The 288,358-nt window shown below is 37.5% G+C and overlaps 4 protein-coding genes across 7 annotated transcripts; 2 read left to right on the top strand and 2 right to left on the bottom strand.

Annotated features, from left to right (window-relative positions):
* Window positions 1–9,547: 9,547 nt before the first annotated feature.
* sparc (secreted protein, acidic, cysteine-rich (osteonectin)) lies at window positions 9,548–27,088 on the top strand. Its single transcript, XM_015002830.2, has 10 exons — window positions 9,548–9,699; window positions 18,819–18,884; window positions 19,660–19,713; window positions 20,811–20,895; window positions 22,804–22,925; window positions 23,526–23,646; window positions 24,392–24,525; window positions 25,047–25,195; window positions 25,777–25,925; window positions 26,615–27,088. Exons 2-10 carry the CDS (start codon window positions 18,828–18,830, stop codon window positions 26,641–26,643), a joined length of 900 nt encoding a protein of 299 aa, XP_014858316.1. The 5' UTR covers window positions 9,548–9,699; window positions 18,819–18,827; the 3' UTR covers window positions 26,644–27,088.
* A 3,121-nt stretch (window positions 27,089–30,209) lies between these two features.
* On the top strand, window positions 30,210–39,462 carry g3bp1 (GTPase activating protein (SH3 domain) binding protein 1). 2 transcript variants are annotated; one of them, XM_015002831.2, is made up of 12 exons: window positions 30,210–30,355; window positions 33,478–33,594; window positions 33,684–33,765; window positions 34,360–34,533; window positions 34,639–34,729; window positions 35,392–35,482; window positions 35,627–35,870; window positions 35,952–36,050; window positions 36,885–36,999; window positions 37,103–37,228; window positions 37,644–37,753; window positions 37,835–39,462. In XM_015002831.2, the coding sequence occupies exons 2-12, from the start codon at window positions 33,500–33,502 to the stop codon at window positions 38,081–38,083; spliced, it is 1,476 nt and encodes a 491-aa protein (XP_014858317.2). In that variant the 5' UTR covers window positions 30,210–30,355; window positions 33,478–33,499; the 3' UTR covers window positions 38,084–39,462. The 2 variants fall into 2 exon arrangements, with proteins under 2 accessions (XP_014858317.2, XP_014858318.2); XM_015002832.2 differs by having other exon boundaries at window positions 35,627–35,861.
* A 6,112-nt stretch (window positions 39,463–45,574) lies between these two features.
* On the bottom strand, window positions 45,575–152,681 carry glra1 (glycine receptor, alpha 1). 3 transcript variants are annotated; one of them, XM_015002825.2, is made up of 11 exons: window positions 152,303–152,681; window positions 125,582–125,706; window positions 125,305–125,316; window positions 113,321–113,359; window positions 88,262–88,329; window positions 80,552–80,775; window positions 75,523–75,605; window positions 74,399–74,536; window positions 66,828–67,042; window positions 63,929–64,075; window positions 45,575–46,203 (listed from the first exon to the last, which is right to left on the bottom strand). In XM_015002825.2, exons 1-11 carry the CDS (start codon window positions 152,371–152,373, stop codon window positions 45,919–45,921), a joined length of 1,407 nt encoding a protein of 468 aa, XP_014858311.1. In that variant the 5' UTR covers window positions 152,374–152,681; the 3' UTR covers window positions 45,575–45,918. The 3 variants fall into 3 exon arrangements, with proteins under 3 accessions (XP_014858311.1, XP_014858309.1, XP_014858314.1); XM_015002823.2 differs by having other exon boundaries at window positions 45,575–46,227; XM_015002828.2 differs by lacking the exons at window positions 113,321–113,359; window positions 125,305–125,316.
* A 118,153-nt stretch (window positions 152,682–270,834) lies between these two features.
* On the bottom strand, window positions 270,835–272,967 carry LOC148156919 (uncharacterized). Its single transcript, XM_088009397.1, has 2 exons — window positions 271,203–272,967; window positions 270,835–271,095 (listed from the first exon to the last, which is right to left on the bottom strand). The coding sequence occupies exons 1-2, from the start codon at window positions 272,164–272,166 to the stop codon at window positions 270,941–270,943; spliced, it is 1,119 nt and encodes a 372-aa protein (XP_087865523.1). The 5' UTR covers window positions 272,167–272,967; the 3' UTR covers window positions 270,835–270,940.
* Between the last annotated feature and the right edge of the window lie 15,391 nt (window positions 272,968–288,358).

A 288,358-nucleotide genomic window follows, 5' to 3' on the forward strand; every position in this document is an offset into this window, starting at 1 on the left:
CACACATTCAATGCTGAAATTAATAAATAAAGTTCATATAAAGTCTTATAGCATCTGAAGGTCCCAGGTCTGCTATAGTTGTTGAGTTTGCCACTTGATTCTGAGATGTCTCATCACTGGAGAAAAACATAAAGATAACCCTTTAAATGCTTTTTGAACTATTGTTTTCAGGTGATTTTAAATGACTGAACTAGTTCTGCTTGTTGTTTTACTTCCAGGATCTTTTTTTTTTTTTTTGCTGAAGAAGAGCCTGATGACGTACGTATGGAAGCCATTGTGAAATTGTATGAAAAATGAATGATCATTTAAACAGGCCATCTACTGTTTACAGCACATATGTCAGAGTCAAGGCCCGCGGGCCACATCCGGCCCGCGAGAAGGTTTTTTGCGGCCCCTGGGATGATCTTGATTTATTATTAGAACCGGCCCGCAGACCGCAGCAAGCCGGCACCCCGTCTGAAAAAAAATATCTTCCTTATTTGAACTGTAAGTAGTTCTTTAAATGTTCTGTGAGATGATGTACTTACCCATGTATCCATAACAACCGGAACTTTCAATATCCACCAAGTTATTGCCGAAATATACCGTCTATTAAACGAGTGCCCCCCGGATTAATTACATTCTCTGCAGCTGCAGCTGCGAAGTTACCGTATTAACCCGATACTTGCTGGAAAGTGCAACGTCTCCCCTTTCAGAAACCGTTGGAATTTTTCCACTTAGCGCTACGTGTGGCGGAATTACGGTACTGCAAATTTAGATGTGTCGCCGGCGACACATCTAAATGCCTTGACTCTGACATATGTGGATTAATAGATTTTTGCACTTTATTTTATTGTATTTCAATCCAATTATATTTTAAAAATATTTCAGTTGTGTCTGTTGAAAATTAAAGATTACTGACAGAGCCATAAGAAAATATTGCTTTATTTATCTGATCATATTGGAATATATTTGTTAGGTTTTCAGTAGGTTCAATTAGGTTCACTAGACTATATGAGTCATTTAAAAAAATTTCAATGAACATTCGATCAGTCCGGCCCTCGGCTTGTAGCAAAATTTTTTATTTGGCCCTCCGTCCATTTGACTTTGACACCCCTGGTTTACAGCCAATACAAAATGTTTTGCTGAGGCCTGACATCTACAAACAGATAATCCTGTATAATTGATGCTTGCTCAGCTTTGTGGAAATGTGGTGAACATGTTGAATCCTTTGTAGAGGCTGCAGTGGATGAAGAGTCCCTGGCTGGCCTCAGTCTGAACCAACCACTGAGGAGAACAGAGCTTCATTGTGTACAGCACAAACTCCACAGATAACAAGGTTGTCAGCACGTCACTGGGTTCCTCGTCTTACTCTCTTACGCACACAAATGTGGGGTCATTGTAATGCCTGTGGTAGCTTCTGATTTCGCAGGGAGAAGCTGTACCTTCAGCTTAAATATCTGAACGTCCTTGACATCACTGAGAGGTGAATTCCTCTGAATCTTGAGCAAGAGGTTCAAAAATAGAAGAGAAAAAAAGCTTCAGTTCACTTCACACGCAGTTTTAAATTGTTCCAACAGAAAACAAAGAGTTTAAAAACTGATGTTTTAAGAACAAAAAATGGCATGGACTCTGTTGTAGTTTGAAACTTCAGCAGAGGAGAAATCGCTAAAGAGTCGCTAACGTTTGTCAGCGACGTTAATGCATACGACATATTGGGACGAAAAGTCCCAGTATGATATAATCAAATGAAATATAGAAAAATGTAAGGGGTAGTGACACTTTTACAATGCACTGTACCTGTTCTAATGCTGGTATTTTTTGTATTTCGCACACACCACCCTCAGTTGACCAGTGGTGTAAGGTTAAATCATGATATATGACTGCATATGTGTATCTCAGAGGTTGAGAAAAGGTGGCTCAGGGTGCAGTTACAGCTGTCACATCCTGCCCTGCGTGCCAAAACCAACTCACCCATCACCAGAAGGTTACAGCCAGTCAGCAAAACGCGCAGCTTGATGGACAAGAGAAAACACTAAGTCGACTCTGTGGCTTTACGTCTTGGTGGGAGTCTCAGCTGTAGATCGCCTCACTGTTTGGTGGAACTTAATCATCCTGAGCTTGATGAAAGAAATTCTTTGTGGTTTAATATCTACTTCTTATTCATGGAGCTTCCACCTTCTCTTTAGTTCAAAAGGCGAGATTTTGGAAAATATTTTGTCATCTAAATGAAGTTATTTTGTTGTTAGGCTTATTGTTTATCTTTTCATAAACTGTTATAAATGGAGCATTGTCAGACTTTAATGTGCATCGTGTCCAGGCTATTATGTCTTGCTCATTCTTCTGCCATTTAGCAAAAATAAATAATTTTGGTAATCATACCTGACCTAAATAAGGAAAAGTCACTGTAGTCACATGTTTCAAACTTCAGACCGTGACGGCAGGCGACTGCAAAAGTTTAGATGTCTGACACACCTGGATCAAATAATTAGGTTATTAAAAGTGTTTCTGTAGAATGTGACTGAAGTTCATGTTGATGATAATCTACACAAACATCAAAATGCCACATGGTATGTTTTCTTATCTTTCTTTTTGCTGTTTCATGCAGCTGTCTTGTTTTGACCTGTTTCAGATGCAGAGACTTCTTTGATTTGCATTCCAAAGATGAAAACCTTTTCCTAATCTGGAATCATCCATGAGAGCAGAGAAGAGGACGCAGATAACAACAGCTACATTACTAGAATTCTGTCTGTCAAAATAATTCCCTAGACCATCATCAGCAAAACTTAAACAAAATCAATATGTAAAAGGAAAAAAAAACAAAAAAAAAAACAGACCAATTTGGGAAGATAACATGTAAAGTTAATCTTTTTGAGAGTTTAAGGAGTCTTCTTATTTTTGCAGCTTTCCTTTGTTTTATTTATTCTGTTTTGCTTCAGATTTTGTTTTGGGTGTTTTTGTTTTTTTGCACACCAAGTCCTTCTCTCCTCATCTGTCTCTCTTTATTTCTGCGATCTATACGATCATTGGCTTCTAGTTATAATTTTTTTTATTACCTATCAGATCTTTTCTCTGCTTAAAATGCTTGTTTCTGATGTCATTTCTGTCCTTCAGCCTGCTTTTGGGTTCTTCATAAAATGTAGGCAATGGACCACCCACAATGTTTCTTCTCTTTAAAGGATGTTTATCTTTTGGCAAATCACTGTAAACAAGGTGAACGTGGAAAGTTCAGGTACGGTTTGATGATAAAAAGGCACAGTTTGATGAATCCACCTGTAAAGACACAAAAACCTTGTTTTATTCTGTTTTGACTGCAGCTTAGTGCCTGGCTTAGATGCTATGTGTTGGACATGGACCCAGAGTGAAATGGGATTTTTTTTCTGCAATTTTTGTACATTTTCATCAATTATCAACATGTGAGAATCTAAAGAAATATGTTTGAATAATCTAAATTGTAAGGAACTGTTGGCATCCCAGGTTGTTGAGTTGTTTTGGTAGCTTGAGTTCATTCTTTGATTTTTGTGAGTTTATTTTTCCATATTCTTTCATTAAATCTTCAAATTCACTGGTCGGCTCCATCTCCTTTATTTGGGTCCTACAACAACCTTCTACTGATCATGAACAACAAACAAACCCTTAAAATGTGTTCATCTCACTTGGGTTACAGAAGGTCACCAGAGAAGAAACATCATTTAAAAAACAAAAAAAACATCTAAACTACCAATTAAAATAGAAAAATACACAATGAATGTATTCTACCAAGACTTAAAAGCAGAAAATGCCAGTGGATTGTAGTTGCAGATCCCTGGACTACAGGCAGAAAATGGATGTCCTGAGTGAGACACTGCGGTTCAACTGTCCTGAAAGCAGAATGGATATGAAATGCAAATGCATGTTGGTTGCTTGTTTTCATGATGTTTTCAGGCAGTTCTTAGATGTTGCTGACATTCAGATTCTAAAGAGCCTTTAATCAACTGCACCTTTCTGCTCCTTTCCCTCCTGCCGCTTTAGTCTCATCTTCGTGTAACAAATAACGACGCTACGTGTTTTCATATCTGAGGTGAAATTTCAGTAATTCACAACCAAATCATTGCATGAATACAAAAATAAAACAGACTAAAAACCTTCATAATCAAATAAGTAGGTGAACATTTCAAACATTTACTTTTATTTTAAAAATGCAGGATCATTCCGGACATATGCTTATAATTTTGTTCTCTTCAGCATAAATGCTGGAATTTTAGAACAAAGTAAGAATCTAAACACAGCAAAGAACTTCAAAGCTATTTTTTAACCTCTCTTCAGACCCACTGGCTCCTAGAATAATTTGCCACTAAACAGAGCGACAGCCCTTTTCTGCTTAATAGATGTTTTGCCTTCAGTCACTCTGAGCCTGCTTCTTCTATTTTCCTTCCTGCTGCTCTTGCTAAACAAACACACACAGAAATAAAGTCATATGTTAATGCTCTGAGTATTTTTGCTCATAGGAACATTCCTTGAGGTGTAAATGACATGTTTGCTTCTCAGTGCCTCAGATCAGTTGCATGAAAACAGACTAAAAATGAATTTAACATAGAAAACCTCAAAAATGAAGCGGCTTTAGAAAAAAATATCTTCATGATTTCAAGCATCAAGTAGATATATTTACCATCCAGTAAGAAGTTTGTAAAAATTCTATACAGTTTTATATTCTACACCTGAATGAAGTAGAGACACTGTGAAGATGAAATGTAGCAACATGTTTTGTTTTCAAAGGAGGTCTGGGATTTAGACGTTCCTGAAAACAGTCTGTCGGAGCCGCCACACTTCCACCTGATGGAAGGTTTCAGGCTGTAATTACTCCAACACAGAGGACTCCACAAGAGGAGTCCACCACAGGTTTCCAGGATTTGTAAAGGACGCCCACAGTCAGGTTTCCAGAATCATCCTCAGAGGATCAGTTAGATCACAGGGTGTGGCTAGAAGAACTGGTCAGCATGCTTCACACCATCAAAACCACAAAACGTGTTTATGTTCTGGATTGTAGTAGCAAAAAAATGCATATAGGCAAGAACATCCAGCACTGAATGCACTTTCTAAATGTTTTGAACCACCGGATTGTTAGATTTCAAACAGGTAACAAATAAGATTTTATCTTAAGAATGCAAACAGAAATTTGTACAGTGTCCAGATATGAAGCTGCTGCGCAAACTACAGAAAAATACCAGATTTTAGTTTTCTTGTCTTCATAGGTTCCAAGAGCTGTGGCTGAAACATCAGGTAGCCTCAAAGTTTGCAACACAATGCTATCAGAAATAGAGTGGAGGCAAAAGGAAAGAGGATGAATTTCAGAATAAAATGTGGTTGATGTGTGAACCAGAAGAGCTAAACCAGTGCTGTGAAACCCATCTCTTTACTTTTTTAAATTTTTTTTACTGAAAATAGGATAAGCATCACACACTCTGTTTGGACACATAAATCAATTTAATCAATTACTTTTTTTTTAGTTTATAGAAAAGTCAAGCTTAAATAAAAAAAAAACAAAAAAACATGATTTTGAGAAAACAAGCCTTGTGGCCTTGTGCCACCATCCTCCAGACTTTCTCCTTCTTACAAACTGAAATCAATCAGCCAGTCAGCATCTGGATCTGGATGGCAAAGACAAAGAATAAAGAAAAAATCATCAGACATTTTCAGCAGATGTTCCCAGTATGATCTTCCAGCTTCATCTGGTCTTCATTTTTCTCTAATTCATTTTCACTTTAAACTCACTGACGTGGCAAAGGAGTGCCTTTTACTGCCTAATTGTGCTTAATACAGTTGCCTGAGCTGTCTTTTGCCTTGTCCCTCTAATCTTACTGACTAAACTGCTGAGCTGCACTTAATCAAACAGCAGCAGGCAAAAATACAGCATAATTGCAGCATTTAGCCAAATCTTTTGTTAAGCAGTCGTGTGCAGCTGCCACGTTTACATGAGAGGGTGAGGAGATGGCAAAGGGAGCAGGGTGTGAGAGGAGAGAAGGGAGAATAAAAGGCAATCAGAACAGATGGGAGGAGAGAAGAGAGAGTCATGTTCTAACAACACCTCCTCTCCATCAGCAGCTGGATTTCCAGGCAGAATGGAAAAACGCCACGTTGCATTGCAGCTTTCACCCCCTCCCTCACTTCATCCCGTCGTCCTACTTCCTGATCCTGCAGCTGTTCTTCACATCTGCACTGGTCTGGTCTGGTCTGTGGGAACAGACAGGAGCAGCCCATAAAACTCCAACAGAGGAAATAAAACCTTTTCAGTGTCCTTTTCAGACAGGTGTTTGAACATTATTTTAATAAAATAACTGAGATGTGGAGAACTAATTGTTCCATAGACGGTGAGTTTAATCATAACTCCCCAGAGGACTAAAAATATTCATATAATTCCCGTAAATATAAGCCTTCAGAGGCTTTGAAACAGAAACATTAAGATTTGTAATGCAAAATTAGAAAGTTAGGGCATTTTAATAATTATGGTGCCCAGATGGACTAAAACAGAAACAATGTGTTTTTGTCTGGGAATTTTTACCCAGAACCGAATGTGTCTTCATTACGGGGTCATATTCCCAAATGCAAACCTAAACTTTACTGTGCATAAAAATGCTTACAAAGACTTCAGACACTTTTCTAGGCTGGGAGGTTTTTAGGAAACATGGATTCTGGAACAATAATCCAGGTCTTTCTGTGAAGAACTAGAACAACGAGGAAAATAATCCAGACTTGGTCAGCAACTAGTCTGCTATGGCATGGATAATCAGAGTACTTAGCAAGCTTAATTTTCCCTTCTGTGGCGACAAAAAAAGAGCAGAAGGGACATTAGAGTGGGACAATGGAACATCACAATCTGTATTCATTCTTAAAGCTTTTCTGGATGCTAATCTAATGTGTTTGTAAACAGCTAAACAAAGCTGAAGGTTTGTTCAGAACATCTGAATTAAATGAAGGGTTCATTACCAAGCTTCTGTAGAAATGGATCACATGCTAAGGTGGTCATTTAACTCAGCCGGCCCAAAGCAACAAGTACATTGATAGGACTTTTGCACCATCGCAGGTTGGTTTCCGGATGTGTTTTAGAACCGATGTTGTGTGTTTCCACAGTCAAATAGGTTTCACAGCACCAGCTGTGCATTTTTTATTTATTTTTGCATGATTTGTGACATTCTCTGTGGTCTGGTCAACAGCTGGCAAAAAAAGCCAGTCAACTGAGCAAAGAAACAACAAAGAAGCGTAGCAGCAAAGAATGCACAATGGTGTGTTGAGGAACAGCTGATTTTATTTTGGGCTGACTGGGGGGCTGGAAAGCAGAGAGACATGATGACATTTGTCTCACTGTTACGTTGCAGTCAGAGTGAACACTGTTGGCGATCAGTTGAAAGGTGTGGGGATTATTCAATTAAAAGAAGCAACATTCACAGTTCGGCTAGCTCTTCCATCTTGTTTTTATGAAAAACGTTCTATGAATGTTCATAGAGGTATTTCTGAGTCATAGAGTAAATGCTTATGGAAAACTCAATGGAAAAGCTTCATGACTCGTCTTGTGTCAGAGCTTAGGATTGGACCTCTAACCCCTCAGAGTGGAAACACAAACATGTCACTAATGTGCCAGCATCCCAGGAGCGTCTTGAAATTAGACCAATGCAAAGCTTTTGTACACCCACTCCCCACTGAATGAGGACCCCACTGAGCTGTACGAAACAAAACAGAATCAAAAAGAACATGGATTTTTCTTTTTCATGCCACCCACTAGGATTTAACCAGCTTCAGCAAACAATGCAGATTTTCCACACGATCCTCGATGCTTGGTTGTCTAATATTCGCCTCTTATTCGCATCATGGTTTTACCTATTTGATAACAAATTCAGCTTAGATCAATTAGGTAACACTACTCACAACAACTGTCAATTCAAGGCATTTTATAAAAACAACAGATCCAGTTAGTATTGATGAAACAGGAAGAATGGATGTGTCAAGGTTCTGACCAGTAATTCTTTCAGTCCGGTCTGCTTAGTTCAGAGGTCAGTGGCCTTTACAATCATTTACTGCCATTTTTACTCTCTGTGCTACAAAGTGAAATTTGTCTGCATCTGCAGAACCCACACAAACCTTCGAAGAAGATAACTTAAGTTTTGTAAATATCTTTAAGAAATTGATTTTTAAATGTTTGTTTATATGGAACCAAATTTTTATCTCTACTTTTAAACTGAGTGTCTAATATTTTTTATAAAGCAAAGAAAAAAAACATGCATTTGTATCCTTAAAAAAGGGGAAAACAGTAAAAAACTGTAAAATCATTACTTTTGGAAATTACTTGCAAAAATTATGCATTTATATTTATTTTTATATTTCATAAAACCTTTTTTTTTGGCACTTTTATAGCTAAAACACAAAAGAGTTTTATATTTTTCTTCCATTTTCTATGCCCAATTTTCTTTAAAGGGTTGCTGGTACAGATTTTCAGCGGTCCTTGGGCAAGAGGTAGGGTTCAAACTGGGAGCCCATCACAGAGACACACATATACGCACACACACATTCATGCCAAGGGACAGAGATGTGCCATCATCTGTTAGGACAGCAGCATCTGAGTCACGGAAAACTAAACAACCTGATAAAGAAGGCCGTTTCTAACCTCGAGAGATGATGGTAAAAAAGGATTCTGCTTTAAATTACCATCATTGTGGACCGGCGGGAGCAACGTCTTCTTCAGACTGTTACACAACGACAGGGTGTCTTTAGTCAGAGGTTTTTCAGAACCGATGTGAGACAGAGCTGTACCATCAGGAGCTACAACAACTCTTTGAAAAAACTTGTGTGAGTTACAACAATATTTAATTTACCTTTCTATTTCTTTTTGTTCATTGCAAATTCTCTCAATCTCAGTTGAATGAAGTGAAAAACAGTGTTTTAGTCTCACCACCGATTATCAGTTTAGTTAAGGTCTGAACTTTGACTGGGGCTTCTAACCTTGTCATTACAGCTTTGCTTTTACAACTTTGGGAAACTTTATACCAATTCTCCCCAGTATTTTACTCCTTTCATCTGGCTATTAGCTTTGATCAGCTTCCCTGGTCCTGATAAAGAAAAGCATGATTACAATGTTGCTGCCACCATGTTTTACTGTTTACTAACCAACGTCTTTCCTTTGTACATGGTTGGTGGCAAATTATAAAGGAGACTTCTGATAGCTTTCTTTATATAATTTTTTATTTGTTCTGCTCTTGCCTATAGCCTAGTGCATTGTAAAGAGTGTACTATGAATAGATATGTTAACAGATTCTCCAACCTGAGCTGTGCATCTCTGCAGCTCCTCCAGAGTTACCACGGATCTCTCTCTCTCGTTCTTATTTAAAATGCTGTATGAGATGGTCAGAGTTTAGTAGCGCTATGCATCATAGAAACTGAAGTAACTAATTGAGATTTTTTTCTTATTGATAAAGCATGCTCAACCTCAGACATCTGTAAAGAAACTTAAGTGTATTTCTCAAGCCGGACTCTTGAACTTCAACCTGCCTAAGGGAGCGAAGAGTTAGTTTTAAGCCCATCCCACCAGTGCAGGAGGAGACAGGGAGGAGGCTGTGGGAGCAAGAGTTGTGTCCAGACTGGGACGTCCCACTGGAAATGTCTTCTGAGTGAACTGGTGAGGCAGTTAGATCTTCCCGGGGCCCCGCACACGGCTGACTTCTCTCCAAGCGTCCCTGCTCTGCAAAGCTGAAGGTAGGAGGTCTCACTCTGCCTCAGGTTGATATTTCTCTTTATTTGAGCTCCGAGTTAAAGCTTTCTGCAACTTGTGGAACTATTTTGGCATTCAGCTGTAAAACTGCTCTTGAAGGTGAAGTTTGGCCACTGATGGATGGGGAGAAATTTTGTTTTCACCATCGTAAGATTTAAGAAATCCTCTTCAAAAAAAGTGTCTGTTTTTCTAAATAGATAGAATCTTTATTTCTATATTTGCCCACATTTCCTTACTTTACAGTCCTAATTTAAAGTCTTTCTGATTAGACAAAACTTATTTTAAACTAACTTACTGTCAAGCATTTCATTCCAAACTGGAATGTGCTAAAAATGGCTTCTTTGTTGTTCAAACAGTTGCCAGGAAAATCATTCATTATATGAACACAGTCTGTGATTTGGGAGATTATTGACTGTGGAGCTATTGTGTGCCACATCGGCAACAGGAGGAGGAGGAGGGGGGAGAGGAATTAGGACACTGGCATAGGGGAGGAGGGATGCAAACAAGTCTTTCTGCAGGTTAATTTTTGTTTTCCTTTCTTAGCTAATTTTATTCTTTACTTTAGTTTGATGCATTAAGTACCACAATCTTTGTTGCTTTGAGATTTCCCAGTTTTGCAGAGAGTATCAAGTTCTGCTTGTGAAAAATGGGGAAAGAAAAGAGGGAGGGATAAACAGGGATAACATTTCAGTTAAGCCAGGCAGAGAAATGGGAGCATTTCTCCACAGATATCCCTCTCTTCTCCTTCCCTCCCTCCATCTCCTCTGTGACTCCATTCCTTGATTACTCCCATGTAAAGGAATGCAAGTTGCTGTGGTGATCAGTTGCCAGCTGTTTGCTGTGAGTCAAAGCAGACACCTAAAACTATTTTAATGTGATCATTTCCTTTGTCTTACAACCATGTAGAAACTTTCAGAAAGCCATTTTCATGCACAAGTCTAGTGTCAGACAAAAAATAGCTTCCCTAGTTTGGTTAGAAACATGATTCCCAGCTGATTTGTCAAGACTTTTATAGATCACAGCTCTTTATCCGAGCTCTGAAAATCTGTCAGAAGTGATTATTTGACAATCACTGCTGTAGCTACATATATTAGAAGGTTTTGTAATCAAATTTGCATTACGTAGGTATCTGGCAATTTGATTAATGTCGCATTTAGTTAAAAAGTAGTTGTACTACAAATGTTAACACCAAAACAAGCTACAATGGACTAAATTTTTCATGCTGCCAGGGAAATTTCCTCCCTTTTCTTCATTTAGAAACACTTCTTGTTTTCCTCTTTCGTCACACCTGTTTAAGATTTCTCTGAAGGCTCATTTAGAGGGAATAAAGCACAGTAATGTGTTGGCATCAGTGAGAGCGAAGCCGAGACTGAGTCTCTGGTGCCTAATTGTTGAGGTGGCAGGTCTGGGCTGAAGTGTTTGGAGGAGGAGAAAGGAAAGGAGGGGAGGAAGAAAGAAAGGGGAGGCGGCATTGGAGCTAAGGATGCTGTGGAAAACTGATCCAGAAAAGCTGTAATCTCTTGGCAGGAAGAAGGAGGTGTCTAGGCTGACGTGGAAAGGAAAAATCTGGATATTGTTCCTGTGAAAAGGAAAATAAGAGGAAAAACATAGCAGGCGTGAAGAATTAAGGCACAAAATGGAAATAGATCAGAGAATAATAGAGACTCATTTTTGTTTTGATCTGATTTCCTCAGAAAAATCCTAGGGCAAATTGCTAATTGCAAATTGCTAGAACTGTTTGTTTCTATGTGTTTGGATGTGATTTGAACTACTAAGGTAGAACCTTTGTGCACATTTACTTCCAATCACTCAACAAAAAAGACTAATTTATGTGTTTGTTTTATTTAAGTAACCTCTTAAAAACCGAAACGATTACACTCCTTATAAAAATCTAACTTGCTCACAGAGATTTGACCGATGACTTATTTTGAGCAAGGGAGGCAAACATGTCATGTAACAAAAATAATAACATTCAGTCAGTCAGAGACAGTCATTTTCTGCAAAAGCATCTAGAAAATCACTAATCAGGCATTGGATGACACACATTTCCCAATTTCTTTGATTCACATATTTTCTTTTCATTTTTTTTTTAAACTTTTAGATATCTTTCATTGTGTGATGAAAAAGGAATATGATTTGGCCAGGTGTTGCAGAGTGAATTTATTTATTATTTTGTGATTTCTAAACAAATTAGATATTTGAGCTATCAAATTGAATTAATTTTTTAAAAGTACACTACAGCTGCTATTTGATTTCTGTTTTTATCGTTTTAAAATGTTTATGCTTTATTATTTTTCACAAAATTGAAATAATTTTTGTATGTTGCTTACATGCACTAACTTTCATTTATAGGACAGAAATACCAATACACTTTTTGATTACTTGATTTGATCAGAATCCACATTGACAAAAGTTTTAACAATCTCAGGTTCAGATCGAAAACACAACTGGGATATATTAATTAAACTGAAGGAATGTTTTAGGACTCCAGTGGTTCAATTCATGGAATTAAACTTAATGCTATAAAAACTGTGAAGTGGTAGAAGAAAAGTCTGCTATGTATGCTGCGTCTCTCACAGATTCCAGACACAGGATTTGATCCGATTAGCTCCGGCGGGGGAAGGGAAAATCTGAGTTATAAAGAGGTCATGTGACAAACAGCCCAGGCTAACAAAGATCCTGACTTTTCTCTTCCACCTTCACACAGGTGCCTTTCATGAAAACTGCTCTTTGTCCAGGCGATTGAATGGGCACACCAATAATCTCAAGGGAGGAAAATTGAATTTGTTAGTCACTGCAGACCAACTGGGCTGCAACGTTTCAGCTGCCTGAACCAGAAACATAAGATTTATGAAAAATCAAAAAGGAAAACCAAAACGAGAAAGGTGTTGATGTACGATATTTATAAAACAGTAACATATGAGATTTATGTTAAAATCAGTGGGTAACATTTACTTAAACATAACTTTTCCTATCAAAACCTTTAAGAATGGATAGCACAGTTTTGTTTGCATTTGTTAGCACTGCTTTAAACTCTGGAGACTGGTCACAAATGGGTCGTTCATCTTGACAATGACTCAAGACAACACCAAGGCAACAGAGCGGTGGCCAAAGAAAGATTACACTAAGGTCATGGAGTGATCCATCTTACAGACAATCATTGGATGAACCTGACCATTCAAGTTACCCAGCAGCAGCATAAAAACTCCAAAGGATTTATAAAGTTTATTTGAGGACAAAAACTCTCCTGAGAGCCACCCAAACCTGGGGACCAGCAACTAGAAGTGTCTCAGTGTTGTACATGTCAACAAATGCTGTTTTCTTTTAAGTATCTGTTCTGCACTTTCTCTGAATTGTATTCTTTCTTAACATCTTAACATCATACAATTCTCCTTAAGAGAGCAAACATACAAATTGAGCAAGAGAAGGGAACAAATTCTTCATGGAGCAGTTTCAACCTCTTTAAATGTTCTTCAAATTAATTGCCAGACACTTGATAATGCAATGTTACCCTTCTTACGTGTCTTGACAGACTTTCAAGCACCTGTTTGACCTGCTCTTTGATCCTCTTTGATCTGTTTGGTCCTGCTGCCCCTTAAAATCCATCCAGATGGTGGTGGATGTCATAAAAGATGCCACCCCTGTTCTGGTTTGGTCAGACAGACAGACAGTGTCTTATTTGTAGGAATTTCACCCGCCAGGTTTGGCAGAGAACAAATAAAGAGCCAACAACATCATATAAAAGAGATCAATGACTAGACTGCAAATTACTGGAGATGTTTTCAGGTTTAAATCTAAGCTGTGTCTGTTTATGTTATAGAAAAGCAAGTCAACCATCAAACACTCCTTATATTTTAAGGATAATTTATCCCATCCACCTCCTGGACTTGGTGCAGACACAGGAAATTACTTTTCATTCTGAGAGATTTTGCAAATATTTCTCTGTTCCCAGTGCTGTTTGTCCAGACTGTTGGCTGTCACACAGACTGTTTATTCTCAGAAACCTGCCTGTTATGTCACAGAGGAGGGTGAGAACGAATTCCTTCAAAGCTCCAGTGGAAAAAGCAACAGATATTACTGCAAAACTAGAGGAGAAATGTGAATTGGTGACAGTTCAAGCTTAGGCTGTTTTCCTCCAAAGCAAGTTTACACTTGCTTACCTAACTAACCCAAATTAAATAGATTTGTGGGGAGAAGAGGCCCCTTTATGAGCCTGAAGTTTCCCTTTTAGCCTCAGTCCTGTTTGATTATGAGAGCAGCTTTCCAAATAAAATAATTTGTTTTGCTGTTATGTCAGTTAGTCCCGCCTTCTCCATCCCGAGTCTTCGACTAAACAGGAATATTTTAAAACTAAATAACGAGTACATCAGGCCTTTCCAAATCAAATATGATGCCACACACTTTACAGATGACACCATTTCTGTTTTCTCCCATCGAGAATTCGTTCTGATATTTTTTTTCTTATCCATATCTGCCAATGAGTTCTCCTTTCCCAGAAGCTTTTTGTTAGCTCTGCTTCTTCAAAGGCACACTTGTGAAGGTTATTTGGACACAGCATCTGTGTCCCCTGCCAAAGTTTCTGTAATTTTCCACCTCTAAGATTTAGGTTTTTGACATCCTGGCTTGGTATTTATGGAGCTTCTCAAACAGCAGACTCTTGCTTTCAACACTTTGCTTTATAGTGATAAAGGTGCATTAGAAGTTCTGTGTAGTAAACTTTTGGTTAAACCAAGAACCAATATAAATCTTTAAGAACAACAGTCAAGACAACAGTGGTAACCAACCTGCAGGTGTTAGGTTTTATAAATGTACTTTTAGCTGAAGCAGCGCAAAATATGGAAGAATCTACACAGGTTCACAGTTTTGAATTTATTGTTGATACTTCTTTCTAATCCACACCTTGTCAGAATTATGTACACAACTGGTCCTGAAAGCTCATTTTCGTTTTCATTAAGCACAAGCAAGAGAGAGCAAAAGTGTGTAAGGCAATCATTTTAAAGTGGTGCTCAACATTTTAACTACAATTTCTTATTGAGTAGCATATGGCGGAAAATGTTTGAAGGTATAATACAATTAGTATAGTCAGCTACTGGCATTATGTTAGTTTTACCATCTTAGTATAGATTTCAGACTTAATTTGGAGATTTTTTTTTCTTTGACATGAGGCCAAAAGCAGACATACAGACTGAAACTTGTATGTATTTATTTTTGTAGTAAATAGCATTAGCAACCATGGCTATTGGGAATTTCATGGTTTAATGGTCACAGCTGAGTGGCTTCGCCTTATTTTATTTCCAGTGGCTTTAAGTACTAATTGAGAGAAAGTTGACTAAAAGTTGTTTTGGCTGTTTTTTAATTAGTTTTTTGAATGTCTGAGAAGGACCCAATCACAGGACTTAAGCAGGATGAAGGTGAACAGTGGTTTAACGAAATAAACATTCATGATTGTGGGAGAGGTTTTGAGTTTATTGAGCTTAAAAAGCTGTTATTGCTTTTTAAGGTGCTTTGGGTGTAACTGGTTGTAAATGGCTGTTGTGTCTTATGGTGGTAGAGGGATGATGGTTGTAGTAGTAACTGCTGTGCATTTTGAAAATGGATTATGCTTATTATTATTATTATTATTATTATTATTATTATTATTATTATTATTATTATTATTATTATTATTATTATTATTGTTATTATTATTATTATTATTGTTATTATTATTTATTTCCAAGTTCAGTGATTTGGAGATTAGATATGAAGGTACAGCAAGACTCTGCTGTCTTTTTCTGCTGTCTCTAGGTGCAACTCACTCCCAGGAAAGAATTCAAATTAAACCCAAAGCAAACATGCCTGTCAGACACAGCTGAGTGTGTTTGCAGAACAGCGTAGCAAACCCCTCTTGTTTAAATGTCAGAATAATTTCACTCTGCTGGAAGGTTTGTCAGACAACAGATTACTGAATGCAAATGAAATATTGCTCCTTTCATTGCATGTGTCCCAACATGTCAATCCCACATCATGAAGAAACTTCACAAAGTTGAATTTTCCAATTGAAGACTTCAAACCTGAAGCTAATTACTCTAGTATTGGTTTAAAAAAGCCTAAACTTTATTCATCTCCCCTCTGCTGAGATCTGTCTGTATTACTGCTACTCTTGCTGCATAAAAATAATTTTAAACCAGCTAAAGAAAACAATACCAAAAGAAAAGAAAGGCTGTTTGTCTATGTTTTTACATTTTTATTTACTTAAAGCAGTCCAGACATTGATTTTTACACTTGTCCTCTGCTGACATGAGTCCTTGATGCCTAACAGACCTTTTTGGATGTTTGGGAGAAACAGCTGATTACATGGAGCTGAAGAAGGGAATAACCTACGCAGAAAGAGAGAAAGTCCAAGCAATGCAACACTCCATTACCAAACAAAGGAACCTTTATTTCCTCTGCGTCAAGAGAAGTTCTTCATTGAGTTTCAAACAACGAATGCTCAGACAGGACGCTCGAGGGGAGAAACAGATTCTCACACAAAAACTTTTCTCATGGCAGCTAAAACAGAAAATATACACTATGCTCTCTTTAACTAATAAAGTGATGTTTTCAAACAGATTCTGTTCAATAATAATACTGTAGTCATAGGTAAAAAAGTCTGAAATTTAGGTTTGATGTTAGATTTTGTGGTGAAAAGGCAAAAAACTATAAACCGGATAACAATCAGTTACCATGCTTAAAAATAAGGCGTCTCTTTGTATTTTGTGCAGAAAATCAATCTGAAAGATCAGATTCAGCATAAATTGATTGAAGTTGTTGATAGACGTCTAATTTATGTTATAATTATCAAGGAAATGGGATAATACACAAACAATTGTTTGTTACAAAAAGTTTAGTTCTATCTTTTAAACAAATTATGTATGTTTAAAAATTTGTAACAGAATAGTGCTGTTCTGTCAAAAAATGTATGAACATTTCAGTTTCTATAATTTTGTAAAAAAAAAAAAAAATGGAGCAAATGATAAAACTAACTGAAATGTCATACACGTGTTAATGAACATTTGTTTAGGTGGCTTCTATTTTAATTCCATAACCGTAATACTATTACAAGTACTACTTGTACTTTTTCTTACAGGTCTTAATACAAAGGAAAATTTGGAAAAGCTGTTGGCAGTCATTATTTCGAAGCTGAGACCTGAGTGGAAGAAGTTAGGAATGAAAACATGTTGCCTCAGTTCGAGGGAAAATGTTGACACTGCACATGAAGACAGGAGCCTGTTAACACGTCATAAATGTCAACACAGTCTGTGTGCAGAAACATTTCTGAGGCTTAATTTGACACATTCAGTAGCTACTATGTGCTCTGATTAATGCTGCATAATGCAAAAATCCTCTTTGAACTCAGGAGATTATTTTCTGATGAATGTCCTGAAACAAAGGCGTAACCACAGACCGTTATAACACTGTTTATTGTGTTGTTATGGGTTGTTTAAAAATTGACAGGTGCCATGAGATTTATGCAGTATGTTTGGAGACATTTAAGCTTCAGTGTCTCTTTTAATATTACAATTTGTTATGATTGCAATAAAAAAAGTTATTTAAAATAAATGCTACAAGCAGATTAAAATCAAGCCACATGATTGAAGCATGTTTTTTATTTACTTTATTTTTGTGTTTAATAGAGCATGTATATAATATATCTTAAGCTTCAATGAACATCCTCATGTGTGACATTATCTGCAGTAATTCTAAATCACCTCGCTTTACCGTAATTGTACAACCCCCCCTTGAACTGTGTCACTAGTTTCTTTTTACCAGGCTAAGTTTGTCAAATGATTTCCATATGTGTGATCAAAATCACTTGTCTATGGCTGGTGATTCCCTAGAAACCTGTTTGAATCCTCTCCATGTGCACAGTTAATGTAATTTTCAGTTAGCCAAAGCTTATTTGGGGTTTCCACTGTGTGTGTGCTTTTTATTGTTTGCTTTTATTTATTTTTTTGGTTTGTTTTTTTAATTTTAAAAGTAAATAATATTCTCTAAATTAAAACCCAATGTAAAAACAACACTTTTTTAGTGATTACCAAACCAGATGACACATTATGATTATACATAAATATAGTAGGGAAACAGACTGACTGAATATGGAAAATACTAGTGTGTGGCTTAAGGGTAAAATAAATGCAACTTGATATTTTGTAAAATCCATATTGGTAAAGTCTGGCTCATATAATATGTGATGTGTTCTCAATGTGTTTCAGAAAGGTGGTTTGGGAATCTTTAATTCTCCAACTTAAAACAAACTGTCAACAAGACATGAAACCAGAAAACATAAGCAGGAAACCAAAATGGTGAAGACCAGATGTAGGGAGTTGCAAACCAAGACAAGTGAGGATCAAACATATCCTCAACTGTTCCAAATACTTTAAAAAGCAGAACAAACCAGTAATTCCTCCTAAAATACAAAAATTGTCATTATTTCTTTCTTAATGAAGAAAGAAAGAAAGAAAGAAAGAAAGAAAGAAAGAAAGAAAGAAAGAAAGAAAGAAAGAAAGAAAGAAAGAAAGAAAGAAAGAAAGGAAGTCTATGTCTATGTTTCAAAACTGAACATAGACATGACATGACAGACCATCCTCTTAGATTTAAAGTCCTGATTGCCATAAAACGCCCAAGAAGTACCCAGAATTTCTGACATTGTTTATAATGTATTGCTTTTGATCAGATTCTAGAGTATAACATTCATTCTGGGTTTTTCAAATAGTTAAAAGACATAAACTCAATCAGAATCTTCTTGCTATTTTACATCTTATTTCCAGCGTCAAAACTCTTTCCATCAGGAAACTCATCAGATCTCCTGTCATCTGACCTCTTTATCTGCACAGGTCATTAGATCAGGAATGACCTGTGTTGAAGTTAGTGAACTTTCCATTCACACAAAAACTCTGAGAAGTTCATCCCTAGTGAATGCACACCAACTACTGAAAACAACATCTGGAGCAAATAAAGAAGTGGAACTGCAAATGTTTACACAAATATATTAAGGCTTGATGGGATCTGTCATTCTAAAGCATCTCCTCTTTAATTTGATGACAAGTAGAAAACTTGAATTGTTTCTCTCTCTTTCCTTCAGTCTTTGAAGATGAGGGTGTGGATCGTCTTCCTCCTGTGCCTGGCTGGCCACGCCATCGCTGCTCCTGTGAGTCCAAGTCTCTGTGGTCATTTCTAGTCCTTCTGTGAACATTTTCCCTTCTTGGTTCCATTCAGCTTATTTACATAGTGCTATTTCAGAATAAATGTAACCTCAAGGCACTTTACAAACAATCATTTCAATTCAATCGCACACATTTCAATTGATTGTAGTTCTCCAACAGTGCATTAAGCTCAGTTAATTACTGAAATATAAACTGTAATTTCTATGTCAATAGAAAGTAAAGATTTTTGTTGACAGCAGCTTTATGTCAGCTGATGTTCTCCTTCAAAAAGCTACTGAAACCAAACAAAATGCCAGACTAGATGTAGCTTCTATGGAGAGAAAAAACTGAGAGAAAACATAAAAATAACAGTTGAAATAACAGCAATTAATGCAAATAGAAGAGTAGTGTGAGAAGAATGAGAGGAAATGTGGTCCTAAACATGTAGCAGCATAACTGCAGGCATAGCTCAGGATAACCTAACACCTTACAATGAGGTCTGAGAGGCAGAGCCAGGAAGAACCGTCTTTCCGGTCTGTACTCGTTGTTCTCCATGACGTCTTCTTTCCCGTGATCACCCCTCATTGTTTAATAGACTTCCTCTGTAGTTCTGACTGTGGGTGTGCTTTCCCATGTAAAGTTTGTTTGGGTTAACCATTTTTCCAAGGCCAATTCCTCCCCTGAGAGTTGCTCTGCTGTCTCGTTCACGTGTATTCAATGTTTCATTGTGTGGACGATCTGTGTGTCTGTAATCAGATCATTCCTGCTTTTGTGTTGCAGGCTGAGGAGGAGCCAGTTGTGGAGGAGCTGGTTACTGAAGACCCAACTGTTGAGGTCAGTCCAGATGATTTGTTGTTTTTTCTGGAAGACCAATTTATTTCTTCTTTAGTGGATTTCGTTCACTCTACCTTGAAAAAAAACCCTATAATTGTATTTCAATATTTCAGCCCTTGAGAGAACCGCAGAAAATGACGTGTCATTAAAGTGATAGTTAATTCCTTATTTCGTGGGGTTTCTCTGCAAAACACAACAATAGCAACATTAGTGAGAGGGAAATAATGAACAACTAACTTACATAAACTAACATCTCATTTGTCCTGATTCTGTAAACTGGAATAAACTTTTAAATATGTTTTTTCTCCTCAGGCATTTCTTCTGTTAGGCACCTGTGATGCGTTTTCCACCACACAGCTGTTCTTAAATTTGATCTGTGACAGAGCTTTGGCTTTTTTAGATCTGAAGAGAGAGAACTGTTTCACAGACTTGTAAAAACTGTGGACTTTTGTGTAAATATTAGCAGCTAACTAACATGCTGTAATCAAGTCTTTAATGGACTTTAACCACCAAGTAAAACAGCAGAAAGCTGAGTTTGTGTTGCTATTAACCAGATGAGGTTTTAAAGAAAAAACTGCAGCTTTCAATCTTTCTGCCAGAATTGCACCTCAAAGCACTTTTGCTTGTCAATAAGGAAAATTTACGTCATGTTCAGTAATTTTCCTTATTGTAAGAAAATACCAGCTTCAATAGCATAATATGTCTTTAGCAGCGCTGGATTTTAGACAAATTTATTCAAAAGAAAACCTTGGGCTTTCATGTGAACGCTTTATGGTTTCCTGCTCCAGAGGTCCAGCGGGACCAGCGATCCCACAGCTGTTAATTTTAGCCACTGGTTAAGCTAGCCAGGAAACCATTAGGTTTGTTTTCTTTTTTGGCCTGACCGCATGTGGATCCAGCTGCTTTTTATTGCTGGATCTTCTGGTCTCTCAGACTCCGTCGGCCTTCAGGGAGGACTGGTGATGTTTCAAGCCTTTTTGAAGGCAAACAATGAGTAGTTTGAGGAAACCATGGAGAGATGAATCTGAAACTAGATGTTCCAAAAGATCATTGATCATCTGTTCAAAGTCTGACCTCTGACATGTGCTGCGTTCCAGGAACCAGAGGTGGGAGCCAACCCAGTGCAGGTGGAGGTTGGAGAGTTTGATGAAGCCATCGATATTGAGGATGTTGTTGTTGAGAGTAAGTTTGTAACTTGTTAATACAGGAAGATTGGTTTTCTAAACCATAAACATCTCTTGCTTCAGCAGGAAGCCAAACCCTCTAAAACTAACTCTAAATGGCTTGTTTGGAACCAAGTTCACACCTAACGCAAATAAAGCATAAACGTAGTGTAAACAAGGTCTGGGAGTTTTTAAGCATAGCCTAATTCTCCACATGAAGGGTTTAAAATCCAGGTATAGCAAAGTATGCATGATTATACTTTTGTGCAAACATGTCTAAGAGGATTAATTTTGACACAAAAGGCTGTTTCAATGATTTTTGTCTGCAGCAGAAGCCTTCTTTAATAAACAACCTTAAAGTATTTCGGCTGCATTCTGGCGACTGGGTGCAGCTATACAGAGGTTTCAGGGTTTGCTCAAACTGGCACACTAAGCAGACATAATGACAGACTGCCTCGTTCTGCATGCAGATGCCTGTGATTATATGTTCCACCCAGCTTAAAGAGGCAATTCAACCACAGAAAACTCAATAAGCAGCAAAAGCTGAAGACTGGAGAGGCTGCAGGCTGTTTAGAACCGTTCAGGGCATTTTAAAGAGTATACTTCACATTTTTTGCACTTTCTCTTTTCCAATTGTGTTCAAGTATGTAGCTCATGATCATTTTTGTGTTTGTTTTCATGTCCAAGATTGAGAAATATGTTTAAAAAATGTTAAGGACAGAAAGTAAGTGCAATGTAGCCAAAAATAGCTGAACAGCACAGATGTTAGGTTTCAAACACCAACCATAGGCATCTGGTCATAACACAATGGGCCATGCAAGACAAAAGTCATGACAGCAAAGCATAAAGCTCAAAATTTACTTCAAAAAATAAACAATTAAATTATGATTTATTCACTAAAGAGAAGAAAGTTAAGAAAATAGCTGAGTTACAGACTGAGACGATAACAGTAATTAAAAACTCAAGAATGTGGCGGTATTTAGACAGACATTATAATCAGTGACCAGCATTAGTTCACATCAGACCCGTTTCTCCAAACATCTGTCACCAGAATGATTTTTATGAGGGTCACACTCATTCATTTTGTAACTCTCACTTTTCTCCACAAAGCTCTGAAGTCTGTCAACTTTTTGTTTTCAACATGTCATTTGGCCCTTAAAGGTTTTTCAAGCTGATGCTGCAAAGCTAGTGGCTGGAGGGGAAGTAAATACTTGATGCTTCTTCAGATAATTAAAATAAAATTTCTTCTGGGTGATCTGCTTGATGACTCTGTTCAAGTTGTCAATTGCAGCCATGTCACAAACTGTACTGTGTCAGATTTCCTCAGCTTTAGGTTTTTCCTTCCCTCAAGTCCAAGATTCCAGTTATTTCATAATCCAAGGGGGAAAATGTGGAGACTGTTTTTCTGAAGAGAAATTCATCTTCCCAGCCCAGTTTTTTCCAAAGAGCTCATCCGTGTTTCCTGTCTGGCTGCTGTTCATTACATCCCTGTTCAGCTGGAATTTGTCATAACCATTGGATATTTTTCTATTAAAAGTAATTTTTTTGTCAAATAAACAATACATTCTGTTTAATAATGTGAAATATTTCCACATGGATCAGACAGAGATGGCACATTATCATATATTTATGGAAGAGTCTTACTGTGTTAGTGAGAAAATGCTATTGTTTCTTCAGAAAAGTAGAACTGAAAAGTATTTATCCAGTTTGAACAACAATGGATAATAACTTTCACAAGTTTCAAACTTTTGGTTCACTGATTCAGTAATTTAAACTGGGATAGAAATCAAAATGCACAAACAGCAGCAGCTAAAGTAAAAATTAAGAGCCTAAAATATTGAACAATTTTGCTGTAGCTATTTTGTTTTTTTGTTTTTTTTACAAAATTGTGTCCTTAACTTCTGCATTATTTTGTTTTTTCTTGTAGATCCTTGCCTGAACTACCACTGCAAGAAGGGCAAGGTGTGTGAGGTTGATGACAGCAACACCCCCATGTGTGTGTGCCAGGACCCCTCCACCTGCCCTGCTGTCGAAGGAGAGTTTGAGCATGTGAGTTAACCAGCGATACCTATCTATCACAATACATACATGATATCTATTCAACATGAGGTACCAACCCCTTTTTGTAAAAAAAAAAAAAAAAAAAGTAAACATTACACATTCTGATTTTACCCATTGTCGCCCTGCTTTCTCACCAAGAGTCAGCAGTGCTTCCTTTTGTTTAGGTAAAAAAAAAAAACTATGTAAACAAATAATTTACACCAAATTCAGAGAACAAGAAGGGCATTAAACAAGCCACATATATTATTAATGCATAACCTTTTGCCAAAAGTGCAACACTTAGTCTTCTCCTGTAGGATTTCACAAGTTTGGAACATACAGCATCTCGATGAACTAAAAAAAGAAAAGCAGAATAAATAAAAATGCTTCAGGTATATATTTTTTAAAGACCTTTTTCTAGAAGCTATTTGACACCATATAATTCTGCATTGCATAAATGTATCCAAATCTAAGATGGATTTTTTTTTCTAAACTTCTCAGTTTGAAAGGGGTCAAAAACATTTGCGTGAAAATACAATTGTCTCTAATAAATGTATTATCTGTTTTATCATCTGCTGCATTTTTGCTCAAGTTGTTTTTTGTTTCCAGGTCTGCGGCACCGACAACAAGACCTATGATTCCTCCTGCCACTTCTTTGCCACCAAGTGCGCTCTGGAGGGAACCAAGAAGGGACACAAGCTGCACCTGGACTACATTGGACCCTGCAAATGTGAGTGCTTGACCTCTTCCAAGACCGTATAACATATTATAATGCAACACTCTCTGCAATGCATAACTCAAGAGGATCTTAGTTAAGCAAAGAAAAAGCAAACTTTAAGTGGAATTTATGCCTTTTTCTCTTGTGCCGGTTTGTGAACTGGACTAATATTTGTTTTGACACCCTGCTGCTTACATGTGCAGCGTAGTTCCCTCTCACATGTATGGAAAAAGTGAAGGAGCTGAAGCCGAGCTCGGCTCTTACATCAGACTCTCAGAGTACTGCCTCTTCTCATGTCTGCACTTTCTGCTCAGATTGATGTGTGGGTTGGACTGTCATGTCGGATCCTGCGGGCTCTGTCCAGACACGCTGGCTGCATTTCTTCGTCTGTTCTCTCTGAACATGACACATGCAGCTCAGGGAGATGAGTCAGGGCTGCAGGGTTCAGACGGAGATCACGGCACATCTCAGTTTACAAGACGAAAACAGTATTCAGTCTGTGGCATAGTTGAGGATAAACAGATCTGAATCATATTAAATAGTTAAACGAGCTCACGGATAAAATGACGAAAAAACAAACATTTGTCTTTAATCAGTCTGACTAAAGAGAGATGCAGTTTGAAGTTTGCAAAACTTGTAAAATGCTTTGTCTTATAAGAATAGTTATCCTTAAGTCATTAGAAAAGATGTTAAGCATATGCTTTAAAGTTTATGTTAATCATTTGTATTAAATGATGACTTTATTTGCTCTGTGCAGACATCGAGGCCTGTCTGGACAACGAGCTGAACGAGTTCCCTCTCCGCATGAGGGACTGGCTGAAGAACGTTCTGGTGACTCTGTACGAGCGCGACGAGGACAACAACATGCTGACCGAGAAGCAGAAGCTTAGGGTGAGAAAATGCACATTAAAAGACGTGCATGAGTGCTTTTCTTCTTTTCAGCCATTGTGACAAACGTTTCTTGATCAAAAACCTGTAACTCACTAAATAGCTGGAATCGTTTGAAAGGGTATAAAATACTAACCTGCTGCATAAGTAGCTGCTAACATACTTAAATAAATCTTAATTTTGAGATTTATTCATAAAGAATAATTGCTCTCCTGCCCTGGATTGTATTGATCTGTCCTGAATCTACTCTTAGTTTAGCCTTTAGAGAGTTTATCCCAAAATAACGACCCTCCAAGCTGTTGTCGCTCTGATATTGTAACTAAGATCAATCTTGATGTGCTGCATCAAGATGTTAAAGAAATGAAGAGATGCAAGCAGATGGCTTTTAAATGAGGGGAAAGACAAAAACAACTGAACTGTTAGCCTCCTAACTTCTACGATGCTCTTAAAAATAAGTTTTAAATAACTCATTAATTTTCCATTGGGAATCTCGGATATAAAACCACACCTGTCCTGTTTTTCAGGTGAAGAAGATCTTTGAGAACGAGAAGAGGCTGCAGGCCGGTGAGCACTCTCTGGACCTCCTGGCCCGCGACTTCGAGAAGAACTACAACATGTACATCTTCCCCGTCCACTGGCAGTTCGGCCAGCTTGACCAGCACCCCGTCGACGGGTAAGGATGTGGGAAACATGCTGATGGGACGTGTTTGGAGACCTGCTTGGCTCCTTCAACTATCCTGCAGTAGCACTGATACACTTAGCACCTCTCAATATAAAAGAAGGAAAAAAATGAATGTATCCAATATTGATATGGTTGCTTTGTGCAGCAAATTTAAGTTAATGTTCCCATTATTACCACCATCCAGGAGTATTTTAGTGTTTTTGGAAAATTCTGTCTCCTATTGGTTGGAGGAAATGTAAGTGGAGCTGAAGTTAGCTTCCTGTGGGTGACTGGAGTTTGTTATGCTGACTGTTTGGAGCTGGAGCCTTTGAGGGCATTCAGGCGGCTGATCAAGATGCTTTTCTTTAGAGCTACACGTCCTTCCAGTTCTGGGTTTGCTTTAGGATCCCCATGAAGGAATTTCAAAGTGCATTTGAGGAGAGGAATGTCATGGTTTCACTGCTGAATGTTCAATGACTGTATTGGAGGGGAAAATATACAAAGTGTATCCAAGTATCATTTCTGCCCTGGTATTATTGAGTCATGTTTTTACACTATAAAACATGATTAATGCTGTTTTTGTTTTCCATCAGATACCTGACCCACTCGGAGCTCGCCCCCCTGCGCGCTCCCCTCATTCCCATGGAGCACTGCACCACTCGCTTCTTCGAGGCGTGTGATGCCGACAGCGACAAATACATCGCCCTGGAGGAGTGGGCTTCCTGCTTCGGCATCAAAGAGCGTGAGTGACAATTGGTGGACAAAACGCTCCTGTTTCATTCTTTATATTAGCCTGTGACCTTTGACACAGCCTGAACTAGAATTTAAACTCTGATGAAATCTTAATTTAAAGACAACAGAATTTACCTTTAACGTCAAGGTTAAACACAACAGATTCCAGACTGCCATTATTTATTACAAATCCAGGAAGCACAACTTTTCAATCGTGTTAATTTCTGGGTTTTGATTAGGCCATTGCAACGCTTTGATTCTTTTTTCACAGCCAGTAGAGTTTGAGAAAGAACTCTCGAGTTTATTCGTCACTTCTCTGAACATTGCCTGGTCTGACCCGGATCAGGAGGATCTGCTGGCACCTCATGGAAGATCGGCAGCTGTCTTTAAATGTTTTCACATGCAGACTATCTTTAGAGTGACGGACTTCAAATTATTTTTAAATTACCTCATAACTGTTCTCAGAATGGTGGACAACAACAGTCACTTATTAAAGATGATTGCTGATGTTTTTCCTGCTTAGCAGTGTGTTAACTTACCCATATTCGCCACAGCAGGAAACTGCTAAAACTCACACTGTTAGAGAGGAGATCACACTGATTACCACATATTGATCAAGTGCATTTAATGATCAGGACATGGCTGCCACTTCTTGTCATCACACTCTAACTCATTAATATGTTTTCTTTGTGTTTGCAGAGGATGTGGACAAAGACCTCATCATCTAAGTTCCTCTAATGGGCAGCAACAGTTTGAGAGAAACTTCTAGTCGCTACTAACCGGACAAGGTGCTGATGATCCATAAGTTAATACAGAGAATGCAATTAAGGTGCTAACTGCAAGTTTTGTGTTACTTTCCTATTATTAATTATCTTTTCTAGCTATACCACTAAAAAAAAACTTTCCAAAACTATAAAAGTTCACAGTCTGCAATAACATCATGTGTTTGTGAACATTTCAATTCTTTTGTTTGTTTTTTAACAAAAACCCAGTAAGGTAAAAACTAAAGACTTCTGATGTAAATTTACATTGACATTATTATATGCTGTCTGTCCCATGATGTGTTCAGGGCTCTTTTTTTTATTTGGGACCAGTTGAGACCAGAAGAATGAAACTGTAAAGTCAAAAATAAAGTTTCTAAATAAATGCTCCCTCTGCTTGCTTCCTACTAAACTTACTGTTCAGTTTTGCACTCTTTTGGTGGTGGGCTCCTTCATTTTTACTGTCATTTTGTGTAGTTCTTTAGCAGTTTGACTACTGGTAGCAAAGTTGTAATTTTTTTTATCTATTTCCAGACAAATCTGTGCTCTTAAAAGCAGTGCGTGTGTGTGCTTATTTGAAAATAAGTTTTAAAAAATGATTTTCTAATGAGGGGGGAACCTCGCAGGCTGAGAGTTTTTCTCACCATGTCTTTTTTTATATTTTTGTGACAAAAAGAGCTCAGTCTAGTTCTTTTCCTGAATAAATGTCTTCAAAAACATCTGAGCATGGCTCCATATCTGCATCAGTCTTCTCTGCAAAATAATTTTTTTACCCAGATGATCTGACTTGGCATCTGTAGAGCACCAGAAGCCAGACTTCGTTTATCATGTGTGAAATTTTTGACATTTTTTTGCCCTTTCAAGCATGAGAAAGCTTATCTTGCTGTTTTATGCAGCATACATGCTTAACTGTTTTGAACTGTTTTGCAAACCGCTAAATCAGAATAATCTTCTTAAACATTTTATATTAAATTATAGGGGTGTAAGAAATCTATCTTAATTTTAATAAAATCGTAAAATATTCAGTTTTATTTTCATGTGGTAATTAAGAAGTTTTCTTTTTGCAGGTTTAGGGCATCTTTATGTGACAGTTGATATAACCATTTTCTCAGTCCTCCCCAAATTAAACAAGCACACTCATCTTAGAAAGGCATGAATCGGGTCCAGTCACCGTCATTATGACCAGATCTGCACAGAGCCTTATGCATATTTCAGCTATTTCAAATTACAAAAATGTCAATTAATTTTACTGGAATTACAGAATATGTGCCAGCAAGGTCACGGCAAGTAACAACTAACTGTGAAGCAGAAGAAAAATGACACATGGTTGACAAATTCTTTCGAACAAAAATCTAAAAAGTGTGACATGGATTTGTATTCAGCCCCTATATTCCAATATGAATAAAATTAAATATTCTAAAAAGTAATTAGACTAACAAATTAGAGTCTACCTGTGTGTAATTTGATTTATATATAGTTATTCTGTGAAGGAACATTTGTGAACAAACAGCATCATGAAGACTGAAGAAGACACCAGACTCTGCTCTGCTCTTTATGAAATTGTGGAAAGGGTTACAGCGGAGTTGGGTTATAAAACCATTTCCAAAGCTTTGAACATATCAAGGAGAGCTATTCAGTTTTTCATGTGAAGATCAAAAACATGTGACACAACTGCAAACTCACAAAAGCATGGCTATCCATACAACAGGTTGATCAAGATGAACAAAATCCAGAGAAGACACCAAGAAGCCCATGGTGATGGAAAAACCTCAACTCGTGTGAAAACCTGTCAGGATTTGCATAAGCTCCAGCCCTCCATCTGAGTATTATGATGTTAGATTGTGATTTGTCACAATTTTACTCTTTACTCAAATAAAGATTTTGACTTTCATTGATTGCATAAAATGTACTGACGATCACTTCAAAAACATAAATGAATCATTACTGAATTGTAATTTGTGTCATAAAGTCCAAATAACATAATATTATGTTCATAAATGTTACAGACTAACCAAAGCAGGATGTGTTCATGTTGTCTGGATGAGGACATTGTGTTCTCATACATACTGCCTTATTAGGCTGAGTTTCTGTGTGCCTTTGCTCCAGCATTCCTTACTTTTTGTGTTTAATTTTCTTCTGGTCGACTGAGGTTGCACATGGTCCCCTGGGAGACGGCAGAGGGAGAGGCAGAGCACCCAGTTACCATCCACACCCGCTCATCCAGACTCCAGAGTCAGGAATGTGAAACAACCTCTGGTGCTTGTCCATAAAGCATGCGGTGCCTCCTCTCTGCCACAGCCTGAGAAAATAAATGCCTCTTCATTCTGCCCCACAGAGGGCAAAATCCAAAAATAAACTCATGTTAATGTTTTTAGCTCAAAATTTCTGATAAAAATCTGAAAATTAATTAAAGTCTACATAAACAATTTTGCTGCAGTACTGAAATCATGTTATATTGGCAATTACTCCTGATATTTCTATCATTCATTCTAAAAAATGGAAAGGGATATATCATGAGCTTTATCTTTTGTTTAGTTTTAGCACATATTCTCACCTGTTAGGATTTAGTTCCTAGCTCTGACTAGACCATTTTCATAACTTAACAACCTTTGACCTGAAATAGCATTGCAAAAAATAAATAAATAAATAAAAATCCTACCAAGTATTTTTGGTGTAGCTTCTAGTGCAAATTTGTACATGTGAAAAAAGACAAAACTAACTTACAAGTAACTTTACAGCAAGATATGGTCTTGTTTTAAGTCAATATTCATGGGAAAGTAATTGTTCCTCATTTTCATAATGGCAGATTATTTAACTTCTAACATGGGCAATGTTATGTTCAGAGTGGTGTCATCAATTATTTTTACAATAATACTAATTAATAATTTGCTTTAGAAAACTGCAGATGAAATTTTAAGCCAGCGCTCTTATGACATTTTCATTGCTGATTTTCAGTAATTTTCCAATTGAAACCCACTTTTTTAATGCTGGATGCATTTAATTCTTTATATAGTACATACAACTATTGGATAAATATAACGTTTTGAACCTGATGATGAACCTAATAGAAAATCCGTCCATCCGTTGTTTATATCCGCTTATTATCGTGAGAGGCAGGGTACAGCAGGTCACCAAAATAGCTTATTTAGCTTAGTAGTTTTTGATGGAAATTTATATTTCAAAATTGGATATTTACATATTATTTGCAGTCACTGGATAGCATTTATAATGTTTCTGCTTAGACCGCGTATGTCTAGATAAATTTGCTTTTGGATTCACAAACATTTCGCATACAGTGAAGGACTGAACGTATTTAAACTTTGACCGAATGCTTTTGTCGCCCCCAAGCGGGAAAACCCCACCGGTGCGCCGCCACTCAACAACATCGGTGTATGCCAGTTCCTAAAACCATCGCACCTTCCTCTGCTCGTGTGGATTGGGTTTGTTTAGCGCCCCTCCTTATGGTCCCCTCAAGCGATTGGTTTATTAGTCTTAACATCGAATTTCATTTGCTAGAAATGTTTGAGGAGGCGGGATTTTGTTGTTCGGTTGCGGAGGTGAGACCGGTATCCGGGCACTCTAGCACGTTGTGAAGCCGCTAGCTCTCCGACAGCCTTTACGGCAATTCAAAGAATCAACCGATTGAAAGGCAACAGTTTTTAATACAACTGACCAGTTGGTAAGTCAATTCCATCTACAGATTGTTAATGTCTCGTAATAACAACTTCAGTTTCTTCTCTTATCGTGGTTATTTACTAAACTGGGTCGGGCTCTGTCTAAACTCTGGGGTTCATGTGAGGGTTAATAGCATTTTTTGTAGGGAGCCATTAAGCTACCCTGTTAAAATGCTCCAAATTTATAGTGTTGCAGGTTATGAACAATTAAGCCTATAAGTATTAAAAATAGTGGTAGAATCGTTTCATATGAATTAAGCATCTGAAAAATCCAACAGTTTCGCTTTTGCGCTCCAGGAAGTAGCCACCGCCCTACTCTAGCTCCTATTTAGCCTCTCAATTGTGACTCCCTCCCGTCTATATCATCTTCATCGTGTCCGAAATCAGATTTTTGGTGGCGTTTTAATAAGTAGGACTTTATTTTAACTTGCATAGTTAAAATATAATCTAAATCGGGGAAGCTCTGGTCACCTGCAGCAGAGAGCGTGGCCGGGAACGGTCCAGGACACGTGCTACTGAGGATCCTCCTGCCCAGGTTTGGGGGCCGCAGGCGGCTACAGCTGTCGCCTTTAAGCCCCTTTGTCGATGGCGGCATCGTGCCATGTGAGGCCAAGTTATATCTGGAAACGGCCGCTTTAGTGGCCCGATGTCCCCGCAGTATGCGGGGCCTGCATGTGTTTAGGCCGGGGTAAGCAGCTCCATCACAACCGGCATGGCGGGGCCTTTGTCTGCGTGCTGTAGGTGCACTGTTGACCACGCCGAGGAAATGAGGCTGATTTTATATAAATTAGGATAAATGGAGTCGAAGCGAATGGAAACGTGCTATATTTAACTGCACACGAGTCCCACAGCGCTTTTCCGTACGGATCAGTTGATGCTCGCTGGCTGTGAAAGAAGGGGTCCTTGAGACCACCAGATGGCTCTTGGCTTTGTTGCCGACAAGAACATTTCGTTTTGGTTACTGAATAACATGTTCTAGCAGCATGTGGTGCATAGAAACTAGTCGTTTTGCGGAGTTACGATTATTTTCTTTCAAGCAAATAAACAGAACGTTGTCTACCCTGCAAAGGTTTGCTAGGCTTTAACTCCCCAGACTTACTGTGAGCATTTCTAGAGAATGTGTTCAGATTAGCTGAACATGCACTACACTAATGCTCCAGTTAATGAGTAGCTTCAGGAATCCATCCATGTAAAACATCTTAGATCGTGCATTAAGCAAACGGCGCGAAAATTGTAAAGACTTCTGGTGCATTACGCAAAGCTGGATCGATTGTGATGAAGCGCTGTGAAAGTAACGGGAGATCAATTCAATAACATTTTGTATCCTTAAATTGTTGAAGTGGTGGGGATCGTTAGTGTTACACTGGAGGAAATGAAGTCAGGACTCCAGACTTCCTGTTGCAGGTCGATGGGGCATCAGTGGATAAAGTACTGCTCTGATCTACATCTGTCCTACTACAATCATGTACAGATGCAGCAGTTTGATCTGGTGACTTCGCTGGAAAACATTGTTTTGCTCTCAATGGTGCTAGGACTGCTGCATTCAGAGAACATAAAATGCATAATAGTCCTTTGGTTCAAGTGAAAAAAAAAATGAAACAATTGTAGGTGTTCCATATTTTATACAAATACAGGAACCTCTGACCTGTGCAATAAATAAATAATTAACAATATATGTTGTGTTACACATAGTCAATGTCAATAGATTAAGGTGATAGAATTGTCAATAATTTCACTGAACTCTAATCCAGAACTGCACAGCATTCTGGGAGATGTAGGCAGATTAAGACTTAAACTGCTCAACCAAGCAAGGTTGATGGCATCAACTAACTCACTCACTCTTTGGTTACCTAGCAACAGCCTGTTGAGTACTGACTGTTTGAAAACACTACAAAATATTGGAAAGTCCATTTCAGTCAATTCCTGGGTGCAGCAAAGTTTTTTTTTTTTTTCAGGTTCTGGCATCATTATTAATATTACTGGAAAAATTGATAGATTGAAATGTAAGCTGCAGCCTGACTTTGACCACCAGGGGAAAAAAAAGTGTGTCTGCATTATTTTATGTGGATGTAATGGAACTGCTGACTTTGTGTCGTCTGTAAACCGTCATCCCTGCTAGGAGAAAAACGCTTTTGGACCCAAACGAGTTTCCAGCTCACAAATCAAAATGATTTCGGCTTAAAACTCTTAAGTGGTTTCTGCTTTAATAATACTGACAAAAACTACCAAGGAGAGATTTTCTTCTTACTTGTAAATGTAATTTTTCCAGTTTAACCAGCAGATATTGAACTGGGTATCAACTTGCTCTTAATGGCAGCCTGGGCTGTGGTTGCATTTTGCAGCTAGAAGAATGTCGTTCTGTTCAAGCATGCCTCGTTTTTTATGAACTATCCTTCTATCAGCAATATTAGAGTCTGCCTTTTTACTGCAAATATTGAATTTAAAGGAAAACTCATTGTTTCAAAAAAAAAAATAAAAAAGGTGAACAAAACTGCAATGTAAACCGGAAGTTTTTTTTTTGTTTTTCCTTCAGAGCAAAACAAATTCTTCAGTAAAAGTTGAAGTGGTCATGTAAAACTAAACTACTTCCTGGATGGAGAGCTTTTGCAGTTTTTTTTTTTTTTTTGTAGCTTTAGGACAGAAATTGCAATCAACACCTCACACCCAAGAGGAAATACTGAAATAATCAGCCAGAAAAAGTCTGACCAGTTGTGTTCTCACACAACATGTGAGGAGAAATGTTAATTTTGTTCAGGTTATAAGTTGTCTTCACCAGGATGTGGTTATAAACGGCTGTCAGTCAGTTTTGCAGATGAAACGCAGCGAGTGCCACTGGCCCAACAAGTAAATAAAAAAAAAGAGAAGCCATATTGAGTCAGACGCAACATGTTTTTGTGAAATGGGTGGATGTATTTACCCGAAGTGATTTTCACTGGAAATGACTCCTGGGATTACAGATGAGCCTGTCGGTGTAGATGAGTCATCAGATCAGGATCCAAACAGCCTGCTGCAGTTTGAATTTTAATATTGCTGTGACCAAAACTTTAATTAAAACATAAATCTGTTGGATCATTTACTAAACTAGTTTCTTTACTTATTGACGAGCTCGTCTGCTTTGTTCCTGCAGAGATTTCCAGTCGACCAAAGAAATGGTGATGGAGAAGCCAAGTGCCCAGCTGGTCGGGCGAGAGTTTGTCCGACAGTATTACACACTCCTGAACCAGGCCCCAGACTACCTGCACAGGTACCACCAGCTGCTGCTCTTTGACCAGACAGAAATCCTGCTTTCTAAATTCCCTTCCTGTTGAGTAACCCGTTTGTCCGTTTCCTCAGGTTTTATGGAAAGAACTCGTCTTACGTGCACGGCGGCCTGGACAGCAACGGCAAACCACTGGAGGCCGTTTACGGCCAAGCCGTAAGTGGCGTCACCCAACAGGAGACATTTTAGGACTTATTTCCACACTAGAATTACCTTTTGCACTACAGATAGGTGTGAATCTTTCCGATTTTTAGGGTCAAGATTCGATTCAGAAACGATTTTTAATCCAGAAACCAATTTTTCTATTCAAACAGTTAGAGATTCCCTGATAAGGGGAAAAGACTGTAAATGATTTTAAAACATTTATTTGAAGCAATTCTATAAGGCTCCATGCTGCATCAAAATCCACCAGTTTATATTTAAAGAAATGTCAAAGAATTATTGAAATTATATTTTTTTTCAAAACAATTAAGCAGATTAAAATTAAATTTTTGAGCATTTTGAATTAATTCAGAATTCACAGGACTAGAAGTTGCAATTATCTATAGAATCGATTATAATTTCCTAAATCATCTTCTAACAGAGATGGATATACTTTGACCAAAATCACATTGATCAGCAAATACAGATGTCTCTGTATTTCCACTTTTATCCCTGTTATTCTAAAGAATCACTTGCTTCTAGAATCAATAAAACCTTTCCTAAGTGGAAGTCCAAATCTTTGATTTTTCTTCCTGTCTTTTCTTGCAGGAGATCCATAAGAGGGTGATGGCTCTGAGTTTCCGTGATTGCCACACAAAGATCCGACACGTAGACGCCCACGCCACCCTGAACGAAGGCGTGGTGGTCCAGGTGATGGGGGAGCTGTCCAACAACATGCAGCCCATGAGGAAGTTCATGCAGACGTTTGTTCTGGCACCCGAGGTTGGCACCCAGGCTGAGACGCACGCGCCTTCAGCTGTAGATTTTTTGTGGTCTGTAAAAATGTCCTGACTCTTAACGGTGTTCATTTTATTGTTGTCGTTTCAGGGTACTGTTGCAAATAAGTTCTACGTCCACAACGACGTGTTTCGCTACCAAGACGAGGTGTTTGGCGACTCGGACTCTGAACCTCCAGAAGGTGCGAACGTTTTTCTTTTTATAGATTCTGCAGCCGCGGTTCTGGCTGAAGTATTGAGGATGTCCTCCGTTTTGTCTTCTGTCACAGATGCTTTAGTAAATCTTTATTATCGGTACGGTAAATGAGAAACTATATTTATTGTGAGACTAATGGAGAAATGCTCAAACTTATGATTTGCATAGGTCAAAAAACGTTCTCATATTAAAAAAATGGTTTTGCGTAATTTTCAGGAAAATGTATCAATTTCACTTTTTGAATATAATGACTAGAAAAGGATTTTTAATAATATTCAATAAGTTGTTTTCTTATTGGACTCGGATGGATTGTGATAGTAAATATGGGGCCTTATGATTTCTATGATGCAGAAATTGTGTAATATGATACATTTTAAAAAAAAATAGGGGGGAAACACTTTTTAACATTTTGTGAAACCTGCTCAGCAATTTATTTGTAAACAGAATAACAGTAAATGTTGAACTCTGTCTGTTGGCTAACCTTTTTTTCATTCACACCATAACTACATGCATTTAGGGTTAATATGGCTAAAATGGAATTCACATTCAAAATATAACATTTTGTAACAAATTAAATGGAATTTGCAAAAATAATAAAATGGACTTCAGATATAGTTAAAGATTATAAATTCTTTCTCTTATTTTCAGAGTCTGAAGATGAGGTGGAGGAGTTGGAGAGGGTCCCGTCCCCTGATGTGGCCCCAGAGGAGTCTGCCCCCTATTACAACCCAACAGCTTGGTACGGTTTTACCCGTTAGTTTTTAGTTAATTTTCCTGCAGTTCATCTATAATAGAGTACCAAAATGTAGTTCTATGCGTCACTAAACCTCAGCACCGTCCCTGATGGCTGCTCCAAACCAACATCCACATGATCTTTTTGCAGTTCAGAACCAGCGGCTCCTGGTGACGAGGAGGAAGAAGCCGCGGCGAGCCCAGAACCAGAGCATGAGGCGGAGAAGGAGGCGGAGGTTGCGGAGGTGGAGCTGAAGGCCGAGGTGATGCTGGAGACGCAGACAGAAGCGCTCACGATTGAGGATCAGACGGAGAAAAGCTCCTCCACAGCCGCCGCCCCCACCACAGAGCCTGCGCCTGCTGAGGCCACGCCCCCTGCTCAAGAGGTAAACAGGGTAGGTGTGGAGGTGGGAAGAACCGGAGAAAACGCTTTAGCAAGCTAGAAATCTTATTTTCACTCTTTATTTCCTTACCAGTTCTCCTGGGCACTGGTTACCAGTAAGAACCTCCCTCCCAGTGGGGCTGTCCCAGTCTCAGGATTCCCTCCACATGTGAAAGCCACTCCCACAGCACAGGTGGGTTTAACTCACACTCTATTGGTCAGCTTCTTTAATTTAAATCAAAGTCTTTGGACTGATCACATTTGAGTTATTTTTGTATGTTGAGTTTTTATCATAATGCTGATATGATCAATGCATAATATCAGTTTGATGTATAAAGAAGTTGAGGCTTGTGTGAAAATTAAATATAATTTGTAAAAATGCTGACATGACTTTCTGGTCCATTTCTTGCATTAAAATATCAAATGTTTGAATTTGAAATGGATTTACTGATACCAATGGATTATATCAATAATCTTTCAGAATAAGCTCATTAGACTGTTTACACTCATAAGCATATTCAAAGGTGTTGACAAAACAGAAGAGACTTTATGCCATGAAAAGAAATGCAGGCAGCTTTTTTTTCTTAAAGGTGAAGTGTCAGACTGTTATACCAAAACTGTATGGACACAAAAACAGACGACCCCTTTTATGACCTCTGCACAAATAAACCTGATAATGCAGAAGCTTCACATCTCAAATTTTCAAAGCAAAATGTTGGACACAAAACTGTAAGCATTCTCGATTTATAAACAAACAAAAAAACTTGCTGGTCTTCAAATTGTTCGGTTCTGGTAAATGTGCCTCATAAAAAGTCACAGATTTGTGATCAGCAGAATATTCCTTTCTCCCCAGAGCGGCTGTCACAGCTCACTCTGGACCCTTTATTTTGTCAACTTTACAATTGTTTTTACTTGCATGTTTATTAGCCTAAAACTAATTGAAGCACATTCAAGTAAAGATTCATTTCTTTCCTAAATCCAAACATCAGATGGCTTCCTGGTCTAATAAAAACCTGTTCTGTTGCAGCCAAGAGTGGAAGGAAAGCCAGAGACCCAGACAGCACAGAGACCACAGAGGGACCAGAGGCCGAGAGAGCAGCGGCCCGGCGGCCCTCCACCCCCCAACAGGGGGCCGAGGCCAGGTACAGCCACACAGCACTTCAGATTCACGTTCTGACAGGAAACGCAGCTGGTTTGAGATCTCGTTGGTATATTTTAGTAAGCCGTTTCCTGTTTGTGTTTCAGTTCGTGAAGGTGAGCAGGGTGAGGTGGAGGGCCGCAGGATGGTCCGGTACCCAGACGCCCACCAGCTCTTCGTGGGAAACGTTCCGCATGACGTGGATAAGACGGAACTGAAGGAGTTCTTCGAACGTAAGTTGGAGCAAAACGTCAACAGCAAGGCTGCAACTAAATATTATTTTAGTTCTTGATTAATCGATTATTCTGGAAATGAAATGGATTAAAAAAAAGTGGCGCGTTCTGTGGATTTTTTTTTTATAAAAGATCTATAAGTTACGATAAGAAAATAAACATGTTGAATTTCATTGCCTAAAATGCAACATAGCATTTCCTTAATCGATTAATAAACAGACTTTTGTGTTTTTTTTTTCAATCGATTAATCATGATTAATCTGATTGTTTTGGCTCTAGAGGACAGTAGTTTCAAAGCTTCTCAGTAAGGCACTGGCTTGGAGGGTCTGGTTGTATTCGTCAGAAGCCTAAACAGCTGAATTGCATTAAAAATTATTTTTTTATTTATGGAAAAATGTGACCTTTCTATCCCCAGAGTACGGGAATGTCCTGGAGCTGCGGATCAACAGCGGAGGGAAGCTCCCAAACTTCGGCTTTGTGGTGTTTGACGATTCTGAACCTGTACAGAAAATCCTCAGCAACAAAGTAAGAAAAGCAGCTTTTAGTCTGAGGGGAGGCTGAGCTTTGTTCTACCTGGATTATAATCTCATTTGTTGTCTCCATCAGCCCATCAAGTTCAGAGGCGATGTCCGCCTAAACGTGGAGGAGAAGAAAACCCGGTCGGCCAGAGAGGGCGACAGGCGAGACATGAGGCCCCGTGGTCCAGGGGGCCCCGGCGGCCCCAGAGAGCGAATTGGAGGCGGCGGGGGACCGAGGGGACCCCCGACTCGCGGCGGCATGTCACAGAAACCCAGCTTTGGTTCTGGACGGGGTGCCGGGAACGCAGAAGGGCGCTACTCTGCACCTCGTCAGTAAAACCACCCGGAGTTAGATCATCCATCTGGAGTCAGTCTTAACTGGTTTTTGAGTTTTCTGCAACAGGAACTGATTGGAAAAAGCTAAATTAATAAAAAAAAAAAAAAAAAAAAAAAAAAGACAACCTCCCTTTACATCCAGGAGGGAACATCGGCAGGAATTATAGATTTGGAGTCAAGAATTTGGGTTGCTGCTCATGCGTTGCCTGACTTCTGATTCATTTCTGCATTTTTCTGTCTCCTAAATGTTTTCGGCTCAAGTTTTTGGTCAAACTTTTAAACATCAAGTCACATCTGCTGAATTCAGGCGGCAGAGTCATCCGTCTGTTTGTTCCAAAGCCGCTCCCCATCCCACCGCCTGTCCCACAGCAGAGTCCCACCTTTCCACGCTCCAGGGACTCATCTTTACTGTTCATGGGGAAAACTGTTGGATGCTGAGACTCATTTAAAGAGACAGGAGTGCTGATGCAGACTGTTTTTAGCATTCCCACACAAAGAGTTCTGAATGCTTTGCAAGTTCGCCGTCTCAACTTTTAACCCCCACCAAAAAAACTCTTGGAATGTTTTTTTTTTGTTCTGATCGTCTAGAGAAACCAGAATGAATCCACCATAACTGCTGTCTGCATTTTCTCCTGAAGCTGAGTCGCTCCTCCGGTGAACAGCTGTTTCCTCCCATTCTGATGGCGCTCCCTCCTGAATCCAGACATCGGTTTGTGCAGGAGACATAACCAGCTCTGCAGTTGGATCAGCCCTGGATGGTTTTTATTGCTTTCACGTGTTTTTACCTGGACTTTTAGTCAACTTTTTTTTTTTTTTTTTGCCATTTTTCATTGCTAAACTTGAATTTGTCAAATCAGAACACACAAACACATGAAAAAGGGTAAATACTACTTGAATTGGGGATTTGTAAACCCAGATGTTTCGCGTTCTCTCCCTGTTTCTTAAAGGAACGTGTACTTTTACTGCTTGGGCAATCCTGTGTATTGCTGCCACCGTTGTATCTAGCGATGGATCTGTCTTTTTATTCTATCAGGTCAAAGAGCTGAAATGTTGTAGTTTTATTTTAGTAATGTTGTCTGAATGGAGCATGTATCAAAACCTGTCAGACTTGTACTACCGATGCACTTCATTTGTCATCTGAAAAATAAGCTCACATGCCGATGAGAGAACTAAATTAAAAGCAATTTACTGTTTTAACCTGGTCTGGTTTTTATCTGCCTAAAATCTATGTATACAAAGCTTCCTAGTTCACACAAGATTATTCTATGCAGATTTTTGTCCCAAGTTCTCCTACGAAAAGTAATCGGGGGACAAATATCTGTTTATGGTTTTCATCAGCTGTAAACCATAACCATCTAAAATAAAATACATTTCAACATATTGCGAATCTAAAGAATTTGTAAATTATTTCTTCTTGGTATGGAACTGTATGTAGCTGCATGAGACGGCTATGAACTGGTTTTATTTCAAAAGACGCAAATGAAAAGGAAACGTGCCCAGGTGGGAAGGTGCTCAGGTATGTGAACATCTGGATCCATTTTTATGTTTCTGTGTAAAGCTGCAGACTTTCACAGAAAACCTCACAAAATTCTTCTGTCCAACAGTGACGCCTACTGTCGTCTTAAAGGTACTGCAGCTCAGCTGAAGTACGTATTGCAAACTCGGATCTGGGATTTTAAACATTTTTATACAGACATGCGTTTGGAAATTTAAAGTTATTGTAATTGAAGTAGGATAATTTAACATTGTTTTCACTCTGCTTGTACATCTGGTCGTTCTGCTCTCGGTTCCTGCTCCTCCTTTTAGAGGACATCTAATTATCGGGACCGCAAACACAATCAGCTGGGCGTTTTGATGCTTGCTCTGGAAAACAGACAGGAATTACAGAGAGTTTCATTTCTTAGTCGAGTGCACTGACTTTCAAGAGGCTCCTCAGATGTATTAGAAGAGCCTCCATCTAAATGATTAGCATTGATTTTCTGCAGGAAACCAGTTGGAGTCGGAGGGAGCTGAAGTACTCATCTGTCCTGGTGATGGCAGAGTCCCGACAAACCCACTGCGACGCTCTGGTTCTGCTTTCTGATCAACTGTCTTCACTGATTTCTTGTTTTCAGCTTTTAATCAGTCTGGCTGAAAGCATCACGTTTAAAACAAGCACTGGAAGAAGAGATCAAATTGAGCTCTGTGATGTGCCTGTTGCACTGTGTTGTTTCCTGCGCGCTGGACTTAGAAATCTTTGTCGCTGTTTTGCTACAGTTTCTCCATCTCAACGTTGCATGTTTAGAATATGTTTGTCTGCTTAAGTCTCAAGTCTCTTACTGCCTTCAAAAAGATTTCTTCATTCATTTCCACGCATTTAGCGCCATTTATTTTCTAAACTCCGATCAGTTTCTCTGAAGCGAGCACAGCAGGCCGTGTTACGCATGGAGGCCAAAAAATGTTCAGGTTTGGTCTCATCCAACTAGAGGAACTTTGTGCTGAATGGTTTGTGACAAATGTTAAATCAGCTTCATGGCAAGGTAAGTAGCAATTTAGAAAACCAAAATGTTATTCTAAAGTTATGAACTACTTGCGTGTTATGATTTACAAAATACATTAAAGTTTGTGGTTGTAATTTGACAAAATGTTAAAAAGCTTAAGAACTGTGATACTATTTGCCTACTGCTTGTTTCAAATTTTAAATAGAAAACATTAAATATTAATATCAGACAGGGTTAATTTACATTAGTTTGAGCAGAAGCTCAGCGTCTCACTCTGCTTAAAGAATAAAAACACCTGACAGGAAACTTTTATTTGCGATTTTTAATACTTTTTTCTTTAATGATTACACAGATCCTTGAGTCGAGTAACAGAAAGCAGAAGATCCAACTCCAACAATCTTGACAATGTTCAAAAACAGGTAAAGAGATTTTTGTCCAGAAAACCTTTAATCGTTAATAGAATTAGTAGTATGACATTTTTTTTAATAAATATTCAGATATATACAGATACAGCAGAAACAGTACATTCTTTTTTTCATCTTCAAATTGCTTCACATTTTTTGTACAAGCCAAAATATCTGCCATTTTTATTTATATTCATGCAAAATATAGTTTCTCAGATTAATGAAAAATAAACAGAATTGCAGAACTTTTTCACCTTGCTTTGATGTGCACTCTCAGCTTATATAAGCGCCATAATTAGCATCAGAAATTTAGCAAATTAAAAAGAGCTGCACTTTGTGCCAGACACAATAGAAGCAGGTAAAGCAAAATTAAGGCCATTCCAACTTTTGCAAAGAAGATCAATAAATGAATAATAGTAATTCCATTAATTCACAGCAATTCAGGTTTCACTGTATTTTTCCTTTTCCTTCTGGGCGTCAGATTGTATAATACAAGCAAAACACAAGCAAAAAAAACCCTTCGAAATCAATAACCATCAAAATATTAAACCGTGCTTCTTTAAAATCTGGCCTAGAAATGAAAGTTTGATAAACTTATTGTTCTTGATAAACTTATCTTTCTTATTCTTTTCCAATGATGCAATATAAACCCAATATTTTTTTTTTTTACATATTATACTATTTGCAACTCCAACCTTTACATTATAATCAATGACTAATACAATAATATGAGGCTGATGATGAAGTTATGATACACAGAGGAGCGATGCCAGAGGAAAGGCTCATGAATCATGTAAAGTGATTGAAAAATTCATGATATGCTTGTAGGTTCATTTTCTTTGTATTGTTTTTTGGTTGCATATTCAACCCCGATATGGCACAAGAAGATGCGTGTGTGTGCTCCTGGAAAACCGATGCTGGCTCATGAACACAAGTGATTCAAGTTGGTGTGTTTATGGCACAGAAGAAAAAAATAGTTTCTAATGAGACGGAGCCGTTTCTCAGGTTTCTTATTCTGGTTTCAGTTTTATTCAGAAAGGGATTAATACACGCAGAGATAAAGAATTCATTTCCATAGTCCCAGATTAGCACAAGATTAAACTTTCTGTCTTTTGAATAATGAATTAATATTTTTTTTATAATATGTTAAAGCTAGACTGTTTATCTTACAGAAGCTGCCACTTTGATTAGACAAATTAAATCATTTCATGATTCACTGAAAGTCCCACAATACATTTTTAAACTTTCATCTGCAAAACTATTTGCAAATAGGCTTTGTGTTGAAAAATATCCAAGGAAGCATAAAAAATGTATGTGTTTTGGGACTTTATAATATTAAAATGAACCTTCCAGGATTTATTTGACATTTACTGTTTCCCCTCACTCATTAAGCATTTCAGTTTATTAGTGACAAATTCTGGTTGTTGAGGTTTGATGTGAATTTTAAGCCTGCATAAAACATCACTACTGTGACTGCAGAGGAAGTTTTGATTGTTGGTAACTTGATGTTGTCAAACCATCATCACCGTCATCATCACGTTTGGTCAAAAGGAAGGAATGTTGCAAAGTTCTTGACTTAAACCAGGTCTTCCTTTGAATGCTAACTGTTTTTACCAAAAGGCCTTAAAAACCTCTGGTGATTTCAAACATAGCTTGGAATGCTTACAAACTGTGTGTACTTTTCTTTGCTACTGAATTTTCTAGATGTAAAATCACAAAACTCAATTGAGTTTGCAGAAATTAAGCAATATTGGTACATTATTTTGGTTTCGGATGGACTATTTTATTAAAGGCTTCAAAATTATTTAGTTAGCAACAACCCCTCTGCACTCTTATTTTAGTTGTCAACAAATTGAGTCAAGAAACAGTTGAAGTTGGTCCTTTTCATTATTTGGCACAGAGGTTTCATAACCCTCAAACTGTTTTAAAGAATCTCAGTTCAAGAGAGCCAGGTTGTATAGCCATATTTTCTTACAATCTCCAGCAAATCTCCAGTCTCTATTGGCTGTTTATCACAATAAGGAGTAGAAAATGTGCCACCTGACAAATAACTTTTTTTTTCTATGTACCTATGTCATATCAGCGTAGGTCAGACCTGACCCATAAGTGTTTTTGGCTTTAATTGAGGAGCCAACCTGAAAACTAATTACTTCTCAGCATTAAAACTAATCAAGACGGTTTTGGTGTCAGAATGAATCAGGGTTTGGGTTGGCGAAGGATTTTCTCGACTCTGAGCTTCCCCCAGGTGAGCTGAAGGAGGTAGCAGGGAAGAGACGGGTCTGGGTGTCCCTGCAACCTGGCCTTTAGTTATCAATGAAACATGGACGACCTACACAAACTTTAGACTTTAGACCAAGACTCAAAGAGGTCCAGGCGAACAAGTTTTAGAAAAATGTATTTTGGATGAAATGCATAGTATTTTGGGGTGATGTGTGCTTTTATGGCACTTTTTATTTTAAAATCTAGAATCAGAATGAAGGAGTCAATGAGTGGCATAGCCCTTCAGATCAGTTTCGCATACCTTCATTCACAAAGCCTGGGACATATTCGTGATGGGATAAAACAGATTTTGGATATGACAGATAACCTGTACCATCAGATCTATTTTAGGATATTCAGAAAATGTGTTCTACAAGTAAAAACTGCATAAGCTATAAATATAATGTGGCTGGCTATGAAGTGAACCTTATATTCTTCAAATGTATATGGCACATAACAGGAACATTACAAAAGGCTCTAATATTCCCAGGGCACCATGTTTTTTCAGTTCCATACAGAAAATAAGTATCTGAAACTGGTTCTAAAAATATAATGTATGTGTGTCAGTGTATCATTCTTAGAGCATGATAACAATGAGTGATCGGTCTTACTTTCATGAATAAAACCTGGCAACAAAACTAGAGATACAATACGGTTCCTGGCTAATGATGCTAAGTCAGTGATTTTCCTCAATTCATACATCTTTGAGCCTTTTATTTGTTTTTCTAGGTGCTAAAAGACATTTTATGTCATTAGAATAAATAAATCTCTTTCTTAAATAATGTTACAACAGTAACTACATCTCTCAGGTAAATTTTAGATTTTTCTTTGCTAAAAAAACCTGGTAATTTCCCAGAATTGTAGCATTTTTAAACATTTTCAAAGCATAAAAGCACTTAGGGATACTCTGCGTAGAATATGCAGACGTAATAATCTTTTGTGCATTAAACATGGGGAAAATCTTAATATCTAGTCAGATTTGGCTCAGTCTATTTCTTTTTACAGACCAGTTTTTCATGCAGGCATCTGCATGCTTTGGGGCCAAAAGTGCCTTAAGGAGGTCAGTACCTTGGCATTCTCACCTCTAATTGTTAAAGTGTAACCACTTGAGATGGAAGAGCAGTGAAGAAGTAAAAATTAAAATTGCATATACTGATCATTGCATAGAGAAGCCTGGTGCAAAGCAAAATTATCAATCGATCACATCAACCAGCCTGACTGATCAAATCCCATCCAGTGTGGTGAAATAAATCCAGGTGTTGCACTCGGTGTGTGATGATGCAGTTCCATGAAGTTCACAGCTACAGTTGGTCCATGTGGATGAGATGCTCGTAAAGTTCGATGTTTTATGTATGAGTTAAGACGTTTGTCCTCTTGCTCAGGATCAGGATGGGTGGGGACGTTGGCGTCACATTGAGGCAGGGTTGAAGCAAGGAAGCACAAAGATGTAAACATGTGAATGTTTCAGTCCCAACCAATAACAGCAAAGGAAAATGAATCAGAATCTGCGTTTTTTTACTCCGGTCAAGGATCGAGCTGGTCTTTCTTCAGCTAATGGTGTCGAACTGAAATCTCAGTGATCAAAACAAAAGACATCAAACTGCTCGCCCTCCCTCCAGATGAACAAGTCAGAGATGACGAGCGTCGCACAGCCACAAGTGACAAGTTTAGTTGGCACATATATTAATTAGTATTTATAGTAAAAAAAAAAAGAACGAAAAAAAAGAAAACAACGAAACAAAAAAACCACAAAGATGCAGAGTGAAAGTATTTAAGAACTGATAGATGTTGATCACAGGTATTAATCAGCTCTGGGTGTCCGTTATTCTTTTTAGTGTCTTGTATTCATTTTATATTCTTAGTCCAGCAGCAGCGACAAACTTCAAGTGTCTCTGCAGTTTTTGTGGCGTTGGCAGCAGGAGGGAGGGAAAGCTCTGACAAGTGCTTGCAATACATGTTTGAAGCAAATCTAGATATATAGAATGCATGATCCTTGCATCAATTAATTTAGTGGAAGCACTGAACCGCCATCTTTCTTTTCTTTTTTGGGGTTAAACATCCTTTGTTCCAGATGTCCACCGTTGGAGACATGGTCCATATATCTTCCAATTATGATAAATAAGTATATTACACTGCTGTATGCCTCTTGCACCTTTCCCACCCCATCCATCTCTACGTCATATTTCCATATAGAATTATATTTCTGTCTTCACAAAAAAGCTAAAATTAAATACAAGATCTTTTTGTCTCCTTTTGTTCCAGTCCGTTCACTCCCAAACGGTTTCCTGGGTGTGTCTTGGAAAGTTTAGGTTTATTTTTTTCACGTTTCTTCTTCAGTATATTGCCACATTCATATATCATGCATTTTACTGCATTGCTATTGCACTGGTCCGGACTGTTAAGGGGTTTTAAAGAGACAGGAAAAAGGGTCTGGGGTTCAGGAGGAAGGCAAGAAAGGTAGGAAAAAGCAATAAAAAGCTTCAAACGGTTTGGTCAAATGGGGCTCAAAGGAGGGGCCACAAAAAGCAGCAAATCTTTGACCAAAGAGAAAGAGGGTGAAAGAAGAGGATAAGAGGTATGGCTGGAAAAGAGGGGCAATAATATCTGCTTTGGAGTCATCTTTGTCTCATATTTTTACTTTGTTTTGCTGCTTTCTTTGCTTCACGTCACTGTCGCCCATTTCCTCCGTTCGGCTACTGCTTATGGATGTCCTCGCTGCGGATGATCTTGTAAATGATCCAGTAGAAAATGTTAAAAATGAGGAAGACGAGCGGGAAGGCCACGCGGGACACTGTGTCAATGCGCTTGGCCCGGCTGATGAACAGCTTCTTCATCTCCTCAATGCTCTTCTCGGGCGGCGCCGAGGTCGGGGCGTTGTTGTTGTTGCCCTTGATGGCCATGCCATCCTTGGCCTGCAGGCAGGCAGGACCCATGCCGTACCCGGGGAAGCTGAAGCGCCCGTCGCCCGGGTCCTCCTCCTGCAACACAGGCCAAGACTCAGGCTGTTAGGAACCAGAGAAAAAACATCACAGTTGAGAGCTCTTTATGAGTTCAGGGACACCTCAGAGAAATTTTCAACAAGAGAAACATACATCAATAACATGTCTGCTTTACAGTAGATAAGGCTCTATTATCTTTAGTTTATCAATGCCCAATTATGCATCTTGTCTCAGCTCAAGCACACCAGAAAATGTCCATGAAGTGTTCAGGCGCTTTCAAGATCATAAGGCCATTTGTGTTTATAGCAGACTTTGTAGCTGATCATTGTGAATTCACATAGTTATTAGACTGATGCTGAACTTTGATGCTGCCACATCATCCTCAGTTTGACGTCGCTGGTATGTGCCACTGACTTTCACTTTCTTTGTTTTGCATCGTATTGCAGTTTGTTTTGCACTTTGCATATGATTAAACTGTACAAAGTTCTGTTCCTAAATTTATGTGAAGTTATTTTGTTTTACAGTGTTGGAAAATGTCAAAATCATATTGTTTGTTGACATTAGGAAGCAAGAATTAGCTGATCAGACAAAGCAGCAAGCTCTCCTTTAACTCATTTTTTGTGACTGGGAAATTTATTTGCCCCCTTACAAGTTTTAGATCACCAGACAAAGTTTAGTAAAATCTAGTTTTAAATGAAGATATCAATTATTAAGGGAAAAAGGAATCCAGATCAACCTGCGTTATGTGAAAATTTAATTGCCTGTCTTGTTAAATCATGAACTAACCTTGATTTCACTAAATAAACCAAAGTGTAATTCCTATCACACCTGTAGAATAAAAAAACACATCTTAATAGAAACTGTTTGACAACAAGAAATAGGCTGGATGGTGTCAAATAAATACAAAAATCAAAGAAGGGCTGATATATTGCAGTGAGGAAAGGGTTACCAACCCATGTATAAGAACACGGACGTGCTGAAAACCATATAAGTGGTGGTTAGTCAATCTTACTTCAGGAGCACATAAACAACTCATCCAGAAAGTCACAAAATGACCCAGAATGGCACATGAAGTTCAGTTCATCATTCAAAATTCAACATTACCAAACATTATGGTCACAAATGGCCTGTGTAAAATAATATCACATTTCTGCTCTCAAACAGAAGGTAAGAAATGAGAGCACCATTTGAAAACCACTTTTTGCTTTTACTCAGTTTATTTTTATCTGATATTAAACTTTGTTAGATAAACTGAAACATGTAGTACTGTAGAAAAGTATTTTACCATTTACAAATGTATTTTGTTCTTGCTTTTTATCACACTAGATGTTTCAGCTCACCAGTTTCTGAAGGGAAAGCAGTCAAATCTGGTGGGAGAAAATAAAAACAGTACTTTTTTCCTGACTGATACCTTTGTACATTGAGATATCTTTGATCCTTCTCTTCAAACTATGGCTTTTAGGTAAAGAATGAAAGTGTGCAAATATCAGGAAAGTCTTACAAGGACAGTTTCACCATAACTGAACGAAGCTTCAGAAGACTGCATGTTGAAACTGAATCAAAAAGTGCCTCAAGAAAGTATTAAACTGTGGAAATGCATGTAAGAAGATCACTGCAGTTTGATTTTCTTCTTTTTAAATTTTTCCAACTGATAAATATTTTCCTTGAATTATAGTTGCAATGAAAGTGGAAACAGTTGCAAGTCTTTTTTTTAGACTTTTTCTTACTTCACTAAGATGTTTTAACAGAGGTGTGTACACTTTGTCTGGTATGCCCTCTAGTACAGTTCTTTAGTGAAGTCGTCCAGTAATAACAGGAATCTGCTGAACGTCTCATTGTTTTTTTTTGTGTGTGTGTTTTTCTATCTCTGTATGCTCTTGCTCTGCACAAATGTCCAAAAGCTTTGCAAAGGTTGAGCTGTGGAGTGGATTAATGAATGAAGAGCTCACCACGGGTCAGGCTGCACACAGCACTGCTGTGTCGTCCTGCTAGAAGTCACAAAGTGTTTCACTCACCAGTCGAGGGGAGTGACGATGTGAGTTGAGGTGTTTGAATAGATTCGATTGACTGACATGAGAAGCACTGAAGGTGACGCCATGCACGGGACATTTTCACCCAAGGGCAATGAGATACTGATAATGTTATCTGCATTGTCACCCTGCCTTTTCATTACAGCAGGTGTATCGACTTCCTTATCTGTTTCAGAGTTTGTAGCAAACATCAACGTGGGCTGTCTGTGGAAGCTTTATCTCCAGAATAAACACCACAAACAGCCTTTAAACAACAAGCTTAAAAGTGACATAAAGAAAATCCCTCAGGTGTCTGAATGTCATCTTTTTTGTCTGGAGTCTGAATGTTTGCAACTTGTTTTTTTTTTTTTTCCTTTTTTCCCTTTGAGTCATTTTGGGGAGTCTTTCCAGCAGCAGATCTAATCTAACCATTCCCTTTTGGACTGGAAAAATGATAAAAGATTTTTATGATCACCACGCTAGCAGGTCCGATGCCTAAATCAGAAACAACCGCTGGCAGCAAGGGAGCTTAAGTGACGCAAAACCTCTGCAGCAACAACAAATCAACCCAGCAATAAAAAACGACAGCTGAACACCCCTGTGCTAGACTCAGGCGCTACCATCCAGAAGAAGAAAAGAGGCTAAATATCCAATAAATTGCCAAAAGAGATCACTAAAGTGAAATCAGAAGGGAATGTCTTGTCCCAGTATGTGGCGCTTGCATGACTAGCATTCAATTGTTTGTGTGTAGCTGTAGGTGTGTGCATTTACACTTATGTATGTTGCACCACAAGGTAGTGATCCATTTTTAGCAAGCAATGTCCCCGTTCTGTCCTTGCGTCCACACCAAGTCATCTATTACCGTTAATACACACACACACACACACACACACACACACCTACACAGGGAGTCTACGCATTAGCCGCGACGCTAGTCGACCTCTGCCCGTCCTTCAGTGACGCTGCGAAACTATTACAGATGCTCCGCTTTATTCTCCCTGCCATGTGATTAATGTGGAGGGTGGAGGGACGTGAGGAGGAGGCGCAATGAGAAGAACTGTCGAGAGAGAAGGAGGAGGTGGAGGAGAAGAAAAGAATGAAAAGAGGCAGTGAAGAACAATAAGAGAGGAAGAAGGAGCGTGCATGCACTCCTAAGCGGACACAGACGCTCTGTTAATGCCAGAAAAAAACAAAAACAAAACAAAGGGTGGATCACGTGAGCCATTGTAAAATATCTCCATTAACATAGAAAGGAGCATAAACAGTCCATGGGAGAACAGATGGAAGGAGTAAATCACTGGAGATAAATGCTTTAGAAAAATCTCACTTTGCTTTTCTGTCTTATTCTGGTTCGCAAAAAAGGATGAAAAGTCTTGTCATTACATGAATTTATGCACTTTCAAGGTCTATATTTTAATCATACAAATGATGTATTTCTGCACATTCTGTAGCAAAAGAAAACAGTCTATTCATCTCTCAACTGTTTATGCTCAGAGTGTTGCTCATCTCCAGCAGTGATTGGCCAAAAGGTAGGATACACCCTGAACTTTGGCAGATTTGGCAGAGTGGTTTCAGATTATAGAAAACCAACAATAACTCCAAAAGAACAAGTTTCTACAACTAAGGTATGTCGAATACCATTTTTTGAATGCCCAATCAGCATTAGAAAAATACACTGTGTTCCACTCCTGTCAGCTAGCTCAGGAAATTGAGGCTACAGTTCACACAGTCTCAGCAAAATAAGCCAATAACAGACTGGACAAACTTAGTCTGGTTCAGTGAGTCTCAGTTCTTCAGCATTCAGGTGTATATATTTCTTATTCCTTTGTCCCCTTGGTCTTCTAAAAAGATATTTGTTTAGATTGTGAATAGAGAAAAAGACTTAAAGACATGAAATATTTTCAGTTTAATAAAAACATTTGAAAGCAAAAAAGTCTTTGCAAAAAGCTACAAAAACAGGACAAAGGATAAAGTAGAAAGAAATAGACTGGAAGAGGAGGGAAGAAGACAGCAACAGAACCTCTTTGCTCACTCATCCGTCATGCTTTCAGGTCGTGATTGAAGCATTTGTATCCGTGCCGTCACAGATGTGATTAATCGAACAGATTAGCTGGAAGCAGAGAGAGGATGGTGTCAGGCCTGCGCCGTCTCCTCTGCAAACATTACCCTTGGATCCTTGTTTCAGAGACCTGCATTTGCATAAAACACGACTCGGAGGACGCGTCAGCCACAACTAGCGCTGGAATCAGTCTCTGCTGAAGCAGCCGGGAGGAGGGATTCCTTTTCCTGCTTCATAATTTCCCTCTGCAAGCATTTCCAGATGAGTGATGAGGAAAAGAATATGTTTTAAGCTTGCCTGTGCTGGTCTTTAGTCTGGTAAATTCATCTCCGACCGTCCTTCATACTCTTTGTTCTTGTCCTCCATCACCCTCTCATGTCAATTCAGGTCATTTGAAGCTTTTTAAGATGTTTCAGGACAAATGTTTCAACACCGAGTGGATTCTGTGCAACTTACAATATTTGAATATCCTTAAAAGTTCTTTAAAAAACTTTTAAAGAGGTGACTGTTTTGTTTGAAATGACATAGTTGTCTGACTCTTTAATTTTTTATTTTTTTAATTAGTGAAATATGATAGGCAAGCATAACTAGGATGCATCCAGACAGACAACATTCTGCTTTTTGAATCTAATTTGACTTTATCTGCAGTTCAACAGACTCAATTCTCAATCTGTGTGGGAGGATGATGTATTTTCATTGTTGCTGAGAATTTGGAGACAGGTTATGATTAATGTGCTGCAATTTAATTTAATTTTTAGTAATATATTTTGGATCATTGTTCTGCTGAAAGAACTAACAACCAAAGTTGTATTTTTAATTGTTTTGCCTGCTCTAAAAGGGAAACAAGCCCACAGCATAACAAACCCTCTGACATACTTAACAATGGACATGAATGATTCATCTGAATGTAGATATGGGCAAGTTTATGTCATGGAGGTGGTGGTTTGAGGTGGTGAGGAGAAAACGCAGGTAATCCCAGGATATGATGAAAAATGATGAATTTAATGAAAATGATGCTCAGACAGTCCAAGACAGGCACCACGGCAGGAGACAAGCGCACAGCTAAAATGCCGGTAGCAACTGACTAATCAGGACTAACATGCGAGCGAACACAAACCAGGACTTGGCAGTTCCACTAGAGAATGTAGACAGCAATAGACATACGCTTGACGTTAGACAATTGACAAGGACCCGACAAGAGACAGAGACAACAGGTGGGACTAAATACACACAAGGGTAATCAAGGGAACGAGACACACCTGGGAAACAATCAACAGGGAAGACTCAGACTCACAGGACAGAACTGAACACAGAAAACCCTAAAAATAAATACACAGAAACACGATCATGTTTTTTTTTAACAAAATTTCTAGATTTATGAAGAACACATTTGTCTTAGGTATGTCCTATTGTCTTTCCCAAGGGAGAGAAAGAGAAAGAGCAAAAGAAGGTTGAGAAATGGGCCACTGTGGCAAGTAATATTTTTTTCCCCAGGTAAACAAGAAGTCATAGATTATTAATCCTAAATCCCTAAAGACTCTTAATTACCTTAAATGTGAAGTATAAATTGCAAAATCCTTCAAAAAGATGCACTTTATAAGAATTGTTAGCAAATAGGTGACACAAATTTACAACAAGTTGAAAAATGTTTTTTATATAAGAAGAAAAAGCAAAGAGATTGCAATGATGTGATTATTATGTAATCAATGCTAGATGGAAACTATCTGAGAATGGGTGGACTGGATGAAGCGATTTCATAAATGCAGATTAACCTGTCATTAAGGTTCATTCATTCTGGTGTCAAAGGAAATTTAATTAGTTAGATGAAGGTCACTGAAACCACGAGATGCATCAGAGGGGGGATGAAGTCCTGGAATGCTTATGGAGTTTCCGAGAATGCATATTATGCAGCTCTGGAGACGTTTCTGAGTTGCTGACGTGAATCACAGCCTGGCTGCTCAGATCTCTACACATGGTTATAATGTAATGCTCCATGCAGCATCCCCTGCTTTTCCTGTTCTCTCTTTTGGTTTCCACTGGAGTCTCTGCCTGCATGAAGCGGAGCTGTGTTAATGTCTCTGGCTCATCAAGCCGCTGACCTGGAATGATTATCCACATGATCTGCTGCGCTGTTCTTTTTCTCTCCTCTCCCGTCTTTCTGTTCCTCCATCAGATCTGAATAACATCCAGGGACACCACAATCCTTTCAGCTGCGTGTACGAAACGTTAATTCCAAATTTAACATCAATTTAGTGCTCACTGAAGCTTGAAGTAGCTGAAGTGGGGGTTACGTTTTCGCCTTTATTTTCTGAAAACAATGAATTTTACAAAGATGAGTCAACACAGAAACATCGAAAGTCATCCATCCATCATCTACACCCTCTCATCTCTGCAGGGTTTGTTAAGGGGGTGTTGAGAATAAATAATTCACTGTTTTTCTTTTATCTCTTTTAGCTAAAGCTAAAGGAAATGACATGATAAGAAACATCCTCAAAGCTAGGGTTAAAGGATATGACACACTAGGGAACGCACTCTTTAGGGAGTAGCTTAGATAGAGGCTAACAAATGGGATTACCAACTGTTGCTTGATGCCATTTTGTCCTGCTAGCTCCTAAAGGTAGCATGAGAAATGGACCAGCTGTGTTTTGTTATTAATAAATGAAATTCATGAATTCAACTCACTGTCTCTTCTTCAGCCTCATGCATCAAGACCTTAGCCTGGACAAAGGTAAATACTTTAAACATGGTGGATGTTTAAAGTATTTATATGGATTCACCTTCCACTTCCACAAAAGCAGCGTGTACAACCTACAAAATTAACAAAGTTAACAACTTTTAATCATGAGTCTTCTATGAGAGAATCCCTCTGATGGTCACCAGGTGGCTTTAAAACGAAAGCATCAGATGCCATATAAAAGGCTAATGCAAGAAACAAAATCTCACAAGAACTCAATTTAGTGGCTGATCAAGTTCCTGAAAATAACACCATCAGCTGATTTAATATGATGTCATAAGAGCAGGTGAAGAATCCTGCTGAAAGATCAAAACCGTCAATTCAGGATTTGATATAAACGTATTACTGTCAACTTCAAAAATGGTCAGTTCCAAGTAAAAGTGTGCAACCAGCATTTCTTTGAATCAAAATCTCCTCACTTGCAGGAGATTCTGGTGCAAAGAATCTCTGATTGAGAAAGAACAGTTTTCTCAATCATCAAGAACTGGAAGTTGGGAGGTTCAGAACCGTGATAGCGCCGGTGCAGAGCTTGTTCAACATTCACAGCTTGTTGGTGTGAGTTCATCTCCTCACACTACGACGTTAAAATGTTTGGATGTTTGCATAAGTGGATGCAATCAAAGACGTTTTGAAGAAAAAGGCCAAAGATTCCAATTTTAAGAGATTCACCTGTCATTTTCAAACACTGCGATGGCATCTGTGGTATAAACGCTAGCATAAGTTCATGTTTGCTTACTTATACAAGACAGTGTCAGGATTGAAATGCGGGAGATAGGTTTCATTATATATGGAAGTGAGTTGTAAACTGAGTTGTAGAAAATAAAGTAGAAAGTAGTGCAGAAAGTGTTCTTGATAACAGCAATGCCCTCTGCAACAGTTAAACACCTGTTTAATTTGGAGACCGCAAGAGTGTTTCACACCAGTTGACTGCCGACCTGTCAGTCTGGGGGCTGATTTCACTCTCACCGCTCGGCAAGCCTCTTAATCTCTGCGCGCTCTTATCTGCCTTTGTTCTCTGAGCTGCCGAACAGCCGGAGAGATCAAGGCAGTTTGAGCAAACCAGCATGTACAGCATCCCCCCACCTAATTGCAGCTAACAAGACGATTATAGCCGATCAATCAGGAAGTGAGGTTCCCTAATGAGAGGCTGTCATTTTCAAACACTGCGATGGCTTCTGTGGTCACTTTCCACTGACCACTTCTTTGAACCCGCAGCTCTTTTCACAGAGGACACTGAGCTGAAAACAGAGCCTGATACAGGAGACAAAGTTTCTCCAGATTGTTCCAGTCTCTCACGTTGGAAAGGAGAAAATCAGTGAGGACAGTCGTCTTTAGTAGCTTAAACATGCTCAAGTCTCATTTGTGAGGTAAAAGTCAGATGTGAATCTTTAAATTCTGGGTGATGTGAACTTTGAATTTTATCTCCACATTTTGTAGTAGTATCGTAATAACAATACAAAATGACCATGAAAAACTATTTATTTCGCCTTTTTAGGCATCTGTATGGCTATGAGTGTATCACACAGCAAACATAGAGCCAAAAAACACAAATTCTTCTTTTGAAAATCATTCCTATTTAAAATTGGCTTCTTCAGGACGTCCCTTACCTAAAGAAGTGATTTATATCATTAAACTGCACACAGTAACTACTTTTGATCATATATTCAAATTTACTGAAATTTATTGATGCACTTGTGGAACAAACAGTGGCGAAAACAGTAAAAATAAAATTTCTGATAATAAAACGCAGTGGCAGACAGTTGTTTACAGCGCAGGTAATTTCTTGTCGAAATGGTGCATTACATACACCATGGGCAAACGTTAGAAATTGGGTAAAATTTAAAACCTCAATGAAATTCATGCCTCCTGGAAGCAATATTGTCCCCAAAGCCGAGAGCTCAGACCCTCTGGACGAAGCAAAGTGTAGAACAAGGGGCTGATTTTTACCAGGCTAGTTTTGAGGTGGCAATTCAGACATGTGAATCAGATGTGTTTGTCTTTCTCTCAAAGAGTTATAAGACTGTGTGATTCAGCTGTTTATGCTGTAATCTATGACGTTATTATTTTTAAAATCCAGTAGATAACTCTCATAAAGTTATGTAGTCAAAACCTATCCTGGTGTTAAAATGCACATTTGCATTCTGGGCATTGCCTGCAATAATAGCACTGATTCTGCAAGTGAAGACAGTTGTGATTGAAGTGGAGGTGAGAGGCAGTCATGTTCGACTTCTCTTTGATTCCTGAAGAAGATCACTCTCTCGTTCAGTAGGGAGAGCTTGTCTGTATTAAACACGCGAGCTGCTGCCAGGCGGCCCGATCTGTCAAGGAAGAGCAGCGTTATTGATCTGATCCCTGCACAGTTGCTTTGCACTCCCAGCAGGGGGGGGTGTCACTCTGCCTCCGCGCGCAGAGGGGGCCGTGCTGCCTTTTTGTTCTCTCGGGGCTGCAGTATCTGTTCGTTTGATGCCCTCTTGTTCCGTCTTTCTAATTAGACAGCCTTCTGAAGCAGACAGCCTCAGTCCGACTTCTCCTGCTCCGGCCCGTTCTCTCTCTCTCTCTCTGGACTATCAGTGCCACTAACAAATCAATGAAGCAGCAGGGTAGAAACCACAGAAATCAGCACAACGGGGACCACTTCATCTGCTGCAGCTACCTGCATCGCAGCGACAGGCTCACGTTCAACACTGAAATACGAGCTGAGGTGCAGCAGTGGATTTATGTCAAGGCAGGGACAGCGGCACTGAAGCATGAATTCTGAATTACATATCTGCCAATTCAAGCCAAGCCATCAGAAGCAGATGCATTTTATCTGGACTGACAGTCTCCCAAAAAAAAAACCCACTGTTCCGTCCAGAAATCAGACCTAGTTGTCTGTCCCTTTGATTTCTCTTCAAGCACTCGCTGCTGCAGAGTGCACTTTGCAGGTGGGTGCATTAAAGCCACAAAACGCTCGAGGACATTGTTCAGTCAGGTCTTTTAGATTTTCGACAATATGCAGACGAACTGTTGATGTTACCACACCAGTAAATAAATCCTCCATGGGGAAATGTTCCGGTAAATTCACAATCCAAATCCATCACGCTGACGTACGGGTTCTGTCTGTAAATCCCTCCTAACCTGGCCGAGAGTCACCATGAGACTTCCCATAAATAATAAATCCATCGAAAAGGAAATAATGAGCTGTTACTGTCAATGTCTGTCACAATCGCAAACCATTTTCCTGTGAATCTACCAAGATGATGCTCTTAAAGGGGCAGTATTATGTGTTTTCCAGACACATAGTGTCATTTTATAACATAATCAAGTAACTTTTATAACAACCTGTTATTATAAAAATCCTAATGTATCAAATATGTCTCTTTAAAACTCCTGCTCTTTCTGAAACTCCACCTTCAGGAAGTCATCACAACACCGCTCCTCTATTAACCCTTTAATTAAATTTTTACCAGCATTTCACTGAGAAGTAGCTCCTGTAATGAGTTCATTGGATGCGCAGTTCCACCAGGTCTTTGCTAATTGCTGCTGGCTAGTTTGAAGGAGCTGACTGGGGGATGCTTGGAAACTGCAGCTCAGAGGAGGAGCTGCATCTCAAAGGCAGGGGTAGGTCCAACCAGGCGTTTTGGACAGCTAAATGGTTGCCACAGAAGATTAAAGGATTTCTGGTAACACTTTATTTGAAGGGGGTGAATAAAACTGTCATGAGACTGTCATAAACATGACATAACACCTATCATGAACATCAATAAGTCTTCATGAATATTTATGACTGTTGTCGTAAAGTATCATTCGGTAAATCATGACACTTTTAATACAAAGTTGACATTATTGAAAATGTCTTCATTATGACAACTTGTCATTAACTTAGACATCATGATCTGACATAAATTTGTTATAAAAGTATTACCGATTAAACTTTAAAAATTAGCTTTATGTAGTAATATTATATAGCTCTGTCATGTTGTTTAGTCTTAATTTTCTTAATTTAATCAATCCTAAAGTTTTATAGCAAGATGTCTACAAAGTACTTATGAACTTAGCATTTGAAACATCATTAAGGCTGTTTTAACCCTTGTGCGTGCGAGGCAAACGTAGAGAACTCTGGCAAATGATACAAGTTTTACTTGTGTGGGGTCGGTTGGTATGGACCCCATTTCTAAACACAAGGGTTAAGTAGTGCAATACAAGTTATCTTTTGTTTTATTCCAATGTACAAAGGGTTTGTTCTACAGCTATGGTGGTAGTTATAATGTGTTTCACTTATCTTGAGGTAAGACTTAATATCAATAACTCTGTTAGCATAGCATTTGACACTGTAATAACACTAAGTTACATCTTTATAATTGTTGCTACTAGTTTCACTTTACTTGAGTTAATAGTTAATATTAATGACACTGTCACACTTAATGACATCTTCATAACTGTTGTTACTTGTTTCACTTTACTTGAGGTAAGAGGTAATATTAATGATACTTAATGACATATTCATAACTGATGCTATTTGTTCCACTTTAGTTGATGTAAAAAAGATAATAAGTGTGTTATTAAATCATTTGACAGTGTAATAAAGCTTAATGAAATCTATTGCTTGTCCTACTTGTTTTGCTTTATTTCAGTGAGTGGAAAAATTAATCATTGTTTTGTTAAATCTTTTGCTAGTGTAATATTCAAATCATTATTACTAGTATTATGACAAATTTATGTCAATCATGATTTCTTGGTTAATGACAAGTTGTCATAACAAAGACATTTTCAATAATGACAACTTTGTTATTAAAAGTGTCATGATTTACCAAATGACACTTTATGACAACAGTCATAAATATTCATGAAGGCTTATTCATGTTCATGACAGGTGTTATGTCATGTTTATGACAGTGTCATGACAGTCTTATTCGCCCCCTTCAAATAAAGTGTTATCGGATTTCTCAAACATGCATGAAAGAATCTAAGCAACACTCCAGGTGTGCTTTTGATGAGGGAATATCATAATATGATGTAAAACTAAACTGATTTTACATAATACTTCCCCTTTAAGCACTGACCTGAACACAGCAGCAGCACCATGAAGGAGTCTGAACTGGATCAGTGTCACTGTCAGTCTCCACAAGATGAAGGTTAAACATGATTGTTGCCAACTTTGGCCCCCACATGGTCAAACTGAAGTTCAAGCCCTGTTCAGAATGGACAAATAACCCAATACCCACCAACCTCTGGCTTCTGTCTGCAGAGGGAAATGGTACATTAGCATTCATCTCCAATTCAAATGAGTCTGCAGCTGTAATGGGTATTTATTGGCCCAAGCTGCAATCAGCACAAACTGAGCATCACTGTTTCCTGGAAAGACGGGAAACAAGCACAACACAACAGATTATTTGTATTCTGTGAGATCATTTTTAGATTTATGCAGAAGATGGAACATAAATTTCAAAGGTTTGGAAAAGGACAAATTTATGTTTGGCTTTTTAATAAGGTGCAATAGAAAAGAAATGTCTTCATAAATCTAAACAAACAATTTCAAATGCTTCAACTTGAACCAAACAGCAATTAAAAGTAGAGTTTAAAACTAGATTAAAGCAAAACTAAGCTAATCAAAAACTTATCATTAACATGTGTAAAATTGAAAAAGTGTAAACATCTGATATTTTTGGTTATTAGGAGGGTAAATTACTTCTTTACAACAAATTTTCCAAGTGAAGATGGGTGTACTACTGCTGCTCTCTCTTTCAGAGATTAAAATAAGATGATTTTTTGTGGATTAAAATACAAATGAAACAAATTGTTTTGAAGCGTATGTGAAGGATTTCTGTATTCCTTCCAAAGAGAGCGAACTCTATGCTGTGTTTCAAAAACAAATCCCAAAATAATGTAGGGGAAAGTTCACCCTCTAGAATTTCTATTGGCTCTTTACCTTGTAAAATTAAAATTCACCTGAAATGTATGATAAAAACAAATATACAACATACACATAACTGCAGACCACACTGTCATTTTTATGAAACATAGATGAAGTTTGTGAAAAATAAAGTACATTTCTATACCCTAGAGCCACAGTAAACACACAAAACTCTGGAATTTTCTTTGCCTTGCCTGTTTGGTATCCTTTCATGACTTTCATGAAATAATTTATCTTGACATTAAAGTGCTTTAATAGATATGAATCTACTCTACATCTGATGAAAATAGCGTGACATCTTAAAATTAGTATGTTTTATATACTGCTCAAAAAAATAAAGGGAACATTTCACTTTAATTTTGTGTGTGGCTCCAAATCCAGGCCTCCATTGGTTAATAAATTTGATTTCCATTGATGATTTTTGTGTGATTTTGTTGTCAGCACATTCAACTTTGTACAGAACAAAGTATTCAATGAGAATATTTCATTCATTCAGATCTAGGATGTGTTATTTGAGTGTTCCCTTTATTTTTTTGAGCGGTGTACTATTCCACAAATACTCACAGTTGCTATGCTACTTTTATTTATTTATGTTCCTCTTAACATAAAGAGGAACTTGTTCTTGTTGGATCTTGTTGCTGTTGTGCAGCATTTTAGTGCATTTTTGTTTCTATGCTGACTATGTCTAGTCAGTATGCATAGTCTTACTATGTTTACTGATTATGACTATATTATAAAAGCGAACTATGTTATGAACTTTTTATTAAATGTATTTTTTATATAAATTAACTGTTGGTGTCCCTAATTTTTTTATGTGTTATACTAAATATGATTATGACATTCTTTTTCTTTATATTTTGTGACATACTTTGAATCCATATTGCTCCCTCTATTATGCACAATAAATACATCATGAAGCGTTTATCTCAGTAGCAATTTAATCAAAGCTTCAGCCAGCCCAGAGTACTGATTAAAAAGCCAGCTCGTCTTAGTTGAAGTTTATTACTTCACCCTTTACTACAATTTTTCATTTCACCGCTGCAGATTTGACCTGAAATTGGTTCAAGTCCCCTGTCACTGTCTTTTCTTAAAGCCTCAAACAGAGTCAAAAGGAGGAGCAGGAGTTGCTTTCTCTGAAGACTACTTCAATTACACAATGCTGAAGGGTCATCATTGAGATTCCTCTCAATGAAAACTGAGAGTGATTGCCTCCTCCAGCTGTGAGGAGGGGAAGGATCAGGCAGCTTAAACACTTGTTGGAGGTGTTTATTTTCCAGGAAAACATGCCTTCCCTTCCTCCTCTGCTCTTTCTTTTACACATTTGACAGTTTCTGCATGCTTGGGCTTTGATTTCCTCAAACTGCTGGTTTCTGTATGCTGCAGTGACACTGTCCTTTGAGCTGAAACCTGACTGATAGTCGTCCCTAATGGATCACATTAGACTCACATTAGAAGGACTGGCCCGGGAGGTTAATTAAGAACGTGACGCCGAACGACTGTCTGTCTTTCTCTCCCTCGCTGTGTCAGAGACGGGGTTTTCACCATCACCAGATTTATTTCACAGCTCCAGGATTACTGCTCAACATCTTATTGAGGATGCTCATCATTTTTATATCAGATCATCATCATAGTCTCTCTTTTTTATTATTATTGTTTTATTATTAAACTACGCTTGAAATAGAGTGAAAAGACCAGAGGAGCTGAATTTGACAAATGTTTTGAATGACGAATTTCTCCATCTCCATAAAATTATGCAAAGTCCTGCTTCAAATGCAAATACCCTCTATCCTCCGTGTGTTTTCGGAGTTCCTTGAAGCCCTGGTTTCAAACAGTTTACATGGAGAAGTTGAAAAGCTCCTTACTGTTTGCACATGTCGGGGTTTTGCATTGCAAACTGCTGGAATATAAGGACTGTGATGGAATTCTCTGCTGCTCCCAGGGCAACATTATATTTATATTTTTAAGCAAAATGTAAGCTTGAGACATTTTTTTCAGCATACAAACTGAAAATTGACAAAAAAAACAAAAAAGAAGAAAGTGTTTTAAAAAGGGATAAGAGAATTTCTTTATATTTTTATGGCATACAATAAATGTCAAATTTGGCAGCAAATAAAAAAAAAAATAACCCAGTCCTGCAGAGTAACATGACACAGCCCCACTTGGTTAACAAAATATTATATAAGAATCACGAACCTTAATTCACCTATCTATTAATATGAGCTTAGCAATCAAATTGCAGAGAATTTGTCAGCAACCAAAATGTTTGCAGCTGTGAAGTCACTCTCATGTTGACCTCATCTGAACAGACACATATCCTTATTATGTAACACAGCCACAGCCTGGATTCACCTCCTGCTTTCATCATCAACCACGAAAAAGAGGGAGAAAAAAAACGACAAACGTGCCAGATGTTTGTCGGATCCAAGCCCGCGGTCCCACTGCTCCTACTGTTGAGGTGAGAGCGGGTCGAGAGACCCTGAGACAGACGTGAAAACACACACAGAGGTTTTCTGTCTGATTCTCCATGAAAGTGCAGCTGCAGTCGGACTGTTTAATCCACCACTTCACCTGCCGTCAGGGCTCAGGGGATTGGGAATAACAAAAATGGGATTAAGGATTAATAGATTTTTATATTATCATATTTCTCACCCCTGCCAACTCTCTGTCCCGCTGCTTCTCTGAACTCTTCATGTTTATTTTATAGGAACATGTCAAACTCTGCTTTTAATTATTATGAAGATGTCCACTCAGGTTGTAATCACTGGGAACAACAGCATGTTCTCTAGAAACAGACACTTTTCCTTTGACTTCAGTAAATGTCAATTTAAAAGTAGGGCTGAATAAATTAAATAATATCACAACATCATTGCTTTCAACACTCTGTTGTTTACAATGGAGTATTAAGGCCATGCTAAGAAAACAAAGCAAATACAATTACTAGAATAAAGTCATAAAATTATAAAAAAAAATCATAGTATTGCTGTTTAACAATCAGTAGCTCTAGCTCTGAAATGCTTTCAAAACAGAAATTAGAATAACACAAATTCATGTTCTTTAAAACCTCTAATCTTATTTTGTTAAAAGACAAAAGGAGTGTTTTAAATGATATTTGGGTGTTTACAGCCTCATCTGATGAAGTGCTGCTTAAAACTACAGCACTTAGCAAATTCAAACTTGGATTAAATTTTGAATTCTAGATTTTCTGAGACACAATTCTCTGGTTTGTAGAAGCTTTTGTGAAAAGATGTGAATATGGATTCTTGTTCTTGTGAATCTTATTTTGCATGTGACATCACACCCACAGATGATGATGATGATGGAGGATGAAGTCAAAATGCATGGATATGCTAATATTAAATGACACAGTCAACATAAACCTAGATATAATCCCACCTTAATCCCAATTCTGAAATGTGGCTTTCTAATTTAGCTGTCACCTTCCTGGGCTTCCGGATACTGTGTCTTCAATTCATGAAAACGTGATGCTCGCATCCGAGATGTCAGACTGAATTGAGCAGCTTAAGTTAAATCAAACGCGAATACATGCCCCTTTGACACCAAATTACACAACAGCACTTAGAAATGTAAGCATGTTCACCGGCTCTGAAGACGAAAATCTCCCTCTGCCTTTCACACAGACACAAATCCAAGCTGCATGGATTTTTTTTCTTTTGTTTTAAAGTGCAGGTGCATTGTTTCTTCTCTTGTGGTTGAGTTTTTTTTTTGTTTTTTTTGCCCTGCACCCCACAATGTCTGCCAGTTTCACAATCAGCAAGCGCATCAATATTCCCTGCAGGCCTGACAGCTTTACTCCTTATTCGATACAGCCGCCTGCACTGATAAATCCAACCAGCCAAACAGAATGCACAGATTAAATACTGCATGCAGAGTTGAAACAAAGTAAAAGAAATGACAATGAATTTAGAAAAAGAAAATCCTCCAAATACAAGGGGGCAGAGGTCATTGTGTTTATATGCATCTACACTACTATAATGAAATTTAATAACTATGGAGTCTAAACTTTTTAATAAGACTTAATGTTATCTGATTTAACGCTCTTGAGCATTTTGACAGTCAATGAAAGTTAAAGTAAATTATAAGATGTATTGCTTCCAAAACTGAGAAAGATAAAGGTGGCTTATGTGACATATAGCATATCAATGATCAGAGAAGTGACTCTGAAAATAAAATGTCAGTTGTTTTTGCATTCATCACATGGTTCTTAAGCCTTCATAATCTATATTGAATTTGTATTTTTGTTTTTTATAGCTGCTGGTTGCTTGGATTCTCCAAACAATCAATAAAAAATCCAAATTGCAAAATAAGATCAATGTTTACAACCACAATGTTTCATCAACTAAGAGTGTTTATGCACCATACTGCACTTTGAATTATTCATTTCTATTTTTATTGAGCGTCTTTGTGTCTTTATATTTAAAGTGCAGCACTGGAGAGCCATTACTGATTGAACAGTTTATCGTTTTTATAATTACATAATAGCTTTTCTAATTTCTTATTTTGTTAATGGGAGTCCGTTAATTAGCTAGGCTAACAGAGAATAAATATTAGATGGTCATATTATTTAATATTTTAATAGGATATATTTTAAAACGATTGAGAATGGCTTTTGAAAATAAAAAAGACCTTTGGGTAGACTTTTGCTGCATTTCTACAAATAGAATGGTTTTTAAAAAATATTTTTTCTCTGTTTGTGAATTCACAACAAGCTCTTTGCTGTGCAGCTCGGCTCAGCCTTCAGTCGGCGCACCGCCTATGAAACATTGATGACTCGTTTCTCTACAAGACAATAATAAGTACTGCACAAAGCCAGGATCAAGCGAGGACCTGAATGATTTCAGACGACTTGAGCATGGAGAAGAGGAGAGGGTTTTTTTTTTTCTCTGTTTCACATGACTAAACAAACACCTCATGAATTAAACTGATTCTTTGTTTCAGGCAACCAAACTCCACAGGATGAAATCTAAAATTTAAATAAAGTCCAACTGATTTTTCAGTTGACACATAGCAGGAACAGTCCTGTCCTTGGAGAAAAAGTCAGAAGCGTTTACCTTCATGTGTCGTCGTCTCCGTCTGAAGCGCAGCAGCTCCTTGTGCTGGCGGGCGATAAAGTTCACGGCGGCGTATTCCAACAAGGCCGAAAAGACAAACAGCAGACAGACGGCCATCCAGATATCAATGGCTTTCACATAGGACACCTGCAGGCAGTCAAGAACAAAAAAATAAAGAAAAAAAACATCAGATAGACTGAATTAGAATAAATAAACAGAGCCTTGTGTCTGGGTTTTTGTTTTGAGGCCCTGGCCTTTTTGGCTCTGCTTTTTATGGTTCACTATCTGTTTTTCATACATGAAATATCAGACTTGGTCAGACAGGAGCTAAACGAAGTCTGTCTGGCTCATTCTCTAGTTAATTTACACCCTGTCCTGTCATTTTACCTCTTTATCTCTACACTGATCACTTTGTGAAGTCCTGAGTCAAACACAAAGAAAACACAATCACCTGCATAAAATCTAATTAAATTATGACTTTGGATCTTTTGCACACACACAGTCTGGAAGTTCACCTTGCGACACTGATTGGAAAACATTTATCTTTGAATGGCTGAGGGACACCTCGGCTTGACAACCATTCAAGCATAAAGCAGCAACGTAAAGGGAAACAGGCCGTTCTCATCAGACTTACTCTCACTAACGTTAAAGACGTGTAAAAAAAGTCTAGATTATTCCGTGCAGCACTATAATTTCACAATAAATGAAGAAAAAATTGTTTAGATGCCAATATACACATATGTGGACTTAAAAAAACTCAAACATTTTTTAAGTTCAAATAAAGGTGGATTCATTTTGCATTATTAGACTCACACAGTAGCTCCACATCCCCTTGGTCCTTGGTGAAAGGACTGATTGAAGCTTTTCCTACAGTGTTGAGAACATTGCTACAGTCTGCAGTGATGAAGAAGGAGCTAAACCGAAAAGCAAATGTCTCTATTTACTGAGATCTTGGGATAGAGCCACTGCCTTTCTGCATCAAAAAGGACCCAGCTAAGGTGGTCGAGTCATTTGATTCCTCTGGACATTCTTCTGTTTGGAGGTTTTCCAGGCATGTCACACTGGGAAGAGAACCAGAGGATGTCTTTACATCCGACAGTCTGGTAGACTCGGTTCGACTGGTGACCCAAACTGCAACAATTGTTAAATTTTCAGATGGTGTGGTTTGCTTTCACACTGCACTGTATCAAACGATCCAAACCCTTTGAGAAACCTGTTCCCTCCCTCGCCTGTGGTGGCGCTGCATGAAGAACAACCGAAGGAAACAACATGAATATCTCCGAAGAAGACGTGAGCACAACTTCCTTTTTTACGTAATGTAAACAAAAATGTTTTGCCGTCAGATTTGAGTGGTTGTAGGATTTCTCTTTTGTCTTTGGTTAAAAAAAATAAAATAAAATAAACATGAGCCATTTTTTGCTGTAGCATTAGAATCTCACATTTGTTTTGGTTGTATTTACCCAGAATACCTTGCGCTATAGTTCACTTCTTGCTTTTGGAGTGGTTTCTGGTCCACTTGCCTCCAAATATATATTTTCACCGTGCCAAAATTCACTTTAATCGAACCAGAGTTGGGTTTTTTTGTCCACATCAGAGCTTGATTGCATGTTTGCACCTCCTCCAAAGAACCTGACTTTCTAAACAAACAAACTAGACAGAGTTAAGTTAAAGCAGACTAAACAGAGAATGGGCCCAGAAGCATTTATCTAGAACTTTGTGGGCAATCTATAGATCTCTCATGAGAAACAGGATGGTGTTGCTGGGGAGAGAACTGTCTAGTTTCCCTCCTGGATTTGTCCCCTTCGTGACCTAATCTCAGATAAGCAGAACACAGCAGGTGGATGGATGAACATCAGCACAATGTGCCTCTGCTGTTTTTGGTGAAATCCTTGAAAAAAAAAAACTGCCCACCCTTCTTGTAAATGTTCTTTGCATCCACCTCCATTTCCCTCCAGCCTGACACGATGCAGTACGTCATGTGTAGGTGTGTTTGATAGCAGTCACACTGATTTGCCTGCGAGTGTGTGACTGAGCCGCATGTACACTCAGCTGTGGTGCGTGATTATTACTATGACAGCTGAACTGCAGAGGAATCACGGTTCACTAGTTTGGTTTCCAGAGCGCACAAAGCTCCAAATGTAAACAAACTTAGAGTGAGTGTGTTTGAATTACAGCTTCCCTGGAATCAGACAGGCTCATATTTGCTCCAATTTCATTTGAAAAGACCGAGGGGCTTTAAAATTGTTTTGGTAACACTTTATTTGAAGGGGGTTCAATAAGACTGTCATGACACCGTCATAAACATGTCATAACACCTGTCATGAACATGAATAAGCCTCATGAATAGTTATGACTGTTGTCATAAAGCGTCATTCGGTAAATTATGACACTTTTAATACAAAGTTGACATTATTCAAAATGTCTTTGTTATGACAACTTGACATTAATCTAGAAATCATTACTGTTTAAACTTTACCTTTAATAACACAAAGTTACCTCATTTTTAAAGTGCAATCAGTAATACTTTTATAACAAATTTATATCAGTAATGATTTCTTGGTTAGTGTCAAGTTGTCATAACAAAGACATTTTGAATAATGTCAACTTTGTATTATTATTGTCATAATTTACCGAATGACGCTTTATGACAACAGTCATAAATATTCATGAAGGCTTATTCATATTCATGACAGGTGTTATGTCATGTTTATGACAGTGTCATGTCAGTCTTATTCAACCCCCTTCAAATAAAGTGTTACCATTGTTTTTGTTTATTTGATGATTTCCTTTCACCCTTCACTGTAACTCATCAAGTGCGTTTTCTGTCATTCAGTTAGTGCCACTCCATTCATCAGTAAGTGTCTGAACAGGTGTAGAAATTAGTCTGATTTCTCTGCACCTTGGGCAAAGAGGCTCTGGAGCCTGAACTCTGCGTGGTCATGGTCAGCACCGTGGTGATTCCCAGACCAACGCGGGCAGGCGCTGCGTCCATGTTGATCCAGAAGGAGACCCAGGACAGGATGACGATGAGCAGCGATGGGATGTACATCTGGATCAGGTAATAACCCATCTGACGCTCCAGGTGGAAACGAGCCTCGATGCAGGTGAATTTACCTGAAGCAGAAGAACACAGATTATTAAATGTAGCCTTAAAGAATTGGGAGATTTGGAAGACATCTTGGTCTTCTAGCTGTTCATGCCAGGAGATAATTGATTTGTATGAACACCTTCAATTTCTTATGGAGAGATTTTCTTTAACAAATTTCCAAGCAGAGAGCAGGTTACAGCTCAGAAGCAGTGTGTAGTAATCAGGACAAAACTAAGGAATATCCAGCTGGTCTCGACATGACCCAAGTGTATTCAACAACGAGTAATATGATAAACACTCTCTAATTTAAACCACCAGTTTTCCCTTTGTGATGCTGTAAACCAGGGGTGCCCAAAGTCGGTCCTCGAGGGCCGGCATCCTGCATGTTTTAGTTCTCTCTCTGCTTTAACGCACTTGGATCAAATGATGGCTCGTTAGAAGACCTTAGAGCAGGGGTCCCCAAACTTTTTCCTGCGAGGGCCACATAGCTGTTCCTTTTTCTGGTCGGGGGCCGGTTTTAGTTTTTGGAGAAAGAAACCTTAGAAAATTCCTGTCGACGGGGGGGGGGGCTGTTCTGTCTTAGAAACTGTCGAGCGGGGGTGTGGGGGGGCGCACGCGACGACACATTCGCGCTATTAGATAGATTGTTACCCAGAATGCAAATGGATAAAACTGTGAGTGAAACGGTGACTGACTAGTATATATTCCATTGAGGGAAAGTTAGTTTCACATCTGCTCAAGAGCCCCCCTGGTGGTTGAAGAAAAATCCACATATAAACCGGAAAATACAATATATGAAAAAAAACACTGAATGCTCTCTGGTATGAGGAGGCGGGCCAGATCCGGCATTGTTCAGGGGGCCGGATCAAATGACGTGGCGGGCCGGATCCGGCCCGCGGGCCGTAGTTTGGGGACCCCTGCCTTAGAGGAACACTGACAAGCTGAAAAGGTTGTTACTCCCACCAGGGAGAGAACTAAAACGTGCAGAATGCTGGCCCTCGAGGACCGACTTTGGGCACCCCTGCTGTAAACCTTCAGAGCAAAACTAGTGAGTAAAGTCAGAGACAGAGGTAATGTGCTGATAGAGATTGTACTCTAATCCCTCAATGTTCGGGTAAAAAACTGGTCAGAAACCAAACTGTGACTGAAATCAGCATATACCAAATGCAAATGTGATGATTTCACCGTTTGATATTAAATAGTTCAGTCAGATTAAATCAATTCATTTTGAATCCAGTGTATTGGCATGCTTTAATTATATAATACTATATATTTGATTTGATTGGGGTTATATAAGATGAGTGTATTATTTCAGCAGAAACACAAAAGGCGTTTTGTGTCTTTGTGCTGCAGAGTGCCACAGGCACTCCCAGGCCTGAGGCTGTGTGGGTTAAAGAAGTGATTGATGCTTGTGCTCGCAGCATGTTGCTGTCTCAGAGCTCGTGGCGAACAAAGTCAGGAATTTCAGCTTCACCTAATCCCTCCGTTTCTTCAGAAGCCTCAGAGTTTTGACTCAAAATACACCAACAGTGTCAAGATTCCTGTTCTCCACCTAAAGAACAAAGATTTGTGCAACAGATAGTGCAGCCCAAGGAGTTCTGATCTAAACAACACAAAGTCAGTATGGGATCACATACAGACACAGGCGAACAGAAGAAACGTGAAACATTCCCCCAAGCAGCTGTAAAACGTAAAAAGTTTTTAGTTTTTTTCAGGTTACTGCTCTATGGCTGAATGTAACTGATTTTCTGAAGGTATCATATATGAAAACATTGAACTTCATTTGATCAACAATAAACCTCTTCTAGAGTCCAACTACCTCCACAGAAAGAAGACCAATTATTTACTTTTTGGCCTGCAGTTATATTAAAACAAATCAGTTAAGACAATAAGTAGCAACAGTTTTGGAGTGATAACATTATTCATACATTACCCAGAAATATGTTGTACTCAATTTGGCATGGAATCCAAAACTCAAAGTCTAGTTGCAAGTCATTAAATCTACTGGGATGTCCTAATTGCTCCACATGACAATGCTAATTATTAGTAGCAGCACGAAATGACAAAGTTTTTTTTAATTTTTTATTTCAAATATTCAAGAATTAGGAATACATGCCGTCTAGCTTTTCACAGTGCAATATGTGTGAGGCCAGTCCAATAGAAACCAAATGAATATCAGTTCAAATAAATATTTCATATCTTTAACCTTCACTACATTTTAATCACCCAGCAGGCAGCCATGTTGGATTTTATAGATTGTAGTTGTTTTTGGATATTTAGGCTTCGATCTTTAAATCCAAGCTTCAGGGAATGTTCCAGTTGATTTTTCTTTCTTTTTTCTCAGTTTTAGAACTTTTGACTTAAAAACTATTAAATCAACTTAGCTTTAGAGTTGCATTTTGGTGTATGCTGATAGTAGCTACAGTATGCAGTCAACTAAAAATGCTGGGAACTCTAAAGTACTGTGGTACTACTCTCCACTTAGTCCTTTCATGTGATGAGCAAAAAATATGTCAAAGTTTTAAAAACATTTTCCAGTGTTAGGGAATTACTCATTTGAGTAATTTGAGGACACAAAAAACTAAAACAGAAAGAACTACAGAAAGAACTACAGAAAGAACTCCATCAGTTAAAAAGTAAAATGTTATACTTTTTAAAACCTTTAACACCTTATGATTTAAAGTAACTTGCAAAAATATAACAAGTTCACTTATTAAATTACCTTCCCATAAATACATGGTACTTAATAACTCATACAAGTACACATCCAACATATCCAGTAGGTTTGACTTTGTGGGGATGATGTACAATTTTGTATTTTGCATGTGTGTGTGTGTGTGTGTTTATGATGTAAACACACATGCCTTGTTGCTGAAATGTGCTATGCAAATAAACTTGATTGACTGATTGATTGATGTTTAAAAACATATGCTGCTTCCAAATAGCATTTTCCATCCAGACTTTAACATAATTTGTTTCCTGCAAACTAATTGTCCTAATTGTGTTTTAGTTTAGTTTTAAATCACTGAACATACGCTGTCAATTGTAGACTTTTTATGAGAAAATAGAGGTTTCACAGACAAACAACGCACATAAAGAAAATCTGCAATGATATTTTAATCGACCTACACTGCAGCAGGCTTATTTACATTGCAGTGCTGTTGCAGCGCTAAAGTCCCTCAGTCTTTCTCGGTAATGTAATGAGCAATGGGTCCCACAATAAACTGCAAGATAGCCAGAGAGCAAGATGGCTGACAATCTATTTAATCAAAGAGGATCAATGGAGGGTAGCCCCATCAGTTAAGAGTTAACCCTTGAAACCCGGAGAAGAAGGGAGAGGCAGAAGAGTCAAGGGAAAACCAAAGAGAGAAAAGAGATGAGAGGAGCATGGAGGCATTAAAAGGCAGAAGGAGCGAGGGAAGAGGAAGGAGGAGGAGAGTTCATGAGGTTGATTTATAGCTGTGATACACTTGGGAGCTTTTAAGTGCTGTCCATATTTTCCATCTGATAAGAAGATTGAAATTATTCAGCCGAGCCCATATCTCACTGTTGGTGGGTCTGTGTGTGTCTTCTGAACTTCACACTGCACTCTGAACATGTCTGTGCATATTTTAAAATCCATATTTATCGTCCACAGCAGCAGAGGTATAAACAGACTGTGTAAGGGCTGCTTTCTTTTTTGGAATGAGTTCAAAATCATTGTTGAGATAAAGTAGTATTTTATAAGACTAGACTGCAAAAAAAAAAAACAGAAAACAAAAAAAAAAAAACTGTTGCACAATGAGAAAATACAAGAAAATCTAAAATCCACTCAGACTCTCAGCAGTCTATCTAATCAACTTGTTAAGCCTCCACCTCTGATGCTCATGAAGTCACTTTAACTTTGTATTATTACTTGAAGAGAAATATGTACAAGTTCATGCTAAAACATTATTACTCATAGGAAATGCAGGTCCTGATTGTGCTACCAAAAGCTAAATATTTTCTAAAAAAGAAAGAATAAGTTGATATGACTATCTTATTAACATCCTGATTGTTTTTGTTTTTCATTCATAAAATTGTCCAGGTTATTTTAGAAGTAAAATGAGTTTCCCTTTTCCATTAATGCATCAAAAGCTAGAATCAAAACTACCATATAAAATAGGTTTACTAGAACAAAAATCTAAATATTTTAATTTTTTAAACACTTTAGGATAACATTATTCATTTTCTGTGTGATAAGATGATTTTTAAAATACTGTAAAATGTTGGGAAAAAACAATTAAGGCAAGCACACCTCTTTTTAGGAATAAAAATGAATCGCAAGGTGCTTCAAACCCAAATAATATAAAAGACACAAAGATAAAATATATTAAAATGAAATAAAGAAAGATGGAGAAATTATAGAACAATCAGTTAAAATCCTAATGAACTTAAATCAAATTCCTGGCTTTAAGGAGATGCAAAATAATAAAACTGCAACTTGTTTACCAGTAATATATTAAATGTGCCACTTTATATGTCATTTCATAATAACCCGGTTGGGTTAAATATGTGGGAAGCCACAAGATGAGCAGCTGAAGTCCAGCCCACCGAACTCGATTTGCTCTGAGTCCTGTCAGACTGGAAACTGAAGGCTCTCTTTAAGAGTTGTAGAGAGTAATTACTTTGTATGCATCTAATGAAAAAGAGTAGGAGTAGAGTTGATTACTCAAAACAACTCAGGCTATATACAAAAGCTTTATTCAATCATTCACTTTTATATGGCTCTAAACCACCCTAAATCTTGTCAGCTTGTGCGAAAGCAGCACAATATGATTTGTTTCAGAAACACCTTACAGGAAAACATGTTGCTGATGTAGTTTGTACTTCAGCTCAAGAGGATGTCAAAGGAAATAGAAGTGATGCACAAGAAAATGGATTATGTCTCTAATCTGTTTAGGTGTTAACAACTTTTTTCACACCCCAAACATATTGTCAGCCACAGAACAAAAGCCCCCTGCAATGCAGCAGAAACCGTAATTAGTATTTCAAACAGGGATTTCTATATGTGTGTGTTGGGAATAATGGGGAAATGTTATGGGAGGTGAGTGAGGGAATGGGAAGAAATAAAATGGAAACAGTCAGCGGCAGATTGAAGGAGAAAGATGGATACGGGGAAAAGACTCCCTCTTCCTCAGTCACAACAGACTGCAGCTAATAAATCTGAGGAAAACGACACCTTAATTCCCTCTTAATGCTTGATTAGGAAGCAGTGAGCTGAGTGCACAAACTCACACAAACATGTCGTCACACACAGTGAACGGCCACTGAGGAGCAGGCCTGGGCTGAGATGCGAGGGATGCAGAAGAGCAGCAAAACGGGGGTAAACAGTTTTGGAGGAATTTATGTCAGTGAAGCAGTGAAAGGAAACAGAGGAACGGTTTCAGGTACGCAGGAAATCAGACTCCGCTCTGTTGTGGTAAGAGCAAACAGCTCATGTCAACATATTACTTGATAAATGTGCTACCGACCAACCTTCTACTAATGAGCTCGCTCTTTCTGCCCTCTGCTCTGTATATCGAGTCACTGTTGTATTGAAGGAAAACACTACAAAATATTAACTGAAAGCTCACTATTTACCCTTGTGGCTGTGCATAAAACTGCCTTTAGAGGGACAAAAAGAAACATTTGTAACCTTAATGTTGTGAAGGAGACATTAAAACAACCTGCAGGTGCAGCCCAACAAATAATCCAAATCAATTTATTACACTTTGAATTGCCTTGTTGCTGAAAATGTGCTATATAAATCAAATTACCTCACCTTACCTTACACAGAAAGTTGTATAACTCAAACATATATATCTGTTAACTTTGATGATTATGTCTCACAGCTAATGAAAACAAAAAATTCAAAAGCTCTGACTGCAGTCACACCTTGTGAGTCTCTTCAATGGGGATTTCTTCATGATGCTCTCAAGTCTCACACTTTTTCCTTCCACTCACTTTTCAAGCGAGCTTCTTTCAAACAGGGGCTGGAGGGAGTCATTGAGACAAGTATGAAGCTTCTCTATCAGTGTATAACATAATATAACATTACGGTATAAAATAATCGTTTTCCTTTTTATTGATCTTCAGTTTTGTTTTCATGGACTGTAGGCTGTTACCATCAAAATTAACAGTGATATTTAAATGGAATATTTGTATCGCATAATAAATTAGTTTCACTTTTAGAACTGAATCACAGAAATTAGTTACCTTTTATAATCTATTAAGATGCGCCTCCACAAGTGGTTCTGTTTGCATCTAATGCATCCAAGATGGAAATTTAAGTTTTAAATCAGCCATTGTCTATTCATATTTTTATTCTTGGAATTTCAGAAAGCTTTTCTCAATATCTTTCAAGGATTTATGAGTGTTTTCCAAACAAAATAAACGCAAAGTCCAAGGATAAAATCTGGATAAATAATGACCCAGAAACATTACAGTACTGTCTGCTGTTAGAAAACCAAAATGTTCAAAAGTACATTTTTAGATTTATTTGTATATTTTCTGATGTGTGTACATTTCTAGTTTTTTTTTTGTTTTTTTTTTTGTTTTTTTCAGGATATTCAAAATGCATTAAATTAAACAGTTCAGTGTGATGGGAGGTGAACCAATGACTGTCCCCTCTGAGCTTCATCCCTGATCAGGCCCGACCAATGACCTTTCTGCTCAGTCTTTGTTCGGCTGCCAGCTTTAAAACATATTTATCTGTGAATCTGTTGGATTTTCTCCGACGTGTCGGAGTCGTGGGCTGGACAGGACAGATGGTTTTCAGCCATCTCTCATGGAGAGAGAAACAGAGCGTGGCGGCAGCCCCCAGTCTGTCACTGTCACCGACTCCATACGCTTTTATTTGTCTCTGTTGCAGAATTTCACTGCACTTTTCTGTTGAGAAAATTTAAAATTTTGGTCTTGTTATTTTTCCTTTCTCTTTGCTTATTTGTTTTTAATCCATATCATCATTACATTTTTATTTTGTAATTTATTTTCCAACGTTAGCTGGAGAGAGGCACCAGCACCCCTCCCAACCCCACTAAGGGACAAGGGTGTAAAGAAGATGGATGGATGGATGGATGGATGGATGGATGGATGGATGGATGGATGGATGGATGGATGGATGGATGGATGGATGGATGGATGGATGGATGGATGGATGGATGGATGGATGGATGGATGGATGGACGGATGGATGGACGGATGGATGGATGGACGGACATTTTTTCCATTAATTTCCCCAAACTGAGATAAAAAATAAATAAATAAAAAGATCAATTCCAACACATTTGTGTATTCCATAAAGGAAAAGAGGAGGATGGAGAAACAGAACCATCAGTTCTGTTTCTCCATCCTCCATCCACAGGTGAGTGTGGCCCACTCACCTGTGTTGTAGTGCTTGGTGCAGTAGCGCAGGTCTTTCTCCTCTTTGAGTATAAACTGAGGTAACGTCAGACCGTCGGCCACCTGCACGGCTCCCTTCTCGTCCCATTCGAAGATCAGGTCATTCATAGTGTAGCCGACTGGAGAAGAGAGCAGTGGGTCAGAATGTCTGTGCCATTTGGTATTTTATCTTAGAAAGGGGAGGATGATGTTGTTTCTGCACCTTGCTGAGACACAGAGAGGTTTACCTCCTGTAGTCATAATCAATATAAACAATGAAATCATGTTTTCTACCAACAGGACACTTCACACGTTTTTACCAAGTGTCCGACTCAGTCTGAAGAAGAAGAGCTTAAAGGTGACATATTGTCCTTCCTTGAACAGGTTAGGATAGGACTATGTTGGGTACATTTTTTTTGCATGAAATCATCCTAGATAATGAGATGTTAGTCTGCTCAGTTCTGTTTATTTTCAGCTCTTTTCAGACTGAGCTGTTTTAGAGCCTCTTGTCACTTTAAGTTCAAATAGGCTGCTGCTGGTTAAGCCCTCCCAATTCAATGTTTACACTCATGTAAAAATCGTTGTAAAAATTTTCAATTATATAACTGTACATTTTTCAATTGCAGAAATCGAGCCTCCTGCACAAACAACAAGAATGTAACAAGTGGTTGCTAAATGGTAAGTCAACAAGCAAATACTTGTTGTTTCCAGCAGCTGACCAAATGTCCGCTTGAGTTGTTAGTGTGTGTTCATTTTGTCTTTATAATCGGGTGTTTTTTGAAACGCCTCATTTTCCAGACACCAAAAATTCTGCTCAAATTGGATCATTCCTGCTATGCAGCCTTTCGACTACCTTTCAGGAAAAGTATTTTAGATGTGTCCCAGAGAGAAAAGGGCTCTGGGGGAGGTTTTGGCTGCAGACTCCGATTCCATGTTGTGGCTGATTAGTGTACATTCAATGAGCTCTCAGAGATATACTGACAGCCTCTCTTTGTCCTTTCTCTGATTTCCCTCAGCCTTTTTGGAGAAGGGAGAGGCTGCAGAGAAATCTTCACCACTTCTCTCAACCTGTCATCCCAGTGATTGATTGACTGATCCATCTGCTTCGCTGGGTGTGAATACTCACAGCTCTCTAGCTGCATGATGCAGGTCTGGACGTCCATGGGGAAGTTCTTCAGATCCATCGGACAGGCAAGGACCAGAGTTATTCTGCACACAGAAACAACCACATACAGCTTAAGTGAGACAAATTATCTGAAGAATTAGCTGCTTTCCTCATCCTTTCAGAAAAATACCAGCACAATAATTTAAGACAAAAAGTCATTGTTTCTTTTTTGCAGATATTTTGGGAGCAATTACACAGAGCTTAGTTTAAAAAACAATTTGAGGGATTAATAGAAATGAAATAATGTGGAAAAATGAACATTATAATTGCTGGTGGATTTACATAATACCACACATACATAAGTATGTAAATAAATGAATTGCATTCAGTAAAATGGATTATGTCAAGCTGTGAAAACAACAACAAAAATAGACTTATGGATATTTGTTGCAACATACAATCTACTGCTGGCCTGCACTGATGTGAAATATTGGGTTTATGTAGTTTCATGACCAAAACTCCTAAGTTCTGTTAGTTTTACAGGTTACTTTTACAGCACTTAACTGTATAGAAATACACTATATATTTAAAGAAAGCCCAGAAAAAAAAACATGTAAGTTGTGGAAAAATCTCCAAAAGTAACTTGTCATTTTTAAAGTTTTCAAAAGCAACCTGGTTGTTTCCTAATCTAATTTTTAGGATTCATGAATTAACTTGGGGAAATCTTTAAATTGAAACAGTACAATAGGAAGTTGTAACCCTTTTAATTTCCACAGAGTAAACTTTAAAAAAAAAATTAAATTAATTCAGTCTTTTGGACAATAATGTGAACATGAGGTTTTGGAAAAGATTTTAAAAAAAGATAATCAGTAACAAGTACCGGTAAGTAAAACAAAACAAATATATATCAAATATAATATAGGTATATAAAATTTATGCTAAAATCACTTTATTTTTTGTGAGTTAACAGAAGGACATCAGATTATTCTTGATAATTGGGGAAAGAGTCTTGAAAACAAACATTCTTTATTATTTAATTATACTCGAAGATTATGTAATAACTCATCTTGATCCATTTTAAACTCAAATTTGAACTTTGTTCAACACCAAAGAAAATTTAGCTGAGAAAAAAAAACAAAACAAAAAAACACTCCAGGTCCACTTTGGTGTCTGCAGAGACTTAGCCATCATGACAATTAGGAGAAGCTGAGTTGACGCCTCGTTTTCTAGTCCTTCTGTTTCTCTCTGACCGGACACCCGCTGCGACAACATTCCCATCCCGCCCGGCTGATGTACCAGATAAACTCTGCCGCGTCTGCACATCCTTACAAATCCATGACAGGATGCTGAGTATGCTTTGCTCACATGATGTAGCCAGCGCAGATGTCCCACTTTCTCCAAAAGACGTTCACCTTAGTGGTTTCCTATCTGCTGATTACAACACATAAACGCCTAAAGTCAACGGAGTATGTGTCCTTGTTTTAGTCTGCAACTGCTGGTAACGCGATGGATCTCTGCTTGTGTGGGTCCTCTCAGTGCTACCATCAAAACTGTTGGAAAGTAGACGTATTGAGATGGATTTATTCGTGTTTTTATGCAGAAGTTGGCCTTGTTTGCAGTTAAAGAAGCACAATTAATAAAACTAACAATGTACACCTCTAATCAATAGTAATATAATCTATAGTTACATAAATACACATCATTTGTGAAGTAAATGAGTTATGGGATTTTCAAAACAAACAGTAGAATAACTCAGTGTTTAGACTTTAACTTTAATTGGTCACAACCTGTTAGAACACCTAACAGGTCAGCAGATGGAGTAAGAGAGGTGGCTGGTTGAGCAGGTTTTTACCGTGGAAAATAACTTCCTGCTTTCTCTGGAAGAGGTCGGTTTGTCATGGGGAAAAAATTACATTTTTGCACAAGTCAAACTGAAGGCAAACAGCTGACAGACAGTCAGGAAAAATGCACATTTATGCTACTTTATTTTCACGGCACGCCTCAGATTGGTTTTCCGCGTTTAAGGATGGAAAGCAGGTCTGATAGAGGAAGTGGTGTTTTCTTTCCTACATTACCGTCTGCTTTTTGAGAAAATATTGGGTAAACTCGGAGGCGTTTTAGTCCAAAATAGACAATCCATTTGATCTCAGAAGTCATACACCTGAACAATCATAAATTTTCGCTTTTGATACAGAGCTCGACTTGCACAAATTGAACAACATATCAGCTCAGCGGCTGCATCTAAACCTGGTCATCCAATCTCAGAGGGTTCACTTTCATCTCATCACAGAAAGCAGATTTCTGTGGAGAGATAAACATCAAAAACAGAGTAAACAACATTCACATCAGCCCCATTCTGCTGCATCCCCCAGAGATGGTTTAATATCCCTAGCTGCTTCGTCACCTCTGAGATAAAGCTGATCAACAGAGAGGCTCATTCTGACCATGTCAAGTTTAAAAATGAGAGGCGGCGAGGAGGAGCGCGAGATGTCTCTGAGCTCTGACGATATTTATAAAGGACCAATCTTCCTGTTGCTCCTGCTGGACACGAAGGTGAAAGCCGAGGTTGATAACGGATCAGAGGCACCGCTGGAATACTAACAGGACTGAGTAGATTACCACGGCTGCTGCTGCGCTTTTTCATCTGCCCCAAGCCGCTGCAGTAAAAGCAAGTCGGAGGAAACACCGACAGGCTGAAAGGTTTGTTGGCTGAAGGAGGCTGTAACTCTTCGAGGTTCAGACAGGAAGCCACACGAACAACGAGGCGAGAGGAAGAAACCAAATAAGGAAAAAAGTTCCAGTAAAACCATCTCTCCCAGCCAGGGGATCAAACGTTTTTTCAATCACTCCTGATTAAATTATCACAAGAGAATTAGATTTCTTGGTTTCCCTCAATGCTCCTTGTTCATTAAAAAAAAATGAAAAAACAGAAGTTTCCAAACAACCTTAACCAATTTAACCTCCTAGTACAACAACAGATCTGATCATATATTTTTAGAAATATAACCATTCTAAACTTTCTGATAAATTTGCTTGATTTAAATTTTAAAAATTAAAATCCAGTAAAAAAACAAGCAGATATGGGAATAAAACAGATTTTGGCAGGAAAAGTAGAAAACTGAACATTAGGAGCCAAAAAAAAAAAAAACACAGGAAAAGAAAAAGATAAAACTAAACAGCAACGAACTAATTTTATAAACAAAGCTTCCATTCAGATTAAAAACACCTTCAGGTGTTTTATGATGTTTTCCTGTTTCTGAACCCAGTTTAAAACAAAGTGTGTAACTCCTATTCCTAGCATCTAAAACATCTTTCAGAAGTCCATGTTTAAGAACCACTGATGATGCAGAATGCTTTTAAAACAGCATTTATAAATTAGGAGTCTCCATACTTCAGATTTTATGACGTTTACATTTTTAATGGGATATTTGTAACACAAAATATAGCTAGAATACCCCAAATGCATGCACATTTATCCTGTTATGGCAACTGGGTTGTAGTGCATACAGGAATCATAACTGATCAAATAAACAAAAACTGGTCGCTGTGTGTGACAAATACCAAAATAATATTTTTATTTCAGGTTAACATAAAACAGCCTCCTGATTTTGAGTAGTTTAAGCTGCGAGATACATGCTACAGTTTGACTGTCGGAGATTCTGAAATAATGAATAAGAGCGAGAGAACAAACAAAAATAAGACCAAGATAACCTTGGAAATATGATGGAGAAATATTTCAGCATCAGCAGTCTATTAGATATTGCTGCAGAGAAACGCATACGTCCTGGAGTGCAGCTTGATGCCTTTTATGACCTGATATAATTTCATTTATGAGTTCTGCAGATAATTACAGACTGAAAATGTCCTCGGCCAGCACAAAACAGTCCCACAATGCGATGAGCATTATGGAAGAATCAAGCCCGTGGAGGAATATGAAACCAAAAATGCAACAAATGGAATTGGGCTGCTAGCTTTGTACGCCGTTTTGGACAGGGCAGGGTGCAATTCAATGTAGCAGTGGGTTTCTGTATTTATTAGCTTGTTTTGTCAGAAAATATACAACTATCTGCTCAAGTCATAACTTCAGTTTTATTGGTTACGCTTGGAGTTTTTCAGTCTTGGTCAAATCAATTGAAATGTGGCAGAAACTTTATCATTTTGCTCTAAATGCTGAAATGAAACATTTTTAAGAGGGAAACATTTTTCTATCAGATTAAAGCTTATTAAATATTTCAATACAATGCTAAAATTCACATATAATATTGCTGCTTTATGTTAAAACTTTATTATTTCTTCGCTGTTCAAGGACCACCTTGTTAAGAATATGTAAAATTGTTGAGAATGAAAAGCACCTTCTTTAAATGTCACGTTTGCTGTCGTTAAGGCATGACATCACTGCCAAAATTAACTTTTGTGGTAGTCAGTGTTAAGATGTTTGCTGATGCATCATTGCTCAATTATCAAAAATATGTAATTTTTTTCTGTACTGCGTTGTTCTATACTGTGTTGTAACAGGTGTAATGTACAAAGTTTCACACTAATCCAGTTTATAATGTATGAGGAATAATCTAAAGTAGGTTGTGTTTTTGACATGATATACCACAGAATTCAGAGTGTGGCCTAAGTCATGTGATCCAGAATCATACAGCAATTAAGCTGATGTAAAGTTTTTGACCGACGACCTTATGGTCTAGGAGTTATACACAAAAACACATTGTCCTTCACAATAGCGCCTCCTAGGTACTGGGCGGTGTGCATTTTTATACCTCAAGTAACGGTTCGGTTTTCCTACCAGACCAGCTTTGTTTTATTTTTTTTCCAGTGGCTCCTGGTTCTTCCACCCAGCATGTCGTAGCAGATAAGAATAATAGCAAACTGTGAAAAATCTGTACCATTACAGTCACGTTCTTTGCTCCACTGGGAACAGGTGAACAGTCATGCCTTGCATGGTCTTCACTCGCTCGGCCGGGTTAGAATCCCAATAAAAAACCATGACATACATAAAAGATGGGATTTAACGTCTGAAGCACCAGGCACGTCCTCCACTGACCGTATGCTGTAGAGCACGTTGCCGTTTTTAGAGATGCGGAGGAGCTTGTTGTCTGTAGTGACCTCGTGAAAGTTGGCCCCCTTCTCGTTGGCGAAGAACAAGTCAGGTTTCCAGATGGAGTCCAACATGGAGGGGTCGAGATCCAGCGAGTCGTCGGGATACTCGCTGTAAGCCAGCCTGGGGTCGTTCCACTGCTGCCGCAGGAAAATGTTCACTCTGTAGTCCTGCAAGCAGAAGGAAAATATGATGGACGTCAAATGGTTAAAGAGAGGGAGGAAAAAATGGTTTATGGGTAAGAAAAGCTGTAATTTATGAAAAACCGATGTGACATCCACACCCAAGGACAATTTAAAATAACTGCTCATGTTTGTGGATCTTGAAGGACTGGAGTTCCCTGACAAAACTGGCAGCAAAACGTGAAGAATGTGCAAATTAGATCTGAAAGCAGTATGTTTTTGCTGTAGGGCTACAAGATTATCCACTTTGCTCTGATAATGGTTCTAATCCTAAAACACTGATCCTTCCACCTTGAGTTTAGTCTGAGCTCTGGTTTGTGTTGTTTATCTTAAACTGGAAAAACGGCTATTCTGTCAAATGTTCTGTTTTTCAGTTTACATAAAATGTAATTTCATTCATCATTTGCATAAAATATTTCTTAGCAAAGCTACTTCTAGTAACTTATTCACATCTAAAGCATAGTTGGAAATATCTTTGGAAGTATGTGGTGATTTCTCTTGTTATGCTATTTGTGAAGTTGCTGCATTTAAAAGAAGGATCTAGAAAACAATATCTGCTAGGATGCAAGAAAAATATCAGATGAAAGAAAGACAAAATGTGAACAACACGACATGATATCCTCCCCTCTGCTACAAGAGCAGCATTCTCAGAAGAAATTGATTTGGCAGAAAAATTTAATTATGCCAAAAGTTACAAAGCGTACACCCTTGAAAAGAAGGTTGTAAATGCGTCCACAGGGAGATGTTCTCTATAAAACCAGAACAGGAGACGACGAGGGAAAAGGAGGGGAAAACAGTTTCTCATAGGTCATTGCACTGCTGACTCAAGATGCCACAGCTCCACATGGAATACGGCATTGACAGAAACCAAACGTTGAAGCGACAGACTGATGGGCAGGATTTCACGCCTGGATGAAAAGGCACTCATGGGTGTTCATCCATATATGTTTGATATTTCACTGATCACAGAGGTGTATCACTTTGGGCTGCAACAGGAATAGTTTCCCAATGAAATACGTCATCACATGGCCATTTTGTAAGCTTCTTTCCCTTCTGATTGCTCCTTGATCTTAATTGACGAAACAAGAAATGAAATCCTGCAGAAGTTGTGCATCTCTGCTTTGGTTGGAAAGCAGTCATGGGAGGCTGAACCAAAAATAAGGTGGCTGACAGAAATAGAGGCATACACAGCAGACAAGCAGATGGATGTGAGTCCTGGCAGTTGAAGGTCACAGAGCTGCTGCTTCTTTAGTCTTCCAAACACAGACGAGGAGATAGACTGTGACAACACGTCGAGGGTTAGATGAATCAGATAAAGAGGCTGGTTTCTTCTATGGTAGGGCGATATATGTCAAGCAAAGTTTTAGATGATACATGTTTGTGTTACTGGAGGAGTCGACTTTAAAAGTTAGAAATTATGGATGAAAGCACCTCCGGCTATTTCAGCTTGCACACATTTTTTTTTTTTTTTATGTTGTGCAAAAACTTTGTACACTTTTGTTCCAATCAGACTGAACTTTCTGTAATCTTACAAAGGGCTTTTGGTCAGCAGATGATGAAGGTTCTGAACTGAAAATTAGCAGGAAGCAGCCAGAAACCAAAGAAAAAGTCTGAAAGAACTTAAAAATTGATGAAGATCAGTTTAAAATATCACAATGAGGAAACAATAAGGTTTTTACTCAAGCTATGTGTACTAATTTTACAATTAGCTGCCAGTATCCTATAACATTTGCTGCACTTCAGATCTATAAATAAAGAAACTGCAAAAATGTTTTAACAGAAAAGCTTGCAAATTAGTCTAATAAATATATTTTACATCAGAAACATTTGCCTTTATTGAAGTATGTTCAAGAAAAGTAGCATAGGCTGCATGATGTCCATTTTAATTTTACTTTATTACCAACATTAAAGAAGTGTTTCAACATTATAACACTTAGAGTATTGCTTAGTTTATAGCTGATGTCACAGATAATTTTTGAGGACATTAAACTATAAAAACTCTGTCAAGATGATCTTGAAATGCTCAGAATTTTGAGTTGAACTTGCTCCCCCCATCCTTTAGGTGGCAGTATGCCGAGTGGCCCAGTGGAGTCAAATAACTTAGGATGGTCCACTATGTAATGACCACAATGCATCAAAGGAGTACCTTTAGCCACTTTGTCATGGTTAGCTTTTTGCAAATTCAGATGCATTTGTTCCAGTTTCCACGATTACAAGGATCTAGAAGACATTAAACTATTTAGAGCTCCAGACTGTGAAGTGACAGAGACATTTATTCTGGAGAATCCCAGGACAAACAAGCGGCTCTGTTCTGGAAATGCCTCTGGATCACCCAGAGGATCTGTGGTGGAGGGTGAGAAATGTTTGACTTCCCCCTCTGAATGGATCGATTTTTACATTTTCCTGCATGCAGAAGTTTTAACAGCATTAGGCCTTTGATCAATGCACCAGCTGTTACTTCATGTTATTTTTTATTACTCCAACATTCGATTAAAGATTTGTTTGGGGGCTTAGAGCCAGAGCTGGAATAGGATTGGACGTTTATAATGTCTGCAGTAAAGCACCTCTTTATCCTTTATGAGATCACTTCGGCTGCTGCCTCAGAAGACATACGGTAAAGGTTTTTAGTTTGTATTTTATTTCCTTTCTTTGTCTCTTTGTTTTGTATGTGTGCAGGCCAGTCGATCCAGCTATAGCATATTAACTGCAGTTCCCTCAGAGCTTTATTGTATAACCCTCCATTCTTCATTCTCTGTTTCACAATAAGAGTCCAGGTCTCTTCTGTGTGGAATTGGCATTCAGTTTGCCCCTCGATCTCTCTAATTGTCAATTATTCTAGGAATATGGAGCCTGGCTGCTCGGGCTGTCATTAAGCTGTGTGGCGTAGCAGAAAAAAGCCATCGCAGCGACTAGGTACGGCCACGCCAGCAGCCCCAGCAGGTGGCATTTCAAGAAGCAATCAGCCGCTGAGCTGAACATGTGTGCGCCGCAACAGCCTCGGCCAGGCTCCTTCTCTGTTTATCACTGTTTATTACACCAAATATCTCACATGAAACAAATGAGCTTGACCTTTTCTGAATGAGTCACCTTTTTTTCTGCTTGAGAAAGTGACAAATAACCTAAGACGCTGCAGAGATGAGGAGTGTGTGCTGATGGAGGGAAGAACGAAGGAGAGCTGTGGGCTTATTCCAGCGTCATCAGTCGCTAAGATGCCTGCAGTTTGATTTCAGCTCAGGAAATAAATCTAAGAAGAAACGGCTGCAATAGAGTCACTCAAAACAATGAAAAAAATATTCTTAGTCTTCAAAGAAACTAGAGAAACACAGAACCTTGCTACAGAATTCAGAGGTCTTGAACTTTTTCACATTTTATGCTACAACCACAAAATTTTATTTGTTTTATTGGAATGTCACTGTATGTGTTCGATCAACAAAAAGGAGAAGGGAAGTCATAGCAGATACGATAAATCACAGAATCCTACTAAGTATTTTTGTCGAGTTTCTAGTGCAAATATCTTAGTACACTGAAATACACAGAACTAGCTTGAAAGAACAGCTTTAGCAGCATCAGTGACTAAGTGACTAAATTTGTAGATCCGACCTGCATTATTTTTCAGAACATAACTGTATCAAGTCTATGCTGGAAAAGAATACTGCTGTGCTTTTCCATACAATGAAATCTCTATTCTCACCCGAACACATTGCACATGTTCTGCTCTGTATGGAGCCTCATTGATCAGAGGCCGCAGATGGATGAACAGTAAACACGCTGGCCAGAAGTCAGGAAACGAATGGCGCTCCACTCCAAAATTCAAATGAGCAAAAAGTAATTTGGCATTCTAATGAGAGGAAAGTAATATTAGTGAAAAATGGCTGATTTCATTCTGGAGTCTGGCTTTCGACAGAGCTGATGACTCATTTGAGTAATCGGGTTATTAAAAATGTTATTGACACTGAAGCAGATCTGTATTAAACCCGTCCATCTAAGGATGTGACATAAGGCCACTGGACTGTTAAAATACATAGTAAAATTATCCCCCATTGGAATGCTGCGGCAGAGCCATTAGCAGAGGAATTGCTGTACTTACACAATACCAAACTCATTTCAGCATGCATTAAACTCAGGCAGTAAACCACGCATGAAGGACTACAATCCTCCTCTTCTTCTTTTCCGTGTGCTTCCTTTGACAACAACAACAACTGCAGAAAAATCTGCAGCCATATTCTAATTCCACGCCTGTCATAACATCCTGCCGGCTTCCTGGAGTCTGCTCAGGTAGGAGGAGGAGGATATGGAGCTTCGCACATTATGGTAGCACATCTGCTCGGCTACGACAGCGAGGCAAAAATATGCCTTTTTTTTTCCTGTTTGGCCTCAGATGGAGCCACAGTTTGCCGGCAGCACAGCAGGATGTCAAGTAAATTTACAGAGGAATCCGGAGAGCAAACTTTTCTCTGGATCGTTATGGGATTTTAGTAAATGAGAAGCCTGATCATTCAGTAAACACTGGCACAGTTAACCTAGACTGACCTGAAGGTAATAATCTCTTAATGAAATCATCAGTTTAGGTTTAATGTTGGTGACAACATAGTTACCATCATCCAAGTTCATGATTTAATTAATATAATTGTATGACTTATAGTTTGTAGATTATTTGCAGCTTAAGGTGTTTTTCATGTTAAGATATTTTTTTTATATTCTCTAAAAAAAACGTATAAAATGTTCTTGTTTTTGCAGACATAAAAGAAAAGAAAACATAGTATAGCTCAATTTCAATTTTGGGCTTAACATTTTATGATCGTTTGAATACATTTAATTACATTTTTTGTTTTATTTTTTTATCAATTAATAATATCAAATAAAAATCTGTAAAGATTTAAATAAGGAAATATAGATATAAGTAACAAATAAAAACATATTTATTTCCACATAGTTGCTTGGAACAGTTATATGTTTTATTCCATGTTAAAATGTTATATTTGTAAATAATATAAGGCTGATTTTTAATAAAATGTGGTGGAAAGTTACTTTCTTTTTAGAAGGTGGATGGCATTTTAAAATATTTGCTCAGTAATAGCTTTAACATTATGGTTATGCTAAATGTATTTTAAAGTTTGGACTTCAAACACGTCTTATTTTTAATACCACAGTAAATTAGTCCTAAAAATCACATTTTTGATTAATTCAAACAATTATTGGTTTAATATGAGCTTTGCATTCAATTTTGCTTCAACATTTTCATCATTTTTTGTTTTACTATGTCCGAGTTTTTTTTAATTTTTTTTTATTTTGGTAAATTAAACACACAGGGATGTTTGAAGTTCTTCACATAAAGAGACGTAACACACACATGACGTTTGAATGGGGAGAAGAAAGCAGAGAAATGAGAGAAGCAGAAGAGGTGGATGAAGAAGGATGAGACAGAGTGAAGAAGCAGTGGGAGTGCTGAAGCAGAAACGAAGCCGTGTTGCGTCGGTACTTCAACAAGCACTGCGCCATTCTACTGAATCCATCGATCACTGTTCTTCACCGGCAGCACCGCCGTGTGTGTGTCCTTTATCTCTGAGAGGACCAACGTTAAGAGGACAGGTTTTACGCAGCAGTTTATACTTAAACTGGCCTTCAGCGTCAGGCCAAACTCAGGTTTAGCGTGGGAATTTAGAAAGATGATCAAAGGTGATATGTTATCATTTTAAAAGCCAGTCTTCAGTTTGCTTTGGATGTTTTTATCTGCTTAACTATTTGCCGAGACTAATGAGCTACGGTACATGTGTCATATCTTCCATGAACAAATCAATGCTTCCAAAAGCCCTTCTTGTCTCTCTTTACCTTTTATGTGTTTAGGGCTCTGATATATTTAAAATTTTCTAAAACACAGAAATTCAAGGATGGGTATTTAAGCAATTCAACTCACAAAAAGTGTTTTCTGAACAGGTGATAAGGGAAAGAGGCTGCGTTCCCAGTGGGTCAGTGGTTGACAGCCAGTCAGAAGAACTAACAAGCAAATTACTTACACATGGACAGGTATCAGATATTATCACTCAGTTATTTCTTCAAACTGAACAGTAGACTCAGATTACAATTGTTGCTTGTGATGTAGAATTATGACTATAAATAATTTCAGTGTTTAAAAGCCGTTTATAGATTTTTAACCTCATTCTTTAAAGATGCCTGCTAACTTTCAGTCTGAGAAAAGATCTGAAGGTATACTGAAAAGGACACCTGGTAAAAGTGCTACTGATCTCTGTATCAAAAGCATTTTTTCACATCGTCCTTTCGTTTGTGCCACCCTTCATCTCTGTTGCTCCAGGTTTTCTAGCATAATCAAGTGACTACTCAAATGCAATATATAATAGTATTTACACATACTATTCCATGTGATATGCAATAAAACTCTGCTGTACAACAATATTTCTAGACACTTATTTAACTTACTTTTTTACCTTTGTTGCACCTGCCTCGTATTCATCTTTTTGACCAAGATCAGCAAAAGGCATGAGGACTTTGTTAATGACAGGAGAGAAAATGACAAAAGCCTTTGTAATTCCTAATCTTATTGTCAAACCAACTGTCAAGAAGAGTCGTGTTTTATGAATATGTGACCATTTGAATGCAGACTGTTATGAACCTAACTCAATATTTACACTATTACATTAAACATACCTGCATAGGAATGGGCCTTGTCTGCATAGAGCCTTGAGATGACATCTGTTGCAGTTTGGCACTTTGTGCATAAGCTAAATTAAATTGAATTAAATTTTAAAGAGATTCTTTGAATATTTCTGTGCATTTGCACATTGTTAATCCAACCTGACAGAGCTAGAACCCAAACATGTATGTGCACGAAGAAGTAGTTGTCACGACCTCAGAATCCCTGCACAGGGTTTATTCAGCTGAAAGATTTACTGCTTTCATCGGAAAAATGTAGAAATTTCTCAGGGTTCAGGCGGGTGACAGTGGCTTGTTTTTGCAAACCAACACACAGCATATCTGCTCTGAGCCTTGTTGCTCAGTGAACGTTGATGCTTCTGTTATATTTATACTAATGGATTTCCTGTGTAATGAACTGGTGTAAATTTTCCCTTCATTGCTTGTAAAAAGACACGCCAGCTCTGCAGTCGCTGTGTTGTTATGCTAATGGTGGCGGCAGTGATGCGCTCGTTCAAATGAAATGAAATGTGGGCCCAGTGAGGCGGGGAAACATCCAAACACCGAGAGGTCAGAAGGCTTTTAATTTTTCAAAATGTTGTAAAAATGCAACTTCGGATGCATTGAATATCAACACAGCCTTCATTTTAATTAACTTCATTTTTCAAGTGAAAATTACCAGAGCTGAGATGAGGCTCTGGTAAGATGTGACTGTCTCCATTACGGGCCTAAGCATCCAAATCCACACACAGACACCAGTGACAAGTTTGAAACTCTTTGCTTTAAGGCTGTGCTGCTAAGTGGAAGTCATAATAAATAAGCTTACCATTGTTGTTTCAGCAATGGAGCCAAAACTGTTGATAAAAATGTTGCAGGTTACGTTGACAGGGGGACCTGCAGAAATGACACAGAGTGAAGAAGAAAATAAGAAGTGAGATTAGATGCAGGTTTATATGTATTGGTTGACTATTTTTATCGACACAAATGTTCATTTGGAGAATAAACATTGAAGAAGCCATTAAGACGGCTTTGCTTTGGTCTTTATTAGGTATCATTTAGACTGATGATCATAAGAAAACCAGGAGGTTCAGTTCAGCACAGGGCCACTGTTCATTCTTCTCCCACATTTTAATGTACTAAAAGTGCTGAGTTGATTTGTAACAATTTTAGAAAAGGCTTTAAAATCTGAAAAAGTTAAAGGAAAAACACCTAAATAATGACTCGGTCATGAAACATTTGATTGTTTTAAAGTGAAGCACAGCGCCTCAAAAAATGTACCAAAACTAAACAAGAGGTTAGAAGTAAGTGAAGATTGAAGTTTGACTCAAAACAGAAAAAACAACACATTTCTTCAAGGTCGAAAAGCAAGAATACGTAACATTTTGCTGAGTATGTCTTCAAACAAATAAACATAATTCAATTAATCAGTTTCAATTGATTAGAAAAGTTTTAGAAAAGTTGATTGCAATATTTCCCAAACTTTAAAAAAAATTCCTACACATTTGTTACCTTGCTAAATTATTTGCATAAATAACCTCTGTTGCTGCAGTACTGAATGCATGCAAGCAGAGGAATGGTTCTGAGACCTTGCTGAAATGCAAATAGAGGTACATAGTAGTAAAGTATACCTAATAAAATGGCCTATAAGTGTACATGTGTATTTTATTAATTCATTTCATTTGGTTTATTTCTTTTAAGCACAGCAGATTTTATTCTCTTCGGTGCATGTTTGGCTTCTGGTGTGGAGGTGTGAAGATGTCTCTCTAAGAGAAATGTTCATGTGTGATCATAAACGGAGACAGCATCACTGATAAAAGCAGAGTTCGGTTGACAACAGGCTGCAGGAAGTAAACAAAGCTAAAGTAGCTGTCTGACATTATAAGACTCAAATAATGGCTGAATGAACAAGTAAAATCCTCCAAACAAACCTGACAACGTCAAAGCATTTGCCCGCTGAGAGCCGGGTGACTTGTAAAACACTTCAGAACAAATAGGGAAACTAATGGCGACAAAATAAATTTCAAACAAAATACGAAACTACAATTGTTCAAAAATAGTGTTGGTTCAAAACTAGTTCAGTTACTTTCTTCTCTCAGGGATCAAATGAGGCTCTGAAGGTAGTTTACAGATGAGTGAGTTACAGCGACGGTGAGCAGAAAAACAACACACTTCACTGAATCATTGGATTTCCAAGTTGAACAAACAAAAACAGGATTACCTGGTGGACCAGAGCTGCAGAGAGGAACATGGAGGTTGACTCAAAAGAAATATTACTGTTCAGTTTTAATACCAAGCTTAAGGTAGCAAAACTGATCACTCATCGTTTTAAAGATGAAAGCAATGAACAAACAGATTTTCATATGGCAGATTTCATATATCCATTTTCTTAAAGGGAATTATAAGTGTTTTTAGAGATAGCTAACATTTCTTTTAGCTATTCACGGGTGACTGTGGTCCTCAACCGCTGTGAATACTGATGTCCACTGCACAAACTTTACTGTTGTTATCAGCGAACACGATATAAAGAACCAGACTTCGGTTTTCAACCATCAGGGTTATAATCCATTCTCTGTCTCTTACCAAATGTGTTTGATTCCAGGCTTTCTGTCAGCAATCAACAAAACAAACATGGCATAGAGCGCTGGGTTATTGAATAATTAAAATTTAGAAATAAATCTACAAAGGTTTGTTTTTTCTTTTTTAAGGGTAGAATGTTTAATTTGTACCATTAACAGCCACAATTTTCTTCTCTTTTCCCTAAATGGGACTTGAATGTCTCTCTACTCTTGTATTCTGTGCCATTTCTTTCTACTTCCTAATCCATAGGCACTGGACTGACAGCGAGCTTCCCTACTAACTGTAGAAAAGACAACAAAATAAGATGCAAATACACTCAACATGACTGTAAATGTGTAAATTCATCCATGCAAAAATCTAAAATAAGGCAGTCTGTTGCAGTTAGTTACTTTCAAAGTGAAGGAATACACAGAAATCAGATTTAACAAATGGTCACAGCTTGCAACTGCAGTTCTAATGTGCACATCTGTTTCAAAGAGTTTTCCAGATTGCTTTAGTGGTTCCTGTAGTTTTAAACACTGATAATTTGGTGCCATTAAAGCTGTGTTAATTTTTTTCCTTAAAAATGCTGATTTGCTTTCTTGGAGCTGACAAAAACAATTCCAGCTGCCATCTGGTCGAAGAGGAGCTACATTGTTGCTGTGTGTGCTTAGTATGAGGCAGCATCTCAGGCTCCTGAGAAGTATACCTCTGCATCTATGTGATGTGGTTGCATTGTTTCAGAAGTCTTTGGGTTTTACTCTGTAACATGTCGGCATGTCTGAAAAATGACTTTGCTTCAACTGGCAATATGACCTAAATTGTTTGCATATAACCAGACTAAATGTGGATAAAATCCTGACCATGCACCATTCTCTTACAAGAAGATTTTTTAATCTATTGATGAGTAGTTTTTAAATCAAAAGTTATGTATAACAGTCTATTCAGCTGATATAAGGTTGTGAATAGCAAGGAGAGAAGCAACTTTGCCAGCTTGTCTTCACATTGATGTGCTTTATATTTATTTTATACCTTGTGAGGTAAAAATGTGGCTTTGCATGACAAAATTAAATGTTTAATGAGTGAACAGGCTGCATCACTGTCAACCTCTGATACATGATGATGTAACTTAAGGTCAGACTATGCCTCCTGCAAACACACAGCCACACACACACTTACAAAACATGGACACAGAGTTTGTGTTTAACGTCCCTGACTCAACGCGATGTCTAATTCCACTTGCCGGGGGCTGGCTGCGAATGAAGGAAGGGGTCTGGATTATTTTGATGGCCAATTACTCTTCCTGTCACAGTCAGACGAACGCTCGAGGCCAAGGAGGAGAAATATCATGTCAGAGTCATTCATAGACACACACACACACACGCACACACACACACACACACAGATACACAGACAGAAACACAACCGTGGCTCAGGCATGGAGTAGGTTGTAGAAGTACGGTTAAAAGAGGAAATAAATCATTAAAGTTTGCCTGAGGCAGTCACTCTTCATGTGAGTTATATGTACAGCATCCAATTAGAAAGCAGATATTACTTACAGGATAGTGAGACGGTATGATGGTAAAGTTACACAGATGAATTGAAACAAGATGACATGAAATTCACAGAGTTCGTTTCAAGTTGTGCAACAGAAACTTGTTGAGCAAAATGTTTACACAACACAAATCTGACTGAATGTATTTAAAGTAAGAAGGTAGAAGATATGAGCAAAATGACTATTGTTTATTGAATTATCTTAAACTGCCCTTTATGTATTAGGAAGAAACCGAATTCAAAATGAACTATAGACTTGAATTGCACTTATTTTTTGAATTGCCTCAAAATTACATCTGTAAAGAATTTGTTTGAAACTGCAGTTATTATTAAGTAAATGTGGTTACACAAAAAAGATATTTTGAAACTGACTCAAGCATTAAGAACAGAAAACGTTTGGCTTGAAATTGACTGTGAACTAATTTAATTTGAAGAGTAAATGCATCTTTGCATTGCATTTTTGTACATTTTTTTTTCTACTTCTTTTTCCACAAATCCAAAATTACAACAATATCAACTGTGGGCTGCAGTTTATACAAACTTTGTTTCTGACAGAAAATCAACCCTTTGCCCTCCGATGAGATTTCAACCATCCTACAAGTTCGACCGACTGAAAGGAGAAACAGGCTGGGAGTAAACACACTTCAAGACAAATGGACTTCAGGTAAATAGCATCCCCTGCTGAGGCACTTGACTGTATCTGTCTGATGTATGAAGCCTGCACAAACCTGGAGAGTACACGCTCTGATATGTCTGAGGATTTATCCATAAAACCACCTGGTGTTACATTATCAGAGTGTTTTCTCTCAGAAGGGCTCTGCAGGCCTAACTCAAGTCCCTCGCACCCTGGCTTTGTTCAAAATCCCTCCATCAAGGTCCTCTCACTGTGTGGAGGGAGGGAGGTGAGCAGAGTGATGTCATAATTTGTCTTTCCTTGACATTTCTTGAAGTGGATGATGCAAAAAAAAAAAAAAAAAAAACTACAAGAGATGGGGGGAAGCTTAAAACCCACCTTCTTATTTTCTGCCACAACAGTTCATTTAATACCCATCAAGTAAAGGGCAGAAGGAGAGAGATTCACTCTGTTTTATAGCTTTTTCAATAAAACAGAAGATGGGATGCAGCAGAAAAAGACAGAAAGAGAAAGCAGATACAGCTCATTAACTGTCATGGAGGACAGGCTGGCAGTGAGTCACAGGCTTCTGTAGCTCTGCTCTTATGTTAGCCTCAGCGTGTATGAGCTCACAAACACGCCTGTGCTCCCATGATCCTTCATTACATAACGCCCGGCTTGCAGCTTGAATGAAACACAGATTTCATTCACTTGGATTTGCACATAAAGTTTATGTTTTTTCATATCTGTCACAAATGATAATGCAGAGAAAGCTTACTCGCTGAGTCTGATGCATTTTTGTGGGATAAAAATATTTGTGGTCTAAAAAAGTCTGATATTGTCATAACTCAGTGCTTTCTCGGTAATTTGCAACAACTTTCCTTGTAAATCTGCAAATTGTAAATTGTTTAGATTGCTTTTGTGTCGTAAAAGAAACCTACATTTTCGTACAGGGTCAAACAATTCATTAACCTCATATTAGAGTGAAAAAAACCAGAACACTCATTTTCTGAATACATCAGTGTAAAAACAGTTTTTACATTGTTTTCACTTCTATACTTAACCAACACTATTTTAAAGCATATAATTTGTGCAAATACGTTTAAATAGTATGTAATGTTTTAGTTCGATAGTGAAATATTTAGTTTGAAGCTAGATATTTAGTTAACCAGCTAAATATTGTTAGCCAATTAAATATTTATCTTCAAACTAAATATTTGGTTAACAAGTGAAATATTTAATTTGAAGCCAAATATTGAGTTAACAAGCCAAATAAATAGGTCAGAGGGAAAGGAACGAAAATGTACTTGCTGATAACTGGAAGTGAACCACCAAAATTAAAAGCTGGGTCTTTATAAACTCCAGCTTTTGAATCGTTTTATGTCACCTCTGGTTTTCTCTCCTCATTTATTGTACTACACTGAATATTACAATAAAGAATAAACCATTATAAATGCATGTTAGCTAAATATTTAGTAATTTCGTAGCTGACTCAGAGTTAAATACTTTAGTTGGTAAAGAAAACATTTAGCTTTCAAATTAAATATTTAGTTTAAAATTTACAAATGATTGGAAAACATGATGAAAATATAACTGAGGAAAGAACACCCTTTTTTTCCCTCTTTTGACACATTAAATAACCCAAATTATTGCTGCTAATTTTTGACTGTGATTTTATAAACACCACCTCATAAATATGATTCTAGTGTAATGACTCAGTACAACTAGAAATATATAAATATAAACTTAATCTGTTTACCATTTACAAAATGACTCATATGAACACACTGTTATTCAATTAAATAAGTTGAAGCAATAAATGGAAAATGTGATACAAATCTTTACATTTGCATGTTATATATTTAACTTTATAATTTAATAGGATTTTTATATTTAAATCTCCATTAACATTTTTAATTGCTCCCCTAAAATTGTGGGTCTTTGATTGCAAAAAACTCATAAAAGAAAATTAAGATAAGCAAAGAAGCACCTGAATTTCTGGGAATAACAAATGTCACTGGCAGCTAAAATCAGCTTTTGCGAGCCTAAAAAATACCAACCCTGTGCGTTAGATAAAAAGCTCAATCTCTCATGGAATTTCATCCGTCCACTCTTGTGGAGAGTCATTATCCCAGGCTCAGCGCACACCAATTGTGCATTTGGGGGAAAGTGAAGCTTGACAGACCTGCCATGCTAATTTAATGTTGCTAAGTTATGATTGGACAGTCACTGTCTGGGGAGTAGACTTTAACTAAGAGTAAAACCACAATGTGTGTTTGCATCCAGTTAGTGGAGGGACAAAAGTATTGGCCCTTTAGTGATACAGAAGCATCTTTTTGACTTTTTCTACATAACAACCCAAAAAGGTCCTACTGGGTTTTACTTTGTAACTACAAGTACTTGTAACTAAAGGTCAACAGACATCCTTGTTTGAAAGTAAAGACATCTCACATGTACTGTGAGGACATAATAGGTAAACAATTAGAAGTTTTCATACCCATTGAACTTTTTTATTTTTCACAAACTTTATTGTTTTAAGAGGGATTTTATGTGATAGATAAAACATAAAAAAGTCCATAACTGCAATTTGTAATAGGTAAATACAGTCTACCTGCAAGAGAGAATCTGCTGATAGAACAATGATTAGTCATGAACTCTCAGTTTTCTTTTTTTTTTTTGGGGGGGGGGGGGTTCTAAGGAAAAATTAAACTGTTAGTCTTTCTTCCTTTGACTCCATGTGTGCTAGTTTGTGTTGGTTCATCAAGTTCGGTGGTAGTGAAGTGACAAAATTTAGAAACATTTCTAGGGGCATGAATACTTTTCAATGACTTTCCTGAGGATCACACAGGCTCCATCAATAAGCAGACTCACATAATAAATGTGACAGCAGAGACACACTGTAAACACGCGGATACAGATGTGGAGACGCCCTGAGGCATACAGTAAACACACTGTTTCATGCACATCCCTGCTTTTTACATGCCTCGTTACTTTTTCACCTTCTGCAGCTGATATGATTTAGCCAGTTGCGCACACACGTATGCATTTCTTTACTTCAATCCAACAAATATAAAATCCACCATCTAAGGCTTTTCGAGAGCATTCAACCAAATTGAAACAAAAGTAGTTGTGCGGTTCTTAACATCAACGTCAGAAATAAATGTATCTGATCAGTGTGAGGTGAACAGGTCTCAGGCTTTTTTAAATCAAATGTCCTGTAACTAACACACACTCTCTCACACACACACCCAATGGGCAGAACAATCAAGGCTCGTCCTGCTAAGGTGCATCCCTGCAAATAAATTCCCCTTCTTCTTCTTCAGCTGAGCTCCACTTTCATTAAAAACAAGTGACAACAGCAATAAAGCACTCGGCTCGGCACTTCTGCTAACAGCATCTACCGAAGCCGCTTTTACCGCAGAACCTCTTTAAACGGCCCCTGAGCTCGCCGGCACCAGGTGAGTCTGGGACTTTCCCCAATGCAATATCTAAATACAAAAGCCCTGGGAACAATATGTACAAAGGTGTGTTGTGAAAAACACGCCATAGGCGTCCCACAGAGTGAATTCATGCCAGAAAAAAAAATAAAAAAAACATGCATATCATAAAAATAGATGTTTTATTCTAAAATGTTTGCAATTGGTTTAACGTTTTTGATGCTGATTTGGTTGTCCTAAGTTTTTAAACAAGAGTTGGATGTTTTTCTTAACACTGTTGGAAACATAGAAATGTACAATTATTGATCCCTGGTTGAGGTGTGTAAAAAAAAACTATAAATTCTGGTTGCAGCAACATAGTCTCACATTGAAAGATTACAGGAAACAATTACATTAAGTATATTTGTTCTGAAAAAGTGTATATATAAGGAAATAGTTATTTTAACAAATAAAAAAAACACTTTAAATAAAACTCTGGTGAAATTTTTCTGAAATTGGGTCATGAATTGGTCTTTCAATGGAATAATTACCAACACATATGATCAAATGAGCCCAGAAATTATTAGAAACAAACTGAAAAGAAGGGAGCACAAGACAGGACATATGACATAGAGAGATTATATAAAGAGGAACAAGTGAAAAACCTATTTTTATGCTCTAAACTTGGTAAATATAGATGAGTAAATTCTGCCCTGGAAGCTTGGCAGAGATTATTCTTTAAAATGTAAATATTTCCTCATTTATTTCCCACTGAACTCATGTTAAAGTTTGTACTTTTCTAAATGTGACAGCATGAGATTACGGTGCAGCAATAAGATAAATTTAAGCTTTTTATGCATCTTACCCTGGAGTCCAAACAAATGTGTCTGTGTGGCCAAATTCCAATGACTGTTTTCTCATACACTGTATTTATTTCCATTTGCATATACTATTTTGTGCTTAAAACTTTTAATAGAATGTTGAAGTTTCTTGTGGTTTTATTACATATTTTAAAACTAACCAGTGATTCAAAATCTTAAAAATAGTAGCAATTTTCTATTAAATCTCTCAATTTAATCTTTACATTAGGAATTATTATAAACTCATTCATATCCCATTTGAATATTTCCATAATCTAATTTATGTGTGTTTCTGTTTTAAGACTGTACATCAGTGAATAAATAAAAGCTGTTCTTTCCTTAATGACTCCTTTCTTTTCACTGACTTTCCTGCTTGTTGTTTCAATCCTCAGTTTTCTACAGAGATGCTCAGAAAAAGGAAGGCTGAATAATGTCAGAGTAGTTCCTTTTATTGCTTTTTTAATAGATTATGTGTAGTGTGAGGGTTTTTTCCCTGTAGTGAAGATTTTATCCTCAGTGTGATTCCTGAAGAGACAGTCCTTGAGCTGTCCACAGAGGACATGATTTGAGGCCCTGGGACAGTTTTACTGTTATCTCTTCAGCAACACAACCGGAAATTAGGTTTCTTGACAAAACTCCCGAATACTTGTCTTGTCTCTGTTTCACATTAATGCGTTCTGTTTGTGACTACACTCCTGATACTGGGCAGCGTTTTGGATCAATGCATTCACTTCCCTGCAGGTTATGCCATCTCTACCAAATGCCATATGTTAGAATTATACGCCAGGTGGGAAAAACAGCAGGGGGCGTTGGTTGGTGCAGTGGTGATTCCTCAGACCAGCTGATAACCCATGCAACTTGTGTGATTATATCTTGCAGGACATTTGTTTTTGCATTTTGGAGCATCTAAATTTTAAAATACCAGAGCCAGGAGTTCCCAGCAGTAACTGGTAGCATCCATCTGGGGTTAGCATTCAGCTAAACAGTCTGAGTCTTCAGTTACTTACTAATTACTTTTTCAGTATCTCTACAGCATTATCAACCATTGAATTCTGTTAATGACTGAAATAAACTAATATGTTTAATGTTATGTAAGTAGTTTATGGAAATACCGCATGGTGAAAGAATGCAAACCTTACATCAGTTCAAGTTGGACCAAAATGTTCATTTATCACCTATAAAGGTTGAATCTATGAAAAATGTAAAGACAAAAATGAACAAAAATGGATCTGCGAGGTATAATCTCACAGACCCATTTATGTAACCAAGACTGACTTTACATTTTCATAATTTTAGATGTGATATTCAAACGAATTGAATTATTTATAAAGCAGACTTGAAAACAACAAATGGTTAAAGTAATGTACATTAAGATAATAAGCATAAGTGAAAAAAAAGGAAAAACAGACAAAAAACAATGATAACCAACATAACTTGCACAAAAGAACAAGCAACCCACATTGTGGTGAGTTTTATTCGGCACTCTGCGGTCAGAACCAAAGAAGAACCTCTAACAAATATTAAACAGTATCATAAATCTTCAAGAAAAACATCTATCATGACTGCTGTCATAGAGAATGAAAAGGTCAGAATAAGGCCATTCAAACAGACATACGTCATGTTTGGGCAACAAAAGCAAATTTGGGTTGGTTTCCCCTGATATGTGAACGTAATCTTGATGTGGAAAAACATTACAGTGAAGCTAAAATCACTGTGAAGAGAATGTGAAGAAATAAATGCTCCAGAACTTTTATCTGTGCATCTCTACTTTTGCACTTTGTATCCTGCTATTAAGCTCTTTGCTAACAACACAGCACGCATCCTGTTTATGTTTCATCAACTTGATGTGGGAGCTGAAATGGTCCTTCCACCACTGCACCAATTCTAAACTCAGATGTATTTATTGTTGGCGACAGATCTGTCCCCAGAGGCTCATCCAAACCCACATCTCCAATCCCCTCATCATCCGCGCGCCGTATTCGGGGACCAATTAACTGGTCAACAAAACAGCTTTTTGTGCTGACATCTTCATTTTACACTAACTCGTCACTGCGGCAAACCCAAGCCACCGAATGGAACTAATGAAGCAGCAGAAATCAAACACACCTCGTGTTTTCAGACGAGGAAGTGTAGGTGGTTTGGTGGAGTGTGTTCCATTATCGTGTCTTGAGTGGGTTGTAAAACATAGATATTTGGAGAAATCGTTGCTTTCTGCATGTCTCCTGACACCCAATTTAGGCTTCTCTAAGTGGCACTCATACCCAGAGAGCTGAAGTTGAATTTATTGTCATCAACAAATGAGTTAACCAAAGGAAAAGAAAGCAGAGGGGTGAAAAGAAAAGTCAGAAGCTACAAATTAAATGAATAAGAGGCTAAATTACATCGGATTGCCTTTTTTGCAACTGAGCTGCCCTCAGCAAAAACTTTTACAATGGCTGTAAGACATTAAATATGTATAAGGTGTAGCATATATGGTTTGGGGAAGGTAGTTTTACTTTTTATTGAACTAATATATATTTCCTACACATGCTCACACAAGAACAAACAAGGCTGTGGAATAAAGATGTTGAAAATGTATAAAAGACAAAAACAGAGGGTTATTTTATATTTTTCTATTCCTTTTGCTGTTTGGTCATGATGTGCAGAGGAGGTTATCATGTTTTTCTTATCAACCATGCATGAACATTGGAGCAAAATACCAGATCCATGAGGGGAAAAAAGTTCTGAAATAATTAACATTTTATCAAACGCTGAAAGCTTTAAATTCCTAAACGTCTTTTGGCTCAGCTTTGAAAAAAATAGCCAAAAGTCATAAAACTCTGGAGAAAAAGTTCTGGAGGTTCTTTGAAGATTACTGAATACTTTATACATTTTGTAACTGTTTTTATTCACTTTCAGCTCCAGGTTTTTAACATTTTAGCTTGATTCCTCAAGTTTTTATTTATTAATGCTGTCATTAAAGCAACAAAATATTTTTTTATGTTAAATTATGTCTGAGGTAGTTGTACTTTTTTAATATTAAAGAGGGAAGAGGGTCGGCAGGTCACGGTATATGGACCATGCGTCATGATTCACATAATGGTTCCTGCTGGAGGTAGCCACTCATACAAAGCCTGGTTCTGCTGGAGGTTTGGAGGTTTCTTGTTGCTAAAAGGAAATCATGGCTCTCTTCTGTCAGAGAGGCTTGCTGAGGATGAGGGATTGCTGCGAAGTGAATGACTCACTGCAACCAGCTGGGCTTTTTTTACACAGATACCTTTTTACCAGTGGGCATTAAATGAACAACTGTTGGGATAAATTAGACTGATTTAAATTGAACTTCAAACAAATAGGTTTCCATAAATCTGAACCTGTTGTCTTGTAATTTCCCTTGAGATCGAATTTGTTGTGAATTGGTGTTGTATACAGTGGTGTGAAAAAGTGTTTGCCTTCTTCCTGATTTTCTACTTTACGAACATTTTCACACCTCAGTGTGTCAGAACATGAAACCAATTTAAATATTTATCAAACACAACCCAAGTAAACACAAAGTACAGGTTTAAAATGAAGGTTATTTTAATGTTTGACAAAAATGAAGGGAAATTGGAACTCAGGAAGGGGGCAAACACTTTTTCACATAACTGTAAATAATCTTAAATTACATGGAATTGTTTTGTTTTTTTACCATGTTTTTCCTAAGATATGATGCTAAAGTTGCTGGGAAATGACAATAAAGCATTCGTCTTTCTGTGTTTCCTTCAGTCTCAATATCTGAAGATGATTATTAATTATTGCCCATCATTATTTTTAGGATTTCTAAAACCTGACGAGGAAAAAAAACAGAAAACCTTGACTAAGTGTAGTTTCTTAAAAAGCTTAAAATCAAGCTTGAAAAGCACCAATATCAAAATTTGGCTTATTTTGATAACCAATACTATTATTACTGCTATAATTCCTGACCCACCATTAAAAATAATTATAAATAAGAAACCAACCACATAGGTGACTGCTTCTCTGCTTCATCACATGTTCAAATAAATACCACATGGTCAACAAATACACAACTGGAAAAAGAGCATTGGTTGTCAATATTGGACTAGTTTTTCTTACCAGCATGTTAAAAAAATGAGTCACGTGGACCAATACTGATGTTAAAGTTGATATATCAGCCATCCCTGGGTTTAAAACAATATTTATTACTTTGGCTCTCTGCAAAAATGATGACAGTGTGGAAAGAAATAAGCGTCCAGGATGCACGAAAATCCTGAAAAGCTGCAAACTATCAAAGACCAGTCTGTCTCCTGATGTAACATTTAAACAATATTCCAACAAGACTTGATTTTCTTCCTTGTATATTCTCTGTCTGTTTGCTGTAAAAGTAAATTGACCACTTGTAAAAGTCCTGTCTGGATCTTTCTGTAATGCAGATGTTGTTACCTCTCTTTTCACCACATCTCTCTCCATTTCCACAGAGAGTTCCTATTTTTTTCCGTGCATAAAAGCTGAAAGTACCTGACTCTTCGAACAGAATCTCCTTTTCCTTTAAACAAGCTGGTAAACACTGCAGCTGATGAGCAGCAAAGGAAAACCACTCCCTGTCGTACTTTAATTGGATTGGGGAGATGAAGAATAGTGGTTTCTCCAGCCGTCATATTCAGCCATCCATCATCACTACTTCCACTGAGTGAACTTTAGGAAAAAACTTCATCTTGTTCCCTAGTGAAGTAGTAGAAATGCCATTATGATGCGCTTTCCTCCCTCTTCGTGCCTTTTTGCAATAATGCTTCTTTCTCTTCTCTTTTTTTGTCCCTTTTTCTTGTCTCTTGTAACTCTGCCTCTCCTTCTCATTCATATTCTGTCTTGCAGCCAGAGGGTGTTCAGGTTTCATTATGGGATGAAATGTATTCAAAGTGGGAGGAAGGCAGAAAGAGGAGAGGATGGAGAGATGGATGGATGGATGGCAGCTTGGTCAGGAAACACCTGAGGCTCTCTCTGTGTGTATGCGAGTGTGTGTGCGGGTGCGTGTGTGTTTCTATGCATATTTACTTAAAATTGGCATTCATGCCTGCCAGCATTTTCCGTTTCTCCATGAAACTGTGTGTACCCTGTCTGCACTGAGAATATTTCTGTGTATGTTTTTGCCAGGAATGTGTGCCTGCTTGCATATGAGCTTTCTCTCCCAGACTCCTTTGTTTATTTATCCCTATTATACACCTACACTGTCCCACGGCAATTCATAAAACTGTCATTAAATGTAATCTAAAGCTTTGTGGTCATAAACATAATTCCACTGTAGGCTAGGTTTGGTTATTAATGAACCTAATGATCTGGGCAAGCTATAAAAACCACTCAAAAATGTGGAAATCACCAACTGCCTAAAAGTATAATGGATCTTGTCCATGTTGTGAATCTTAATTTGCAATTTGCAATGTCAGGCTTGTAACTGTAATTTGCAATTAATTGAGAACATTCCTGAAAATTGCAAATAAAACATATTACTTGCAGGCTGGATGCCAATAAAGCTCAGAAGAAAGTAAAATTGGTACTTGCTTAAGTAAAAGTACTTGTTCAATGATGTGAAACATTGAAGTATGAAAAAATGTTTTAATTTCAGACTTGTATAACAAGAATAAATATTTAAAAAATCCTTGACTCCAATGAACAACAGTGAGAGCCATTATGTACAACTGGAAAAACCATGAAACAGATGTGACCAAAACTACTCCAAGAGCTCATCAAAGACTCATCCAGGATGTCAAAACAAAAACCAGAAATACTGAACTAACACTTCCATGAATGCAAAGACCTGCATTCATGAATGCAAAACCCTGAATGAATGCAGATTCATGAATGCAAACCCCTGCATTTATGAATGCAAACCCCTGCATTTATGAATGCAAACCCCTGCATTCATGAATGCAAAGCCCTGCATTCATGGAAGAGCTCCAAAAGAAAGACTCGGTTTACACAATAACACCAGGACAGTAAAATGCTAATGTTTTGTTGCATTTTGGCCTCTAGTTTGCATGGTAAAAGCATTTTGGCCAGTCAAAAACATGCCAAACTTTTTAGAAACACAATACAAATCATCTCCGTGTAAACTCAAACTAAAAACGGTTGGAAGCGATCATGTCAGTCACGCCATCTTGTGCTGGCGCTCTCACTTTCACCCACACACAACACAGCAACAATGGCGGACCTTATCCATGTTCTGTCTGTGCTGCTGCACCTTTAGATCATTCAGCAAAGTCTGCTCACTGTGACGCAGCAAAGACACAGATTACATGCTTCAGGTCAGTGCACTCTATGTGTCCTACGGTTATAAAAAATGCCTCTGGGTCAGAAAATGAACAAAGTTTTACCGCCTCCTGCAGGCCAGGCATGGCACTACATCATTCCCGTTCTATTTGTGTTTCCATTCCACTATTGTGTAAAGCTAATTTTGTCCAATGCACAACAAAAATGTTTTTGGAAATTTGTGACTTAAAAAGGGTTTCTGTTTGACCAAAGCAAACACAGAAGCTCATCTAACATTTACCTAAAAAACATCCTGATGATCCTCAAGAGTTTTGGGAAAAACAGACTGAGGACGGCACATTTTAGAAGCTTCTCTTCCCAATAATTTGGAAATAAATCAACATCATTAATAAAAAAGAACATCTTACTGACAGTCAAACATGTTGGCGGTAGTGTGATGTGGAGTCGATTTGTCTCTTCAGGAGCTGGACGACTTGCTATGGTGTAATATATTTATTTGTTGGTGACCAAATCTGCTCTCTTCAAGGAAAATGTTTGGTCATAAATTTGTGACCTTCAGTCCAAGTGCACTTAGATTTTCTGCAAATCAAACCCACCAACAATTCCACATTTGAAAATGTTTTATGAAATCTGCTTTATTTTTTCCCAAATTCCACATTCCACTGCTTTACTAGAGATGAATGAAGATTGTTTCATTTTTTTCCAGAAAAAATGAAACAATCTTTTTCATTTTTTGTTTAATCTGATTCTGATTAGGGGCAGATTTTGGAAAATCTGATTCCTGTAGGAAAATCTGATTTAGGATACAGAGCAATAAACACCTTCATAATATGAAGGTACTGATTTATTTAAATGTTTAAGTGTTAACAGAAACGGCTGGCTGCGACTAGCTAGCTAGTTTCCTCTCTAGTTTATGAGTCATCATCATATCCTTGTGCCTCCAATCAACCAAGTTACAGAAAAGATTTCTCCCATTTCATAAAACCTGTTGGCCCTGAAGCTTGAACTAAGCTTTCAGTTATTTATTTATTTATTGGGAAGACATCAGCGTTTCAGAGAGTTTTTTCTCTGCGGTTGAATGGTTTATTCTGTTTGTGAGGAGATGAGAGTCAAGCAGACGCAGAGTTCAAGCTTCGCCTCACCAGGTAACAGTGGGAACAAGAGCTGCAGCAGCCAAAACACTAGAAACTACTGTGTCTCCTTTGCTTCGCCTTTCATAATGATAAGGAGACTAGTAAGAATATTTGAAGTTAATTATTAAGAACCCATTATCGGTGTCCTGGCCGGGATTTGACTGACGGGTGGACATGACAGGCTGGCAGTTGCCAGACAGCACAGAGACAAAAATCAATAACAGGTCTGTTGTGGCAACTCAATGACGGACACGAGGTGACCACAGCATTATACCAGTGGATTACTGAGAGGCAGTGATGTGTCAAGAGTGTGCAGGAATGTTCATGCCAGAGATTTAAAAGTCGAGGTACAAGCAGTGTGTGTTCAAGCTGCTCGGGTTTCTTCCTCTGTTTGACTTCAGCTCGTGTCTCTGGTATGAAACTGTTTGTATTCCACACTGTATGCTTGTACAGATGGTCCATTTGAGGGAGTGTGTTTGTTTGTGTTATGGTCAGCTGCTCAATAAATTAGCAAGTGATTTAGTGCTGTGGTGTGAATGCTCCTGTTAGTCAGATGCCTTTAATCATCCAAAGAGGAAGAGACATCAGTTGGAGATTATGGGAGAAACAAACACATTTTTGTACATACAACATTCTCTAAATGACCAACTTCCTACTATTCTTTTGGCAAAACAGGGATGTGTTTTTACATCATTTTTCTTTTCTGTTTAGGGGGAAATAATTCATTTATTCATTGCATTTTCCATTCCAGGTTTGTCCTGCTCAGGGTCGTAGGGGGACCGGATCCCATTGCAGCTGTCACAGGCAGGGAGACAACCTTGATGGATTGCCAGTCCACTACTGCTAGAAAGAAATTGAGTTTTCCTCAAGAGTCTGTGGACTTCACAGATTTTAATCAAGTGATTTTAATTTTCTATTGAGATTTCCTAATGAGTTTCTTTTGCAATATTTTTCTGAACTTTAGATGACAAAGCGTGGGTAGCACCAGGATTTACAACTCGTAGCTCATTTTGAATTAGTCACTTTCTGTTACTGAAAGTTAAACAGAGCTTTTAATCAAACTGGGAGGATTTTTTTCTTTTAATATAAAAACGAATAACTCATGAAAGAAATAGATTCACATTAATACTTTATGAGTTTAATCAGTTTCAAAGTTTGTAAATTAGATTATTTTTCCTTAAACTGAAAGTTTATCATGATGTAAAGCAATTTCACTTCTCCTTATTTGGTTATAGACACACATGCAGCCCATCCAGCCTGAAAAAACTGGAGCCTTTCTGCCTTGAGGCAAAGATTAAAAACCAAGAGGGTACATTTGCCGTACATGTCAGGAGAATCTCAGCACTGAGCCCCTGAAAAGGGGAGATTTAAAGTATTGATCTTGAAGGAGTAAATAATAATGCACATGAAGACTTTGAGCCTCCCAAGTTCATTTTCCTCTTCTCCCCAATCTAAAGTCTTTGCACCTTCACAGACGTAGGCGAAGTTATTTCAGTTATTTCTAACATAAAATTCAAAGTCATGTTTTGTTTATATCACAGGACAAACTGTTGACTTTGGTAGAACTTTTTCCTTCCAATCTGCAAAAATCTGCAATTTATTGTGTTGGGAAGATGCGTTAAGACATTATTGTTTCATAAATGTGTAACTGCCCCTAGAAATTTAAGATGGATATTTAAATCACAATTTTCTCCAAACAGTTCTATTAAAGCCATTTTTGACTTCTAAGGATATATATAAATTACCCTAATTTTCATCTATTTTTAAGCAGTTAATTTTATGTTTTAATTTTCTCAGGAATCAGAAATAATTTATGATTTGAAACCATTTCTCTAAATCCATTCTCAGATTAACTTATGGTAACCAAAGTGCATATGTTGGGGTGAATAAAATTCTTAGTGATCATGTTTAGGTCTAAATATGCACGGAAAAAAAAAAAAACTTCATTCAGCATACGGAAGCAGTTTTCACATATTGGAGCATAAGCTGCTGAATTGAGAAACTTACTGACTGTCTATAACAGATGAGTGCTGGAAATCTACAGAGCAATAATAAAGTTTAAAACAACTGGAAGTGTGACAAACAAAGCTGGAGGAAGAACCAAGAATCTCGCCACTAGTCACAGTGATGGTAAATAAATTTCCAAATCTCACTGCTAGAGAAGAGCAACAAAGTGTGTCATGGCAGGGTTACCAATTACTCATAAAAATCATTCAAAACAATCTGCATCCCTGGTGTAAAGTTTCCTAAATGCTAGCGAGTCTTTAACTCCAAAAATAAACTTTTTATTCAGACAAGATAAAGATTGAAATTTTTAGCAACAAACACTCCAGGATCAATACATTCACTGTTATTTAGGGTGTAAGATCTGTGATTGTGTGGGCCTGGTGCCCTTCTATACTTTCTGGGAGTTTTTTTTTTAAGAGTATTTTAGATAAACACCTGATGGTATCTGCAAGATAATGACTCAAAACAGATTTCCAAAAATGGTTCACCACTCCGAACCTAACACCTGTAGAAAACCTGTATGGTGAACTGAAGAGAAATTAGAATAAAAAAAACCTCATGAAATGTCATGGCATTTGATTTAATTTGAGTAGTTTTCTTTGCTAGCTAATATCAAGTTCATATTTAAAATGCACGCTCTGCTAGCTACACACTGTGTCTGATGCCATGAGAGGCAATTCTTACTTACAGATACATACAATTAAGAAAACCCGATTTATTTGTTTGCTAGATTACTGCTACTTTCTGGCTGCTGCTTTTAAAAACAATGCAAACATGTTGCATTATAAATTTATATCAGTGAAACATTTTAGGTGCTTAAGTCTTAAAAGTCTTTACTCTTTACTCATGATGTCAAAATGTCTCTTCAAATAGATTCTGTAATTGTTGAACGTATCTTAAGCCTTACATTTACAGCTGCGACTCCTTTCTGCATCACTATGTGGCAATAATATACTCTTTGAAAGAGGCAACGTCAGCTAGCATAAATCTGTGTGAGTGTATATTCAGCTCTGCCTTCACTTAAACAATGCAATGTGCTTCAGTCTTGAGTAACCATTTTGCAGTGTTAGCTTTCTGCAGCACCATGCAATCACATTATAAAGACTTGCACCATAAGGCAGGCCACTTGGATGAGTATAAATCTACATAGCAGCAATTTTTTCCTCTCTCAATGAAAAGTTGAATAACGACAATATGCTCCAACCTGCTGCAGTCACTTCTCTAGAGCTCATTGAAACCGTATTACAGGGTTGTCCTCAATGGAGAAGGACTCACACACGAGCATAAATCTGCAGAACCGGATTGAATCTGCAGGCTGTGTGCGGCGCACTAAAGGGGGAAGGAGAGCCCAGAGTGTGTCATCAGATATCCTTTGGCCTAACATTGCAGACATAAAAGTCTGAGAGAAGGTGAGATGCGTGTAAAATGTGCTGAATATTGGACAACCGAAGGAGCAGAGCGCAGTCTCTAATCAGGAGGAACGGCTGCTGCCTGCAGTGGTTGTGGCGCGACTCGAGGGCCTGACCTGCTCCCTGGATTCTGCTGAACATGCTGGGGGAGAAATCCCCTCAACACACCTTCTCCCACTTATAGAAATCTCTTCCTGTTTGCGTTTGCTTTTTGCTTGCAAACTAACTCTAGTTTGGTACTTTCCAAACTACTGCCAAAATGGATTCTTGATTTTTCAGCTAGGATAAAAGTGTATGGATATTTCATGAACAATATACTGCTGTTTGGAAAACAATCAAACTTGTATTGAAGTAACTGATGTCCACATTTGATTCCAGCATTTCAACCTTTGACTGTAACTTTGTTTCAACTCTAAACCCAGCTATCATCTACACATAAACAATATTTCTCTTAAAATTAATTATTATAAAATCAGAGTTCATTTTTTTAGTAAATTAAATAGGAAAGTATATAACAATCAGTGTTGATTTAAAGGGGCAGTATTATGCAAAATCAACTTTTTTAAGTTTTGCATCATGTTATAACATACTTGGAGTGTTTCCTTGGTTCTTTCATGCAAGTTTGAGAAATTCTTTAATCTCCATGGCAACCATTTAGCTCTGCAAAACACCTTAGTGGACCTAGCTCCGCCTTTAAGACAGAGCTCCTCCTCGGAACTACCGTTTTCAAGCTTCTGCCTCACAGAGCAGCCCTCTTCCGTGACTCCCCAAGTCAACTCCTTCAGACTAGCCAGCAGGATTTAGCAAACACCTGGTGGAACTGAACATCTGCTAAGCTAATTATACAGGCTCCTTCTCAGTGCAAAGCTGGTAATAGCATTGCTAAAGGATTAACAGAGGAACGATGTTATGATGACTTCCTGAAAGTTTCAGACAGAGCAGGAGTTTTTAAAATGACAGAGCCTCAATTTTAAGTTGTTAAATTAGGCAGTAACATTTCTTTTAAGTCATATTTAACATACATAGTATTTTTATAATTGGTTATAAAGTATAGTTACTTAATTATTCTATAAAATAACCATTTTAGCCTGAAGAACACATAATGCTGCCCTTTTAAGATAAAATAGAAACCCAGAAACATTCTTCCTTAACCCGGTGAAACAATGTTACCCTGTGAACCGCCTTCATCAGCCTTTATTCTGTGACTGATATCCACACCCATCCTCTCACATCTCCAGACTTCTTAAGATATAATTGTGCTTCTGCTGCTTGAACATTAAAATGAGAAATTAACTTATTAGTTCTGTAGCTTCCGTTACTTTTTCTTCCTTTGCCAGGCCAGTGGGTAAGTTATGCATATCGACTGCCTGGAGGCAGACAGGCTGCTGCCTGCTAATATAAAGCGTGTTCTCCTGTGAAGCTGACAGCAGTGGCCGACAGAATAAGCTCAGGAGGTAATTGGGGTCTTTAGTCTGCAAACCAATACTCTCCCTGGAAGACATTATTCATTCAGGATAATTAGACACAAAAGGATAATATCTGCAGCAGATCATGATAAAGTTGATCTTTGATTTAATCCCATGGCCCAAATGATATTTTCCTTCACACTGCCTGTTCTTGTGCATGATTTTTTAGACATTTTTTAGGGTACATTCACAAAAGGAAAGTCCTTGGATGCGTTTGTTTGGTCCACTGTTGTAACTGCAATACCATTTTGTCAAGAGCAGTTCATACAATGCTGGTTTTTCAGAATATTTATAATTTCGGCATGAAGTTAGCAAATTTAGCTGCAAGCAGGATGAGACGAGATGCTCTGGACCCTCTGACCAACAACCTGCATCGATACAAAGAAAGCAGAGAATGTCCAGCAACAGTGGCTTGTGAAGTCCAAAAGAAACATATATTTCCTGTAGTTGGTTCGGGTCGAGGGTCGTCTAGTCATACGAGAAGATAAACACACCAGAGTTTGTTTGGAAGCCGTCGGAAATCACCTCAAAAAGTTGGTCTTAGTACGTTTGATCTAAGACCCAATTTACTCAAGAATTGTCTTGAGTGTATTCAAACTTGTACAAAAAGTCCAGACCAATGGGGGAAACAAACTCTGGTCCATTCAAGTGGACCAGGTGTGTTTGGTTTCCAATACACCCTTAGTGTGTTAGACGGTGCAGACGGTCTTTTATAGAGCATTGCCATAAAACAGGCATCGCAATGTGTCACCTTTGCAATTTGCTCCATATTTGGCTTTAATTGCACTTACATAAAGGTCAAAAATAGTTTTGATAGTTCAGTGGTTCAGGATTTTATTATGCCCTTTATATTGTTATGACCTTGTCTCTGTTCATCAAACTGAGCATGATTGATTCCTTTCTTTGAATCGTCTGAGCACTGAGACAAACTGGATCAGATGATACTGCCAGTAATTTACAGTGACCTACTGAATTGTCCATCTGAAATGTGATTGAATGTATCAAATCCTTGCAGCAAATTAGCAAAGTAACAAAAATCAAACTAATGGCTTAAAGTGGTCTAAATTTAGCCTAAGACATTCAGGACTGAATGAGGTCGAATGACGACACAACGATGTGATCACGTTTCCTTTTCACTGAGAGTGAATTATTTTACAACCTCTAATTTATTACCCTTTAGAGTATTATCCTTTTATGTGCCATGTTTTAACATAAAATGAGTCACAGTTTCTGAAAATGGAAACCAAAGTCATTATGTTTGATCAGTCCTGAAGATGCTTACAGAGTTTGGAAGGTCGCCAGAAGATGTTCTCTCTGAAACTTTCTCTTTTTCTTTGGCTTGTTTTGTTTCTCCCTGCAGAAGGCCACATTGATCCAAATGCTGCTTTGGATAAAGCATTTTAGCTTAACAGAGGTTGTGCTGAGTCAGGATCAATGACCAGGGTCCAGATTGGTGTCACAGGATGTCGCAGCTTTGAAAAACATATTAGACCTGCAGAGTTTGGAATTTAAATGTAAACCACATTAATGCAGCCCCTAATTTGTCTTTATTTAACTGTTTTATATCATAAACGTGGATTTTCTTAACATTTTTATATCCAATCTTTTCTTTTCTTTTCTTTTCTTTTCTGCACAGAAAAAAGAGGAGTGGCAGCAAAGTTATACTCCCACACACTGACTCCAAGGTGCACAAATCCTATTGACTGCAAAATAGACCCAAATCATCAGCCTTCCACTACTGTGGTCGACATTTGAACTGAGGTATTTGTGGTTATATGCTTCCTCTAAACATGGTATTATGCATTATGGCCAAATATCTGCACTTTGGATTTAATTGTTTAAATTCTATCTTTTTAGAGCGGAGATCTTTCCAGTCAACCCTTATTTGCCTCATCATCCACATTTAACATGGTGTGATAGGATTCCAGCATGTAAGGGTGCAGTGCACACAGCTGGCTCAATTTACAATTGTTTTCTGAAATCAGGTTTGTTTTTTTGCTACTAATTAAATGCAACCACAAAGCAAAAAAAATAAATAATAGTTATGTTTCAGCGTTGCTTGCTGCATTGTTTACAGTGTCGTAATTTTTAAGTCCTTATTTTTTGCATGTTTGTCACTCTTCAGTTTTCCAGAACATCAAACCAACTTCAGTATTAGTCAGACAATAAAAGTAAACACAAAATGCAGTTTTCAATGAAGGATTTTGTTTTTAAAGGAGAAAAAAATCCAAACCTATGTGGCTCTGTGTGAAAAAGTGATTATTAAACCTAACAGACTGACTCATTTTTGTAGAATTGTTGTAATTCAGTCAACATAGATGGTTTCCAGCTTGAACAGCCTTTGCAGATCAAGTCACAGCTTCTCAATAGGATTTAGGACAAGATTTTGACTAGGCCACAGAAAATGACTTTGTTTTTCTTCATCTGTTCAGTGGTGAACTTGTTAGTGTGTTTCCTGCTGAAGAACCCAACTTTGTTTCAGCTTTAGGTCATGACTAGATGGCTCTTGGTGTTTTTTATTCACAGCAGAATTCACGGTTTCATTTATCACAGCAAATCTTCTAGGTCCTGAAGCAGCAGAAAAGCTCCAGACCATCACACTACCACCATGTTTTATTGTTGGTACAATGTTCTATTGCTGAAATGTGACATTAGTTTTATGCCTCACACTTTCCTTCAACTTTTGTCTCTTCAGTCTACAGAATTTCTTTCCCAAAAGTCTTGGAGATCATCAAGATGAGTTAATGGAGAGCCTTAATGTTCTTTTTGTTCAATAGGGGTTTTCTGCCATGGTGGCCATTTTTGCCTCTTTCTTATGGTGGAAGAAAACATAACCTCTGACCTCACCTGAGGAAAGTGATGATTGAATGTTGTTTTTGCCACCGTTTCACGTTTTCACCATGGATGGATAATGGCTCTCACTGTGGTTTACTTGAGTTTAGAAATGGCTTTCTAACAATTTCCAGACTGATATACCTCAAATACTTTCTTTCCCATTTATCCCTGTATTTCTTAGGATATCAGCACGATGTCTAGCTTTGAAGATCTTTCAGTGAACTTCACTTTGTCAGGCAGGTCCTAATAAATGTATGGCTTGATTGAAAGCAGGGGTCTGTGTGTGGATAAAAAACAGATAATTCAGGCATGAAAAACCATAGTTCTATTTTATCAGGATGGGGGAAATACCTTTTTCACACTGGCTCATGTAGGTTTGGATTTTTTTCTCCCTTTATAATCAAACTTTTGTTTAACAACTGCATTTTGTATTTACTTGTATTGTCTTTGACCCCTATTTAAGTTGATTTGATGCTCTGACACACTGAAGTGTGACAAAGATGCAATCAAATAGAGAATCAGAATGAGGAAAAACCCTTTTTGTCACCACTATATGTCCGGATTTACCACGTCTGTCTTCTAGTGCAGAATTATGCCAGTGATGTAAAAGTCGGAATAAATGTATCATGACTCTTCAGAATGCAGACGCTGGGGAAACTATAGGATATGTAACAGATTCAGTCCCATATTTGAAAGTGGCACAAATTTGATTTTCTGGAGGGTGAAAAGATCATAATTGGGCTGTTCAGACTGCTGTGAAAAGTTGGATATGGGTTACAAATGGGCAAATAATTGGATTTGGGTTGCTTTTGACTGCTGTGTGAGATTCAGCTCTTACTATGTAGTCACTTTTTTTGGCATTGTATTCTTAGATCTGGGAGGATGAATCAATGTCTTAAACTGCTTTCCATTATCAATAATGATTTGTTTGTAAGTTTGGAAATGGCCTCATTAACCTTCTAAGATTCTTATGTAGCAACAGTTTTTTTTTCCATGTAAATTCTTCATATGGTGAACTTGTTTTTCACACACAGCTTCTCCATTTGGACTTTGTTTTTGTTTTTAGACAATAACAGTGTAGAATCATTTTGTTTTGTATACTTGGGAGTTCAAACTAAATTACTGTAGAATCTGGTAAAGAGCAGACAATCTTCATTTCACTTTATTGACTCAGCATCTTTAAAAACTAACAATGACTGGTATCTTGAGGTTCCCATCAAAATAACGCTGTCTGCGATGGGAAGATGGACAGAGACATTAAGGGAATGCTTTACTTTCAAAGCCAAAAAAATGTGTGTCCAACATTTATAATCAGAAAAAACAATATTGTCATAACAACTTCATATTTTTCCATTGCAGCTAAAACAGTCGCAAAAAAGTGGTCTGTTTGACTGAGATAAAAAAAAAAATTAAATGTCCAGGAATAGTCAGGTTTTCTTTTTAGGAAATAACTGACTCAAACCACAGGAAAAATGATGTCAGGCATTTGTGGAGAAAAGTGTATGCATCAGCACAACGAATTAAGTAGACAGAAGCTTTAAAACCCGCTGACATTTCCAGTCACAAAGATTCTTAACCACTTTAATTCATACAAAGTGCAACCACACAAGGCAATCTCTACATCTACATCAGGAAGGCGTTTCCCAATGTTCGTTGTTCTTCTCAACATCTGGAAACTGCCCCATTAATGCGTGAGTGACTGTTAAACATAAAAACGATGGCCAGGGAAGAAAAGAAGAGCAAAAACAAAACAATAAACAAATAAAACAAAGAAAAACTGAAAAAGAAAAGGAAAGTACCTTTCTTGTGAGTAGCTTCATTTTTCGAGCCTTTGGGGTCTAATAAAAAAACAGATCAGAATTAAACACAGCAAATACTAACACCACCTTACCAACTATACGTTGTTTGTCCTCATTAAGGAAAACAACAGCTTCTTCTATCACGGAGCGAACAAGACAGCAAGGCTCGACTATCTAAGGTGTCGCTCTGCTGCCAACACTCAGCGAAGGTGAGTGTGTGGCAGAGGGGGAGACTTGAGAGGGACAGTAGGGAAGGCAATAGCAGGGAGGAGGGATGCAACGAGTCTGTAAGGAAACAGTCTACTGCCATACTGCAGCGGGCAGGAGAGGAGAGGCAATGCACTGAGATGAGGAGGAGGAGGGTTGCAATGCGGCTCTGTCAAGAGGAGCTTAAATAAGACTAGCAAAATGCACTAAAGGAGATGCAGGAGGCCAGAGAGAGAAAGGAGGGCGAGGAGGAAGGGTAGGGATGCAAAGACTACATGTCAAACTGGCTTCATTTTTGGCTTTTTATTGCCTTGAAGAAAACTTTTATTTCTGTATTCTTTACAGCAACATTGTAATGGTAAGTTACATTTTCAACCACAACTTTAACTAAAATTCTCAAATCAATTCTTCGTCCTTTCCAATACTTTCAATCCAGATAAAGTAAAAGCACAGAATTCATAAATGACCTCCAAATGTGGAGTAAAACCCTATTTTCGCTCTTAATGGGCATCATTAAATTGAAGTCATTAGGCTGAAATGGAGCCCATGATGTAAATCTGTAACCTTTCACAAATGGGCCACATCATCTCAGTTTCGGAACTTTCGGGCTGCAGCGAGGCTGATTTATAATGGAGAAATGCCAGCCTGCTAATGTCAAGTAACTGGAAGTAGAGGCCGAACGATTCATTGCTGTGCAGCGACCAGGCATTTTCCCCCTGTTCACTCCGGGAAAGTTAGTGCTCGAATGCGGACTCTGCCTGATGTGTCATGGAAGATTGGTGGCTTATTGGATTTATTGGATTTGTCTGTAAAGTTCCAGAAAGTGTAAGGCGCAAAGACAAAAAGTTGTGTTGCTGCTTTGATCAGCACTTGTTCTATCAAACCCACAACACAATCAAACCTGCTTGTCATCTATAAACTTGGAGTAAGATATAGTGAATACTCATCTACCAAAGGTTTGTCAAGCAGAACAAATCTCTCAACATTTGGATGTTGTCATAAGATGTACTTAGCAAACATTCAGAGGTATTTTAACTCTTGGAGCTTAGATTTGTTGATTGATATCCTATTTTACCTCCAAGCTGAAGTGACTGAACCAGACCAAATCTGGCTCACTCTACTTGACAACTGCTATAGTGAATGATGGCAACAGCACCGAGCAGAAGTCTGGGGGTAATACTGCAATCAGTCACTGTCAAACCCCTAAAATAGGAAACGGGTTTTAGGATATGTTAAAAGCATTCACTACCAACATAAACTGTTTGTAGGCAGGTGACTTAAACTCTACAATCTAACCGAACCCATTCCTAAATTTCTCTGTCTCTAAATCCAGACTTAACCTTGTGGTCAGGCAGCCTGTCGAACATCCCAAGCCTCGGTCTCATGAACGTTAAAAATCAAAGCTACATTGTCTTTTGGTCTTTTTCATGCTGTATACTACTTGAGGCAATTTACAGTGATAACAATCTAACTGCTGGCTGTACAGAGATAATGTAGATGTAACTAAAAAGATTGACTCTGTGGAAGGTAACAAAGGAGCTGCATTTGGTAGATTGCATTTCTTAGATGAGTTTTCATTATAGGTAGTGCTTCCAGACCTTAAAGAGCTGCTAAACATAGTTGTTTGACAGCCACAGGCCATGAATGCTTCCTCCTAAGAAGACATTATCCCCTGCTTATTCTTTTACTACTTTTAATAAAATTCAGCATAGATACTTGCAGTATAAACACCTACATAAAAATCTCTGTTAGTCATGATTCAAATCCTACAGGAAGTTGACCACTTTCAGAATGTTTTACTAAAAAGTCCATGTAAAAATGACTTGGAATCTGACAACAAATAAGATGTTTATGTCACACACCAAGCCCTGCAGAAAACTGTCCATTTTAAACTGTTTCTGCACCACGGGACACAAAAAACATTCTTTTACTGCTTCCTGGACCTTAGCAGACATCAAATGATTAAAATAGATGGTCACGACATTGCCCTGATACTTTTATAAAATAGAGTTGAATAGAAACAGCCTTTATTGTCCCACAAAGGGGTAAATCAGGAAAGGAGGCATCCGGAGGACATCCTGGTTAGATGCCCAGTCATCCTACGGAGGACGCTTGCTTCGTTCTCAGGGTTCAAATCTCATGACCACAGGTGAGGAGTGGAGCATAGACAAACCGGTAAGCTCAGATCTGATCTTTATATCTAAACTCTTTTGTTGTTTTTCGACACAACAAGCAGTTGAAGTGCTGCACGTTACAGTAGGCGATGCCTAAGTCCATCAATCCGACTCCTGCTCCACTATGTGATTACTTGTAAACAAAACACAAAACTCCTTGAACCCCTCAGCTTGAGGAAGAGACTGACCTCAAAAGGAAATAATTTAATTTACCCGGGATTGTTGTTGTTGTTGTTATTGGTCCGTTTCTATATTATTATTATTATTATTAGTAGTAGTAGTAGTAGTAGTAGTAGTAGTAGTATTTCTACTGTCTCCTATCACCTAAACAACATGGAAACAGCTTTTTGTTTGTGTCATCACAGTAAACAATAAGAATCTCTTTGCGAGTCTTTCCAAAACAATGCATGGAGCTTGCGGCCACTTTTTCCCTCAAGCTGGTAATTAAGGGCGTCATCAGATTCACCGGAGGACTGAATGGCCTTTAATAAAGCTGTATTCCCCTTCTCTTAAACTTATTAGCTGTGGATGGGTGGACTGTTGAGGGAGGAAAGCAGGGTAATGTATCTGTCAAGTCCTCTTACACACCCAGTTTAGCTTTGCACCGCCTCAAGCTAAAGTGGCCCCATGTTTTAACTATCTTCAGATCACAAAAATACAATAATGATAGGCGGTATTTGTACCAAATCTTGATACCAAACATGGAACTGAAAAAATTTGAAGCTGCTACTTTAATTGTATCTGTGCAAATTCCCTTTCTGATTGTTGTCCTTTCCTCTCATATTTAAGTAAGTTTTGAGAGGCACCAGACTCTTGGCTTCCTTTTACCATTAACCTATTTTATATTCTTCACCTCACTTCCTCTGCCAGTCTGTCTCCTCCTGCTGGATGATGAAGCATGATCAATATCTTTGTGATAACTCCGGGGAGTGTCACAGCTCTGACGACATTAACATTCCCTGTTTGGTTCAGTGTTTTCCCAGATTGAATTTAGTGGCTCAGAGAAGAGAGGTCTGATTTGTGGAATATTGAAAGCTTTCCTCTGGGCATGGATGTCTGCTTTCTCCTGTGGCTTTCAGCTTGTATCCGTGTAGTGATTCACAACATAAAAGAAGGAGAAACGTGTGGAAATTCCTGTGTCCATTTCAAAGCTGCTGCAGAATGGAACCGAGTAATGCAATATCCACTGGTATGAATATAAGGGCAATAAATTCTGTGTTTGCATATGAAGCCCAGAGCTGCACAGTTGCCATCTGCCATATTTACCAAACTGCTTTCCAAAGCAACTCCCTCCAAGTCTGTAAGCCATTAGCATTGTTGCCTTTCCTCCTCTTTTCTTGCTCCCTCAACCATTCATTTCCCCCCTGCAGCCAGTCCCCCATCCCACACTCATTACCTTATGTCCATTAATCCCATTAAGTAGCCATTAAACAAGTGCTGATAAGACCAAATGAACGTCAAGCTCTGACAGCTAATAACTACCGTCCCACGTCGACATGTTCAACTCTGGCAAGGAGAAAAGGAGACACTATGTGAAACAAGAAGTGCTCCAGCTGTGAAAAAGAAAGGGTAAAAGAAGAGCAGCACACTCCCTCTCTGTTAATACTGGACTCATATCCACTTGTTCAGTGGTAAAGTGACACAGTGGTGGATTTTCAGAGGGATTTTTTTTTCTTTTCACGCTCATCGTGAGGATTTCGGAGCAAACGGGAGGAGGGAGCATTGGCAAATCAGCTGAGGGAGCGGAGTGAAAGACAGGATAACAGCTGAAAGGGGGAAACCACTGTGGCTGCTCAGTGGTGTCACAAATCAAATCCTCACACATCAGACTTCTCCCTGTTCTGTTTCTTTGTTTCTTTGCTTTTGAGATTTTATTTTATTTTATTTTATTTTATATACATTGAGCTGCAGGGTGTTTTTCCACTCATTGTTCTGGTAGACTTGGTTTGCTTGGGGACCAAGGTTTCAACATTTGTTACATGTCCAGTGCAGTTCGCTTTCACACTGCACTATGTCAAACGATCCAAACTAATTGAAAAGCCTGTTCACCCTCCTCACCTCTGGTGGCGCTGCAACAAGAACAACTAAAGGAAACAACACAAAAATCTCTGAAGAAGAAAAAAAACTTCCTTCTTCAAGAAATCTAAACAAAAATGAAGCAAAGTGAGATTTTAGTGGCCGTGGAGATTTCATTTTTACAATTCTGTCCATATCCTGTTAGTGGCCAAAAGACTCTTTTTTTTGCATCACATCTATCATATTTATACTCAAGATAACCGGAAAGCCTTGGATTACCAATAAGAACTTCAAAAAAACATTGATCAGCTTTAAAAAGTGAATTAAACAAAAGTCCCCGCTTCAGTTAGATTTATTTTAAAGGATTGTTAATCGGAGGTGTTTTTGTGTAAAAACGTTTTGTAACCCAACTGGACTGTTTTCTTTCATTTGAATCCAACGGAACATTGATTTTTATTATTATTGTTATTATTTTAGTGTCACGCTGCTGCAGTTAAAAATAGATTTTTAATGCTTTGCAGCAATAAATGTGTCTGGTAATGTATAAATGGTCCTTTGTGAAACTATCCCTCCGTCTTGAATTTCTAATGTTTTAACTACAAACTTCATTGTATTTTATGTGGATGTTAAGTTTAAGTAGCACAGAATTATGAAGTCAAATGAAAAAGATCCAAAGTTTGACAACTTTTCACATTGCATTGCCATACATCTGTGTTTAGTCCTTGTTACTCTGGTACCCAAAAATGTAATCGAATGCAAAAACATTTTTACAAAATGGTAGCTTAAAAATCAATGAAAAGCTACAACACCATCTTCTCCTCAGTTTGGACAAGTGGTTAGCATCATCCTCAGGTAAAACTCATCTTTATTTATATGAATTAAATAGACTATGAGGACTGTAGTGTAGGTAAGATGTTGACTACTTATTACCTTTCAATTGTTCCCCCTTCTAAAAAAAAATCAGGTATTCCTTCAAGTCAGGATTTATTTTCTTTAAGTTGCTTTTTTGTTGTTGTTATTTAATGGATATTTTTTAGCTTTATAAACTGAATTATTTGTGATTAATCTCATGTAACACTGCGTTGATGTTCTATATGTACTTTATAAGCTGTTGAAGACAAATATCAAAGTATTCTTCGTTCAATAAGTTCAAACTGTAACATAAGCAGCACTAAGTTTAGAGCAGCCAACATGTTCAGCGTATTTTGAGGCACTGGCCCCTGCCTTGCAGGGGATTTTGAAGGAGAAAGAGGAGTTACGTAGTGGCAGCGTTAGCCAGCTCATCTATTTCTGATCGAGCCTAAAACTGGGGGCATGGTCGCTGCCGTCGCCCTTGCTGCTGCTCAGATTGAGTGATGAGGAAGGACGAGGTTATGGCAGAGAGGAAGAGGGGAGTTGCAGCATGAGTCTGTGCCATTCATCAAGACACATCCAACACAAAGGGAGGGGGAGCACATGAACACGGCCACCAATAAACACCCTGATCCCCTATCTTTCACTCCCATACAAACTCATTTATCTTTACAGCATCTTGTGAGCTATCATCACAGAGAAGAGCAGATTAGTGATCCTTTTCGGGAGCTGAGCAGCATCATTTTGCACAGAGAGCTGAAGTTTTGCTCGTCCTCCAGGTTGTTTAAGGACTCAATGATAGTCAAACAAGGCGAAGAAACGGTGGGGAGTAGCTATGTGACATTCATGAACGACCCAATTCTTTTGAACGGCTCTTTTGTCACGAGTGATAGGACTCGAGTCTCAGTCAGTGAAAGTTGTTTCTTGCTTACTATGCTCTCTGCGTACACTGCAGTAGCCCTTATTACTCCACTTAATTACAAAACATATTGATTTAATCGCCAAATAAAAGAACCAGAAGAAAGGGCTCACTGTTTGTTTTCATCATGGCGGCGCTCTGCGTGACCTGGCTGATACACCGACGCCGGCTTCATGTGGGGCAGAGAGGATGAGGACGGTCATGGTGGCTCCCTTCTTCTTGATTTCTTCTTGCTTGTTGCTCTTTGGTTAATCTTCATTAAGTGTTGTTTACCATTAGTGCATTGCCCTAATTGTTATATGTAATGATGCTGAAGAGGAATTTTGTTTCTGCCAAAACAACTCAAGTCCACTTTTTCCTCTGCTGTTTGCTACATGTTTCCCTTATTTTGTTGCATTTAGCACTAAGATGTTGATACACATAACAACTGAAAAAAAAAAACATTTATATTTTGAAATTTTATACTTTATGGGAAAATATAATTTTTTTTCTTCAATAACATACTATGGTTACTTTCTTAATACAGATTATTTAACTTTTTTGTGAACTTCACCCACAAATAAAATGAAACTAAATTAAGATAAAATGGCTTAGAGAAAATTATCATTTGAACAGTTCTTTGAAGTGAATGGGTCCTGAAGATTTGGTTCCCTTCAAAGAGCCATAAGTCCATAACTTTTGGGAAGGAGGTTAACTGGAGGATGGAAAGAGGAGATGCTTTTGGACATCTATGTGTCGATGACATTGTTTTTCTGTCTGAAGGACAGAGATGAGGGTAATGTTAGAAGAACTTAATGTTATTATGGCAAAAAGAATGAGGGCACAAATAAGTGCAAAAAGAGACAAATACAAGAAACAGGAGAAAAGAACAAAAAAGTGCCTGTGGTTTATGGAAAACGTAGAATTTCCAAACATGAATGAAGGATGGGGGTAGAAAACGAGGAGGGGAGCATACTATTATAAGAATGACAAAGGAGGGGCAGAGAGAGAATGAAAGGATGGATGAATTCATGGATTATAAATGGCTTGTCCTGAATGTGTCAGCAGTGTTTCCTCTCCGTACTCCAACAGAGGAACCTGCTAAATCAATCGGAAGCTTTCTGCTCGCACAGTGGACGCCCCGAGTCATGATCACTGTAATTTCCTCTCATGCTGGTACTATATTAGTAGCTTTGGGCAAATCTCGTCTCTTTCCTCTCAGTTCCTTCACTGCCTTAATTCTGCTGTTGCTGTGTAGAAAAAGTAAATCGGCTGGTGCTAATTTCACCAGAAGGGAAACCGTGTAGGCTGGAAGAAGCACTTAGGAAAATAAATGTGTGATTTCCGCATGTAGATTTAAAATTGCAGAATTGATAATAAACATAACATACATGTATATTTTAACAAGAAAACAACATCCCCTGCTGAGGACTAACTATCAAATTAAATTAGACTTTCTCTGACTCGTGCTATAATACCTTAATGACTAAGCTTGGTGATTCCTTGCGAGACACAAAATAAAATAAAAAAAAATACAAGTGTTATGTGAACCAATAGGAGGCAGCCACATTGGTCTGCAAGAAACTTAGGAAATTTAAGGATTTGCTTTCTTTCAGGTAAAAGTTAGCTTCCAGGAGAGATTAAAAAGTAAAGTCTCCACCTTAGACCTTTTCTCAAAGTTAAATAAAATTCACCAGTTTCAGGTAAAAATGGGAGAGATAGGCTTTTGATTTAGATTTGTGCAAATGTCAGAGCTTACCCAAGTTAAAAGTGAACTAAACACCTGTTTAAAGTCCCTAAATCAAAAAGGAGCCACCAATAGTACTAGACAGTGCACACAAGTCTGATTTATTCCCTCATGAGGTCTCCAGCTCTCCCTTCAGTTCAGATTCACTTAAGTAGATATTGAGCTTGGATCTACAGGCAACCCACTAATGAGATCAGTGAATAGATGAGTGTTACTTTTAATGCTTTAGATCAGGGATGCCCTGCAACTCTTTGATGTGTCCCTGTACCAATACACCTGAATCAAATACTGAAATTCCTCCTCAGTAGGCAGCAAGTTCTCCAGAATCCAGCTAAAGACAAAAATATTTGATTCAGGTGTGTTGAAGCAGATACATATCTAAAAGTCTCCACATTTTGAGGACTGCGGTTTGACATTTGTGCTCTAGACAAGAAATCATAAACTCAAAGTTCAAAGTCAAATTAAATCTGGTTTTGAATAAATTGAATAAAACGTTTGCAAAAGTTAATGAGCAAATACCGTCTATCAAATTTCCTTACAGCTTACAAGGAAAATAAATGATATTATGATAAATGATAAATGATATTGAGGCAAAATGAGAACTCAAATTATTTGAGATTCTTAAACTTGATTAAAGGCGTTAATACCTTCAGCAGTAAAGTGCTTTTCTTTACACAGAAAAATACATCAACTGAACTTAAAGTGCATCTAAAAGCTCATGAGGACTAGAATTTCAAACTCATGTGTTGGACATTTTTTTGATTAATAAAGACACAGTGTCAACTACTTTCACTGTAAGGTTTTAAAAATGAAGCCAGCAGAAGAACATACTGTAGATGTAAGACGTATTTAAAACTGAAACTGCATTTTCTACCACGTCAGTTGTTGTTTCAGGCTGCAAGAGATTGAAAAAGAGCAAGACTTAAAACAGGTAGCAGGAAGGTTTGATATTTTGCAGCACAGTTTCTCCATTTGGTGTTTTGAGCTTTTAGCTACTGTTTTTCCTAAAAGCTGATGGATTTGTAAATGTTTTCAGCCTTTTGGAAATCTACCTTCTCTGAGGAAATCCTACAGAGAAAAGGGTTTTACAGTTAGCACAATGACATTTGTCTTTTGTCATAAAATCGTAGAACTCTTCTCTCACACACACAATATGATTTCACAAAAGTAGTCAAGAGTTTGATGGATTGAAAATACAACAATATGCCCTGGATACGTTCCTCAGTGCTTGAACCAGGATTCCTCAGGTTTCATGAAGACTTTTCCCCTCTCATCCAGAATGAATCTTCATTTCTAATCATAGTTGGAAGCAACAGGCCTATAAGCTGCGGTCAGGACAATAACACTAAAAGGACTGCAGAGAAAGTCTTAGAAAGATGACATCTGAGGAGTGTTTTTTATTTTCATGTTTAAGATAGATTGCCTCATTCCTCCCTCAAACCAATTGTCTTTCATTGTTCAAAACAGACACGTTGCTGTCTTTTAAAAAAGTGCCCAGCGTCCTTGACATGTAAATGCACCCCTGAGTAGACTGTGTTGCTGTGCTGGTGCATCTGTTTGTGTAGCTAATGTTTGGTTTCTCCACATTAGAGGTCTGAATATTCCTGTTCAAACCACAGTGTGTTTTATCACTGGGATGACTCTGTTTTAGAGTGTTGTTAGGTTTACACTAACTAACTATCTGGATGTGTTAACAGGAATAAAACAAGGTTGATGAAAGAAATTACAAACCAGCATACCTACTGAGAGAGAAATTGAATAGACTGAAATGAGCACCGAGAGAGCAAATCCTTAAAAACAACTGAACATTGAAAATCTCTTATGAATTTCCTAATATGTTCCATGCACACATGTTGTTTATTTGTTTAAGCATTCCCATGTTTTGGGGGATAACATGTTCATTTAGCCATAAAAAATATATAAAAATATGGAAGATTATTATTACTGCAGTCAGCGCCTGGGAAATATTTAGGACAGCAATCGCACTATTCCATTCACAGAGTCGTGTGCAGGGAGTGGCACACAAACACAACAGAAAACTGACGCAAATTAATGAGTCACAGAGTTTACGCTCATCTTCCTCTCTGACATCCATGACAGATTTTCCCATCAGACTCTGTCTATTAGCAGCTCCAGACTCAATTTTCTGAAAAGCTGCATATAAAAGTCATTTTCATCATTTCATGGAAAATATTTGTTATTCTGAGCACACACAACATTTCACACGATCATGTCCATTTGTTATAAACTTTATATTAGATAATATGAGAAAAATAAAAATCATTAAAGCTATAAATCTGAATTTAGGCTTGCTTTCTGCCCTGTTGTACAATACGTTGTTGCAGCAGTGACTTGGGCAAATTATTGACAGTAAGAAGTGAAAGAATTAGAGATGGTTTTATAGACCTACTCCCTGACACACACCTGCATGAATTTTCTGCATGTTGGGAGTCGGTTCGGCTGTTGTGCAGCCACAGCAGGTTTAATAACAGACACTTAGTCACGCCAAAACTCCTCCGCCCCTCTCGATTCTGTCTCGCATTAGCTGAGATATCTCTCTTAGAAAGATCACCATATAATGGGTTATAACATAATGGGCTCAACGGAGAGGGAAAATAAAGCTCTGCAGCAGCATTTCTTAACGTAAGCTGAGGTTCCCGACTGCAGAATCCTGTGTGTTACCTTCCCCACTGTACTAAATATTAGAAAAAATTTATTTCACTGCGTTAGAAAAGAAGGGAAATTCAGAAGCAATGAAGGAATAATCATACATTCAAACTGTGGAGCTTTAGGGCTTGATGAGGAAACCTGATTTCACTCTTTTCTCCTCATTCTGAGCAGTAAAGAATAAGAATGGAGCACACACATAGCCCTTAAGTCACTATATGTGTGCTCCAGTTTTAGTTCCGTACTAGTGCAATTTTTTTCTTGAGTAATGTTAGTTCTTCTAAACAAGAATTGAAAATAGAAGAAGAAATGTCTAACATACAGAGGAAATACCAGCAAAGTACCAACTTTAACTGGTTTTCTCCATTTTGGACAGACATTGATGCACATGTAACAACTACAGTATGTTGTAGAAGGTTTGCCAGGAAAATGTAAATACCTCAGGTCAGCCCCAAAACCCTTCTGACCTTCACTTACTGTTTTGACTGCTGGACAAATCTGTAATTACAGATAACATCATCACTTGTTATGCAACCACTGAAGTCCTGGGATGTTCTAGCTTCTTGAACTGTAACCAGAGAGATAACCTGTCGCTTGTTTGGATGTTCCCAAATTACATTCAACTCGGACCATTGCTGCAGAGAAGGTCATTCAGTACCAAAAGGGTTTAGCTTTTAACATAGACACTTGATTCTGATGGGCGAACCAAGATTCCTTCAGATCAAAACATAATTAGGATTATTAGGCTGTTGAAGGCCAAAGTACAAGTACCTCCAGCGTATAATCATGAGAAGAAAAAAATGCCACAATGATATGTATTGAAATAAATAATATATGGCTGATACAAACATTCAAATTATCTGACAAAAAAGAGAAAACATTCACATTCACCTCATGAACGTCAACTATGTTGCTCTAAAATGACGTTTGAATCGATGTCTGCACGATGCTCTGTAATCTTTCTGCACACATTAATCACACTAAATAAATGCTTTATTGAACAGGGAGGTCTCCCTCCCTGTGCAATGTTCAGACAGTTTCTGATGTGAAAGCGTTGATCAAAGAAACCTCTGACATGTGTCTTTATGGGGGCTAACATTCAGGGAGAGGTCACTATATTTTATATTATCATCAGCAGCATCCTCAACATGAGATCATATTCAGCAGCACGCTGGCAGGAAGGAGGTACATTACCTTGACCACCAAAACAAGCACTCAGGATACTGTGTGGATACCAAGGAATGTAGCCAACTAGCATCATGACAGCTTAGATCTAAAATATGTTGATGGAAATGCTGTTTTGCCACTATAGTGGGGCTCAAAGTGCATTTACAGGGATTTATGCTCAAGAATGTGCAGGGAAAATTAGTTTAAGGTCTGACTTGTTTATGTCTATAGAAATTTGGGCAATGTGCAGAATTACCTTTGTTCCACACTGCAAAGGGCAAACAAAAGAGATCAAGAGATTTAAAACCAAAAACATTAAACAGAGAACAGAATTTTAATAGTGATGTAAAAACTGTTTGTCCCACTTTTTGGTAAAGAAAAAAAAATTAAAATACAAACCTTCCACCGGAGATAATCTTTGCTAAAAATGCATTTGGAGATGTTAATAGATGCAGAAGCAAGAAGAAATTTTTAGAGGAATTTTTGGCTACATTCCTGCCTTATCCGACTGAGTCTTGGTGGCAAAATCCTACCTTTAAAATTTGGTCGAATTCTGGCGTCGTACCCCGAGACTTTCCCCATGAGTTTGTCCAGAAACTCCGACGGCGGCATCGGGGAGGCAGCTTTCCTCGCCGCAGCTTCTTTTGATGCTGCTAAGCTGGAAAACAGAGATTAATTTGATTAGAGACAGAATGCAACACAGTGGGAGATGTCAGGAGAAAAATATATTAAGAAAAATGTATTTAATTTGTATTTAATTGAGCGTGGGGTTATTAACAACCAACGTACGCAGGCTAGGAGCTAAGTTTTCATATAAATTGTCCTAAATTAACAATTTAGATTAAGTTGTCATAAAGTCTGCACCTGACATTTTAGAAACTGGCTGTACCTGCTTCACTGGTGCTGCAATTAGGAAACTTCAACTTTTTAACAGTTAACTTTAAATAGCACATTGAAGAACAATATTGGAAAAAAAGAAAAAGTCATCTAAACCCTATTTTGTGTTGCTGTATTCCCATTTGCTCTTCTGATTGCAGACAAAATAAGCCTAAAATTGAATTCATTAAAATATATCCATTCATTCACAACCTTACATGCTTAATTCTAGTACCTGAACAAATCAATTTTGTGTATGTGAAAACCATGCAAACTCCAGAATCACGCCCGATGTGGGACCTGAACCTTCATGATGTGACCTAGTCCAAGGCCCGCCTTCACGCCTAATTTGGATTTGCTACTGTCTCCAGGACCTCTATGACCTCGGTTTGGGAGGTTTCTGGTAATCCACCGTCAGTTTTAGCAAAAACCTTTATATTCATTTCCTTTTCAGCCACATAAGATAATACAGTGAGGAGATTTTCTGTTTAAGAATAGCACCCTGCTGAGCCCCACAACCGGTGCAGTAATTGTAACCTGGCAAATTACTTTGGTCATCGATCTGAAAAAGGAAACCATGCATAGAGAATCCAAACTTTTTTTTGATTACTGTGAATTCAAACTTAAGCTCTAAAATATAATTTTTTTGCCATGGTTTCTCTTTGACAAGAGCATGAAAATATATCGGATTTCACCTGAAAACCTCTCAACCTCCTTCGGCCTTCCAGTGACTAGATTATTCACAATTTGGAGATCTGTGAGACCGGAGCGGTTTCACTGTGGCTGAGGAGGTTTATGGTTGTTTTTGTTGGTATCAGGACAGCGGCTGACAAAACATGTTTAAACTTTTAAAACCTTTTTTTACTAACTGACTGTCAGCTAAGTTAAAGTGACAGTTACAAACTTTTATTTAGTTAAAACAATGGATATAATAAAGTATCCTAACACAGGGAATAATAGTTAATGTTGCATTTGTCATGCATACTTTGAAGAACTGTACTTGTATTAGTGTTAACTCAAATCAAAACATAGTGGCATTGTGTTTTGCTCTAAAGTCAGACACTTTATTAAAACATTACTTTTCTAAAATTAAGACCTTTGATTTATTTTTTGACAGGTGGATGAAATTATAATTGTTAATTCTTCCACATATGGCCATTACAATTTACTTGCTCAATTGTGAATGAGCTCTTGGACACATTTCTTGATCAAATCGAGGACATATTTTGGATTTCCGACTTTTTTAAGATTAACAAAATATGTGACAGTAATCCATTTAATACACTTCTGAAATGTACATTTATTTCTGATACATAAAAAGCATTAAGATATAAGCTATACCTTAACTTGCTATAATAAAACTTTAGCAAACCAAGGACAAAGCCGGAGGACAAACTTCAGAACCAAAACAATCTGTGACTTTAATACTGAATATGAAACAAGAAGAATCGTTGAGAATATTGGCCACAGTGCTCTAATGTTGTTTTTCTCCTTTATGCAAAGAAAGTCTTGCAGGTAAAAAGCCAGAAGCAGGCTTTCTTATAAGTTTATTTTTAACTAAATGAATTAAATGCATCTAAGACATTACAATGCACCCGTGACACTAACAGCTGAGCTGCAGAATTTTCCATTAAGTGCACAAAGAGGAACCAGAGAACGATTTGAATTTTAGAATTAAACTCATTCACAACCTGAATAACTTTGATTTCCATTACTCATAATAGTGTTTATTAGATTTTCTTTACTTGTCACATAGCTAAGTGTTTAGTTCTAATTGATTGAATTAAAAGAAACTAAAATAACTTCTTCCTTTCAGTGAGTAAATGCTAATAAGATTTCAAACCAAAATCCATGAGGTGCTCTCTAATAGTAAACTCAAACATCCATGTTTGGTTCTGCCCACATGAAGGGGACATCTTTCTGTGAATGACACAGAACATCCACAGAAACACTGCTGGACAGATGTTCAAAACCCGACAACAAAATAAAATAAAAACAAACATTTCAACAAAATTACACTAACAGTCAGCTGAAGTGCAGTTTGAGTTTCTTCTTGCTGCACTGAGAGAATTAGCACGCACTACTACGATGTGGACTATTAATAACTTCCTGTACTGACCCATTTCCTGTGATGACAGCCTAACACAGAGGTGTCCGAAGTGCAGCCCGCGGACCATTTGTGACCCGCTGAAGGATTTTCTGCAGCCTGTGACTGCAGAAAATCCAAGAATGATACAGTCTTGGCCCACCAGCACAGATGGATTGTTTCATGTTTTCCTAAAATGATAAAGGTTACGTATCAAGCATTTGTGAAGAAAGAATTAGCCATATCCTGTTCTAAGTGACTCAACAAAATTTGTTGAAAGTTATTTGCCTTTCAGGCTTCATGATGTCACAGTTGACAGCAACGTTGCCCAGTTGCAGCAACAAGGTTCTGGAATCCCATCCTGTGTTTCTGCATTGAGTTTCTAACCTTGCATGTTGGGATTTCTGCGAGTTCTCCAGTTTCCTCCCTCAGTCCAAACACACAGCTCTTAGGTTAATTGGTCTTTCAATACATTGAGTTTATTTTTCTTAAAATGCTGCATGTTTAGTTTAATGTTTATTGCCATGGTGCCATACATAAACTGACCTCAATGATCTGTTTCCATCTCATGGATAGTTTTCTTTTAGGGATTAGAAGCTGTTATTTGTCTTATAAGATTTTGTATCATTATTGGCTTTGATTTTACCAAATCTCAATAGGAAAAGGGTCAGACATGCTATAAGGCACATCTTCTTATGCATCTGGTACTAAAACCCACATATGAGTTTATTGTTTATTCTTGGCATTTATTAATGTGTAATCTGTCTGTGTGACATGGTGTTTTCACATGGTTGGAAAAAAAAAAAACAATTCAGCTGACCTTAAGCCTTTAAATACTGAAGCCATTGTAAAACATTTCACAGTGCAAAAGATAAATGTAAGGTACAATGGGATCTTGTCCTCTTTTGAATCTCTGACCTTAACTCTCTGAGCATGAGATCAGCTCTCCAGACTTTATCTTAACCATGCGATGAAGTGGAAAATCATGAGCTTAATCTCTCACTTCTCTTTGTTTGAATTTTTTTTTTTTTGATTTACTGGTTCTTGAAAAGTTCCCAAAGTGAACTAAATCATCATTAAGCCAACATCGAACAACAGTTATTCCTCTAATGTTCTACGAACAGCAGAAGAAAATATACTGCCTTCAGCAACACAGAGTGCAGCTGAAGTTAAATGTAAAAATGGTGATTATGCAGGCATTAGTTGTAACTCCTGATGAGTGCGAGGGAGGAGAGCACAGCCGCCGCATTAATCTCCCATAAATTAAAATGACACTTGATACAGTCGATTGCGCTTAAATTTTCACCTTCCAAATGTAAAACTGCAAAGCGTGACTTTCAATATGGTAAATCGTGTCGTACGGCATGATAAATGGCTCCATTAGCAATTCATAAACATGCAACGCAGTCAGTGCTGTCGCTTTATCGGGAAGGTGCTGATCAGTATCGTAGTCTGTCGGGAGAAAATGGGGAATATTGAGGGGGCATGATGGGAAAACAAAATAAAATGGACAAATCCCTCATTAGTCTTAGCACTAAAGGGCATCTGTGTGTACAAACAAAGCAAATAACCACACCATTACAAGTACACAAAAACCTTTATGATGTGCATACATAGGTTTTATAGATTTGTATGCAAATATAGATATATGCACAAACACACTGCAGCCAGCTTGCCCTTATCAGTGGAAACACTGGGAAACAAATATTGGAGATTAATGAGGAGATAGAGGAGAAAGTGTGTGTGTGTGAAGAAGAGGAGCAAGTAAATTCAGTTCTGGTGTTCAAGTAGTTTCAGGTCAACAGGAAGGGTTCCCAGCTTAAGGATCCTCTGAGGCTGAAGTCAAATGGCAAAAAGTGGAATCCCCTTTCTGAGTCTGGTCAAGTTGAGGAGTCCAAGTGTGTCTGTGTTTTGTTCACGAATAATGAAGTGATGGATAGATCAGTCAGAGCTGTGGTTTCAAAAATGAAGGTGTTGCACCAGTCCATTGTGGTTAATAAACAGGCCTTTTTAATCTGATTATTTTTGTTTGCACTTGACCTTCGTTGCATTAAAAAAGAAGTCACAAGTTTCCTGATTCAGTTGGCCAGTGTAGTGAACTCAGCCCAGGCTGCAAGTATCAATAAGAAAAAGTGACAGACACACAAATCTTCTGTCTTTATAAACGTGGTATTCTGTCTGCACACACATTCCCAACCCTACCATTCATAGAACAAAACTATACCCTCATATCTTCGAGCTGAGGAAAGATGCCAAACACAAGCCTCACACCTGAAGCTTTGCACATGGAATAACATTGGTTTTGTTATCAGAGCAATAACATTACAAGGTGACAATGTAAAAAAAAAAAAGGAAAAAGGTCTACAAAAGAAACACCTAAAGGTCAAAAACTCCCTTTGCTCCTTTTCATCACACCCAGGTGTTATCATGTTGTTTCAACTTGCTGTATCCAGAGGTTTTGCCGCATGGAGCTCCATATCATCTTCATAAATGTCTAGGAATGAAACTGCTAAATGATTTAAGAGAAAACTAACAAGTACTTAGACACACATTTCTGCCTAGAGGATTGCCATCGGGCAAGCGGTACAGGAATATACGGACTACAACAAATAGACTGAGAAACAGTTTCTTTCCCACAGCCGTCAGAGCCATTACTCCCTGCCGTCCCCCCCTCCAACATATATCATAACCTCGCAGTCACACATACATATTCCCCACCCCCACACAGCCATATTGTTCTGCACTTTGCACTGTTACATTATCTGTACTTTGCCATAATTGGACCTGCTGCTACTTCTTTGGTATGGTTGAGTGCCTTTAGTTAATTTAGTTGTATATATTGTTATTATTATTATTGGGTGTTTGCTTATTTATACTGTATATATTTGACCTCTTGCACGGGAGCTGCAATGGAAATTTCGTTGAATTCTGTTCAATGACAATAAATGCTATCTATCTATCTATCTAAAGCCAATTAGAAGTAAAAATCTGCCTTTGATTTGCTCTTGCCTTGATGTTTTTTGGAAGTGTGAGAAGAAAACAATATTGGTGAACTTCCAAAATTAGAAATGATCAATATTAGACTGACTTGTGCAATATTTGTATATAACCCATAAAACAAGTACTTTAAATGTTTAATTCATTCTCAAAGATTGCATGACTAAGATTCAGTCCATTATCTGAATTTTGCAAATGGAAAACATTATTTCTAATGAAAAATTTAATGACCCTGACTGGACGGTAGCATCCTTTATTTATTTAGTTTTTATTTTTTTTGCTGACTGGACTGACTCCAAGCACGGTCTCCTGCTGCTGTAGCTAACGTGTTTCAAAGCTGCACAGTTACAGATTAAAATCTGGATACTTTGGTTGTAACAAATGACATTTTGGGTTACTGCCACCTTGAACCAGTCTGTCCATTCTGCCCTGAACTCTGACATGAAGAGGGAATTTTCATCCACACAGTTGCTGTCTCAGTTTTGGAACAGTCTCACTCATCTGTGGTTGAACATGAGCAACAGGTACTAAATCAGCTTTCTGAAATTGGCCTATCACAGCTTGATATCTAAACATACTGATCTGCTGTGATGCGATTAGCTGATTTGCAATATGTGTCAAAATTGAATAAGCATATATGGAAAGTGTAATCTCTGGTCAGTCTAGTTCATTTTTAAGGCTAAAGGGTTAAAATGCAGTAAAACGTTGAATGTCGTCAAAATGTGAAATAGTTTTTTTTTTCTTACAAAAACAAAAAGAAATCTGATAACTGGCAGTAAAAATGTATCACTGATGCAGATTATGTCTCATCCAGCTGAAATTCAGTCAGAATCAAACAATGTCTCACTATGTGTCCACAGCTGAAGGATGATGCTGAGCTCTTTCTGTGAGCCTCTGCTGTTCAACAATAGCAGTGATGCTGATGATGCTGTCATAACCATAAATCACAATGCAGATAATTACATTAGATGCTTGCTGACTGATGATGTTGATGATAAAACTGAAAAGTTTAAGAGAACTTCACTTCACAAATGCACTCCTGACTTTATGATGGATGCTGCAGTGAGGCTGTATGTTTTTAGCCATATCAACAATGCTTGTTTTTTGTCTCTCTACATTAATTTGTTCTTTAATTTAGTGTTATTAATGACTATCATGAAGGTTTTAGCTAACATCAGCCCCAATGGATTTAGCAGAGCTAACACTGAGCCTCAGTGTTTGAGCGATTTGTCCTAACTATGCTAAATATTGATGGAGGCACACGCTATGAGAACCAGAGAGTGTTGAACATTTTTGGTCTGTAAACGTCTTCAGTTTTGACCTTTAGCTGCATACCTCCATCTTGACAAGCCAGCAGCTTTTTAAATGCCAGCGTGCAGCTCCAACATGTGTCTCTCATCACAGTTTTATGAAAGGCAAACAAGGCGATATCTGAGGGGTAACATTTCAGGAAATATGACAAAAATCAGGATGAAGATTGTGCAAGATCGCAGGCTGGTTATGCTGAAGGCACATCAGTCACGGCAGCGAGAAGATGCATTAGATGTTCAGATGAAGGAAATCAACAGGGCTGGGTAGAGTAATAAAAAACTATATGCAAGTAAGAACAGCACTACTTCAGCATATTTTTACTGAAGTAGATGAAAACATCTCACTTTATTTAGAAATGTCATCTGACAAAAACAATATATGCAATTCTGGTCTTTTAAAGACTGAGAGAGAAAAATGTGCATAAATAATGTGATTACAAACAAATAAATTGAGGGACAAGAAAAACAAAATAAAACAGAATGACAACATATTAAAGTGAACATGATTCAGTTGGATTCAGTGTGAAAGAAAAGTAAACTATCAAGTGTTTTTACTAAGAACCCAGATGTTAAACAGAAGAGTAGGAGAACAGATATGTTAAAAGGAGTTAGTATTGTTAAGCGTAGTCATAGGGGATTTTTTGGATGTTGTATTTGGGTTGGGGGTGTTAGTCCAGTGTGTCATCTGCTGATGTCCCTTCTGGCTGTCCTAGTTGTCCTTACAGAAGGTCATGAGTCTGCAGGCAAACACTGCACTGTGTGTTATGTAAACACCCTCTAAATATCACCAAAAATGTCTCTTATCGATTTATATTTTGCATGAAATTAAACTGATGAGACTTTCTAATTGAAGTTAACATCTAATGAGATTACTTTCCAGTGCAAAAGTTCTACAAATATTATCAGGTCGATGTATCAGTCAAAATGAGCAACAGCTAAATGGATGAGACTTGGGCTCTAATTCCTATTCCAGCAGTAGAATGATCATAAACACCCATTTTAAACTGGTTTTGGGATAAAGCTATAAGGCTCACATAACGTTTCTGGAACAAGATGCATTAAAGTCTTAAAAGCAGAAAAGAAGGTGGTTAAAATGCATTCATGACTCAGCTTCAATGGATGTCCAGGGAATATACCTGAGTTAGCCTCTTTAAACATTTTTTTGTATTCTTATAAAATAAAGAATACCAATAAGATAAGATAAGACAATGAGAGAGGTAAAGTTTATCGGTTCAAGGCAGATGTCAAGGAAAACATTTAATATTCATATGTATGGTTTAAAAACTCTATAATTTTAAGCAAAAAAGAGTTCAATTTTCAGCTTTGTAAAAACAAAATGTGCAGACATCCAGATGTTTGTAATGCTAAATGTGTGTGAAACATGAAGCAGTGCTAATCCACTTCGTTAACCGAATTACATCTATTAAAATGAATTGTAGCATAATTATAATAATCAAACAATTAGATTCAGCTGAGATTAAATCAAGCACACTTCTCTGAGTGATTATCCGGTTATCTTGTTGGAATCACTGAGGTCAAACTGTTGATTAATGAGGGTTAGTGGAGATGGGCAGTAATTATTTGCAGATAAAAATATTTGATAAGAGTCCCGGTGTAGACGGCCTGAAAAAATGGTTAATGATCATTAATGATCGGATAAAACTGAGCAAGTCAATGTCGATCATATAGACGACATCAGACTCATAATGTATCAGATTCTATTTTAACACAACAACAAATTAGGTGGATCGGAGATTATCTTGTGCCAGCGTGACAAATCCAAGTTTAATCCTCTTTAGGATGATCACAGAAGTGATAGAATCGAGCTCTTCCAGAAAACTAATTTCTGTTGTTCAGCGCTGAGCTCGGCGAGGCACAGACGACACAATGAAGCATAAGCTCCGTGTGAAATGGCTCTCAAATTAGCATCAAACAAACACACTGTTGGTGCAATGACAGCCCAATCTGATTAGTCACAGATCGGGATTACAGCTGCGTGTCCTCGACACAAAGGGAATGTCCGCAGGACGTGAAGCGTGGGACAACACTCCAGGCTGAATAGTGCTGACACTGTGACAGCGTGACGGAGTGGGGGGTTCAGCCTTTCTCTTACCAGAGCATGACTGGTTTCAAGTTCATTCAGGTTTTAGTTGCAAAGCATTGAGTGCTGAGGGGAAAAGTTCCTACAGGATCATAAACAACAGAAGACGGGGAAGGTAAAGGACTTTCAGCTTTACAACAACAGAACTGAGATGAATCGGTTTGGAGTCTTAGTTTTGTTTTGCCATGTTTCGCTTCTTTTTCCAACAAAGTGCCTCCAGTGCTATGAGATTACTGTGATCCAAAATAAATTGTGAGATATGTTTGGGAGCTCCATCCCAGCAAGCTGGCTTCTTTTCACTTTAGGATTCTTTACAAAAGGTTTGATGTTAGGTTTTTGTTGGAGCTATAGAAAATGATGCAAGAATTCAACTCGCACTGTGGCAGCAACAAAGAGTGAAAAGTACTGAAAGCATGACAAAATGGACTGGTCAGAGTCTGAAATTATTTAAATTAACCTCATATCAACAAAAGCGCACCACATATTCCGCACTTTCTTTAACAGAGATGAACCCAAAATGGCTCTCAATTGAAAAACCTGTGTTGACAATTTAAAAACAACCTTGCTGCTTTCAGGATTTAAAAGAGAAGGCAGGCGGTGGGCGTTGCTGATCGACAGCATCAATGGCCTCAGAGAAGCAGACATTGCTTCCCATTAATATGTGGAAGTCATTTAAAAAGCAATTTCCAACGACTGGAACTCCATCATGCAATAGAGGAGATTTGGGCTGTTTTCGCACCTGATAGTCCAGAAGACTCGGTTCAATTGGCGACCAAAATTTAAACATTTGTTATTTTTTTAGCTGGTGCTATTTGCTTTCACACTGCACTGTATCAAACGATCCAAACTAACTGAACAAACTGTTCACTCTGTCGCCTGTGGTGGCGCTGTACCAAGAACTACTGAAGGAAACGATACAAAAACGTCTGAAGAAAACATGAGCGTAACGTTGTTCTTCTTGAAATGTTAACATAAATAATGAAATATGTTTTTTAGTTAAAATGCTTGATAATATGTGAATCTGAAAATAACAGGATAACAGGACAGTTAAATGTCCAGTTTTAATCTAAACGAGTGGCAAAACTGCTACATTTTAAACTTATATTTCTAGTTTTCTTTCAAGCCTTATTAAATGCAGCAGAACATCTCTGTGGTGATAAATATGAATAACTCGATTATGGATACATCCTGCTCCTAACAAGAAAGGTTTTACTGGAACAAGCTGAGTATTTGGAGAGGAAAATCTTGATTATGAAATGCTTGTTGTGCTGTTTCACTCCCGCCATATTAATTTCTCCTTTCTCTGCTACTCAACAGACTTGATGTTCACTGGGTCACAGAGCCAAACATCTGCCAGGTGTCTTCCATTTGCATAATTACTTGGCTTAACCGATCCAACTGGTGCCTTTTAAAAGCCTGCCTGCTTTGCTTTTGCTGTAAGCACCATGCAAACATCAGTTTGCTGAATATTCCTCCCACCTCTCAGACCGACTGCACTGCAGGTAAATGAGAGGAAACGAAATGAAAGCTCCTAACTGTGGATGTTTAACTCACCAGGTGCACAAAACTGCAGGAACCTGAGGGTCGTTGATGAACCTGGGATGCTGTGATGTGTTTAACTTTAATTTCTCACCTCAACACACAACCTTCTTCACCTTATGAAAAAAATCTTCTATAATATATTCAAAACAGCTGAGTCTGTGCTGCAGATACCATCTGTCAACAAATACAATCACATGTTCTTTTAACCTTTAAGAGAACAGTGAAACTATTGAGGTCTTTATAATACCTTAATATTCCACCAACTGTCTGCAGGACATTGTATAAATACATTTTTATACATTGTAAGTGGGATTTTTTTAGCTTTTTCCCAGAAAATCGGATCTTTACAGTAAAAGTTATAACAGGAAATTATTACAAACATTGAAATGGAAGGAGCTTATAAAAGTTTTCTATAAAAAAACTAAACTTCTCTTATTCCATGATCATTCCAATAATAATCAATTTTATATCCACCTTCTGTGAATGACATCAAAAAACATATTTACTGATCAAAATGTAATTTAATTTAATTCAGATAGGCTGTGTCTATATTATGCTTTACAGCAGAATCACATTGTCAACAAGCTCAGGTTCCTGGCCAGCAGCTCAGGATGTAAATCTGGTTTAATGCCTGGCAAAAAGGTACATTGACATGTAAGAAGGAGGAAAGCTGGAATCCAACCCCGGACTTTCCAACAACTGGATGACTAATCCCCCCACTGAGCCACAGCAGCTCCAGCTGACACTGAACTTTCTAACGAGAAAGAGGTTTTAAGTCAATAAAAGTTTGTCGAGTGGAACTTTTTTTGCAATTTGATGATTTACAAAAGGCAACAGACAAAAAATACAAAATATTCTATTTGTGTTTCTACAGTGAGGAAAACAATTGGACTTTGATTTAAACAATTAACATATCCAGATAAGTTTGGAAGAAGAAATTAGAACAGTGGAGAGTATATTTCTTGCATTCCCAGACTTTATTTTATTATCTAGCTGTTTAATCCATCGTCCATTCATTCCTCCTTTTCTTTCATCATCTAATTATCCGTCTTTGCAATAATCTGATCATTCATTTATTGATCATATGGGGTATATTTGACCATCAACCCAACTGTTCCTTTGTCTTCCATCCATCCATCAAACCCAACAAGTATTTTGTCCACAGTTGTTTTAAATAATTAATGCATATGTAATTAATTGTTGTTTAAGTTAATGTCATAGTAAGTACTGTTATATGTTTTAATAATATTATTCTTCACTAGATTATATTGTTCTTGTATATTTATTATTGTTGGATTTAATTCTAATGTTTTCTAAAATATACATATATCAGCAGCATTTCTTTGCTAATCTAGATTATTGCACTTCCTTAATTCCATAATACACTGATTTACTTCAGTTTAAAGTCTTCATTATTTTGTTATCTATAAAATTATCATTTTTATTCGTGTTTTCCTCATTTATTGCACATTTTATTCACACAATAAAATGACAATTTTGACCACTTCATTTTCATTTTGACCATTAAATTGTGTGAGTCTCTTTTGGTTAAATGTTTGTCCCAGTAAAGCACTTTGAGTTTCACTTGGCTGAATGAAAACTTCTCTATAAATAGATTTGATTGATCTGCATTTTATTCTTATGTCTGGCCTGCAAATGAAAGAAGTGAAAATGTTTCTCATAACAGCAGTCCAGCAGTTTCCTGTGCCGTTATTAAAGATTTAAAGATGCTTGTCATCGATTTTTGTAGCATACACAAAACACAGTTTAGCTTGAATGGTTTCCAGAGGCTGAAACAAGCGTTGGTGAATTTTAGCTGCTGGATTTCCAAAGTCTCTTCAGCAGCTTAAGTTGATAATCCTCCCCCCCAGCAGCTTCTTCTTTGGGCTTTCAATGATCAAACCTCGGATTTGCTTTAATTATTTCAGATCAATGTTGGCCGAGGCTACTGCGGAGACCTGTGGCCAGTGCTGAGAAAGCACAGGAGCAGGAAAAACAGCTGAGTCGACTAGTGCCAGAGTCTCAGAGAGCAAGAGCTACAGAGAGATGTGGGCAAATGCAACACTCCAATTATTAGTCCTAAGTGTTCCTCATTATGCTCCTAAAGCCTCGAAGACTTGAAATCCTAATTGATCCCATCCTGGCATTTTGTAACACATTCCTGGCACTAACAGATACTTCGGCTGCCTCTTACAAAACACCACTAACACCAAAAGCCTTCAACTTGCATCATATTTACTACTGCTACATCCATTGTTTGGACTTTTAAAAGGCATATTTAACCCATTCATTGAATATCTCTAGTTTAAATAATGAGCTCCATTCACATTTTTGTTTTGTGCTACAACGGTTTATTTTAGTCCGTGTTTTCTGCTCTCGTTGTGATGAGTCAACACTCCAACATATTGCAAACAGAGCAGTTTTCAGGTTTGTCATCCAGGCTGTAATGGGGAAACCAACTTAAACTGCAACATATCACCTACAGATTGACACATACTGGTGTGAAATGGACTCAAATCTGCACTTTTAGATATGAAACACAGGTTTCTACTGCGGCCGTCCACACTATCCAAACAGTTCTAGTTGATATTAATATGAGACACATTATAAAATGATTTCAAGCCTTAAAAGCACCTTTCACCAGAAAATTAGGAACACAAGAAATATTGGAAGAGAAAATAAAAACTTTTTTTACAAAGATGTGTTCTGTTGATTTATGAAAAACATTCAGGAGTAAAGTTCACATTTGTGCACATTTTTTTTCAATGCAGAAAAGAGTTACAGTTTTGTCTCATATGAAAATACAGATGTAGGTAAAATAAGATACACCTTCTGTCAGTTTTAAAGTATAAATCTGGTAATAAATGTGATTCAAATTCTACTATGTGTAACAAATGAAGCACAGATTCAACCACCTCATTGCTTGCATAGGAAGGAAATGTTTAAGAACATTTTAATGTAACCTCTAAACTAGTTTCTACAAAATATACACAGTCCTGAAATTTAATAAGGTCATGTTTTCCTAATATTATAAATGACTTTCAACACGCTTGGATAATCTATCAATCCACTTGATTTTTTTTTCTCCCCTCAAAATATGGCAATGTAGAATCTGATGCTTAAAATAGTGTTTGATGTGTGTGTGTGTGTGTGTGTGTGTGTGTGTGTGTGTGTGTGTGCGTGCGTGTGTGAGTGCGTGCGTGCGTGTGTGACACTCAGATCTCTGCGGTGTTACCTTTCTGATCCTTCAGGGTAATTTTGGCCTCTTTATTACCCCTGATTAATGCACTCGTTCTTTGGTTAATTTAAGTAATCTGCCCTTTCGTAACAGTTTTGTCAAGATGCCCTGTTCTGTCCTCTTTCTAATAATGAATTTAATGGGTCCTTTCGGGCATCGTCTGACTTTTTCACATTTTTTTATTTTTGTAACCCAGTCATCGTCTTTGTTCTTTGAACTTTGTTCTTTTCCTTTTCCATTTGCTTCTTGCAATTCAACATTGCTTTTGCTTGCTTCCAAATCTGACAACACTTGTTAATAGGAACTGACATCCTTTGACACTTAAGTTAAACACATCCAAAGATAAAATAATTATCAAATTTGATTCAACTCATCTTAATTATGTGGCCCTGATTCACAACAAATATTTCTTCTTAGAACAGATAGACCCATCTTACTGTTAATTAATTCTAACCACATAAATAGATCAATCAAAGTCCATTACACTGATATTCTTTCACCTGACCAAATCAAAGGAGTTTCTATTGAATCACAGTTTAAATTGTGTACTGTAATGTAACTGCATAGCCAATGATGAACTTGGAATGTAAAATGTGTCTGGACAGTAGGAAATTTTGAAAACGTGATTAGTGTAAATGCAAACATGATGCTGGTAACAGCTACTCCATTTTCAGTGTCCTTCAGACAGTGCCTTGAGTTATATGTACCGGTAGGTTAGCACTATATTCCCACATCAAATGTAGCATTTTAAATCGTGCCACATCTCTCCTGGACCCTGTGAGAAAGCAGCAACACACTAAAAAAAATCTCCCAATGCAAGCACAGAGCTATCTTCCAGATTGGAAATAGCTCTGATTTGAGACGAGTGCACCAAATTCTGCTTTGTGGGGTTTCATGTCATGGATGTGCTGCAAGTGCTGACACCGTGCTGCACTCAGAACCTACATGAACTAAAATAAACCCGAACAAGATTGCTACAGAAGTTCTGCGCAAGCTAAAAAGCCTTGGAGGAACTGCATCTCTTCTGATGGGGAGCCCGCTATTCCAAACATTCACCTCAAAGCTTCACCAAAAGTGTGCAGATGATCAATGTTCTGGCTGAGTTTTACATCAGAAATGGGTCTTAGAGTTTGTTAGAGCATCAACATATTCACAAGCAACAATGTTTGCAATCTCTCTAACCCAAGTGCTTAGAAAAGGTTTTAATTGTGCTTCTCACAGACAGGAAGACAGCAAACTTTAAGAGAACTTATTACAAAGACTGTAATTTATGTATGAAAGTTATGAAGCTGTAACTCAACTTCATTAAAAAACCTTAACGAAGTTGTGGTCTAAGCCCTAGAAGGCATTTCACACAGCTATGCGTAACAGTCTAAAATTACTACAGTCTTTGAAATTTACTTTTACCAACATGTTTTTTCTTACTGGAAATGATATAAAACTTTTGGAGAGTCCAAGATTGATTCTGATAGATAGACAATCTGAGGTGGGAGCCAAAGGTTAGGGTGATGGCAAAGAGGCTTTCCCAGAAACTTTGAGTTCATCACTAAAGATAAACTCTGCAAACCACCATGAATCTAAATATCACTTATAGAAAACATTTTGAATATTGAGGTGGCATAAATCATTTTTGACATACTATGTCCTAAAACAATGTACAAATAAAAACCGATTGAAAATTGATAGATTTAACATTGCTTTATTATTGTTGAAACACACCTGACTCATTTCCTGTCAGAAAACAAACTTCTTAATTTAATAAAAATAATTTTAAATCTAAATCTGAAAGGTGTATGAATAACATTTTACATAACTGTGCTGCTCCCTTTGCATCTGACCACATTTTAAATATTTTTTTATGATTATTTGCTAATTATGTCACACAGAATCAACATACTGTGCATAATCCCATATATTACTACATGTTTCAATAAAACCTTGAGCAGTAGTTTAGAGGAATCTTCCTCTCCTCTCTGATTCCTGTGCTGCTTCTAACATTTCAGCTTGGTCACAGCTCAGAGAGGTCATTGATAATATACTTTGCTACATAAGGTGCAAATGTGTCACAGTCTCCTAATCAATAATGTTTCATCATATATCAGGTTTTGGAAATGAACCTGCCTAGAAGTTAATTATTGTTGAGGTGGCAGCGAACTTCTCAGAGCAGTCGATTGTTTTTCATTACAGAACTTGGGGGGGTGAAATTGATCACAGAAAAAGAATGTATATGCAGCGTATGTTATGATTTGTTATGATGGAGGATGCGGGTGATAAATGTTTGGCCCTGCTGCTGCCGAACAAATGAAACAGCCCGAGGGCAGATTCATAAATAACACGGTTGGTTTAATTTGACTGAACGCAACTCGGATGCGAACTGACATGGGAAGATTTCTGAGAAGGGCAGTCGGCCAGCCGGGCCCGTCCTTCAGCGGCACAAATAAAACCCAGAGCACATTACAGATGATTGGGTTCTGTGTCTGACCCCTTTGGGTGAACTGCGGACCCTTAAGTTCACAATCAAATTGACACCTTTTCTGGGATTTAAAAAAGGTGGATAAATGTCATAGTGCAGATTAAACCATCATTTTGAGTTTTTCCCTGCAAACAAAAGGCTGTCATATTAATATTAATAATCAATCATAAATATTTCTGATGGTTTTTACACAGAGAACTTGATAAATCACTGCACAGTAAAAGAAAAAAGATTAACATGTTTTTTCTATCTAACAAGTTCATAAAACAGTCATTACAATATTTATTGAACACAAATGTAGTAAATGGAAAAGCTGAATTTATTAAGCTTAACTTTAAAACAATAATTATCTGACCTTATAAACATCAAAATTCATGTAATTTCCCCCCCACTGTTTTTTCCAAACTTAATTCATTCCTTAAATTATGCTCTTTTGGTCAAGCCCTCCACTACAATACTGACAGACAGAGGAGTCCAAGCAATGACTGCCAGACACGGGTCTTATAGCTGCAACACTACATACTCTATCAAAAGCTGCATTTTCATTGACCATATAAATGCACAATTTGACATTTTGAAGATAAATTTGTGTAATGGAAACACACCAATTTTGAAAAAACTATTTTTTTGCTAGATTTTTGCCAAAGGATGAGGTTGTTTTTTTTATGTCCGTATTGAAATTGGTTTATTTCACAAAACTGCAATGGAAACATTTTTTTTTTCACATCACACAAGTCACATGAGCAACAACTGAATGTTGTTCCTGACGCACACCACAAAAAAGAAGAAGACAACAGAAGGGTTGGAGGATGATGGCGCAGCATGATTTTTAAAAAATATTTTTTAATTACTTATTGCATGAACAAACCTATTCGCATTTGATTTTAATTGCTTTTCTTCTGGAAACACCACAATTGCAGAACACTGACATTGCTTTGCAATTATGATGAAAACTGATGATCCAGTTCTATTTTAAATCATCCTAATGTATGATTTAAGCTTAATGATCTGTGTTCTCCTAAAGATGTAAAGCAAGAAATGTGAAATCAAAAAGACAAATTCTCAGCGTCTTTGGCCAGAGTAACTATCTGTCACATGAATAATGTTGAAAAAAAATTTCACCATAAAACTAAATGTGTACCAAAGTATTTGAGAGTCAAATTTGAGCCCATTTGTCCAACAAAGTAGTTCTTAATGGTCGATAAAAGGCAAAGTGAGTCCAAATCATCAGCTCTCCACACCCAGGCTTGACCCTGGGTATAAGGTGCAACTCGGTTTTCTCCAAACATTGTGATCTACATTTTAATCAAACATCTCTACTTATGTTTCATTTGTCCACACCTGCCTTTTTAATAGAGAGATATTTTCTGCTTCAAAACAAATCTTTTTTTCCAATTATCCTGTCATGAACTTTACATTTAAATTGCTAACTGAAACCTAGTCGAAGATGGAGCTGTCATGTTTTGACATTTCTCCGAGAATTGTCTGTGGTGAAAAATATTTCTCATTACATAGGCTTCTCTAATAGGACAGAAATCTTTGTTTATTAAATAATGACAGCGTGGAATCTTTTACATTTCTCAGCTTTTACATCAGATGTAAATCACACAACACATTTCTATTATGTCATAGCGTATAAAACCTTTAAACATATGAAGGTGTACTTTTGTTTTACTATGACTGTTGACTTACTCCCTCCTCAGAATAGCAGCATGTCACATCTGTTTCCCCTCCTCATTTTACTTTAAGAGGATATTATCTCTTTTTGATGTAAAATTTTACTTTCTAATCTTGCTGAACCAAAGCAAAGACAAATATTAGAGATTCCTGATCTAAACAATGCTTAATTTTAACTTTCAATAAGAAATCCTTTCAGTCTGGCAGACAGTAATCAGAGTGGCACAGAACCGAAACCTTTTAGGTGAAGCGAGAAGACAAGCCTTGTCTTCAACAATTTGAAAGTGCAAATTTGTTCTTTCGTTCCTGACATTAAAGCAGAAGGTCATTATTAAAACTACTTTCAGCTGACTATATATAAAATTTTATTGAATACAACTCTGGCAAATCTGTTTCTCCCTGACTCCCCTTAAAGCTTTTCAAATCTGCCAAAAAATGTCCAGCACATAATAAATATTCAAGGAAAATGTCTTCAATGATTCAGTAAAATTTAGCTGTTATTTTATTACTTTGTCATTTATTTGTATAAAAGGCAACGTCTAAACAAGATTAAAAATGCTATAAAAACTTGAACTAATTAAATTGTACTTTTGCACAAGTGAAAAGCTGTCTGATTAGAGAAAGCATAATACTAAACCTACTGTGCCTGTATTAAGTTTTAAGCTTTGAGAAAAAAAGTTTTTTAAAACCCAGACACACAATCAGAAAGAGGCTCATCCTTCCCCTGACTAAAGTTTTCACCTGACAGCTAAAGTCGTATTTTCTGTGTATCAAACTGTCTCATCTTTATTACATTTCATAGATTCAAACATAGGAAGGGAAACAAAATGTGTCATTGTGACAGGTTCCTGTTAAGAAAGCGCCTACAGGTCCAATTTAGAGAGTTATTGGATTTTTTTTTCTTGTTTTTTTTTTTTTTTCAAAACACAGTCAGAAGTATCTGAAAATGGTCAGGTAGGAGTCTGGACAGCACAGGAAAAGTGAAGACTGGGCTCTTTTAACTCCCAAGGTAGGGTGCTGGTCTGTTAGATGAATCACCACATAAATCACCGTCTTAATTAAATTTCCTGCCTGAGACTTTGCCATCCCCACATTCCTTTTGGTTGGCCATTGCATCATGCATTCATGCCCAGTTTCAGTGTTACAAATGTAACATCATCACTCACTAGGAACTTTCAGCCATGTTCTTGGCTGCTTGATGCTAGCTTTTTTTTCCCTCCCTCATTTTTAGCACATTTTTTTCAATTTCAGACATGGACAAGTATAATTTTTGCAATCTTCAAACACGAACACAGTTGTGAGAATAAATATCTTGAAAAATTATGATATATTAGTGGAAAAAAGCAGCCACATTTTTGTGCTTTTTGTTCCAATGGGAAATGTTTATCTACCTGTTCATGAGCATAAAAAAACACACAGTTGTTCTGTCTCTTCATTGAAACAAAGGCAGACATGCAACATGCCTGTAAATACAGATGGCAGCCAACACTGAGTCACAACCCTAATGAATGCCACAGCTAAAAGTAAAGTCTAACTCCAGGTAATGTGACATTCCAGTAAGCTGTTCTGTCACAGCTCTGCTTTTACATCACTGTGAAGCCTAACCTTTCCATTAAACCACAGGAAAAAAATCTGTCAATTTTTTTTTATATATTTCTTGAGCCAAACCAGGATAAGGACTTCATTTAATATTAACGCCTTACAATGTTAAACACAAAGGAGTGAAAAATAATCTATAAATGACCTTACTTAAAACCACAATTTTGAAAGGAGTAGAATTTAATTTGTGCTTTAACATGATAGGAGCCCACATTATGAAGAGAGGACGTTTTCACTTGCAGCTGCTTCTGCAAGGCCAAATCAAGGAGAGTTTGAAGACCTGAGGCTTAGATGAATATTCACTCTGCTTCAAGAAATTTATGGAATGTCCCAGAAGAAATACATAGATTTCACACTTCAACAATTATTTGATAGCATTAAACATAAAGAATGGTGAAGGCAAAACTCATGAATATTTCAGTCTGTGATGCAAGCTGTTTAAATCGCACATTTATCTGTTTCCACTTGACAAAGTAAAGAGTCTTATTGAATATAGATATCAATAGAGGAAAAGGTCACTCTCTGCACATTTTGTTTAGCATAAAGATGAATAGTTTGCATACTGAGAGCCGTTGCCTGCTTTAGAGTACAGTAACGATCTGTGCAAGCACCCAGAAAGGAGAGAGGTGATCAATCTGCTTTATCACGGGGAGGAGGATGAGGAATGAGCAGAGCGCCTGATCAAATGGAGAAACGATCATTGGATTTTCCTTTAAAGGAGAAGCCAAGTTCTCGAAACCTGGTGATGCTCTGTGGTGCAACAAATCAGTTAAATTTCTTAATGACTGAGAAAATGTAAAGATCTCCATTTATGGCTTTTCATATCTGCACAAAGATGATGAAGCCATACGATGCAGTTTCCCTGCAGAATAATAAAACGTAGTTATGCGGCATTTGTAGGAGCTCCTTTTTTACTCGTAACTAAATTTTGGATTTCAGCAAGTATAAAAAAAATTGCCCTTTCAACAACAATGACCTCTTGCCGCAGCAATGCCACTGGCTGTTCGCAGGCCTGACAATCATTTTGTCAGTCCTGATTTATTGGCAGTCCCAGGAGGTCACAATGGGTACGTTGGCATTCCAGAGACATTTGATTCATCATTCATGGGTAAAAAGTCAATAAAAGTAGACGATGCAACTCAGGGTTAAGCAAAGTGTCAATAGTGGTTTCTGCTCTGAAAATTTTGAATTTGAAATTCAGCCACATGATCAGATTGTTACGTAGTACAGCCAGTAACAGTAAAACACAACAAGACAAATATAAAAACTAAGTTCAAAACCTTCATGTGATGCAGCTACAAGGGGACAATAATTATTTGGTGCCCCAATCAAACAAAACAGCAAAACACTCTAATGAAATTACCCAGATAAATGTTTAAGTATTTACATCAAATCTTCCTGTGACCATTGTGGTAGATGGTCACATATGCTTATTTTTAATCACGATGCAGTAATTACTGAAACAGTGCATTCACAGGTCTCACTAAAACCAGGAAAATAGAACAAATCACCCCAGTTTGAGGTAGCCAGTCTCTGGCTACCTGCAGCTCAGAGAATAGACTTTAAAATACTGTTAGTTTATAAATCACTGAACGGCTTAGCACCACAATACATTAAAGATCTGCTGATGTTTACCAACCTGCCAGACCTCTCGGGTCTTCTGGTTCTGGTCTGCTCTGCATCCCCAGAACCAGAACCAAACATGGAGAAGCAACATTCAGCTTCTATGCATCACAAATCTGGAATACACTTCCACAAAACTGCAAAACAGCTGAAACACTGAGTCCCTGTAAACCAAGGGTAGAAACCCACCTGCTTAGAATTGCTTTTGACTCATGATAACCAGAACATTGATCAACATATTTGGTGTATTGATGATTTTGACAACGGAGTTTGGCCAAATGCAATGTTTGCTACTCATTTCACAACTGGTGACTCTTAATATTTTTGTTTTTATGATGTCCTTATATTTTTCTTGTGTAGAGCACTTTGAACTACCTTGTTGCTGAAATGTGCAATACAAATACACTTTGATTTGATTTTGATTTAGATACCTGGAGCCATAAAAATCTATTTTTGGTACTTAGTCCATATTTTTTGTTATGGATACCATAAATATTCTCTCTGGGTGAATGGACTGGAAATTGGTTGGGAAATTGGTTGGCAAGCAGTTGAGAGTAATGAAAGGACAAAATGCACCAGGACATGCTATCAAGCAACCGTAAACATATTAAAATAAATGAAATTGTGACAAAACAAAATGTTGACAGCACTATTTTTGAGAGCTACAGCAAAACACAGCATCCTGAGATCACCAAATCTTCATAACAACTATTACAGGCTATTTGTCTGCCAGGAAATGAGAAGAAAAAGCAATTTGTCCCCTAACAACGCAAACACACTGCATATGTTTAAAGCTGGCTAATTCCTGTTGCGATTTTAACTGAAACTGTGTTCTTTACTCTGATTCAGCTAAGATGGTGGTTTTGAGCAACAAACACTCCAGTTGGATTTGGTGTAAAGTAAAGGAAGAAAACCTGTAAGTCTAAGGGCACCAAGTGTTCACTGTTAGGTACGGTGGAGGAACTGCAATGCTGTGGGGCTGTGGACTAAAATACAACAATGAATCGTATTCACTAAAAATCAGGCAATGAAATGAAAAAAATGAAGCTGTAAATTTTATTTTTTCAGAATGAGTCTGAAAACATGCAGATTGTCTTTTCTACAAATGATTCACTGAACATGGAAGAAGAAGGCTAAAATCCAACATTCACTGTAAAGCTCTTTCTAGTGAGTCACTGCTTTATCTCATCTCCTTAATGCCTTTTTGAAAAAAATTCTGTACTAAATTCTGGTATGTCATTAAATTTTTATTTGAGGTGAACATTTGCATCTAAATTCTAAACTCTCAGCTGTTTTAATGAGTAAAAAGAAAAAGCACAGACATAGAGAGGGAGGAAAAAGAGAGCGATGTTTAAGCATTTAATGTGTATTCATCAGGTCTGGCCTCAGTCATTGACGGGCTAATCGATGTTTAGTAATAAGGCAGAATGGGGAATGAGGTGTAAGGGGTCTGGGTTGGGATGGAGGGGAAAGAGATATCAATTAGGCAGAAAACTGCAGAGTCCAGAGCCGAGAAGCTGAGACAGCAATATACCTGACGGTGGTTCATTACTAATCAGTGTGTACGCTGAATGCAGAACTCCTGCAGACCACTAAAATACCCCCTGTTCCAGCTGTAAATGGCTGCCTAATTCCATAAAATGAGGAAGTCTGCAGCTTGTGGAAAAATGCTTCTAATAGTTTTTATAATTAGATACCTCAGAGGCTGTGCAGCGAGTATAAATCCACGTGATGTAATGAGCTGAAAAATGTGCGTTATACCTGAGGGTTAAATTCAAAGCAGCTCTAAATCACCACCAAATGATATTATGAAGGTAAGCAGGGTTATACTGGGATTCTTAGTCTTAAATGTACAAGCTACACAATGCATAAATATTAAAAGTACTTTTAAATGTTTTACACTTCCTTTAGATTGATTTCTTCATAATATCTGATTACTTTTAACTACTGTAAATTAGTTTGCTACATATCAAGTTCAATTTTATTATGATTTGTCAAAAGGTTGTTTTTTTTAAAATGAATTTTCCTGCAATCAGAGTTAGCCAAATTTATTGGCAATCCTTTAAAAACGTCTCTAAAGGAACAAAATGAATCAAGCTATTCAGTCGCCAAGAAAATCCCACAGTGAGAATAAAAATTAAAAAGTAGAAAAGAAGTAAAGAAAAGCATTTTTTAGTTTTTTACTTGAGTGTATTAAAATGATCAGAGTTTAGTTATGTTTAATATAAGACTCTCTGTTTCCTTGTCTCTGATTAAAAGTTGTATCACATGGCTTTTAAAGACTTTCTAGAACAACAAGTTCCATTTTTCCTTCAGTTTTCATTAAATTGACATTAATTTTTCTCCTGCCATCAAACTCAACCACTCCCAATTTGGACAAATTTGATTATGTGTTAAAAATTATTAAACTTTAGGAGATATTATCTCAGCAGCAATTCTTTAGCTGAAAATTAGCTTCATGTGCACAATTTATTATAAGATCTTTAAAAATAAGTTTCCAATTGACCATAAAACTGGAAATAAATAAAGAAAACAAAAGTTTAAATTCTTATCTTCTAATACACCACTATTTATAATTGGATACCAAATATAGGGAATCCACCAAAAAAACGGATCCCATCGTCTGTGTCATCTCAGAGACAAAGGTTGGAGTGATGCAGACCTTTGGGTCTTTCTGCTACACTGAGATGAATGATTTGTCTCGCATCATGACATGAAACATTCATTTCTCGGTTGGAAAGACATTGTTTCACTGAGCGGAGCATGAAGACTGACGATTTGCCAATCAGCAGCTGTGGGCAGGATTAAAGCCAAAGTGAAGTGTAGTCAGCCTCAGTGCTGAGATGTGACAGTATTTAGTAATTGGAGAGGAAAAACTGAAGTATGTACCCAAAACAGAACTGGTTGATCTCCCACAGGACTGATAACGGAGAATAATGTGTCATGAATTGTGTCTTACAATACCATGCTGTCCATTGTAGCGAAAGTCTTCCATTGTAAGCCACATACACCTTTAACAAACATATTATAAGAGTTTACTAAGAACCTGTTCAGAGGAAACTCTAAAGAACCAAGTCAAGTCTATCAAATGCACCCACATTTAGCTTTAAACCAAGTTAATTCCATAAATAAGTTCATATCTACACATGGTCATTAATGCTCTAGAAAATGAGTGTTTTTATTGATATAGTTGAACCATTTTCTTTACTTCATACATGCAAGGTCAAAATGATGCACACACGCCAAAAAGTTGTGCAGAAAGTCCTACAATATATTTTGTCTTCTGGTTAGTGATCATGAGCAATCCCAGCTGGTTCCTTCTTCGGTAACATAAGAAGGAACCAACAACTGGATTGACCAATCATAGAAAAAGTGAAATTTGATGAAACTCTAAATCTAACGAGGAAAACTCCAGGCCTATGCAAGTCAATAAGGTTTTATAGAGCCTTCTTCTAATCAACTACAGACTCCAAGATTCTCACATCAAATAATTAATGTCACCATTTTGCAAAGTGTCTGTAAAAAGACCCAATTACCTTCTTAGATGAACAGAAAAAAGTTAAAATCTTTAAAAACAATCCAGCAACAAACAAAGCTCAAGAAGTCTGCCATAAATTGTAAACTGCATCACCAGCATCATTCTCTACAACAAAACCAGTTTAATTCACTGTGCACTCAGAAATCAAGACGACAGACAAGCTTGACTATAAGTTACAGCTGAAAAAAGCCAAATCCTTTCTAGAGTGAGGTTTTATGATCAGACAACACTATTATTTGGCACGAAGATAATATTTTGAAGAGTCATTGTGAGGATTTTAAACCCAAGAACACGGTTAAGCAGGTGATGGTAGCAGCTGTGGGGCTATTCTGCTGCAAGTGGTACTGGTGCTTTTCATTGCATTAATAATTAATTCTTCAGCTTTTATACATCTAGAAAGGGAAAACAAATACTAGCACAGAGCTGTGTAACGCATGTACTCTATTCTTTGCTATACAAAGTAGTAGATGTGTTCAGGTAAGGTTTGTCTGATTCAAACCCTGATTCAAACCCTGATTCAAACCCTGTCTGAATCCTTGATCATCTACAGCATCAAGGATTTTTCTTAGTCTTACGAGTCTGTAAAAAAATATGTTCCTCAAATTTTGCCAAACTGTTCATAATGTAGGGATCCAGTAACATTGGTAGTAAAATTTAGGTTGGGAAATGCAAATATTTATGTCACCAGAAGTGAAAAAGTTTAGAGATGCATAGAAATATGTGGATATAATATTTAATGACTTTTTTTCCCAATTTAAACTAACCCGAGTTTTAAGTCTGAACTTTGAAGGTTTAGAGAATTCATTGACTTTTCTTTCAATAATTTAGTTGTTCCATCTGTTGAATTGGAAATTCATTAAATTTGCCAAACTGTTTGGTTTTATTGAGCTGACTCAATGATTTATTCCATGTTTTATAAAAGATTATGTTTGTTACAAATTTCACCAGTAAGTTTCTACTAAACTAAGGGAGCAAACTGCAAACCTTCACAGCATTTGAAACAACACAATAATGTGACCTCTACTTGTTTCCCCTCCAGTTCTTGTTTGGGTCTTTAGGGAATTCATACCACATTTGTTGTATTTTTTTTTTCTGGCATAAGACATAAACAGTCTGCTCTTTCTGATGCTTTCTCTGTATCACTGCATCTTTTTCTCCATACTTTTTCCATATGTAAAATTCATAACATCAGAGTGATGTAGTTCAAGTGTTTATTTTGGTTAATTCTAATGATCATGTCTTACTTGTCATGGAAAACCAAACTTTGGTTTTACAGAAGTTGTTTGTATAACATGAAGCCAATATGCATGTTGCATGCTAAGTTTTTCTAAAACACTTCTTCCTTCCACACAACCTTCCATTCATAGGCTCAAATACAGCCCCGTGTAATTGTACGATATGATATGAAGTTATTGTTATTTTCAGCAAAACCGAATTGAGTTTTCATTAGCTGCTAACCACAAACAAGAAAATACACAAACTATTTGTTTAAAACATGAGTAATGAATCTGTGTAAAATGAAAATAACTTTTAAAACTGAATTAGTGATAATATTTTACTGTGCTGATATATTCCCACAGAAGAGCAAGTTGTGCAAATTAAAGTAATTAGATCAAACTGCTTGTTTGTGATATCAACCGATGACAAATGCCAACTCACACATTTAGTTTTGTGTTAGTCTTGGTCATGGGATGTCATAGGAAAATAAAAAGGAAAGAGGCTGAGGGGTGAGGAATCACCTGAGAGCAGCAAACGATTCAGTGATTAACTTCATTGCTGTGTGTGTTTGTGTTTTGATTAAATTTATCCTGCATAATTATAGAAGATTAACATGTGGAACTAATGCCCCAGACGATATCCAACCACTAGCGGTCGCACTTCCCGCGCAAAAACAAACCCTGTCTGATGTCAATGCAACTTCATCACAGGGAGTGCTTCCCACGGACCCGCATACTTATCAGCCATAACTCACACAACCCACAGGCAACTTTGACAACTTTTCTCCCCCGAATTCCCTCTTCTCCTTTTAAGACTTTTGAACGCAGCTTTAATTTCCATGCAGGTCCCAGACCGCATCGAGGCAATAAAAATGCTAATTTCACTTGCTTTTCATTAAATCCCCAAACAAATTACGCACTCTTGGTTATTTCTTTTCCTTCCCCGCCCATCAAGTCAGTTCCATGCCTGTGCTTACCTGAAAAATAAAACCGTTTCCCACAAATAGATCCCCAGCGCGTTCACTCGGCACATTTTTGCCAGTTTCATTTTATTTGGAGGGGGGTTGTGAAGGTGTTGGACACTCTTCAGAAAAGGCTGAGAAGGAGGTCTGGTGACGGGGACAGGGGGGGTTTGGGTGATGGTTTATGACCTCCAAGGTGAGCCCGGAATGTCCTGCTTCTCTGTGGATGCGTGTCCGTTTCAGATCCCGTGTTCTCCACTGCCGAGCCGCGGGATGGCCATCACTTCACTCTCCATAAAATCATGCCTGTGTCCGCTCTCACTCCTCCAGCGCCGCCGCAACAGAATATCCACTGAATCCAGCCCGAAAATGTGTTCAGGACCTCGGACAGAGGCAGCCGGAGGGACCGTAAGGAGGAAGCTCGTCCAGGTTTTGGTTCAAGTGGGAACAACCGGGGACAAAGATGGGAAAGAAGGGAAGGTGGGGGGGGGGGGGGGGGGGGGTCACTGGTTTCAGAGGACAGCAGCCGCTTGCAGGCTGCTAATATTTGACACAAATACACGCAATGACTCTAAGGTCCGGTCTGTGCACTCCGCCGCAGTTAACAGAGAAATGAGACATATTCCTTCAGTTGCTGTTTGACTGCAGAAACCGGCGTCCGCTTGTCCCTGGAGCGCTGAAACAAATATGAATGTATTATATTCCCAAAATCCGCACACAGAGGAGAGCTTTCTCTCACATCTGCAGGCTCTGTCTCACATGGATCCCTGGGGCAGCCGGAGCGTCGTTCTGGATCTGTGCGTATCGGCTGCTGTGGGAGTCCCGGCGCTGCTGCTGCAGGTACACGTCTGCCTCCTCTTCTCCCTCTCCTTCTTTACCCCCTCCTCTCGCTGCTGGTTCTCCCTCTTCTCCTCGTACTTATCTCCCAGGGGCGAGCAGTTGTAGTAGTACTTGGCGCTGCAGCAGCTCGGCTCAGCTGCTCCCATTGTCTGGTGGTGGTCAAGTTGGAGACGCGCCGGCGACCGCTGCTGTGCTCCGCATCCGCTCCCACCGGCGCACAGGGCGCGTTAAATCCCAACAAAAGCACAGAGTCCCGCTGTTGAGCAGAGTTTTATAACAAGATGTAGCCCTGTGTGTCCGACCGATGTGGACCCTCTTCCATGGCAGGAGAGGTGACCACTGCCTGGCGCGCACCGGCACGCACTCACACACATACACACAGCAGTGCCAGCTCCGTGCGCTTCGACACTGTATTTTCCTGCTGCAGTCATTTACCAAACTCCAAAATACGCACCTCAGTGTGGCCAGAGACGCCCACAGGATGCTGCCATTGGTCCTCACGCTGCTGAAGCCTGCAGATGATTGGTCCGGGGAGGTGTCAAAAATGCAGCTGAACGCCAGTTCTGCCTCCAACAGAGATCCCCTGAGAGGGGGGGACAAAGAAAAGGAAAAAGTAAAACTCACTGAAATTACAGTTACTGTAATTTTTATATTTAAAACTCTCAGATATTTATTTTGAATCCCTTAATAAAAAAACCTAAATACTTTGTTTAATGAGCAGATGGTTGGTGGTTGTGTTCCGTCCCATGCTGAAGTTATTGTAGTAACATAAACAGATAAATAAAACTTGAGTCAAAAGGTAAATTAAATACAGGTTAATCTCAATTCAAACATTCAAATCTTTACACACAGAGATGATTTTAAAAGCCTAATTTATTTTAATTTTGATTAAAATGAAAATATAAAATTTTGTTTTGAATATTACAACCAGTGTTTAAAATAGAAAAAATGTTTCGCATTGGCCCAGATAATGACAAAAAAGACCACCGGCACGACATCTGTAATGACGGCAATAGCTACTTAAATTACAAATATGCACAAAACTGTAGATATTCCACTAATATCGAAAAACACAATTTTGTAATTGTGGTGTTTCCATTAAATAAGAAATGTAATAAAAATTACAAATACGTTTTTTCACATGACAAGACATTAAAAAACATGCTGTGCCATCATCCTCACTTCCTGTCGTCTTCTTCGTCTTTTCCGCCAGTAGTAACATCCGGTCGTTAATCACATGACTTATGCCATGCGAAAAAAGTGTTTCCATTGCAGTTTTGTGAAATGCACTGATTTCGCCACAGTATTAAAGACTTTTATAGAAAAACTTTGTTTTTTCCTAAACTGGCGGGTTTAGGAAATTTATTCCAATTTGTGGAATTATGTGGTCAATGGAAATGCAGCTATTGGCACTAGTGCAAGGTTTCCACAATCAGCAATAACTTGAGGAGCCATGTCTTCTGTAATGTTTTACCTATGTTTTTTTAAGTCCACGTAGCCGACCAGGAAACGTCATGCTTCCTTCTTCTGATAAGCATTGTGGTGATGCTGATCTCATTGCTCAGCAAGACTTGACGCTAAATGACACAAGCCAAAGTATCAATAGTTGGTTTAATTGCCAGAGTATCAATGTCCTTGACAGGTTATCACCTCAGATGATCTATGAGACATTTAAAGGGGGAAAGGAGCGTTTCATAGTTTGGGAGGTGGCAGACAAATCTTCCTAAAGCGAACAAGGACTTTAATTGTAAAGCTGCTGACTTATAGGTAAAAACATGAAGAAACCAGAGCAGGACATCGGGGGAGAATCAAGCACAGAACACTGGGACTGAGAGGTAGGGAGGTGAAGTTATCAGGAGACGAGGGACAGCTGGAGGTAATTACCGAGGATAAGTAAATGAAGAGCTTTCCCTTTTAGTTCAACTCTTTGGTCACCACAACAGACCATAAAAAGAGCAGCAGCAAACAAAACCCCCAATTCAGCTCCTGGGCTTGGCTTCCTGGTGTTCAAACTTTGACTCCTGGAGCCTTGGGTAGGACCAGCTACAGGAAGTTTCCTCAACAGGGTCCTGATTTCTCACAATTGGGTTTTAGAGACAATAAAAGTAGAGCTGACAAGGCTGTACTTGAGGAACACATAGATAGAGTAAGAGATGCCAAACACATGTAAAGGAAAAGTAAAGAAAGGAAAGACAGCAGGGAGGGAAAGTCCTGCTCAAGCCTAAAGTAGCATCATGTGATACTCTATGTTTATTTTAATATTTTAATGAAGTCTTACATGATATGATTATACTGCTTTCCAACACAGCACACAAAACCCACTGAGACACACACAGACTTCTCCTCCTAAAGACCATTTTGTCCGAATTGTCCGCTGGAACGTGACCCTGATTCTAATGTCTCCAGGCACTGAAGGCTTCTCAAGGCTGAGTGATACTGGCATCAAGGCACACACCAACGTGCACGCACAAAAGTGGAAACATACACACATGGTGCAAGAGAGCGGAAGAGCTGTTGAATATGGATATGATTTCTTTACTAGTAAAGCTGCAGCCTCTAATTTAGCCCCAGACCTCGGAATAAAAATAAGAGCATTCAAATAATCACTAATGCAATCAGCAAGGACATTTAGTTCAGGCTGTTTTTCAGCATCTTGCACTGCAAATAAAAAGTAACCACTCAAAATAAGCAATTTGAGATTCAAATTTCAATCCCAAATATAGATGTTGGGGGGAATTAAATACCAGAACAGCTGGTATTAAACTAGATGTTTCTTATAAGTTTTACTTATAAACATAGAATAGTGTGTGTCCCATTCTGTCACTGATCAGCCCAGTTCCAGGTTAACATTTAGATTTATCTGAAAGAACAAAAACCAACAAATAATGATAAAAACAAGTCAGGAGAAACAAATTCTTCAATCATCAGTTCCTGGTTGGATTCCTTAGATCCACTCCTCATACCATCATGGATCACTTTCTTTATACATATATATTTTTATTAAACTTTAATTCTAAATGGTACATTTCCATTGAGTCCATCCCAAACATGTAGTAAAACTTATTTTTTTATACTAGTTTATTTGCAGCAGTGATTAGTGACTCTGGTTGTTAGAAGTGTTCATGAATACTGAATCAAGTCTGTTTCAATATGGTGCAGAAGATGTTCCACTGTTAGATTTTAGTCGCCTTTCCCAGGAAATCACATGAATCTTTCATGATTTTATAAATCATACATCATGGAAATACCCAGAAACATAATTCCTGAATTGATTAACTGTTTGCCCTCAGTCTTCTCACCTTCAGCGTCGGCTCTCATTTCGAATGCTCTTTAAGACCTCTGCTGCTCTAAAACTTTGAGACACGTCTAAAGCAATAGCCATGTTCCTGTCAACGATGTTCATGCATATTTTGAACTTGGGTATAAAAATATTGAGGAGAACTGGTAAAAAATTTAAACAAACACTGCAACTTTTTTTCTATAATGTACAATACAGATTTTAAACCTTGCCATTCATTCAGTCCAGAGTCACATCTTATTTATGATGCTTGTAAAGCTGGAGCCTAAAGGAAAAGAGGTACTATATGTATGATTTAAGGCTCCCTGCTGAGTTATTTATTTCATCTACAAGCACTGTAATACTGCACTGAACTGAATTTTAGAAGTCAGAATGCAGCAGAAAACAACTGGACGTCATGAACTCGAGCTATCAACTCTTTAGAGACTGTTTATCAGATTGTTTGCTTTGTAAAGAATACATTACAATGGTCAACAGCAAGCCTGCAGCACACATAAAAGGCTCCAGTTTCATATGGAAAGCATTGTCTTGGCAAAATTTATCTGTTGCTGAAAGACTGAAAGAGACTTGAGGATTTTTTTTCATATCAGCAGAGATAATCACCAGCTACTGTAGAGGGAAACAATGAAGCACTGAGTGTCATGGGAAGAGTGCTAGATATCAGAAAAAGACTTGGCACAGTGAGAAGAAATGACTCCTATATGAATTGTAAATCATTTCAGCAAAACATTAAAGTTATCATTTATAAGGGAGAATTGCAAATTATTAAATAAATGGCATTTTCCTGACTTGCTAAGCAAAACTAGGCAGATTATGTTGCATAGAATGAATTTAGTGTCTGCGCCAGTCATCCATTCCCTTGATAGTAGCTTAGTACTCTCGACTACATCCGTAGAGGAACTGTTCCTGTCCTATTTAGTCTTAGAAAAATGCTTTTGTTTCCTAATGTCACATAGAAATACCCACAACAAAATTGGACTGGTTCAGAGCTTGGAGACCCACGATACCAAGAACAGGGACGACAGCTGTCGCTTTGCTGGTGTTAAGGAAATCCTGAACGAGAGAAAACATCAGAAACATATTATCTAAAATAAGGTAGTATGCTTCTAATTTCAGTCATGGATGGTCAATGTCCAGATGTCCAAAATCCTGCTTTTAGATGAAAAGTAAATTTCTTATTTCGGTAATTAAACATGGAAGATGGGTTGAAGAATGGAAAGGCAACATATTCAAGAAGACCAGAATGAAGTCCACACAGACAATGATGACTTTGAGAGCCATATCATCTCCTGATGTTGGTTGTACAAAGATATTTCAGAGCATTTTAAGCTTCTCTTACAATAACCCCCGAAATCTCTTGAAATATTCAAATCTCATCATCCATCTGAATTATGTGATGTGCATGTTTACAGCAGTCTTTACAGAAAAGAGAAAAACATTCTTGTTTTCTTACATACATCATCAAGGACAGCCCTTGATGATGATGATGAGGAGGAGGAGGAGGAGGAGGAGGAGGAGGAGGAGGAGGGCTGCTCTGACTATTCAAACTGGCTGGGGAAAGTTGCAAAGAAAAACAAATTTAAATCTACAAGAAACAGAACTCAAGACTAATCTAAGAAGTTAAACACAAAGGAATGAACTAACATGGCAGAACCATTCTAACAATGTGAACAACCACGGCAAAAAATATATATATTTTTCACAAAAAAAAAAACATAAAAAAATAATAATAATAAAAGAAGAGGAAATGTAGTCAAAGGGTCAACACAGGTGATCAGAAAACAACAGCCACCAGTTCCAGGTTCTTCTGCTGAATTTTATTGTTTATCATTTTTAGTCTCTGACAGCCATCTGGAGCATCTGAATCTTATTGATTCTATACCAAATTGGCAACACACCTGCACTTCATTAGACCATATTAGAACAGGTCAAACCAAACAACAAAATCTAAAGAAAGAGCAGGAATAAGGTTATTAATATAATTTACAAACTTGTCTACATAACTAAATTGTCTGAAAAAATAATACATGTAATATAGGGAAGCTCAAAAGGTTACGTTGAAGAAAAACAAACAATACAATACAAAAAAACCCTCCATTTGGCAGAACCCAGTGATGCACTCATCGACATCAGACAGCATCTTAAGCAGGAAATGCTGGGCCAGCCCCTCCCATACACCTGCTCAGGCTGCAGCATCTAAAAGGGACAAACATGGTGAGTAAAAAGAAATTAAATATAATTTACCAGAAATGAACCTTGAAACAAAAAAAAAAAAACATTTAGAAGCGTCAGCTTGAATCAAAATATGTGCATAGATATGAACTACAATATATATATATATATATATATATATATATATATATATATATATATATATAGAGAGAGAGAGAGAGAGAGAGAGAGAGAGAGAGAGAGAGAGAGAGGTGATAAAAACAAACCACATTTTCACATAAGATTAAAAACTAATTTAGGTCATAGAAACTGCTAGACAACTTTAAAAACAACAGTATGTTAGGGTTAAATGATTATGTTGGTTGTCATGGCGTTTCACTAAAATACCACGTCTTTTCTTTCTCTGTGGGTTATATGTACCACTGAATACATAAAGCATAATATTGTTGTTTGAAAAATACAAGAGTACAATTTCTAAACCTAGATCTAACCAAGAGAGTGGAATTTCTCGTTTGCCTCCCAGGTCATTTAGCTGATTCTGAAAATTAGCTACTTCAGATGCACTAATGACACCAACTACAGCTGTTAGCTGTAGTTGGCTTTGAACAAAACACGTCCACTGGAGAAGAAAAAACAATAACAGACAATGGTTGACAGAACAATGTAAGCCACTGAACATATATTTGCACCACAAACATGCAACCAAAATCCTCAAATTTCAAGTACTTGATGTGTGTGATGTAAAACTTTGCCTCGAATAACTCGATAGATTCTCTATAATCAAACACATAAAAAAATGTCGTTATTTTGTTAGCAATGTGCTTCATATATGCAGGTGAAAATAAATGTGCATGTTATACTTTCCAAACTGTACAGGAAGAAGCTCTATTAAAATGTAAATGGAGCTTCTTTCTGCAAAGTTTGCTCATCAGAGATTTGTGTCTCTAAGGCAGCATTTTTTATTGCAATCGAGTTTATTGTCCTACATCAAAGCTGGAATCAAGGTGAAGATCTGTTTTATGTGTTTTTCTTTCAGTGGGACTTTTAAAGACTAGGTTTCTGAATTTTCTGAAGCTATGTGCAGATGTGGAGCAGAGGAACAGAAAACTAATAACATTTTGGTGCAGACATGAATCACTTTGCTTGGAGTTGAGAAATACATTGGCCTTTTTGAAGAGCTTTACACTCTGAGTATCTTTTTACTTTATCTTCTGATGTCTTGAGGATTTATAAAAAAAGACAGTTTGACCTTTAGTATAGTTTGTGCCAACTGTTAAGTGCAACTGGCTCAGTTTCAAAAATTTTCTTTGATAAAATAGAAAAAAAAACTAGTAACACCATCTCCTCTGATCCTCTTCCTGCCTCTCTGTTACATGAAAGCAACCGGCAGCATCAAGCTCAGCGGGGGGGCATCCTTTCGTTACATCAGTGAAAACGTCCTTTGAGATTAATACCAACGGGACGCGACACTTTATTCCTGAGGAGAAAAATGCAGTTGTCAGTCGACCTAATTGCACTCTCATGGCGCATGAGGGCCTGCTGAGTTATTGAGAGCTCTACCAGGAAAATCATGATCGACGAGCGGCAGTAGGGCCTGACATTGCACTTCACACAACAGCTTTACACTTAGGGCAGAAAGAGGAAAAGGGGAAATGGACAGACAGATGAGTTATAAGAGCAACGTTTGGAAGATGGAATCTGTACATATTTAAGGAACTAGTGAAAATGTCATTTTTTCCCTGAAGTCCTTCAAGCCAAGTCATCATGACCCAAGGAGTTATCATAGGTCATGTTTTCTGACTCATTTGGTTCTTGTTATCTCATCTGTCCAAAAAAAAAAAAAGAAAACAAAAAAAAATGTAAGCAATGCCATTCTGTTCCACATATAAGTTTTGCTAGCATATTATTTTAAATGAGAGTGTGATGCAAATTCAACTTTTTTTAGCTTTAAATTGTGTTGTAATGTTATTCCTCACCAAAATCCATTCATACATATTTGAAAAATCCTTGAATCTCCCTTGGCAATCATGCAAGGTTGCTTAAAAGCTTGTTCATACAGTGCACCGCCTATTTACCCAAAGCTCCAACGTGGAGCTTCAGTCTCCAGCTGAGCTTCTGCCCCACAGAGAACCCCCGCCCCACACAGCTCCATCAGACTAGCGGCAGCAGCAGTTAGAAATCACATGTTAGAACTGTGTGTCCGTTGAGCTTATCATACAAACTACATCTCAGTCCAGAGAACGTTTGTAAACAGCATCATGGTGAAGCATTGTTGTAATGTGCTGCAGGGGGAGTGTCGTAAAGGGTAGGAGGTTCTTAAAGAGACCGACAATTACAGCTATCATGCAAAGTCAAACTTCTTTTAAGTGGTATCAAAATACAGCATTTTCATAACTGATTAAAATGTTATTTTATAGCACAATCAAGTAACATATTGTTGATTATTCTATGGCACGATACTATGTGGCTGGAAAATACATAATGCCTCCCCTTCTTTAAACTGTATGCTGAACAATATTAGTACTAAATATACCCACATGCCCACTAGAAAATCTGGAGCCTTAATGTATGTCTGTAAAATACATACTGGCTTTAAATTGTAGAAGATGCAAACAACATCAGTTTGTTCTTGTCAACATGTCAAAAACGCATCAAGCACACTTCAGCCATAAAAAACAGCAGATTTTCTATTCCTAACTTTTTATTCTCACACTGCTTTCACATGCAAACATCCACTGTATTGACATAATCAAGCTTCAGCTTGGATTCATACTTACATGACCTCTCTCTACATCTTTGGCTGAAGCAGTTCAGGTGTGGATGTCTGTGAGCAGCAAACATGAGGCGCTGCAGGAAGCTTAGAGGAAGAACCTGTTCATCCTGGTAGAAAGTCAGATTTTTATACATGGTCTTGCATAAAAGCCCTGTGTTGGATCACTCAGTAAATAATTCAAACAGTTCAAGTTTGGTTCTTGAACCCTTCAAGAACATGAATTATACAGAGCATAAAGTGATCCATTTGACAGGACATTTTGAACATTCCCAACTGACTTCAGTTTAGACTTGAAGTTCTGACTTTCATCAGCATGAAGCATGCACACTTTTAAGTTTGAATGTAGGTTTTTTTATGAGTCCTTTTTTAATAAATCAAATATTTGACAGAAATCTTAGATACAATCTCAACAACTTCAGTGCATTTTGTTACAGTCTTTAAACTTTTTCCTCTTTCAGTTGTGTTCTGGTTTGAAGGCTTTATTAATTTTAATCCTCAACATACATGAACACCTAAAGATGTATGAAAGCAAACAGTAAACACAAAGATGGCCAAGAAATTAGCTAAAAATTGCCAAAGAGTGATGATGATAAACCTGGTCCGACCAAAACTTCTACATCTATCCTTATTGACCAACCAAGACAAGAAGTGATAGCAAAGTGATGTTCATTTGTCACATTATTAAGCCCACATTTCTGTATTAAAAACACTTTTTAATGCTCTGGTGTAATATTTCAACCTAAAAAAATTAGAAAGTGAGAAAATAATAAGACAGCCGATTATCTGAAAAATAATGGAAAGGTTTTATTTATTTGTGTCATACTTTTAAGATTGTGTAAGATTGGTGTTCTGGTTTTTCCCTTAAAGTGTCTCATTAAAATATTTTGAAATAGACGAAATGTTTCTTTAAAAAAAATGAGTTGCCAGACCAACTATCTGACATCTAATGAAATGAGTCCAAGATTTCAACTGCAGTCAAACTTAAATTAAAACTTTTATTTTTTTAATATTTGTGTTTTGCTAGCGAAAGGTTTTGTTGCAAATACTTTCTCCATACTTTAGTTGCTTCTAAACAAACTGCATGCAAGAAAAAAATATATTTTATTATTTTGTCAATTTGGCCGACCAGACTGTGCAGATTAGCAGAACACTGACCTGAACATCTTGTGATGTCTTAAAAAGAGTCAGAATATCAAGCCATATGGCTCCAGGTAAAAATAAATAAATAAAAATCTCAAAGTTGTGTGTTGGGCTGCACAGTGGTGCAGTTGGTAGAGCTGTTGCCTTGCAGCAAGAAGGTTCTGGGTTTGATTCCCGGCCCCCCGGTCTTTCTGCATGGAGTTTGTTTTCCCTGCGCATGCGTGGGTTTTCTCCGGGTACTCCGGTTTCCTCCCACTGTCCAAAAACATGTCAAGTTAATTGGCCTCTCCAAATTGCCCCTAGGTGTGTGTGTGTGTGTGGGGGGTGTGTGTGTGTGTGTGTGTGTGTGTGTGTGTGTGTGTGTGTGTGTGTGTGTGCATGCATGGTTGTTTGTCTCTGTGTTGCCCTGTGATAGACTGGCGACCTGTCCAGGTTGTACCCTGCCTCTGGCCCGGAACGTTAGCTGGAAATAGGCACCAGCACCCCTCCCGACCCCACTAAGGGACAAGGGTGTAAAGAAAATGGATGGATGGAAGTTGTGTGTTTCAGGGACATAAATATTTCTCCACATATTGTATGTATATACACAAAATAATGCATGAACGACATGCAGGTGCAGGTAGCAGAGTCTGAATACTAAATGACCTCTAAATTAAAAATCCAGCACATCATGCTAGACAACATGAATATTACATGAAGTCAGTGGGCTTGTATTATTGCCAGGAGCAAGGTATAATTACATTTGTCTCTGGTGTTTAAGGATGGCGAGTAAAAGATAAGAGTAACTGATAAATATGAACCACAAGTCTGAGATCTGTTTGTGGAGCTGATTTGGTCATTGTTCTCTAATTTTTTGGTTGTTTTCATGTATGTTTTTTTAATAACACAGCAGGGAAAAGTTAAGTTGTGTGCAAGAGGTGGATTGTCGTTATTGGAAACAAAACGGCTCTGTCACTATTTTCAGGGTAGCGCTTTCTCGTGTCTTTTAAAATAAATAAATACATTTCCCCAGACAGCATTATTTCCTGGCACATGGAGCCATTTTATAACACAATAAAGCAACTGTGTTTCCAGTTGTTATAAAAATGATGTGTATATCAAACATAACTTAAAAGAAATTTGACTTTGCAATTTAGTGCCTTGAAACTGGGCCTCTGTTTCTTTAAGAAGCTGCTGCTCTTTCCGACACTCCACTGTCAGGATGCCATCACAACCAGGTTCCTCCGTTGAGCCGTTTACAGCTGTTCTTAGGAGCTTTGCACTGAGAAAGTTTGTAGCAGTTGTTCAGTTCCACCAGGTGTTTGTTAATAGCTGCTGCCACTAGTCTGGAGGAGCTGCTAGCAGTGAGACGGTCTTAGGTAAAACATTGTCAAATAAAATTTAGATTTAACAAATTTAGCGAAAAGTGTCAAAATTAGCACAGGAACATAAAAATGTAATCCAAAATAACATATTTAGACAGTTTATCAGCAAAAAAAAGTTGATTTACTTACAGTCACTCCAAAATCCAAACGTACACTTTAAAGTTCACAAATAGATCACCTGGAGGGAAGTGATAACGAAGGGAGATTGTTTTTTAGTTAATAGAGGACAAAGCATTTGAGGACCAAGACAATTTATCAGAGGTTTTATTGTATGACATTATTAACTTCTCACTAAGTAAAAGTTGCAGTAATAAAATCTAAACTTATAGGGATCAAACAAGTAGTCTGAAAATCATCATGGTGTGGCGATTCATTTATTACCTTCAGACATTTTTATGTATGGATCAAAATGACTGTTAAAATCAGTCACATTTTAGATGACAGTCGCTCTCACCAATGCACGTGTTTGAGCATTTTGCATGTATTCACTGATCATTAAAACGTGTGCAATCACTGCATTTACATGCTAGGAATCAAATGACTCACACACACTTTTCTCCAATTCATAGCACCATCTCTCCACTACAAATGAGTCGAAACCAGTGTTTCTCAATCCTGTTGTCCTAGATGTGCTGCTGGTCCAACACACTTGATTTAAAGAATGGTATTATCTCTTCAGCTTGCCATAAAGTGCATCATAAGCCTGTGAATCACCCATCCATTAAAGTCAGGCAGAAGGGAAACGCGTAAAACATGCAGGACAATAGGCCTTGAGGACCAGGGCTGAGAAACACTGGCTTTAACCAAATCCTTGCCCCTATAGATTGACAAAGCACAAGAAATGTGCCGCAGCTTTAATTATTCCAAATTACATCGTGACTACTTTCCAACTTTATCGGTTCAGTTGGAGTCCATCAGTTAGTCTGCTGGTGCATTCATCTGAATTACAGTCACATTAAGCCTCTGACGTCGGGGACCGGACATGTATGGCCTATCAAAGCAGAAGTGATTTCTCCTCTCCATCCTCCTGCTGTCTCTCCTGCTCATTCTCTGATTCCCGTTTTCTGTGTTTCGTCCCACAAAGACCGAAGCCCAGATGTATTCCCGTGGGGCAGAGGGGAACAGATGTATCCAAAGGCTGAGACGAGCAGCTAATCTCAGGAAGCCTTCTGCTAATCTTATTCTCAAATTAAAAGGAGAAAACATGAAACGAAAAAGTAAAGCTCCTTGTTTACATTATGAGTCACTGAGGATGGAATGGCACTCACTTCCTATTTTTTATGCTTTAAATGGCATTTTGTATTCTTTAGCACTTAGTTTAATAAATAAATACTCATTAAACATTTCCCCTGGAGAAATTGAGCGTATTTCCACACTAATTTAACTGTGTAAATTATTTTGTTTAGTTCAATGTAGGGAAATTAATATCAATGTGACTGCAGGCTTGTTTTTAAAAGCTCTTCTTTATACTGTAATGTATGACAACACCACGAAGAATATATAACTCTGTCACAGACACTGTTTTTGTCTTATCACACAAACTAACATTTACTTCCTGCATGGTGATGAATAAACATGATTTTAACATGGAGACAATGGCTTCACTTAGATTCAGACTCAATATTAAGCTGCATTTAGACATGATTTAGAACTTGGTATTTCTCATTAGATTTTTTTCATTTTTATTTTGTCCAGTCCTGAATTTGATGTGTCCATATCTAAATATGTGGTGTGGCTTAAATATATTAAAGATTTATAAATTGGTATTCACAAAAAGCATTTTTGAGACTGGATGACAATAAAATTAAATCTGTGTTGGTCTTGACCTAAATTTAGCTCACTATTAGCCCTCAGGCTGAATGTTGATGGATTATAAAAAAAAAAAAAATTGTAACATGCAGTGATTGTTAATAAATTAGAATATGTGTTCAGATGAAGCCCGTTTGTCAGATTAAAAGTATCTTTTGAAAATAATCTTTGAGCAGGTATTAAACACACTTTTCACTAAGCTCATGTCTCTACATAATTGCAATGATGTAATATTCTATTTTCATAACCTGTAAGTTATGAAAGTAGCTTACAGATTCATCATAATTGGCAAATATTTTCAAACATCTGTAATTAAGTTACTGAAAAATAAACATTTTAGTAAAATTCTAATGTATTAAATGGGTGCGTAGATTAATTGATGTAGCTACAAATACATCAATTATTAGTGGGTACATGTGACACTGTAAACTCTTGTACATGTACTTTTTTTTATTCAGAATTGGATCTCCTCCTCCAGACTCTCCAACCTGTGGCTACTCCAAGAAATCCTTCCAATATTTGAGGTTTTATTGATTCATTTAGCATTTATAGCATCAAATTTGGTTCACAACAAAGGCTGAAAGAAAAGCAAAGATTTTACTTTTTTAGTCAGAATCAATAACATTAATAAATTGATAGTAAAAATAATTCTACATCACCACTTTGCATTGTATAAATAAGAGTGAAAACTTGTCCTTTGTCTCTTATTCAATGTTTTATGGCTTTCATTCCCTTGCAATATAATCAGAGTCCGCACCCTAATGAAATAAATGCTGCATGGTAAATATGGCGCTCTGGAAAGTGACTGAATGCAGCTGTGGGAATATTTAGGTAAAAACTCTTTGAGTCACTGTGCTGTGAATGATGTCACTGCTGTACACACATATCTGTGTGTGCGTGTGTGTTTGAATATGAACAAATTTGTATTCATGTGTGTTTGTAGTCAAAGATTCTGGCAGAGAGCACCTGCATTTTGCTGCGTGTCTAATTACAGTGAGTGCTTTTGTGGTGCGCGTCAGTGTGACTGGTCCTCACTGACTCTGACATTCACATCAATAGAAGCCTGACGATGATGGATTCCCCATCTGCTGCAATGCCCACATGCACACTTTTACCAATGCCCTCTGCACATATTTCTCCACACGTTCTCATTCTGGGTCTCAACTACATCTGAGATTAAACCCACGTACAATAACAAAAACACAACCTTGGGTAAAATTTCTTTTCATCCTCCTTTTCTGTCAGAATATTGCAGACTCTTGCAGACTTCAACTTAGTTTTAATTTCTGGCCGCTGTTTCTCAAAGGACATCTGGTGACTGTTGAGTGTTTTTGGGGATGGAGGAAAACAGGGCAGTCATGCAGAGACACCACACACATTATGTTTACAGTAGAAAAACTGTACAGTAAGCCTCTAACAGGCTAAAGATAACTTTGCTGAATTGCCTCTTTGTGTTACTAGGGAATGATTTTGTTTTCACATGCTTGCCGTTTTTGTTCTACAGCTCAGCAGTACTCACCCCACTCAGCTGAATCATTTGGTTTATTCCTGCACTTCATTCCAGTTTTGTCGCTGCTGGTTCAGAGAGCAACTTTAATTCAGTCATTTAAAAAAACGGCATGAAATAAAATGAGAAATCTCAAAGCAGCAACTTTGCACTTTTGGTGCAGAGACGCTTGCAGAAAGTTCCAAAAGAAAGAAAAATCATAAATATTCACATGTGTTGTTGGGAACTCCTTGGGCAGTCTCCACCTGTGCAGCAGCTTTAACTCAGGCTCACCCGAATGAGCTGGGCTAAGCTACAGCTTACAAACCTCATTTCATCATCTTTGCAAACATGAACAAGGCTCTGTGTTTGTGTACTGCTTTTGGACATGAAGTAAATAGACAGTGAGTAAAAGCTGTTATGTAATTCCTGCTGCCTGTTCAGCTGAAATAGAGAAGGGGGTTCACTAATAACCATATGTTGCTCTGAGTAAGATGAGGAGTAAAGAAATGCATTCTGTTCTTTGTCACATGCATAGACAGAATAAATCTACTTCCTTGATTTATTGGTTATGTAATTTGCACATGTCCAGTATAGAAACACTGGCAACATTTTATCCCAGTTAAGTTTCCTCATTTAAATGTCTGCTGTAGCATCAGGAATTTACTAAGAATAGGTCTAAATTTTCTGTGTGAATCCACAGCACATTATTGTTTGAAAATGATTTAATGTGAAACTCAAATTTGATTAAACTCACCTCCTGATAGCTGTTGTTCCCATCCTGGACTGTCAGTCACAACCGTTGCGTTACTTTTTGCTTGGCTAGCTGTTAACAATACAGATCTAATTAATTCTACGTTTGTTGAGTGGATTTGGGCTTTCTGCTTAAAAAAACCTTTTTACATCGTGACTTTAACGTTGACAAAGATGCAGGCTGAAGTGAGAAAAAGTTACAGCTAAAAGGATAGAAGTGGCAACGGCTTTCTTTCTGGCTTCCAAGTTTCCAAGCTTTCACATAATATAGATTTTTATCAAGTTTAATGAATATCAGATTGTGACTCTATCTTTGGATGTTTCCTTCTAAATGACTCGATTCTATATCAGCAACAAAATGTCCTATTCAGGACACTCTACCATGATAGATTTTATGTTTTTGTCTTTTTCCATCATAAAGCTTTAATCTGGCCACTTGCTTCACATCACCTTAGTATGAATGACCAGGTGAATAGAAAGAAGATTTTTAAAAATATTAAACATATTTCAATAATTGGCTCTTTTATGCAGAAGCAGTTATATTCACTACCAGGCAAAATCTGAATCCCTCCACTAGAGTGTTATCTAGATTTCCCCATCTTTATAGCTTTTTCTCTCATTAAACCTTGAAACTGAGACAGTAGAAAATGTTACATTGCAATTTTGAGAAAAAAAATCTACCCAGCAAGGTCTTTACATTTTAGTTTTAAGTCAGCAGGGCTTTTGCAAATAGAGCCGTCACATTCTAAAGGATCGAGTCTGTAAAAATGTGTCTGCTCTTTCCTTCCCAGACAGCGAGTGACAGACAGAATGACATTACAGAGATTCTGAGCTGCCAAATGAGGAGGCATCCCAGAAAACAGCGACAGCTGCTGTGCTGTAAAATGTCGTTATTGCTCTCATTTTATGGCTCCGGGTTTGTGTGTTGGAGGACATAAAGCGAGAAGTAGAAGGCTGACAACATCATCTGGAGGAAAGGAGAGATGGAGGAAAAGGATTTCACATGGGCATAATGTGGAAAACCTCCAGAAATTACACAGAGCGACACAGGAAAGGCAATTTACTTCATATCTGACAAAAGAATCCTCAATGTGAAACATTCAGACTAGACTTTATGTCAATGAGGTCGATAAAGGAAGAATTGTTTCCAACACAGGCACACAGTGTCTTAGTGATAACGCAGTTTTTTTACATGGCTGCTCCATAATTTGGCTTCCAAATGTCGCAGCAGTTGGATGTAAAAACTTCCAGCAGTTTTACGGTTCTGTCTTTTCCTGTTTTACATCCATCTGCTGCAGTGAAACAAAACATCCAAATCCACAACACATGAGCCAGACATTGTTAGTGCTTCTGTGTTTCATGCTCCTGCCAGTGAGCCATAAAACAGATGCAGAAATGTTTATGATTTCAGGGATTTATTGTACAAACTAGGGGAGAAAACACCAGAATGAGAAAAAAGAATGCATAGGGTTCAGTTTAGCTAATCATGAGTCTACACAGAACAGAGATGCATAATCTAAAGGTACTAAGAGGGAGAAACTCCAGCCTGTTACAGGAGGGCACATCAGTTTAATCCAACCCAAAATACATAAAAATACTCAAATTCCTCATAAGAATTCAACAAGAAAACAGTGTTATTTGTTAAAAGGATGTTTGGGCAAACAAGATCTACACAGCAGTTTGTTGCATTGTATTGTTTATCCTGCAGGGCAGTTCTCCCGTACAAGAAATACCTTCATGCATTTAGACGAAGCAAAAAAAAATTTGTTACATCGTGGAATTAAAGTTCATGAATTCACCTCACAATTTGCCGTTTTTCCATAACTACTTCATCTACTGCTTTCCATCCATTCATTGTCTTCTGCTTATCTGAGGTCCATCTCAGAAGTAACATGTTCAAAAGAACAACCCTGATGTCATTTTCTCCTCCAAAAATGTTAAAATTACATGATTTAAATTAGCTAAGAGCTAAAACACAATAAATCAATATTTTACCTTTACAAGAAAGCTGAAGGAAACTGTAATGTTTTCATTCCTTTCTTTTGTGTAAATTATGAATCTCAGATTTTCTAGAAGTCTGTTTCAGAGCTGAAAAGGAAAAATACTTAGTTCTGCCTCTGTTGTTTGGTTCTGGCCCTAGAAACACAGAGTGAGAAGGTCTACAATGATCTGATGGGTCTGTATTGTCATTTCTGACCAGGAACTCTGAGTCCAAGACTATAAATAAAATAATTGCCATAGGGCAAACTAGACCTGCAGAGTTGAACTTTTAAACGTTGTAGCTTCAGTTCAAATTTAGCATTTGATCTTTCAATATTTTTACTTAGCTAGAAAGCTAAAACAGTGTAGAATAAATTCTGTTGGAGACAAGTTGTACTTTGTGTTTTTAACTTATTGACTACATTCTTACCTGGCTCTACAGATTACAGAACATGGAGTTTGTTTTCCACAGACTCATTCTGACACAAAGTGCTTCACATTAACAAAAGACAAGGACATTTTCATCTTCTCTCTTGTTTTTCTTCCCTTGTCAGAACTGGAACATGGTGTTTCTTTGACTCCAACCTTGAGCTGAAGCGCCAGTCTCCATTCTTAATAGAGGATGAAACTTTGTAGTTGAGACTTTCATGCTTTTTTCATTATTTTCTCTACTAACTTTTAATGGATTTGGATAATGCTTCTGGTTTTGTGGATGATTTCCTCTCTGGTTAGTTGGAAAATGCCATTGTGTTTGTATAATTTATCTTAACAAAAGGCAAAAGTACAGATTCAGAATCCTCTTTTCCTACAACTGACTTATAACTGAAGCTGGAACATGGCTTTACTTCTTTCAGGAAAGGCAAGAGTTTTAAAATCTGTCTTGCATGCATTTTTTTTTCTATTTCTTCCATTTGTTTACTTTCCTGGCTCAAGGGTTTTGCAAAGTCTGACCTTTAATGTATTGCTTGTACTATAAGATGAGTTTTAAGCTTATCCAGGTCATCAGTGATATTATTTGGTCAGTCAGTTGTTGCTTGTAGAGATTTTCAGCTCTGAAATCTTACTGAGACATCTCCTGTATAGAGATGAAACTGATTCCAGTCGTTATGCTTGCTGTGGTGTTTTCTTTAGCATTACTGCTAAAAATCTAGATTGCCATTAAAGTCACCAAGATATCTAAGAGGCAGGAAGCGAGTGAACATTCAGCAGGAATTCCTCAGTCTGCTCTGTGGTCGTGTTTTGTTTAATTACAACTCATGAGGGTTTTAAAGATTTTTTTGTCGCAGAAAGAAAGATTACTACAAGAGTTGAATCCTCTGCCACACATTGCCTTGCAGCTAATCCAAGATTATTAACCGAATGCATGCAGTGTTCAAAAGTATCTGGTTTGTTTGTCATCTGTTGCCATCTAAATAACACGTTAACACATAGACATGGAAACACAAGGCCAGTTTTAATTAAATTTAACCTAGATTTATTAATTACTGGCATTGTAGCGAAGGGTCTGCATTTACTTCTAAGTCAATAAATCGTAAAAATGATTTTTGTTGAAGTCCTTTTTATTGTGAACAACGTCAATACAGCAGAACAGTTTTAAGACGTCCTTTGAAAGTGTACAATCAGAGCTTTAATCATGCATGCCGAGCACCTAACTTCAAATATAACATTTTAAAGCTGATTAAAACAGCTTGCTGTTTCCTCTCCGCTTGTAAAGCAAACAGTTTATTCAATGAAGGGTGCATTGTGCTCCAGAGAGATGTTGGCCCATGAAACATTGTAACTGAATAAATAGAAGTTGTTAAACGGGTTACCTTTGTTTGTCACAAAGGGATCAATGTGGATTGTAGTGCAATAGAAAGGTTGTAAGTTTGATTTCACTTTCCTCTTGTCACATGTTGATGTTCCCCTTGGCAAGGCACTTCACTCCAAGGTGCCTACTAATCTGCATTTAAATATGCGTTTGTGAATATGTCTTTACAGCAAAACTCTTTGAGTGGTCAATATGAACGAATACATTTAATCCATTTAAGACTGTATGTAAAACTACTGCAATCATAACACTGGGTGCATCATGCAAAATGCTACATAGATAGACAGTTCTCATATTTGTTTATAGTTTTGGAAGGATCAAAATATCTTCTATTGGTAAAAATGTATGGGCATGTGATCTGGTGTTTGACTCTCTGCCTTAATACACTTCAGATCAGTTTTCACTCCTGCACCAAATCACAACAAATGTAAACCTTAATTCAGTTTATGAACAGTTTCAATTCTTATGTGTTTCTGTAGAATCCAGTTTGGTCCAAATTCTTATCAAACAAATTTAATGTGAAGTGTTTTTAGGCAAATTTTTATTTAATGGTTATGTTTAGATGTAATCTCACTGAGACAAAAGGTCTCATTCTCAAGACAGATTATGGAGATTATGCAGATCCTCCTGAACTTCACTGCTGAAAAATATAAACCCTTTTGAGTTTAAGCACACAACAAACTTACTAAAATCACATAAATTATATACCTTCATGTTGCACACAAAATGTATATTAAAAAGAAATAGGAGTTGATGCTCACAGCCAAATTGCTGTCACATGTTGCTTCATCAGGTCTCCAAGGAGCTCCAGCATATGTTGGTGTGTTTTTATTGGCTGGCACAATAAAGCAAGGAAGGAGATAAAGACACATGATTACATTAGTGGCTCTATTTATGCCTGATGCCTCACATCTGGTGGAAAATTTAACATGTCCACCTTTACAAGCAAATGTTTAGAAATAATGACGATGTGAAGAGAGAAAATCTTACCCAAGGTGCCATTTAAATGTCCCACAGGTTCCAAACAGACTTATTCTAGATCAATCTTTATATTTTGCAGCAGCTCCGGTTATCTGAAGCACATACTAAAGGATTAATGAGTTTGGTGTAAGATTAGATTTGGGACTCTGGTTTGTTCATTCCAAAATGTTAATATTATGTCTATACGGAGGAAAAATATTGGTAAAATTAAATTAATAACATCATTTTGGACTTTATACTGATTCATAATTCATGCTCTGTAGCTGAGCTTTGAAAATATTTAATGCACATTTATCGGGGTTTAAATAAATCACTAAGCAGTATATTTTGAATACAACACTAAACTTGGGCTCACCTCCCTCGGCTGTTACCCTGATATTAAATCTATTCTGGCTAACAATCCTTTGAACATACATTCATGTTAAATATTAAAGCGTTGTCTTACTACACTTCCACTCTTTCTTCATCTCCTCCCCTTTTAAACTTCCCAGACTTAATGAGAGAAATGTATTAGTACTAATGGCTCATATCTGGATCTTCCTCATTAAATACAGTTGATGAACTAAGAGCCCAATGTAATTTATATGGCTATAAATCATCTTTAACTTGTAGGTAGCTTATATTAAGGTCTTCATGTTTTATATGCATACAGATTTATTATAGGACTCTGTTAAAAACAACAATTTTACAAGAATTGGCATGATTAGAGTCGCTCCAAAAAGCTGATGTGTTATATACACTCACACGAAAGCTTAACTCTTAGCCTTTTAAGTGCACAAAGTCCAATATGTGATTGGACACCTCAGAGTGTTAATGTAACCTTGTACAGGGTGATAGTTGGCCGATGATTTGGCTCTGGTTGAAGGTGAGGCTCTGCATGACGCAGGCGTCGCGCTGCTCCAGACCTGCAGGGGGGTTGAGCAGGAAGCACATATTAAGATGGCACTTTTGGCTCCTGGCCAGTTTTGCTGCAAGAATGCTCACAAACACACACACATGGACACACACTACACAAAGCACTATAGGAAGCTCTTAATCATATTATCCTTGCGAATAAGGTGAGCAGCATGGGGGCTTAAATACACTTCAGTGTGATGTGCTGCAATTATAGACTCAGCATGTAATGGTCATACAAATATATCTACCTGTATATTGTTGAAACTATATTTTCAGCCATGACATTAGTTCAAAGCTATTATATTATGGACATGTTAGCAAATAGCACTTAATAGTCACTTTGAAGCACGGTCGGTCACCCAGCTTTTATTACGCTAAAAACCATTTTGGTCACACATGAAAAAACATTTCATTTGTTGAAAACATTATAGTTAATGTGGATTAATAGGCTTCACCTTCTTTTAGGCTTAAGAAACAATGTTTAACAACATTTTCTGTTAATGTGAGAAACTGAAAATCAATGAAGGGTCAACTTGAAAAACTTCATGTCCTCAAGACTAAGGAAGTCCAGAAACAGAAAAAAAAAACACATTACACAGAAAGGGAATGGTATTAAGTCTTACTTCTAGCAAACTAATATGATCCAATCCAGCCAAGAACTGCTCAATATCAGTACCTTGCAACATATTATGATTATCACAATATAGCTGTTATTATAAGCCTTAATCCTCTTGGAAGTCCTGTTCTCTGCAAATGATGCATATCATTACCACACTACCAGACCCAAAATATACTATTATGTGATATAAATATATTTGTAAATAAATACTTGCAGGTGTGCTTGAAGAAAAGAGGACCTGCTTTCCTTAACATTTAGCACCATGACTTAGCTGCAGCATCACAGAAGGAACATATCTGTTTCACAGACACAAGTTGCAGGGGCTCTTAACTGAGCTTGACAGTTTAAACTCACAGTTAAAACTGTGACACTGCAGATTGTGCAGATTTGATGTGCACATCTTGGGGCATTGTCTATTTACATCATCTCTTTAACAGAAGCAAACTGGATCTAGTCTGTTTATTGGTTTATTGATCCTATGAGTCTTTGAGATATTAGACAAATGCACCAAACTACTGTGCTAAGATTTTTTGCAGATAAAAAGGGCTTGGATCTGAGTGAAACTCTTGTAGGGGAACACATTGATTTATCCTTTCATTTGTTTCAGTTTCATTTCAATGATAAAATGTTAGTTTATGCAGTAATTTTGAACCTTTTTGAATGTTTTAATACAGCTACAGATAGTTTTCTCATTCAGTCTGACAGGCATTATACTATGTCTGCACATTATTACGCAAGAGTTACACAAGAAAACAGAAACATGCAACAACAAATAAACTCAGCGAAGGAAATTCTTCATTCAAGAGTAAAACAGAGGATTTCCTAAGAAGCTCTGAGGATTTTTGCAGATTGTTTCAAACTCACAGACAATATGAGTGTTATATCATTTACTCTGCTGCTGCATTCTGAAGGACGCCGTCAGGCAGCTTGCATGGGTGGTGGAGAACAGCAGGAATTTGATCACATCTTTCCAAAGAGAAAACTCAATAGTCAGTCCACCGACTCAGTCTATTTCCCCACCCTCCCATCCACACTGTGAGATCAATATGTAATTTATCTGCGATAAAGCTGAGCTTTGCCTCCGGATGGTTAGAGCGGGCTGTATTTTACAGAGTGTGTTTGTGTCATGAGAATAAACAGGGACACATTGCACTGTGATCTGGTTAGAAGTGTGATGTCCTGTCATCCCAGTCACTGAGGTGTGCTGTTAGACCACAGGACGGCTGAGCCTCAGGCACCTGAACTCAGGTCATATTTACTCTAGAGTTTTTTTGTTTTTTTTTTATTCTGTGTGCTGTTATTGCTTTCTCTGGCCTTGCTGTCCTTCCCACAGAACAGACCACATGCAAAACTCCAGTAGCAAAGCTGAACCAGTGGAAACCAGTTTAGCCTTTCAGTACAAACACAAAATGGAGAAATCACATAATTAAAAGAAAAAAACATTTATTTCTGGTGGTGAACTAATTATCACTAATTAATTGAAACTAATATTAATGCACTTCTAATTTAATAACAAACATGGACCACAGAGGTAGCAGTTCTGGATCCAACAAGAAAGAAAAGCATCAGATTTTTCACATTTATGGATTAAATCCTCTAAACAAAATGCATAATGGACAAGATGTTTGTGAGCTTACAGACTGAATAATATGGAGATTTTTAATTTGGGAATTTAATGGAAAAAAATGTACCTGCTGCTCATTAATCAGAGACAACCAGGAAAAAATAAGCAATTTTAATTGTTCAGTAATGTGATTGATTGGTGCGTAGCAGTTTTCTAACTTATGTTTTGTGTTTAAAAATTAACCGTCTAACAAAATAACTAACATAATTTTAGTAGTAACATGATGGCTTAAAAGTGTATGCCCCATTACCAATTTATTCTGTTTTTATGTTTTGTTTAAAGTTTTTAATCGTCAAATAAATTTTAATGTCAGACAAAGACAACCTGACTAAAGTTGACTTTTCAAATATTGATTTCATTTATTGAGAGAATAAAACTATCCAAACCAACCTGATATTGTATAAAATGTGCAAATTCACCACATTTTATATCATTAATTTCTTTTTAAAGATATTCATTTAATTTCGCTTGCAATACTGACCTGATCACTGTCATATATGTAGCATCACAAATTCAGCTGAATATAATTTATCTGCCTGTATGAAATAATGCCAAATATGTAAATAAAAAAGCTGCACATTATGTCCTGATGTAAAGAGATTTAAGAACAGACTTTTAAAAAATCACTGGCACTTCTCCAAAAGTTCATAAAGTTCGGGGTGTCAGCCTCTGCCTTTTCTAAGGTTAGTGTTTATGATTCAAAAATGAAATTCCTGGGAGAATCAAGACAAAATTAACTCCTGACCAACAGAAAAACGAAGGACAAGAACAAGAGCCACAACATCGCGGGTGAAGTCCAGTGGTCTGAGGAGATATTGCTGCATTTTTAACATTGCTGCCTTTGTCTAAACAAAGTTACAGGCCTTTTGTCTCAGCTGACTTTGGTCAAGTTTTCACAGAGCATTATCACAGAACATGGACTGGTGTCAAGTCCAATGTTGAAATGCTTAAAGGAAAATTAATTTAGGATCAACTTTCCAGAAACAAAATATCTTCATTGCAACTTGCTTGACTTATGATTCCCTATTTTCCCTTGTGTTGTCGAATGGAAACAACTTTCCTAACGCTAGCCACTAGAATGATTTACAACAAGACAGTGTTGCACCTAAATGTTCATTACAGAGCTAAGTGTTGGCTCACAACACAGAAAGCTAAGTAAGCAGTCTACAGGATCAAGGTGAAGAAGCTCCTGGGGATGTTTGAGCAAATTAAGATGTCCAACAAAGACTTAATGTAGCCTCCATCTTGAGAAAAATGTGGGAAGTTTTATATTAGATCCAAAGACACTGTTGCCTGATTCAGTTGTTGTTTTAATCCAGCTGGATGCAACCCTAATGGCTGATCCAAGAAAGGCTGAATGCATAATGTCAGTGCTCAATAAGAGCCAACAGAAAGTGGGAATTAGCCTCAGTGGATAACAAAGCTGTAAAATGTTTGACCCACATTTAGTTGTCTATTAACTCCTAAATAAATATTGTAAGTTTTAGATTTTGAACTTGAGTTTGTACATTTGTGAAAAATAAATTGACAGTAGCAAGTTGTGTAAATTTTTTATTAATTTTGTCATTTCTCCAAGAATAAAGTAGGGCTTTTAAGTTATCAAAAACAGAAAGCTCCTACTCCTGCCTTTTTCTATTTCCCATGTTGCTTAGCGACATGTTTTTGTGTCTGCCGTGAGTGAGATGAAAATGGGTCATATTGCTCTAAAGTTTGTTTTTAAGCCTAATATTCATTTTAAAGCAACTGTCAGTTTGTATTGGATGATAACATTGTCCTGTCACATTGTTTAAGCCTGTCCAAATAAAGTTTTTATAACCAGAATTCAGTGATGCTTCATAAGATGCATTATCAGATATTTGTTAATGCAAGTTAGATCAAGAATTAAAATTTTTCTAACATATAATAACTAGTTATAATTTGGTAATTTATAAGTGAAAATAATACAGAAATGTGTCCTTGTTCAACCGAGGATAGTCTTCTTTCATAATATGAAATTATTTGTCTTGATTTAGTGTTAAAGTATAATAACTCGGTTGAAGATTTTTGAGCTAATGGGACGAAATTTGCATCTGTTTTAATCAACTTGATGACCTTTAATTTCTGAGTTAAAACAAAAACAACAAATGAACTTTCATTTTCAAGTTAAACCACCATCAAATATTTCAGTGTACACATGAAAACAGTAGAAATGACGATGTAGTTCGCAGCCCCCTGTTTTTCTTTTTCTCTTTATTACTCAGTTTTCTTTAGGCATTCAAACTCATGTGTTGCAGCTCCTTCTCCTTTGCCCCAAATGTCACCAACTTTTTGTTCTGTATTGAGAAACAGAGCAGCTGAATATAAACATGATGCTTATCTCATTCCACAGCTTTCGCCTCTGCTCCTGCTAGGCAGGCAGACTCTATCAAGCTGTTTGTTGTGACTGTATTGTGGGAGGAACCCATCTCGCCTCAGCATTCAGTCGGGCTGTATGGTGTGTGCCACAGCGACCCGCCGGGCGTTGTTGTGATTGATCGCACCATTGCGAAGAGGATTACTATGCCATGATGCAGAGGCAAATTAATCATTCTGACACCGTGGCTGACATGTAATTTCTCCACCGCACGTTAGCAGGAGGAATTTCAGCAGGTGGAAGGTCCAAATATGGGCAATGTTTAGACTGTGAAAGTGGGGTTATATTCATCCCCATATCATATAAATTTTGGATTAACAGCATATTTAACTCTTACACTCCCTTGAGAAAGCATTCATCGAAACCTTCTCACATTTTGTCATGAAACGGCCACAGGGCATCAGTGTCATAGCTTGCAATTTGATGAAGCAGAACAAATGATTGCTTTAGATTTTGTTTTACAAATGGAAAAATTCTTAAAATGATCCCTAAGCAAAATGTAGAACAGATGTGGGCTGAGAGCAATGGGTTCACATGTGTAATTTAATCCAGAACATTAGTGCAGAAGTTTCCAAACCTTTCCATGCCTGGCCGCCTGTGGAGCATTAGCTTTTGGAGGGAGCAAACACACAAACAATTGCAGAAAATATGTAAAGTAACATTGACTTTTAGAATGTTTCTTTTCTCATTTTTATCCACAAATCTATAATTCTTGCATACGAATTGCATAAATCCTCCCTCATACCTTGTGATTTTAGTTGCTGGGTTTTTTTGCAGTCGTGACTTCCATATCGGGTTACTGGATGATTCCTTTAGTCTTTCTATTGTCAAAAAGTTATCAATTTCACACTTGCTATGCTAACTTGTAAAGCAAAAGGTTAGGGTAGGGTCAATTTTATATATTTGACTGGCAGCCAATGAGAAATTTGGCTGTCACAAAGTTGAAAAAGTTACAAAGCAGTAGTGTTTTCCATTACAAATGTGCGCAAAACTTTGTCGATACTCTGCTAATATCGAAAAATAACGCAAAATCACAATTGCAAGGTTTTTATTTAATAAAAAAGCAAAGAGGAATTATGAGATGGCAACAAACAGGTTTAAATGAATGAGATGGATATGTTGACAAGAAGGAAAGAAACAAAAAAACAATGAGCATGAAACACTTAGTTGGGTTGTCAACCGGTGGGGTGAATTGCTTGCCATTTTTTGTTTCGGTATTTTCTTGCCTCTTGCCTAAACCCTGCTGTCATGTCCGTGACGGTGACCCTGACTGAGCTCCACAAGAACTCTGTTATTTAAGAAATCAACCATCTACAGAAAGCATCTATATGCTGTTGAAATGTCCCCAACACGTCAGCACTTCAGAACATAAAGAAATGACACTTGCTTTTACCAGCCTGTCAGACTTTCTAACAAGCCCAAAGGCCAAATCAGAACCCATTTGCCTTTGTGTCTGTTAGATGGGAGCTGGCATTTATTGGTATGCAGTGCTTCGGTGTGGCTGGTGTGTTCTTGAGTGAAAAACATTAGTCGTCTTTAAGTTTGTTGCCTGGCGCCTTAAGCAACAGATGTTTGTTTTTTCCCCCCTGCAGCATAAAGTCAGCATAGGAAGGGTTAACTATGTGAGACACTAGGAAAAAGTCGAGCACTCAAAGAAAGACAAGAGAGAATAAACAGCTTTGGCAGGAGAAGCATTTGAGTTGAATTCAAGACACTTGGATCAAACACTGCTAAACTGCTTTGTTGAAGCTTAGCAATTTGTCTTAGATATTAAAATCAGATACAAGAGAGAAATTGGTGAAACAAAATCAAAAATCAATCAAACCAACAAACCTAAATCTCAAAGGCTGAGGAAACTGTTACCATCCTGAATTCAGTTTTCAGAATGGTAACATTATGAAAACTGACTCCTTTTGAAAACTCATAAGGAGTCAGAGTTTTACTAATCATAAAATAAAAAAAAAAGTTAAAGGTTTAACTCTTCTAAATATATATATATATATATATATATATATATATATATATATATATATATATATATATATATATATTTATATATATTTATATTTATATATATATATATATATATATATATATATATATATATATATTTATTTATATATATATATATATTTATATATATATATTTATATATATTTATATATATATATTTATTTATATATATATATATTTATTTATATATATATTTATATTTATATATATATATATATATATATATATATATATATTTATATTTATATATATATATATATATATTTATATATATATATATATATATATATATATATATATATATATATATATATATATATTTATATAAACTATATATATATATATATATATATATATATATATATATATATATATATATATATATATATATATATATATATATATATATATATATATATATATATATTTATATAAACTATATATATATATATATATATATATTTATATAAACTATATATATATATATATATATATATATATATATATATATATTTATATATATATATATATATATATATATATTTATATAAACAATATATATATATATATTTATATATATATATATATATTTATATAAACAATATATATATATATATTTATATATATATATATATATATATATATTTATATAAACAATATATATATATATATATATATTTATATAAACAATGTCTTAAAGCTAAGTCTGGAAACAAAACTATTTTAATTAGGTCTACTAATTCTGGTGAGATGATGTTTGCAGAAATAAACACATTTACACATAAATGTCCCGTTTTGCACAGTAACAAAAGGTAGCACTTTGGGCCAAATTCAGCTTATATGCAAAAAACATTATTTGGCTTTGATTGTAATGACATGCAGTCACAGCCACACAATTGTTTAAAAAATTGCAGGGAAGTTGTGTAAATATTTTTATTATTACCTTAATAAAAACCACAATAAATATGGAACAATGTGAAAAGTAACAATGTAAGAAAAATAGGAAACTTGTTTCTTCACCATCATGCTTCAGATTGTTGTGAAGAACAAACATGAATATATATATATTTTTAAGGTTTTGTTGGCTCTAGTGGCCTTTATTTGAAAGTAGTTTGACAGGAAAGAGGGCAATGAGATAAGGGGGAGGACATGTGGCAAATGTCACCAGGCCGGGAATCGAACCTGTGACCACCGCCATGAGGACCAAGACTTCAATACATGGGTTGTGCTTTGCCCCTGCTCCACCACAGCACCCCACAAACATGAATATATTTTAGATAACAAACATAAATGCTAAAAGACATCCAACCATCCAGCTCCTACTTCAGACTTCTGCTCATAACTACTTTTCATATCCATTTACTGTCAATACTCAGGAGTCATGGCTGCTTTACTTTGTTTTTATGGCACTTTCTGAAACCACTGCTTATGTTCTCTGTGAGAACGTTGTGAAATATGAGAAAAGGGATAACAAATCAGAATATTAATAATTATGACTTCTTAATCACATTAGTCGCTCCATCTGTCATCTGTTGTGTGATTTTTATTTCCGTTTTTCTTTTTTGTAGCAGGAAATGGCGTCAATGTTTCCACTACTTGGCAGTCTCTGTCTGCCTGGTGGTGTATCAGCGTCCCTGAGAGAGACAGAACAGTCTCCAATGTAATTTAGAGATGCAAAGAGGTATTGCAGATTTCTCTGAGTAATTTTTTTCTTCAGATAAGCCCATTAGCATTCTTTTTCTGTATTTTTCACTTTTATTCATAACTTACTTCAGCTCAGTTGAGCTACTGCCTGTCCAGCTGCAAACCTATATTTATTCATGTCTACACAGTACAGCAATGATACGGCAAAATATAAATGTACCTGGAAAACATATTCATAAAGCAGGTGAAGCTTGAAAACAATGTAATGCATCAATATCCCCATTTCAAAAAAGTTCACACTCAGAAGTTTTTCCATCTGTTCCAAGTGAAGCCCTGGTTTATTCACAGTCACATAATTAGAAGAAGAAGAATAAAAAAACGTCAAAATGGTGCAAACCACTATAGCACCAAGTCTGTCTTAAAAGTTTAGCAACCTGCTGTGTATTGCTGTATTCTTTGTGTTTTTGGATCGTATTCTTTTTGATTACTGTTATTTTTTTCTCCTTGATTTGAAACGTCTTAGATTCCCCGTTTAGCTCTTCGTTTATCTTTTACCTTCCCTCGGCCTGTCATTTTCACTCTTCCAAAGCTGCTTTCTGTCGCATTTTCTCAGCTATTGCCTTTTGCCTCTCATTTGTCTGTTTGGTTGTTTTTTTTTCTCCGTCAGTGTATAAGTTCATCGGTTCTCATTCTTCTCAACAGCTTCCTCCTGTTTCTACTTTATCATGTCACTTGTCCTGTGAGCAGATTTTTTCCAGTTTTTCTCTTTTCTTTCCCCCTAGACTAATGTAAATTGAACGTTTTAAATTTAATGACCCCCCACCTTGGTTTAAAATAGAACATTTATAAATATTGAGGATTAAAAACTTAGCATGACTCACTCATTTTGAAACTCGGCATGGGTTTGTGGAGAAAAGAAATGTTTATTTGAAGCATACCTGATCTACCACTTTGGGTTTCCATATGTTCACAACTCACTTTCACTGCAACATTAAAAAAGCAGAACATTTATTTAATTTAATTATTTAAAAATAAGCAGCAGGTATTGCAGCTCCAACATGTCAACAGTAACAAACTGCATCTTTATTTACACATTATCGGTCTTAGCTCTTAACTAAAACCAATAAAACATGTTTGAAACATCCTTAGATGTCAGTATTGATTGCCTATAATGGATGACTTTGCCATCAGGACTGACTGTCAGGTGAAACTGGCCACCATAAATCACACTTTAATTCATAATGTTGGTTCATCACCTTTTGAATTTGTTTTGTTTGTTTTTTGCCATTATTCCCACAATTATATTTCGTGTGTGAATGTAAAATACTAAAACTCATTTTTTATTTGGAACTTCAAACATTATTTCCCAATTTCTATATTTTAATCTCCCAGGTTTGTGTGTTTCAGGTTCAAAATGTTTAAAATTAAATCCAGAAATGTCGGGTTGAAATATGAGAGGTCTCAGGTTGGCTGCAGATGGGCTGCTGCTCGGCCCGGAAAGCAGGTAGCAGAGAGGGAATCAGAGGTTAAATGAAATCAACTTATATCACCTCTGCCTGATGGCACAAAGCATCGTCTGGCTGCTCCAGTTCCAGACTAAAATGCTCTTGTTGTGATTCCAGTTTCATGATCCTCCAGCTGCCTCAACTTTAACTCCATCATGAACTCAACACAAACCAGCCATTATGTATAAGTCTTCTAGGAGCCTAATTAAAACATATTTTACAGGTACTTGTATCAAAAAATGTATCAGGGCAGTCATAAAACGGCTCTTAATTGAAACTACTATGTGTAAAGATGCATTTCTTCCAACCTCTCAAAGAGGAAAAAGCAAACACTTTGGAATGACCTTTTATCTAATGTGGAGATTATAACCGGAGGGGTAACAAAAATCTGTATGATGACATTTTCTTCATCTTCCCTCAGTTTTTTCTTTTCTTCTTCATCTTTCAAATTAGCCCAACCTTCTGTGTCGTCTTCCATTTTTCCACCTCTCCGTATGATGTTACCTCCTTCGCTCCCTCTGTCCTTCTCCCTCTTTGTCTTCTCAATGACAGACCATCTGGCCTCAGCCAGGCATTTTAATGGCCTTATCACGGGCCACAGACTGCACCTCAACCAAGAACAGTGATTGGCTGAATACCCAGAACGCCCTTTTCTCTCAAAGGTGGGGCAGCCCTGCCATGAAAGCTATCATTTACATTGCAGAATCGTTTGCTCCAGTCAGTAAAATTAATGCCTCACTCAGCTGCATCATCGTTTTGTCTGTGTTTGTCACGTTAGCTGCAATTCTTCTTCTACTATTGTAGGTAAGCAGCTAGGAATTACAATTACATACTGGTTTTAGCTACATCAACACATAGCATGATTTTAGTTAGGAATATATGATTGAATATTTCTTAGTGTTCACTTTATCCACAAATTTGAAGTTTTTAGATGATAAACTGATGCACTTTTGTAATTTCTATTATAAAAACTACAGCTACATATTGACACTTGTGATAAAGATGCATAAAATGCTCTAACTGCAACTGTTTGCTTTCATCATGTGCAAAAAAATCTGAGGGCTTTGTGCACCTCTGATTTAGATCTGGACTAAATCTGAACAAAAGAAGCAGTGAAGAAGTCCTCACCAACATGTTAAGGAACTTGTAAAAGGGAAATGTAAATTCACAGAACGTAGGAGTCAAACAGATTCAACCAAAGCCAGTTTGAACAGAGGTTTAATCAAACAGAACTCTTGAGAATGTCCTGAGGGCATTCAAAGGTCAAAAAGAGTGAAGTCAGTGTTTTTTTTTCTCTAATGTTCACTTAAAACGTCCTAGAAAAAAAAATGTAAAAAGGTTAACCTGTGAAATATTTGATTATATTGTGAAACATTGCAGCACAAGGAAGTTTTATTTGAAATAAATGTCATAGCAAGGAAACTGAAAGCAAATGTTATTTGTGGAACCTGCAGTTTCATTTAAATTTAATGTCCTCATTTTTGTGTTTAACCGCTCTAAGTGCACCTATTGATGTCAGCCAGCGAGACTCTGCAGGAACACAGCAGTTTGCTAACGCATCTTATTAGCTACCTGTGGTTTTCCTGCCACCAACAAATCTGCAGGTGGACCACAAACACTTGTCTTCATTTTCAGCTGTGTGCGCTGACCTGAAAGTGACCCGAAGTGTCTGCAAAAAGGAGAGACTCTGCTAATGATGAAGGGCAAAACGAAGGAGATAACCACACTTTAATTAAAGACAATGGCCCTCTGGAGATGAGCACTGATATTTAACACTGTACTTTGTACTGGAGCATGTACTGATATAGGTACAGGATCTAATAAGATCTGCAAGTGAAAATGTTCTCAAATTTCACAAGATGCCAATGACACGAAATGCGAAGTAGAACAATTTATTCCTTTATGTTTTTTGCAAGATACTGTAGTTTATTTTCAACATGGTGAAAAGCTTCTACATAAAGGAAGAATCAAATGATAGCCAGTGAAAAATAATCTACATTTACGAGGGCAGATATGTTTTGGTTCCTTGTTCATATAGTTACCTTTAGTCTAGACTGATTTATAAAATATTATAACAGTGACTTCACTGACTTATCTCATACCGTTTTTGCATGTTTTTTTCTTGTTATATGAGAGAGAAATCATCTGTAGAGGTCGGACAAAATCGGGTGCTTTGTAAAAATTTTCTAGCGTCCATGCTTTTAAGCAACGTACCTGGAAAGCAGCCATCACTTGTGGGCTCAGGTGAATATTAACTGCAAAGGAAAATAAAGGTTAAAACTAAATCAGAACAAAGTCATGGATGACGGGAATAGAAGGAGGAGAAAAGGGTGAAAGGAATGAGATAAGATGGAGGGAGCAGAACGGAAGACATTACTGGAATCAAAGAGAAACGCATAAAACGGACAAAAGACAGGAAATGTAGAATGTTGAAAGAGAAGAAAGAAATAAAATGATCAAAGATGGGAGGGAGGAATAGAAATAAAACTATAAATATCCAATAAAAGAATTTACCCAAGGGAAATCAAATACTGCCATGAAAAAAACGATAGATAATGAAAAAAAAACAACAAAAATGATAAATGGAAAGGACAAGAAAGAAAAACTACTGCGAATATCTGGGAAAGAAGTTGTTCAAATAGCTTAAACTGCTAAGTAGTGATGGCTATAAAAAATTAAATCTTATTAAATGGTGTGAGAAAAAGAAGGGGCTGGCATGAATAGAGTGACAGAGAAAAATAAAGGGTAATAAAAGGAAAGTAGGTAAAATGAGGTGGGAAAATGGCAGTGAGGATGAAGGATTTCAAAGAAAAGACATCCAAAACAGAGATTAATAACAAAATGTCTGCAATTTTAAAAAGCAGGATGGGAAAATATCAAAAAGAGAAAACCATTAAAAATCTGCCTAGAGATATTTCTGAATTAAAAAATGTATTTTTACTTTATTTTTTCCGATCCATCTGATCCCATACGATTAACATTTACAAAACTTTGTCCTTAAGTATTTTTACTGATATATGTTAAACAGTCATTAACCATTTGGTCTTTGCTGGATGTAGCATACAAGTAAAAAAAAATCATAATCTTCATCTCCCAAAGAAGTTTGTCGCTCATTATGGAAGAAACGGTGAAGCAAACAGGAAAAATTAAAACAAAAAGAAATGCAACAAGCTTGTGTGACTGGCAACTGGATTCAAAAAATGCAACAAAATCCTTTTAAATAATATTGACTCACATTTTCATGCAGGAACTTAATAAGGTCAAGAAATAAAGAGCAGTTCATGACAACTCCCTGGTCCCCCCAGCCTCCAGACCTCGTCATCTTTTGACTGTTAGTCTGAGAGATTTATTTCAGTATAATCTGAGCCATCAACACAGGCTCTTTGTGGGTGACTCAACAGTTTTTCCCCTTTCTTTTTATAACATGGCCTCTGGTCAGCACTATACTTTCCTTTTTGTGTGATCTGGAGGAATTTAGCCAGAGAAGCTGGAGGTTGACTTAATGCACAGAGAAGCTGCCTGAGAAAAAGCGAGAGTCACGCACGGACTCTGGGCAAAAGGACACACGTGAAACAAACATGTGGACCTTTTCAGCAGAGTTTATCCTTTTGCTTTTTATGTAAATTATTATTTATTTTCCAACATTCCTGGTATGCTTGTTGAAGCTCCTGATTGCATATCTTAACGCCAATGTTTTCTGACTTTAAATTGTATTGTTGAATACATTCAACAGTATTGCATTAAACTTGTGGGTTTAATGTAACTTTTTCATCTGCATCTCAGTTGCAATCCTCTTTTCCCAGTTGTGAATCAAAGCCTCAGTCTTAATCTATGTACACACAAAACACAAATGCCACCTAAATCTGACATACACAGTAAATCCAGACATAAACATGGCTGAAGGAAGATGTGTCAAAAGTCATTTTTCTTGTTTCTTAGCTTCCTTCATCTGATGATACTTTTAGCTTACTCCTATAAACAGTGCGCTGCTGTGTGATGTATATTCTTTGAATGCGGGTCGCTTTGGAGTCATAAAATGTTCACATAGAAGTCTAATTGCAATCACATTCAATTTGTAATACGGATGGACTTTCAATAAAAAAATGAATTTGGAAGCAGATTTCCAGATTTGACAAATATTGACACCAAAGTAACGTTTTACTTAGGAGAAACTTTAGCTGCTGGTAGAATTTGCATCATCTTTTCTAAGTAGGAGACCAACCAGCAGGACTTTTAAAAGCTCGCTAAAGTCTGAGTAAGGTTATATTGGCTAATAGAAACACTTTCTTTAACATAAGTTTCCCCCCACTTATTTCTTTAAATATTCACACAAACACACATTTTGAGAACAGCCCTAACTTTTTCATTCTTTTCTATGAAAGACTGGATCATTAGTTTAATTTTTTTAATTGAAAGCTAGAGGACCCTGAAGGACACACGGTTAGTGGGATCCACCATGCCTCTGCTGTGAAATTCAGCCGTGATGGCTTCATTAGTCAGTGTGACCTGTGTGACTCAACATGAATAAGCCTTATGCAGATTCGGCGCAGGTCAAACTTTCTGCAGCTGCTGCAAAACGCCCATTATCAATCTCCATAAAGGAGACGTGGCGGTCAGAGCCCAGCCATTCAACATCTGCTACCAGGATGCACTAAAAGCTAACCAGCTGTCCTCACATTTTTATTTGTGTCCAGTCTGGTTTAATATTTACCACAGGTGAGATGTGCTGCTTTATGCAAAACATGTATATTTAGTAATGCAGCAAATTTCCTCTTAAGTTGGATAAAATTACTCAGACTGGATGTTTTGTTTTGTCCTTTAATCTTGTGTTATTCTAAATCTGTTCTGACTTTCCACAACGAGTATCCAGCTGTGTTCTGTTTGCAATCACCTGCAGGCCAACAGCCAGTTAAACTGCACGACATTTGATGGGTAGGTAAACTTTACTGACCTAACCTGAACCCCTAGGATGGACGGTGAATCATCCTGCACTTAATCATCCAGTGGAGACACAACGTGGGCTTCAATAGTTGAAAAACAGCACACGTAATTTTAGAGCTGAATGGGTATGACAGTATGAAACGTACTCCCAAGCAGAAGACGACTGGAAAGCTTGGGCAATTTATTGGACAACAGAGCAACGTGAAAAAAGATTTTTATTTTATATTTAGTAGAAATAAAAACGGTGTTCGGATTTGATTCAAATGGCATTTATGTACAGAAGATGAAATGCCAAGACATTTTTTTAAAGTGTAAGCAAATCACACACAGCAAATTTATATAGAGTGAAGATGAGCTGTCTTTAATAATTCTGAGTAAATACATTTCAGAATGACTCTGCTTGTAAAACAAAGCTGTCTCAGGTCAGACTCAATAAAATATTCAACACAACTCAGACATAAGCAGAGGAGTGTGGGGCATCGATAGAGGCTTCCAGAATAACCAACTTCTGTTTCTTATATTAATATAATTATTATACACCCAGAAGAAATTCAGATCAAGATATCAAATTACCAATTTTTCTCTCAACAGAAATTACTTTTGGCTCAGTGTATCTGTGTGTTTGATGTTTCTGCTTTTTTGTCCTTTCAACTTGAACAGATTCCTGCTCAACACACTGTAAAAACACAAAATCAAGTATCATGGTTTCTAGTGCAATTATCTTAGTACACTTGAAATTAGACAAAAACTATCTCACAAGCAACTTTACAACAATAATCAATAATTCCTAATATTGATGCAAAGTGCTAGTTTGCAGATTATTCCTGTGGCACTGGAAGCACTGCACGATGGTACTAAGATTGTAAGGTTAAATGTTTCAAGCAGAAAGCTATCAGTGACTTTTGCAGTACAAACTGAAAGGCGTATTTTGCTTATAGTGTTTCCAGTTTGGAAGAATGACTCTCTGTCGTTTCAGTAAACTCAAAAGGACAGCGCACCAGAGACTTGTCAGCAGATGCCTAGATCAACGTTGTTCTTTAGTCTTTTCAATACCGAAAGTAAAATCCAAACAGGCGGTGATGTTTTAGTGCTTATTCTTGTTTATTTTTGTATGTTTTGCTGTTTAATGGTTGTGAAGAAGTATGCAGAGACTCGGAGCCAAATGAAAGCTTCTTGTTTGCCCTGCAGAAACTGTTGACTGTAGCGGAAGATATTGGACTCTCAGAAAATGCTGATGTTTTAGTGTCTTTATACACAGACACAGATACACAGTATAAACTTTCACCTATTAAAATCAAATTTCAGAAAATTATGCATTCAACGTTGTTGCACTCTACAGAGGTAAACAAAATGTTAATTTTAACTGAAGAAAACTGAAAGCTCTCTAATAGCTAATATTACTCCTTTTATTCAGAACAATTTCACTGAGGCTCTTGCTGTAGCCGTCTGCCAGTCTCTGAAATCAGAGGAAAGTTTCTCCCACATTCAGCTGTGAGATGTTTGATGGCTTTCCTGCATGTTCATCCCATTTCCAATCTCTCTCACTGAGATCAGGAGCTTAATTTGTTTCCATTTCTTAATTTTCGGCCCACATGTTTTGGGTCACTATCACTTCACAGGCCCCGGTTTTGCTTCAGCTTTGATTAATTTTGCATACGTGGTCAGATTTTCCTGCAAAGACCATTTGATACTTGATAGACATTGTTTGCTCAAGATGGTAAGCTGGATATCCAAACCATGACCCTTCCATCGCCATGCTGTACAGTTGGTGTGATTTTTCTTACAGTCAAAGTTTCCTCCTTACACATGAAGCTTCAGTTTGTGCAGTCTCCTTCTGACTATGCATGCATGCAACTTCACATTAACAGTAGCGAAAACTGTGTAGGTTTAGTAATGATATCTTGTGACATTTGGAAACTTTTTTTGCACTTTTTCAGTCTTTTCAGGGTGAGCTTGCGTGCACAGACAGATCTGTGCATGCTGGCAGCCATTTTAAAATGCCCTGCACTTTTAGCGGAGTCTCTAATATCAAATTCTTTTGAGACTTCTTGAAATCACTTGCCAGACTTTCTGAAGGCCTCAGACAGCTTTTTGGATCTCACCATTGTGTTCATTATTAATTCAACAGTCAGGGGCTCACCAAACTCATGTCAGGTTTAAATGAAGCAAATCATTTCCAAAAGGCTAACGGCATTCTCCTCATGTGAACCTCAAGTCTGTGTGTCATTTTAGCCATTTTAGGTAGAAAGAAATGCGGGAATTTACTTATTTAACAACAATATTGCATTTTTTTGGGAGTGGAGATAATTTGGGACCATAAAGGAACAGTTTCAGTAAAACAATAATTTTCACCTATAATGAAATATTTGTGAAATAAATAAATCAATTAATAAACATACTCAAATGCAAAGATAGTGGCAGAACTAATGATACATAAATAGAAGAAAAACTTGCAGGTTAGAACCAGACAGAGTAACAAAAGGAAAAGACAATGAAAACCAGTGAGCTTAATGAGTGGAGAATAACAGAAATGAAAAAAATCATGCTGGGAACAGCTGGAAAGGAGCAAGAAAACTACAAAAACAAAGAGGGGAAGAGCAACTCTGGTCTTAGAAAACAAAATCCAATGCACACAAAGAACGTAAGTCAGAAAAAAACAAAGAAACTAAAACAGAGGAATCAACTTTTACGGCATCATTTGATGGGGCTGAATAGAATATGACACAACATAAATGAATATAAATAAACAACACAGAGATGGTCAAGCCACAAATGAAACCAACCAAAGAATTATAAGAAATGTCTCATAAGATCAAGAAGGATTTTAATTAACCTCAACCCCATCTGTTGAGAAGGGGTTGAGGAAAAAAACGTGAAAATATAATTACATTTTTCTTATATTTCAATGAAAACTAAAGCACAATCACAAAAACTAACAACTTGTACTCTGGCTGGAGTTTGTGCTTTCTCAAATAAATTAATGAACTTGTAACTAAGAAATTAATTTATTTATGAACTAAACTGTTTCATTAAACTATTTGTTTCAAGTATCAGTCTAGTAAAATTATGTTCGACTGTACTCAAAGTCCAGCTTCTCAAAAAGCTTTAATTAAGATGCATTTTAATTTGTTGAATTATTCAAAGTAATGTAGTTTATTTGGAGTACATAATATTTTGATACTGTGAATAATTAATACTTATTTGTTTAACAAAGGTCCCTAATTACGTTATATACAAAGAACAGATGGGAGCGGCACAGCAGGAGCTTCATTAACAAAGACAGGGCCATCAAAGTCGTCTTTAATTGGATTCACTGTGAACTCAGTCCAACCTGCAGACTGTGAGCAATCACATAGTTATCCTTTTAAATTATGAGATGTACCTGACACATGTTATTAATTATCATCAGGTATTTTAAGAGCTTTACAGGTAATATTTAATTATTTAACTCCTGACTGCTGTTGTAGGGTTGCAGATTAAATTGCTTTGAATTCACAGGTAAGTGAAGATTGACTGCATTAATAAGAGATGAAAAGCGTCGGAAAGACTTTCACAACTTGTTTTTTAATTAACTGACATCAAATGTTTGCAGCCAGTTTCCACTGACCAATATCTCATGTTAGATTGCAGAGCCTTTAAGCTAATAGAAAACTTTAGACTGACAGATGTGTTTCAGCATGCTGTATGGAAAGACTCACTGCTCCAGAGTTACATTCAAGAACAGAGACCTGTCATTGGTAAAAATATAGGACACAAGCAGGAGGAATGATTGTAAAGAGCCTCTGCACCACTCTCCACAAGCAACTCATATTAATTAACCAGGACAGCTGGGAAAAGAGCGTAATCGGCAGCAAATTACCTCTGCAGAGGTCATGCAGTGACAGACAATAAAGATCTTATTGGTGCAGCGTCAGGTGGACCGGCTGGTGGATGAATGCAGATGAGAGCGAACATGTTAACAGGCTGGTCCAAGGTGAACATTTGCATATTTTAAACGGCCTCGTCTGTCTCAGGTGTTTAGCTCATACTGTGAATCACTGCAGGCGCAACAGTAAAACATGCTGAACTTTCTAGCTGGGTAATATTACAAGCTGTCTGGAGTAGAGGGGTCAGAGATCAGCATGCCCTCGGATGGTACCCATGTGGCTTCAGAAAGGCCATGGATGTTGGGGATGAACCGACTTACGCCGTCTGAATGCAGAAAAGCTTTTATTCTCTTATCTGGATGTGGGATGAAACAAAAATTTAGTTTCTCTGGCTTTTTAAGGCATGACCTTAAGCACACACTGGGGCACTCTGCAGCTGAGTGTGAGGTAACGGAGATAAGACTCAGCTCCCCTGAATACAAGACCAACTTAAAGTTGGAGTGCTCTGTTTAGGTCAGAGGTGAGGAGCTGTCGCATATGGAGTATGTTAAATATCTTGTCAAGTTGAAATGGCATCGCAGTCTGAAGCCAGACATGGACTGAACGTGTTTTGATTAAGTAAATCCCTTGATTGCAGTCTGGAGGAACGTGTGCAGGCTGTACACATCAGTGTAGATTACTAGGTGGATCCAGCTGAGCTACAATTTTAATAGTAGAAATGGTTGCTAAATCATCTGCTTCAGAGGAAAATGAGCGAACTTACCACAATTTGTCAAAGTTTTCAAATGTTGAAATGATACTAAGCAGTGGTTCTCAATCCTTATCCTGATGTGAACCAGGCATAACCAGCAGCCTTATGTAATTTCTTAGTTTAATTTTTATGTTTTGAACTGCGAGACAGAACAAGCTTGGATCACTCAGCCAGATCGTTCATGTTTAATGCTGGGACCTCGTGCTGTCATCACTTCCTGCCCAGTCATGTGTGCCAGCGGATGGGAAAGGAATTGGCCCAGTCAATTATTCAGCCTCGGTCAGTTGAGGAGACATTAGCAGAGCACAAGCTGCTGTGGCTTAAAACATATTAAATTACGACAAAAAAATGGTACATGTTAATAATCTCTCACAGAAGTCACTTTCTATTGATCTACTAAAGTCAACATAGAGAAATTTACAACAGTTTAGTGCCTAAAGAGCGGAAACACATTTGCTTTTTTGACCAATAGTGATGGAAGATTGCAGTAGCTATAAAACGCGTGTGAAATTTGTCAGGGAGGAGAAACAGCCTTGAGCTGATTCACCTTAAATCTCAATGAATAGCAGCAGACCCAGGGCGGAAATAATCTTTCAGCTCCTTAAAAATCCCCAGGTCATTTCAGTCCTGAACGCTGTGGGTTAAAGTAGCTCTTTAATTACAAACCTCTGAGGTTCCCTGATATGCTGACGAAGCCTCAGTTTCTGTAAAAAGTTTATTATCTGTTCAGTTTCCGGAAAGAGAAAGTCTTTGCTCAATACAACTTTCATTCTGATCTCTGGAACAATACAGATGTTGTCATTAAACTCAAACATAAAACAGGGTCAACTTGCAAAAGGTTCAGTTAAAGCAATCAAATTCACAATATATTAATAGTGATATAAATAAAATGTGAAATTAAAAGGATGAACAAGGCAAGTTTTGTGAACACTGGTCAAATATTATTTTAAAAAGCACATGTTCAAACAAACATGTATTAAGAAACACATATCAGAGATGTTTAAACGTTGACTAAGTCAGCACACAAACATAGCTTTTTAAAACCATTGCATAAGGTTTAATGTTTTTCAAAAGATTTAAGAAGGTACGGAGGAAATACGCAATTCTGCTTAATTCTCATCTCTGTTTGATGCGTTGGCTGGGATTTCTCCCATTGAGCTTGATTTCTCTGGTTAGATTTCAACTGATTTCAACGTGCAGAAATCAGCCAGCGGGAGGAGGAGTAGTGAATGTTGATTTTCTGTTTTGGAGTCGTAGTCTGCCATCATCTTGGCAGGAATTAAACATCCATAAGCAATAAGGACTGAAAATACTCCTCACAAATGGAAGCTCATTTGTTGGCTGCAGCTCATGCTGAGTCAACATTATTCATGTTCTGATTTAAAAATACAACAGCAGCTTTGATAAGCATATCACTGAATAGGAAAATATCCGTCATTTGCATTTGTGAGACTATTATTTAACAACACAAGGATATATATGTGTGTGTATGAATGGGTGTGTGTGTGTGTGTGCATTGGGATAGACAGTTAAATATATTCTCTGCTTGCCAGCTGACATGAAAACACAACCCAGCAAGCGTGCAGCGCTTCCATTGATACCGTTGTTATTTTAGTTTTAAGAGCGAACAGCGGCTGTCGGCCATGTCTGTATCTGAGTGTTTTGTGTGTCTGTGTTTGTCAAAACATATCTAAATATAATTTCAAAGACTTGCCAAGTTGCCAGCTTTGCTGCCATTCAGAGAGACAAGGAAAGTCACAGCTTTGGTTTGTGTTGTGTAAATCTTTCTTTGTGACTGGTAGTGTGTGTGAGAGAGAGAATGAGAATTGACAGTAAAACACACAGTGTGTGTCATCTCTTGCGTAGCCTTTTCTGTGGTGTCACTGAAGCGTTGCGACCTGTGCTACAGTCCAAGACGAACGACGCAGCTTCTCTCTATCATATCACACACGGACAACAACACTGGTGTCCTGATGTAGAAATATAACTCAATTGAAAGAGAAATCTGTCCACTAACAGAAGTTACAAAGATGCTACTTCAATTAAAGTTTAACCAGCAAAAAAACAATAAACCATAATGGGATAGAAGGTGCTTTCATTAACCAAAAGTACTTTTTTAGGCTACCTTTGGCTCAGAGTGCTTCTCAAAAATGAATGTAAAAACAGATGTTAATAGCTGCATCTCCATTACCAATGTGTAAAAACTTGAATTTGTCAATGTTCTGCTAATGTCAAAAACTCACAGTTTCACATTTGCAGTGTTTCCATTACATAAGAAACACAGTTAAAATCACACATGAATAAGTTTGTTCATGCTATAAGTCATAAACACACTGCGCCATCATCCTCCTCCCACTTCCTGTCGTCGTCTTCATCTTTTCTGCCAGCAGAAAAGATCAACATCGGGTTGTTGATCACATGAGTCATGTGATCTGAAAAAACTGTTTCTGTTGCAAAAACTCTTACTCCTGCCAAAAAAGACACATCATTCTAGCGCAAAAATCTTTTATTAAAAAACTAGTTTTTTTCAAAATTGGTATGTTTAAATTCAGCTAATTTATTTTCAAAGGTCAAATTGCACAGTTATATGGTAAATGGTAACGCAGCCAATGACAACACATGCAGATGCATCTTGGTTCAGTTCATTAGGGGAAACAGTGAGGGGGGAGAACGTCTGGGGGTTTATTGGTTGCCTTCCTCAATCTTATCAAAGTTTGGTCATAATGTTAAAGTTTGCCTCTTTTCTGTCCTTCCATATAGTTTCAAGTTCAAAAAGACATACAACCTCATTGATCAACTGATTCCTATTTTTAGTGCATTTCACTAACTAAAACTAACTAAAACTGCTCTAAATAAAATCTGATTGATGGTTTGATTGAAATCCGTCCAATCAGGCAGGGGAGTGGCTCCTGCATGGCTCAGTTTTAAAACAATTCATAGCAGGATCCACCATGCAGGCCTGTTGCCAAGGCTACAACCTCATGCTCACACCACGCTGGCGGCTCTCCAGAAAAGTTATTACAACACTTTCCGTACACTGGCTCATGATGCGCATTGTTTTCAACAACTAAATTAAAACAAAAGGATTTTACCAACAACTGCAAGGAACCAGTCCAATTTTTCATGAAAGAGTTTTGAGTGCCATGTTTAAGTCATTGAAGGTCATTTCTTTATTAATCCACATGAATAAAAATGATAAAACTGTGAAAACACCAAGCATGAGCTCACTGTCTCATCCTATTGTAGTTTATTTTCCTATATAACTCATCATGAAGTTTAGGTCTATGCCCCACATAAAACTGCTGTTAAAGCTAATAGTTTCTACTGAAACCATAAATGTCATTTCCAATTCAGTTGTTAAACATTATCAGCCTTTTGATACCAACAGGAATTTTTAACAAATCCCTCTGCAGCCAGTGTGTGTGTAACTGTTTTTCAGCCCTGTTGATGCTGGTCAGGATGCTGGAAAGTGCCGCATGTTGTTTAAAGAGCCATTAATAAATTAAGCTCTAGCTCCAGCTCTCTAAGCACTAAAACTGTTTTAATAGAAAACCCAACTGGCCGTTCAGTCTGTGTTGCATGTTGGAACAGGAATGTTGTAAATACTTTTCTATCAGCAGTATTAGCCTGTTTGGTCCTGAATTGTGCGGCCAAGAAACAAAGTAAACAGCAGAGATCCATGTGCAGCTGAACTGATGCTGATCCATCCATCCATCCATAATTCTGCAAAAATAAAAACCACATTCTAGAACTAAGTGGCCGCAGTTTGAGTAAGTTTAAAAGCCCAAGGGAATCAGATAATTTAATTAAATTGACAAGGCAGCTTGGCTTTGAAAAATGACTTCCTGCTAAATCAGTTCACTTTATGGTGCATTTTTAAGTTAATAACCTCAATAATACTAATAATTTTTAATACAAACTTTTGTTTAAGTTATATTGTTGCAGCCTGTGCTTTCTTTGTGTCAGTCAGTTTAATTTGATTTTGGTGCCGTTTTAAAAACTTTATTTTTCAGTTTTTTGTGGAGTATAAGTATACTAATTTGTGATTATAAAGATTTATTTTAGAAATGTGAAAGAAAATATGATTCTGTGGTTTTCTACTGAGGATCTGGCTTTCCCACCTGGGTTTTGCATGTGGGTTCTTTTTCATATAAGTAAAATACCCCACTTCTAAATTTTGTTCAGAGCCAGGCCAGAAAAGACTTTAGAGAATAAAAAGCAGCTACACCACACAAAAGAAAAAACCTTGCCTCAAAGTCGGGTTTAAACACACATTTCATAAAACAAGGACGTTTCCAGCACTGATGCAGAGGCTGCTCTTTTCTCCAACCTGGACGCTGCTGCAGTCTGAGGCTGTCGGCCCTGAGATTTAAGACTCGCTGCTGCACTCAGCTGCCTGCACGGGATTTTCTAATTAGAGTTGGCGACTTGGCTGCAGCTTCGCCTTGCAATAAATCACAAAGCCTCTCAGGTGCATTCTCTACAAGCCCGCTCAGTGGCATTTCACTATCAGCACTCTGATTGAGCTCCCCTGATATTTTCATCCAGCAGAGGGACGAAAATAGGAAGAGGAGTGTTTGAGGGTCTGTGGTGGTGTGAAGTGAACATTTTCTAGCATCAACGCCATCAAACATATTAGGGAGAGAAAATTGTTTAAAACATTATGTGTGCCAGCATGAATGGGGTTCATCACCAATAAACCTAAGAGTGCTAAAAACCTTAGAAAAAAAGAAAAATATTGTTGACAGTGAAAGTTGGATGCTTCTCTAGCAAGAGTTAATTTTAGTATCGCCTCATAAATATCAACGATTTGATGATTTCTCCCAGTTGTTTGGTGTCAGACAGAATAAACATGACACAGCTATCTAAATATTTTGTGGAGGAAAGTTTTTTGCTTGCAGCACAAGCTGTAGTACTAACCAAAACGTCTTAAGATTGGTCAGCAATTCTGCAGAGGTTCAGTGAAGCATGACACAAAAGTGGAGATACTGAAAGCAGAGATGTTGAACTTGCAGGTTGAAGCTTGTGAAAACCTTTAAGAGCTTCCAGTTAGAAAATGACACTTTAAAATAAATTACCTACAAGGAATACAAACATTTTGACCTCTGAGTTCAAACAGAATGTTTCTGAATTCAAGACAGAATGTGAATACAACCAAAAGCTTTGGTTCAGGAAAATCATCTCCCGTAAGATGGAAATGAGTCATTTCTAAATCCTGTTTAACCCCCAGAATAACCAGTTCAGCTGAAAAATGCCTCAGAAATTCTACCATGATCTTAAGAAAATGTCATTTTGAGTGAGTTTGAAGAAGAGGTAGGTATTTTTATAAGTGATTGGGATGTTTTTAAAAGCAGTAGAAACCCAAATGGAAGGATAAAAAAGTGCAAAAATGTAACATTTGGACACAATCTGGTCTCCTTTAAACTCATAGAGCTGAACAGAAGTCAGTTGTGGTACAGATGTTTCCCCAGGCAGTAGAAACTTATTGGCAAAAACTCAATGCTGTTCTGATCTGCGGTGTTAAAACTTCTCAGTTAATCCTCTGAGTCTAATTTTGAATCCACTCATTTCTCTCTGTTCTGCTCTCCTTGAATTAGCTTTAGCCTCAGCAGTCACCTGTTGTATCCTCTGAAGATTATTAGCTCTCACTGAAGAACTTCAGGTCTACAACAGCCTGAAAAATAGTTTAAAGGTTAGGCTAGTAATATTTATTTCATAACCACTTCAAATTCCCTTTAACTTACGTAAAGTTTTATGTGGTTCAAAATATATTTTTTTAATAAGAGAAGAAACGGCAACATTTCTTACCTACTTCACTTTTTAAAAAATATATCTTGAACCACATAAGAACTTTTACGTAAGTTGACGTTAAGTTGACGTTTCCTTAAATACGTTTAAGAAAAAAAAGAACACTTTTGTTTACATTTTTCATGCATATAGAAATGTTTTTTCTGTCTTTATTTTATTTTTGTAATGACAAAAATCAAATTATGTGATTATTTAATTTTATTAATTGTTTTTAAATACAAAATAAAATAAATCCTAAAGCAAGATTACAATAACTCATCACTGGCACCATAAAAATGCTACTTAAAAACTGACATTAAAGTTTAATATACATTGAAATAACAGTCTGCACTCACTACAGCAGCACCCCACAGCTGCAGCCAAGGCTAAGCTACAGAATGACTGGAGAGCTCTTACTCCTGCCAAATATCAGCGTAACTGAAAAATGACTGCTTTCAAAAGTAATTTACTCTGCCTGATGGTGACACGATTTCACTGCACTTACAATGTCTCTGTAGAGATAAGAAAAGAGAGGTGAAAGAGGAACCATGGATGAAGCTTTAACACACTTCTTCATTCAGTCCTCTGTGTATTTTACTGATCACTTAAACACATCTGGAACGGCATGAATGCTGCATGCGCGAACAGGGGAGGTAAATATTTTATGATGGAAGCCAAGGAAGAAATTTAAATGACACCTTTAGCAAACCCTTTCAAGAATAATTCCTGGTTTTATATTCCTAACTCCACGTTTCATTTGCAAGTCACAGAATGAATAAATTACAAAGAGTGGATCTTATTTCTAATTCTATAGAACAGGGGAAAAGTTTAACAAAGTTGACATTTTATGCTGTTTGTAACGTCTTAAATTAAGGATTCGCACAGTTAATCCTTAATTTTCTTACATCCTTGTCCCTAGTGGGACAAAAAGTGAAAAACCAAATCCTTTCAGCAAATTTCTTTATAAACTGCTAAATGGAAGTTAAGGATTCTTTGGGATTTGAGAATTTCTTGGAAATAAATTACAAAAAAAAATCTTGTAGTTTTCTTTTAAAAGAAAAGATTTCCATCATCAATAGTCCCAAAGAAATTAGTTCCTACAAAAAACAAAACTTTTCAGTTAATGTTGTCCTCTTGCTAATAGTAGCTGTGGTTTCCAGAGAAACAACAAAATCACCCAACAACACATCATTATTTTTATACTGCATGTCAGTTTATGAATAGCACAAGGGAGGTGTAAACAGATTCTTAATATAAACTTTAGAAACTTTATCCAGACTAACTTGCTTTTTCCTTCTGCTAATGTTGGAGAACCAACTGTTTGCCATCCATCTTTACAGAACTTATATGAGAATTCAATCAATTATTTACGTTCAGTAAGAAAGTGTCATGAAATATTCCTTCAAAAATAGCTAACTTCGACACTGTTTGACAGATGATTTCAGGCAATTCCACTGCAGTCTGTGTCAGTCTGGGATTTTGGAAAAATAAGTGTGAAAATCCACACAAATTTCACACAAACTGTCATGCTTCAATTCTAGCCTTCATTTCACTCCACAGGTAGCGAAAACGAAAAACACCAATTGTGAAGGCACCTGGAAAGAAAAATATTTTGCAAGAGAGGAAACTTTGGTTCTCCAGAGGGCGCTGTTAAGAAGCTGAACATCAAAAGATGGTACATATGTTGAGAGTGCATTTTAACCATATCACAACTAAGTTTAGATAAAATATATTTAAACTTCATCATAACTTTTTATGTGACTTTCTTTGTCCTATGATATATGCAAAAAATATATGTATCAAAGAAAGAAAGAGGACAGTCGCATTTTATGACAACTGTAATAAAAAAAAATGTGACCATATTAGGTTGGTTTAATTTTCAGTCAATAATCATTTTGTCATCTTGCCATAGTTGGATTGTAACTTAAGTTACAGCGTAGTCACATTTTCTGATTACATTTTAGACGAGACACAAATTGTGTTCGAACAACATTCTATAAAAAACACACGGCTTAGTCAGGCACTCGGTCTGGATGACATTTATTTGGCCCCCAGTAATAATAAAGCACTGAGTCACTTCCAAAAATGTAAAAATAAGACCAACCTTATGCTGTGGTCTCTTGTAGTCAGTGATTTAATAGACATGTGTGAATTACAGCACACAATTTTTTCTAAATATCTGTGTATCTTTGATCTATCCAGATAAACCAAAGAGTTGTTTGGAAAAAAACATACTTTCTTCAAGTCTTTATAGACAAAATCTTTATTTTGCAAAATATCCATGAAAGCATACAGAACATGACCTCTGTGCAAGATAAGACTTCCAGACTGTTGCTTCAGATATCAGTTCAAAAGTGGATGAAAAACAAGTACTGGTGTTAAGCTGCTCAGTTTAAAATAAGAGTTGAAAGCAGTCATGGCTCGGAAAAAGCGGGTGATAATAAAGTCCTTCCAGTTTTTCGCAAGCAGAAGTTCATACAAAATCAATAGTTTCCCACATTTTAAATGCAAAATTGAGAGTTTATTGAAAATTTTCTGCAAAATTGGTCACAAACATTGATTTTAAGAGACTAACTCCCACCTCCAGGTGACAGTATTTCTTACTTCTACTACGCTGCTTCTTTGGCCTTAGTGGATGTCAAGTTATAGACCTGGATACATATGGAGAGAGAGCACTTACCATCATACATAAGATATCAAAAAATTCTTTGTAAATTTTACTAAAGTAGCACAACAAAATCTGCGATTCCAATTGGGGGGGGACACAAAAACCATCACCAAATCCTAGTGACTCATAATAAGAAATCAGTTACAGAAATGTGTTGTGACACTGCTACAACTTTTTTATTTTTTACAATTTTTGATTGATATTTTTCTAATTTTTTGGTTCTGAGAAGTATAAATCAGCTGCATGGATGTCATTGGCCACTGACCGACCACTGGCAACCAATATTTTTTATTTTTTTGTTACAAGTTTTTCAAGATCAAATATTTTGTCTAATGTGGGACAAAATGACAGTTTGAATCCATCTTGAAAAATGCCTTAAGACCTCTTAGGAAGGAGTTCAAATGCTACTATCTATTTTAAGGACCAGCTCTGACTCATTGCTCTCATGAAAAAAAGAAAAAACTAAATGCTTTATCGCCTCTAAAACAAACCAAAACTCTGACTTTAAACTGAATTGATAAAAAAATATATAATTTAAATCATTGTTTGCACAGTTATCAAGTAAAACAACAACAAAAAAATGCTGAAATGGTTGACTTGCATGAGGATAAACCTTTATTTTATGGCATGTCATGCAGAATAAACCCCCTGTTTGTTTTAAGTCTTGTTGGCTGTGGCCTGTTTCGCTCGTCAGCAGCTCTTTGAGTCAGCAGTTCTGCACTTGAGGGACACTAACTTAAAAGCTTTGACACCTGGTTAATTGTATGGATCATTCCTGATCAATCTGCTGTATGACCAAAGCAGGAAAGTGGAGGTCAGCAAGGTGTTTTATGGGGATGGATGAAAGATGTTACTGGAGAGACGTAATATATATTAACCTGAACTAAATATAGGGAATTTACATTGTAAAGTCTTGCACCATGTAAACAATACAATTAAAATATCAAAAGATCAATTATGGTTCCTTTTTCCCCAAATATATTGGCTTTAGTGATCACCAAGCAGAACTGGACAACACATAATACAGTTTGATCCAAGTCTAACAATTAATTTTAACAAATCAGCCACAAATAAAGGACTTTTAATGTTTTGTTCTCAGGTTAAGGTAGAATGGAGACGGAAAGACAGAACAGGGTGTCTTCTGCTGTCTCCTAGTGTTTCTCTAGTCCCGTCTTTCTCAAACTGGTCCCCAGACCTCTGTTGGTCCCAGGGTGCCCCCTAGTGGTCCACAAGGTACTGCATTTATTTTCAATGAGGTGAGCTCAGTATGCATACAGTTAGCTAACAAAAGGATTGTGTTTAAAATAATGGATAAGTGGTTTAAAACTGGTACACTCAAGAAAAGTTGAAAATGCCGATGGCAACATTATTGCACACTCACGTGTGCAATAATGTTTTTCAATTTCTTGGGGCAAGTCGCAGACTTTTTGTTTCTGGAACACATAGCATGGCACCAAGATGCTATGTGTTCTACAGAAACACATTGGCCATGTTAAATGCAATATGACGGTGACAAGGCGGTGAGCAGTACTGCGCCCCACACTGACTAACTGCATCTTAACACCTAAAATAATTATTTACGTTGGTGTTTCCTTGGGCTGAAAGAAATATTTTGTTTCTGCCGAAGCAACTCAACTCAATTTTCCTTTATCATGCTTCCAAATTGCAAATGGCCCCAAAATGCTATTAATTCACACAACACTTAGAACAATTTCTTTTTTTGATTTCCATGTGTTTTCCTTCACTGAAAAGCTAAGAAGTTACACTTTCAGAATCTGTAAATAACTCAAAAGTAAGCTGTGGTCAGTCACATTTACAAAGCAGCATCACCCTTTCATTAAGAACTAAGAATAAAACTACAAGTGAGTTAAGAGACTAATATTTTAATTGTTGATATATTAAAATGTTGTACTATTGAGAGGTTAATTTAAAATGAAGTGGTCTGTGGGTGTTTGTAAATGGGTTCTCAGCCTGAACAAGTTTGAGAAACACTGTGCCTGTCTGTTCAGAGAAAAGCTGCATTGAAAGGTAAAGCTCTTCTTTTTCTGATATGCCTACAGTCCAACCCTCACCTGGGCTCATAGGATATGAATCATAACCAAAACAAGATCCCAAATGCAATCAACTGAAGTAAGCCTCTCCAGGGTCACCAAACTCTCTGCGATATGATGAGCAGCTCCATCTTTTTTTATTGTAAATCAGCTGGAGGCAGTTCGGACCAGAGCTGCTGCTCCTTCGCATCAAAACGAGTCTGCTGAGGTGGAAGTAGATCATCTGATCACAGAGTTTTCAACATCGTCCGACTGGGAGAAGATCCACAAAGAGGAGGTATGAAGGGAATGGGGAGATAGGTAAAGGTATTTTCCCCTCTTACAAAAATTGTTTTTCTTTTTTCACATTTACCTTTTTCAAAAATATGCAATAGATAAGCAAGATATTTGAAGTATCAGCAGACGACAATGTATTGACGAATTCTGTAAGGTATGAATAGAGGGGAAAAAATGCATTTATAAAAATTCAGACATTTTCCAATAAAAAACAATCAACTAAAATAAAAAAGCCTTATATTTCATGTACAGTTTCAAACTTCCAGCTTTCAAAAAAGATTTACGGGAATTAACCGTCAATCTGCAAGAGATTTTTGTTTCATCTGCTTGATGTTTCCTCGCTGTTTGCATGCCACTGATAAGCTCCATCAACCTTTGCAATGTCAATTGTCGTGTAGCTAAGTAAACGATCAGATGTTTCCGCCTTATCGGTGCTGCTTTAATTTTGTTGCAGGCTGATTTTGTGGAGAGCTCAATCACATCTTAAGGACTGACTTTGTTTTGACTTTTTTTTTCCTTCAAATTGTCAAATCATCATCTTTCTGTGGGAGGGGAGAAGTTTTTGTTTTGCCAGACGGCCTCCTTCCAGTAGTTTTGGTTTTTTACAATAATCCCATCACCCCTGAAAAACACGCTACAGCTCCTCTGTGAAGAATATCTGCTCTTTCCGAAAAATTACTCCATCATTCTTTTTGTTCTGTGAAAGATTTTTTCAATGTATGTTAGATTATAACCAAATGGCTTTTTGCTGAACAAAACTGCAGCATTTTGTTTTCTTTGTAGAGTTTCACCATTCTTGACACACTTAGACATTGATTTTTTAAAAAATCTAAATACAGATGTAATAATTTTATCTACGTTTCTCTAAAGATGTGACCATTGTTAGTATAAAATTATCCTGATATTTTCCCAATCAATCAATTCCCCTTTGATCTGCTCTGACCAGTGATCAGCAGGTTAAAGATTGAGAAATCTGATCATTAAATGCATCTAAATTATCTGTTTAATATTTTTATGATCTGTAAATGTGTGAAATAGCAGCTTTGGTTGATTGATGTTACTTTTAATTGTTGTGATTCCAGTTTTCCTTTCTTAAGGTGAAAATTCAAATAATTTGGTCAGATGTAAAAATAAATAAATTTGTATCTTCCAGTAAAAACCATAAATGTTGGTGTTTTATGCATTTCAACAAAAACCATGTCAAATTTAGAGTTTAATTCCACATGACATGTAATTTTTACAGTGTGTAGATAATGCGTCATTATGGCTCCTTCTTCAGCCTCACCAGCTGTGAAATATCTATCCATGAAGGGACATTCCTGAAATCATTCCTGTTGGATATCACCCAGAAGCATCGATTCTGACAAGGTCATCGCTAAAGATCTTTAAAATATTAATAATAAAACTGCATTCTGCTTACGTCTGCTGGCTTTATTGATCTAACGACACAATGGATGACACTGATTGAGGCGTATGCTAAGATGTGCAGTTGAGACACTTTTCTGTCACTTTGAGCTAAAAATCTCTGAGCTAAAAATGCAAAGTAGCACTGCAGCGAATCTAAAATGTTTTCACATTAATCTCTTTGTTATCAGGATTTCCCTGCTTTTTCCCTTTATGCCCCCTGAAGTCCTATCTCTTACAGTATAAAACACATTTTCCCACCACACACAGTTTATCTCCAGAGTGACACAACTGACTCCCGGAGAAGCGTCTGTCATTGTCTGACATTGTATCATATTGTTATTCAGCTCCACATTGTATTCACATGACAAGATACCCTGGCCCTGATGAAGCTGCATCGTTTCCACGGCAGCTCAATTTGCCATCATCTGCAAACACAGTGGGGATGCTGGACTGCAGGAGAGCCATCTGTTTTTAAGGCGCCAAGCTGAGGGAACACAGAGAGGTCTCAGAGAGCAGGAGACAGCAGAAAATGTCGCCGTGTGTGGGAAATTCATCCTGTTTGCACAGAACACAAAAAGCAAGCTAAGGATTTGGGTGGGAAATAAGGATAAATTAAAAAAAAATGTACAACTGCTCGCAACCTGTGGTGACTGGCAGAGTTGGGTAGTAACTAGTAAGATTTACTCAATTACATTTATGAAAATACTGTTAGGAGTATTTTTACTATGGTATGCTTTTTATTTTTACGTGAGTAATTTTATTATGAAGTATCTCTGCTCTTACTTGAGTAAACTTTCTGGCTTCTGTTGAAAGAAGGACTAAGTTTGCTGTTGAAAATATTCCAGGTGGGAAAAAAAAACACTCCTCTGCCAGGAGAGTGGCACACTTCATTGTTTTTAAGATATTGTTGTGTTTTATTCCCTCAGCACACTGAAACTGTTATAAACGTTTCCACTTGTGAATAGACTTTCTCTCTGAGGAATGATGGACATCAGTTTATTTGAAAATAACCTAATTATCATTTCCAGATTGAAAGGCAACATGTTACTTATCTTAGGTCACAGCTGATCTAATTTCTCTTTGATATTTTGATGCGTTGCCAAAACTCCTGCTGTTTCATAGATGCTCACACTGCAGAAAATCAGCTAATGACCTGCCTGCTACTTTACCTACTGAATGCTACTGTGGAAGCAGCAGAGTGCCCCTAGCATTATCGTTTTGTGGAATCTGTTGTACGTTTTAGTGCACTAAAACATTTTCATTCTGGAAAAGACAATATAATTTCAACTGTATCCTGTTAAATAAAACTTTTGTGTTGAAAGAGTGTTTAAAACGACTGTAAGACTCAAGTTTACACTTTCCTTTAGTTTCTTTTTTCTGTTCTGCTGAAGTATAAATTCACTGTACGACGCATCTGACTTTTAAAGTTTTCAAATATATGTTTTATATAAAATTAATAACTTCTACGACCAAGCTGTATAAAAAAGAATGAGTTCAGCTATAACTGATAATCACACCAGACTGCTTTGAGATGAGACGAAGTTTTTAATCAGAAAACTACACAGTGAAATGTTAAAAGCTAACCTTTAGTCAAGGCAAAAATTAGTAATTAGTCCTTTGATATTCCAACCCCAGTGGGTTAAAACTCTGAATTAGTGGTTGCAGTACTACAAAGTGCAGCGACTATTCAAGGCAATTTGTTGATCTTAGCTAACACAGTTTCTGTGTCCATTGGGAAGACTTCATGAAAGTCACAGAGCTCATTAAAACACACTGCGCAAAATTCAAACAAATTAGCATTTCTGCAACAAATAACAGGGAACAAAATCTGTTTTTTCTTTCATTCTTGTTCATGTTGTTCAGTTCCAAATATTTCCTCTGATAACACGAGGACCTTATTTTAATGAGGTCTGACATAAAGTCTCTGTTCAGAGTCACTTTTTGGGGGGTTAGTGTTTTTTTCTTTGTCTCAACATTAGAAGAGTTGAATCCTTTCTGCAACAGGAAATGAATACAGATGCTCTGAAGCTCTTCCAAGTCTGCTTTCATGCGTCATTAACATCCCGCCATTTGCCTGCACACCAATCATTGAGTCGGACAGCAGCTGAGGGTGAAAAACAGGTTTCAGAGCTGCAGAGGTCAGCTGCTCACTCGTGTCACTTTCCATTAGTGAACATTTTAAACAGGGCAGCATTTCTGACCAGCCGCCTGCTGCTTCAGAATCAACAGTCGTAAGTAAGGTGTTTCGTAAGCTCCAGCTCTCGTTCCAAACGTGTCGCACATCGCGGCCTTGTCAGGTTTCCTTTCAGTCAAACGGTTTGCCACAAGGAATCCTCTCTACAGCAGAAACCAAGGGTCAAGCACATCTCACAGTAGAAAGACAGCACTTCTAAGATCTGCTGCTGACCCAAGCTGCATGGCCCCTTTGCAAAAATATAAAATCTTGCAAAGTATTTTTGTCTTGTTCCCAGTGAAAGTATCTTGGTGCCCTAGGAATAAGACAAAACTTACTTCTAGGTAACTTTTTAAGCAAGATATAGAAGCTTGTTTAAAGTAAATAATTCCTGAACATTGATCAAAAGTTGTAGTTCCACTGGAAGATTATTTCACTCATAGGAAGACATTTTTTCCATGTTATATGTGAAATAAGCTGCCAGTGGAAATTCTACTTTTGATCAGTATTCAAGGATTACTGACCTACAATCTTGCAGAAAGGTTTTTGCTATTTGTGCTATTACATGGTCAATGGAAACACAGCTACTGTCAAACCTCTGAGCTGCTAATGTAGGGAATGACAGGCACAATAGGCAGGTAGCTGTAAGTTGTGTTTGATTAGAAACAATCTGCTGTTAATCTTCCTATTCCTCATTGTGTGGAAATATATCATGAGACATAACCAGATGAGGAGGGAACAACTGGAAGCAGATCACTTTAGGGTTCATCTTTACACCAAACAGTGTCACTGCAGTACGAAAAGGGTCTGAGAAACTCCAAATGAATTGCACTTTGCTTCGTGAAGCAGAAGTTTAATCAGTTATATTACATTCTAGTTTAATGAATAGAGTATAATTTTATCAGGGTGGCAGAGAAAGATTCTGACTCCAAATCCTTTCTCAATCCAAGTGGAAATATCTGTGTAAATGGATCACGTAATTTAGCTATCAGGAAAAAGTGTTCCTGTTTTGTTAGAAAAAAAGAAAACCAACATATTCCAGAGAATTAATGTGGTTTTTATGTATTATTTTTCCACTGTGAGATTATGCTACTTTACTACAAGCTGAATTTATTGTTGAGGGTTTTTACACGCCTCCATCACTGATACCTGAGTCCCACTGGTAGACTTTCCTGTTGGGATGCTGTAATCAGAGCAGCGTGCAACTTTGTCAGGGAAGATTTCCCCTTGCAAAGAACTTAATCCTTTTACAGCATGAACACCTGTGAGTTTCACCTCTTCAGTCACACAGTTCACTCTGCCCACCACTGATGACATGAAAGTGCACAACATGGCGATTCCTTTTGAAGTTCCTGTCAACTCACGCTGCCACCAGAAGCCATTTTTCTGTGCTCTGTGATGCGCGCTTGTGAATCTGCATAATCCGTCTGCCACATCATGCCACTTGCTGAGACGTCTTAAAGGATACAGAGCTGCCACTCAGTGGAAACAGCTTTGTTGAACTAGTTTAACTAGACTCACCTTTGCCCTGATTCCCTACATAAAATACAATACAAAAACTGCCCACAGAGCTCAGGAAATAAGCTCCACCTGTGTGTATTTTAAATTCAGCATAAATCCAGCTGTCTGTGAAGGCCTCAAAGGTTTGTTTGAGAACAGTGATGATGATTTAAAGCACATTAGCCCCCTAAGCCCTAAGGGTGGAAAGGGCTTTGTAAACATCCAAAAATAAATCACTAATAGCCTCACAGTTATCAAATTAAAGTGCAAACTTTTGGTACCTCTGTAAAGGTAAGACATCAAAGAATGGTCTCCTGGTGTCAGTACTATTGTAGCTTTTACCCTGCCTGAATTAAATACAATAAATTTAGCATATTTTTTTACCTCACCAAAATGTTATAAATAAACATTGCAAAACATCACTAAAATATTATTTTTCACACAAAAAAGTAGTTTAGACTTTTAAATCTACATGTTGGGTAAAAGTTCACCAAATTTAGACTCACTCAGTTGAAAAATATGGTGTTTTATAAATGTTTTACTGAGAAATGTCCCAGATGGAGAGGTCATTTGGAGACATTTATCCAAAAATGTCTCCAAATTGTGCCAAATGTGTTTTTCACATCAATACTGGGAATTTCTTTAAATTAAATCGCTGAATGACACTTAGTACATATAATGTAACAATTGGTCATGACATTTACCCCATTTATATGCAAAATGTACCACTGTGCAAAGTATAATATATATAATACTAATGAACTGAATGCTATTACTTTGACTCCAACTGGAAAACCTTTATAGAAACACAGTAAAAAAAAGAACCTTTAGAAGTATAGCTAACTTAGAAAAATAATAATTACATCTAAATAATGAGTGTTTTACTACAACGTAATGAATAAATAAATATGAAATCCTTACTAGTAAAAAAACATATCTTCAGTAAAACATAAATAAATCAATAATAGAATTAATTAATTAATTAATTAATTAATTAAATCAAAACATCGAATATTTCGTGTGAAGTTGCGGGGGGAAAACTTACACATCACTGCAGGGTCGCAACTACATTTTATTCAGGCGGATGCGAAGACAAAAATCAGCGCCCCACCCTCAAGCCCCCCCCTCATCCCCCGAAGGAAGTGACGTGAGGGTGAAGGAGCACAAGCTCTACATTTCTAAGGTGGAAGCGAACACAACATGCGTTCACCCAAAGGAATAAATAAATAAATCTTTTTTTAGAAGACTGAAGAAACTGTCAATGACAGGGAAGTCCTGGAAGAAAACTTGATATGAGGCTGGGGTTGAAGTTCACCTTTCAACTGGACAACAATCCTACATACAGAACTACAACACAATAGTTTAGATAGTTTAGATCAAGTAAAGCCTTTCAACTGAAACACATGTTTCTTCAGCATCATTATACGTATTTATTAGTACATAAATTAATTTAAAATTTTACTTATAGTATCCTCAAATATTGCTTGAATAAAAACTGGTAACCTCACCTTTTTCACCTGCTTCAGAGAAGAATCCAGAAGCAGCTTGGCATTTAGTCCCCAGGCTGAACGCTCATCGATTCCTCTCCTTAACGAACCAATCATTACACCATGATGACGACCGCGAAGGCTGGAAAAGCCACACTGATTAAACAAAAGAGGAACATTTAAAGGTTAAACCAGAAATATCCTGGACTGAAATATAGATAAAATGTCTTTTGATTGATATAGAAATCTTCCCTGTACTCAAAAAACCCTCATTAAATATTTGTTTTACATCAAGCAGTAGCTGTAACTTAGTATACATGGCCTGAGTATAAGACTATTATTGGTTAAAAAAGCCCTGACTGATTATGCTGACCTAACCCATGAAACAACATAAATAGCTCATTTTGGAAAAACATTTTATTTATTATGTCTAAAATTAAAATACATGCCAGGAAACTGGAAAAAAAACTTAATTTAGGATATATATATGAAAATAAATGTGTCCTGCCTTTTTAAGCACGTGTTCCATAAAACCAAAAACACGTGCTGAGTTCATAAGGTTTTGCTGACCTGAGGTGCCTTTACCTGAACACCTTAAAGCCAAACATCATGATGATGATGAGGACAGAACAAATATAATCCTGTTTTCTGATTTGCGGCTTTCCCAACCTGCAAATTCTCAGCCAACCGGTGGTGCGTTCGTGTGTCTGTGCTGCCGTGCCTCGCGGCTCATCCACCCGGATGTGTCACTGTGAGCGCGTGACATTGGGGACGAGCATTTTGGCATGGAGTCACAAGGGGAATCCTCTCTCCTCCCCCAACGACCACCCTCATCGAGAGAGACTCGTCTGCCACCCGGTCCCCATCCACAGCACCACAGGCTGCATTTCTTGCTGTCCTATTTATAGGCCCATCCTGTTAAATCTGTGTGACTGTGGCCTGCGAGCAGCAGATTTAGCCGTGCCTTGCTGACGGGATTTGGAGTGACATCACGTTTGGAGTCCCTTGAAGCAGGCAGCAAGGGGCCCTTTGCTTCCTTCTCCTCCTCCCTGCTCATGGAGCTAAGACGTTCAGGATGTAGACTCATGATCTGCTGAGAGTTTGCCATCTGCTCCCTGCACACTCATGGACCGCAGCCCATTTATAATGAGTTAACTGTAGAAACACTGAGCATAACAACAGATGACAACGCAGCTCACGCAACTGGCAGAGACATGGGTTGTATTTTGACACACCACTCCTGCCAGCTTTGTTTTTTTCCTGAGGTGTCATGTTTTCATTTCAAAGTCACTGCTTGAGTGTTTGATCGTCTGAGTCCCGGTAACCAAACAGGACAAAGCGAGAGCTGGAGAGCTAATTGATTCTCACGTCATTAATCAGTGTCATGTTTGCCTCTGCACTTATTGCCCGACTGTGTTTGTGACCAATCCCCCTTGATGCGTTAAGGAGGGCGTCCCCCTGGTCCAAACTGTCATATCAAAGTCTCCTTCATTAGATTTGCCCTTTCACCATTTCTATCCATTCTTACCCAACAAATAGCTTCACAACAGAGAGCAGGAGACACTCTTTGTGTTAGTCAGGCTAATGCACTCTCTGACAACTGGATTTTAAAGGCAAACCCATTCTGACTGACGAATCAGGCAAGAAAATCTCTATGTGTCCGCAGACATGTCTAAGCAGACTGTTTTGCCTCCTTAGAGAATGTTTGTCAAGTGTGCGCAGCAAAAAAGACCTCTCAAAGCAAGTTAAAAATGTATAGAAGTAAGACATTTTGCCCATGTTAAAAGTGAAGAATCTTCCACTAGCACTTTTTAATTAATATTCAAGAATTATTTACTTAAAACCATCTCATATCTTGCTGAAAGCTACTTTTGAATAAGTTTTGTTTTACTTCAGGTGTATGCAGTTATTCTGTTTGAAAGTTTAAGTTTGTTATCAATCAATAAACCAAGTTTATTTGTATAGCACATTTCAGCAACAATTCAGGTCAAAGTGCTTTAATCAGAAAAAGACAAAATTACAGTCAACAATTGAAGCATTTCATTTTGTCAAGCTCCATCGTTGCACATCAAAATGTTGATTAATGTGTTTAATTAATAATGTCTCAGAAGAAACTCTAAACAGGAGGCGTTTAGTCTAGATTTAAAGGAACTCAGAGTTTTAACTGTTTAGCAGTTTTCTGGAAGTTTGTTCCAGATTTGTTATTCATGCCCACAAGCCAAAATTTTAGTTTCATTCTCTAGTGATGAAACTTTTTCTTTTGGTTCGTATTTTTAGGGCAGAATTGCTGATGTTTGTATTTGTCTATTGCGTGTGTCTTAATTAATCCTTGATTTTAAAAAAAAGATGTAGGTTTAGTTTGTAATCAGATTAATTCTTGAGTTAGTAGGTGATTAACCATTGTAGATTTATTTTTAATTGAAATATTACTTTAGTTCTGATTCCTAATAAATTAAAATCCTGAGAAATATACTGAAATCTCATTATTTTTATTTTTTTATTTAAACAAGATTACTGAATGGAAAAGTTTAAAAAAATCATCCTATGGGTTGGTTTATTGTAGATTTTGATACTTAATAAACATTTTGCAATTTAAAGGTTCTTATCCTGCTTGCTTTGTATTCCCTCGAAGTTTGCTGCATGCCAACATCAACATGTTGAGCAGCGACAGCGTGAGGACAAATTATTCTTTGATATAAATTTCTAATCCATAGCAATGCTGTGACAGAAGTAAGTTGGACACCAACCTGACTGAGAGTCCATCCTAAGCAGAAATGGAGGACATGTGTGTGTGATTCACTGTTCATGTCTCATAAATCTCAGGTTTACCTTCTCCGAGATCAATTAGCATTTCAGCAGTGTGTGTTGGAGCTGCTGTCATAGCCCTGCAGCTATTCAATTACAGCGAGAGCCCTCCAATTAATTATGCAAAATGTTACACATCATAAATTGTAGGAGGGGCATCAGACCTGCAATTAGCAGCCAAAAGGCTGTAGATCCTTCCTCATTATAAGACAGCATGGACGTTTTCACGGACCAGAGATCTGAGGGGAGAAAATTACACAGGTTAACGTTTTTCTGTTTTTAGAGATTAAGATTTCAACGGATGAACAGAGAACCCGGGTTCGTAATTAGCCCAGATATAATTAGGATGAAATTGTTTTCATGTTAAAAACCATCCTACTTTTGTAAGAAAGCTGGCATCAGGTTTTGATCCACTCCTTTGAGATTTTAAAGAAAGAAGCAGATAATCCAGTGAACTTTAGCAGTTCTGATCACATTTACACAGTCAACAGAAAACAGAATGGATGACTCTGCTGATGAGTAATATGCTGCGATCTCCAAAATCTGTAGACAGCTGCAAGGTTTATGTAAGGAAAAGGTAGGCTAAATATAAGCTACAGACATAAGACTTTATCTAACTACTATTACAGCTCACTTACCACAGTTAGCACCAAGAATAGCACCAAGTAACCATCAAGAAGGAATAATAATTTGGTCCTCATACAGTCCAGCGATCCAGATATAAATGATTTGACCTGTAAGGACCTGGTGCATCTAGAACTGCCACCAGAGGGCAGAATGATGGACTGACGAGGCATCTGACAGTCTGTCAAACCAGTAGTTGAAGGTCTGTGAGCACAGCGGATAAGACAACAAGTCTAGCATTTAACCAGTGATGTGCGGTCAGGGAGGCAGGTGAGGCAGAGTTTCACTGAGTTAACGTGGCTTTTTTTACATGGATGACATGTAAAAGATTAGTCTTTTTGCCCCCCAGAGTTGTATGCCTGCGTGAAATTTCCGTCCAATAACATACATGGTGTCTATATAGTCGTAATGACTTACGACTATATAAGTCATTATATAGTCGTAAGCTGGTGAGTCACCCACAATGTGACTCACCAGTTTAAGTCACAATCTCAAATTAGTAGTGAAGTTCTCCAACAAATGGAGCTTGGACCTTTCTCAATAGTTTTATATATATATATGCAATTTTCAGTTTTCTCTTTCAATCATTTCAGTGAATTTTCATTAAAAAATGTCACTAAAACTACCTTATAATGTATTTTTCTTGCCATTTTGTTGGGAACTGTTTTTTTTTCCATAATGTTAGCATCCAATAGAATAAAGGTATGAATCTGAATCGATGCAATTAAAAATACTCGTATTCAATTCCATTACCAATGATGTCCAGAGTTCGTTTTATTGGCAACCTGAACATAAGAAGACAAACCCACAATGTTGGAAGGTTGATACTTTACAGCCAAACATAATGGACAGCTAACGGCAGCTAATATTTGGCAGTTTTGGCATGATCTACGGATTCTGGTCCAGACAGATCCGTACTTGCTGCTCTGCGGCAGAGCAGCTCCTCCGGCCTCCTGTGCAGCTCCTCTCGGTCTGAAGACTTGGTTTGTCCTCAGGCTCTGCAGTGAGCACGCTCAGTATTCAGCTCAGAGTCTACAGCGGACGGCTGGAGAAAGAAATACGACTATACTGTCACACTTGGCTGATGTCCCTGAGCTCCTCTACTCTGTCCCTCATTTCTTCCCCTCTCTCCGTTCTCCCGCTCCCCTCTCCGGTTCAGCATCTACAGTAACTCATGTCTTTTACGAATGAGTCTGTGGGGAGTGCTTCTTGCCGTGTGACGTGCAGACAAGGAGGCGATTATTGTGCGTGTGCAGCAGGAGGATGAGGGACAACTAGATGAAAATGATGCAAGGTACAGAGAAAATAAAGATGAAATGACTGTAAACCAGAGCGTAAGAAATGAAGTGACAGATGGGAAGAAATTAAATTCTCCCTCACTTCAGAGTGGAACCTGTTTTCTTATGAGCTATTGTTTCCTTCAGCATTGCCTCAACAACCAACACTGTGTTCCTGTGAAGCTAAAGCAGGAAATGAAGCCCTCATACACTCCAGACTGCACCTATATGTTAGTGAATCACCTGTGACATTTTAAAATTGGTTTCTCCTATGACTGCAGGCTTTCAAAACCTGTAAAGTCAGCAGTGCAGGATCAGCTTCACAGTAGCAGAAAGTAACATTGATTTTCTCTGTGTTTATTAGTGTAGAACAGCTTAGCACCAAGTTTTGCAAAGAGATTTTAGTTCACTATCAACCTAAATCAGGCGTGTTTAAAGAGGGCTTCATCTCATGTCTGCAGTTTTATGGATACATCACAGGATGCATGTGCTCATGTGCTTCCCGGTCAGGTAATAGAGCCTCCATCAGGGTGCAACCAGATCAATCCAACAGAATCACAGCAGTTTGTCAAACTGACAGCAAGCGGTATGTATTGATTTTAGTTTCATGCTTATCCCACATTTCACTATGAAACCAAAGTAAAAGCCTTCACTCAGTTCACATCAATTTCATTTATTCCTGTAGTTGTTTGGTTGACAGAATAATGATATCATAAACAACTGACTTGTGCTAAAGCAATGAGGTACAAGATGCATTTAAGCTAAACAAAATACATGATTTCAGAATTGACGTAAACTGTAGTCTTCATTAAGACACGACTCAACATTAAACATGCATATTTAATGCAGTTTTGATTGTTTTTATTTGAATATCCCTCATAAGTAGTGAAAATTGAAGAACTTTTTATGTGAACCTTTATATCCGTTGCTGCTGTTACACCTGACTTTCCCCTTTGTCGGACAATAAAGGCTCTTTTTAATCTATTTCTGTTTCTCTGCCAGTTGAAAACATCCTTGTTTGCTTAAAATCAACTACCATTTTTGCTTAACTTAACTAAAGCTTTCATTTTGACAGGGTTTGTTTCCCTGTGTCTGAGCAACATGAATGAGAGTGTCTGACTGCAGCTTTTGCTTCATTTGCTCATTGATCAGCGGTCTACAAAACCACCTCTGTTCGGTGCTTAATCACCTCCAATTTTAATAGTATTCTTACCAATTTGTGTGTTTGAAAACAAAGAAAAATATAGGTTATTGATTAATAATTACTAGGTTCAAATACCAAGGGAACAGTCAACAAATATAATAAGCACAGGAATCCTTTAGTGGAAGGGAGGGAGAGAAAAAGCTGAGAAACAGCATCATGATATTAGTCTCTAAAGTAGAAATGATTAAATTCCTGTCAATTTAACTTAACCAAAAGAATAAAAATAGAAATATTTTTGAAAAGTCACAAAATTTTATAATCATTTAAGTTATTCAAACTTACAATAAATTGGAAATCTGCTTTTTCCCCAAGAATGATGCAATCATAAAACTAAAGTCAGTATTCCTCACAGCAGGACACATAAGAGAATCTCACACAGGTATCACTTATTTACAGACATTTATAATGCATGTGTTTATATCCTGTAAACAGAAGTTCACCTTCTCTTTGCCTTTCTACTTTGAACTCATTCCGGTATTTTCCCCCCTCTGTGCATTGAAATGTAATTCGTTTTAAGTCCATTTTAAATATATTCCTTAGATAAGTGTAGAAGGGAAGCACCGTATCTCTTCTGTTGGGGTTGGAACAGAGGCAGACTGTTAACAAAACAAAGCAATTTCCCAGCACAAAGGCAGAGAGAGAGAGCAATCTATCATCGGCCCATGAGAGTTGGGCAGAAAGGAAGGCAGCGCCTGGGCCTGAAATGGGCAGAAAGCTCCTTTCTGTTCATGAGGCTCTGGATTCAGGCTGCTGCTGCAGGGAAGTGCAACGAATGTGAGCGCAGATTTCTGCTCTCTATGAAGACTTCTCGGCAGGCAGCTGCTTTCTGTACGCAGGGATGAAATTAAAAAGATTTCAGAAGAGAAATTAACAAAGACTGGAATCATTTGAAAGAGCACAGATCCTTTCCGAATTGATTCTCAAGCACCTCAGAGAACATTTAGAGAGGTATTAGGTCATATTTCTCCCCTCACTCTTGCCTGCAATTCATTACAGCTTTAGGAAGGGGGAGGGGAGTCAGGCTGCTTGATCAATACCAATGACACAGCAGTTACTTTGCCAGGTGCTGAGATATTCTGAAGACTTTCCTATCTTATTCGCTCAACAATGTTAAATGGCTGAAGGAATCCTAATTTATGTGCCAATGTCAACAATTCGTAAGGGACTCAATCAAATTTTTAAGTATCTGGCTGTTATGAGTAGTCAGTATTCTACCTACAGCAGTCACAGTGATCTCAGTTTAGGCAGGGGTGGGCAACTCCATCCCCCGAAGGCCGGAGTCCTGCAGCCTTTATGTTTCTCTACTTCAACACACCTGAGTCAAATAATGAGGTCATTAGCAGGACTCTGGAGAACCTGACTGCACTGAGGTGGTGATTCAGTTATTTGACTGCAGCGTGTTGGACCAGGAGACATCTAAGAGGACACCAGCCTTCGAGGACCTGGATTGCCCACCCCTTGTTTAGAGAGTCAGGAATTTTCATATAAGGGTTATACTAATAGATACTGAATGTAGGAATAATTGAAGAATTTAACACTTATAAAACCTTGAAATTTCAAAACATTTAGGTTCAAGCTAATGCTATATTAATGTACTGGAAACATGCTTTATTTTGGCTAACGTAAGCTTAATTTTTAATCAATTATTTTATCTAAAACTGATTTCTGACTTGGTACTTGACATAACTACAGTATTCAATGAACACATGTCTTGCGCTTGCTCAAGATATTCTTATATGGAGGAGTTTAAGGTCCCAGGCTAATGCTAACATGTCTGATCTAATATTACACCTAAATTCAGATAGTAACGTAATTCAGTGTGATATCAGTTTAACAATTTTGGACAAAACTGCAAAACTAAGTTACATTACAGAGGTAACATAAAATTAATAGGGTTTATAAAAATTAAGTGCTTCTACTTCCTGAAGAAATGAACTATTTATAAATTGGGTAATTTGAACTGCTGTCTAATCTGTTGCTTGGTATGGGACAAAAACTAGAATTAGCAAGATGAGATGAATCTTTCACTATCTTTAATTTCTAAAGGGAAATACTGTGATTTATTAATGCTGATAAGATACTCACAGAAACAACTACTTTTCATAAAAGAAAAGAGAAAACATCAGAATATTTCTAATTTTGATGTTCTAGATGGGCAGTAGCTGAACAGTTTGGAAAACTGTTTCATCAGTTTAGATGAAACTGTCTCAGTTTTTCAAACTGGAGCAGTTTGAAAAAACCCATTGTCCACAATTTAATTAAGTTTCAACACATCTCCTGTTTTGCTCACTTGGAGCATCTGGTCCCATAGCAGCAAACATCCTGGTAACATACAGTTCCACCTGTACATGCTTGTTTTTAGATTGATCTTTCCCATTGTGTCTTCGTCTCTGTTATTTCTGTAGATAAATAAAGAGGACAGCTTCCCTTCGTACTTCTACTCGCTGCCTTTTGTCCTGGTGTCGTGCATTCTCTGACGGAAACAGGTATGGACCATCTCTGCCCTCTCAGCACTTTCAGTAGTTTTACAAGGTTTATGCAGGGTCTCAAAAGTCATAAACTTAATGGTCTCCATTTTAGACCTTGAGAGTCGTATATATGTCTGGTTTTTCATATTAAACATTAAATTACATTTAGTTGCATTTCAAATGTGCATGTTCATCTATTCCTCCTTCCATTCTTTTTTACATTTCTGAGAACAGCACCGGTGTCATTAGGGTTTCTTATTACTTTAAATCCAAATAAGCTGCTGTTGGCCACGCACCCCTCTCGCACACAGATAGCAATTATACACGATTGTACATCTTTGAAAAGCAGAAGAAGAGCCTCCTGCGCAACCAACAAGAATGCAGCAAGTAGTTTCTGGATGCTAAGTCAACAACTAATCACTTGTTTTTTTTTTCCAGCAGCTGAAACCAGATGACCAAACAAGTTGGAACTCAGTTGCTAGGTAACGGGCTGAGCTTAGCTGGGGTTGGTTGCTAAGTAACAGCACAGCACCCATTGATTGTGAGTCAACATTTTTTACAAGCATTTGGACTGCTGAGACTCAAATGGAAGTACAGAAACGTCTCAGATATGAATTTTGCATAATATGTTCCCATATTCTTTAAATTGGTTTAACATTAGTCAGTAATCAATAAAATTAGTTTATTTATTTAATCTTCTAATTTTTTTAATTCAAAATCTTACAGATGTCTGAAAAGATGGATGAGTGGTGGTGCAGTGGCATGGACCAAGAAGGTCAGTAAGAAAGTCCTTACTGATGCTCTGCATGCATGTTGGGGGTTTTTTTCCCTCTGGCTAATTGAATACTCTAATTGGCCTTTGGTGTGAGCGTGTACGTTCATGGTCATTTTTCTTGTCCGTCTCTACGATGGACTGGAGACTCTACAAGGACAAGAGGGTTTACACAGGGATGGATTGGTCTTAAAAAGTCCTCAGTCTAACTTTCTGAAACTTTAAGCTTTAACCAATGCCTATTAAATTATGTGAAATTGATGGCCTCTGATCCTGTGTGTGCTGCCTCAGTATCCAACCTGGGCGTCCATTTTTATTCATGGTCTGTAAAAAATGCTGCACTCAAGGGCAAACATGTGGTGTAGAGAACAAGAATTAATATTTTAAAAAAGCATGGAGACTCTGGATACAGATGGCTGCATTTAATGAGTATTTAGGCTATCTAAGTGAAAGCAGAGTGTGAAATGAATGCAGGTAGATTTAATGAAACCTATGTGTTACTGTAGCATTAATACAAAGCTGTCACTGAGGTTGGACTCACTGAGGCATCTTTGTGCGGCTCGTACTTCGACCCGATGGTTTCCAGAATATTTAACATCAGTGGAACAAAAAACAGTCTGAATTATTTCAGTTTCTCTCCCAAAGGTTTTAAAACATTATTTGGCATTAAAAGCTTAAAGAATAATTAGTTCTAACTGAAATCAACTGAATCCAATTTGAAAAAAGGCCATAGGGGTTTAACTTTTCATGCATAATTGTTTCTCTTCCTTTTTTTTTGCAGCTCCATTTTCATGGTGTTGCCATTTACTCTATACGATCTAACATTTCTCCATTGAATCATTTTAATTTGCAAGTAAAATGGTTAAATATTAATCAAATTCAGCATTTTATGTCTATATTTAGTTTCTTAGTCCCATTTATACACATTTATTTAGCTAATCTTTCCTTCCTTATTATTTTTTGACACAATATTTTTCTCTTCTTCTTAGATATTTCTTTCCTTATTTGCCAATACATGTAATTATTTACTTCTGTTTCTAGGATTAATATATTTTGTTGTGCAGGTAAACTAGTTGCTAGGAAAACAGTACTGCAAAAATGTTTCCACGCTGTTCCTAATCTTGTATTTTTTAATCTTATCAACCTTAGAGATCAGAAATTTGTGAAGCTCATCAGTGTAGAGCTGGCTTGATCCTTAATGCATAATGATCTTCTAAGTATATGTCACTATATGGTACTGCAGAATGTTGTTATTTGCTTTGCAGTTTGGTTTTATCCCATCTTGGAAATGTGGAAAGGCAAGTTTATCTGTATAGCACCATTTACAGACAATCCCATGTGTTTTACTGTACAGGGGAAAAAAAGTGTGAGCATAAAGTAAAAAGGTTTGAACCAATGTGATCTTTAGACAGGTACAGTAATTAAGATTTTGTTAAACCCAAACATCGTTTTAAACTTATTTCTAAGGCTCCTGCAGCTTTGTAACAATGTTATGTCCTTAAATGTTTTATGGTGTTTCAGGTGGACGTGTGTAAAGCTGTAGTTCTCACATTGAAACATCTCAAACTTTTAAAACTTTCTTTTTTAGCCATCATTCAATCTGGCACACCAGCAGACCAGAAGAAAAGAGCAGCGTTGAACAGCATGCTGTGTGTTTCATATTTTTGAGACAAGAGCTAAAGTTTGTGAATCCGTCTCCCGCAGAAACAACCAAATCTGTCAAATAAACTTGAGGCTTCTACCTTCAGATCTAATGAACACCTACCTGCAGATGCATCACTGGTTTTTAGACAGAAACTGTCGTAAGATGTGTAATCTAGACCAGACAAATGGAGACACTAATGTTTTGATAAACTTACATGTAATATTCACACTCTAAAATGTAAAACACGCTTTCCGAGGCAGAACTGCTTGAACACGAATCATTTATCATGAGCATCTTATTCCAACTGAGAGAAGACCATGATATGAAACATCTGGAGAAGCAGTTTACTAACTAGTGTTTTGACATTAAGTGGTGTAGCAGTGCATGCACTACAAAAACACATCCAGCCGCCCTGAATGGTGTTTCTCACACGTTTGGCTGTAATGATGGTTAAAAACATCCACAGTTCAATCAGTGCATTCTGGGTGTGACTTAAACCTGTGTGCAGAACAGAACAGGCTTGTCATTTTTGATTTGCATGTCTTCTGTTCCTTAAATCCTCGATTTTAAATAAACAAAGCTGATCTTCCTTCTGCAATCCAAGAAAAAAAGCAAACTATAGTGCTTTGCTGAAGTATAACTATGACTGAACTTTCACATTTTTAGGACGCTAACCACAAACGTCTGGGTATTTTATTGGGATTTGATGTGAAAAGCGTACATCACTCTTAAATAGAAGAAGATACATAGTTTTCATATTTTTTATTGAAGAAAATAAAAAGCAATTGGATTTGTTTGCACTCAGTCCATCGAGTCAATAATTTTTAGAATTACTCCCATTTGCAAAACTCTTTATGGGTACGTTTCTCAGCTTTATGCTCATAGAAACTCAATTTTGTTTGCCTTTTCTTTGCAAAACACCCAAGGTGCAGACAGACTGGGCTGAGAGCGCCTGTGAATATCAATTTTCAAGTTTTGCCACAGGTTCTCGGTTTGGTGTAGGTCTGGACTTTGATTGGGCAAATATAACATGAATAGACTTTGATCTAGTTCTGTGTTTATTCTGCTGATACCAAAGGGCATTTAAAAATAAAACAAACCACAATAAACTTATTTTTTTTTTCAGGGAAAGGCAATAGTTTATGTGTTCTTTAAAAATTATTGACTACCAAAGTGAAGGGGAAAAAACTAACAGGGGAAAGGAGTTAAACCAAGAGAAAATGAATACTAAAACTAAAACATTTGTGGATTGCAGGAGTCGATATTTTCTTTTCTGATGGGACCAGATCAAAATTCTAAAATACTTATTTTTTATTTTGAACAAAAGCAATGTTTTCAGAAATAATTAAAAATGTATGAAGGTCTGAATAATAGAATGTGTCCAGCTGGAGGCCCACTCACTGTGGAGCAGTTACCCACAGCTGTCAATCACATCTGGAGCCCAGCAGATATTATCTCCCATCTTCTCGCTGACTGAAATGGGCTGAAACCGACGAGCCATGGGGGGAATAAAAAAATCACGAGGATGCAATCATCATGACCTGTCTTTCTTTTGTTGAGCAGAAATGTTCGACTCACTGCTTGTTTCCATGGTGAAAACCTCATGTCAACAGACATGATGTATGTTTCACAGCAGATACAAAAAAAAAAAAAAAACGCAGAAAATGATTAGTTTTTTTTAGAACAGTTTTTTTTCTCGGGTTAACTTTAAAAAAAATCTTATCATTCAGTGATGGTCAGTTTCTAATTGCATTATTTATGGATTGGCAAGGTCAGGATCAGTTTCAAGCAGGTAACAGATTCATGTAAAAATCTCTATAAAGCATCTAGCTGATCCTAAATTATGCATGTAGAGTTTTAATGAGCATTATTGATCATTGCTGATTTTTCTCTTTGATTTATCCCACAAACTTATCAATCTTTCATTGGTTTAGATTTCTGCTGCCTGTACTGTCCCCTAAGCTCCTCGTACCCAACACATTGCTCCCATCAAACCCAGTATCCCATTAAAGTTTAAATTCTCTTCCTCAAAAATAGCTTTCAATAATGTTGTTTTTCCAAAACTTCTTGAAAATACCCCAACCATTCACTCCACTCTGAACCATCCACTTCTCTTCTTCTTATCTGTACTCCCCTCCATCTGCCAGCTGATCCATAATGGGCTGCAGAGCATTCAGCCATACGGCACCCCGCCCCCCCTTCCATCTGTACCAAAGATCCCTTCCCAATCTTCTTAACCTCCGTCAAAATTTTCCTTTTCAGACAGATCAGCTGCATGTCTCTTAAATTTATGCAAAAGAAACCTGGAAAAAGTCACCTTGCATGTTTTTAGTTCGGTGTGTTCTTCTATCTTTAAAGGTGACCTATTATTATTGAACAGTTTCAGATAAATCTATGGCCTATACAAAACATGTTCATTATTTTATTTTATGTATTTATTTTTTTTGCTCAAAATTATTCTTAGACGATGAGATTTTAGTCTGCTCATTCTGCCTATTTTGAGCTCCTTTCAGAAAGAGCTGTCACTTTAAATCCAAATAAGCTGCTGCTGGCCGACAACTCAACCTTTACACTCGCATGGCTGCAAACAGATGAACAATTATACAACTGTACAACTTTGAAAAGCAGAAGTGGCGCCTCCAAAACAGCCAGCAAGAATGCCGCGAGTGGTTAAATATCTCAAATGAATAATAGTAAAAAAAAAAAAAAAAAAATCACAATTCACCATACAATGTTTATAACTGTAGGACAAAAAAGGTTTTCTCCTGACATCATTCCCAAACCAATGATTGGGAATGATCATTGGTAGGATAACATCTGAGGGATGTTTTGAAGGCTGGTGCACTAAATATACAACTCTTTTCTCTGAGCAGTGAGATGTTTTCACTTCCTTTTCTATTCTTGTCACTGTTTATAATGGCGAGAAAAATAAATATTGGTCTTTGTCATGCTGAAAGTCAAGTATAAGTAAAAGAAATTTTTGACACATTGTATTCATAGGACAGTTTTAACCATTTTGCTCATGCAACATACAAAGTCTCCTGCGCTGTCAAGACCATTGTGTAATTAAAGAGATGCAATGTTTCCATGTCAGCAAGAACTGGCAATATGTGACATGTTTGAGCCAAATTTTCACTCCTACATTTGTATGAATATAAATGTAACCCTGATGCCAGGATCTGTATTTCAGCTGATCTGTACATGAGCTGGCAATTTTATTCTGCAACTTAAACATTTAAACAACACCTTGGTCAAGTGGTTTCCATTTCACAGGTCAATTCAGGCGACTGCATAAACCAATCACATGCTTTATAAAATATTGCTCTTGAAAGTAATCGGACAATAGAAGTGGAGTCAGTGAAGCCGCACCACAGCGCTCCTACGAACAAACAGCAGGAGCCACAACAGAGATTCACATTCTTATTTATTCAGCACAGCGCTAACAACATGCCAAATAAATAAAAGGCATGAATCCAAATGCAAATCAAAAACTACAAAGACAAGAGAAGACGTGTGTCCTTGAAGGGTAAAAACAACAACAAATAAATCAGGTTGCAGACAAGGATGGGAGAAGTCCACAGGGAGAAGCTGAAGGCAGCAAGTCGGCTCACAAACAACAAACTGAAAGAAAATAAAATAAGAGTGTCTGAGCTAAAAGCAATCAGTGAATCCAATCAAAGAGAGGACTGTGTCTGTGGGAAAAAAAGAAATGAAAACCCAGGCAATACATGTTAGTCAATGTGCAAATCTACCGTGAAGGTGTGGAAGAAAGAAAGCTATTGGAGGCAGAAAGGAAGAATATGAGTTCACAGAAAGGAAAAAAACATCTATAAACTTTATGCAGAGCAACAAACTGCAGATTAACTGATCAAGACGGAGATGTTCAAAAATAAATGGTGGAGATCAAATAACAAATAAGAACCTGCATCAGAATTTAATTGATATGTAACATGATTATGATTATAGTGTAATTATAGTACTGTCTCATCTTATTTCTTCTTAATGCCTGAGTCCTTTTGCACTCGCCTGAACATGAACATCATTGTCCTTTTAAAAAAGAAATTTAAAAAATAAACTTTCAACAACTTGAGTTTAATTAAACATTTTCTGCTGAATTTTCTAGATTTTGTTTACAAAGAAACGTCATTATAAAGAGGAATTGTAATAAAGTACTACTAAACTTTATTTCTTTGTCTGTTCATCACTTTTGTATTCTGCTTATTAAACACATTTCAGCTAAATGTCACAGACTTTCTCCTTAACGTACTGTTTTCACTCTGAAAGGAATGAAAGGAAGTAAGAAATAAAGAAGACTCAGCAGTAATTTAAGCCACAAAATGTGTATTTGTCGAAGAAAGAGAATAGTAGAGAGAGGTAGGAACATTATGTCAGAGGTCGCTGAGGTGACACCACTGTCGACATCAATCACTGCACTGAGTCAAGCTGTTAGCCAGGCTCATATGGTGCACTGACTAAACCATTACTACCACCATTAATCACAGCCTCGTGTCCACTCACATCACTGCGCCGAGCTGGATGGCTGCAGAGCAACACAAAGACTTCCACAGTAAGAACCTGCCGTTGACCTTTAGAAAGATTTTATTCAAAGAGATCTTTAAAATGTGCTCTGCTACGCTAAATTTCAGTAGTTCTGAGTTAAAACATCATAACGGGTTGTTAGTCAAGTAGAAGTCACAAAACATATTCTGCTTATTATTTCTTGCATCCATTGATATGTTCTCCTGCGCAGGTTTAGTAACATTCATGCCAACATTTGCTGATGACACCGTTACGTAACATAACTTTCTACACGATAGAAGGCCAGACTGTGTTGCCATGACGATACTACCAGGGGTATTCTTGTAGTTCAGGCCTAAGGTCCAAGGTCAACCAGTTCACACCACTCCAATACTCTTGACACTGCTGTCACCACCTTTGACCCACTAACATGATAAGCTGCCACTTTGATAATTAACCCCAATAATGCTGCTGCAGAAAAAGCGTGCATGTTCAAAACAATCATAATCCACAGACACATTATAACATATTTTTATTTTGCAGAGCAGGATCTTCATCCATTATGAAGAGGTAAAAGAAAACTCAGGCATGCACATTTAATATTCTCTAAACAACAGCAACATTCCTCTAGTCATGGAATGACATGACAACATCCCTCTAAACTTTAGAGCACTCTTTCTCAAACTGTTTTTCTCAAGGCTGGTTTAAGACAGTATAAGACAGAGAATCTGTGAAGAATCTGCCTTAGCCCTGTCAATCACTCTCATGCTTTTCCTCTCCCATTTGCTCTTTGCTAACTTATAGCTGGTTCAGTACAACATAGCCTTCCACAAATGTTAAGGCTAGTTAGCATATTGGCCGATGATGGTGTTTTCTGTAACCACATTAGCACATTGAGAAGCATACAGGAGGTTGATTGACAGCGGTAAGATCTTCTTCTTGGCTCTGATTGGTTGTTTTTGACCGGGAGCTGTGCATTTCTGCACAGCTCCCGGAGGAGGAGGAGAAGTTTTTTTACAGATTATCTGACTCATACCATTCTGTCATAACATGGTGAGTTTTAATAAATGTGGGAAATGCTGTTTTTTGTAAAATTACGTACTGCACCTTTAAACTAAAATACATTTAATATCTTTATTGTCTGGGCTGCACAGTGGCGCAGTTGGTAGAGCTGTTGCCTTGCAGCAAGAAGGTTCTGGGTTTGATTCCCAGCCCCGGTCTTTCTGCATGGAGTTTGGATGTTCTCCCTGTGCATGTGTGGGTTTTCTCCGGGTACTCCGGTTTCCTCCCACAGTCCAAAAACATGAGTCAGGTTAATTGGCCTCTCCAAATTGCCCCTAGGTGTGAGATAGACACCGGCACCTCCCGACCCCACTAAGGAACAAGGGTGTAAAGAAAATGGACGGATGGATCTTTATTGTCCTACAAGAATGAGACATGAGGAGACATTTAGGAATGAGGATTGTAGCAGCTGTACCTGTGTGACCCAGAGGCTGCTAATTATCCTCTCTGTGGTGTCATTTAGCTGTTCACACACAGTATAAGTAACAATTTGACATTGTTGATGATTAATGTAAGAGCAGAAAAAAAGTGCATTAACACTTGAGTATTTCTAAACTTTTAAAACAGTTGCTCTGTCAGCAAATGCAATAGTTTATATTTATCTTACATTCAGGTGATTTTCTAAATGCTTATGCTTACACAAACCACTTGCATCCTCAAAGGTCCAATTAGATAACTGTGAGTCTTTGCATGTGATTTAAAACCTATCCACAACCCAGGGGAGTGTACGGTTTGCTGCAGCGTAATAGCTTTCATCACACAGTGACAAAGTTACCCCATGTTGGAAAAAAACCCACAGCATTTTTTAATGACCACTATTCAAATCAGGCATTTAGAAAACAAGAAGAGGAAAAAACAGGATGAAAGGTCAAATTTCATCCACCCAATATCTATATACCTGCTTATCATTGCAGATATTTATTTTAGCCTCAAAGTCAGGACAGAAAGTCAACCCTCAAAAATGACAATTGTTAAAAAAAAGTGTATATTTGATGAGCCATGTTGACTTGCACATGGCATTGTAATGAAAAAAGAAAACACCCTTTCGTAGGATTTCAGTAAAAATAGCTGCTGGGTGCTCCTGAAATGTGTTTGATTTATCTTCAGCAAGGGTAACCACTTCTATGAATGTAAGTGCCTGCTGCTCTGGAGCAAACAGCTGTGATTTAACTCAATGCCAGAGTGTAAAGACTTATGCAGTGACCTTAGAGAATCAATTTCTGAGTATGCAGTGGTCATTGAAATGGCCCAAAATGCAACAGTACCAACATTGTGGCAGGACAAACAGAAAAAGACTAAATAAGTACAAGTTGTAGTGAAGAACTGAAGGAAAAGGCTTTGCAGTACCAACAGTTTCCACGCTGCATCTGGATAACCCACAAGACTTCTGGAATAATGTTTTATTTTACAGACTGGTCTGCAGAGAAGATGTTTGGTGATAATATGCAGCACCATTTTTGGAACTTCTCGTACCAGCCGGCAATCATGTTGATGAGGGAATTTTTTTTAGCTTGTTAAGCTTTTACAAGCTAAAAAGCTCAGAGTGAAATGTAAGGACGTCCCCCAACCCACCATTAAGGCTTGGACTAAACTGGGTCATCAGCAGTAGCATAACGATAATAAATACAGCAGCAATTCTGCAAAAAGAACAACTGAAGAAGCAGAGTCAATGTGTTGCAATGATTCAGTCACAGTGCAAACCCTAACCTGATTGGTAAAGACTTCTGTTGAGCAGAAAAAATATTTTTCCAGACATTTAACATCTGCCTTCCCTTGACTGACTACATTCTCAAACTGACAACTTGGACTTACCCTTATGAACCCTTCACCTTATTTTTGAGTCAGAGGGTGAACATTTTATAATTGCATCTGCAGAAATTTTAATTTATATTAAGATCTACATCTTATGACCATAAATAAGCATAGATGGAACATAGATGGATCAGTGACTAACTTCCCTTTTAATTTCTTCAATCTGACATGACTAGTGAATAAAATACCAAAACATTTGAATTTTCTCTGTACAAGTTAATAATTATGGGCTTTGCCGTAGATGAGATAACGCCTTTATTTGTCACTTTTTTACACATTAAATTTAATGCAGGTGTTTCAGATGTCTTTAGTAAATCAGTGGAAAATCTAATAATGTAGAAAAACATTTTCTACGTATGACTTTCATTTGTTGTCCTTTAAACAAGTAATTGTGTTTGTTTTATTAAAAAGAAGTCTTAATTTCATTAGATCTCATCCTATTTTCCCCTAAATTGTTTATTAAAAGATCAATGCATATATCAGACTTTCTGCCCAGGGGGAGCTGGTGCTCCTCCATGGGTGTCATTGCTGAGTGCTTCCCCTCTGCAGCTAACACAGTGACTGATCCATCCCATATGAGCTTGCCTCATCGTCTGCCTTCATGTCCTTAGCTTGTAATCACAACATTGATCAAAGCTACACTGTGCAAAGGGGGTCAATATGTGTTTCCAAGAAATGCATGTAGCTGCCAGAGATGGGCAGGATAAAGGAGAGAATGTGTCTGATTTTGACCTCCTGCTCATTCATCTCAAGTTCACACAATGCAGAAGACTGCTTACATCCAAAGACACCAAAGGCATGAACTCAACATTTTTCCATTGCAACACACCAATTTCAAACAATTAAAAAAAAAATATTAACAATGACATGATTTTAAAAAAGTGGAAGATGAAAAGAGAAGTTATTTTAATCCACAGGGCACACTTTGTCATAACTACAGAATCGGAACAGAATTGAAGTGGATGATTCAGCAGGTTGTATAAGACATATCTGCATATACTGCAGCAGTATCATGATATGGTTCTCGTCATGACTGAGTGAGTCAGTGTGTGACGTGAGTCTCACATGCTCAGTTAGGAGTCATGCATGTGTCACAGATCTCTGGAAATAAAGGAGGAAGGTTAGTCTCTTGTTGACAGATTTAAAAAAAACAAACAGGCTTCAATCTCAAAATGTGTAAAAAATGAATTTCTCGTTAGTAAACTACTAAAGCTATATTCATGTATGAAACCTCTAACATCTCCTAAAATTGAACTGATTATTTTTTGAAAACCCTCTGAGCAGCAGAGATAAGGCTAACTGAGACAACTGTACTCGAAGGGCACAGTGATGATTCAAAGCTTGTCTTAAAAATGCTGTTCAAACAGAGTCGAGCTGTTTTCTGAAATGTCCTTAAGCAAATGACAGCTTGTCTTATAAGATATTAGGGGACCATGCAGAAGAGTTCAGTGCATGACATCTGCTTTTGTCCTGCTCCTCAGAAAAACTAGCCAGCACACATTTGAACAACCTTCTCAATTAAATGAAAATAGATATCACATGGGCAGCATCTACTGTAGAGTTAGGATGTTTTCACACCTGATAGTTCAGTAGACTCGGTTCGATTGGGGACCAAAATTGCCGAATTTGTTCCAGTTTCAGCTGCTGCAGTTAATTTTCACACTGCACTGCGTTTGAAAAGCTTGTTCCCCTCCTCACCTGTGGTGGCGCTGCATTAAGAACCACTGAGGGAAATTACACAAAAACCTCTGAAAAAGACACAAAATGTAAACAAAAATGGAGGAACGTCAGATTTTAGTGGCTGTAGGATTTCTCTTTTGTCTTTGATAAAAGACCACAAGTAATTTCTCCCACTAGCGCTAGACTCTTGCGTTTGTTTTGGATGTATTTACCCAGAATGCTCTGCATTACAGTCCACTTCCTGCTCTCGGGTCCGCTTGGCATTGACATATGCATTTGAACCGCACCAGAGTTTACTTCAACCAAACCGAGACCTAGTTGTAGGCGGACTAGAGTTTGTTGTTTTGGTCCGGGAATTGTAATTTGATTATGTATTCACACCTCTGCAAATGAACCAAACCTTCGACTAAAGTTTTAATAAAGCGGACTAAACAGGGCACACTTAGAGCGAATGCCTCAAATATTAGGTTCTTGATTCAGCCTTCCAGAGTTTGATTCCTATGCTGCATGTCTTCTCCCTTTTCTCTCTCTCATTACCTGTCTAATACTGCAAATAAATACTGTATCACTAGTTGCACAAAAAAAAATTAAAAATTAAAAAGTAACCGAAATAATAATTAAAATCATAAATCTTAAGACATCTTCCCACGCTGCCCTGGAAATGGTCCAGCTCCCTGTTTAATGATGTTGTTCCTTTGTCTGAAATTTCAAAGCAAAGTCTAAACTGTAAGGTAGGCTTTGTCTTTGTGTCTACTATTGTTACTGAGGAGAATCTTATTTCAGGCACTTTCATTTTCGCGGTGAAAAACTCTATAAGGGCTGTTATTTGACCTCAACTTAATTATAGCTCTAGAAGCTCCAGATGGGAATTCATAAAACCAAATCTCTTGTGTGTTCATGAACAGACCTCCACCGCATCTGCAATTGATTTTTATTGAATTAAGCCAATGTGATGTGTTGTTCAGACATCTCCAACCTGACAGTGTACGCCTCCTGGATGATAAATAGATCTGCTAATAATGTCTAATTTGTAAGGCTTCTGGCTCCGCAATTGAAATGCAATCAATATGGCCATTAGCTCCACTGCTATTAAGTTTCTAAACATGTGAACAAAGCGCACACACCATCACAGCACAGTCATTCAGGCGTTTGTTTGTAGACAACCACTCTTTTACTTTCCTCTACCAACATCTGCCTGGAGGCAGCGAGCGACAAATAGGGAAAGTTTACATTTTATTTGCTTTGCATGGGCATATTTTTGCTTCTACAGTACCAATGTTGACTCCCCATGCACATGTATGTAGTTATAAGTCACACAAAACAAGATTCACTGATGAGATGCAGCTTTGAACAACTGAAAATGTTTAAGTCCAAAACCTCCACATTTTATTTTGCCATGCAGGGAAATTGCTGCTGTGTTGATTATTTTTCTCCTGCATAAACAAAGTTGTCTTAATCTTAAGATCACAAAATGATAAAAATCTCCTGCAGGATTTTCTATTAAAAACACAAGTTGTAGTTTCTTCAAATATTATCTTGAAGCACAGATCACCACAATAACCCCAGTATGTTTGATTGTAGTTATCTTCAGAAATACTGTGTATGTTTTACACCAGATGTAATACGACGATTGTACCCAAAAAGTTCTTGTCAGTCTAAAGAACATTTTCCCCCAAGTTTTTTGAATCTCTAAAATCATGTCTTTGTTGAACTGTGTTAGAGGCAAAACTATGTTTTCCTTACCTTTAAAAAAGCCATTCATCCTGATATTATGTCCAATGCCACATTTGTGGGTATAAAACAACGGAGTAAAAGTACGACAGCAGAAATTGACCAAAAAAAAATTATGGTTTATCGTCATTTTTGCCAGGTCGACTTCTGGTGTTTTAATGTTTTAGTTAAGCAGCCAAACGTTTGAATGCCTCTCCAGTTCTGTGCAGCCTTCTAGATTCACACGGAGATTCAAATTCAATTCAGTTCCAAAATACTTAATTCCTCCCAAAGGAAAATTAAATGTTTTAATTCGTATCATTCCTGTATCTTCCAAGTGTCTTGGAGCAGAGCTGTGTGTGTGGACTGATCATCTGAACTTATGCCAGCTCCCTAACTTGCTTTATTCATTTCCAGCCTTTCTAATTAGTGTGAACTCTAAGCAGCCAAAACAGTTACCTCCCAAATCCTCCTCCAGCTGCTTCCTTTCTCTCTCATTGCCGTTCCCTTTACTGTGTATTTTACGAGGGTATTGTCCTCGCGTCCTCTGCAGAACTGATGTCCTGGGACTGTTTTTTCACAAGAGCATTTGCAATTTTATTTGTCTTGCAGTTTTCCCTCTTAGTCATTGGTCAGCCTGCATGCTCTCCCCTCCCACTGATGTGCTGCTATGATATGGTGACATAGCAACAGCTGCTTGATTCTGCTCATCAATCATATGGAGCTGATGTTTATGCTCTCTCCTTTCAGCTGCAGTACGTGGCCATAATGCCAAACCTGGCCGCCTGAGCCTTGTTGCTGGGATGGAAAGTGTGCGGAGAATAACAAAATATTTGGATGAAAACAGGAAGCTGACTGCCTAAGGCCAAGCACTAATGCTGATGAAGAATCTGCAACACTGATGGTGTCATTAATGAGTGTGGTCATTACGGGACTCTGCCCATTCTGATGTTCTGACAATATAAATATGCATTACAGGGTTGAGGTCCAGACGACACTCACCCAGAGGGTCTGTCGGGTTGCAGAGAGGAGAGTCGCTCTCCCTCCGCAGTCTGGATTTACTCCTGACATGTAAATGATACTCTCCTTTACGTCTCACCTTGGAGGAGCGATTTTCCAACATTAGCTCGTGCCAGATCATCCAATAGACTCTGAAAAGGAAAGACACGTTACTACATGTTAACAACGGATTAAACCGTTTTAACTGCTGATAAAAGTGACAGAGGACACAGATATGGGAAGTGTGGAAACCCCTACTGTATCAAATTGACAGAGGAATAACAGAGAGTTGGCCATGCTAAGGTAAAAACCCAGCACATACAGTGTTCATGTTTTGTTTTTTGTTTCATCCAGATGGCTTGCAATGGCCCCACAGTTTGGGAACCTCTGGACGAGGCTATGTTTATTAAAAAGAAAAATAACTCGAAACAGAAACAAGACAACCTTATTAGTGAGTAGACTTTGTTCAACATTTTTCAGTTAGTAATTACACTTTGAAATTAAAAGCATTTAAATATTCTTGTCTAATTTAAACAAAGACCCTTCAGGCAATGTAAAACTAAAAGTTTGAAACTCAGAAGTGCCTCTCTTATTATAAAAATCCTCATTTGAAAAATGAATCAATTAGAAACAGAACATTGAGTGATTGTCTAAAAAAAACTGTTATTTAATAGTTGAAGCAACAACTATTAAATAATCTGTGAGGTATTTAAGTTTTCTTTTTTAAAATTTGATTACAAGTAAAAGAAAAAGCCTGTGCTTGGAAAGATTAGCAACAGTAATTAATCAGTCATATTTTTGTAAATTTTTCTAATTTCAACACATTGAAGCAAATAAGATATTTTATTATTTATTTACAGAAAATAAATGTTTTTGAAATCATTTTAGTGAGGGAAATTGGAAGATTATTTAATTTTCAATGAGACCAACAAGTAAAAGTAATGTTTTGTATAAAGTGGAATAAAAAGTTGGCAAATGTGGATCTTTACACACAATTGATTCAAGTTACTTTAACATTGAATTCCCTCATATTTGATGACCTAGTTCTCATATAAAGGTCCCAACATTTCCATCCAACAGGACATACGGTTGGAGACACTGTGATTTGGAGCTGGTCTGCCTTCAGGCCATTTATTATAATGAAATACAATAAGAAGCATCACCAGGGGAACAGATACAAAAGGTTTTGGATTGCTGTGGCCCCCGGATTGGCCCCCATTGCAGTTCCACATATCTTTTTGAAGACAGCCTGTAGCTTCATAGAAACGTTGTGTAAACTTTGTCCCACAAAAATCACATCTGACATCTCATTGCTGGATGTTTAATGCGGAAAATATTTTTGAAAGGATTTCCAATATTCCAACTTTTTATTCATTAACTTTATGTTGCAAAAGTGTGTGCAGATAAGGAGGAACAAATCACTTCCAGGTAAAAATTCAAATTCAAAACATTCTTCAAAGTCTGGAAAACATGATGAAAATGTGCAGTTTGGTTCTTTCATGTCCAGGATGATGGATTTAGTTGCCTTCTATCGATATGAATGAATGACCCATGCTTTAGGTATGATGTGATTTATTCACAGATTTTTTTTGTGCATTTGGTAAAATACCTTTCCTCACTAGTCAAGATGGATTTTTTTAATTAACCTAGGATTCAGTCATCTAAAAATAATCTTTTTTCTTCCATGACTTGTTTTCTGCAGGACCACAGGTTAAATCCAGAACCCCATCTGCAACCATCAAATGTTGCAGCTTCACAACACAGCAGTCAGAGTCTCCTCTATAGAATACAATGTTTACTAATTCATGCAGGGGGGAATAAGTTATTGGCTTTCATATTGCGCCTCAGTGGGAGATAAATGTGCTCCGTCCAGCTCTCTGCAGAGACCTTTGAGAATTCATCAAGCTGTGGGTAAATTGATTTTCATTGGTCACTGTGGGGAGGCCTTTTTACATGAAGGAGCTCTGGTGGACTATTACGGTGAATTCACTCCCGAGTGTTGCACAGCAGGAATATAGCAGTGAAGATATTAGTAATTTTCTTTGTTTGCCTTTCTGAAGTCAAGGAGTGAGCTTCTCTTGGTGCAGTGAAAGCATTAAAGGGCTCAGACTGAAGTATTTTTACAAAGTGCTATAATTAACCAATACCCAGAGGGAGGAGTTGATGGTGATGGGATAAATCAACATAAAGTGCATGAAGTTTTGTCTGTACGGTAAGAAGGTTTCTAAACAGTGTCTGGAAAAACATCCTAAGTTTGAAATCTGAAACCTTGATTTGAGTTAATTTAACTAAATCAGCTGTGACTCACCTTCTGGCATCCCTATACAACCCACTTCTACCAACAAGATTGCACTTAGTTTTCCCATAAAACATTTTACAAAGCCGGACCGTACAGAGAAACGTACCTTTTCCTCTCTGAATACTCTCTCCTCATCAGAGTCCTGGGTCCTTTCCAACTATATTTTCTCTCTCATGGCTGAGTTGAATATTTTGGATCATTATCCTGCTGAAAAAACAAACACAACCCATATTCAGTTTTCAAGAAGAGGCCAGTAGATTTTTATTTAAAATCTCCATGTATTTCAAAGGTTTCACAATATGATGCACTAACAAGGCTTCAAGGGAGCTTAAAAAATAAACAGGCCCACAGCACCACTGATCCTCCACCATATTTCCAATGTTCTTTTTTTTCTTTTTATTTAACATAAAAGTTTCCTGGAGTGTTTGTTTCTGTTTATTTCCAAGAGTTCCAGTTAATGTCCAAGGTACTTCTAGTAGCAAGACAGAAAGTTTTTTATCTATAAAAAAAATACAACCAGCTTGCATGTAAATAGCATGTATGACTGATGATGAGTCTTGTGATAAAGATGGATACTTGCTCATGCAACATCATGGCTGGTGGCTAAAATAAGGACTCTTAAATGTTGGATTAAAAAAATGATTTTGTTTTTTTTATTTTTGAAAAAATCAGTTTATTTTACAGCTTTGAACACAAATCTAAAAATAAGTGTGGTCTAAAATATTTTTGACTGAAGCACCACATAATGTTGTCAAACTGAAATCGACTGTAAATACCAAATAACAGCAACATCCTCAAATAATTATTTTAAAGTAAATGCAGAAAAATGTAAGTTTTTAACTACAGAATCTCAGATGGTTCTGGTTTTATTTGAAGTAGGTTACTTACCTTAGATCACATGTGTCAAACTCAAGGCCCGTGGGCCACATGTGGCCCGCCATGTCATTTTATGTGGCCCGCCCCAGCATTTTATAGGCAGATGATTGACTTAAAATAGGTTTTGAGCACGAATTGACTACAAACTACATCTCCCACAATGCATTCCGATTGTTATCAGCCAACATTACGGCTTCTCGCCACTAGAGAGCAGCAGAGTCACCTCAAACTGCTTATTGATTTTCCCAGCGAATAAAACTGAGACATCGACAAACTAACATCAAAACGTCCAAGAAAAGAAAAATCAATTTACAAGTAAGACTGTGAATAAGATGTGTGTGAGTTGGTGTCAGGGCGGCAGGTCGCGCTAGACGTTATCTTGACCGACAACATAAAAAAAAATCGGTCGTGTACTATTTTTATCCGTGAAATTACAATCATATTAACATCGGATATTTAGTCGCATTTTATGCGGTTTAGTTAATATTCACCGTGAATCCAGATCCCATCACAAATTAAACAGATAAATGTATTTCTCGTAGTGACAAAATCCACTGACTGAGGCCCCAATAACTTTTAATAAATTAAATTAAGCGACTTTACTTAAATTAGCACCACTTCACCCGCTGGGGTCTGAACGCACTTCCTCCTGGTTCCCATCTGCAGAAAAATCTGCGCTAATTCATCAGTCAGTTGGATCTGTCTGATCCAAACAGATCAACTGAACTCTGAGTGTTTTACCCTGAGCGGTCCGGTGTGCGCTTTTACCAGGATTTTGTTTTTCTTTTTTTTTCTTTTTTTTTTGCGTGTTTTTGCTTCCCCGAAACGGACAGATGTTACGTCTGCAGCTCCTCCAGAAAGCCGCTCTCCTGGGTAACATGCACCAAGGCTCCATTTGTTAAATCCGCTGGATGAGTTACTCCCAGCGGTTTCTAATTCTTCGCAGTCCGCAGTGGTTGAGCAGCGGACTGCGCATGTTACAGTCTAATTAACTTTTGCATAGTCATTTATTTCCTCCAGATAAACTACCGGCTCCTCAAATGGATTAACACAACGTTGCATTCTCTTTAGTTTTCTCTGGTCTGTAATGGAGACTTGAATTTAAGCTCCATTTCAACCAAAGGTTTGTAATGCGCTTCCTAACCAGACGCTCCAAAGCGTCCGGTCCATAACTCTTCAACACGCTGTCAGCTCCCGGTCAGAAAGACGCATTTAGTTCAGAGACCATGAGATGATATTCAGAAAGGATTTTTTTTTTAATTAATTGATTTCAGTTGCCTCTGAGACTAAATCTTTGCGTAAAGTCTATAATGTCTGCCCATGTGACTGTTTTTATTATTTGCTTGCTTACCTTTAAACACTGATTTAAATATTGTAATTTTTAAACTGAGCAGTAATTTTACATCCATGGAAACTCAAATGTAATATTTAAAACTTCAATACATAAATCAGTTATTTAACAATATGAGGTGTTTAATGTATTTTTAACATTGCATTTTTATACATTTATGCTAGAGGTGCCCAAGTCTAGTTTTCCAGAGCTACCATCTGCAACTTTAGATGCATTTCTTCTCTAACACACCTGGACCATTGACTCAATATAAGCCTCTACAGAACCGAATGAGGGAAGTCAACCTTTTGTCTGGGTGTGTTTTAGCAGGGATGCACTCCTGATTTGTACTGTCAATGTGGCCCATTGAGCCAATATGCTGAAGTGGCCCTCGGTGAAATTGAGTTTGACACCGCTGCCTTAGATCAACCTCCTAATATCAACGGTTTTGATAAACAATAAGAAATTGTGACTGAACAATGTAGCAAAAAGCTATGGAGTCAGACCAAAGAAATTAATCAAGGTGTAATAGCTGAAAAAAGATTTTTCTCAGAAAGGAATCAATGTGAAGATTTTCTAAAATTGTTCAAAGACGTGAAAAACCCATTTTAGTCTTGGCCCACATGTCCAAATTGAGGCCATTAAGGGAGTTATCTACTGCAGGTGTGATACAGTATTGAGTGTAAGAGGAGGTAATTCAGTTACAGTATTTGATTAAGTGCTGGCCTTGGGACAGCAGCCCTTGAGGACTGGAGTTTGATTTAAACGGCTGCTGACGTGAATACTCAGGAGTGCAGAAAAGGACTTTTCAGACAGAGATTCACTTTTTGATTACAGATTTTTGACATTTTAAAATGTAAACCTGCATTTCAGACATTCTACAAAGATTTCAAGGTTAAAAAAATAATTTATTGATTAGTCATTTTTGAGGGCTCATAACATGTAACTAATTAATTAGGAATACTTAGGATTGATGTGTCCTTCATGACAGAAACTACATCGATAATACAGAACTCAATGTGTCTTCTCAAGATAAATGACCTTATGTTGAGTTAGAAGTAAAAAAAAACTGCTTTCATTTTTAGATGCATATTAGATAAGTGTGGAAAAGCAATGAGTACAGTTCAGTCTGATGAGGCTTTGCTTTTTAATGTGAAATTTGGCATTTTAATGGGGCAAATAGACATCAAAGATATGTAATTAATGCTGACTATCTCTCTCAGTTTAAAATGACTTTTCAGCCCTGAGTGTGAATAAAAGATTTAAGAAATGTCCATCAGCTGGCTACTGAAGATGCAGACATCACATTTAAAACAGAAACATGTCTCCCTGCTGAACTGTTCTAAATTTTTCCTTTGGTGGAGAGGAAATGGAAATGAGTCTGCAACAACAGGGCCATAAAAGCAGAGAAGAAGATAATGAATTTACCAGGGTAAATGTTGATACTTTAATTAAATCCATCACTCACACTGGAAACAGGAAAAAAAAATGTTTTTTTTTCTTTGCAGTATAGTATTTCCCTTCAGTATCTATGATTTCTGCTTAGCTTGCAGGATCTGTTTGGTGCATCACATTTTCAAAAACATCTTCACTTTTGGATGCAGCATAGCTGCTAAAGACAAGAGCAGCTATGAGTGGGTGGAAAAGATTTTATGTGGCATTAACAGATAGAACAATACCTCACATGAGAGCCTCGTATTTCCAGGAAAAATCTGGAACCATTTTCCCAAAGCTTATAGCTTGATTTGTTTCTAGTCGCAAGGAAAATTCCAATTTATGTTGCTCCAGGTTTATTACCAGTCTTTAGGCTTTTCTGAGCAATGTTAGTATTACCTGGGGAAGACAACTATTCGATTTTTTCCAGTAAGCACCAGCCCATTTCAGTCAGTTATCCACACAGGAAAATTATATTTGAGAGAAGTCTGAGCAATCCCAGAACCCATGAAACTAAATTATCCATAGTCTCAAGCAGAAGTTCAAAGTTTAAGTGATTCCACTGGCCATTTCAGCAAACCAACACTGATCTTTTATAGCAAGCAGCTGAAATCCACTGGAACCTGAAGAAGGATTGTTCTGGTATAGGTTTTTGTCTGTCATGTCGTGTTTCTCTGCACTATTTTTATATTTTTTTATTGAGCATATCTACTTGCTGCTTTAGCAAACCTGCTTTGCCCTTAGGGACCAATAAAGACTCATCGAATCAATGCAGCTCTGCCCCAACACCAGCTAATGACTGCTTGCCAACCAGATGTCACTATTCCAGCCAGTAATTGTGTGCAACATCCGATGTGCAGCTTGAAATTACTTCACACTTCTACAAAAATATGTTTTTTCTATATCACATTTAATAAAGCAAACAAAGATGTAACAGCAAATACAAGCTATCTGGTATGCGAGATGTTTCTACCTCAGGCTAGAAAACATTTGAAATCTAAGCAACAATATTTGTCAGTTTTCAAAAGAATTCAATTTCACAGAGATTACCATGGAACAAAAGGATTAATGCTTAATAACTTTTGAGATATTTAGTTCTCCCAGTCTTTCTTCAAGGGGTAATGGAAGAGGCTTATTAAAGCAGCACAGCTGGATTCAAACATGACAGAAAAACATTCAACAGTGAGCTATTTATCTGAGAGGGAGTTCAGATAATAATCACAGGACTGTAGCTCATTTTCAGAGTTAATGTCTCACTTTTGTAGACACCAAAGAAATGATATCTAAATAAACTTGCACAGTGTAATTTAATGTCAGTATTAACTGTTCTGGCTTGGTTTTATGGAAATGGTCATCTGACTTTTTTAATTAGGCAACAAAATAAATTTTAGATCCATCTTTTTTCACTTGTTTGCAATTATCCAAGATGATAATTATCCAAGAAGGACCAGACATTTTTTCTACTGCTGTCATGTGTGATGGATTAGCCCCTTGTATTGTTGTCATGAATTCACCTTAACCCATTTCCTTTCCAATTGCAACCAAAGTGGTGAATGTATCCCACCAAGTTAAGTTGATGCATATTTAATAGGCACACAAGGGATTATGTTGGAAGCACTTTTCCACCATCTCGTGGTCAGCATTAACCCTATTACATATTACTTTGCTATTTTAAAGTACCAGTTTCTACCTTACTTAGTATCTGCTTGACAGCAAAAACATAAATAATATGATTTTAAATTATTTTGCAATGTTCCTTAAGTTAACGCATTTGGCTCAGAACTCAGTGGAGCGGAAGTAATGTTCAATACGGACAATTTTCAATGTGACACAAGCAAGTAAACAGATTGCTTACCGCCAGTTTTCTTCATCTCATCGCCTCCTTCACATTGGACGTAAGTTTTTAAAGGACTTATATCAAGTATTATGGTGAAGCTACAGTCAAGTCCAGTTCCTGACCGGTTCCTTAAGAAGAGCGAAGCAGCTATAAAGTTGATCGCATTTCACCCGTTTGCTAACAGCAAGCAATGAGGTGCGTTCAAGGTGCCTACGTTAATTTGAGTGTCCATGTATTTGTGATAAAACAGGCATTTTATGTGAGTAAGCTTTATACTTGGTTTACACTGGTCACAATGTTATCTGTAAGGCATTTTACATGACGTCTGAATGAGGTGAAGCTTACTGAATAAATAATAAACCCGAGGAACACCATCCTTATTTATTATATAACAAAAAAGACTGAACAGTAATGGAAACTTTACAATAAAAGAAAACAAAATAGTATAAATTTTCTGAACCTGCTTGTCCATCCAGGGTTGCGGGGAGCTGGTGCCTACCTCCAGCTGTCATTAGCTATGAGTCAGAGTACACAGTGGACAGGTTGTCAGTCCATCACAGACCAATACAGAAACAAACAACCTCAGATGAAATGTGAAACTATTAAGGTTCTGAATTACTTGTAATTTCTAACCACTGTTGTGTCTCAAAAACCTAATAGACATGCAGGGAGGATTATATTTCCAACACTACCATGCTCTTCTCTTGTGACAGTGATGTTTCAGTAGCAGATTTTAGCAGAAAATGTAATGCAGTTGCTTTAATTAATGAATAAGCTGTGCAGTTATCTGAGTGAGTAAAAGCAGCCAGTGTTTCCATGAGAGGGAGAACACGAACGCAGAAAGAAAAGGAGATAAAGGAGAGGAAGGACATCCTGCATCTTAAATAATTTGGACGGAGCTCTCCACCTTACCACATGCTTAATTATCCCAGACTCTCCACAGTTACATGATTAACATTCTCATGTGTTCCCCAACAGATTCTGAATTCTAATGGGTCAGAGCTGCGTGTTCAGGTTTTGACTTTGGAAAGGGAGGTTACTGGAGCTCCTGGACCTGCAGAGTGATAAAAAAGGCTTTAATCTTCCATCAGAGGTAATTTATAAAGTAGTAAAGAAGGCTGTCCGCAGGATAGCTGATTAATTCATCATTTCCATGAACTCTGGTACTTCAACCTTAGATGGTGGTGGTTGTAACGCAACATGCCTTCCTAAGACAAAACAATGATTTTAATCAGGAGTCATGATGAAGGATGATGTTAAATGTTTTGTCACTGTTACACTGCATTTAAAAATGTTGCTGTTTTAAAATTTGTCAGGTAAATCACAAGCTGTGTTTCCGTCACAAATAATATTCCGACAAAAAACACAATTTCACGATTGCATTGCTTCTATTAAATAAGAACCATAATTTTAAAAACATGTGAATAACTTTGTTTACACAGTAAGTAATTAAAAAACATGTCACGCCATCATCCACCCACCACTTCCTGTCATCTTCTTCGTCTCTTCCAGACAGTAACAACATCCAGTTGTTATGACTCATGTGCTGTGAAAAAAGTGTTACAAAATACACAACTTTTGATGCAGCAAGAAAACAACCTCATCTTTGTGCAAACATGTTTTGTCAAAGCACTTGAGGCTTCTTTTAAATTGTCATGTTTCCATTATGCAAACTTATTTTTATAATTTCAATTTGTGCCATCATATTGTAAGTGGAATCACAGCTGCAGAAAGCTCTGACTCAAACATTTAATGTCATGTCAGGATTCGTTTTGTTTCACAAGTTTGGGTTGGTTAAATTTTCAGTTTAATTTCCTCCAAACGAACTAAAAAGACTGAATAAAAGTTATAGGTGCATGCTTTGTTTCTTGTCTCATTGGAATATGAAGGACTGTCCTAAACGAGGATAAACAATAAGCGACGGAGTGAAAAGCATTCTGCAGTTGGAAGGGTGTGCGGTTGATGAAGGATTTGTCACCAGGATTTTGATGGTGGCTGGGAATTTTGAAGCTAGCACAGTGGCTGCCCGCGGCCGCAGATGGAGCCAAGCTGGATATTTGACATTAATTAGGAGGAAGAGGCCAGTTTCTCAAATCTGTCACGGCTGCTCATCAGCTGCATTACTCTCAGTCTGTCCATACATCTCTCTCTCCACGAAATATCTACCTTTTCATCTTTACGGAGGATCCATCTATCTGTAGCGAGGCCTGTTGCTCTGGGCTCTGATGCTGAGCTCTGACAGAGCTCAAAGTTTTGATTAATGGTTCAGCTGTGAGTCAGAATCCTGTAATTGGCGACTGACTCTCGCTGCTTTTCCATTTTTCTTTCCCGTTTCCCGCTGACAGAGCTGCAGCTGATGTCTGAGTGCCGCTCTGCAATGTCTTCGAGTTAGTGTCAAACCTTGAGCTGCCCACAGCCACGAATAACATTCTTCACACTTTTTCAGCAGGTTTGACGCATATAATGCCTGAGGAAGGAACACAAACAGAGGCTGAAAGAGTTTGCTTGTGTTTACTCAGGAACTTGACTGGAAAAGCTGCAAGCCAGTGATTGGATAAACCCGGGTTTGCATTCCTATATCGGCCCTGTCTTACGATATAACTTCAACTTTTCACTTTACTTGGATTCTGACATCACTGTAAGAACCCAGTAAGACTTTTCACCATATAAACTTGGAGGCAAACTCAAACAATGCAATTTATAACAATCAACACAGTATAAATGGATGCTTCATGTGTAAAGTAAGATATTATTGTATATGAGCTTTCATCTCACGTAAAAGGAGCACACCAGAAAAAAAAATGGCTTACATTCTGTAATCGCTCCCAGCCTGCAAAGTCATGTTTCATTTTTCTCCACTTAAGGCTGACTAGCAGTCATCTAAAGCCTCGGATTGAATATTTCTCTCCTCATGTCTCATTGCTTTGACAGCATCCGCCCTCCTGAGGTAAAACATGAAGCGTCCGCAGTCTGGAAGAATCTAATTTTAACAGAGACGTTTGGAAATAATAGAGGGATGAATAATTACGCTTTTTAAATGTTTTATCATTCTGAGAGCAGACTGTTGGGGCCCTAAAGATGGAAAGGAGACAAAGTGCCTGATTAAAGTATTCAGACAACTGAAACTTTTCTTCAGTTTGTGACATTAAAGCCACAAAGTTCTATGTATTATATTGTAATTTTTTTGTGATAAACCAACACAAAGTAGCAGACTATTATAAACTGGAAGGAAAATTAGGCATACATTTTAGAAAATCTAAAAGTTTGTGCTGTTTCAGATACTTTTACTCTGATGCCACTAAAATAACTCAGTTTAAAGGTCATCTAATCTAAAAAGAGTTTTGTTAGTGATTATTAGTGAACAAACAATGTAAGGTCAAAGGAGCACATTACTGAAAGTAAAACCTGTTGTTTTGTTTTGGACAACAAACATAAAAATAAAAAGTTTACTGGTTTAGATCAACGTATTTGTATTGGTTAAAAAGCCCACTAGTCCTAATAACAGTAAATATTTATTGTTTTATGTGCAACAAAACTAAAAATATCCAAAACATGATCATGGGCAAAAAGTACAAGACACTGCAACAGCATGTTAGCTTTGTTTCAGCTCTAAAATGACCACCAGCACATTAGGGCAGTGGTTCCCAAACCTTTTCTTCGGCGCCCCCCCAGTGGTTTCCAAACATTTTCTGCGCCCCCCCCCCCCCCCATGGATTACAAATGGCTGTCTGGTTGAAACGACGCGTGTGGGGGGGGGGGGTGCATCGACTTTTTTGGGGTCAAAATGAATGTACGTAGCTGAAAATAGACACCAACACCGGTAGCCTACAAGGTACTTGTTAAGCTTAAGGTTCTGTATTGATATTAGCTAGTCATCTTTTAGCTAACATTACCTGCATCCAACAGCTTTACTCAACTCAGTCGGTTAGTTTGGAGGGAAAAACTGTGAAAAGTTCTTTGCGTGTTGCTGGTTTGCTGCCGTGATTCTAACACAAACCTACGTAGCTCCGCACAGCAGCAGCAGGTCTCCTTCTCAGGTGTACACCCAGCGCGAGCGTCATAGCACTCATGTTGCGTTTAAAGGCGGCTCGGAAAAACAGGTTACAACATGTTAACAACGGATTAAACAGTTTTAACTGCTGATAAAAGTGACAGAGGACACAAATATGGGAAGTGTGGAAGCCTCTACTGTATCAAATTGATTTAGGAATAACAGAGAGTTGGCCATTCTAAGGTAAAAACCCAGCGCATACAGTGTTCATGTTTTGTTTTTTTTCATCCAGACGGCTTCCCGCGCCCCCCCTGCAGTGACACGGCGCCCCCCCTAGGGGGCGCGCCCCACAGTTTGGGAACCTCTGCATTAGGGAATGATTATTAGTGTGAAAAAGAAAATGACATTTTACCTTTGCTTTAGCTATGTTACATTTCATATCTGATACTTTAAGGTTTTATGCAGGTTGAGTACCCAGGGGCCTCTTTCAGCTTTAATCCAACCCTGCTTCTGTAACTCTGTTTAAAAAACAGCAATATTTGACATGCTGACAGGATTATGAGGTCCACAGGAGACAACCAGTCCTTTCTATGTTCACCTGCAGACACCTGAAACCTGCAGGAATATTGATGTTGCAATATCTAACGGCTTTCGATGCTTTGGTTGATATACATCACAGCACACACACACCCCATGTCTGACCAACTTCCAGGAACTCGGTTGTTTCCTTGTTTTCAAGCGGAGTCATCACTCTCCAGACACACGGTATGAACATTAGTTTTCATCAAGGACTCCATTGACAGTTTACGGCTCTATGGTTGGTGATGCAAGCTATTGAAAGTGGCACATTTTCTGTCAGGCACACACCCTACCCACCTAAAAGGCAAGTATAAAAATGTCTTTTTTGATCAATCTTGTGTTTATAGTAGCTTTATGTTATGTTGTTGTTTACAACTCAACTTTTACAGGTGATCAGAAAGTCACACAGTGCATGTTATTGCCGATGGAAACACAACCAGTTTATTATTTTTTCAATAATGAAATTTTAGTGTGCAACTGGACATATCACATTTTTCTAAATGAGTCAGAGTTAATTAAAGTAGCAGCTTAGATATTGCATACTTTAGGAAGATAAAATGAGTTATTTTTAATTTGAGGAAACTGTAGTAACTCCACATTAAATGCCTTCTGAAATCCCTTTCACAGTTTAGTCCATGAAGTCGTAGAGTGCTAACAGGTTGCTTGTTTGGCACAGTGATCCAGTTCTTTATTTAAGATTTTTTCAAAGGACATTCATGTTTTGTGTCATTGTTATGATGCTAATAATTAATAAGTTCCGTTTATCCAGCAACCTTTTTATGCTCATCCGATAAAAACCAACAGGGACGGTTTGTCTGAAAGAGCTCTCTAAACACATCCCTGCTGGGGTCACAAAGCTCACTGGATTTATGACTGTAAGAATGTTTCTTTCTCAGCTGAAGCATGAAATAAGACGCTTTGCAAAAGTATTCATGCCATCTGATATGATCCAGAGTCTTCAGTTTTCCATTTTTGAATTTGTCACTCTTGGTATTCCATATTCAGTTGCTTCCTTAATTTTAAGATTTCTGTTCTCTGTGTATTTTAATTTATGTATTTTTTTTTTTCTTTAAGGTCTAGGTTCTGTTTACTTCTTAATATAATATTTTTTCTCCTCTTATTTGTAATAAGGATGACTTTTTGTGCCGTCTTCTTTTTCAGGTTGGCAATTTCGCTCATAACTAATATTCCTGATTCTCATCAGCAATCTGAATCTCTTATCGTTTATGTTGTCATATTCATCAGAAAACTATTTTAAATTGAGTTACAAAAAGTAGTGGAAGAAAAAGGATAAAAAGTGGAACATTGGTTGCAATGGATTTCATTTAGCAGTACAGAAGTAAAAGACATGAACACAAAAGCCAATTTTGAAAAACATTTTCTTTCCATTTTACAAATATTCACTGCTTTGTGCTACTCAAAGTGTATCAGAATGTGTGGAAATAATGTAGCCAAAATATGAACAAAATAAAGGGCACCTTAGTAAGGCATGGTATATTCCCCTTTAAATGTCAATTAGTTGAATCATCTCTAATTGGGTTTTATTGTTTAAGGGAAAGGCCGGTATGCTTTGCACTGTGAAACTACCTTGAGCTTTTACACTTCCTTACAGTCAGGAGTTGAATTAAACTACTCTTGAGAGAAGTACACCTTTCAATCCATTTAGAGCTCAATTTCATTAACTAATTAGATCATATTTGACAGAAAACAAAAACTTATGAGCTGGCTTCTGTTGCAGCAAAAGAATATCTTTGTTCTGTTTGTAGGAGGTTGAGCATAGAGGTATTCTAAGGTCATAACTGAATCAGAGGCAGTTCTGGGTGATTCAGAGTGGTTTGAATAGGGAGCATAAATCACACATACCCTGAGGAGGGTTCATTACCTTGAAAATAAAGCTTTTACCGCTGATTGCATTCGGTAGCTTTACACGGCTCCTGCAGCTGAACAGAAGCCCTCACAATCGCTTTGCTTTATCTTTGTTCTTGTTTACAATGCAACACGGGAACTTGAGCTTTGATAGAAAAATAACGCAAACCCCAAAAAACATGATGGTTGTGTATTACTCCCAGCTACTTAAAATTCACAGGGGGTCCTCTTTTTTTGCAGAGTCGTTTCTCAAATGCCACAAGGAAAGGAGCGGTGATAACAGACGTGATGCACAAGCTGCTTTTTATGCTGCATAGAAAATTACAAAGAGAAGGTATTCCATTTTGTAAATGCCTCACCTTGCGTCTTGCCCTCTCTTGCTGTCTCTGCCTCTTTCTTCTGAAGGCTTACCTCTCACTTAAAAATCTGAGGACAATTGCTGACGTCCGTTCTCTCGGTAACAAATCAGTTTTCCCTCAATGGCTACAAATCAATCGGCGTCCGGACAGCCTCTGCAATGCAGGCGCGGGCCGAGGCTGGGAGAGCGTTTAAGGGCTGGTGTGTCGGGCTGCGAGGGGCGGGCGCTAAACAAAAAGGAGAAACAAGCTTTTATTGCATTAATCTTCACAAAGTCCTCAACCTCTAATTCTGTCTTAATAACGCGTTTATTTAAAACCTTTTAAGACGTTAAGCGAAGGATTATCTTTTGTGTCCACAGTTTCTAAGCTAGCGGTTTCACTTCAGAACATAAAGCCTTCTCCTCTATTATTGGCAGCCCTGGTAAAGGCGTATTAAAAAGACTTTAAATAAATTAATCTTTAATTGCTACAGCATAATCTCTAACAGAAAAAAATATCAAAATGCAACCTTTAATTTAAAGCTAGAGTATGTGATGTTTACAAAAAAAATTTCCATGATAGCTAAAATGGTCACCATGTTGTGGCAGACGATCTGTGAAAATATTGATCTCCTCTGCCTCCTCTCTATGCTACTATTGCTCTCTGAAGAAGTGCACCGCTCCCGGTCAAAAACAACCAATCAGAGCCAGGATTAAGGTCTTAATGCTGTCAATCAGGCTTGTGTACATGCTAATCAATGTGTTAATGGCGGCTATGCTAACTAGCCTTAGCATTCATGACAGGCTCAATTGTGGTGGACCAGCTGTAGCTTTGCAGAGAGCAAGAGGGAGTGTGTGAACAGCAAGACTACCTCCTCCTGGCTGTGATTGGTTGTTTCTTACTGTGTATTTCTGCAGTGAGCACTGGGTGAAGGCAGAGGAGCTGGGGATGGAGATGTTGGAGTCTGGGATATGATGCTGGCCTGATGATTTAAGATGATTTGAACTTCTTCCTTCTCTCTTTGGTCCTGCTCTGCATCCATGAAGTATCTTTCATGTTTAGGTATGATGTGAGTTTTTGTGATGCTCCTCGGTCCTCCCAGTTGTAAAAACACTACATTGTTACCATTTGATGCATCATAATAACTATCCAGATTTAAAAATGTAAGAAATAAAAAAAACAATGTTCCAGTTGCACATATTCCTAACCAGGGGGAACAACTGTCCAAGAAAACTTTTTTTTATTTTTCTTGTCTTTCGAAAACCAGCACAGCTCTTTCCTGCTACATTCAGAGAAATTTAGAGATTCAAAGTGAAATTGTTGACCCAAAACATGGAGCATGTGTACATCTACACATATTTTAAAGAAATTAATCATTTCTGCAACAATCTCACCATTAAGTTTAACATAAAATGACTCTCCTCAATTTCAAAATGTGAGCTGAAAATCTAAATTCATCTACAGTAGACATTTTCCTTTATTAAAAAAAAGTCTGCATACACTCCAACCTGAAGGGCAACATGAACAAGAATCCGAAGAGTCAAATGTGTAAAATGTCAGAACAGTTTCTTACGATGCTTCTCCTTATGAGGAACATGAGCTCCGGTGAGGAGGAGGAAAAAGTGTAGAGGGCATCTGATCTCCATTAACTCTGCAGTCAGCGAGCAGCGATTCAGTTAGCAGGTGTATGAAGCCAAAGATGAGGAAGGTCAGAAAGAGTCTGCTGAAAAGAACAACCTCCAGGAACACACAGGATAAATACATTTTGTGCAAAAACATATCTGTACCATATAAAAGAGGAAAAATGTGATCACTATGTTATGTTTTGCTGCTGCGAGTTTATCAGCATTTGGACTGGTCACACAGGAACTTTGACAGAAATTATCAAAAATGGTTCTGTCCATTTATTACAAAGAAAATAAAGATTTCAGTTATAGAAATTTATAGGTTTGTGACAAAAAAAAGTTAATTTTCAGGTGTAGTTCATTTACTAAAATAAGACTATTGTTGACATAAAAAATGCATTTATTATCTTTTTTTATTAAATAACGATGATCTGACACTGACTGAAAGGCCATTCAGAAAGGAAGGAGCCATTACTCAAAAATACACTTTTTGTTACAAGAACAAAATATTCAAAGGGAGGAAGGTCACATCTCCTAAAGATCTCCATCACTTGACTCTGACAATAGCCTAAATGATCAAAAATTTTAAAAATAATCTTTAATTGTCTAAAAGATTATTTAGACAATAGAATAATTGGTGAGGAACAGTGAAGCTAATCCTCCTTCTCGCCAAGCTCTACATTAAAATTTGACTTCCTGGATTAGAATAAAACTCAACTGTTTCAAAACATTTTGAAAAGCCAATCACTCTTACCGGATTACATCAAGAATACACACACAACCATGCTGAATCCTAAGGAAGGAAGCAGACAGTCGGTGATGACTCTCTAGATGATGAAAGTAATAATAAGTTCTCATGAAGCTGCTGCTGCCCTGGGCAAAGCTAAATGTCCTCTGCTTGGTCTCGGGGTAAAACCCAGATTTCTCATTTGGTTCCCCACTGAAAAGCTTACTAGAGACAAATGGAGCTCCTTGAGGCGACCTGGAGCAGCTTGAGAACCATCAGATGAAAATACACAGTCATTGTGTGAGCTGTACAGTCTGGATGATACATCTTTGCTCATTTTGTTTTGTCTATGAATCTACTACTTCCTCGGGCAAACTGTTCGTCATCAAAACCGAAGCAGAATCTGCAATCATTTGATAAGAACAGAAACCAGCGGATACAGCTGCAAAGTGAACTTCAGTGGTGGACTCAATAAAATGAAGCTAGCTCTCCAAAAGTGGAGAAAGAAGCAACAAAGTTTGTGCAAATATGTTTCTTGATGGGGAAACTGTTAGAGCAACTTAGGAAAGAAAGCAAAGCAAAAGTCTGAAAGTAAACCTGTAAATATACCTGGAGCTTGTGGGAGTTTACATAAATTATTAAACCATTTTTATTTCACTATTTATTTAGCTACTCAGCTTTGAATTCATATGCATTGCCTTTCAGAGTTTTGTTTTCTGTAATTAATTCTTTTTTTTTTTCACAATTCATGTTTGCCTTATTTGTATCTGTATCTTTCTCATAACACTGATAGTGTTGTGCCTCACCTCACCTCTGGGGGCGCTGTGCTACACACAGTGAATGAAGTAAGAAGTTGGCCATCGCTGTCTTTCTTTATATTGCCAGTTTACATGATTCTATATATTTTGATGCTCTACTGTCTGCTTTGTATCTTTAGTGACTGCATAGGCATTAAGAGCAACATATACTCTTCTACACATTAAAATACTGAAAACAATCAAGAAATAAATACGTGACAGAACCAACTCAGGACGACTGTCCTCCTTCGAGATAAACTTCATTAAAGCAGCCAGATTTTTTAAAAATGAAGGCAAAAAATGATTTTTATAAGAGTGACGGAGATGGAAAGGACAGGCGCATTGACTTTATATACAAATAAAAGTAAGACCATACTCAATTTTTTAAAGAGAGATCAACCCTCCTATAAAAACATGTTTTAAATCAAATTTGACCATATGTTAAGCTTTGTTTGTTTTCCTTACTATCATTGTTTAACAGGAATTCATTAAAGCATGATAAAACATCTTTTAAGACAACTAAATGATTAATTATGATCAAAACTGAAATAAAAGCTCCTATTTTGGGTTTTATGTCTTTGTGCATCTGACTCAGTCGGTGCCTCACCAGTCCTGAACCTCACAAACAAACCACACAACTCTGAAGAGATAAATATAGACTGACTTAGCTGTAGATGTAGGCAGACTGATTGTTGACAATAGGTGGAGGTGGGGAATTTAACTCCCTTAGCATCCGTCCCATCTGTATGTTGTACAGACAGAAAAACACCCGTTTCTTTGCGCTGGAAAGTGTTTTCTGATGCATTTCATCTTCTCACCCTCTGGATTTACACATTTTAAAAGACTTACTTGATTGTACCAGTAAAAAGAGGAAGTTTGCATCTCTCTTGACTCCTCCACATCCAACACCGACTCAGTAAAAAAATTAGTTCATGTCCAGAGTCGAGTGAGTCCAGTTAATAATGGCCTCCTCTCCATCTCCAGGCACAGATTGTCCATAAAGGCAGAGATAATAAGTTCACATTAAAACATTACTCATGTTGCGCTGCCTGACAGAAAAGCTGTGACCTTAATCTCCAACCTGAGGTCAAACACACACCAACACACTTACTCCATGTCTGCCTCCACACACTGCTAGAACTCATTCTAGTCTCTATAAATGCCTGTGCAACCAGCCAAATCCTCTCACAACTTAATCTGTCAGAAATAGTTTTGTGGAAGCTAAACAACCTCTCTGCAGCCGGGCTGCATCCTGGCAGCCAGTCCAATCTTTGGAACCACAGCCTATTGTTTTAGAGGGGATGCAACATATTGCATATTGCAGCTCTCTGACCCTGCAGCTCAGGAAGCTACAGCTATATTTCTGTTTTGCTTCAGTTCCGGCATCAAACAGCTCCGACGTTCTGTGACAAATGTATGTTTGCAATCTAGTGGCACGGCACTCCATAAAAACGACGCCGTAGCTTCTGGAACAGCAGGAAACGTAGAGGAGGAGGTGATAAGTGTTTGGTTTTGTTGTCACTGCCTCCATATGGATAACATGATTTTTTATTTCAAAACATTAAGAATCGTGACAAACAAAACATTTAAAGTCACCCATCATAGTCATTCTTGCATGTCTGACATCCCACTTATCCTGACACATTAGCATATAGAAAGTATGAATAAGTTAAGCTCTTCAATCCCATGCCTTAACGCTGGTAAGAGCCTCAGTGTGCAGAATAGTTTCAGGTTTTGTTCTCTCTTTTAAACTGTTCTTTTTAGCTCTTTAATAAAAAAAATTGCTGCATTTTATTTGTATGTATTTTTGTGATTGCTGCACAGAAATGGGATGTAAAAAGTAGGAATCTTGAGTAAGAGTTTTAGTGTGTAATTCAACTAATTAGTGATGCATAATTATTATTTCAAGGATTGAACTTCTTTTTCAGCTTCTTGAATAAATTGGACTATACACTTCAGTAGTTTTAGTGACTCATCGGATTATTTGGCTGAGCAAATCATGACAATAAAGATTTCAGTGAGAGGAAATAAAACAGCATATCTTCTGGGTAAGGTAGTTTGGATTATCTACTTATTTATGCTGCAATGAATGTTCAGTGAATGTTTTGCGATGAGACGTATATATATCTTCATGTTGTGACAAACTCCATATGGAACATGTCAGGAACAACATGCCCTCCCGCTGTGTTCACATCAACCCCCAGAACCATTTCTGACTCACTGTTAGCATCTCTAGGCTGTATGTATGGAAAATGTACAGCATGCAGGTTTGGATGACATTTATTTTGATTCCTTTCTCAAATGAATAAAGAGGTACTGTCAGCATGGAAAGTTTGTAATGTTGCATGATTACTGCTTGTAGGTTTTGGCATTAATGTTTACTGCGACATTTTAATAACACATATATATATAGATTAATATGCAACAGATTTTTAATTGTGACTGCATTGTGTTGCAAGGTGAAATAAACAACAAGCAAATTAATAATGGCTCAAACAAAAACTGCGCAACACTCCAGAATCAATGTTCAGCATTATTTTATTAGATATCAGCCCACACTGCAGTGTTGGTTTTATTAGTACAGAACGCTGGTCAAAGGTGACCTATTAGCTTCCTCGATCAGGTTAGAACGGGTCTGTCGGCTAAACAAAACTAAACTTTAGGAGAGGCACATTGGTTGCCTTCATTTTCAACTTCAGATTCTGGATTTCTTTCTCTGACCTGATTGTTTTGGATCAACAGGAACATCCATGTACGATTCAGGACACTGAAATTAAAATGTTTGAAGAGCCTGCGGTAATTCAACCCCAAAATCTGATTATTTACTCACTAAATCTTCAAAATTTGCAGAAAAAAATAAAATTCTGCATCTCAGGGATCTGAACATACGGTACCAGAAAGCAATCTTAGTCATGTCTTCGTGATGCCATGTTTGTGGGCAGGTTGTGTCTTTGCCAGAACATTCCAGGACGGAGTGAGGCTGCAGTGTCACCCAGCTTTGTTCGGTAATCGATTGCTGTCCCCACCAACATGCTGGCCCCTTATTTATATCTGGACTCAACGCAGACAGTCCAGAGCGACTGCTGTCTTGAAAAAGCTTACAGCAGCACTCCGGTCCTTGCACAGATGGGAAATTTATTCTCATCATTTAGCATTCAGCTCTGATTCTAAAGTTTAGGAGTCCATTGATCGCAGGTGCTCGAGCGTTCACTTGTCAGCTGTAATGTTTTAGGTGTGTGGAGTCCTGTTATTATTGGGAGAACTCAGATTAGTGCATCAATGCAGCATGGCAGGAGTGTGCACATTACACAGGACTAATGGAGAGGTGTGTGAGGACATTCACAGCCATTATGCAGGCTTACACCGAATTGCTCTGGTGAAAGCTATAAATAATTCAAACTGATTGTCATGAACCCTGGTGAAATAGAAAAAGGGAACACATTTAATAATCTCCACATGGATCGAAGATTTTGTCTGTCAGCTTCTGAGATTCTCCAATAAGTCATTTTATCACCGTGGAAGAAAAAAAGAGTCTGGCCATGTTTTCAGGTTGAGCTAAATGTGTTAATTCCTTTGCAACAGTGGACTGGATTTTTATTTTTTTATTTGTCTTCATCATTTTACTAGCTTTTTTTCTTCTTAGCATGTAAATGGCAAAGTAAATGTTTTCTGAATAGTTCAAAAATAAGAGCTTGAAGTTCAACATTCCCACCTGAAACCTCAATCTGTACGTTTTAAAACTGAAATATCACAGATTTTTCTTGGCATATTTTTTCACACTTTTAGGTATATATATATATATATATATATATATATTTTTTTTTTTTTTTTTTTTTTTTTTTTCTTACTGTCTTTTCCCATGTGAGTGAACTATTTCTAATTTAGCAGAAGAAAGCTCCAACCCTAATCTGCAATGCACTGCCTTACATTAAGACTAATTGGTTTTATTAATTTGTTCCATACAGTGACGATTTCTTTCTTCTCATGGCTTCTTTTAATTCTAGTTAAAAGTAGCCTAACTTTTAACTAAGGTTAAAGTTCGGCTACTTTTAAAGTTAAACTAATCTGAATTTGTAACTTAAGCACTGTGAAACCAGGTAATATAAGGAAACCATTCAGACCCAGAAAACAAGAAAAAATACTAAGCATAATTACAGTATATGTATATTTATTGACATATTTTTCATTTTTGACAAGTTTTTTTTAAACAGTGACGGAAAAATCTGAAGGCCATCAGTCAGTTTGACAGATTATACACCTAACCATTTGGGGCATATGACCAAATATTTTTAACTTTTGGCACAGAGTACACCGCCGAGAAAACAAAAATAAATTAATTCTAAAAGAAATGCTGAAGTTGCACCATGGCTGAGTGTTTGAGGGGTCAGGAAACCCCTCTTTCAGATAATCTCTTCACTTTGGGAAATGTTCCCTGATTTTAAAACTTGTCACTGCATAAAAAAAGTTCAACATAAATATAGGGTGAATAACAATAAACCATGGAATCTGAATATAAAATGGAAGAAAGTTTATGAAAATGATGACGTAATACCAGAGAACTCACATGTTTCCTTCTGTTGGGAAACGGGCCAGCTTGGCTCCTGCTGGGGTCCGGCCCCTCAGATGATTCACCTCTCTGAGAAAAACCTCTTGATGAAACCTGTCAGCTCTGTTTTAGTGCGAGATAACTTTGACTGCAGCATCTGTTCTCACTTAACAGCCTTTTCTTTTGTTTCTCATCATTCCACCTCAAGTCCAAGTCCTCTCCTGACCTCTCCGCCTCCCCCGTCTCCCATTATCTCCGGCACATTTTCTCTCAAACCCTCTAAGCTGCACCTGCCACTCTAACATGCTCCTTTCTTCTGTTTCTCATCTGTTAGATGTTTATGTCTTTAAATTGTATCTCCGTTTTGATATAACTCACAGCTTATATCCAACTTTCTTCTCTTGTTTGCCTTATTTCCACTGCCCTGTCTCATAAACTCATCATCTCTGTACCTTTGTTTCTCTTCTTTTTTTATTACTTCCTCAGTTGACCATTCTGTTTTAAATTGCCTTTGTCATTTTTTTTTTATCTTTTCAAAATATTCACAGAGATTTTCAATCATTTCTCATGTTATGTCCTGCAGAGTTTTCTATTCTTCACAGCTAATCATCACCTTTACCACTTCCTCCCCCTGTTGGATGTAAACTATTGGAACTAACCTGTGATGTTCCAAAGATTGTTATTCGTAATATCAGCATTTTTGGAAAATTAAAAAAAAAAAAAAACTAATTGGAGTTTTTCCTCTTTACTGTTTTTTGGGTTTGTTTGTTAAATGAAATTTTAATCGAGACCCACCAATATATGTTTTCTGTTCTGTGATTTCTACTTTGTGAACAAGCCTGAACTTCCCAGAGCAAATTAGCTGCAATATTTATGCCTATGTTCCTGTTTTTTTCTAAGAAAATTGGTGTTTTACCCACAAACACAGAATGACAGTGGAGAGCGAGAACATTTATTTCTTGAAATATTGACATCAAGAAATCTGTGGACACTCTAGTTGAATTCAGAGAAAATAACCTTTTATATTGTGAGAAATTAATCTCACAGCAGCACCCAAGCACTATTTAGAGGGTAGAAAGAGATCAGCAGCTTTGCTTAGCTTCAGCTCCATCGTCTGAACTGGGTTGTCGTTTTTAAATTATCTTTCAGACCAAGCAGATTCCCTATCTAAACACCTTTTTATTTAAGACTTTGCTCAAAAGCACATAACTGTTTATATATCACTAGTAAAACAATCAGAGAAACCATGAAACCACCTCCAGTTTATCAGTAAATCCACTCAGACGGGCCAATATTGTTTTCCATTATTCTCTTCCAAGAACCTATAATTACATCCTGAGATAGTTTGATATCCTTATCCATGTATTGCATTCATCGGTTTTTCATGGGTTTGGGCTCAAAATATGCTCAGCTGAATGTATAAATATCACCACACATTTTGTGATTTACAGATGGAAAATTAATGTAAAAAAGTAGCTAAAGTCTAAGGACAACATTTAAGACGACTATGATCGACTGTTATGCAGTACATTTGCATTTTGAGAAATCGCTAGTCGTCCTTTTACGCCATTTTTCGCTTTTGAACCCAAAATAACTGATTTTCAAATCTAATTAATGATTTGCGGTATGCTATTCTTCTTCTTGTGGTTCTATAGCTTCATCTTGCGCCACCGTATTCCCCTCTTGCTCATTTTCCAACCTCATTCTGTCAGTGGCCCCGCCTGCCAGGCCTGGCCCCGCATATACATCAAAACCGCACTATAAAGACGTTGTGCAGTCAGCATGGAAGAGCTACTGGCAGAACTATAATAGGGACAGCGATTTATGGTTCACATCCAGTACGCAATTGTGTGGCACATGTGTGGGTATGCATTTGAAGAATGCGCTGCAAGATCTAATATGTTTTCCCCAGTTTAGACTGAGGATGGAAAAGAGAAATGGAAAGATTTAGCAGCTGAGCATGATTGAAAAATTTAAAAGAAGTGGTCCAACACAAGAAACTTCCACTTTAAGTGTTTAATACGTAACTTTTATACCTGTTGCCACGTCAAAGCAGCTGCACAAAAAGACATGTTCGCCCACCTACGGCATTTTGCTAAAATAGTAAAAGTTCAGGAGCTGTTTTTTTTAACCCCTCTTGTTTTTTCACTTGTGGCAGCCCAGATTTATAGATGTTAGTTTCTGATTTGTTTTGGCTGCCTGGTTCTTTTTTAGCTCTTCGTTCAGGTGGATTCCTGTTTTGATACATCTCTTTCTGAGTATTATTGTTCCTGTTGAACAGTATCCTGATATACACTACACCAATTGAACTTGTAATTAAGACTTAGTTACTATTAGGTAACTGTATTATCTAATAGTTCCTTTACAGCCATATGTAAGAAGAACCAGTTGAGCGGTCTAAAGGGAAACATGCTGGGGCGCCTGTACTTGTCTTGATCCCAGTGCTTGACTAGTATCCATTTAATACAGCGTGACATTGGTTTTGGAAAGTTAAAGACTGCAGGGGACCAAACATCCTTTTGAAAAAGTGCAGAGGACATGTCCTCCTACCCTCCAAAGTCTGTGTATGTTCTGCTTGGTGTTTGAGCAGTTTTCTTCTTTGTGGGTTTCTCTTTCTGTTTCCTTTCATGTCTCCCTGATGCACATTCAGGCTGAAAAGACGTACAAGAGTTGGACGCTTGTGCACTGAGCAAAGTGTAGATAGACACTTTTTGGTACCCAAACCAATGTTCTTTAACTGAAGGTCCAACTGAGGGACAATGGACGTTCAGTTATCGATCCATTATCGTATAGACCTAACGGACCGATAGCATCTATAGAAACGGTGCCGGTCGGGGGAAATGAGGCATATTGTCCCTCTAAGCTGTTTCTACTGTGTTGATGAATCTCACCTGCTTCTTATCCCATTATTCACTTCAGGTAACTGGTTTTCAACCCTCGTTTTGTCACAAAAGTTTCAATTTTAATTCTACTTTGCACTTTTAATAAGTATCGTTGCTTATGTTGCTTATTAAATTATCTTAGTTTTAATTCTGCCTACTGGCTTCTTGCCTCCCCGTATTCAACACACCAAAGCCAACAACTAAGTGAGAAAGGAATAAAATAAGATGAATACTAAACACTTCCTGTCAGTCCGTCTCTTACTTTCTCCAGACTTCACTTCATTGCGTGTGTCCTGTATGTTCTGGTAAATTTTGTTTATTGTCTGTACGGCGCAGCATGCCCTGCTGAAAACGTAATTTCAAGGACAATAAAACCTCAAACTAGATTTGGTGCAAGTGCCAGCAGGAGAGTAAGGTGCCTGAAGGTGAAATGTGGAATAATGGAAGCAGTTGAACAGTAAGAGAAAGATGAAGTAATGAAAAGAGACAATGGAAAGAAAAGGCCAAGAAGAGATTTCTGGTGTCGTGAAATGTTACCAAATGATCACAATATGCTGAAATACAAAAAAGTGAAGAAATGATGCCTCTTGCAAAAGGACTACAGAGGAATTCAAATAATTAAATGAAAGTATTTTAACCAACCAAAATGTGTGGCTTCTGTGTTTAAGTATGAAGTGTAAACAGGAAGTGCTTGGAGCAGCTTGAGTTGTTCTCTTGTCTGAGATGAGAGGTGAAAAGTCAGTTTTTTTCTACTGAAACATTTAGCATTATCATTCCTACAATGACTGAAAATCTTTAAATAAAACTTGAACTATTTCTACAGAAAATGCTGCGTCTGATTGATAAACAGATTCGATGTGATAAAGAAAGTTGTAGAACGTGATTTGTTTTCGTCTTATTTATTATTGAACAAATCTTTTAGCTGTGGTTGGTCAGAATAAAACATCTGGTATTTAGTCTGGTATATACATAAAACGCTCAGTCGATATTATAGATGTATTAATAGTTTCTTAAACCCTGACAATGTACATTAATTAACTTGGCTACACACTGCCAGGTTGTTTTTCACCAGCAGTCTTTGAGAGATTGATGGATTAAAGAAATAATTAGGAAAAATTCACAACAGACGAGCAACACCTACAGTATTAAAGGAAAACAATAATAAGACAAAAACTAAACCTGGACTTAAAGGACGGGAGTTTGATGCTTTCAGAAAAAATAGAAACCCTGACCATCAAATTACACTCCCCGTGAAAAAGAAAGGCAGAAAATATTCATTACAGGTTCCTAAATACTCAGGTCATCTTAAAAAAGAAAAATATAAACTAAGAAATTACTTCTGAACATGAGATTTTTATTTGCCATTGGTTCCATGAACTGTGGAGGCTTATGAAACATGAAGCCTCATAGTGGCATAAAGTCAAGTGAAAAAAATATGTAGATACAGTATTGGGATCAAAAGAAATATAAAGTGTTGTCACTTTCACATGAATGCATACAGAAAAGGTCAGAGGTCAAGGCTAAAAACTGCACAACCAAAAACGCATCCAAATAAATTCACAGCAACATGGGATTGTGTATTGAATAGATATGTGTTAACTGTTAAAAAGCAGTAAATAATTCACCTCCTCAAGCAAACCCAAGTTTCTAACATCTGCTGGAACACAGACCTCCTCCGACAAACAAGCAGGCTTCCCCATAAAAACATGAAGAGCCAGAAAACCCACTCTCAAACAGTCGGGGGGCAGAAAGCCGTGACACACAGGTGCTGATGCAGCTTAATGACCAGAATAATTTAATATAACACTTCAAACTTACACACACTGACACACACACATCTCACACTTCACCACCCACAGTCAGTAGCTGCCTCAGCTCACATGAAATTTTTAGGGATCACTTTTATTACTCTTTGGCTTTATTCGTGAGCTATAACGGCACGGTGAGTAATACTCCTGTCTCTGAGCAACCATCCGAGCGGGGGAGTTTACGAGCGTGCATGCAGCAGCCAAAGCATGCAGAGATATTTGCTGAATGGCAATTACACTGCAGCATGACTGTTGGTTTGAGTCCGAATGTGTGGAGATCCGACAGGAAGAACGGTGTCCTGCAGTCAAACAATACAGGAGGAAATGTTGCTTTTCATCTCAGATCTGAGGCTTTGGGGACTCGATTTTAAGCTTGAAAACAAAGGTGATCTGGTTTGTGGAGCTTCAGACTCTTTTGTCTAACTTACTGGTTTATTGAATATTTTGAATCTTGCAAAAGATTATTTTCTGAGAAAAGCATTTGGGATTGATTTTTCTTATTATTATTTTATTATCGAGTTAATTTCTCTAAATGAACAATGTTCACTTCATCAGTTGTTACTCCCATACAAAGCATATTGCTATCTTCCACAACAGATGAGGAAAATTAAAGTAAAAAAAAACAACAATTTCAAATGGAAACTCAACAGCAAGTTTTTTAAAAGTTATGTGAATAAAAGTCTTCTGAGCTCTGTTGCAAGCAATATTGGAAAAGTTGCAACATAACGCAATAAAAGAATAATGGTACTTTAAATGTTGTAATTAAAGCACCCAGATGAAACAAAAGTCCATCTGTCTGCAGAGATCATGAGTAAACGTGTTTCATTAATTAGAATAAACATTCCTGTTAGGTATTTATATACCTTACCAGAGGATGGAGAAATAGCTTTCAGCAGTGACATCCTGAAACGACATGACAACATTACAAAAGCAGAGAGGAATCAGGAGTGTTGTTGTGCACAAGGCTTAGGAAGAGGCAGTCAAGACAGAATAACCTCTTAAAGTAAGAACTATTAAGCTGTCTGAGTTTTGAGCTTTATTTATTGTAATAATTGTGCTTAGTGCATTGTTCTGTTGGCATAACAGCATCTCTGCAGTGTGATGCACTGAAGTCCATTAAATATGTTCTTTTTCCTCTGAAGAGTACCTTCTTCAACTGGGGAGGTAATTATGTGATTTTCTGATGGATTACACTAATTATCCAGTAATGACTGCTGTGTTTTCTGCTTAAGTGGTAAATAAATAAGGAACAAGTATTTGTTTAAGAAACCTAACATAAAAATGATTTGATCTTTTCCAGGTTTTAAATTATTCAAGCCTGACCTGAAGTGATCTAAACCATGCTAAGGACCTAAACATTGGTGAAATACTAAGTACACCCCCAGAATTTCTAGATACAAATAAGTTGAATTATGTGTTGGGAAAATTATGGGATTTTTACTTCAAGTTATTTGCACATAATCAATCTGTTTTGATCCGCTGATAATTTGGTCTTTCATAAATTTAACGGTAATCATCTTGTAGATTTTACATTCCTACATTCAATCTGGAAGAAAGAATAGCTTAAAACCTTCCATATTTAGGTTTGTTGGTTAAATCAAGCAAGTTCAAAATTCAGAAAAAATGTTAACTTGAATGCATTTATATCCTTTTAGTGGGACAAAAATGTTTAAAATGATTAATATTTACAGTAACTTAAGAGAATTTGCAGTAAAAAATTGTGCCACAAATAGATTTCCAAGATAAAACAATTTCTTTCTACATAATTTATTTATAATTTATTATATGGGCATAGAGGAAATTTATAAATTAGGCTAACTGAAGTAATTAAGCAGCAGGAATTTGAGCGTGTGTAGTTGCATATCTCACAACTGAATGAAGTAACTTCTGTATGTAAACATAAACCACATCTATCACTTTGACGATTTAATAAAAGCTCAATGATTTATACGGCTGAAAAAGTTTTCATACCTCACATTCTGGGTTCAGGAGGAAGAACAATAAAAGATGCCTCTAACATTACTATAGTTTTATTTATTATTTCTATTTTGCATATTTGTAGTTGAACAAAATGCATGCAGTCGCATTTTGCCCTGTGATGTGTCACAAAGTGCATCAGCATCTTCCAAGCAAATGTTCGATTACTGCGCTCAGCATCCCTCAAGGCGACACATAAAAGCTCCTTTAAGAGCAGCTATTTGATATTGCGAACCAAAGAGTATGTTGCTGGGCAAAACAGGATGCAGAATGGTTACAGAGAGGGGAGAAGGTAATTTACTGCTCACTGGAGGACTCTCACTGCTGCATGGTTGCACCATCAGGACAGTAGGGCTTTTTACTTGGCACTACAATGCAACTACGTGGGCTGGGATGTTAAAACTTTACTTTTCTTTACAAAAAGAAACCCAGTATGCAAGATTTGGTGGCAAAAACTTAGATGATAAGAATATCTAGACACCATTTACTTTTTCTTCTCAGTTATTATCGTCATTAGCAGTGAAGGCCTTGAAACTTCAGTGTTCAGGTTTAATGGAAACAGAGTCAAAGTGAGACAGAGGAGGAAGAACCAATCTGAACATCTGTTATAGTTTCTTCCTCACAAACCAAAGGTGGTCATTTCAGTTACTGTCCAGAGACCCAGTATTTTGTCTTACGAAAGAATTCAAGACATTTTATCAGAGAACAGCAACAAACATACACGTAATTTGGGGGGACTTTACTTTGCATTGCTTGGTCTCATTAATGTGGAAGTGAAATGAATGGAAAATGACATGTGGCTTTCAAAGGTTTGCAAATGTTTTTACTATTTTATTCTGGTACCTGCAAATAAATTTAATAAGTTATTTTGATTCTGAATAACATAACTTATATAACTTATAACTGAATAACATAATTTAAGCAGATAAAAGCAAGAATAACAAGTTTTATTTTGAAATTACATTTGTCTGAAGTATTTAGACTGATCAAAAATCCAAAACATTGTATTAAAGCGTTGTGCACGGTGCTACATGTCTGACAAATAACACAAAAAACTCATAGATCAAAGTCACACTGCAGGGAAAGTCCAGAAAGTCACATTGTTACTCCAGCATAAACAGCAAAAGTAGAGAAGTGAAAAGAAAAGAAAAATGTAAATGGTGAATAATAAAAAGATATCAAGTGCCTGATCCTTGGACAGGGGTGGCAACTTTAAGCAGATATTTGGAATATAGAGAAAGTTTTTCTCAACGTTTATTTGTTGGTTACTATGACACTTATCTACTTAATTGCTAGTTTGGCCAGCTCCAGATAAACTGTTGATAGCAGCGTCAAATTCACACATTTTCCTAGGATTGAAGGCATCTTGAACCTTTTCAAAGGGAGCAGAAATTAGTTTTTGTGAGTGCAGGGACTGCAGGAAGATATAATCGCCGTCTGACATGTTAAAGCACGCAAACATGTTTTCTGGTGTGCTCAAATTAAAATTACTGGCTCTTCTGAAAATATGTTGGCTAAGAACTAATAAGTCCAATCTTAACCTCAATTTTGAATGTGCTCCCCTGAATTAAATGGTAAAATAACGCTCTTGAGGCAGAGCCTCACTCATTTTGGACATTATTTTAGGAAAACTCCAGGGGAAAAAGAAAGAAAGCTATTTGAGATTAATTAATTAAGATAACCGTGTAATTTAATTTCTCTGAATATCATTTGGGAAATATTTTCTCATTATTTTAAATTTAATAGGTAGCTTAGACTTGAGACAAACAAGTCTGAGTTTGCCTTCTTCCACAGAGAAGCAGGCATACAGAATAATGACCTGAAATGGCTTCATAACTCTTTTCAGATTTATGTACAACAGTTGCTTTTCTTTTCATCTTGGTGTAAGTAAGTAACTATATACTCCAAAGCAAAACTCCTGCTTTTATCGATGTGGTCAAACATGCAGATTTAATCGTTGCACCTGGCTAAATCCTGTGGAAACCACAAGGGTATGTGTAATATTCCCCATAAATATCAGTTAATAATCAGTTGATAATGATGCAACTAACTGAGCAACACAGCAAAGGTTTATGGTGAAAGTTCAACGAAGACTTTCTGATAGAAACAGCGATTATATAGCTGATTGAGACTTCACGCTTCAATGATCGGCTAAAGACGGTTTCTGCATTGAAGTGTCTGTAACAGCTGAAGATGTGACATCATTTGAAGGCCTGTCAGAGCGATCACATCACTGAACTCTCTGACCTTTGAGACTGAGCCTTAAAGAGGCTGCGTGCCCTCCGTCCTGTCTGACAGACAGATGTCTAATCGGCTCAAACATGAATCACGCTGCCCTCAGGAAATACAAGTCTTCACCATTGATGTGATTTTCACAAATGTACAAATGTTACATTTTTCTGAAAAATGAAATATAAACTGCATAGTCAGATGGGCATTACCTTGATTTATTCCATCAAGAATGTTTAGTTATTTATGTAAATGGATAATATTTTAACTATTTTATACGCAGCGTATCATATTCTATTTGCTCACCTGTTTTAACTTTTTCTTTATCTGGCTCCTGTGCAATTCAAAAGCTTGAATCATAATTTTCCACCTACTTTTCTAACATAACTGTGCTGCGATTGCACAGTCATTCTTTATACAATACAATAAAATTAGAGAACTGCAACCATGTTGATACCAAATAATAACATACACTAAACAATGTTTATGAAAAAATGTTGAATACCCAACAAAAATACAACATGAGAAAAATTTAATATGAATGAAATATGCAGCAAGAGTAAATGAGAAATAAACAAAATGTGCCAGCATGGTGGTCTATATTCTTTGCCAGTGGCTAACGAGAAGCAAGAAAGCTGATTAGATCAGGTCAGATGTTTGCATTAGTTAGGACAATTTGTAGTACCTCAGTATGTGGATTAGTGCTGCTTCAGAGCCACTCAGAGAGGCAAGATGAGAGCAAACTCTGTGCAGTGGGAGGAGACGGTCAGTTTTCATGTTGATCCTCCTGAAGAACATCAAAGAGTCGAGTCGCTTTCTGCCAATGAGTTGCAAGTTTGAAGTAAACACATCATTCAACCCACAGCAGTAAGATTGTTACAAAAAATACTTCAGAGATGACAACATCCACCATAAAGACACCGGCGGAAAGAAAACAGCAACAGGACAACTGATATGATCTGAGGAATTCATGTTTGCAGGAATATTGTTTGTGAGTTGCAGAACTTTCATTGTTTCTTAAAACACTATTTTGAAACATAGCATGCACACTCAGCACTGCAGTGTCTGAAATGAGTGTGATATGACGGTGACAAGGCGGTGAGCAGCGCTGCACCCCATGCTGACTAACTGCATCTAGTAGCTTATTTGAGCCCAGCATGTTAGACATGTTAAACATTGTCTAACACGTTGTATTTATCGATATTCTCCATGTATCCAAGGGGATCCCAGGCCTAGGAAGACCTGTGTGGAGCTGTGATGATGCTAACTAAAATGGGAGAAAGTAAGGAACTGATACAACATGGAGCCAGTTTCTCAAGCAGTTTATTTTATCAGATGGTGATGCAGTTTGTAGCCAGTGTCCAGGATAACTTAAAGAGGGGGATTAACTAAAAGGAAATTAAACAGCTAAGAGTCACAAAAGTTTAAGGACAAACCCTCCACATTAATGTATGATGGTAGCAGTAGAAGCACACACTCAAAGAGACTTAAGACCCTCTCCTCAGAGATTATCCCCGCCTGCAAAAGCCTCTGTAAGTACATGAAGACTTGCTTTTACAAAACTAATTAGTCTCCGCTTGTTTTCTAAAGCGGGTCCCGAGTGACTGATTGTTTTCCATTGTCTCTGGTGATACTTACAGGCCTGCAGCATCCAAGGGCATTTTGTAACTTCCTCAAAACAAGATTGGAGCTTCTTCCAAGAGCAAACTAGCCAAATGCCAACAAGGATTTTAATGTTTGCTAAAGCAGCTACAACCCGCTCCTCAGAGCCAGCAACAGCCGCAGATAACCTATTCTGATTGTTTCCTGACGTCTGCTCTCAGCAAACAAGAGCTTTTCAGCTTTTCATCCCTCAAATCTGTCTGCAGGAGCAGCGAGCGCAGAGACAACCTGGCCTCCTCAAGGTCGACCAGCATCTCCAATTAAACTGAGCACAGACAAGACCATGTTTCTAATGTAATTCAAGAGCTGTAAATGTTTTCATTCCTCCTAGTGGAGAGCAAGAATCGGGTGAAGATGAGGTTAATTCAGAGCTTGGTACCCAGCGAGGATTAAAGAAAACTAATGCTGACCTTTAAAAGTCAGAAATCTCTTAGTTATGAGTCAGTCAGCTTGTTATTTTATATGCTTCAAGACTCTGATGTCTCACTCTGCGTGATAAGATGTGTTGAAGCCAGCAGGTCAGAAACGTGCAGCAACAAAAATCTGTGAAATATTAGTTTGTTGACGTGTTGTTGACTTACTGATGAACTCCAACCAGGAATGTTTTATTTCATCTTTGAAACATTAAAAAACTGTTTCTTTGTGCTGTAAAAGAACAGGAGCATCACCAGGAATAATTATTATATCCATTTTCTTTACCATCGCAAGTTGAAGAGAAAAACAGACACTTTTTTCATTCACATGCTCAGAAACCGGCCAGTTTAAACACCAGTAAGTAAACACAGACACATCTTCAAATCAAAAGCTCTACGAGTACCGGAGACGAACAAATCTCCTTTTATTAAATCTGATAACAGCTGAAATGATAAAAAATGTCACTTTATACCTGCAGCTGTTTGTGATCAGAGGCCTTTATGATTTTAAAAGCACAATGAATTCGCAAATTACATGACATTTAACCTCAAAATTAAGTTTTCATGCCCTTTGTTCACAATTTTACTTTGTCGCAAATTACTTATTCTTCCTTTTTTTTTTATTATTTATTCAGATTTTTAAAGTTTACAAAATAAAGACATCGATTCACCTAAAAAAAAAAAGTTGGTATTACATTTATTGGGATTTATTTAATGTATTTTTAAAAAGTAGCACACATTTTATTTAAAAAAAAATACAGAAGATGATTAGGGCCACAGATAAAAAAAAAATCTTTTTCTCACAGAATTCAGATTTTCTTCTAAATTTTTTTTTTTTTTTTTTTTTTTCAGAATTCTGATTTTAATCTTCTGAGATCAGGCATCAGAATCCTGAGGGAAAAAAAAGTCAGATTTTTTTTTTCTTTTGTCAGTGGATCTAATTATCTTCCAAAAGAAAAAGAAGCCATTTTCTAAAAATAAAATAGAAAATTCGTGTGATGGTCCGACCAGTCAAGGACAAGGACAAAGGCATATATAAAAATATATCTTCTATTTATTTTTCCCAAAAACATCTTAACAAAAGGTTTCAACAACAAATCTAAAAAAATATAACAAAATGGGCCCAAAAGAAATCAACTAAGGCAAACATAACTCAAGATAACAAACCAAAGACTGACCTCACACAATGAACACACAGGGAAATTTATACAAACAGGCTAGCCTACACAAACGAGGAGGGGTAGGGAAAGAGACAAAGACAAATAATGTATAAACATAAATGACTAATTTAAACTAAAACATTTTGACTTAAACACCACTATAAAAACCAAATAACCTAACACCAAAAAAAGGTTTTAACAATTATGCCATTAGTGGAGAGAGGCAGATTTTTTCCACATCAAGTCCCCTGCATCCAGCAGCCTGATGGACTGTTCCACTTCCTGGTGTTCCTTTCAGCCAACCCCCTTCTGTCAGCCAGTCCTTAAACTCAGCAAACAAAATAATTAATGATCTTAAAAAAACATAAGGCGTTTACTAAATGTGTGCACCCAAATTAGTAAACAACCCAACGCAATAACCACCACCAAAGAAAACCCACCAAAGAAAAAGTGAAAATCTAAATATATTATATGAAAACATTTAAATAAATACTAACACTGAGGAAAAGGTGGAGGAACCTCTACACACTCCCCCTCTTCTGGAAACTCCATGGGCCAGCGTGACAGGTAGTCGGCAGTAGAGTTCAGCTTCCCAGGGATATGATGGACATCAAACTGGAATGGTTGCATCGCCAGGTACCAACGCGTTATTCTACTGTTTGAGTCTTTCATTCTTTCAAGCCACTTCAGAGCCTTGTGATCCATTTCTAGGATGAACTGTGTCCCCAACAGATAATATTTGAGTGAATCTAAAGCCCACTTCACAGCTAGGCACTCCTTTTCTATAGTGGAGTATCGAGTTTCCCTTGGGTAGAGCTTTCTGCTTATAAAAGCAATTGGATGACGGCCCCCTGGAGGCCCTTGAAGCAGCACTGCACCCAGCCCACGCCCAGATGCATCAGTTTGCAAAATAAATGGCTGGTCAAAGTCAGGGCAGTGTAATGTAGGAGGTCCACTCAAGGCACCTTGGATGTCCTTAAAAGCTCTCTCTGCTTCCTCCGACCACTGAAGCTGATTAGGTCTCTTGGGGCTGGTCATATCTGTAAGCACAGCAGCTCTGGCAGAAAAATTAGGAATGAACTTATGGTACCAACCCGACATTCCAAGGAAGGATTTTAGCTGTGTCCTGGTCTGTGGCAGAGGACATGACTGAATTGCTTGAACCTTCTGGATCTGAGGTTTGATGACTCCATTGCCAATAATATGTCCAAGATATTGAACTTCCTTCTTGGCCAGGGTGCATTTAGCTGCATTAACAGTCAAACCTGCAGCATAAAGGGTCTCAAAAACAGCCTTAAGATGTTGCAAATGGTCCTCCCAGCTGTTACTGTAGATAACAATATCATCTAAATAGGCAGATGCAAAATTTGAAAGACCTCCCAGTACCTTATCCATAAGCCTCTGGAAGGTCGCAGGTGCTCCATGTAGCCCAAAAGGCATGACGGTGAACTGATGGAGGCCCCAAGGTGTCCGGAAAGCTGTTAGCTCACGAGACCTGGTGGTAAGGGGAACCTGCCAATAACCTTTAGAGAGATCAATGGTAGTAAGATATTTTGCTTTTCCAAGACAGCAAATCAAATCATCAATACGGGGAGTTGGATACGAGTCAAACTTGGAAACAGAGTTCAAATAGCGGAAGTCTATACAGAACCTCATGGTGCCATCCTTTTTTGGTACAAGGACAATAGGATTACACCAGTCACTGTGAGAAGTCTCAATGATGCCCAGAGAAAGCATTAATTCAATCTCCTCTTTTAAAGGGCCAAGAAGACGCTCAGGGATTCTGTAGCTCCTTCGTTTCACAACTGCATCCTCTTTCAGACGAATATCATGTTCAATATAGTCAGTACGTCCAGGATTATCATGAAACAAATTGATGTTACAAAGGGCTCTCACTTGCACCTGCTGTTCTGGGGAGAGATGACTCAGGTCAAGAGCAGAAGCTGATGGTAGAGGCAGGTATTGTTCCTCCACCTCCTCATCTGATACACTTCTGATGAAAAATGCATCTTGCTTCCCCTCAGGCCTCGAGACCCACTCCTTTAGCAGATTAATGTGAAGAACTCTAGTACTGCGTCTTTGGTCTAGAGTACAGATCTTGTAGGTGGTAGGACCCAGTTTTTGAACAACCTCATATGGACCTTGCCACTGAGCCAAAAACTTGCTGTCATCAGTAGGTAACAGTACCAATACCTTTTGACCTGGTTCAAAACTCCTTACATGAGCAGTTTGATCATACCAGGTTTTTTGCTTCTGTTGAGAAACACGCATATGTTCCTGAGCCAATGAGGTCATCTTTTCCAACTTCTCTCTCATCTGGAGGACATAAGAAATTGTATTAACAGGTTCTTTTACAGGTTTCTCCCCCTCCCACCTTTCCTTCAAAAGGGCCAGTGGACCTCGCACCTCATGCCCAAAAAGCAACTCAAAGGGGGAAAACCCGGTAGAGGCTTGGGGTACCTCCCGATATGCAAACAAGAGGTAAGGGAGCCACTGATCCCAATCAGACCCAGCTTCATTGATGAACTTACGAAGCATGTTCTTAAGAGTCTGATTAAACCTCTCTGTGAGTCCATCAGTTTGTGGGTGATATGGGGTGGTTCTCAGTCCCCTAATGCCAATCAGTTTATACACATCCTTCAGTAGTTTGGACATAAAATTTGTCCCTTGATCAGTCAGTATTTCTTTGGGAAACCCCACTCGTGAAAAAAACTGAACCAGGCAAAAGGCAACAGTCTTAGCCTTAACAGATTTCAGAGGGAACACTTCTGGATACTTTGTGGCATAATCAGTGATAACCAACATAAATCGGTTACCTGATTTGCTCTTCTCCACTGGACCTACTACATCCATGCCCAAACGTTCAAATGGTGTATTTATAATAGGAAGAGGCTGAAGAGGCGCTCTCGCTGCAAATCTGGTGGATGTTTTTTGACACTGAGGACAACTCTTGCAAAAACTGGCAACATCTTTGTGTAATCCAGGCCAGTAGAAACACCGTTTGATTCGGGCTATAGTTTTATGTTTCCCCAGGTGGCCAGCCCAGGGAACTGAATGGCCCAAAATCAATACTGTTTTCCTGACTTTTCTGGGTAACACAAGCTGTTGTAATTCTCCATGTCTCCTATAGAGGATGCCATTTTGCATGTAAAATTCCTCTGCAGTTTCACCTTCTTCAACTCTTTTCATAAGGTCAGCCAGACTTCTGTCCTGGTGCTGCAGCTCACTAATATTATCAGGAATTTCAAAGTCTAGCTGTACCTCAGGTTCAGGTAACACAGGAGAGGCTGTGGTATGTTTGAATTTTTCTTGCTTGCGTTGTGCCCGAGACTTGCGATCTTTAGTACGACACCCTTCAATCTCAGCCTCATAGAATGGTAAGGCTTTTAAGCTGGGCTCATCTTCCCCAGAGGTCTTTGCCTGGGATCGTGTCAGCACAACATTGCACATTTTAGAAGCATTTATTAGGTCAGTGAGAACTGGGAGATCATTTCCTAGGACAACAGGAAAAGGTAATTCATCCATGACACCCACATTTAACAGGTAAACATGTCCTTGCACTCTCATGAAAATGTCTGCTGTCGGATATTGTTTTTCATCCCCATGAACACAGCAGATAGGTATTGTCTCAGAGGTACAAATACTATGTGGTGGAACATACCTGCGGTGTACCAGTGACTGGGTGCTTCCTGTGTCAATCAGAGCTTTGACTCTCTTCCCATCTATCTCCACAGTAGTTTCCATCAGTGGCTGGTTTTGTCTGTTCACTACATGGTTCTCTCTGGGTACAAAACACATCTGAGAGAGTTTCGTAGGATTTTGAGGACACATAGGCTTTGTGTGGCCCTCCTGCCCACATAAATAGCAGATGGGTTTTTTCACAGGTTTTGTTTGACTGGGGGAAAAACATTTTTCTTTTCCAGACTGCTTATTCACATTTCCAGTTTGACCGTTACCTGGAATCGGCATAAACTCCCTTTTTGCAGCTCTAAAAGCCCATGATTGGGTCTTCCTGCGGGCAGCCACAAAAGCATCTGCCAGGGAGACCGCCTCTGCTACATCTTTTGGGTTTCGTTCCTTAATCCAAACTTGGAGTTCTGGAGACAACATTCGGAAATACTGTTCAAGAATTATGATGTCATTTATTTCTTCAACAGTCTTACCTCGAGGCTGAACCCATTTGCTATACAGTTCTTTAAGTCTCACAAAAAGCTCTTTGGGGGACTCATTTGGCTCCACATGAAGAGACCGGAACCTCTGACGATAAGTCTCGTTATTAATTTCATATTTCTGTAAAATAGCAGCTTTAACATTATCATAGTTCATTGATTCATCCACATCCATATGTACATATGCACTCCTGGCTTTACCAGTCAAGAGTGGAATCAACTGAAATGCCCAGTCACTTTTTGGCCATCGACAAGCACATGCTATCCTCTCAAAAGTTATAAGGAAATGCTCAATGTCATCATCTTCAGTTAACTTTTGCAGTTTTGGTTCTTTATAAAAATGTGTAGAAACTGAGTCACCTGGCTTAACAGCAGACAGTGCAGGTCCTGGTGGTGAACGAGCCACATCATCAGGCCTCAAGCCTGTAGAGGAAGGGGCGTGGTCTTGCCCAAAAGGCCTCAGGCCTTCAGAAGACTGGGCCTGAAGCTCCTCTTGAAATAAAGTGAACTGATGTTGGAGAGCCTTAAACCTGTGATCTTGACGTGCCATTTCTTTCTCCCACTGTTCCTCTCGAGCTTTCTGCTGTCCAATGTGGGCCTGAAGGATCCCCGCCAAGTCGGATATGGTTGGCTCTCTTCCCTCTTCATCCTCTTCACAAGTTTCACAAATTGCACCACACTCCTCATACTCCGTTTGTGCTTCCTTGTCTGATGGAGCTGACTTGCCTTTACCACCTCTGACTCCTCTCATGGTTTAGGTCTCTTTCTTCTTCTTTTGGTTCCAAAAAAAAAAAAAAAAAAAAAAAAAAAAATCAATAAATATGCCTTTGTCCGTCACTGGTGGATATCCCACTCCTGACACCAACTGTGATGGTCCGACCAGTCAAGGACAAGGACAAAGGCATATATAAAAATATATCTTCTATTTATTTTTCCCAAAAACATCTTAACAAAAGGTTTCAACAACAAATCTAAAAAAATATAACAAAATGGGCCCAAAAGAAATCAACTAAGGCAAACATAACTCAAGATAACAAACCAAAGACTGACCTCACACAATGAACACACAGGGAAATTTATACAAACAGGCTAGCCTACACAAACGAGGAGGGGTAGGGAAAGAGACAAAGACAAATAATGTATAAACATAAATGACTAATTTAAACTAAAACATTTTGACTTAAACACCACTATAAAAACCAAATAACCTAACACCAAAAAAAGGTTTTAACAATTATGCCATTAGTGGAGAGAGGCAGATTTTTTCCACATCAAGTCCCCTGCATCCAGCAGCCTGATGGACTGTTCCACTTCCTGGTGTTCCTTTCAGCCAACCCCCTTCTGTCAGCCAGTCCTTAAACTCAGCAAACAAAATAATTAATGATCTTAAAAAAACATAAGGCGTTTACTAAATGTGTGCACCCAAATTAGTAAACAACCCAACGCAATAACCACCACCAAAGAAAACCCACCAAAGAAAAAGTGAAAATCTAAATATATTATATGAAAACATTTAAATAAATACTAACACTGAGGAAAAGGTGGAGGAACCTCTACAATTCGGTAACACTTTATTTGAAAGGGGGTGAATAAGACTGTCATGACACTGTCATAAACATGACATAACACCTGTCATGAACATGAATAAGCCTTCATGAATATTTATGACTGTTGTCATAAAGCGTCATTCGGTAAATTATGACACTTTTAATACAAAGTTGACATTATTCAAAATGTCTTTGTTATGACAACTTGACATTAACCAAGAAGTCATTACTAATATAAATTTGTTATAAAAGTATTACTGATTGCACTTTAAAAATCAGGTATCTTTATGTTATTAAAGGTAAAGTTTAAACAGTAATGATTTATTGGTTAATGTCAAGTTGTCATGACAAAGACATTTTGAATAATGTCAACTTTGTATTAAAAGTGTCATAATTTACCGAATGACGCTTTATGACAACAGTCATAAATATTCATGAAGACTTATTCATGTTCATCACAGGTGTTATGTCATGTTTATGAAGGTGTCATGACAGTCTTATTCAGTCTTATTCACCCCCCTTCAAATAAAGTGTTACCATAAACTGTTACAGATTACATCAGTTGTAGATTGAAACAGTATTGTAGATCTATCATAACTAACTCAGGTTAAAATCGATATTAGATAATTGCACCAGTATTTTCTCTATAGATATTTATTTCTCTCATGAAAAAAAATCACATTTAAATTTTAAATCGATGAGTTCATTAGTAAATGTGACTGTTTCATGAAGAATCCAGAAGAGTCCTCAGGGTGGCTTATTATGGATGTATGAGCTGCTTTTTATGTCATGTTTTTATCTGATTAGTTATTGAGTCAGCAGTTGCCCTTTCATAGCACAAACAGATGAAATGAAAATCATGAAATGCTTTTTTCACCAGTCCTGAAGTCAGAAACTGTCATAGCTTTAAATACAAATACGACCAAAAGGATCTGGTTACGTCACATAATATATATGATCTAAATTCAGCTTAAAGTAAAACAGTAAGACAACTGTCATTCTTTGATTTCTTTAAATTGAAATACTAACACTTTAGGCGTCTCTTTATGATGTAGATTCATGTAACTCACTTTAACTTGAAAGACTTTAAGAGGTTTCTGTTTCTAAGAATGCTTACATTTTCTTTTTTTCTGATCTGATCTGTAAAGACATGATGAAGATTATGTGCAACGCTGAGCATTCGCTTTATCCAATTCTCATGCAATACCAGCATGTCTTCAGTCAGAGGCTTTTTCTGCACGGATGTAATACAGACTTCTACAGGATGTCTTTCCTGCTCACAGTTCAGAGTTAGAAGAAACTTATCTGCAGGTAAAATTAGGATTCATTTTGCGTTATTTTCCCAAAACCTACAGAGCTCTGAGAAGACTTCCCATCTCCTTCTGCAGTTAATCACTTCAGCGTCCAGATGACTGACTAGATTTATTGACCTGCATGTGTTTAAATCTGCCCAAAATCAAATTACCAACCTCCCGCAGAGATTTTTAGGATGCTTGTTCCATAAAACCCCTGCAAGTTGAAATTATGCTAATTACCTCAGCTCATCTGCCATCTGGGAAGAACTGAGGAGGGAACGGAGAGGGGACACCATGATTCCAGCTTGTTGCCAGAGGCAGAAGGAGAAATAAAATAAAGACAGTCTTCCAGATAACTTAATAAAACTCTATGTTTCATAATTTTTCAGGTCAAAATTTTCAGTTTTGTGCTCTTGTTGAAGAACGTTGATTTCTACTCATCTGCTACCTTGGTAACTGTTTGCATTTTCCAACTTTTTCACGTGTCAATAAGGTCTTTAAAGAGTAGAAAAGATCAACCAGATGCATCTTTTGCTAAGCAGATGGGTAAATGCTGCTCTTCGGTATGAAGCATCCCCGTTTGAGCTTTTCAGTCTTCACACTTGTTCCTCCTCTCACGCTGGGATGGCAAACAACATGAGGAAGCTCAGCAGGTGATCAAAACGATACAAGATGTTGAGGAAACTGATAAACACACACTGGCCTTGGATCTCTACATGAGGACAGTTTTGGCCTCCAGGATGTTTTTTGTTTGTAGCTTCTTACCTGCTTTGTGCTGAAGACTGATATCTACCTGTAGCCAATCAATCAGTTTTATTTGTATAAAACATTTCAGCAACAAGGTAGTTCAAAATGCTTTACATCATAAAAGCACAACAGTCAACAATTGAAACATTATATTTTGCCGATTGTTGTCATTTAAACATCAAAATGTTGGTTTGTGTTTCATTTATCATCGTACAAAATCGATTCTGTAGAGGTGGGCTTTTAGTCTTGATTTAAAGAAACTCTGTGTTTTGGCTGTTTTACAATTTTCCTGAAGTTTGTTCTAGATTTGTGGTGAATAGATGCTGAATGCTGCTCTCTATGTTTGGTCCTGGTTCTGGCATAAAGTTTAGTTATGGCAGAAGTTTGCTTTCTTGGCTTTTGAAAAGAATCATTTTTACATCCAGAGTAAAATTAGAGACTTTCACTTCTAGAGGAAGATGGTGCAAACATTACAGTTCAATCATTTATTTTTAATTCCCTTTTTAATCTGATCCAGCTGCTGTTCAGGGAATTATAATTTCACTTGTTTACTCCCCTGTGTGGTTTGTGACGACAAATGGGACTTCTTATGGCTTTCCTTCAACAAGAGCTTTCTTCTTTTATGGTGCTAAACTAAGTTATCCAGTCAACAGATTCTCCTACATGAGTTACGGATCTCCACAGCTCCCCCAGAGTGACTTGTTGCCTCTAGAGTGGTTCTCTGATAAACACTTTCTATTTTGAGATGATAGATTGAACAATGCTTTTGGGTATTTCCAGAACATATAATATTGTTTAACAGGTAAACTCTTCACAAGTTTACCTCTGACCTGATTTTTACAACTTCAACACCAGCAGTCAGACAGAAAAAATCAAAATAAACCTGTTGATTTTATTGTGGTTTTTCCTTGTTTATTCCTTCCACTATTATGGAAGATACATTACATTAAAAAAAAACATCCAGTACATCTGCTTTTTGTTTTCTTTCATTGTTTGAATGAAATCTTACACATTAATTTCCATTCAAACCCATGCAGCACTGATTACTTTTAGACCAGAAACTGACCCCACAGGAACATTGAGGAATATTTAATATTCACATCACACACACACACACACACACACACACCCACGCACACACGCACACACACACACACACACACACACACACACACACACACACACACACATGTGCAGGTGAGGCTAAGTGAATACAATAGGTACAACACACATTAGAAAAACAATAATGTCCTCACCTGGGATGGCATGCGATCAGCCTAAGTCCACTGTGACATATTTGTTTTTCAGGCGACTTAAGGCCGTATTGATTCACAGATTATATCAACCTTGAAATGGATGAACGGTGCAGTCTGCGTGGCAGGTTCAGGAGTTGTTTGTGCAGCTTATCAGGAGTATGGAGAAGGTAAGCTCCTGCTGAAACTCAATACGTTTATTACTAGTTTGTTTTGTTCAACTACGGCAAGAAGATGAAGTTCATCTCTAAAATGGGAGAGTTTGTCTGAAGTCTCTCATCAGCTGCTTCTGTGAAGTTTCTCTGATTTTCATTTATAATTTAATCACTGGCATCATATCTTGTGCAACACTTGAACATAATGAATAAAATCAGATTAGGTCTTGGAGCAAAGTTTTAGTCTGATTTTAAAGCCTTTAAATGTTTTTTATTTACTTTTCAAAGGGAGCAGCTACAGAGATGCATAAAGCTCCATCCACTTTATTTCAAAATGTTTGTCTTTCTTTGTTTTGAAGTCTAAAAATAAAAATAAAATGTTTTTTCTTTAGTAGATATTCATCACACATACACAAATGCTGCATGTTACACAATCTTTTTTCAAAAGATTGTGTAACATGCATCTGTAAACAAGTTTTATTTAGCTGGGCTGAGAGGAAAATGACCTGCAATACATTACCCATCATGCAGCAGATTTCTTTTAGTTTACATCTAAGCAGAGTTCCATCAAGTGTAAAAGGAAGGAAAAAAACAAGAGTAACTTCATCTATGTGTTTTTCAGTTGTGGGGTAAAAATATCCAATAAATTTAACAAATGCAGGGTGAAAAAACAAGGACTTGAACATTTTTAGCCTAGTTCTCTTTCTCTGTGTGTCTCAGAGCATAGTTGTATCTAAAACTTAAACTAGATGTGTATTTTTATGAATCTCAGAGGAAAAGAGATTCCCTGAAAAAAATCTCTGGTGTTTATATCAGTTAGATTTTCTTACTCAAAGAAAATGGCAGGTGTGGAAATACAGTTCATACTTCTCTTTTACAGCCAAGATTAAATTACAGAAGATTTATCCGGGTACTTTTTACAGGAGCTGAAGGTTTATCCTTTTTACAGTGATCCATTTTGCTTTAAAGGAAAAAATGAACATTTCAAGCAGAAGCTTCGTGGTGCTGGAGTTTTGTCTCTGATGGGAACCTGATGGTTGGAAAACATGAACCTTTAGGCAGCCGCAGCCTTTTGCGCTGCCTCCCAGGACCGTGATGGGAACATTTAAAGCCCCTCAGAGGACAGTAAACCTTTAACCCTGGCAGTGTTGGAGCCCTGCTCTCCTCTGTGTTATCAGCTGAACAGGATTAGAGGAACTGTAACTCAGCAGATGCTCTGGGAGGTTTCATGTTGCCTTGATTCATGTTTCCTGAACCCAGAGAGCCACACCCAGATGTATGGAGCTACAAAGATAATGTAGATTTTATTTCTGTTGCACGTTAGCTAATGTGACTGAGCTGTGAAGAAGAACAAAACGTTGCTTTGCTTAGGAAATCTCAAAAGATCTTAATTTCAAACATATTTTAGTTAAATATCAAAGATAAACTGTAATGATGTGGAAACAGACATTTGCTTACAATGTAGTTATCTGTAACCGTGGTAATATGTTTAATTTCAATTATATTTGCTGCAAATATATTTCAGATAAGTTTCAAATATACTTTAATTATTAGTGCAACATCCTGTGCTTTTTTGGTTCCTACCTGTTATTGTTTCTGGGGATCAGATTAGTGTGGAACCTAAAGGCTCCATGTGCTGCAGCTTTATGCTGTCCTGCTATTTGGATAAAATAAAGAAGTTAATAAGTAGAATAAAGAGCTAGAGGCCTGCCATGATGAAGGCTCGCTTTCTGCCCCTTACACAACACACAGCAGACGGACAACCTTCCTTCACGCTGCTCAGCTTATCTGCAGCTGGCTTATATGGTTCAGTTTATTTCTGACCACCATACTCATGTGCTGACCTCGTTTTTATACTTTCATTTGGGTCTCAACCATTTCTAAAAGCAGCTTAAAAAACACCAAGTTGATATTCTCTGGTGTCTGGAAAATGAAACGTTTCAAAACCTCCTCGATTGTTCAGTCATGTTCGAGGGGCATTGCGCCGTTACCTAGCAACCCAAGCGGCACTCGAGGACATTTGGTCAGCTGGTTTTATTGCTCTATGCTCTGTACAACGGCTGCTGGAAAAGACAAGTGTTTTATTGTTGAATTACCATTCAGAAACCACTTGCTGCATTCTTGTTTGTTATGCAGGAGGCTCCAGTTCTGCTTTCTAAAGATATGTGTTGTACAATTGTGCATTTTTTTGCAGCCACGTTGAGTTGGGGGGCGTGGCCAGAAGCAGCTCATTTGGATTTAAAGTGACAGAGGCCCTTAGATAATCTCATATATAAGAACAATTTTGTGCAAAAAATGCAATGAAAATATTTTTACAGACATTTCCTAGCCTGTTCAAGGAGTAAGTCACCTTTTATACTGAGTTCTGCTTCACCTGTGTTAAGAGAATAAAATCATCAACTTCTGGCTCGTTATATTCTCTTGTGCTCCCGGATTCAATGATTCCATGCGTGGAAACAAAAGCCACACAGAGATGACAGTCAACTCTCCACGTCATACATTTTCAGAGTTTATTCTAACATTTAAAAGTATAAAATCACATCGACAACACAGACACTTTAAACACACTAAAACAGACATTGATTTACCTGAGACAAATAGAAAAGAAGAAGAAAGAAAGAAAGAAAGAAAGAAAGAAAGAAAGAAAGAAAGAAAGAAAGAAGGAAAGAAAGAAAGAAAGAAAGAAAGAAAGAAAGAAAGAAAGAAAGAAAGAAAGAAAGAAAGAAAGAAAGAAAGAAAGAAAGAAAGAAAGAAAGAAAGAAAGAAAGAAGGAAAGAAAGAAAGCAAAGACGTCTTTGGAGAGTTGCAAAAGCAAATCTGATTTGTTACTCCAGTGTTTTATAGTAAAGGAGTATTCCTGTCTTTAATTTTATTCAAATAAGGCGTATCTTCGCTCATCCAACCAGGAGCAATCTCTGACCCTCTTTAGTTAGAAGCTCCCTGCAATTTGTTTTCAAGATCAAACACCAGTTGTCACCTTTGTCTAAACAAAGTGAGAGCGGAGCTTCTCCTCCACTGGCCTGAACTCCTGCTGTTTTATGGCTTTTCACAGATCAGTGTGAAAGCTGGAACTTCTCCTGATTGTTTCCCACACAGACAAAGGGCAGTTCAAAAGGTCTTAGCAAACAATCTGCTGTAACTACAAGTAACATAAAGGTGAATAGGACAGAATAAGTTATTAATCTGAAAACTATAATTAGGCTATTTCAATCAAGACATGTTAAGTTTTAAAACTAGCATATTTTAAATTTATTTTCTTAACACCTGCTATGGCAGGGATGTGTGGATAATGAAGTCCATTATTTCCTGTAGGTATTGTCAAATTGAATTTTGTCACATAAGTGAATTATTGCTTGGATATCAGATTTAAAATCTCACTTTTCAAACAGAAGTGCACAAGAACAGAAATCCATGTCATGCAACAGACTCGTTCTCGTACTGCATTCACAGGTTTTGACAGCCTGACCAGTGGTAGATTTGGAAAGCTCATGTCTGTTTCTTGATTACTATTCAGGTGTCAAGTCAAAGGCTGAACTTTCTGTGTCCACAGGCTCGGTGTCAGTGATGGGGGGAGATCAGACGAGAACACACACACACACACATCCAAACACAAAAACAAGACTACCTGGAGGAACCGAGAAAAGAAGCTTCTTTTATTCATTATTCATCCCGGTGGTCTTCAGGGCAACGGGGAGAAGCAAGACAGGAAGTTATGGGTGGAGAGCAGAAGAAGCAAACTAAAAGTTGGAGGCGTTCGGAAGGAGACAGGAAGGATAAAAGAGGCAAAGAAAGTAAAATGGTGAAAGGTGAGGTTGAGGAGAAAGACTTATGGTTGTTAGATTTAAAGAAAGTTGCTTGAAGAGTGAAGTAAAAGAGTGATATTTAAGTTTTCTGATTGAATATTCTTGTTGGAAATAAAAACAAAAGCTTAAGAACTACTGATAAGTGAACTGAGAGCATCTTCTACAGAACAGATTAGCATATGAATGAACATGGAGGAAATATTCTGCTCCAGGATGTTTGGCGTTTTTTTATTGTTTCCTTTGTAGTCCAGAGTTGTTTTAATCTTTATTTTCCTTCAGGTAAAGACTTTCTGACAAATACAGGATAAGAAATATGTTGAACAAAAATAGAGTGAAACCTTCAGTTATTGTCTGAGCTAGAGGCTGATACAGGACAATATGTAGGGCAGGAAATTACTCTCAAAAATTAAATAAATACATGGACAAGAAGACGTCCTCAATGGACTCAATGCAGAATCACAGAAGTAAATGTAATAAAAAATAATTTAAACATAAAGGTAATAAACTGGGGATTAATGATGCCGATAACAACGCAAATAAAACACAATATGTTTTTTGATGGCTTTATCTGTTGCATACACTTTAAAAAGTGTATGTAGTTCCTGTATAAGTTGCATTCACTCCATTGTTTATGTTTACAACCACTCTGAATGGTTTGACACCAGTAGTCCTCCACATATGTTTGAATATTATAAGTTTGTTCATGTGCTGGTACATCTCAGTAAATTAGAATATCCATGAAACTACAAATTATCTCAGTAATTCAGTTTAAAAGGTGAACCATATATATGGTTCACCTTTTAAACTGAACCATATACGAGGAAATCTGTTTTCCTTCCAGATTTCCTCGTAACCTTTTCAAACGGCTTGATCAATAGTACAGGCTTTCTAATGGGTTTTCATCCTTTCCCTGCTTTATATGGATTCATTGCACACAGAGTGATAAATAGGTGCATTTCTCTACCAATGTTTTTCCTTCCACTTAACTTTCCTTCAACATACAACTCTCTGTGAGCAACCAGCTGTTTTGTGACTTGTAGATTTCTTTCTATTTTGAAAACTTTTAAGATATTTTGACTGGCAAGTGAAAAATCCTCAAAACTGTTTCAAATTAATTTTGATAATTGTTTTATAAAGTGCCAAATTTCAGTATAAGGACATTTTTAAGAACACAGTTTCAGTTCTCATTGAAACAGTAACTGCTCTTCTGTCTTATTAAAGATCTAAACAATGTCTTCATACGTTTTATTCAGTGATAAAATTTTAACACCTCTGTCTCTGCTTTATTGGTCAAGGAACTTGACTGACTCACTCAGTCAAGGCATGCAGACATTAAATATAAATATGCAATAAACTTCAAGAAAAAACCTGGACTAAACTTTAACCTTTTTTTTATCCTAAATAAAACAGCTCCTCTCCAGCCTCGTGGCTAACCCACACAGAGTCAACACATTAATCTCTGCCAGCACACATGTCAGGAACTGATGCCAAAGGACAGGAAGCCTCTTCTTTTTTACTTCTGTCACTCCACATTTAGGATGCTCACCCTCAAACCACCTCCTGGAGGCTGCAGCAATAAACTTGTTTTACATAAGACCTCCTGTCACACACAATAACCAAAAACAGAAAAACTGGACCTCACATGAGGCTTCCTGCTCCCAGAAATGACCCGAGTTTATGGAAAAAGACGCAAAAGGTGTGAAAATCCAACCCAAAACTAAACCCACAAAATATGGATTTATGTTTTAAAAATGTTTGATAGTTCAACTGAGGATGCAAAAGGTAACTACACACATGAATTTTATTTAATAGAGAATAGTTGAAGTCTTTAACTTTCTTCTAGCCAATCTGCTCAAACTTTTGTTTAACCGTGGGATTATCCTGAAATGTTTTTGCTACACAAAAGTTTAAAATTACCCCATTTTCTTTCTGTTTTCCTTCCAGATTTCCTCGTAACCTTTTCAAACGGCTTGATCAATAGTACAGGCTTTCTAATGGGTTTTCATCCTTTCCCTGCTTTATAGTGATTTTCACTCCAGTGCCTGACCTTGACAGGATATTGTGTTGTTTGTGTTGATAAAACAGTGTATTAAACAAAAGGGGGAAATAACTGCAGCAGCTGAAGACTTATTGAAATTCATGTCTTTAAAGATCATCTGTGTTCCAAGTTCTCAGCTGAATAACATTTTTTCTGATTAATTTGTTTTTTATCATCATTATAATGTATTGATTCATCTTAGAAAATGAAAATAACTGTAAATTCCACAGAAAAACTTTCTACTGGTTGGAAGCAAGAGCATGGTGGTGGTCGCATTATGCTGTGGGAAGACTGCAATTCAGATCAGAATGAAATTATATTAAAATGCTTCCAGTACAGCAGCACTAGCAATATTATCACAAAGGCGTTGACCATATATGGAATACCAAGAGTGTCAAATCAACAAATAAATAAAAACACAAAGATCCAATAATCATGACACCTGATATTTTCCATATTTTATCAAATTACAACCATATTATTTGCTATCATTGTTGTACATTATAGAATTAATCAAGCATTATTAAATTAGGTTCAGGAATCTGTAGCTCATCAGCCATGAGCCTCACATGTCACTGCATGAATTATGTACCAACCAGTTTTAATGTCACAAACATTCAAATATATGCTAATTTCTTTGCTTGTATTTAGAAAACACACAGTATGTCTGGGATGTGTATTCAGTATTCAGCTGAACTCTGCATGTTCATCCATTTCAGTTTTCTGTATGATCCTGCCTGTCAAAACACACCTTCACCACAAATAAAACTGTGATTTTACCACTTTCAGCTCCATTAAGCTGAGCTGATGTTTTACCTTGTTGTAACAAATGATATAAACAATGTTACATTTATCAATAAAGATGACTAGATGATGTCTAATGATCATTGTTTCTGCTCTCATCAGTTTGAACAGGGACGTAGTCGACTGGTGAAGAGAAGTTTCCATTAAAGTTCAGCAGGTTTCTGCTAAACTCATTTGTTTCTTTTCTGGTACAAACCCTTTCTGCCCAGCGTCCTCCTTCTCCACATTTTGATCTTGTGCTAATCCTGCAAGACAAAGATTAGAGATTACCCAGTCACACTCCTATGTAATTTTGCTGAGTTTCTGTAAAACCGTTCCAGCTCCTTTTTAAACAGCCAAACACAATGAGGAAAGTTTCATGTTGCTCTATTTTCCAGGAGCCATTATTCTGTGCAGCTGTATAAATCAAAGTCAACCTTTCTGCCTCCGTTTGAGCTAAAGAAAGAACGAGTCGGGGTGCGATCTCGCCTTCAGTTGTCTAACGTAACCCTGCAGAGGCGCCTGTGCTTTTCAGTGATCTGCCCATGGCGACTCTTTTCTAACACCGTCTCCTGGTTTAAGGGATTGACATCAGCTGGAAGGGACGAATTCACTGCCACTTCAAACACACACACAAACACACACACACAGTTCATGTTCTCCGAAGATGCCACACTTTGAGTTAGGGACGTTTTTATCTCTGGATAAGATGATGCTTATCTCTCTTGTTAAGACTATGTTGTTCTGCTGTAAAATAACTCAAGTCTGTGTGGTCTATATGGTCAAAGAATAATGAGAAAATTGTATCTTTTGTGGGAAAGTTTCATCTCAACAAGTGCTTAAAGGGGATCTATTACACAAAATTCACATTTTGCACAATTATTTTAAAACATTTTCATCTAAGCTGCCTCTAAGAACAACCCAAGCATTTAAAAACCTTCAGCTGTTTTTTTTTTAGGCAAAAAGTTAGTTTTTGGTGTCTGGAAAATAAGGTGTTTCAAAAACCTCCTGATTGTTGCATCGTTACCTAGCAACCCGAGTGGAGCTCCAACATGTTTGGTCAGCTGGTTTTACAGCTGTATTTGCAAGACAATGGCTGCTGCAACAGACAAGTATTTTGCTGTTGACTTATTAAGAAACCACTTCCTGCAATCTTGTTGATTGTACAGGAGGCTCCACTTTTGCTTTTCAAAGATGTATGGTTATATAATTGCACATCTGTTTGCAGCCATTTCCACATGCAAGTGTAAATGTTGAGTTGCGTCATGGCCATCAGCAGCTTAATTGGATTTAAAGTGACAAAGCCCCTAAAACAGCTCGTTCTGAAAGAAGCTATAAATAGGCAGAAATGACCAGACTAAAATCTCATGATCTAAGATTGATTTTGTGCAAAATAAAATCAATAAGCATGTTTAGTTTCACCCACAAACCTATCCTAACCTGTTCAAGGAAGCACAATGGGTCTGCTTTAAAGATGGCTATTAGTTGACACAAAAACCACGTGGCTGCCAAAAGAAAACATTGGACAAAATATTTGTGAAAATTTATTCACTCCTATTACAGGCTGCAAATCTAAGCATTCACACCTTAGCTACCTTATCTAATTGTGTCAGTTTACATCTGCAAATGTCAGTGAGTTTTATTGAGATTTTATTTAGCAAAAATATGGGACGAGGCAATAATTTTAGTTTCTGGAATTGCAAAGCCGGCAGAGATGTAACCCAAAAGAGATGCAGATAAAGTTGTTCCAATAAAGTTTGTTCTTAGGGAGATGGGCACATGTGCATGCCGCACTTTTCAGCTTTTTCTTTCGTTATACATTTATCAACTACTCTGTTGATCTATCAGGTAAAATGCCAGGAAAATGTGTGGAAGTTTGTGGTTGTAATATGACAAAATGATTGAAATTTCAAGGGGTACAGCTGCTTTGTGAAATGCTGCATACAAGAAAGAGTTTACGAAAATTAAACCACCGGTAAAAATAAAAACATGGTTGGTTCTCTTACAGCTGCTGGAAGCCCAAGAGCTCTGCGGTTTCTAAATAAAAGAACCCCCCACAGATTCACACATTACTCTTCTCTCATCAGGATCCAAACAGAATAAAAAATGTTTGAGCTGATTATTGTCTAAAGGCCAATAAAAACAATTAATTCCACAAAGCTGACTATCAGAGAAGTGAATACATTCTCTGTCGTGGCCAAAATGAGCTGGAGAACAAACCTGTGCTTCCACCAGCCGAGTGCTGCACATATATCATCATTAAGCTTTCACACACATGGCTGAGCCTCACAACACATTTTAAATGTATTTGTGAGTTGTGTGGTGTGAGTGTTTACTGGCTCACAGATAATCAACTTCGGCCTTTGGATTGCAGACAAGCTGAGTTATAAAATGTAATATAGAGCTGCAGACCCAGATCCTGTAAACAGTGACTGTTACAGTTTCTGCACCATGTAAAATAATCAGAATACCTCATTAAGTGACTTGGAGGTATTAATGCTGCTGCTGTGTTGATCAGGAGTTTCATTATTTCAAATCAAGTTGATTTCTAATCAATATATTCATTTAACTCTAGTCCAGTTTTTGACACTCTCTGGATGCTGCTTTGTCTTTGGTAAGCAGTTTGTGGGTTTGTTGTAGGACTGAAATGATTAATATGATTAATGATGAATTGATTATTGAAATCAGCAACTAGTTTAGTAATTGATTAATCGTTAACTGACATATACAGATATTTTCTGAAAGAACAACACAGTCAGAGCAGAAATTAAGCCAAAACTGTACAAAAACATCTACATTTTGCAAGAAAAAAAGAACATATTCTTTATCTGTAAATATGATTTACCTAAAATCCCTTAAGTGACACAATTTTAACTTCAAATTCTGGAAAGAAAAAAACTTATATTTGGCACCTTTTGCTATCATCCAAAAATAATCATTATATCAGTCCAACACTGCATTGATGTGAACTGAAGCAGAACTTTTCACATGTTGATGTTAGAAGGATCTTTTAGCAGCAGATGCGTCCTTTGCTACAAATGTTCACTAAAATAATTTAAATTTAAAGAAGGAATTGAATTCTATTTGTTTATGTAAATATCTTAAAGTATTTCTAATGTATAAAAACTGCTTAAATGGTTAAATGAAAACTCTGCAAAATGTGCCATTTTTTTATCCAATTAGAAAAATAAATACAATAATTAATTTCTAAAATACTCTCTAGCTGCAGCCCAAGTCTGTTGTGAACCAGTTGGTCTGTGCTAACATGAATTAGTTCTGCATTTGCAATGCTTTGCCTGTAAATCTGCAATTTGTATTTTTGATTTTTGGAAAGAATGTCATATCTTTTTCTTGGTGATTTATGGCCAAAACGTAAATACTTTAAGCGCTGCCCTACAGTTATTTGAAACTGCATTGTTGTTCCAGCCAGCCCCCAGAACTGCGTGTTTCTCAGTTTATAATAATGTTTGATTTCAGCTCTGTGCTCCCACCAGATGCTCTCAGTGGTTCGGTGTGTGCTCAATCTCCTGTCAAACACTCCCACCTCACCTGCAGGATTTATTGGAGCATTGCAAATTCAAAGCCCAGACTGAACCAAATCTTTTCTTCTCCGAAGCTTTCTGTGTGAAAAACTTCTCTCTGCCTACATGCAAAATGTCATTTTGAAACTCTAAGAAAATCAAACAAAGTGAGGGGAAATGTTGAACATGGAACTATAACATATCATATGATCAGGATCAAATCTCAGTAAATAATAGAGTCAACTCAAGCGGGAATAATAAGTGGTATATGTTGGAGAAAAATTATCAGCTGGGGGGAAATATATGCAGTGAAGACATCAAGTTGTTTTCTATCATTTAATGAAAATTGAAAATGTTTCAAATTTCCTCCTTTGATGAGCTGAGAAAGATGCCTCACAGCATAACTGGCTCAGCGTCTGCTTATTTGCCTCAAATGGATGATAATGAAACACTCCAGAAGAAATTCAGTCTGCTAATTTTGTAAAGTGGGAAACAATGTGGGCACCTTGAGCTCTGGACATTGATGTGAAATCATAACTCCTGTCCTAATGGCTCTGATGAGAGAGACGAACGTTAATTCATATGCTGCAGTGATATCTTTTGGCACCGGAGTCTCTCAGCTTGACTGGATTCGTTTCCAGTGACTGATCTAATAGTGCAGCTACAGACACAAAGCAGAGCATACGTTTGGCTTGCTTTTAGCATGAATTAGCATTCTGCCGGTGCACCATGTCTCAATATGTCTTTGCATGGTGTAGCATGCACAGCATAAAGAATAGTAGCTTAATCTTCTTAAGATGCTTAGTGTGGAATTGATTTAACTCCTCAACCGAATGCAGTTCCAGTGTTTCTTTAATACAGTGCAATGGTTCTGAAGTAGTTTTGTGTTTACAGCTTTCATAGAAGTCAGTGTAACTAAATCACATCTTGGTCTGAGTGATGTTTTTGTACCAACTCAAATGCATTAAACCTACAGTTTTATTGCAACAGAAAATGCAGTGGTGTCCAGAAATATACATTCCCAGATAAAAAAATTCATTACATTTTTTCTTACTGTTTGACATTAATGGTACAGTATGTAACTTTTATTAAAAAAAAAATGTGTATGATGTATTTGTTAAAACTGACACCATGTTATGAGACAGATAATCTGTGAACAGATTTATCTCCTCCTACTATTGCAGTCTGAGGAAATGCACAGCTCCCAACCCAAAACAACCAATCAGAGCCGAGGGACGGGTCTTAAGGTTTACTTTTTCACAGATTATCTGTCTCATACCATACTGTCATGATGACAGTTTCAACAAGTATGTAAAAATACTTGTTTAAAAAAAGTTACATACTGCAACTTTAAATCAGACTAATCTTTTCCTGTTTTAGGTCAGTTTGAATTTCCAAAATATATTTTTCTAGCTATTCGCTTAAAAAAAAAAAGTCACTAGAGGAGTTTAAAAAGTTGCTAAATACATCAACATTTGCTAAGTTGGCAATAGTGCTTTTCCTCATCCGGCTCTCTCTTGTCTGCAAGATAAATCTACCCAAGTCAACCTACAGTAACTTACATCACAACTCATGGGATTCACAAATAAAAATAATTCCTTATTGTTCTAAAACAGAAAAGGTTTATCCTAATTAAATGACCCAAAATTAGAGAAAAAAGCTCTGTGACTATTTATACCATGTATGTAATGTTGCTGTGATTGGCTATTGTATCTCTTAAGTATTTCATCACCTCAGCCTTGTAATTTCAAAACCTCTGCTGAGTAATATGCTTAAATTAAATAATTCTCTACAGATTAAT

The sequence above is a fragment of the Poecilia mexicana genome, unplaced genomic scaffold (genome assembly GCF_051168715.1).
Source record: "Poecilia mexicana isolate PSO_F unplaced genomic scaffold, ASM5116871v1 scaffold_10, whole genome shotgun sequence".
Classification (NCBI taxonomy): Eukaryota; Metazoa; Chordata; class Actinopteri; order Cyprinodontiformes; family Poeciliidae; genus Poecilia; species Poecilia mexicana.

Excerpts from the sequence above, each read along its gene's own strand:
- sparc (XM_015002830.2), top strand. The coding sequence starts at position 18,828 with ATGAGGGTGTGGATCGTCTTCCTCCTGTGCCTGGCTGGCCACGCCATC. Across the intron at positions 19,714-20,810 it reads CTGAAGACCCAACTGTTGAG|GAACCAGAGGTGGGAGCCAA; the intron begins GTCAGTCCAGAT and ends GCTGCGTTCCAG. Across the intron at positions 23,647-24,391 it reads CTACATTGGACCCTGCAAAT|ACATCGAGGCCTGTCTGGAC; the intron begins GTGAGTGCTTGA and ends TGCTCTGTGCAG.
- g3bp1 (XM_015002831.2), top strand. The coding sequence starts at position 33,500 with ATGGTGATGGAGAAGCCAAGTGCCCAGCTGGTCGGGCGAGAGTTTGTC. Across the intron at positions 33,595-33,683 it reads GCCCCAGACTACCTGCACAG|GTTTTATGGAAAGAACTCGT; the intron begins GTACCACCAGCT and ends CCGTTTCCTCAG. Across the intron at positions 35,871-35,951 it reads CTGCTCAAGAGGTAAACAGG|TTCTCCTGGGCACTGGTTAC; the intron begins GTAGGTGTGGAG and ends TTTCCTTACCAG.
- glra1 (XM_015002823.2), bottom strand. The coding sequence starts at position 152,373 with ATGAAACTGGCAAAAATGTGCCGAGTGAACGCGCTGGGGATCTATTTG. Across the intron at positions 125,707-152,302 it reads GAAACGGTTTTATTTTTCAG|CTTAGCAGCATCAAAAGAAG; the intron begins GTAAGCACAGGC and ends TCTGTTTTCCAG. Across the intron at positions 75,606-80,551 it reads AACGTGCTCTACAGCATACG|AATAACTCTGGTCCTTGCCT; the intron begins GTCAGTGGAGGA and ends TTCTGTGTGCAG.
- LOC148156919 (XM_088009397.1), bottom strand. The coding sequence starts at position 272,166 with ATGAGAGGAGTCAGAGGTGGTAAAGGCAAGTCAGCTCCATCAGACAAG. Across the intron at positions 271,096-271,202 it reads GGAGTTTATGCCGATTCCAG|GAGGGCCACACAAAGCCTAT; the intron begins GTAACGGTCAAA and ends TTATGTGGGCAG.